The sequence below is a fragment of the Chrysemys picta genome, chromosome 9 (assembly GCF_011386835.1).
Source record: "Chrysemys picta bellii isolate R12L10 chromosome 9, ASM1138683v2, whole genome shotgun sequence".
In the NCBI taxonomy this organism is placed as follows: Eukaryota; Metazoa; Chordata; order Testudines; family Emydidae; genus Chrysemys; species Chrysemys picta.
The window spans coordinates 90,587,887-90,876,244 of NC_088799.1; the positions used below are offsets into that span (position 1 = coordinate 90,587,887).

Sequence of the window (288,358 nt, forward strand, 5' to 3'; positions counted from 1 at the left end):
ACCAGCCAAGATTCAATTTCCTGCTTTAATAATCAAGCCTGCAAACTGTTTATTCCATATCATTAGGTTACTTTGGTTTGTATGGTTGCCTTAGATGTACAACAGGGAAATTAAATTGCTATTGAATTTTTGCTGGCTTAATTGTGCTTACCTGAGTTAAAACAGTTCATAACTCCCATTCATACTTGAAAAAGTATCAGCAGGCTATCCTGTTTTCTGGTGGTGTGCTCTGATAAAGGGGATAATCGAAGACTATTAGTTAAATCAATTCAAATCCGTTTAGATCTGCACAGGGAAATCAGTCTTTATTGAACTGGTTTGGAAAGTAGGGTTGTGGAATGCTCATAAAGCAGTGTGTATAAAATTCAGCCCTATCAGAGCAAACCGATTTCTAATGATTGTTCTACCAGAGAGAGAGAGAGACTTAGATTAAAATTCTCAATATTCTGTTATGTAGAGGTTTTAACAAAAAGTCAGTTAACCAGGAAATGAAGACGCCAAATTAAAAGCTTTTACATAAATCATGTTTTGAATGAAAGGGGAACTTAGCAACTGAGATCAACGTGAATCCTGTTGAAGCAAAAAGTTACTTGCCCTTCATGCATTTCACACATTTATCAATATTGTTGCCAATTCCTTTTTTAAAAAGTGTAAGACAAATTTCTGTTTTGCTCCCAGCTCATCCCCTCATCCAGCATGATCCTGCACACAGCTAGATGAGTGTCAAGGCTGCTTCCCCACTCTGAACTTTAGGGTACAAATGTAGGGGCCTGCATGAAAACTTTTAAGCTTAACTACCAGCTTAGATCTGGTTCGCTGCCACCATTCCCAAGTGGATTCCCTTCCCTGGGAAGCCTTGAGAAACTCTTCACCAGTTCCCTGGTGAATACAGATCCAAACCCCTTGGATCTTAAAACAAGGAGAAATTAACCATCCCCCCCTCCTTCCTTTCACCAACTCCTGGTGAATACAGATCCAACCCCCTTGGATCTAAAAACAAGGAAAAATCAATCAGGTTCTTAAAAAGAAGGCTTTTAATTAAAGAAAAAGGTAAAAATCATTTCTGTAAAATCAGTATAGAAAATAACTTTCCAGGGTAATTAAACTTAAAGAGCTCAGAGGACCTCCCTTTAGCCTCAGGTTCAAAGTATAGCAAACAAAGATAAACACTCTAGTAAAAGGTACATTTACAAGTTGAGAAAACAAAGGAAAACTAACATGCCTTGCCTGGCTGTTTACTTACAAGTTTGAAATAGGAGAGACTTGTTTAGAAAGATGTGGAGAACCTGGATTGATGTCTGGTCCCTCTCAGTCCCAAGAGCGAACAACAACCAAAACAAAGAGCACAAACAAAAGCCTTCCCCCCCCCCCAAGATTTGACAGTATCTTGTCCCCTTATTGGTCCTTTGGGTTAGGTGTCAGCCAGATTACCCGAGCTTCTTAACCCTTTACAGGTAAAAGGATTTTGGAGTCTCTGGCCAGGAGGGATTTTATAGTACTGTGCACAGGAGAGCTGTTACCCTTCCCTTTATAGTTATGACAATGAGTGAGTATAAGGAATTCATGCTTCTGAGGATATTAGCTTTTTTTCCCCCCATGGAAACATACTGAACTGTATTTGCTACAAATAGGATTATATGCAAGGCCCTACTTGAATCGTGGGATGATCTTCAAATAATTGCAGCTGAGTGTGGACAAGACACGGAAAATCATGGAAAAGTAATAATGGGCCTTTATTAATAGCAGCAATTTGAAAAAACCAGAGGGGACCTATTTGTTTAAGAAAAAATTACTGGAACAATAAAAACTCTCAAGTATTATGTTATGCCTGATAATTTTTTTGCTAACCAGATATTTTACCGCAATTCTGTTACATCCATTAAAAAAAAAAAAAAAGAATGTGACCAGTACAATATAAAATTCCAAAGACTAAAAGTCTTAACACAACTGCTGTAAAAAACTTTAGCTTTTTACATTTTACAGACATTGAATGATGATGCAGTACACCCAACTACAGTGATCTGCTTCATGCCCTGTCTTTGCTTTGTGAAGGCTTGTCCATACTGAAATATTAATTAAAATTAAAATTTTGGTGGAAGCCTAATATTGAGGGATCCACAATTTCCACAATATTGTGAATGAAGTAGGGCATAAATTATATGAGTATAACTTTATTAAGGGATGGAGCTGAGGTTGAAGATAAGTTATGGGGTTGAAGTAAAGGTGTGGTGCATAATGCGCTTCTATGAAGCTACATTGATGTTTATTTAGTATTTGTACATGCTGACTAGCATAAAAATCTGCAGTTTAAAAATGTATATTTCATTAAAAAGACAAGGCAAAATCCCTCTATGTTTTAACACTACTGAAACTGATGGAGTTTCATCAGGCATGAACTTGGTCAATTAGATTCACAGCATGAATACTTCTTTTCTGATGACATTTCACTTTACATAAGCTGTCTGTGTAAACTACAGCTATCTGAATTATTTGCTACAAACAATTTATCAAATTAATTTAGCCCATATTTCTGTTCATGATTTACAGTGGAGACGTGTCTGTGGGCTGTGAGACTTCTTCATGTATGCAGAATTTTATGTCTTGGGAATATCTTTGAACCAGATAAAATCTTTCAGAACGGAAGAAACTTTTAAAGTGCAGTCACTATGTCTTTGACCAGGTTGTGATTTTCATTAATTAATTTGCTGGACGTTGCCTAATTTGTGCACAGATGTTAGTCTATGGTTTGTTTGCGAACTGGGATTTGCTATTTGATTGATCACATGATAGCGTCTTTCCCTTGATTGGATGACCTAAACTTTACAATCAGGAGGAATGATCCTTTTTCTGTTTCCAAATTATCCACAAACGTTTGTAATTTGTATCTATTGTGCAGACAATGTAAAGATCTTTTCACAGATGGCTGCAAAATGGGTTCAAATGCTGTAATGAATATTCAGTCGCTCTACATTCACAATGCTGTTTCTTTCTGGAAACTTTTTTACAACTGAAAACTCATTTATCAGTGAGGTAAGGCCACGACTCTCAAAAGTCACTAATGATTTTGGGTGCTACTTATGGGTGCCCATCTTGACATGCATTAAACAGGAGTGATTTTGATGGAATTTGAAAATTGAGGATTTGAGAAAATCCTATGCAAATTAGCCCCCTTTAAGGGATTGCAGGTTGGGAACCCAAAATCACTAGTCACTTTGAAAATCTTGGCCCAAAGAGTCTGCGAACATTTGTGAAACAAACAGATGGGTTTTATTCATCAATACTTTATTGCTGCGCTCACCCATCTCCATTGAAAACAAGCCCAACAGATTATTCACAAACTTTGAATTAGATGAATCTAATGTTGGACACTATATGTACCTGGATTTTCAGAACAGACAAGCCAACAATGTACGAGATATTCCGAGTTGTTTGACATTGATCTCTTCTGTGCTTGTGACAGAGATTGGAAAGGAAGTGCACAACCACTGGAGGGAGCTGATTTAAACAACAAACCTTGTCATAATAGCAAGAAAGATGAGCCACTATTCTCAAGCTGAACCTGATGGGATAACCAATGCACATCACCACAGTCTCTCCCAACCAAGTCAAGCACCAACTCATCCTGAATGGTAAACCGGCCCCAAAAGTGCTGAATGAACCAAGTCAAACAGGAACTTTTCTCACTCCACAGAGACAGCGAAGTTCACAATAAGCAGCTCAACAATGAGGAGCTGACAATAGTCATGAAAACCTGACATGTGGGAAGGGAGCTGTTCTTGATGGTAAATCTAGCAAACTGTTACTACACTTGGGGACAAGAGCGCAGAAGTGGCTGCTTGACTTCTTTAATTCCTGCATGGAGATAATGCAGATCGTGGAGACAGCGCAAAGCGATTTCACTACACAAACCACATAAAGACCCTAACTCTGCAAAGTTTTCACCCAGTATCCTTACGCACCACAACCTACAAGCTTTATGAGTAGCTTCATGCTAATGAGTAGACTAGCTCCAGCAGTGGAAGGGCAGCTGATCGATGACCAAGCTAGTTTATGCCCAGAATGTTCAATCTATGGCCAAGTTGTAAACCTAACTAAATACATTCAACATGGCTCTGAAACATAAAATTACAGGTGTATTGGTTGATCTGTTGGTTGTTTACGACACTGTGAACCGTTGTGCACGTCTATTGATATTGGCAAGAATTTTGAGAAATAGCAAGATAGTCCAGATCATCTCCTCTCTGCTCAGCAATCAATGTTTCTTTTTCAAGATGGATCATCAGAAAAATTGATTCCATACGCAATCAAATGTATTATCCCAAGGTTCTGTGCTGTCACCCTTGCTGTTTAATATTCACACAAATGACCAACCAGAATTCCCCAATATGAGAAAATTAATTTATGCAGATGATCTTTTCTTTGCTCTTTAGTCGGAAAGATTTGAGGACATTGAGTGCATTGTAGTTGGTTCACAGACCATACTTGGAAAATACTATCACACATGTTTCCTGAATGCTAATCCTAGGAAGGGAAAAGTGCGCTTTCCACCTGAAACACCATCAGGCCAAGCACAAACTCTAGATATTGGGGGAATGATACAATCATTCAACATTGAGAACATCCAATGTACCTAAGGTCATATTAGCCTGAATGCTGACATTCAAAGCATCAAGAAACTGAAAAAGAAAGTGAACTTCAGAAATTGTGTATTCCAGAATATGGCTAAGACAAAATAGGGGCTGTCCGACACCAAAACACTCCAAGCAACCAGTCCTGCCTTGTGTCACTTATCTCCAGAATACTGTACCACAGTATGATCACCTCAAGCCATGCGCACAAAATTGATACTGAACTCAATCAATCCTGTAGGATCACCCCAGGGACTTTAAAACGGACTCGTACACTGCTGCTACTATCTTGTAAGGATTGCACCACCATCCATGAGGAGGGATGCCTTTAGTAAAAAGAAGAAACAAAAACAGGTGCATGATCCAGGACATCCCCTGCATGGACACGTTCCACCACCTAAGAGGCTGAAGTGCAAAAAGAGCTTTGCCTGTGAAAATACCTTACCCTAAAATACCTCCGGGGAAAGCTACAGAGTAACAAAATGGCAGGAAATGTCAGTGACCTCGGAGAACCTGGTTCCTTCAGAACAACTCCTTCCAGGCACGGACCTGGAATGAAAACACTCGTGTACTCTAGATGAGTGGTGCCCAACTCTTATTACACAGGAGGGCCACATAAACCAAAGCACAACCTTGTGTGGGCCAATGAGATTCTACGTATTTTAATAAGATTTAACGTCACCTGTGCTGATTTGTATTTTAAGTTCAGCTTGTTTTGTGTGTATTTAGATAGGTTGTCTCTATGTCCAGTATTGTCTATTTACAGAACTGTGTAAACTAAAATGATGTAAACATGACAACAAAATGCGAATGAATTGGCTGTTAGTACATTGTGTTTATAGCAGGCTGCAGGCCTTATGAAATGCTGTGGTGGGCTGTAGGTTGGGCACCCCTGAATTAAATCGAGCGAGAGCTGAGGTGGCAATAACTGGTGACAATATGACCGAGTGGGGAATGACCGCACACGTGTATACGGAGAGCCAAGGAAAGCACTTGAATGCGGCTGGATGCAGTATCCCTTGTCAACATCTTATATTCCAGAGGAACTATTCCAGAGAAAAGTGACAGCTCCAGGTCTTGGCTGTGGTTTTGAAGCAATAAACTATGATGATTATTCACAAACTATAATTACAAAAAACTAGCATTTTATTACCAAATATTCCCTGTGATTAAACAAATATGCTTATATTGATATTTTAAGCATTGCTAAAGGAGAGCAATGGATTATACACATTTTAGTTTAAAGAGATGGAGATCAAATCAGAGTTGGTGCAACCTGGTGGTCCTTATGCACTTAGAGCTTCCACTGAGGTCATCTTGGGGGCTCAAGGAATGTGAGAATGGGACAGAGATTCAGTGGCAATGGTGAAAGTATTGGATAGTAAGGCATAGCATGCTCATAGGCTGAGCTGCAAAAATCCACTGCTTAGATTTGTCCTGAGTAACCAGGGATAATAGATGAAAGAATTACCGGTAAGTTAGATCTGGATGCCCCAATGTAGGCAAGACAACTCCTTGGTAAGGAAGAGGAATTGTTTAGGGCTATTACTCAGGGTAACGGGATTAAGCTGAGGAAAGGAGCAGTAACACCAGGATCTCTGACTATAGAGCAGTCTCCCCAGAGAAGTGGTATATGTTCTTTCACTTCAGCCATTTACAAGTGAACTGGACAAACCACTTAAGAATAAACTGCAAGGAATGTACTTGTATTGGTAGGATAATGGGTGAGATGATGCAGCCTTCATCTGTGATTTCTATGGTTCTGAGGTAAAATCAGTGCAGTCTCTGATTATAATGGCATCTGAAGCAGTCAGGGCAGAGGAAATTGAAGCGGAAATCTTATTTCTTAATCTGTGCCTTGTGTGCTAAGTGTAGTGTCAATAATAAAAACAGAACAGCTTCACACGGGAGCAGTCAAAACAGAAGAGACATATTTGACGGTGTGAAAGTAGATAATGTATTGGAAAGGAATAAAATGTTTTCTAGAAACATCTGAGTTCATGACAATGGCCATATTAATCAATAGCATCACCAGGTTCAGACCTAAATGACTTTGGGAGAGAGATTTTTCAAGGAAAAAAGGGTAAAGGAATGTTAACCCTTTCACTCCTGAATGCTTTAATTCAGGTGTGTGTGTGTGTGTGTGTGTGTGTGTGTGTGTGTGTGTGTGTGTGTGTGTGTGTGTGTGTGTGTGTGTGTGTGTAAAAGCATCACTGAATGTTGTGGGCTGCTGGAAGGGGAGAATCACATAGTTGTAGTTTTGGGAGAGCTGGCCTTGAAGAGTGTGTGTGTGTGTGTAGGGAGGATAACGAGTTATATGCGGAGAAGGGAACGCCCGTCAGAGCACAGCAGTGAGGGGCTGAACCATGAAGACAAGGATGCCCTGAGATGGGATGGATGGCAAGGGGCAGCTCAGATTGGGAGGAGGATGATACTGCAGACATGGCTCTGTGAAGAGACAGTTGTGGAGCACTGTCCACTTGAGTTTTTCACCTCTCTGTTTCTGATGCCCCACTTTACCAAGACTAAAGAGTTGACTAAGTGTTGAGGGATGGTACTTAATCCTGCTTCAGTGCAGGGGGATGGATAAGATAACCTCTTGAGATTTCTTCAGGCTCTACATTTCTATGATTCAACAGGGAGAGAAGAAAGAGGAAAGGTGAAAGCAGTGCAGTAGGAGTGAGGGGATTTCCATTCTGGTCTTGGCCTTGCCAAAGGCCCTCTGGGAGAATGTGGGTAAATCCTGTAAATTCTTTGTGCTTCAGTTTCCCCACCTGTAATGTGGGGATAATACTGCCTTACGGGGATGTTGTGATGCTCAGTGAATGAGTGCATGCATGTGAGGTGCTCAGATACTACCAGCGATGGAGGCTGTAGAAAAGCCTATAGATGGATAAATACAAAGACATCAACATCTATCATTCAGTGAATGGATCCAGCCCTGTTCCTGATATGTTGTGTCTGATTAGATAAACTAATCAATACATGTAATCTATAGCATCTGTGATGAGTCTCTGTCATAACTGCCCATGTTGCATTATTGGCTAGTTTGCTGAATATGGCAAATTTCAGTCTGTTTAAAGTACAGGGGAATCTTTAATAAATACTATTTATTTATTTGCCTCAGATCAAAACGTGACCTTTTCATTAATTTGATTGGTTCTTGCTAATTAGCCTGCACAGCCCATATTTGGAATTCATAGCCAATATTTGTAGAACAGCTTTAAATCATATTAAACTATGCTCGGCGTAGTCTCCCAGAAGCCTACAGCAAGCACTTCTCCTTTATAGAAAATGTCAGCTTTGGGCTGGGTCTGCTTTGAAGCCAGAGCATAAATGAAAATGATGTAGTTGAATTCGGATAAGCTTGTACAACCACAAAAACATTTGTTCGCTATAAATCTTTGGATTGTGCGGCGTGATCTGGAATCACACAAGTTCCACATACCTTTGGGAATAGCCTTTCGAACAGAGCTTTGCTGTACTCACTGGATTTGCCGCACAATGCATGCACAGTTGGGACGACCATTGTCAAGGCTGGATCTTGCAAGGTTCTGAGCACCTGTATCTCCTTTCTGGGTGTGCTCAGCACCTCATAGGTTCTGGCCTTTCATGGGAAGTGAGCTTGGGATGGGTATACTATAACACACAGCAAAGCATAGAGAATTAGCACTTCTTGCCAACCTTAACTGGCCACTGAATGTCAGTGTTGCTCCAAACAAATGCAGCATAAAGAACCATTTATTTGAAACTAAAGCCTCATAGGCTGAAAGTCTGATTCTGAATAGAATGAAACCAATAGAGATAACTGCCAAATTCTCAGGGTCCCTGCAATCTCTCTTACATTTACTTAAAATATATTCAAGCATACTGCTATGCAATATAGTGATCAAAATATTAGATATTACAAATGAGAAAAGACCTATTAGTAGAGTTGGTCCGAAATTTTCTGACAGAACATTTTTTTGGTCAGAAAATGCAAATTTGTTGAAAGTGAAACGTTTGTGGAAATACGCTGCCTACATTACAAAACAAATACTGCAAAGAAAAAAAAAAGTGCCTAAAAGGTCAAAGCGAACCATTTTGACCTGGTTGGAATGTAACGTTTCAAAATGACTTATCGTTTCAATTTTTTAATTGTATATTATAAAATATAAAATAAAAATAGTCAAAATTGGAAGAAAATGTCTGGATTTTGACATTTATTTTTAGAATTGTAGTTTGTGGGAAATTTCATTTTTTTTTTAAAATATATTTTGGTCCATTCTGTAATAGAAGAAATTTTGGGATTGTGACATGCCCCTGCAAAGCTTTGACTATTCAGCTTCTAGCTTCTGATTCAGCCCTGCCAGTATAAGGCTGCCCCTTTCCTACTATGTTGGCCAGTGTCATTTTAAATATCCACCACAGCCATCGTGAGGTTATTTCCCAGTAAAGGAGACCTTGTTGACTGGATATTCAGCCTGTATCTTCCACTTCTGAAGGATCAGGGTTTTAATCCCACTTTCCCAGGTATGCTATTTACATAATTGTCTGAAATACATGAATTAGTTAGGAAGGAGATAGAAAATAAAGGGGGTAGATAAGATACAGCCATTAAACTAATGAGTCAGTAATAATTGTGTAAGTGCATCATCCATCTTTTCCTCCCAATCCCTCCTCAAAGCTCCCTCCCATTAGCTCACTTTCCTCTGCTAATCTTAAATGCTCATTTCCTTCCCCATGCCTATTATTTAAAAAAAAAAGTGAAAGAAAACATGACACTGAAACAAAATACATTATCTGAATTCTTTGTAATTGGTTCCTTTGGGCAGGCAGGGTAGATACAGCATATCCTGGTTGGAATCACAGATTGTTATGATCTTTACCTGCTGCTGCTGTAAATTGGCTCTGAGTTCACCTTTAGGTGTCAGTTTTGCCTGCCTACTTTGAGATGTCAACAGCCTCTCCACCATTTGGAAATAATGCTCTCTCAAAATCCCATTTCTCGTTTCCTTTCTCTTCAGTTTCTCTTCGTCCCCTGGTCTGTCATTTCTCATTATGTTATCTGTCTAACTAATGACTCCATCCTGCAGTCCTGTTGACTTTGATTATAAATTGTTCAGGACAGTGATCTTATCCTCTTGTGTCTCTGTAAAACACCCTACCAGGCTATGATGCTATAGACATAATAAATAATTTAGTAACAATGATTCACTGTTAGACACTGAAAAAAATAAATGTCTGGTGTAGGTACAATGGTTTCCATTATCTCACGTGCTCCCTTGTGCCAGGCTGCTGAACATGTGGAACATCCCTCCTCCCAGCTCCCTAGCTTTCCATTGCCATGATGTCAAATGAAAAATCGCTGCAAACTAGTCACTTGCTAACAGATGTTTAAGTTTTACATAAACTATGCTGAAAATGTAAGTGCAGCGACTGGCAGCTGGCAACACCTGGAGTTTTGATGTTACACCGGCTATGAAAGGGGATTGCTACTCATCTGCAAGTAAGGGTATGTCTACACCACAGCTGGGCGGTGTGATTCCCGGCAAGGTAGACAAAATAGCGATGTGACCGTTGCTGCATGGGAGGCGGCTCGGGCTAGCCACCCAAGTCCAAGCTCACCTAATCAACTGGGTCTCAGTTCTGGTGGCTGGCCTGAGCCACCAGCAGTGCCTTAATGTCCACACTGCTAATTTTAGCATGTTCGCTGGAGCAAAGCTAGTGGCAGTCTGCCTGGCCATGCTGGTAATCACATCTCTCAGGGTCTGTCTACACAGCAGCTAACTTCTGTCAGCCACTAACAGCTCTGACTCGTTTTCTGTTTCTTACTTGGTATGTGATAGCCCAGACTCTGGTCTCACAAACCTGGGAGTTCATGCTCGAATGTGGTCGTGGGCTACTTGGAAAACTCCGTTGCCAGAATTGGTCCAAGCATGTGACTAGCCAACATCTACCATTGTTCCAGTTTTTAAAACCTGGTTTCAGTAATTTAGATTGAAGGTTTTCATTTATAAAACGAAGGACCAGAGACAAAAACTCACACCGGTTACTGCCAGTTGTTCAGGGCTACAGCACCCTAGGCACTGTGCAAAACATAACAAAGATACAAATCCTGGCTCTATTGAAGTCAATGGCAAAGCTCCCATTTACTTTAGTGGGGCCAAGCCTTCACTCACAGCATCTGTCCTGGAGCATTTACAGTATAAGGTCTGCAAACAAAATAACAAGGAGAGATCCTGGCACCCAGGAAGGGTTGATTTTATCAGGGTCTCTGTGTAAGCACTGGGTCCAACCTATTGGTTCTGTCTGCAGGATGGTGGTTACCAGACAAACAAGGTGACGACAGAGTGTAGGGGAATGGGAAGACAAGTATTACATCAATAAGGTTATGTGATGGTTTTGGTTAGTTACATGCATTTCTTGGTTCTAGTGGCTATTGATAAGTCACTGTTTGAAAGGGGTGTGTATGAGCAGGGAGGGGGGAGTATAAGGTAGAAGTGAGAGGATGCAGCGGGCATAGGAGAAAAGGAGGATGGGGATGAAAGCAGAGAGGGTGAGCGAAGGGTAGAGAGAAAGAGACATAACATCCAGAAGAGAAGTGTAGGAGCAAGAAGAGAATTAAAATCCTTCTGCAGTAACGTTGGTTAGTGTAGTCTCATGACCCCGGAGATTTAAAAACCACCACACCACATATTTATCATTCCTTCGAGGAAAGGAGCATTTGTGAAGTGAACAAGTTTGTGAAGAGGCCACAGTTTAAAAAAATCTCCAATATACCAAAGAGTGCCCAGCCTCAGCATTACAGGGCAGTGGAGGGGGGCGGTGGGGTGGGAGGAGGAAGAGATTGAGGAGGCTGGAGAAGGCAGGCAAGGCTGAAGAAAAGGAGCTGAGCGGGAAGGGATAATAGAAGAAAGGAAAAGGTGGACTGGTGATCTCCTTTTGTAGATAGAAGAGCTAAATTTGTACTGTTGCTAGGCGCCCCATTTAGCCATGCTTGCCCTTTCACTGGCTTGCCAAATTTGATATGACTAATATATGCTGATCATATATAGGGTTTTATGCATAATAAAATCATCCAGCCCCATGTGACTGATATAGAAAATACCCATGTATAAATCCAGCTTCAGTTATGCAGTAAGAAATAGAGATGTGTCTTTTCTGCAACACTCCTATTCCTATTTATATATACAAAATAGAAGATCAGAAACAATAGCCCGGCCATCCAGCAGCCAGATCATGACTCTATAGCAAAGTCTAAAGAATTTGTTGGAAGCCACATTTTGAATGCTAGCAAGGAGAATTTTTCTGTGGGGTCTGCAAAGCATGTGGTGGACACCATCAGTTACATATGGGAAACAATAAAATTAGCTCGTCTTTGACATTTGTTTAAGTATTGGCAACAGTTTGCATATCTCTGAGTGGTATTAAAGATGAGAAATTAGGGGCAGAAAAACACGTTAAAGCTGGGGGGGGAGCGTTATTTGTAGCTGAGAGATTTAAATGTTACGGGATGTCTTAATTTCATCAATATATACTTAATATTCTGCCTTTCACATTGCACAGGCTGCAAAGGCTACCTGATAAATTGAGATCAGATAAATGACACTGATATAATGATGACTTTTGGTGTGCATCCAATATTTTCCCTGAAACCAATTTTAAACCTCATATGCTCTGAATTACTAGTACTTTGCATTTTATAATATCCACAAAAATTATTTATGTACTTAAATTCGTTAGTTTAATGGAATAGAATAATCATTATCCAGTGCTTGTTTAAGTATTGTGGTCTGTAAAATACAGTGGATTTTCTAGACTGAGGCAATAAATATGAACACTGAAGAATTTTTGCAATTTAATTTTAATAACCACAAATAATTATTAATGTAATAACCCTAAATAATAATAATTTTAAAAATAATAATACCATGCACCAAACCTTGGAAGACCAAGTCTTTATAACAGATGTGGTAAAAAAGAGCATTATCATAATTGCGGGGGGGACACACACATTATTATGAGTATTTCTTTTACTCTACTGTCAAATGTGCCCTGTGCTGTGAGGGTAAATTCCTGTGGTTATGGGCCTGGACTATCAGATGCTGCCTTCCCTCTATTCCCATTGACTTCATTGGGAGTTGGGAATGCTCTGTATCATACTAAATCAAGCTTTATATTATTCACAGAAAAAAAACCCACGTTAAGATGGGACTTAAGGTTGAAAGTATATATTAGTCATTGTGGTAAAATACATTACAGGGGCATTGTAATTATCCAAAAGCAAAGTTGTGCAAACTGAGGAAATTCCCCGGTAAAGTTAAACTTAAAAGCAATCCAAAATTGTCAGTAAGGAAATACATAAGGAGGACACCCAACTACATTAACTTCCCATATTACTAAAACACATGGAAATCTTGTACATTTGATCTTTTTTAAAATTCATCATTTCCCCCCGTTATACTTCATAAATGAAAACTTCTCCTTTGGCAGAAACCTTTACTGCCCTGCAGTGACACTATGAGGGGAAAAGATAGAATGTGGTGTCGGGTAGTTAACACTGGTAAAGAAGGGGTTAAAGTACTCCTGTGGTCACAGTCAGCCCAAATCTGCAGCACCTGTGCAACTGGTGCTGGGCCTGAGAATGGAAGGAACTCAGGCCAGCTAGGGTTAGGGTGACCAGACAGCAAATGTGAAAAATCGGGACAGGAGGTGGCGGGTAATAGGAGCCTATAGAAAGAAAACGATCCCAAAATCGGGACTGTCCCTATAAAATCGGGACATCTGGTCACCCTAGCTAGGGTAGCTCTCCAAACAAGCAGTGTTAGAGCCCCCAGCACAGGGTGCTGGGTTATTTGCTGAGGACCAGTTTGAGAGTGCTGCCAGCCTGAGCTCTCGGAGATACGACAGGCCCTTTTGTTGGAATCCCCAGGATTAGCTCTTAGCCTTTAGTCATGCAGGAGCATGGGAGCCGAGACAGCCACTGGCGGCTGCAGAACTGCTCCCCCTCTGCACGAGGCAAAAGCCCCATGAGCCCATTGGTTTGGACTGTTTTACATTCCCCCTGGAAGTGGGCCGACTTGCTAGCTGGAGGGCTAGATCCCATGGCCCAGGACTGGAGCACTGGACTGCTGTCGTCCAGGGAAGGAGGCGAGAGCTAAGTGAGGCACCCACCTTTCCCTGAGGGGTGTATGTGACCTCAAGCCATAACCTATGACGGTGTCTTTAAAAAATCTGTTAAATCTAATCTGGGCCCACAAACACTCACATACCGTAATGGTACTTGTATGGCGTTGTGCAGATCCACTGTTACATTCAGGCTGCTTTTATCTCCACTGTGGAGCAGCACTGAGCAGACAAGTCAGCTAAAGCTGGGTTTTGTACCTCAACCCCTTCAAGGAAGACTCAGGAAGCTTGAGAACAGCAAAGGTAAGGTTTATTCCCCTCACTCTTTCGCAGATCTCACATGCCTCCTTCCTTTCTCCTCTCTCCATCCCCTCCCTTGCTGCATTCTGGGAACTGTAGTTCCAGGACTGAAAGCTGTAGGAACCACCGAGGAACAGATTTACAAACATTAACTGGGATAGCAATCTGCTTCTAGCTAGATACAAGATGGGGTTTACAGCAGTGCAAAACAGCTAGGATGTACACCTCACTTCCTGTGAAACACAGGCCAAACAATTTCCCTCAGTAATTCCTGCATTGATCTAATCAGAGGGCTTTTGTTTTCCTTCAGTGACTAGCGGGTCATTGCCTATAAGGTGAATAAACAGCTAGACATACTCCCTCAGTGACCCAAATGAAGCCCTGCTGCAGAAGTAGACCAGTTTTTTTCAGAATGCAGTCCAGTTCACACACCTGCTTTCCACAGACTCCAATCTTCTCTCCAACCAGCCCAAGCTAGTATCTGGCTCTTGTAACATTTCATTTTGTGGACCATCAGGAAATACTTCATTGAGCACACTGTAAGAACCACTGATTTAGACTACAGAGCTATAGAGATTATCTAATGCTGTCATTGTCTATGAGGATGACAATTTCTTCTTTTAATTTATAACTTATGTCTTTGAATCCTGGGATCCCCTCCTAACATTACTCACTAACATCTAAGACAAAACAAAAATATAACAGGAATAATATTCACACTATGGCTTTCATTTTGAAAGCTACTGGAGTGTTGCAGGATGAATATTCACACCAGTGCATGTAACATTTTTTTATTTGTTTATTGACATCATTTTAAACCTAATCTTCACCAAGAGACTGTCAGAACATGGAATTTAGATGGCCTATGTCTAGGGTCCTGGTGGCCTTAGGGTTGGGTTAGGGCAAACATGTGGCCCTGGGCTAGGGATACATTTGGGGCTGCTTGGTGACCTTAGGTTAGTGGTAGTGTTGGGGTAGATGGCTATGGCCTATGGGTAATGGTGTTAGTGTTGAAAGGTTAGTGGGTTAGTGTTGTGATTATGGTTAGTGTCAGGACCAAGGGCTTCCCCATAGATATTGGAGGTCCTATCAGGGCCGGCTCCAGGCACCAGCTTAACAAGCAGGTGCTTGGGGCGGCCAAGGGAGAGGGGCAGCACCTGCGACAATTCGGGGGCAGCAGGTCCCTCACTCCCTTTAGGAGCGAAGGACCTGCCGCTGAACTGCCGCCACCGATCACGGCTTTTTTTTTTCCCCAATTGCCGCCGCCTGTCGCGATCGCTTTTTTTTTTTTTTTTTTTTTGCTTGGGGCAGCAGAAATGCTGGAGCTGGCCCTGGGTCCTATGCTAACTTTATGTTTGTGGGTTGTAGGTATCCCCACACTTGGTATAGTCTTGAAGTTGGCTGCATCCCAGGCTAGGGTTACTGCTAGATCAGTTGGGGACTTCTGGCTAGGGTTTGGGTTGTGCTCCCCCTTACAGAGTTAGGGGTATTGGGTGGCTCTGAGCTAAGGTTATATTGGTTGTTTGTCTGGGTGCTAGGTTAGGGTTGACGCAGGTTGTGGACAATGAGCTAGAGACTGGCATCAAACTTCTAAATGGGGATATGTATAGGTCTTAAGTGGGGCCATTTGGGAGCACCAAACCATACATAGTTCACTTTGGGGCTTTTCCAGTGATCACGGATTCTTGCTGCCAATCATGGACTTCAGGCTAGTGTTAGGGGTTGGGGCTGGCTGTGTATAGGGTTTGGGTTTTGTTGTGCTCATCTTTCTGGTGAACAGCAACTGCAGCATTAATTGACTTGTTCAGCTTAATGAATATTCATTAGAAAAATTTAAACGAACTATTTTGCTACATTCTTGAAGCTCAGTGAGACAACTGCAGGGGTAGCTTTGCAGAGGCTGCACAGACAGGGTGAGTATTATTTATTAGTCTGTCATTACAGTTTTTCACACTTTTATAGCTCTCACATTGTGACTAAGCAGACAAATTAACACCCAAGCTCTCAGTGGCATGCTGGAAATTTTGACATATACATCAGGTGGTAGAATATCAATCACCAACATGCTGCTGGTTCTGCTTTTCTGGCTTCTTGTGCATTGAGTCAAAATTGCATTTTTTCTAGGAAAAGAAATGGGCAGATTAGAATATTTTGTATTTGACTGAATTTTGAGCATGAAATGAAGGTATTAAGGAACCTTATCTTTTTTTTCATGCTTCCCTGCATATATTGTGTGGGATGCTTTTTATAAAAATGGATTAATTTCATTGTATCCTTCTACAGATCTTAGCTTAAGAGAGGCATATTTAAGAAACAAGTTGTGACAGGGTGTTTGTTGGTACTCCTTTTAGTGGGCTGTATCAAGCATGACAATGAAGACCAGGTGTCACAACAACCACTTTTGATGGATAGGCTCCCAGCAGGACCAAGGCCTTCTTTGTATGCACTACTTCTGTGTGGTAGCTATTATCAAACTTTTTGTCTCACAATAAAATGTTTCGTTGTGGCAATGGCAGCAACCCCAAACTATGCTGAAATACATTCTGAAAACATAACTTGGATGATTATTCAGTATTTCCCCCCACACACACACACCTCCCCCAAGTTTACTTTGTTTTCCTGAACACTGAGACCTCCTCTACCCTCACAGTGAGTCACAATGCCCTGGTTCTTCTTGAGCTCTAGGGGCCTATAGCAGGAATAGATTGCTGGCTGGCACTTGAAGGAGGCTGGAGGTGGGGAGTAGAGCCATCCTTCATCTGTCCCCTGAAAAATCACTCCCTGCCCCCCTATGCTGGAGGTGAGCAGCCTCCGTCAGGCTCCCCCTGTTAAAAGCTGTAATCGAGACGCCATTTGAAATGCACAACAATGATAAATAACATTACTGGTCCTACAAACTCATATACTGCCAGGTAAAAATGTGTAGTATGGCACTCTTTGCATTTAGCTCTCTATGTATATTCCGCTACTGTCTTTCCTGTAACACTTCCCACGATGCAGGTAGCTCACCTAGGGGAAGAAGGCATTGGTGTTTTTCAGACAGGTCACAATCCTTTTCTTAGAGTCCAGCCTCTGTGCTGAGTGGCATTACACCATCACGGCCTCTCTGTGCATGCTGGAGTCCTCATTAGGGTCCAGCCCCAAAGAATGGTGCATTGCACTAGTCTGGGGTTTGGCTAAATCTAAACTGCATTTGCTCCCGGCAGAATGGGAGTAGGCAAGGGACTGTGCCACTGTTTTACTGTCTTACAATGCCCCTCATTTTTCTTTTTACTCCTGAAAGTAACAAATGTGAGCGTGACTCTGGTCAGAACACTCCAAGCCAGTGCAGTCTGGTGTTTATAGGCCTCGATGTTAGGAAGCTATAAGGGCTCAGTACGTTTATTCAAACTGGATTTTACCGACTGCACTAGTTTATTATTCCCAAGCTCCTCTTTAGCTGGAAAGGGGATCAAACTATCAGGGAGTATTGGTAGTTTGCTAGCTAGCATGATGTCACCTTATTCATCCCTGAACAGTGCCATCGTCTACATCTACTGTTTTGGTTGGCAAGTTGAATTCTTTTCCAGGTCTAGGACATCAATGTCAGGCAATTGCACATATCCTTGTAGAAGAACCATTCTCAAAGCTTCTGTAGTGAGAACCCCAAACCTTCATTAAGGATTCTTACAGAGACCTCCGCTTTGCTGGGCAATCCTGTGGGCTGCAACCATATAACATCTCTGTGGCAACTGCAGCCATTGTTCATTTGAAAAAGCGATGTTAAGAAAGTGTGCTAATGCAGTTTAACTCTTGACAGCAACGAACAACTGACTCTCCAAGGGCTGCTAGGGCTCCCCAGACCACACGCTGGTTACCACAGCAGGAGGATATCGCTGATGCTGAAGGGTAGATCCCTAGGAGGATTATAGTAGCATTTAAAAAGTTTAGACTCATAGGGTACGTCTATACTTACCTCCGGGTTCGGCGGTAAGCAATCAATCTTCTGGGATCGATTTATCGCATCTTGTCTAGACGCGATAAATCGATCCCGGAAGTGCTCGCCGTCGACACTGGTACTCCTGCTCCGCGAGAGGAGTACGCGGAGTCGACGGGGGAGCCTGCCTGCCGCGTGTGGACTTGCGGTAAGTACCTTGTAGTTCGAACTAAGATACTTTGACTTCAGCTACGTTATTCATGTAGCTGAAGTTGCGTATCTTAGTTCGAACTGGGGGGTTAGTGTGGACCAGCCCATAGACTCTAAGGTCCAAAGGGATCATTATGATAATCTAGTCTGACCTGCACATCACAGGCCACAGAGCCTCACCCACCCACTCCTGTAATAGACCCATAATGTCTGGCTGAGTTACTGAAGTCCTCAAATAATGATTTAAAGACTTCAAGTTACAGAGAATCCACCATTTACACTAATTTTAACCCGCAAGTGACCTGTGCCCCATGCTGCAGATTTTATAATCCTGTGTATTGGCTTCTGTAGTAATGTCCAAAAAGCCTGCATGTATTTATAGGGGTGAGCAGGGGAAATACAAATCTAGTCACTGCCCAATTTCCCCCGCCCCTACACAGGGCCACTTGCTTTGGCTTTATAGTGTTGATACAATATACGTCTTTTTACTGTTTTACCGTGCATTTCTTCATGGCATTTCTTCGCTAGCGTATGACAGAGCCTTTGGCCTTGCATTTCAGTGAGTTCATAACTCAGGTCTCTTGCCGATAGTTTATGTTCTGTGATCAGGCTGCATTTATAAATTCTAGCTCTTAGTCCCTTTTCTAAGCCTTTTAAGGATTTATCATTCCTGCTGTGTACCTTCTCTCCTTATGCATGTGGGTGGTGCCTAAACGAAACCTGTAGCTACCGGACAAAATGGATATTAGTATCTGAATTCTGTGGAGAGGACCAAATTATATTTTAAAATTATGTTACGTGGGCTGGTGCTGCAGCTTTAGGGCCATATTACCCCCCTCCCCAAGCGCATGGGGAGGGGGAGTGCTGCTCAGTGACTATCTCCGTAGCATACTGACAGTTTATTATGATGGTTTTGTATAGTTATAGCTTGTAAAGCACTAGAACAACTGCTCAGAAATAGCACAACTTTCCTGGGTTTGGAAGGAAAGCAAGCAAATGTAGTTGGAATAGAGAAAATAGTTCCAGGCAATGTGAGTGGGGGGCGGTGGAGGTGGAACAGAACACTTTGGAGAAGTTCTTTTGTTGAATGTATTTATAACAGCAGTGTCAAAAATGTAGTATTTAAGGGTTGGGAGTTACTGGGTTATAAATATGTATATTTCAGGAGTTTCTTTACACTTCAGCGCTACCCTGTCTCCATGGCAACTAAAGAACCATTTCAATTTTGATCCTATCTCCAGTCCTGGGGAACTAGCATTGGCCAGCTCAGGAGAGCCACGCTGCTTTCCCACCAATTGGTTCTGGTATCGCTTCTTCTCAAACTCCCATCAGTGTCTCCTACAATCCGGCAAATGCCCCTGTGATTGAGCGGCAGGTGGATGCTGGAGGTGCTCAGCACCCTGTGCATTCAGGCACTAATCGCTTACACAATGAAGATACAAATAAGTACCCAATTCCAGGAGGAAATGAGTGCCCCACCCGCCACTACCGTCAATGGGAGATGCAGGCACTGAGCAGCTTGCAGGATCATAAACTTCTTGGATTTCAGACAGAGGATAAATCAGTCTGTTTTTTAAAGTTCACCTCTTGAGAATTTTCAACTGGGAGTTGAGGGCTTGTAGGACTGGGCCCTAGGAAACTATTCAAGTCCAATACAGCCTGAAGCTCAACAGCAGGGCTGGTGGAACAGTTTCCCATTGGTAAATGCCGATGTGATGAAACTGAAATGTTTTGCTGTAAAATACAGATTTCACTGAAATCTTTGATGGGGGAATTAGCTCAACATTTTGTTTCGATGCGGTGGAGAGGCTTCATTTTGATTTTGTTTCAACTTTTATAAGAGAACATAAAATTGAAACCAAGTTGAAATGTAACTGTCCCAGGGTGACACTGGGCCTCTAAGATGGAAGGCCAGTGCATCTGAGACTAGTTAGTTGCCTCCCAATTAGGCTTGAGAGAGGGCTTCCGGACCCCAGAGGGAAGGAGACTGGGTAAAATTGTTGGTGAGAACTGACCAAAGCTGGGGACTCCAGGGGAGTGGAAGGCTCAGGCAGTGGCCCCTAGGGAGAGGGAAAGTTCCAACTGGGTTAGGGGAAGCTGAGCCCCTGAACAAGAGGTTTGTTGCAGGAGGATGAATCACCTGAGCAAGAGTCGGACTCCCAGGCAGGCCTGGAGGAGTGTAACATTGTGTGAGGCTGGAGCCCTCAGGTGGCTTGTGTGAAGGGCTGTGAGAAGACTGGTCATGCTCAGGCAGGGAGGCCTAGATCAAGGTCCAGAGGAACTGAGAACAAAGCGCTGCTCTTGACTTTCAGGTGGATCACTGGGAGCTGATGACCCTGAAGAGGGAAGCTGGAAAAACCTGCTGTGTCTTTGGTGGTTGTGGAAATTGGAGGATGGTTTTACTACAAGATTTTTGGGGGATTAACTCTACTGGTGTAGATGAATACTTTCTACCGAGAGACAGACTTTGTATTGCACACTGAGAGATTTGTTCCTTTCATGAGCAAATGGGGGAAACCTGAGGCAAGGGCACCCTGCCATGCTCTAGCCTGCTTCTGGAGGGTGCCCCAGGTGGGGCCATCCTATGAGAGAACATTTTGACTTCTCAGAAAGTTTCATTTTGATATTTCAGAAACAAAATATTTTGGAATTATTATTTTGCAATGGCAGGAACTTGCCTTTTGACTCAGAATGAAGGAGAGTTTTGAAATGTTAGAAATTCTGTTTCCTCATCAGCTCTACTCAACAGGCTTCTCCTTATTCCAAGTGGGGACAACCCATCTCAGGTGCTGCCACATAGTAGTGAATTTAGTTGACTTTTGGGCCACCTGTGTCTGCCATATCCCAAGGTAGCAGTAACGCCTGGGTTGTCTGATGGAGGGGAGAGTGACAGACTCAGAGATGGGAGCTGTAGTATGTAGGAGACGAAGAACTGAGCTTCCCAACACATGTGAGCCTCTGCAACTTCTAGTTGGAGCGCTGAGTAACTCGCACTGCATGAAAGGAAGCTGAAGACGCTCAGCACCTCACAGATTTAGACCCCAGGGTTAGCTCTTAAATTTGGGCTGCACCTTTTTCCCATAGCTGGCCCAGTGCAGAGTCCCCTCAGTAAGCTGCATTAAGCCCCCCAGATGGATGAGAAACTCTCCGCTGAAACATCGTAAATAAAATGGTGCTTAAACAATATAAAGTAATCCAAGGAATCCCATCTGCTCTCTTCAGCCCAACCAGCAAGGAGCCTTGAATAAAAAGTTCAGAGGATCTTTTTTTCTTTACAATTTTATTTACAAAATGTATTAAAACTCTTTGTACAACACCTCATTAAAATGAGGCTCAGTAATTTATACCCACACATGCAGTTTATGCTTTTACAGCCATTAGTTTGCTTGGCAATTTTTCTGTTCACTGAAGTGCAGTTTTAATGACAAAAATAGGAACTTAATTTAAAAATAAAATAAATAAAATAAAATAAATAAAATAAAGGCCCAAACCAAATAAATAAGAATAATAAAAAAAAATCCTCAAGTGACTACTGCTGAACTTCCATAGCTTGAAGTTAGTAACAGGAATTTGTAAGCTATCAACACTTTTTTTTTTGTTTTTTACATGCAAGGTTTAAAAAATAACAAACGGTTTACCAAACCTCTTCACCCGTGTGAAGCCTCCATTCATAAAAATGGATTTGATAAACAGACATTTTTTTTTATACAGCTTCTAAGAAAATGTTTTTGTTTTTTAAATACAACTTATAACTGCACAGCTTTAGCTTTCCCTTTGCCGGGACATTATAGCATTCAGAAGTTGAAAATCACAGTTTCATGAGAGAAGAAAAAACATTTTCATTTTGTTCAATACCTTGTTAAAAACTTGAACAGTGAATTGTTCTCTTACGAGCTTTAACTTTTGTATATTACATTGTCAGAAATATGTTTTTCTTTAACAAGACTTTCCCATATTATCTTTTTTTATTCTCACAAAAGATCAAATATATTGTCAGTGAACTAGAGACCTATGGGTCAAACTTCTTTTTAAAAATGATTATTCATTATCACTTTGCTTTTTCAGTGTCTGTTACCGATGAAATAAAACGCTATTGAACTACAGATATTACATATTGTCATATTAGAGGTAATTAGTATGCAGATACTTCCTTTAACATTTTTTTCTTGTAACTGACAATATGTTTAAAGTTTTTGTTTTAAAAAGTTGCAGTTAAGTAAGTCGTTTTCTGGTAGAGTGTCAAGTTTGAAAAACTGCCCATATCTGAGAAGTTGGAAGTGAATAATACTGAGCCTCTATCTTTAGCAGTATATTTTGGAATGCATTGTATCCTTTACAAACTAGGAAAGGACACAAGCTTCCTTTGATGAACAGCCACGAAACAATAATTGGCAGGAGCTGATACAATATAACAGTACTAGCAATAGTAATGTGAGATCGCGTAACTATAGTCTGGAACTGCAAGTCTAATTCGAGATACTATCCTGTTTCCTTATTTCTGTTTTTTAAAATGAGAATTAGCCAAAAAGCATCATCTCTCAGTGCTAGTTTTTGAGAAAAGTGGTTTTAGTCATGTGTGGGGAAAACTATTCTCCTGCTCTTCTCTCGCCTCATTGTGTGATACTAAATATTGAATTAAAATGCAAACGCACAGCAAGAAACCTAAATCACGAATGGCTTCTTCTAAAGCCATCTAATGCCATTTTAATAAAGCACCTGTAGGTATGCCTGATGATAGAAAAAAGAAGTATTTTTTTGCCTGTACTATAGTTAACTTGTCAAGAGAATTCATTTGCTGATCTGCAAGCAAGATACAGAATTCTACAAATCACTTTCTTTTGGATTTACAGATGAATAATTATTGACCCTAACTTTTTAAAGCATCTTTTGTGTGTGGTGTTACATTAATCTTTTATTGATATACACGTTTTCTCAAATGAGTGGAGGATTTTAAGTGCTTAGAAAAAAAACCACACCACTGCTTAAAAAACAAAACAAAAAACCCCACCAGAGCATCTTGACAGCAGTTCTCAGAAGTAGTGACAGGCCAGTCTGTTCATAAGTAGTGGAATTCTGAGGCTTTATATCAGGAATAGTTTAAGAACTTGGTTAGGTAGGGGGCATATGATGAAACTGACTCCTGCGGAATTTAGAACATAAGTTCATATACTGTGCAGTGGTATCAAAGAATGGCTTTTGTTGAACTGATTTTTTTTTTTTTACAAGATTTTTTTTTCACATACTAGTATCTTTGACCAGTTCATTTTTTTTTTAAATTTTCAAGCAAAGCAAGAATATTTCAGTGATGGTTTTGCATTGTTGAGTCTCAGAGTCTTCAATAAGGCACTGAAGGAAAAAAAATCAGTTTTTCCTATTAAAAGTTCATTGCACCAACATCAATGTGTGTCATGCCTGACACCTAAGGAGAAAGTAAAACTGGCTCAGGTGGTCAGGGTCCATGGAGTATCCACATTCTCAGCTGCTCCTCCTGTTGCATGCTGTGAAAAGCGAGGATCTGTAATAAGGATACAAATATTTCAGTTGTTTTCTTCTGAAAGGAGACCATTATATCTAGGGGAGAGGGAACCAGTTTACATAAAGGAGGGATTAAAAGCTATTCAGGGCACGGATCGTCTCTTTCTCTCTCTTTTTTCCCCCGTCTGTTTGTACCGCCCCTAGCACAATACTGCCCCAATCCCCATTCAATCCTTTGGATGCTTCCATACTACCAGTATTTACTCCTGACGATAAAGATTGCAGTGAGGCTTTGCTAATGTCCAGTTAGATTCTTTGAAAATAACTTATCATTATTTTACTCACCTTGTCCCTTTCTGCTTTTGGCCAGAAGCTGTAATGCCACAAGCTAAACAGTTCTTGTAACATTTCCAACCGGATGGGAAGCGGGAAGTTTTGGGAAGAGAACTTGTTCAGGGACCCCATTGCTCCTTTCACTGATGTCAGTGGAAAGGTTCCTTTCAAGTCAATGGAAGCAGGAGTGGGACCCCCATTTTGTAGACTCAGAGGTGCGGGTTATCATCAGCTACCATAATTCTAATCTGAACTGAATGACGTAACCTTCCCCCTCATCACTTCCAGCAACAAAGATTATTTGAAAGTTAGAATTCCTTTGCTTTTTAGTTTAGCTATAAATGTAATATGTGAATTACTCTGTTTAAATAACTTCTGGAAAGGCATTGATTTAGTAATTAACTTGTACTTTTGTCATGAAGAAATCACCCACTTCTATTGTAGAATTTGAGATATTTTTCTAAATTTCTCATCAGGAGCATGTAAAATATTTACCAGACTTCCTAGAAGCACTTAGCTGAATTGAGCACAACTTCTTAAAAAAAATAAAGGGGAAAACATCACAAGCAAAGCAGAAAAGATTTCTAAATGTACAGTTAATATTTAAAGGGATGGGTGGAACTTTTTGAAACACGGTGCTATTGAAATGTCAGAACCTCAGATACAACAGTCATTCACTTCAGCATCAATTCTGGCACTGCCATTAAAGATATGGAATGGAAACTGGTCTCTTTTTGATCAAGAAAACAAATAAAATCACAAATATTACTGTGTATTGTGAAAGAGCTTTTCCAGACTATATTATGAAAATTATTGCAGCCGATTCACTCTGATACATATTATAACTCTGAAAAATTACTCAAGCTTGGGGGAGGGAGGAGGAAGAACACATATTAGCAAAATATAAACCAGTTTATTAGCTTACTAGACCTGATTCGTACCCTTAGATTTTAACACTTTCTGTTCCATAAACGTTGTAGCCTTCTCTGTATGTAGCATAATTCTGGGTATTGGTTGCAGGAGCAGGTTTAAAGTTTTGTGTATTCTTTGTGAGTTTCATTCGTTTGGCCTCTGCACGAGACTTGTAACAGAATTCTATCAAAGCAACCATCATGGCGAGACCAAGACCTCCAACAAGAATATAGAAAACCCCAGCAACATTGCTCAGGCTCAGTGCACTTGTCTTGTCCTAAGAAAAATGAACCACTTGATTAGTTTTTCTGCAGCAAAAAGTCAGATTGGCTTAGCTCAGACATATATAACTCTATTTGCATCAGACTCCCTGCGCCCGCACATCCAGAAATCCCAGTTCAGAATATCAGGCCCCAAATACTCTTAACTAGTTACTTTACATGCTGGAGCTCATTTATCGGTGTTAGTTTCAACTTTATCCCAATGACACAGAAATGGTTTAAACTAGGGATTCTCAAGACCATTATTGTGCTATCTCACCCTGTTCAGTGGGTGAAATCCTGACCCTAGTGAAATCTATAAGACTTTTGCCATTGACATCAATACGGCTAGGATTCCACCCAGCAAACCTATGTGCTGCTGAGTATATCTAGTAGCAAACAAAAGGCACCTAGCCTCATTCTCCCCAAAGAATCTCAAATATTTTTGGAATTCCCCATTGGGTAGATCAATGACTGCATAAAATAAGGTAGAATTTACAGAAGTCCATTTTAAAACTAACAAGACACAAGATTTAGTTGTTTTTGGTGAATGTAGAGAAAATAATTTGGATGTTGAGAAAATTATCTGGTTTCTATTTAACAATAAAAAAAAATTTTTTTTAATTTTTTTTTTTTGAGGAAGACGGTCAGTTACTTTCAGGTCCAGCTAACTCTACTAGCACCCGCTGTTATAAAAAGAGGCTGGCTTACTGAATAAAATTAATATTAATTTAAAAAAAGCTGTCTAGATGCACCTTCAATGCATGGACGACGGGGAAGTCTTTCATTTCAAAAAATAGAATTTTTGTAATCCGATTATGCAGAGTTGTAACCATTTTGCTGCTGAATTGAATTGTGTTCTGCATTTATTAAATATTGTTTATTCATACTTTCACAGAATCTAGGTGGCTGTTGTCAAGCCAGATGTCAGAGCAATCTGCAGTAAATATTTTTACTAATTTAAAATATTTGCAGGTAGACCTTGATGTATGACAAGTCTCTGGGGATGTCCAAAACTTCTGAAAAATCAGGAGAAAATACAATCTACCTAGTAACAGCCTGGGGGAAACACAGGCATTTTGGATAAAGGCAGTTTTATAAATTACCTGCAGTTTTAAATGTTATGTTTGCAGTTGTATTTCAAGCATGTAGAGCCCGATCCTACAATTGTGCATTCAAACTCTCATTGATCCAAAGTTATTCTGCAACAGCTGGAAGATCAGGCCTTGAGAGCAAATTCCAATCCTACTGAAATCAATGACTTTTGCTGTTGACTTCAGTGGGACCAGGAGACAGCTCTAAATGAGTAAAACACCTAATAATGGGGGAGATTTGCAAAGGCACCAAGGGGAGTGATTTTTTTTCCCGATGGGAGTTGGGTTGCTTATCTCCTCTTGGTGTCTTTGAAAATCCTTTCCAATAATGCTTACTGTTGGGTCAGCACTGTTCTTCCTCAATAGTTCTACTAGCATTAACTAAACCTCTGTATTTTCATTACCTGGGTTAAGCAGAATGTTTCCCCCCAAATAAAACAGGAAATATACAAATCATGGGCCTGACCCAGCCGCTAATCCACATGTGGAACTTCCTGAAGTATCTGGGAATTCTACATGAGGAACAGCTGCAGGGTTACCTGATGTCTGGCCCTCAATGATTAATTTTAGTATGTAGCTTGGTTACATTAAACCATAAACTGTACCAACAATACATTTAAAGCAGTGGTTTTCAAACTATTTGAGCTGAGCCCCCCACTCCTTTGAGTTACAATTTTTGGTTGCAACTCCCAATACCTGCTCCTGCCACCTCCGGGTTTTCAGGGTGGTGGAAGGCACATGCGATGGTCTCTGGGGACAGAGCCAGCGCTGGGTGTGGAGGCATTAACACTGACCCACGGGCTGGGTGGCCCACTGAGGTGATTTGGGGGTGGGGGTGGTGTTCCCTCCCTGAGCCTTGCCTTGTGGGCTGGCCCCAGCTTCACCACTTGGCCCCTCAAATATTCCTCCATGCTGCCCTAGGGGGGCATGCCTCGAAATTTGAAAACCTCTGATTTAAAGTATGCCAGGTATTCAGATTCTCCAACCGTTACAAAATTTCTGATATGGAATGTAGTAATACAGGAGCAAAATGGTTCAATGCACAATAAAATGAATGTCCAAGATTTATGAAATGAGTTACCAATAATATCACAATATTAGTTTTCTTAGAAAAAATTCAAACAGAAAATTTAAACTTTCTTGGAGGTGGTGGTGGTGGTGGGAAGGTGTTTCATGCTCATCAATGTGATGTCTTTCCTGAAAATATCCATCCTTCAGAAGCATGCGTGGCCTATCACTCACAACCAATGTGGACAGAAATTTTAGTTACAATTTTGAAACAAAATTTTATGTACTCATAACTCAAAAATGAAAAGCAATGCTGGACTAAATAATACATTGATTGTGATGAAGCTTGTAGGTTAAATGGAGATACCAGTCTGAGGTTTGTTTAGGCATTTTCCATGGCCTTTTTTTTTCCCCCAGCAAAATATCCAAGTAGTAAAATGTACTTACAACTAAAGTCTTTGATACTGTAAAAGAAAAATGCTGTCATATTCTGATCTTTAATTTTTCTAGTCTTTTTCCTTGAACCTTCAAAACGTAAATATTAACTTTTGAAAGTCATTTTTGTATAAACACACAGTGGGTCAAAATGTGATTTCTAATCAGTACAAAAAGACCTTCGGCGACTGACCTTACTTCCGGAGTCCTTGGCTCCACATTCACCCTTATCGTACCACCATTTGTTTTTCAGCTTGTCTAAGATGCCTTGTTCACTGAGTTTCAATACTGCAAGGTTTACAGGAGTTCTTCACGTGGGAAATAACATAAATAACATTATATTATGTTATTTTATGTTATTCAAGCTTTTAACTACTTTAAAACTATACAAAGCGATAAAGCAGGGTTCCTGGACACAAAGTAATTTATACTGCAGGCAACTGGATCATCCCCTTAAGTTAATACTAGAGCAACACTATATTACCAGGTCCTGCCCATATCGCTTTGAGTAATCGGCACACACTGTTAAATAAAGATAATGGAAATCAAGTAACTCAAATTTTCCCTTTTTAGTAGAATCATTAGACAGCTCACAGTAGCTTCACAAGTAGACTGAGAAATTTGAACTTACAAGATATCTTATTGCACTAACAGAGAGTAAGCTAGTATAGGTAAGCGGGGCTTTTCATGTCCTGAACAAATTAACACCAGTGAATAATCAAGACCACCTGTACAGAAATTAGGTACAATGAAATAAGGCTATAGGAAAAATTCCACATGTAACACAGTGTGAAACCCTCTGTTTGCCTGTTCTCCTGCTTGGCATGAAGTTGGGAATGCTCTTTTAGTCTGTGTAGCTTGGCTAGGCTTTTCACAAGCAAAGAGCAGCTTGCAACATCAAGATCTCCATGTTCAAAAAGGGAGTGGGTGGGGTGGGGTGGCAAGCAAAACTGAAGCTTGTATGTCACAGCAACAGAGGGGGGGGGGAATTTTGCTAGAGTTCATGGCACCGTCTCTGTGACAACTTCAGAAAATTCCCCCAGTTGGTGGAATATTTTCAGTTTCACCACGACACTTTTCAGTAAACAAAAAAAATGGAACCTTTCCCTTCCTACATACAAAACAAAGCAATTGAATGTTCTTGACCTCAACTCACTATGTTTTGAATATTGTAGTTCAGGATCCTTTCAATATACTTAAAAGGCAATATTTACATAAAATACCTCAATATTTACATAAAATAAGAATAGATAATACCATGTTATAGAATGAGTTGTCAGGCATGGAAACAGTGGGCCACATTGCCCACTATAATTGGTGGTGGCTACTGATGAGGGATTTGTTTTGCTAACTAGTCTAGACCTCTTTTCCTTGGGCAGGCCCCAGAGAGAAAAGGACTGGGCTGGGCCTAGCACTTTGTTTCTTAGAATACAGTCCACAAAGGGAAAAACTGGCAAAGTTTAGCTGCATGGACTGCTGCTGGGGGAGGGAACAGGCTAGTTTTTTTTCAGCCCCTAAAAGCTGCTCCCTCTACTGAATGACCAGAACATGGTCTCAGGCTGTCTTGTCTGGGAACAAAAAGGGACCTAAACAGCCTAAGTACAGAGCTCCATCCCCTCCTCTGCAGCTGTACAAGGAGTCTGATTGTGAGCCAGCGGTGTCAAACAGAGGCAGTGGGTGGGCCTGCTAAGAAGTTGGGGTTCTGCTGCCTGGTGGGAGAAACTCTGCAGCTCAGCAAAGCTGATGGTTTGTGAGCGGGGGGATGGGTGGAGGTGCCTGGAAAGATCTCTGCCTGGTGCAAGTTGTGGTTGGCTGTGCAGGATGGAGGAGTGCCCAGCCTCTTGATTTTGCGTCGGCACCAGATACCACTGGTGATGCAGATCTTTCCTGCGTAAGGTTATTGGAGACTTGAGTTTGTACATCATGCTCTTGGGCCAGCTATTACATGTGTGTCTTGGGGTGATGGGAGAGGGATTGAGGTTCACGGCCATCAGAACCGGCAGATAGTTCAAGCCAAAGAGCCCACAGATCTTCTGAGACCTATGGTCGGTTTCAGGGGATCCACTGAAGGCCCGGACAATCTTTCTGGAGGCCTTGTGCCTCCACACATCCTCTTAGCTTCTCCTGGTCCTCAGGAAACTAGACACTCTTCTGGGTGCTAGCCCAAAAGGTTACATCCAAGAAGAGGAACTGGTTAAGTAACTATAGGACATTTCCCCCCTGCTGCTCCCCACATGGATGCTTCTGTTTCAGAGTAAGACTGTCTGTGCCCTTGGTGTGAGGCAGAGACAAGGTACATTGCAGCCTGAGGCAGGAAAAAGTCCCATTGGCTACTGAGTTTTGCCTGAGCCAGATGACAGTGGAGGCCTGTGCCCGCTGACATGGGGGAGAGAAGATAGAGTGCTTCAAAGTCGAAGGCTGCATTGAGCTGCTTTAGCACTAAACAAAGTCCCACCGTAGAACTGAGGTAGCCGATCTGATGGTTAAGTCAGAGTAAGACCTTGTCTTTGATAAAAGCTGCAGTCGTTAATAAAAATCAGTTTCGTTAAACTGGTGCAAACCCCTGTGTGGACATCCTTAACTTGATTTAAATGTGGCTTATCTGGATTTTAGCTTAAGGGTTAATCAGCTAAATCAATTTTTAAAATATGCCTTTAATTAAACCAGTACAACCTCTAGCTGCTGAGACAAAGTCTGGCTTTCCCTACTAAAGAGAGGGTGACCAAGTGCAAAGAAGGCAGCATTAGAACAAGTGGAACAAAATATCAGGAAGTTCTTAAAAAAGTGTCCGTATCTGTTCTTAATGTGCAGCGCAGCTAGTACCCTCAACTCTTGCTGAAATTAGAGGGCCCTCAGAATCTCACAGGATCGGGCCCAGCGCTCGGTTAGCTCTTGCCGGTACAGAAATGTGCTCCATCCATCTCTGATACCAGAACTTGCAAGAGTGTCTTTCTTACTAGTTGCCCTGAAAAATAGGATGGGGCCCTTAACTTGCTGTGGGGATCTGGACCTATATGTTCAATGGCTGTCTAAAAGATAGAACCATTCTAAATGATTTAGGCTTAGATCCTGCCTGGGCCTTAAGCAAGGGCACGGTGGGAGGAGAAAGGGCAAAAGTAGGGAGGATTGTTCCCTCCCCACTCCCTCAGGGTTGGAGTGTACTCTGAATGGGGAGAGAGCTGGGGAAGAGGAGGTGGGCCATGGCCCACACTACCTCCAGGAGCAGGACTGCAAGAAAGGTGTAGCAGAAACTGTTTTCCCTGAGGCAGAATACCTCTGGATGCTCCCTCGTAGGGTGACCAGATGTCCTGATTTTATAGGGACAGTCCTGATTTGGGGGCTTTTTTCTTATATAGGCCCCTATTACCCCTCCACCCCCGTCCCGATTTTTCACACTTGCTGTCTGGTCACCCTACTCCCTCGGGAGCAATGCAGCTCCACACTGGCCCTTACTCTGGCCTGTGCCTAAGTAGCGTGATTGAGCTGTTCATCCCAACATGCGACTCCCTCCTCTCTCCCCCCATGGTTCAGATTCATCTAAATCAGTGGTTCTCAAAGCCGGTCTGCCGCTTGTTCAGGAAAAGCCCCTGGCGGGCCAGGCCGGTTTGTTTGCCTGCCGCGTCCGCAGGTTCGACTGATCGCGGCTCCCACTTGCTGCAGTTCACTGCTCCAGGCCGAACCTGCGGACACGGCAGGCAAACAAACTGGCCTGGCCCGCCAGGGGCTTTCCCTGAACAAGCAGCGGACCGGCTTTGAGAACCACTGATCTAAATAAATATATGTCCCATCAAAATATACTCTGTCAAGTGCTTACAAATCTAGATTGAAATAGGTTTTTTTTTAAAAAGGAGAAAAATAAACATGCTTCAAAACTTACAGGACACAAGCACCCCCAAAGCTGTAATCTGCATGCCCAGCTACTGCACTTCACCAGGTTGGTGTGGATGCTAAAAACTAACATGAAGCAATTTAAAAATAAAAAATCATAGTAGCATTATGTGCCATGAGGCTGTGCAAATTCCCAGATAGACAAGCAAAATGTCATGTTAGCCCAATCACATATTGCCCTCAGTTGATGCACTGAACTACCCTTAATAACAGTGTATCTGGGGCAGTATGTCTTCCTATGAACTTCTCTAGCTGGCCAGGCAGAGACAGCACAGCTTCTGCCGTGCTGATGGTACCCTCACATCACTAGTCTTGACGTTTTCTGATATTTTCTTTGTAAAAATTCCTCTTTAGCAGTCACTGTAATCTAATTAACTATCAATCCAGGAAGCTTATATTTTCTCTGCTGGAGACAAGTGCTGCATTGCAGTGACGAGCCCCAAGAGGGATGACATGTTTGCTATCTCAGCCTTGGCAGAGCAATTATGGAGCCCCCTCAACCAGCATCTGCTGGAATTAAAAAGTCAGACATATCAGTGCTACCTTTTTGCCGCACTGTATGTGTAGCATTTCACAATGTCATGTGATCTTGCTCATGAATCCAGAGAGAACAAGGAAGCAGAAGCCACTGACAAACAGTGCAAATAACCTATGTCCTAGGAAGGATGGCTACGTATGTAGCATATTCAAAGGGCTATGAATTCCTGCCCTGCATAAATGGTTTTTGCATAGTTTGAATGAGTCAGGTCTCCTCCTAGCCAGCCCTCCTGCAATGATTATGTATTTGCATCTTCAGATCAGGTACTTATATTGTCACATGGACTTGAGACACAATGTAGAATAAACCACAACAAGCTATTCATTTGTTAGGCTAATGCATGGCATGACACTAAAAGCTGAATGCCTTTATCCACCTGTGGCCAGGCCCAGTACAAACTCCCTAATGGGTTATAGCTCAGAGTAGAGCGCTCTAAACTGAAGTTACATTTACAAAGAAAAATCCAATTTATGCAACATATTTTTCCACTCTGAAAAATAGTGTGCAGTCAAGAATAAACGACCACAACAGAGAAAAGGTTATAAACACCTTTTCTGCCATCCCTGCATATAATTATTGAGAAATTATTTTTCCACCCATTCCAAACACTCTCTTAATTTGCATGTCTTTATAAAATCCACACAGAGTACAAAGAATTTGCATATCATCCAATACATTACAGATTAGCTTTCATAACTTTATACAGAATTGGGAAATGAGGACAGCTTAACATGCAAATGAGGGTTTCTTAATTTTTTTTAAAGCCAACGTTACATTTAATTATGCACATCCAAGTTCTCAAAAAAGTAAACTAAAATTATCTGAACTAAACAGATGGGAAGTTGCCTGAATCATGGTTTTCTATATAGCTTTTCATGTTCCTTTTCATCATATGATCCATTTAAATAACACTGCTTGTAGGAATTGAAGCTGAGCAACAATTTTGGTTTCCTTTTTTCCTGACCCCCCCCAATTTAAAAAAACATGAACAGGGCTGGGTGGCTGGGTATGTGTGTGTGTGATCTCCTAGCCACTATTTGGTATGTTCAGCAGTGCAACTTTTTTTTTGGATGGTTTATCCATAGTCATGAAATCCCAAATTCTGTTTGCATGGGCATTGTAGATAATGCCACTTTGTAGATAATTTCTGTTTCTCACAGATGCCACGAGATGGGGAGAGCATGTAATATGCTGCATAAGGAAGGGGATTTGTTGAAAAATTCCACAAATTCAATAAAAAAATTGTTGAAAATAAAGCAGTTCTGGGGGACAGCAGAATATCCATGAGCTATTGTCTTTGCCAGGGTTTGGACTTTCTCCCCTCACCCTCATCTTCGACATTTGCCCATGCATAGGCCTGGGTGCCTTAAGTTTCACAGTTTTTCTAGCACTGGTTGGTTTAATAGCAAGTTCCTTATTTAGTGAGGTGGCACTACCAATGTGACACAGTGTGTTTCACAGAGAGAACATGAAATGAAGCATGTTTTATCATAGTCCTCAACTACAATTTTGTCTGCTTCTGAGAAATTAATCCAGAGATCTCGTTCCCGCTTTTCTATTTTCCCACTCCCTCATGCAGTATGACGTTAAGAAGTATGTCCCTTCTGGCTGTGAGAGGCTAGTTCTGCTTGCTGTTTCTGCAGGGGTAGCTTGCAAACAGTTAAACACAGGAGTCGCTTTATACGGGTGAATTGAGCTCTGCAGGTCTAGAACCTTACTGGTTCTATCTCTATTTATGAGTTGCCAAGTTAGATATTTGAAAGTGGGATCTGCTTTGTTGGTAAACTCTAGCATGTCTGTTACCTTCCAAAAATTGCTTGCCTCTGAATAGCTGTCTAGCTTCTTTCATTCTAAATAATTAGAATTTAGGCACAGTCCAAGCGGGTCGGTGGAGATGCATAGGGATCTTGTTTTTCCATTTTTTTTTAAGTAGACATCATCTGTACAATGAATGCAAAGGGCTGCATTTTGAATACAAGTCCCAATCTGCTCAAACTAGCATTGGGGTACCCAACATTCCTGGTGCCATAAAAGGCAAATTATGTACAAGTACCAGTCTGTGACTCTCCCAAGGGCTCCAGGTGCAGAGCCAGTGCTTCCACTAGGCGACCCTAGGCGGTTGCCTAGGGCAGCAGGATTTGGGGGGTGGCATTTTGCCATCCTCGGCGGAAATTCGGTGGCGGGGGTCCTTCCGCTCCGGGTCTTTGGTGGAAATTCGGTGGCGGGTCTTTCACTCGCTCCGGGACCCACCGCTGAAGTGCCCCATAGATGCGGAGTGGAAGGACCTCTGCCGCCAAATGCTCAGAGGAGGAGCACTGCCACCTAGGGCAGCAAAAACCCTGGTGCTGCTCCTGTCTGGGTGCTCTATGCCCACATGGTATGCTCCATGGTAATTTAGGACGAAAGGGCAAATCATATTGTTTGTTTTGTTTTTTAGTTCTTTTTTAAGACATGCACATTTGTAAAGGCAGCAATGTAGTTAAATATAAGAACAGATGCAAGGCAATCCAGGCAGAAACTTAGGCACTTATGGGACTTTGAGAGTGGAAATTTAGGTTCCTACAGGGCTAGATGGCAGCTGAGACGGGGTCTGAGGATTTCAGTGGTGCCTAAACATGGGACTTTGCCACTTAAAGTGGCAGTTAGGCACCTAAGTGACTCATGCATGCAGTCTATACCAGGGATTGGAAATTAACCAAATTCCCCTGACTCTTAATCCAGGGATTTACCACAAGACTACCCTTCTTTTTAAGAGTGTACAGTCAGTTGGCTTGCAGTCTGGGATTTATTATTGCTAAACTGGAGGATGATTTGTTCTATGCTTTATATATGACTGTTTTAAACCATCATTTTTTTGCTTAGTTAGCTGTGATAATTTTATGCTTTCCAATTGCTTTCTAATTAAGTTATTGTTACCTTTCTTTCTCAGAGCTATATGGAGTTTTCTGTTAATTCTTTTGTACTTTTCTTGGTAGTTTTGGCTATTTTCCCTCTACTGGCTTTAATTTCTGATAGGATTATTTAAACTTTTGCTTATGCAGTTTCCAGGCTAGCTTTCAATCAGTTTTGTTGTTCTTATCAAAGCACAATAATCAGAGGCTTCAGAGCTTGTGCTTTGTGTCCCAGAGAGCATTAAATTTGATACCCTGAGTTTCCTTGTTGAATGTAGTCCTTTATGGCATTCTTGATCTTGATGATTACTTCAGAGATGTGCAGCGAAAGTCTCTTTGCTGACCGTAATTGTCTTTTATTTTTATCTGGATTTAGTAGTAGGTGTATCTTAACAAGACTTTGATTAGACAGTGCTATATGTCCCATTGCACAGTTCAAACCAAACTCAGTTACTATTTTGTTCCATAAAATAAGATATCAAGCCTGGAGTAAGATTTGTATCTAAGGGTACGTCTATACTTACCCGCTGGTTCGGCGGCAAGCAATCGATCTTCTGGGATCGATTTATCGCGTCTTGTCTAGACGCGATGAATCGATCCCGGAAGTGCTCGCCGTCGACGCCAGTAATCCTGCTCTGTGAGAGGAGTAGGCGGCGTCGACAGGGGAGCCTATCTGCCGCCTGTGGACCTGCGGTAAGTACCTTTAAGTTCGAACTAAGATACTTCGACTTCAGCTATGTTATTCATGTAGCTGAAGTTGCGTATCTTAGTTCGAACTGGGGGCTTAGTGTGGACCAGCCCTAAGGGAATGATATGAATAGTCTAATTCTGAGTGATACCATCTCTCTTTGTCAATTAACCCACTGGCTGTTTTAAGTTTGTTTAATATGGAAGTGGCTTTGTTATTAAGACTGGTGTCCATCTTTTCTCATATTTATCACTGTATTTAAATCTTCTCCAAAGATTACTCTACCCCTAGAAATGAAGGGCTGCTTTATGAGAGTTTCTATTATTTTAGAAGCCTTCACATTTATAATGGAAATGTCAGCATTCCCATTTTGGTTTCCATTTCCCACTAGAAAACACCCTTCATCATTTTCAGTTCTTTTCCCACATGCAGTGCACACCACACTTTTATTTTTATGAGAGGAAAAACCCTCTGCTTGGCTGTTGTGCTGCGTCAAAGGAGCATGAAAAAAAAATCTCCTTTTTAGTCTTCAAAAACTGAACAAAATTCACTACACTTAATCAGATTATTGGCCAAGATTTTCAGTTGATTTTGGGTGCCCAATTTGAGATGCTGGATTTTCAGAAAAAGCTGAGCAGCCATCCTTTGAAAATAAGGACCTGTTAAGGTGTCTCAAGTTGGGCACCCAAAACCACTTTTGAAGACCTTGACCACTAATCCCTCTAATGTTGAAGGTTATAAATCTGTAGAGGGTTTCCATTGTAACATTGGGTAAAGTGGAACTTGTCTGAAATATAATATTGATTCTCTGTTTAATACGTCCTCCTGTTTTTGTGCAAAGGCTTGTCCTTTGTAAGGCACAGCTACCCCATATCAAGGCTTCCCTCTGCTTTCTGTTGGAGCTTTCCTATCTCATTGTTATCTGCATATTTTCCATCTGTGCCATTAATATGTTTAACATTTAACATAAGAAGAAACAACACTGTCAACTCACTCTTATGTCCATCATCTCTGTGAAACTTAAAACCTTTTGGAGGGACTCCTTTTTTCAGCAGGCACTTGCTTCTTTCCAGATTAGCTAAATTACAGCTTCCTATTACTCCCTTCTCACAGTTTTCTTACGTAACAGAATCTGTTCCTTTATGATTATCCTGATGCGGCCAGGATGATTCCAGAAGGAAAGGGAAAAATATTAATTGTCCAAAGAAATTGTTAATTGTGTGTCAGGTGAATCACAAAAAGAAAAGCTGGCCTGGAAACCAGACAATTCCAGACATGTTAACCCCAAACATTCAAAAAACATGAGTCAGCCCCACCACAATCATATTATTGGCTTCCAAACCATAAGGGTTTTGGTTTTTGTTCTTTGTAAATTGGGAGTCCTTCTCATTTGCCTTCTGCTGTTTGAATGTTTTAGGGTTTATTTTCAAGCTTTCATCTGCAACCACAAAAATAAAGCTGAGATTTTCAGGTAGTAACAGGACTCCAGAAGCTGGGGCTTTAAGACTCCCAATAAAATCACAAGAACTAGCGATTCCTTTTTTTTTTTTTTTTTAGTTAATGGGGATTCAGTGTTGTGTACTTAACTGACTGAATCCTGACAGCATCTTGGAGAGTCTTAGGTCAGTTCCTGGAAGAAGTGCTATTAATATTTTTTTTAAAATGTCCCGTTCACAGAGCTCATCAAAGAATTTGCATTTTCCACTAAGCATTCTGGTTACAGTACTGTTATGTGAAGACCTAGTCTATTCAGCTGTTCCTTGTACATAGATCAGGGGTCAGCAATCTTTCAGAAGTGGTGTGCCGAGTCTTCATTTACTCACTCTAATTTAAGGTTTCGCGTGCCAGTAATACATTTTAACGTTTTTAGAAGGTCTCTTGCTATAAGTCTATCATATAGAACTAAACTATTGTTGTATGTAAAGTAAATAAGGGTTTTAAAATGTTTAAGAAGCTTCATTTAAAATTAAATTAAAATGCAGAGCCCCCTGGACCAGTGTCCAGGACCCGGGCAATGTGAGTGCCACTGAAAATCAGCTCACGTGCTGCCTTTGGCACACGTGCCATAGGTTGCCTACCCCTGACATAGATCATGAGGGTCTTCTATTCACATGTATAGGTATATAACAATAATATGCCTGGTAGTTCTCGTAAATCATTGTAAGTATCCTTCTGCCCCTTAGAGGGGGGCTTCTTTATCTGCGTTCTACAAGACTTCAGTTGTTACGGCTCTTTGCTCCTCTGCTGTGAAGCAGTTCAATCTCTGGATACAGCTAGAGTTGAAGGAACTGCAAGGGTCAGCGTTGCATGGAATTGTCTTTTATTTGGAGGAAGGTGGTGATATTTCACTCCTCTTTTTGTGACATGGCCCAGCCAAGTTTGCTGCTAACGCTCCATAGGAATGGTCAGCCACCCTGAGGTGGGACCAGGTCTTCAGCAGCCACATGTGCTGCTTTTTATTGCTGTGTTTTGGAGCAGCTGCCACACGTGCTGCTGGCCCTTTCGCATGATGAGGTTGGATGAGGATTTTTTAAAACTCTGGGCAGTAATGCATGTTTGTGCTGTCACCAGAAATGTTGACTGGAACGGACAGAGGTGACCATTATGGTTGGCACTTCTGATTGTGCCAAAGGATTAGCTTCAAAAAGAGGACGTCCTAAGCTAGCCAGTGATGAAATGCAGAGGGGAGGGGACTCAGATCCTTAAAGGGACTTAGGTGCCTAACGCTCATTGATCTGGGTGCTAGGTTCTTGACTGATATTTCAGAGAGAGGCGCGTATCTCCACTCAGGATTCTTAGCCCTGAACCGTCTCCTGGAGTTAGGTGCTGAAGGCAATTCAGCCCGTTCTTATGAAAAAAGCAGAAGAGCAAGACCCCTGATTCTAGCCAATAGCCCAGTGGTTAGGGCACTCGCCTGGGATGTGTGAGATCTGTTCTCAGATCCCTCCACTGGCTGATGTGGAGCAGAGACTTGAACACAGGTCTTCCCCCTTCCAGGTGAGTGCCCTCGCCACTAGGTTATTGGGTAGCGTAGGGCGAAGAATCTCTCTTGGTGGAGGTGTTCCACTTTGTATAAATAATTACATAATCATTGGGCCTGGAACAGTGAGAGTGGCTCTCTAGCACAGTGTTTAAGGCACTCACCCGGAAGTCCCTGCTCCAATAATTTATTTATACAAAGCAAACAGCTTCAACAGGAGAGACGCCCACCCCAGAATATCCAGTAGCCAGGTGGCTCAGGCATTCCCCTGGGAGGTAGGAGAGCTGGTCCAAGTCAGGCTGAGTGGGGTTTCAAACCTGTATCTCTCACATCACACACCACTGCCGGCCAAGCTCCCAGATTCCCAACCTGCTCACCCCTGGCTGTCTTTTGTGTGGTTTAGGTGTGTTCAGTCTCAGCACAACTACCAGATTGGGCCAGACAGGGAAGAGAGGTGGGGGAACTGCCTTGTTTTGAGAATCCTGCCAGGGCTTAGGTGTGAGCGAGGGCTCCAAGTGGCATCAGGACTTAGGTAGCTTTGTGTATGCCGACTGGCAAAAACTGAGGTGCCTATGGGTATTTAGGCACCCACAGGGCTAGGCGGCAGCTGAGCGGTGGTTTTATGAATGTCAGCAGTGACTAAGCCCCTTTGTGAATCTAGCCCTAAGTGACTTAAGAGCACAAGTCATTTAGGCACACCATAAAGATTATAGGGTGGGATTTTCAAATTTTGTCAACTGAAAGTAATTGATGTTACTGTGGCATTTGTGCTACACTATGTTAATTATAAGCAATACAGTAACAATGTTTCTTGCTTGCATAGCAAATAAAAATTTCACTGACAACTGCTGTAGCTTTGGGTAATTCATGCCCTCTTCCTTACTCTAATGGATGCAATATAAATGTTACACCAAATTTTTTTCATTGTTCGGGATAGCAAATGTACAATGCAGATAGCATATTGTTACCCTCCAAACTAAATGAAATACTGTAAATTAATTCTGAGCAATGGTTTGGAAAAGGGAATTGAAAAGAAATGACTTAACAATTAAGAGTCACTACAGCACTAATTATTTCCATTTCTTGGCATCTGAACAGCGCAAGAATGGTGTATCATAGAATATCAGGGTTGGAAGGGACCTCAGGAGGTCATCTAGTCCAACCCCCTGCTCAAAGCAGGACCAATCCCCAACTAAATCATCCCAGCCAGGGCTTCGTCAAGCCTGACCTTAAAAACCTCTAAGAAAGGAGATTCCACCACCGCCCTAGGTAACCCATTCCAATGCTTTACCACCCTCCTAGTGAAATTTTTTTTCCTAACATTCAACCTAAACCTCTCCCACTGCAACTTGAGACCGTTACTCCTTGTTCTGTCATCTGGTACCACTGAGAACAGCGGTACATATAGCTAGATGGCTATATATATATATGTAACAGTGGTAACATATAGCTAGATGGACAAATGACTGATGACAAACCACTTCAAAACTGGACTAAATGAGTGCTGATTCAGTAGCTTTTACTGATTGGGGCTTGCACACTGTGAACCAAACAATTTCTTCTGTTCATAATCAAGGGGTGTATTATCATTTGCTGATGCCAGTTTAGAGACAGATATAGCACTGCACTTTGTCAGAACAGTTCTGCCACTACCCACAAGCGCTACAGTCCAAATATCTCTTAAACCCCAAAAAACTTCAGGCAAGACAAAAATAACAACAGCAACCAATGATGCTTCACACAAATCTCCTGTTGTGGCCTTGAAAACTTCCTTTCTGCAATCATTCGCACTGCGAGAGGCAGAGAATAGTAACAGAGAGAAAGAGGAATTATTGGAGAGTATAGATCACTTCTTCAAATGTTGGGGTATGACTGAGTATTGCAGAAATGCATGGCTCCCTTGTCAGCCCAGATTTGTGAAGGAGTGGCTGTCAAAGTGAACGTGATATGATTGACATAATTTTTTAGGAGCTAGCTCCACCCACCACCTCTCTGTGTGATGAGGATGTTACGCCTCCTACTTATCTTGCTGAATCGGCCAAATGGCTGACTACTTACTGGAAAAGTCAGACTGAGGATGGGTGACTTTTGTGGGAAGAGAAAGGTAAATAAAAATGAAAGTGTGTCATGAAGAGAGGCTGAGGAGCAGTGATATGTGGCTTTGAAGAACTGGAGAAGGAGAAAATGTGAGAGGAACAGATACGACATCAAATAAAATTCTTATAATTAAAACATTGGCTCAGTTGTTGAGAGGAGAACCAATGTATCTTCTCTCCCGATGCACCAAACAGCATGGAAAAGTTTTGTTTCCCCTCTGTGGTTCAGGGGAAGGATGCCACCATCTCAGTGTTTGGGAACCTGTGTGCTCAATTGCTAAACAGATTGGCCTGAGAAGGTCTGAGAAGAGAACATATCAAGATCTAAAATGATATTCCAATCTCCTTGATCTGTTGCCTTACACATAGCAGCGCTCATATTATAAATGCAGCCCTCTAGCTGGATCCAGTGCATAGAGATATTTCTTGTTTTTCAACTGGTCTGCCACAGAACTGCAGTACTTGCCCGTCTGTGTTCTGGCTGGCATGGCTGGAAATTATGCCTTCTCTCAGACATTGAGAAAGGGAGCGGTCTCAGTGATCGATCTCATGAATTGGCTTGCAAATCTATCTCATAAAGCAGATTGAAGCCTGCCCCAAACATAGGTGCCTCTCTCCAACACTAGCATGTTTCTTTGCAAACAACTCTGACACACAGGACATAACTCCATCACATACTTATTTCAATAATCTCCATAATGTGAAATGCTAAATATTCACTGGTACATTCCAGCTTTCCTACAGTATAACATTACATGCCAATCAAGTATATGATCAGAGTCCTATGGAAACACATAGTTGCATCACCAGAAATGTGGCATTTACAAAAGAGTTGTTAGCAGTGGCGTATATACCTATATGGCTATAGGACAAATCCATGGGCTAGGCAAATATTCTGAGCCAGATTCACTGATGGACTCTGGCTGCTTTGCACTTCACTATAATATAAAGCAGCTGTTACTCCGGTTTAATTAGCTGGTTAAACCAGATTTGAGTGATCTGTGTCATCAGAGTAACATAAAACAGCTGGAGACTACTGGTGACTCTGGCCACTGTAGGTCAAACAAAATTTTCACCAAAAGAAAACCAACAAGACTCATAAAGAAACATCCTCATTGCCAAAAGTAATCTGAAGGCAGTACATTATCAAGCAATAGACAGTACACTCAAGGGCCATATACTGCTCTCAATATGCCTTAAAATTAGGATATAAAAAATGTTTAGAGCACTTTTGCACTTTCACTTTGTCAGACATGGATTTCTCTCTCCTGTGTTCTTTATGACCCAAAGCCATGCTTGTTTCCTTTAGCGCCACCAAAACCGGTAACATCAACACAGCCCAACCAACAGAAAATTGCGGTATCAAGGAGTTTAGACCTTAAATGAATGCTCAAACTGGCGGTTTTCTAGATCCATCTCTTCTTGCTAAAATAAAGGAGGGAAGTGGGTTAGGATGGGAAGCAAACTAGTGTTTTTCTAATACACTTTACTCTAGTGCAAAGGTCCACTAGGCCCTAAATATCTTTGGGGGAAGGGCAAAGTCCCCAAACTAATCCACTACTCTGTGGACAAGAGATTTAACGTCCCACTTCTAACAAACAAAGATCTGCAGTTTGTCAAATTTACAACATTTCCTGCTCTGTTGTAAAGTTAAAAAGAGAAGTAGATGTTAACTGTAGCCAGGCCTTCCAAGGTATGTCTACACAGCAAAGAAAAACCCACGGCTCACCCGTGCCAGGCGACTTGGGCTCGTGGCTCAGGCTGCAGTGGGACTGTTTCATTGCTGTGTAGACTTCTAGGCTGGGGCTGGAGCCCGAGCTCTGGGACCCTCTGGGTAGGAGGGTCTGAGTCCGGAAGTCTACACAGCAATGAAACAGTCCCACCAGCCGAGCCCCATGAGCCCGAGTAGGCTGGCACAGGCCAGCCAGGGGGTTTTCTCTATTGTGTAGACATACCCTCAATCTGCACACTGTAATTTGCTTTTCCTGACCCATCAAAACAATGCCCCTAAAATCCTGGGTGCATGGCAGCCAAGGAAATGTAGGAGCGTTTGTATTAATCAAGACTGAATGCTCTGTTTAGCTTGACGGGACACCATATCAATCTAACTGAACTACCATCTTGATGTCTTTTTCGAACACAAAGATAGAAATATTTCTGTAAGAGAGACCAAAATCAACATTATTCTCTGGAGGGCATTACTGGAGGTTAAAGACCAGTCTAAATGAAATAAGGCACTTTAAGCCCCTCCCAGCCTGTAAATCCCAATCCGGTCTATAACTATTAAATAGACTCTCTGTCAGATCTTGTAGCTGAAATAACTTATGACTACATACAAACCTTTAAGGGTGAATGTATTATCCAACTCTTCTAGCCTTTCCTAGAGCAGAACTTTCACATTCTATTGCAAGATACAGCCCATCATAACGTATCAGTCTATCTAAGATTGCTGCATAAATACATAATAAGTATATAGCCACATATAGTAAATGGGTTATACATCATGGCCTACCTCTATTATCACCCAGTAGGTGATAGTAAAAACTCAACATGTGCCACCTTGCAGTGACAGCAGTACCAAAGTATTTCTTGCTCTCTATATAGGAAGACACTGTAGTGACTCTAGGCACCTGCAACAATGAATGCTGAGTTTCTAATGAGCCCTGTAAAGGATAACAATCATACACGGCTAATATATGCAGACCATATCCTATCCTTCCTCTGGCATAGGATTCATATTGATTTGTACGTGCAGAATACAACATGATGGAAACTGACACATTCTCAATATATAAGCAAGCACTGGCTTTTTGTCCTGTATTTATATAGCACAATAGAGGTTCTAGTCCATGACTGGGGAATCCAGATGCCTCCCCAATACAAAATAATATGGTCACTTATTATCAGCTAGTCCTTGTTATCATCAGTTATAAACAAGCATATTTAATTTTCATTTCAAAATCATAAGGAATTCCTTTCAAGAATTGGTGCTCTGTTACAACTTTGTTACTATTTCCAATCTTGGGTCCACTTTTATTTCTAACCTAGTTTAATAATCAATTACATGTCTACAGCGTTCAAGATTTCAGATTGAAAAGGCTAGAATGAAGGAGCCTCAGTGTTAAATCCTTCAGTAGACACTGTTTTCAAACAGTATATCTAGAAATTCTCTTTACACGTGTTATTCAGGCCTTGACACTTATTCAGTGAGGAATATTTTCTTATCTGATGCACTGAAGCTGCTGATGCTGTTGTGCCTGGCCCCTGGCTGATCAATTTTTCTGTTAACGATAGGTTACTGGTAATTTCTCAATCTTTTATGGAGGTCACTGTATGTTTTTCCCACCTACTATTCCTTACCTTCTGCATGTTGACGTGATGAACTAAACCATTATTTGTGAGTGTGCATATTGGCAATCACTTTACGCTGTCATTTTTGCCTGTAACAGATCTAGTGAATGCAGAAGGTGGATGCAGATGTTGTTTTGTTCTGTCATGTTTGCCTGTAGTGCCGCTGGTGAATATGGAAGTTGGAGGCAGATGTTGACAAAAGCTGCATCTCTTTCCATGACAACAGTGCACTCCTATACGAGGTTTTAATTCTGCTCTTACGACGAGTGTCTGAAAATTAGTAGCTTTGCAGTAGGCAGTCATGGGCGGTTTTGGTAGGGCCTTTTGTAATGTATCCAAACTCGCAATCAGGGGTAAGTTTCCTTCATTATTTTTGTGTAGTTAAAAGCTGCAGGCTTGGGCTTCACAACAAAAGGAATCCTGTCACAAATTTCATTAATATTTTTTTCTGTAATTAGTGTTCTCCTTGGTAGTACAAAAGATTTTTTGTTTTGTTGTCATGAGGCATGTAAGTGCATCTCTGTTATGTTGTCAGTAGGTTTACTCACGGCTGCAGCTGGATTTAATTTTTAAAATCAGGCTGTAAATAATGCTCTGTTTAGTGTAATGTGGATTTGGTCTAATATGTCTTTGTGTATACATTCTACACACACACACACACGACAGTATAAGATGGCAACACATCTGGCTCTATGGAGGTGTGTATAGATCTATCTATATTTTTTTCTACTTCCTTGTGTAAATTCCATCAAAAAGGGTCCACTGTAGGAATCTTCTTCTTCCAAAGTGCTCTGTTCAGTGACATATCTTCTATCGCACCTTATGCTAACATGCTTCCTTTATGACATCCCACCACTTCTTGGGTTGGCCTCTCTGTCCTTTTCCTTTAATCTTGATCTGTTGGAGTCTTTTACTCACATAGTTGTCAGGACCGTTGGACTCTTTTACTCACATAGTTGTCAGGACCGCACTTTACATGGCCAAACCATCTGAGCCTGCACTTATGGGTATTATTTCGAGCATATCTCTAACATATACATTCCTCAGATGGTCTTTCCTGATTCACCACTCATCTCTCTCAACATTTTCATTTTGGTGGAATATACCATTTACTCATGTTTCTTCTTTGGTGCCCAACATTTAGAGCCATACGTTAAACCTGGACGGACCACTTTATAGACTTTCCCTTTTAATTTTACTGGTATCTTCCTGTCAGACACTACACCACTTATCTCCGTTTGAACCAGGTGTTTATCATCCTAGCTCTAATTCATCCTCCATTTCCCAGATTCTGGAACACAGATATTTGAAACTTTGCATTTTCACTACTGTCTGCCTATCTAGTTTCAAGGATAATTCCTCTGCTTATTTTGAGCCCATGTCTCTCCAACACATCTCTCCATTTATCAAGATCCTCTTTTAGACTTTCTTCTCACTGCATAGAATATTACCTGCAAACAGCATGCACCAAGGTGCCTCCTTCTGTATGTTCCCTGTGAGGGTCTTCAAGACAAGGATAGACAAGAAAGGGCTCAGTGCTGATCCCTGATGTACTCCCACCTTTACTTGTTTCACTACTAAAAGATCGGACTATTGACATTGCCCCTATATACACGACTTGAACATTCCACTCATTCTTCCACCCATAGACCACCAGATGACGTCTCTTGGAACTCAGCCTTTTCCAGATCAATGAACACCAAATGAATATTTTTCCTTTTCTCTCTAGTTTTTCCCTAGCTGTCTCAATGCAGAAACAGCATCTATTGTCAACCTTCCTGGCGGAAAGCCATATCGATTTGCACTAATATCTGCTTCACTTCTTAGTCTCTTATTGATGACTCTCTCCCACAGTTTCTTTTGTATGACTTATCAGCTTTATACCTCTATAATTTGTGCAGTTGTCAGCATCACTTTTCCCCTTGTATATCGGCACCAAGATACTTTTCCTCTCTGTGTTTGAGATCTTTTCCCATCTCATGATTGAACTGAACAGGGATGTCAGCAGATGGGTACCTTCTTTACAAATGTTTTCCATGCTTCAGCAGGGATTTTGTCTGGACGTAGGGCCTTATTAGTTATTTATTTGATAGTATTTGCCATGTCATCTGGTGTGATCAGCTCCACTACACTAAAATTCATCAATTTGAAGTCGCATTGCTGTCTTGGATTTTCTTCATTTAAAAACTGTTCAAAATACCTTTTTCCATTGATTCTTTATGCTACTATCATCAGACAACACCGTATTAGTTTAATCTTGGACGAACCTCACTTCCTTTATATTTTTGGTATTTCTGTTCCTTTCCTTTGCCAGTCTATACACTTTCCCCTCTCTCCTTCTTTTGTTCCAAGTCTTCACTTTTGCTTTTGTAGCTACATTCCTCGTCAATTTCTTTACATCTGTGTATTCTTCCAGATCTCATTTGCTCCTACTCCTTTGCCAGAGTTTAAACATTTTTCTTTTATCATGCCTTGTACTTCTTCACTCCAAGTTTCTTGTTGAATACCCACAAACTTGTTTTGCACTCTCCAATATATTTGTGGCCATAAAACACCCACATTTATCCCCTCCTTCTGCGTGTGGTGTCTAAGGAGTCAGTTATGGAGAAGATGAGGTAATGTCCTCCTTAGCTTTACCTTGTAGTTTTTTGTCATCTTATCTTTGATTTTTCGCTGTACCTTTGTTCTAAGAGAAATATTTAGGTGGTCTATATTGATTAGTAAGACTCTCTCCTGCAATTGCCTTGCAGTCTTTTATAGCTTTTATTTTCTGCTGAGAAACAAGCAAGTAATCAATTTGGCGTCTAGTCCTTCCATTCTTGTAAGTAATAAGATGTTCATCTCTTTGTGTAAAGAATGGGTTGGATACTACTAGGTCATGAGCTTGTGCCATCTGGAATATGTTTTCTTTTGTCATACAATTTTCAATAGCCCAGCCATATGCCTCCTTCCCATCCCAACAAGGTTTGTCTCAGCTTGGGGGATGTGTGTGTGTGTGTAGATGTATCTGTATATATTGGGTTGTATGTGTACATACCATATGTATTATATATACAAACATGCACACATACTTTTCCATAGAGCCAGATGTGTGACCATCTGATGCTGCAGGCTTCTCTCTCTCTTCTCTTATGGAAGTTTGCAGTCTGTGTCTGATGCCGGCATCAGGCTCTATGAAAGTTTATTTATGTTTCATTAATGTAGCTCAAACACATTAAACTACACTAGCAGGATCATAATTTAATATAAGTGCAAAGTGCTAATGCAATAATGCATGCATATTGGATTAGGAAATGAAAGCTGTTACAAGTCATTTTAGTTCATTTGTAACAATGCCTGAGACTGAGAGACCGATGTGGCAAGAACAACTGAAAGAGAGATTTGGGGTTTAGTGAAATTTCCCAAATCTCACCCCAGGAATGCTGTGGAGAAGCAGTACAAGGAAGGCTGGAAGCTTGATACTACAATCCTTTCCTAGGACACCTTACACAGCAACATGATTGCTGTCTATGGGGATTACCACACCACTGTTCCTTGACCTTTTCTAACCTACATTGATGTAGCTGTGAATGGACATGTGCAAGGGCCTTCACTTACCTTGTACGTTAGCCAGCATCCTCATTCTCTCTCTCTCTCTCTTGCTTTTATATACATATTCCTTGCCACCTTCAGATTTTTTTCTCTTGTAAAGGCTTCACTGGAGGCTCCTGCTTTCTGGATCATCTACAAGCTTCAGTTTGCTGCTGCCTCCTTTGAAGGCTTGCTCAGGTCATTCTGGGACAGCTTGGTTGGCTATATAAAGCCATAGCTTCCCCAAAACTTTATTACAGCAGTAGACAGGGACAGAGACACATCACCGAGAACCTACCTGAATGAATGTAGGCATCTGCCTGCAATATGAACTTCTATTGCTGAAACCTTAGGGTTGCTTTGAAGCACAAAACAAGAGAGGTTTCTTTAAAAAATGCATTTTTTCCCGAGTTTTTTTCTCTTTCCTTTTAAATGAAACTAGCTGTGTTAGATAAAAATATCAAAGCTTTGTCTCCCCCATCCTTCACCACCAAAAAAACCCAATAAGGTATTCTGTACAACTAAGGACATGGATTCAGTTGCTTGGATTTCATTGTCCTTTAATGAAATCCCTTTAGAAATTGTGAATTCTAGTAGCCTTCCTTCAGTCTTATTCCTCCTTCCCATCCCATCCCAAGAAGGTTTGTCTCAGCTTGGCCCTTTGACAGATATTGCTGGGTGAATGATTCAGAGTGAATCACTTCTTCAAAACATTTAGTCCCTTTTATTTTTCTATGTCAATAATTATCCCTGGATGGGCTTTGATTTTTGCTAATATTTTGTTATTATCAAAACTGTTAGACAAAACCTTCATGGCCATAATTTTCAGAGGGGCTCATGACCCACCAGTGAGATCAGATTTTCCAAAGTGCTCATCACTCTGCTACACCCATTGTTCTTGGTGGAGGTTCATGGGTGCCGCGTTGTTTTGGAAATCTGGCCCCAATTTTGGCTCCTGAGTCATTCTGAAAGTCTGGCCCTGTGTGACCAGATATAGGTTGCTTGTGAAATACTTGCTATTTATTAGTTGTGGTGTGTGATTAGTCACTGAAGGTCACAAGGCGTTTTTTTGTGTTCCCTGGTGGGAAGATTGAAACTCTTATAACCAGGGGTAGAGAAATCCAAAGAGATTCCAAGGTGGTTATGTGAGCCTTTCTGGAATAAACTTTTGTGTAAATACATTTACGCAAATATTCACCAGACTTTCACTTTCTTCAAACATTTTTTGAGGAAAATTGAACTCTTACAAATATTCATGGAAGATAAATACAAAGATCCACAAACTGTTGTCAGAATGAATTGGTGAAAAGATGTTCACAAACTTTTTTCAGCTTTCTCTTAGCCTTAATGACAGGACATTGGGTCCTGCTTACTGACAATATTCTGCCCCATTTACCATTGAGTAGAGAGGTTTACACTCTAATCTACTACTCCGTAAGGGTGGCAGACTTGGGTACGTCTACACAGCAATTAAATACATGCGTCTGGCCCGGCTCAGCTGACTTGGGCTTGCAGGGCTCGGGCTGTGGGGCTGTAGAATTGCTGCGTAGACGTTCGGACTTGGGCTGGAGCCTGAGCTCTGAGACCCTATGAGGGGGAGGCTCCCAGAGCTAGGCTTCAGCCCAAACATCTACAGTGCAATGTATAGCCCTGTCAGCTGACTCAGGACAGCCGTGGCTGTGCTGCCGGTCTTTTATTCCAGTGTAGACGTACTGTTTCCGAAGGGAGTGTCTTTTTTCCCCATCTACTCCCTAAGCCCAATAGCTGTTTTCCAATCTGTGTAACACATTTTTTAGAAACTCTCTCACTGATTTCCTAAATTATGATCCTTATATAATAGAACCTCGCCAGGCTGCATTTTATAAATCTCACACAAACTAAAGCAGGCTCTCGGTCCTCTGTGATAATATAAGTGGAGGAATGCTGTAACGAAGTCTCATATTACAAAAGACTTAATTATGGTTACAAAATATGCTACAGCATTATTTAATAGTATGGTGTGAAGAGTCTTTGTCAAATAAATGAACAAAGTCAATGTTTGATGCCTTCCTTTTAAAATGTTATTCTGCTTACTAATGTGCAAACTGCAATATTTTTCAATTGCTCGCCTAGTCATGAGCGTGAATTAGCACAGTGCTGTTATGATTGGCTCTGTTCTGTCATTTTACTTCCTTTCCAACCCATAGCCCATGCTTAGAGCGTCCACTGGATGAGCAAGTCACTGCATGTTGGTGAACACTATTTTCATGCAAATTGCATGAATGAGTTGTGTTGCATGTTTTTTTTTTTAAGATAATATTTGAAAAGTGAGTCTTCTGCAAAGCATAAGAAGTTTTCCAATGGGGTTCTGAAGATAGCAAATCACATCTAAAATGATTCATAACGGATTTCTTCTAAAAATACATCCGTATTAAAAATGAATAAAATGGTATGCTGTAAACTTACACAAGCAAACTGATACAGAGAAACAGGGGGAACAAATTCATTCTGCTTAAGGCCAACTTCTGCTCTCAGATGTGCATGAATATGTCTCACTGAAGACAATATGTGCTGCATGGATCCAAGGACAGAATTTAGCTCAGGTGCGCTGGAACAATTTTTATAGTGGAGGTGCTGGGAGCCATTGAACTAAACCGTAAACCCTGTATATAATGGAAACCACTTCAAGCCAGGTGGTGTGGCAGCACCCCTAATTCCAGCATCTATGGCTATAACCCTACAAATTAAATTTTATGATTAACAAAAAGGCTGGGAAATTAAATACCGGGGCATCTTGTGTTACTTCAATGTCTTTTTTTAGGCTATCTTTTTTGAAAAAAACTATTGTTGATAAAGAAATTCAGTCAAATAATTAGCAAGGACTCTATATATGGAATCCACTTCAAGACTAAACACACACAAACAATTTACTTTTAAGTTAGCCGTCATTAAATGCTACCATCAAGGTAAGGGAAGACCAGAAATGTATCAACCCCAGAATTACAGAAATATATCTTAACAGAAAATTCTTCTCATACAACTAATTAATTAAACTTATCCATTCATCCTGCTATCTTTATTTATATAATGTCTTGCATATTTCTGGTTAAATCCCTGCTCAGTAATCGCTCAGGTTTGAGGGGACACGCTTGTATAATAAAATAACTGGGCCTAAAACTGACAATATTCAGTAACAAATTTCCTGGCATATGCTTTTCTAAGTACTACTACAGATTCAAACAATTAAGAAGTCAACTCACTCAGATAAGAGTATCTGGATACAATATACTGTACAATTTTGCCAAGAATCTCTATGGGTGCAATTAATTGTTTTGCATTTAAGAAAGATAAGCGAATGAATTATGATATGCATGTCAGCGGTGTTTAAATAAGCATATGCACACTATCGTACAGAAATCACAGATGGATATGCCAAGACCTCCCTTTAGTCTCATGGAATAAATAGTCTCTGCTGGAATTTGATAAGTACCTTTCCCAGTGAAATACTGGCAGCTTCCAAGACTTTGTGGACCAGATCTTTAGCTGATGTTAATTATTGTAGCTGGTGTTAACTGACTTCAGTGGTGGTATGGAGATTTATACTAGCTAGAATCTGGCTCTCTATAATTATTTCACAATAGAAATTCAATCTTTTCAGTTTTAAAATATAAAGGGAACATCTATTTTTGGATGTAACAATGATAAACCTTATAATACCAATTTGTTTAGTGGAATCTAATAGAAGGAAAATCTCCATGACAAGTCAATTTGAAATGTTTTTTTTTTCAGTTGTGAGACTTAAAATCCTTGTAAAATCATAGGATTTATTGGTCACTGGGGTTCCTTTAGTCTCAGAATGTAATTGTCCGATGGCAATGAACATACAGTATCAAGAGGAGGCATGATTAAAACTCAGAGCCATCTGACCTTAAAGTGCACTTGACAAACTAAGGGGAGGAAGACAAGCATCTACGGAACCAATTTTTCTAGGTGATTAGGTTCTTTGTAGTCCAACAATGGGCAACAGCGCGCACAGACACAAGCAAATGAGTCACATACTCACCCCATATCTTGAGCACAAACAGAATATCAGGGAGTCAGAGGAGCTCAGTCTAAGACCACGGCACCATCAATCTGTAATGATTCAAGCCTATATACAGTACACACACACACACACACACACACTAAAATACCAGCAGGAAGTATCTGATTACAAACTCAGGACACCTATTCCCCAAAACTTGGGCCTCTACCCGGTAAGCTAATAGAGCTGTTCCATTAGCTTAGCTAGTAGAAAAAGCTGTCATGAGTGAGTAAGCTCCATCATATTGCACCATAAGTCAATGACACATGCATATCTCATTCCATGATACACCTTGCATCTGTTCCTTGTTGCGATAGCTTCTATCTTTCCCCAAATATTTCCTCCTTTAAAGGAAAAACAAAACAGTTTTGAAAAGGCTGTTTAACGTCTCCTCTTGACATTAAAAAAACAAACAAACCAATGTTCATATTTTATGCATTAAAACTAGAGATGAGCCTGAACCAAAAATCTGGATCCAAACTGCTTCAACCTTTGTGAATGTTTGGATCCAAATCCAAGTTTCAGTCTGGCTCTCTAGTCCTATCTTGGGCTGAAGTAAAATCGTGGATCAGAACACTCTAAGATTTTGAAGAAGTCTGGATCCAAATCTGGATTTGAACTTGGGTTGGGCTCACCTTTAATTAAAATGTACATCCTCGTATCCAGCTCTCTGAGTTGCACTATTGGAATAGGAAAAGTCAATTACAATAATAATACGCTGCTGTTCAATATTGTATTTCATTTGAAGATCTCAGTGTGCTGCACAAACAGTGCAATGTTAGGAATAAAAGGGTTGTAATCCGTCTTAAATTAGATCACAAGACTTCACTGCAGCCCTTACCGTATACAGTGTGAAATCCATGCTAAAGCCAAGCAGTAATCAATGAACAACATAGTGGGCCAAGTTCATTCCTGGTGTAACTCCACTGGATTGTGTAGAGTTACACCAGGAATGAATTTCAGCCTCCTGTGTTTGAGTTTCATACCAATCAATCAAAAGAAAAAAACAGCATGTAAATATTTTTAACACTTGCATTAGCATCATAATGGCTCCCCTATTCAGCACCGATACCATGCCAACACCGAGCAGTGTCATTACATTGGACACCTCCACTGACATTACATTAGCTCCTTTGTAGCTGACACAATGTTAAGAGAAGTTCATTGCTACCGTTATTGTGCTAGTTGACGTCTAGGAAATACTTCAACTCTGTTCTTAATGTACAGGCTCTTCAATCTTTGACTACCTTGCGAGTTTCTGATCAATACATAAAAGATGGGCTATGTTTTGAGAGGGACATTGTTTTACATACTTATTTGATGTCATAATAAGAACCTGGCATTAAAATAATGTAGATACTTGCAAAATTCAATCTGTCAGCCTGGGGCAGGGAAGGGGATTATAGACTTTAGAGAGAGAAATGGGAGAAAATGCAGGTAAAGATTTGTCTTTAACCATATATAATACAAAATGATGTATTGGTACCTGCAATATGTACATATGCAGGGCTGTGGTTCTCTTTTGGGGTTCAGGAGACAACTTGAGCTTTGCTTTAAGGGTGTGTGATGTCAACAGAATCCCTCAAAAGCATTACAGTTAAATTTAAGTTACAGTAATGATTACAGTAATATGGACACTAACTGATTAGCTTTTGCAAAAGATGAGTTGTCCAAAGTAACTTAAAGTTCTTTGCTAAAATCCACACTGTAAAAACTGTGCTACCTTCTGCACAGTTGGGCATATATTATTTATATTTTAATGCCAAAACACACCAGCCAGTGGTATTAAGTGCCTGCAAAATATCACCATTGGAAATGAACACTTTTAAAATAAAAAATCTTTTTTTGACAACTCTAGAAGTAATAATTTAAAAACCCTAGCTTAATCTGCTTTGAGGTTCTTTCTCCCTCCACCTCTCCAAGGAGAAAGTATACATCTGGCCTGAGAACTGGCTTGGCCCACATTCTATTCCCAGGGGACTTACGCTGCTGAGTGACAAATCCCTGATGATTGAGGTTTATAGCTGAAATAACCATCCAGCCCTTAACCCCAAACATTACAATAAACAACAAATAAATAGGAGAGAGATTTGTGATTCATGGTTAAAAAGGACAAATCAAAGGTTCTCCTCATTTCCATTTTCTTTTCCTTTATCATGGAATAACTGAACTGCTTTTCTAGCATTTACTAACAAAGGCTTGAGTATTTGTTAACAGAGAGCATTATTTCCTTTAAATGATGCCTGAGCAAATACAAAAATAGAAAGATGACCTTGCCCTTACTATTTATTACCTTTGTAAAAAAAAAAAACCTGTTTTAGATTTCTCAGAACTTTAAATATTAGTTGGCGGTTTGTAGTTCAGGCAACTGGTGAAGCTGCATTGTACAAAGAAATCTCTTTCATGGGGTAGAGGCAGACAATACAGTGTTGGATGCTGGGAGGAAAATGAACATTTAATATACTTGCACTCCTAATGTTATATAAAAGGTTGCTTGAGGGACAAGAATGAGAACTAAGAAGCCTATTAAAATCCATACTCTTTTCCAGGCTGGTGATGAGTACTGAAGAACTGGAGTGATTAAATTAATCTGAATTTCAGTCTTTTCTTTCCTTTTATTACACAACTGCTTTTGCTAATATCCCAGATGACTGAAGTAACAGATTAATTCACTAACTAGCCAGATGTAATCAACTTTTATTAATAAAACACAATAGTAATTTGCAATAATTGTCCAAAACTCTGCAGCTTACTAAAAATACTGCAGTATTTTGGACCAATACAAAAGCATTTTATTTGAGAGATTGCATGTTATAGTTCCAATCTGAATACTTTTCAGAACAAAAAGACATTTTGAATGAATTTTGTTGGCAATTCCTGCACTCCGTATGATCAGCAATGTCATGGTAATGATAATACCTAGCCCAGTCCAGCTTCCCTATGCAAATTACACAGGTAAATGCAAACTAGGGCTGTCAATTAATCGCAGTTAACTCTTGTGATTAACTCACAAAAATTAATCGCGCTTAAAAAAATTAATCGTAATTAATCGCAGTTTTAATTACACTCTTAAACAATAGAATACCAATTGAAATGTATTAAATATTTTGGATGCTTTTCTACATTTTCATACATATTGTATTCTGTATTGTAATTAAAATCAAAGTGTATATTATTTTATTAAAAATATTTGCACTGTAAAAATGATTAACAAAAAAAATAGTATTTTTCAGTTCACCTCATACAAGTACTGTAGTGCAATCTCTTTGTTGTGAAAGTGCAACTTACAAATGTAGATTTTTTTTGTTACATAACTGCACTCAAAAAGAAAACAATGTAAAACTTTAGAACCTACAAGTCCACTCAGTCCTACTTCTTGTTCAGCTAATGGCTAAGACAAACAAGTTTGTTTACATTTACAGGAGATAATGCTGCCCTCTTCTTATTTACAATGTCACCAGAAAGTGAGAATTGCCATTTGCATGGCACTTTTGTAGCCAGCATTGCAAGGTATTTATGTGCCAGATATGCTAAATATTCGTTTGCCCCTTCATGCTTCGGCCACCATTCCAAAGGATATGCTTCCATGCTGATGATGCTTGTTAAAAAAAATAATGCGTTAATTAAATTTGTGACTGAAGTCCTTGGGGGAGAATTGTATGGCCCCTTCTCTGTTTTACCCGCATTCTGCCATATCTCATGTTATAGCAGTCTCAGATGACGACCCAGCACATGTTGTTCATTTTAAGAACACTTTCACTGCAGATTTGACAAAATGCAAAGAAGGTACCAATGTGAGATTTCTAAAGATAGCTACAGTATTCAATCCAAGGTTTAAGAATCGGAAGTGCCTTCCAAAATCTGAGAGGGATGAGGTGTGGAGCATGCTTTCAGAAGTCTTAAAAGATCAACACTCCGAAGTGGAAACTACAGAACCCGAGCCACCAAAAAAGAAAAATCAACCTTCTGCTGGTGGCATATGACTCAGATAATGAAAATGAACGTGTGTCGGTCCGCACTGTTTTGGATTGTTATCGAGCAGAACCCGTCATCAGCATGGACGCATGTTCCCTGACCTGGAATGGTGGTTGAAGCATGAAAGGACATGTGAATCTTTAGCGCATCTGGCATGTAAATATCTTGCAATGCTGGCTAGAACAGTGCCATGAGAATGCCTGTTCTCAATTTCAGATGACATTGTAAACAAGAAGCGGGCAGCATTATCTCCTGCAAATGTAAACAAACTTGTTCAGCCAATCGCTAAGACAAACAAGAAGTAGTACTGAGTGGACTTTTAGGCTCTAAAGTTTTACATTGTTTTATTTTTGAATGCAGTATTTTTGTACATAATTCGACATTCATAAGTTCAACTTTCATGATAAAGAGATTTCACTATAGTACTTGTATTAGGTGAATTGAAAAATATGATTTCTTTTGGTTTTTTATAGGGCAAATATTTGTAATAAAAATAAATATAAAGTGAGCACTGTACACTTTGTATTCTGTATTGTAATTGAAATCAATATATTTGAAAATGTAGAAATCATCCAAAATATTTAAATTAATGGTATTCTATTATTGTTTAACAGTGCGATTAATCATGATTAATTTTTTAATCGCTTGACAGCCCTAATGCAAACATAATTGTTAATCACTTAGTTTTGTGAGGAAGTGGTCAATAATATGGACACTAACTGATTAGCTTTTGCAAAAGATGAGTTGTTCAAAGTAACTTTTAGTTCTCTGCTAAAATCCACACTGTTAAAATAATGAGTGAAGTCCTGGCTCCACTTGATGGCATTTGGACCCAATATCTGTTTAACTAGTGCAGCAAATACAATTTTATTCCCTTCTATCTAAGATATTTACAACGTGACAGTCTCTGTAGTATTAAAGATTACGTTCTAGTCTAGGTTACGTGCCATTGAAATTGCTTTTTTAAAAGCTACATTTACATTTGGAAATGAATCCTTTCCAGACCACCACACACTTCAGTTGTGCAAGCAGAGACTGCTATCCTGTGCAGGCAATGCATCTCCTATTTCTAGTCACAGGTACTGCAATTTCCAAGTACTTGTAAAATGTTTCCTGCCAGAAGGGTGTCACAGGAGAATCAGTCCTTAGTGTTAAACACAATCTTGCTGCTGTAATAAGTGCTTTACCCTCATCTACTGAGCCTCGTTAGCAATTGGTTTTACAACCAAACTTACTTTTCTTTCTTACTTACTTTTCTGAGCTACGGGTAACCTAAGGTAAGATGTATCTCTCCTCTGGAATCCAGTCCAGCTCCCACTGGCCACTGGAGAGGCCAGCTGTGTATGCTGGTACTAGACTGCTATGCCCATCTTAAGCCAGCAAAAAAGGGCTAAGGAGAATTGATCCTACAGACTTCAAGACTTTTGCTGTTCGCTGTTTTGCCCTTATAAAAGGGTCTCTTAAAAATACAACAAATAGCCTCAAATCACTGAACTATGAACACCTTGTGCTCAAAGTGTTAATGCGTGATCTGAGCTCAGATGAACACTTCCTAACTTAATGCACCCCTGGCAGGGCCAACACTACTGGAGCCTCTATCTCAGGGGTCGGCAACCTTTCAGAAGTGGTGTGCCGAGCCTTCATTTATTCACTCTAATTTAAGGTTTCGCGTGCCAATAATACATTTTAACATTTTTAGAAGGTCTCTTTCTATAAGTCTATAATATACATAAATAAACTATTATTGTATGTAAAGTAAATAAGGTTTTTAAAATATCTAAGAAGCTTCATTTAAAATTAAATTAAAATGCAGAGCCCCCGGACCGGTGGCCAGGACCTGGGCCGTGTGAGTGCCACTGAAAATCAGCTCATGTGCCGCCTTCAGCACCCGTGCCATAGGTTGCCTACCCCTGCTCTATCTGTTAGTTAAATAAGGATCCCGAGTTTGATTAAACTGTACATGACGAAAATAAGACCGTGTCTCATTTAAAAAGCTACTGCGCGAGCAAGCGGCTTTTTTCGTGATTATTCAGATGGTTCTAATCTGTGTTCTTTTTTTGCCTTGATAAGTCAAATAACAGCCTTGCCGATTACTCTTCACTAAGGTACCCGATTGTGGTGACATTGAGGCTGACCTTGGAGTCACCTCCCCCGCTGCCGCACTCTCCTTTGTCGTACCACCATTTGTTTTTCAATTTGTCCAAGAGGCCTTGCTCATTCAGTTTTAATACTGCCAGGTTAACAGCATTTCTTGAAACGATAAAACATAACTCGTAAGAAAATGCACAAACGCTTAAGAAATCGTAACGTATAAAAAAAGGAGCACAAGAGGACAAATTGGCTAAATTTCACAGAACGTGGAGCCATAAAAATGTTTCTACAGCAAATACAGGGTTAAATATTGGAAGGTGGCATGGAGGATAACATTTGCTCAGAACTGAAGTGTGCGGGATGGGGAAATTGGCTTTGAGGAAAAAAAGGAACAAGAACACCACACCATGCAATTAACATTCGTCACATATGGCAGTTTAACTTGGCTTTTACCATTTAAATTGAAAAAGCCATTGAACTGTAAAATTAAAACAGCAACAAACAATCAGAAAGGACAACACAGAGAGAACATTAAAAAATGGATGCATTAAGTAAATGAAACCATAATTTACCGTCTTATTTTACTCCATGGAATATTGAAGATTTTAAACTTTAAAGTTACCTCAAAATCCACAAGAAAGAAAATGACAACACAATACATCAGGGTAGGTGGAATACTATAACAACATATATATTGTTATATTATTCCACCCACCTTAATGCTGAGCCTTTTGGAGTTGCTACACCATAGCCTTTGGAATCCAGGTTCCCACCAACTTTCATTGTGTCACATGGCTTTCGCTGCTCGATATACTCGTTCATGGTCGATTCAAGGAGGAAGGCAAACTTTCCCTTTGACTTCCGCACTCTAGCGACCCCGTCAGCTGTTGTTTTGGTAAATACAGATGGCTCTGCTGACTTCATATACGACCACATTTTCTCATAGACTGCTATTTTTGATCTCTGAGAAAGATAACAGAAAGCAGACAAAGGCATTTTTTATTAAGTACGCACATTGCGCAGTATGTAAGTGTTGTGCTGTCAAAGTCTACATAATACAGATTAGGTTGCAATTGACTGAAGAGAACTGTCAATAACTATGGTTTTGTGGACTGTGCCCAGCACAAAGGGGCCCTGAACTGGTTAGCCTCTAGCTGCTAACACACTATGTATGCTGAATAATAATAAATGCAGCAGGTGAAATTAGCTAATGGAGAACAGTACTGGCCCCTAAACAATTACCAAACACAGCAAGAAGTTAGGAAAAAAGTGGTAGGCAAGAGAGAAATGTAGCTGAGACATTTCTCTTGCTAACTGACATTTAATTGGCAGTTTAACATTCAAAATGAAAAACAGTGCATTCCATCCCAGTCCCTTGATCTTTCTGCTTGCGTGCGTGCTGCTGTAAGATCGAACCAGATAAAAAATATTAAATCCTAGCTCATCTGTTATGGCTAATACATGCAAATGAAGGTCCTCTACTTTTCCACACAAATCATTGCTATCCGTTTATTTGATTCTATAACACACCACTGGTGAACCATAGACATCTGCTTATTAAAGAACGCTCAAGAAGACAAGAATTTGCTTCTCATAGTGGTGATGTAAGGTTTAGAACTGCAGCCAAGCAGGGCCGGTGCTTCCATTTAGGCGACCTGTCACCTGGGCGGCAATTCGGCGGCGGGGGGGTCCTTCCGCGCTCCGGGTCTTCGGCGGCAATTCTGCAGTGGGTCCTTCACTTGCTCCGGGACCCGCCGCCGAAGTGCCCCGAAGACCGGGAGTGCGGAAGGACTCCCCCGCCGCAGAATTGCCGCTGATGGCCGGGAGCGCGGAAAGATCCCCGCCTAGGGCGTCAAAAACCCTGGCGTCGCTCCTGCAGGCAAGAGACGACAGTAGCTCTACTGGGCTATTAAAAGATGAGGCTACCCATCTGGGAGATATGTACAGTGATTACAAAGACTTTAGTAAACACTGATCGACTTTTTTTGTTCAGATAGTTTCAAATTTTGCTGAAAAATAACAAGTAAGAAGCTGAGAGTCTACATTACACTCTCTTGCTCTCATTAAAGTGAAGAGCTCAATAGACCACAGGCTATTTTATTATAACCAGCTGCTGGTTATGCATTTTTTAAGTGCATGTTGATTTGTTCAGTTTGGAGACAGCCAAACATAATGATCCTGGCTCTAAGACACATGCTTAGTAACTTAGGGAGGCAGAACAACCTTTAAAACAACAAGTTGGTGTGTTACCTCCCCTTTCTCCTTTCTGTCCGCTCTTCGTGTCGCAACCGTGGATGGCAGAAAACTCCGTGCTAGGGAATCCCCTCATCCCACCCTACACACATTACTATAAACCTTCTTAATGTACCGAGAGTGAAATCAGTAGTATACTGCACCATCACTTAATGTTCCCTGTCTGTCCCACACAGTGCAATAATGCCTGGTTAATTACTGCAAACTCAGGATTTAGTCAGTCTAAGCCATCTAACTTTGTCACATTCCTTGTCAACCCTTATCTGGAATCACTAAAGCTATAACAGTAGGTACCACACACAGTGGTTAAGGTCAGTGCAAACTATTGTGAACTTGTAGCAGAAGACTCTTCATTCGAGCTCAAGTCATGTTTTTTTCTTTTCCTTCAGGACAATTCAGTGTGCTTTGGATAATATAGTGACTAATAACTACTATGTAAACATTTTATAGATAGCAAATCCTGCCTTCATTCCTTGTATTAAAATCCTGATGTAGCTGTGATTGATAGAGAGGAGTATAGGGCCAGGCTTTTATTATAACTATTTCTCCGAGTGAGCTGAAAACCAATTGAAAATACAATGCAATTAAAACCATCATGATACATAGGGTGACCAGACAGCAAGTGTGAAAAATCGGGACAGGGGGTGGGGGGTAATAGGTGCCAATGTAGGAAAAAGCTCCAAAAATCGGGACTGTCCCTATAAAATCGGGACATCTGGTCACCCTAATGATACACAACAGAAAATCAGAGAGAAGGCAGAATAGTGTGCCTTCATTAAAAGGTGGGTTGGACACCATACAGTAGTCGAGAGATTAAAAATAAAAATATTTATTGGAGAAAAATAGTTTTTGCAGATGCTTTTTAAAAGTGTGAGGAATGAACTGCAGAGGTACCTAGTTACGGAAGTGGGGTGGTGAAATCAACACCCCATGTGAGGGTGGGAAGGAGCTAGGGTATTAGTCTTGGACCTGGGTCTGATTCCCTGCTTTATCACAGACTTCCTGTGTGACCTTGGGCATGTCACATCATTTTTCTGTGCCTCAGTTCCCTACTTCTGTAACATGGGGATAACACGGCCCTACCTTTCAGGGGTGTTGTGGTGATAAATACCTCAGAGGTGCTCACATAGGGGAGCCATATAAGTACCTAGGAGAGACAATAAAAAGCATGACTGCCCACTTTTATAATATATCCTCTTGGTCAAGCTTACAGAATGGGAAGAGACTGTCTAGGAAGGAATACGGCAGAAAGGGATCTAGGGGTTATAGTGGACACTATGAGTTAACAGTGTGATGCTGTTGCAAAAAAAGCAAACATGATTCTGGGATGTATTAACAGGTGTGTTGTGAGCAAGACACAAGAAGTCATTCTTCCGCTCCACTCTGCTCTGGTTAGGCCTCAGCTGGAGTATTGTGTCCAGTTCTGGGCTCCGCATTTCAAGAAATATGTGGAGAAATTGGAAAGGGTCCAGAGAAGAGCAACAAGAATGATTAAAGGTCTTGAGAACATGACCTATGAAGGAAGGCTGAAAGAATTGGGTTTGTTTAGTCTGGAAAAGAGAAGACTGAGAGGGGACATGATAGCAGTTTTCAGGTATCTAAAAGGGTGTCATAAGGAGGAGGGAGAAAACTTGTTCACCTTAGCCTCTAAGGATAGAACAAGAAGCAATGGGCTTAAACTGCAGCAAGGGAGGTCTAGGTTGACATTAGGAAAAAGTTCCTAACTGTCAGGGTGGTTAAACACTGGAATAAATTGCCTAGGGAGGTTGTGGAATCTCCATCTCTGGAGATATTTAAGAGTAGGTTAGATAAATGTCTATCAGGGATGGTCTAGACAGTATTTGGTCCTGCCATGAGGGCAGGGGACTGGACTCGATGACCTCTCGAGGTCCCTTCCAGACCTAGAATCTATGAATCTACATTTACTCTATCCAGCATCTTTCTACCAAAGTATCCTGACATATTTTATCAAGTTTACACTGACACACAATCTATATGCCGAAATCACTTTATCCACTATTCAAACACGGCCACCTGTGGGTTACAACATGGCACATGTTTAACAAAACACAGCACCACTATGTGATGGGTTAGGCCAGGAATGTAATGACTTTAGTGGGAATTTGACCTTGGCATGGGGTTTAAGCCCCTACTGAAGTTCTGTGAACTTTTTCATGACCAGAGCTTACTTTTATATAAAAAAGGGCAATTCCAGAAGCCATAATGTCAAGCTGGGGCATTGGTTACATATTAACTGAGAGCAAATTGTCAAGCACTGAATTGCCAATCTGGCTTTATGCAGTAACGGAGTTTCCTTGGAGGTTTCCTATCAAAGAAATAATTGCGTGAAGGAAAGTCTAGAATATGAGTCTTTAGCTCAGTTTTATACCTTTCATTGACAGCAGACTTTTTCAGCCCACCTTACATCTCAGAAGCTGCCCAGAGCACAATCCCTGTGCTTGTGATGTCTATAATATACAACCAGAGATGCCGCAGGCGGATGCATAAACAGCATTGTCCTGCCCATGCCTCCTCCCCCAGAGAACTACCCTCTGTAGCAGCATTCCCTCTCCCTCTGAACCCCACAGAGGTGCTTCACACAGGGGCAGGGATCCATGGGGATGAGGAGAAGGAAGGAGAAGATGGCCAGAACTAAGATTAGATAGGTAATACAACCAGAAATTGTCATACTTTTCTGTGGACCTCCCTATTTGAAGAAAAACCTCCCTTGGGGGAGTATTTCCTTTTCCAGGCTAGTAAGGGAAGCGTTAACTAAACCTTCCTCTTGAGCCCATTAACAAGATGTGAGCTCATAGATGGATTAGACAACCCTGGTGCATTACAAAATGTAGGTTTTGTTACTTTAATTTTGTACTGGGTCTTGGTGATTTTTTTGCAGCATCAAAGCTCTGTGCAAAACTTCAGAAGACAACAATTATGTTGCCTTTGTTGGCTAGGTAATCTGGGAATTTAGGTGACATCTTTCTGTTCATCTCACACCTGCACTGAGGCTATCAAGGCACAGCTGTGCCTTGCACACAGGATAGGAAATAGCTGAGTTGGAGAAGCTGGTTTATTATGTAGTGGCAGGCGCTGGAGTTGTTACTATTGCCGGTATCAAAGCCAAACAAGCTTTATGGAAGCCGAATCCTAGAGAGTATTAGCTTAGCAGCCCTGTGCCTCAAGGCAGCACACAGGCGTGGAATGCATAAGCAAGTTTCTGAAAGACCAGAGCAGATGAGACAAATAAAAACGTATGCTGTGTACACAGTTCTGGGCCCTGCAACCTGTTAAATAACACTAAAACCAGAGTAACTAGCCATGAGTAAGAACTTTAAAAATGTTTTTCATGTGTGTATACCATATACACTCACACGTACAGTAGTATATTCTAGATAGAGCTGGTAGCAACAATTGGTTGGCGAATTGATGTAGTGGTTGTAGTGTAGACATGGCTTAAGACGGCACCGGCTGCCTTTAATTCTGACATTTCCTAATTTCTGAGTGGTTGACTTTGTAACCTTAATCTTCTTTTAACATTACTTTTTGTAAGTAATACAAAACACACATGCAGATGTGTGCCTAAGTTAGAGCTTTACTGTCTGTCTCTAAAAGCTAAAGATTTCCTTGCCAAGATTTTACATGAAGTAAAATGTGTTTTGCTCAATTGTTGGTTCATTTTCTCATCTAGTTGTATCTTTAATGAAACAGTTGAATTATAACATGTTTTTTCCTTTTCAATGCCTAGCCCACACTGGATTTTCTGTTTTAATAAGTCCTCTCTTACTGTTTCCAGCTGGCATGAATACCTAAAAGCAATTTGCAATGCATCTGTGAATTGTTATTAATATTTTTATTTGATAAGGGCCAACAGCATGCTCAGTGTGGTACAAGGCACAAATAAAGATGTGCTCCCTGCTCCAAAGATGTTATAATGTAAGTGACAGATGAACATTTCCTTAGAGGAGAGGATGTCCTTGTGCTGAAGGAATGGGCATGGCGGGGCGCGGGAAAGGGAGGGTAGGTCAGCATTCTGTTCCTGGCTTGTCCACAGACGTCCATAAATCATGTGCAAGTCACTTAGGGGCAGATTTTTAAAGGCAGTTAGGTGCCTCAATCCCACCTACTGGGATTTGTCAGAGACAGGCACGTAGGCATTTAAAAAAATCTCGCTAGGTGCCTATTGGCATATTTAGACACACAAATGCCTTTAAAAACCTTGTCATTAACCACTTTGGCTTCAGTTTCCCCATCTGTAAAATAGGGATACCAGTAATTGCCTACTTCATAGGGATGTTTGTTAATTTTCAATCTTTGTACAGTAAGTACTCTAGGAGGGTGTCATATTATTATCATTGCATTTCCAAATACTAAAATCCATATGATTCATAGTCAGCTTTAATAGTATTTAGCCTAACTTTTCTCACAGAGTGTTCCCGTCTCTTAACTCATTTTTGTATCTGATGATAAAAGAAATCAGTATGTTTTTACATGTATCAGTTTTCATCTCACATCTCAGAGGCATTTTGCTGATTTCTCCCTCAAACAGGATTTTTCTCAGAAGCCACGTTTTGTTAACTTCAGCTCTACAGAAGGACTGTAACATTCTGGTGTGCTCCCTCTAACCAGACAAAACTATAACTTACCTTCCGGCAACGAATGTTTGCCTGTATTGGCTGGAAAAGGCTGAAAAAAAAAATTAGAGATTTGCTTCCCTGGGCAGGGGTAGGTGTGAGTGGCTGGCTAAAATGAAAACTTCTGATGGAAAAGTGCGTATAGCTGGGTCTAGGGATTTTCCTGCCCGAGACAGACCAGCAAATGTCAGCCCTTACCGTCACACACAAAGTAAAGCAGCCTCTGACTAGAGCTGGTCAAAAATTTTCATTTGAAATGGGATTTTTTGGACGAAAAATGGCATTTTGTTTAAACATAAATTTTCATGGAAAAATGTGCATTTCTTTGGAAATGTTTCCAGTTTTTCATGAAAAAGTGTAAATCAAAACCAATTATAAACTGAACATTTTTCAGCCTTTTGATTTTTTTTGTCAATAAAATCAAAATATATTTGTACATTTTTTAAGAAAAATTGTCACCCCCTCCCCAATCCCTCCTGAAAATATTTTCTGAGCAGCTTCTATTACTTATTGTTTTGCTTCCCCACACAATTCTCTGTTATACCAGTGTGAGAGAGCCAGCCTTGGGAAGTACCTACTTGTGCAGTTTTTAAGGCCAAGTAGCCATCACTGGAGGCATATTTGGGTTGGCGGTCATATTGGTCATATTACAGATATAAATACAATCATATAAAATACTTTGCCTCTGACTAAAAGATGACTTTTAAAGTACTGTAGTTTTTTTTTAAAGAAGCTTAAAAGCACAGATATAAGACATATTCTAAGCCCCAAAATGGAATGGATTTCTGTGTTTTGCAAATTCCTTTTCATTTCTTTGATACTGCTCTTCAGAAATCCATCAATAAACGCTTCCTTAGAACTTCAAGAGGGATATTGTTACCATTTCCCCCCTCACACATGTTAAAATTTCAGTGTGTTTCATCTAGGCCTTGGGACACATTAAAGCCTCTTTTCATTATCACAAGCTTGCTGTAGATATAAATAGACATGACCTTAGCTTAGTCAACAACCGTTTTCCCTCTTCATTGTGAGAAGTTTATGCATAAACATGAACCACGTACATTTCCTTCACCTCAGACATAAGGGTATATTTTTATTGCAAGGCATACAAAAGCTTTTAATGTTAACACAAGCAGCGCCTCTAATTCCCTGCCTGACATGCTGAGAATTTACTTCATTCTGTCCATCACTAATCACTATCCAAATATAAATCTCCCTTAGGTAGCAATGTTTTTATTTTAAAATAACCCCCCAGCACAATCAGTCCAGATTTTTTCACCCTTCACTAATCTTATTTTACTTTCTAATTCTCCCATTGTTTGTTTGTGTGTGTGTGTGTGTGTGTGTGTGTGTGAGAGAGAGAGAGAGAGAGAGAGATTTTGATATTTTAAATGAAAAAATTCAACACTCTCCAACATAAATATTAAGCTTCATCCAGGCTGAATTTAAATATTACACACATCAGAAAATAGACCAGACTTACCTGCACAATTGCCAACTTTCACATGGTAAATAAGCACCCCGACTTTCACAATAAACCAAAAATCAAGCTAATCCCATTTCAAAACAAGGCCAAAACAAGCCAATCCCTAAGAACCCCAACACTCTGTGACTAGATCCCCCAGTGTGCAGTCTGGGACTGCGGTGGGCCCGCTGTGTAACCCGGACTCTCTCCGTCCCTTGTCCCTGCTTGCCAGGAGCCAATCAAAAAAAAAAAAAAAAAAAGAAGCAACAAGCTACAAGCCAAACAAGGTACAAGCCAAAAACTAGCCAACAAGCAACTCACAAGCCAATTAAGCCAAAAACAAGCCCAATTTCTGTGTTTTTCCCGCAGGTTTGGCATGTCTGCTTAACCTGTCAATCACAGATTATTTTTTCCATTACACTCAATGGCAGAAATGGGCTAAATCAGGAATTAGCAAACTTGGTTCGAATAAAATGGAACTGAATCTGAATGAAGTCTGGTCTTGTTTTTGCAACATCAAAACTTACCCAGATGACATTTTCCAAAACCAAAACACATCCCTAGCTAAATCCACCTCTAACTCACAGTAAAATATCTTTGGGAGAACCAATGCTTTCTTTCAAAGGCTGTACTATCTTTGCCTCTATGCAGATATTTGTCTCCTCCTTCAGATTTCCTATCAGTCTCTTCCAAAATTGAAAAGGAGTGAAGCCATTATACTAGAACAAAACCATATTTTTACAGCCATTCTTAAAATATTTTAGTTCTAAATAGAGTTCTTTTCTTTTTAGAATATTCTATCCTCTCTTCTACTTAGAGTCCCTGTTCAAAAACGCTGCCTCAGATATTAGACTATTTAAAAAATATGGCTAAAATTATTCTTACTTCATTTTCTCCTTTTCCCAGAAGACATACCAGAGAATTCTGTCCCCATAGACTATGGGGTATAACATCTGAGATGCTCTTATGATTATCAGTATTGCCAACCACAAGCATTCCAAATTATCAAATTAGATCCCCAAATCATGAGATTTAAGCCCACTCCAATGTTTTGGATTTTTCCAATTTCTGAACTTTTAGGTCACAATTGGAGACATGTTTTCAAGCTCTCGCCTGCACAATGAAGGCTAGAAATGTTCTAAAAAAAAAAAAAAGAGAGAGAAAGCTGAGATTCTCACATGTTCATAAGAATCCAGGAGGTGGGGCTTGAGAAAAAACACAAAATATCGCGGCTCTCGGAATAGAATTTCAATGCGTATAATCTTGGCTGAGTTTACTGGGATCAGATGGTGGGACCAGAAAACAACTGTTGTAGCTCCCTGGGGCTGGTTCTAAGATGGCTTTCACCCTGATATACCTTAGAGCAGCCTAGGAAATGCTGGAAACTGTACCATTTGATTATGGCCCCCAAGGACCATCCACCAGCTGAGGATAGTAAATGTGTAGCACATTTTGGCCACATCCCCTCTGCGCTCCTTTCACCAGTGGCTGCAAGAAGGTGGCGTAGGAGATACAAGCCCTCCTCGAGTTCCCTCTGTAACTCAGTGTTATATGTCACAACCTGGCCATTTGTGATCTTGTTTTCTCTTAGTATTTGTTGCATTACAAATGTTTTTGGGCTTTCTTTAAGGTTGACTTTGCCGGTTACACATTGCAATGGTTAGTCAATGCTGTGGCTATGAATCTTAGGATGCCAGAAAGGTAAGGTAAGGAAGCCAACAGCAAGGGTGCATTGTACCCTGGCCAGAACAACAGGCAGGGACAGAAAGCGAAAAGACAACATAACACAGTTTAACATGCTCTTCTACTCTGTGTGACATTTTTAACCACTTTCACTTTATAGGGGCAGTCAATACTGGAAGACTGTTTGCTTATGCAAAATGCTAAAGTCCACAATAAAATTAGTGCAGTTTCTGTTTAATCTGAATGATACCGTGTTATTGTTATATAGATCTACATGTGCATACTACAGTGCTGTAAGTCAGAGGTGGATTAAGGGCTCCTGGGGCCTTGGGCCAGAGCACATGGGGGACCTCTCCCTACTCCTTCCGCCTGCGGTTCCACCCTTGTTCTGCCCCTTCCCCCGTGACCCTACCCCCGTTTTGCCCACAGTCTCACCCCATTCCGCCCCCCTACTGCAGCCCTGCAACCTGTTGGCTCCTTTCTGCCCCTCACACTGTGGCCCCAAGACCAGAGAAGCTCTGTCTCCCTGCCACAGCCACCTCCTGGGGCCGCAGCTGGGGTCAGGGCACTGGGGCTTCCCTGGCCTGCCCGGCGCTTCTGCCAACCCTCCAGGATTGTCCTGGAGAAGATTAATCTTTAATTAAAGATTATGTCATGTGATGAAATCTCCAGGAATATGTCCAACCAAAATTGGCAACCCTAGTTGGGGCGCGTGGGCTTCCCTGCGGCTTCTACGAGGGCTCCAACTTCCGCCACCCCGTGGCAGATTTTTGCTGGGGTGCCCATTTTCCAGGGCCCCCCCCATTGGCCGAGGCCCTTGGGCACGGGCCCTAGGGGCCCATTGGATAATCTGCCACTGCTGTACGTCTAATTGGTCATGTGTAAATATTACCGTTCTTTCCCACACTTCACAGTTTTTCTTTCCTAAATGCAATTAGCTTTTCCATAGCAGTTGCTGGATCCAACAATGTATGTGCAGCCAGGTGGATACTACTAACTAAAAGTGAAAAAGCGTGCCAGAGGATTCCTTTGGTATCATTCTTGTCTCATGGACTCGAGGTCATAGGGTTCAACACCCATATCAATCAGGCAGAGGGCCAATACCTCGGGCTTTCAGTGCAGTGAATTGACAGTGTAATTCAGTGTGGCTGCTGCACTTTTAGTTGCTCTGTTCTTTGAATGATACATTAACATGTCTTCTCTGCCTCTCCCTGGGGGGATACTCAGGTGAGAGTAAATGATCACATGACAATATTTGAAAGAGCAGGGGATGACCCAGTGATAGGCCCACAGACTGTATATGAGCTACTGTAGAGCACATAATGGCTGCTATAATAACACTGTACTAATAACATAATTATTGCAATTCTCTAGTGCCTTCATCTAGATATCCAAGCTCTTTACTAATAAGAAAAAATTAGGTCTCATAGCTCCCCCTTGAAGTCCCATTTTCCAAATGAGTAAACTAAAGTACAGAGAGGTTAAGTTACTTACTGAAGGTCGCATGGGAAAACATGGCAGAACTAGCTAAACTTTATGTTAGCGTAGAAGATACATGCCACAGCTTTTATCTACATGCCAGCACTTTGATTACCTATATTGAGGAGGGTCACTACATGATCATCTTGTTTTTATTACATCCTGGTTTAAAACTCCTGGTGAAATGAAAGTTAGTCACATCCTCCCCCGCCAAAGAAATATGCACCATGTGCTGCTCCCTCACTAATCCCAGCTCTTCATTCTACCAAGTTCCAAATGTCTGAGGCAAGGCTCTGTTGTGTGTACTGAATTTATTTGTACATTGCTGGGATATACTAATTTTTCATCCCATAGGTATATAAAATAAAAGTTTGGCTGTTGGGCTCTAATATTTAGAGCCCAAGATACCTCTGGGTATCTTCCTATCACCCAGTGAAGGCAGTGAGTTTGTGATGAGAGTCATTCTGCCTCATTCTTGTCACACTGGTTTGAAGTTTGACTCCCCTGAAGTCATTGGAGTGACACTCTCAGGTATAAACGGGTGTCACTGAGAACCAGGGCCTTTAAATCTGTGGCTTCCTGTTTTTCTTTTGGGACCTTTGTAACTCAGTTCAGACCCACCCTAGAGGAGGTTGTGAGGAAAGATTCTCTGCTGCTGATCACTCCTGCAGGGTGGGAAAGAGAAACACCTGAACCCCTTATATACACCTCTACCTCGATATAACGCTGTCCTTGGGCGCCAAAAAATCTTACCGCGTTATAGGTGAAACCGTGTTATATTGAATTTGCTTTGATCCACCGGAGTGCGCAGCCCCGCCCCGCCCCCGAGCACTGCTTTACCGCGTTCTGTCTGAATTCGTGTTATATCGGGTCGTGTTATATCGAGGTAGAGGTATATTCCCATCCTTGCTCAGAACAGGACCAGCGGCAAAGAGGGGCCTTGGTGGGTGTCAGGTCGGGTGGAAGCCCAAATGTCAGGACTAAATATATAGGGAGGGGCAGAAAATGTTTGCAAAAATCATGAATCAGTCACTAATCCAAAATTTCCTTCAGACATCTGTAACTTTTTGCAAATTTTCCCCTGACAATTGTACTGCCCTCACCATAAAAGAAGCTTCCCATTACTAGTCTCTCTTCAGTATTTTATTCACACCAGTCCAGATCATTTTGAAAAGATGTGTGGGCAGGAAATAGATAATATGCTGTAGTTTCTTTTTAAAAAAGACAAATCTTATTTTTTCAAGTGAGCTGAATTCATATAAAGAGACAAACAAATCACCATTCAAGCTGTAACTAGCCTACACTTCATTGGTATGTCAATAACCATCTGAGTAATAGATTGTAAATCAAGTTTTAAAGAATTTCCTTTCCTTGCACAATATTGAACACCAGGATAAGCCTGTATTCATCTCCCCGCACTTTATTGCTGACATCCACTCATCCGCATTGCAATATTGAACTCAAAATTAAAATGAATCCTTTTACCAACAGACAGGCTGGTGTTTCAAACTTCTTTATGTTTCACTAGCAGAGCCAGTCCTAGGCGTATTCACATTCAATGGAAAAGTAAATTCTGGAAATTTAGAAGAGATGATGCCCTGGGTATCCTACTCTGAAAAGATCTCATGTCATGCTAACCTCTTACATTTAGCCTGTGGCTAAAGTTAGTCCTGCCCATTCATTTTGGGCACATCCACAACTCCCCAGGGTTCCTTTGGAGTAGAACCAATGTAGTTTTGTTATGCAAAGGGAGACTGGATAAGTGGGGGAGTCCATAGCTGTGTCAGAGCAGGGCTATGCAGAAGCAGGCACCAGAAGAGATGATGGTGGGCTCCTGTCTGCCCTCCTTTGGGGGAGTGGCACAAAAGGACCTGTGGAGATTACTTCAGCTTTTGAGGAATCTTCTGGGTATCTTCCTATCACCCAGCTCAGCTATTCAGGCCATGCTCTGGATTTGGCCCTTGATGAATTTCCATGGCACAACATTTGTCAGCACGATATCTGAACACTGTTAGGCCTGACAAGTTTTCCGCTCCAGTCAGACTAGGCCAATATCCAGGCAATGATGGAGCAATCCCAGTGCATCGCATGAGACGATGTTTCATATTCACATCATTCAAGTTTCTAAACCTTCATGTATTTGCTAATTATGCAAAAGTAAAACTAGCAGCGTGGTGGGTAATTTGTCAGCACCCATGTACTTTAAATGAATCCCTCTCAAAACACCGTTGTGTGGCACAGCAGGATTATATAAAGTAGTACGGTAACTTGAGAAACTAGGTGTCCCCACTGTCTTGAGCAATATCATTATCATATTGCTGGTCTCCAAAAACTAGAACATTCAAACAGCAAGTGATTTCTTCCTGGGGAACTCATGGCTTTGCTTCAGCCGTATATCCACAGCTATATCTGATACGCTGTTATTTCACCTCCATATATTATGCCTGACCTGATAAAATAAGTCACCTACACAAAGCTGTTGGCAACTAAATGACTATTTAAATATGTAAGTTCACATTATTAAATTATAGCTACACGTATGTGCATTGAAAAGCCCAATTATAATCACAAACCGAGTGGATAGAAGCATGCATGCTGTATAGTTTATGGTAATGTGAATACTTATGCAAACACTTGCTACTAAGACCTAATCAGTATAAGCTTTGGTTAGAAATCTTGCTAGTCTGCCTTCCTTATTAACTGGCCCATTCTTATTAACCCTAGGCTTCAGACGAATGACATCTGTCCCAGGAGTGGATAATGAATGGCCTGCTAATTTTAATTTCCATAAGGAGGCATTTTCCTTCTCAATCCAACATGTAAAGACAACAGCACATTTAATTAGAGCACTTCAAAGAAAACCATTGCTCTGTAGGTATGTAACACTAGCTTTGCTTCACTCTTTAAAAATGCTTGTTAGTGTTTGCGCAGAAAGGGAAATCGGACAAAAGAAGCAGATTGTTAGAGAAAATAACTACTATCAGGCCATTCATTATGCACTCACTGGAAAGACTGCTATTTCTGTGCATAGACATATGCATTTATAAATATTTGTATATGCACACACACACATATATACATGCACACTCTGCATGTTTTTATATCGTGTGTATATATGCTGTTTTCCATATTTTATTTATTAAAAACACTTAAAATTCATACTGTGCTAGTCTGTTTTAAACAAATATTGAATCTATACAAATATTGTATACAGATAGACCATGAAATGTGGAGTTAACAGTTATTAGTAACATTGAATAAATAATGACCAGTTGCAGTTATTAATGTTGACCTAAACATTTCCCATCAAACCTTGTGTAAGGAATAAATAAAACAACAACCTTGATTCACCAGACTATTTAAGGGAGGTTTAAGTCAGTGCTCTGCCTGATTGCTCGCTTTCTACATCAAATCTGAAAGATCTATTTATCTCATATTTTGGAAGCTATCTGTTTTCTGTGATATTCCATTCGCTAGAGACTATACGTGTAATCACACTTCAATATTTTTGTCAGGCATTTGTTATGATCACTTTGTGCTTGATGCCAAAACACAGAAACCTTTTCCTTATCCTAGTTTTATCCAAAGGCAAGAGCAAAGTATTTGTATGAATGCTGTTCTCCGAACAAGCCCTATATCTTCACAAGCAAACTGTATTTTGAAATTAGAAATCAAACAGAGTTTAGCTACAAATGAAGTCCATTGGGTTCAAAAGCAGTTCCCCATGGTATTTTTAGCAGGCTGTATTACTGATCTCAGAAACACTAGGTTATAGTTTGATTGGATTAAATGCATAAATCTTGCATGGGAAGTATTGGTTTTCATTCGACACTCTCTGTTTACTAAATCACTTTCTGACACAATTTATTTCAGTGATCAGCACTCTTTGTCTTCATGCAGTATTACAGCAGGAAAACATAACCGCCTGTAACATGATTGCTAAATTATAACTGGTGTAACGTAATTGTTAGCACATGCTACTGCTTCAGAACATATTCTGGTTGTTTCCTCTACCAACGACAATTTCTTCCTCTGTAGGCACAGGAAGATATTGGGCCAGGTCCTGGGTTGCAGTTAGGGCAGGATTAGGTCTGAAAGGTGACTGAGAGCTGGTTCAAATTGCCCCAGGAGGTGTAGAATGCACCATAACTGAAAGCCTCCTTTGTGCCCCCCATCTTCATTGGTGCTGGGATTGGGCAAGTCCTTCAGTCATTGTTTGCTCTCATGTTTATGAGAGCTTCTGGTTTCATGAACGAAACTAAGAGAGAAGAGGAAGAGGTATCACTCTGTGGCATCCTTAAAACGGCTTTCTGGGTACTATAAATTGGATGCTGTGTTACATTGGCCTTTGGTTGGCCTAGAAGGTTAGTACAGAAAGGCTTCATTTCTGAGCCTGGTTTTGCATACTAGGACTCTGCAGTATCTGTAGTTTTCTGTGGAAATTGCTGCAAGGGAGGTCCAAGTGCTCAGTCCAGCCACAAAACCATGTAAGATAGGAAAATTTTCAGGCAAAATATTAGTTAGAAAGGAATGGGTTGTCGAGACGCGATGGGCTATAGTAAAGACATGATGGGCACACACGCTGACATTAAGAAGGGACACCGTCCTAAAGTGTACATGAAGACATAAGATGAAAAAACAGGACCAGTAAAAATTTGGGGTTGGAAGATGAAAACTAGCCTGTGACGCAGGGCCGGCTCTGGCTTTTTTGCCGCCCCAGGCAAAAAAGCCTCCCGCCGCCCCCCCCCAGCATGGCAGGGGAGGGCGCTGAGCCCGGCCTCGGGCCGCTCTCCCCGACCGGCCAGAGCACCAGGGGAGAGGGAGGCGAGCCCGCCGCGGCTCCACTGGCGGCCGGAGCCCCGGGAGGAGGGCGGAGAGCCTGGGCGGGGCTCCACTCTCCCCAGCGGCCAGAGCGCCGGGGGGAGGGCAGCGAGGCCGGCCGGGGCTCCGCTCTTCCCGGCGGCCAGAGCGCCAGGGGGAGGGCGGAGTGCCCGGCCGGGGCTCCGCTCTCCCCGGCGGCCTCCCCAGCGGCCAGAACCCCGCGGGGAGGGCGGCGAGCCTACTACGGCTCTGCTCTCCCCGGCGGCTGGAGTCGGAGCGCCATGCCGCGCCGCCCCCCTCCAGGTGCCACCCCAAGCACAAGCTTGGTGGGCTGGTGCCTGGAGCCGGCCCTGCTGTGACGTGAGACAAAAGGGCTTCACTGCAGCAGGACCAGAAAAAAACACAGCGAATAAGACAAGGCCTAATGTGGGAGGCAGATTATCCCACATCGGCTACGGTGGGGTTCTTACACCTTCCTCTGAAGCATCTGGTGCTGGCCACTGTCGGAGACAGGATAGGTTTCAGAGTAGCAGCCATGTTAGTCTGTATCCACAAAAAGAACAGGAGTACTTGTGGCACCTTAGAGACTAACACGCATTGTTTCATGTTCTCTGTGTATATATATCTTCCTACTGTATTTTCCACTGCATGCATCCGATGAAGTGGACTGTAGCCCACGAAAGCTTATGCTCAAATAAATGTGTTAGTCTCTAAGGTGCCACAAGGACTCCTGTTCTTTTTGCAGAGACAGGATAGTGGCTGATCCAGCCTGCCAGATCCTATGTTTGCTAATAACACTGTTTGCTGTAATAGCGCCCTATACTTGCCCAGTTTAGATTGCAGACGCTTTGCTTTAAAGTCATAATCATTTGCTTGAAACCCACAAAAGTGAGATGTGTCAGAGCTAAGGCTGCAAATCCGCCACCGTGTACCCAGTTGTGTCCATGCATTGCAGCTCAGACGGTATGAACTCACTCCCTGTTCTTCAGTCCCCTGCATTTCACCTATGGATTTCATCCTTAACTGTGAGGTTCCTGACTTTTGCCAATACGAATCATTCTTTTCTTTTAAAACAAAAATAACATTCAAGGTATTTCAGGTTTAAGTGAAGAGGTGTTGGCTGGTCTGTTTGACTTCCAAAGGCCTTGAGGCTCGCACTCTTCCCAGCCAAGATACAGCACAGGCAGTCGCAATGACAAATGTCAGCCTCCCTGTACGACAGCTAACAAATATCCAGGACCAATGGTAGGAGCGAGGGGGCAGCTCAGCCACCATGTCCACTTGATCCTTGGCTCGTCAGCCGAAGCATCTAACAAAGCTGACAATTAGTGTCATTTGTGATAGGCAATTAGGAACAGGATGCAGAGCAGCAAGTCATTTCACATAGGGCAACAAATAGCCATCAGATGGTAACACTTCTTTTTCTTCACTAGTTTCCTTGATTGGATTCAAACCAGTGGTCTGGAAATGAAACATTCTGTGGCCCACTACCAATCCTTTGAGCCAGCCAGTTCCCTCCCAAACGTTACTTTAACATAGTTTTAGCGGTCTGATTATGAGATGCCTTCAGTTTCTCTATAAAAAGGAGGAAACGCAAGATGACAAGATCATTCTAAATGTCCCATACAGCAGTATGTTCTTCTGTAAAGCACCACATTGCACGAAAGCAGTGACGCCTTTATGCCATTTCAAATATTTTCAATAAAATCTAACTAGTCAGCCTATCAACAACTTATTAAACGATACATGTTGTTTTGCAGAACCCTATTGCTAAGCCCCTTAATGCTGTCACATGTGATCAATGAAAAGGAGCCATCCGAATTCAAGAGCAAGTTACACTTGTAAATGTCTAGAAATGTGTACTTCCTCTTCTACTGAAGTTTCAATACGGCCCCATTTACAGGAGAATTACTAATTGGTTGTAAAGGTCATCTCTTTGGAATATATGCATATTGGAATTCTGAAACCAATTAGAATGGGATATTAGACATTTTTAGTGCTGAATGTAGATTAATTACACCATATTGATTTGACGTGCTGGTCATATTTATTGAAACTTTAATTGAATGGATTAGAAATTGTTGGTTCTAACATATAAAACCCATAAAGGAAGGAAGTTACATTTCTGAAATTGCTTTCCAGGTTAGCAGTTTTTTCTAGAGAAAGATAGAAACATTTTTGAGTCTTTAATGTGAGTCTTTATGTTAATAAATCTCCAAGGAGAGATTTTCCTTTCATTTTCCCTTACAATAGGAATGAAGGCCCTTTGAGATCATGATGGGAATTGATGAAATCCATTGATTGCCATTTAAATGATGCCTTCATAAGCTAATTGTTGCAAAATTGTAAAACGTTTCTGATCAGAAATAAGCAACTATCATCAAAAACACACATTTCCTTTGGTTGTCAGATATTCTGCGGTAATGAATATCCTTAAACAGCAGCTCACCAATTAGTTAAGATGGTAAATATGGCCTGCTGTGATAACTTTCAAATAAATGTCAGATTGACAGCATTCAGCAGGCTTATTTGAAAAAAGGGATGTTACAGTTCACTTTGATCTACAACCGTCGATGGTGTCTAGCTGGAAGGCATTGCAATGGGTGGGGAAATAGTCAACGATATAGAATAGGTCCCTGGCTGGAACCTGCCCAGAGCGGAAGGGGATGAAAGTTGTTACCATCTGTTCATGTGGAATGAGTCGTTGGCCTCAGTCCAGTTCCTACTGCATAAATGTCCATGTTACAAAAAACACCAACATAAGTAATACTCACTGGAAACCTTGCCAACCGTCTCAGCAAAGAGGCCAAGGACTGAATGGGCTGTGGACACAGCTCACCCTTAAAGGCAGCTAAGATATTGGGCAGATGAAACTTCCATTAGAGAGAAAAATACCAGGCTTCCCCCCCCCCCCCCGCCCAGTACTGCTCATCTGGCTCCATTCACCAGCCAGTAAAGTCTACTTTGAGAGGAGTGTTTGGAGAAATGTTTAGCTTTGTGTCTTAGAAAAGAGAACTACCCATCACATGCACGTTTCTGTCATGGGTCTTAAGCCTATTTCCTTCCTGGTCCAATGCTGCGAAGTCTGTTACCCTCCCCCTCTCTCTATGCATGCATCTACAGTGGGAATTGTTAGCACTTTCCCCACTCCTGGCTATCACCGGTGCAGCTCTGCTGGTGGTTACAAAAGGGGAAGCACTAATGTGGCGAGGGCGAGATAGGGCACAGGCACTTTTGCCATTGTAACCTGTGGCCAGCTTACACTCCTGCTTCCTCTGTCACTCCCAGCAGTGCTGACAAAAATGCTGTAATGTCCTAGTGTAGACAAAGCCCAAAGCACAGAGTGAATATAATCTATGAAGCAGGCATTCGGAAACTGCAAACTTCTTGAAGAGTTATTCTGAGTTTTAAGCCAACATTATTATTAAGTTAGGGAGCTAACAGAGATCGTATAATGAAATATTTATTAAAGGTGTGTGTTCACATAAAGACATACTCTTTTTCTCCTTCTCAAATCAATGGAAGAAGACTGGGTACAATCAGTTCCATGCTCCAGCATGACACACAAATTGGTTATTCTCTGGAAGTTAATAATACAACTGAAATAATGCAGAGCTCTCCAGGAAAGTAAAATGTAGACAAGCATTGGTTAATGCCACTCACAGTGCATACAAAGGACTGAGCGGGCCCAGTTTCTGTGCCACCAGTTCCCCCTTTTGTCCTCCTTGTTAGCATAAAGCAGAATTTCGTGCTTGCTGCCCCTGTTGCCGGTGCTCTGCTCTCCTCCCTCCCCATTTTTTTCTTCATGCCTTGACACAGAGCCGGCAGCTCTTTATAGCTCATCCTCATTTAGAACCCTGCTTTCCCCTAGCTTGAGGAGAGTGTCAGAGAACATCCCAAGACTCTTATGAGCACAATAAAGTATTCATACTTTTACTACACTTTGTATCCTTTCAAAAAAAACCCCCACTTGCTCCTTTGATCTTGCTCTGACATGTAACCCCACGTTACATCAGACTATTAAGAAAATAAAGAACTCTCCCTAACAATTCCTTTTTCTATATTCATGGGTGCAAGCTATTCAGATGCAGAATTTTCCTGTAGGAAAAGTGAGGTGCCTGTAAATAGCATCAAAGATTTCTAATACTAGGCCGGCTTTTCTGCCAGAAACATAAACACTTTTTCTCTCTATACAGATGGTGTCTATATGTGTATATGGTGAAAGGTTTGTACAAAATGTTACACACTCAGGTCACCATTAAAATGGTCAGCATTTATCAATAGTGGTAGAGGAGTCAACACTGTAATGTTTTAATGCATGAAATAGGGTGCAACGGTAGTATCTGATACCATCAGTGGTAAATCGAAATATTTTAAATGGAACTATTGTGTGTATATATATAATATTTATGTTTTGGGGTGTGTGTGTGTATGTTTGTACACATACACACATGTGGAGGATAGCCAGAGAATAAACTGCAGAGCATGTAATTCATAGATTCATAGATTCATAGATTCTAGGACTGGAAGGGACCTCGAGAGGTCATCGAGTCCAGTCCCCTGCCCGCATGGCAGGACCAAATACTGTCTAGACCATCCCTGATAGACATTTATCTAACCTACTCTTAAATATCTCCAGAGACGGAGATTCCACAACCTCCCTAGGCAATTTAATACATGCCTCTTTGAAAGCTTTACCTACTCTCTGATCACTGATACATTCCAACCCTCTGAGCAGCTTCAAGCAGCCATCAGTTTTTAATAAACCTACAAGAGAAAGGTTCTTCTCCTGTTTCCCTCAAACTGCTATCTGCCCAATATGGGCAATACTCAGTTTTGCACCATTGAAAGCTTTTCTACATATAAAAACGTCACAGCCTTAATGTCTGATCTTTCTAGGCACTGCAGAGCCATTTGGCCTGGAAAGTCCAGAAGGGGCTTTAAAGTCATAACTTTTTTAAACATACAAAATCTGGTTTACAGGCGTTTGAGGTTTTTTTGGCTTCCACTGAGCCCGTGCTATTCAGCTCATGGCCAGGAAGGCACCTCCCATTTCTTTCAACAATTGATTCCTGGCCACCTGGGATTCCTGCCAAATACCTGATGTCTGACACTGACCTTAAAATGGAGGAGCTCCTCAAGCTAATTGTTACCAACACAACAATACAGCCATTATTCTCCACTCAATTATTAGCATATGCCACTCATACAGCACATGCGGTCTGATCCTCTGACCTTACTCTGGTGAGATTGCAGGAGTAGGGGTTTGGCCCTCAGCCCCTTAACCTGGAAAAATGATCCAATCTCCCAAATTCTTCTGGTCATGGACAGCAGTGAATATAGTGATTAAATGGTAGGCTGCTAATGCAGATATGTACTTTTGGAGCCAGAGCCTGGGCTGATTTACATCAGTGGAAGATCTTGCCCTGGGTTTCCAGTTTTAATAGATATTTACCCGTGAAAAATCCTGAAAATTATTTTTCACCACATCCAATCTCCAGCCCCAGTCCACAAACATAAGCACTGTTTTATTAAATGGGGGGGGGAGCAGATTTCTGTACAATACTGAATATTTCCAGCATGCAATTTATCGTATAAAAATGCAAAAGCATGCTTCCCATCCCGCTGTTTAATTATGGCAAAGACAGGCCAAAATTGGAAGTTCTAATGATTATTTATTGACTGCTGGCAATGTGACACACTCAAAGTCACTGCTCCAAGGGTCTTATTTTAAATGTTATGTTGGCCATTATATTGCTGCACCGCGTGCTCAGCTTCTGAAACTGGGTAGCCAAAACTCTTCTTGGAATATTGGATTTTTGGAGGGGAGCTGCCTCTCTACTCAAATTGCCCCAGATACCTAACCCTGCTGCTCTAAGCTTCTGATACTACATACTGATGTCAGTGGAACTACTAACAGAAGCAAAGTTCAGCCTATGCAGAAGTGCTTGCAGACTCAGGGTCTTGATTATGAGGCATTTATTATTTAGGAAAATTGTGATACAGGTTTAACAAAGCTGCCATAAGCCAGACTACTTACTCTAAAAAATTCTTTGGTTGAGCCTGAATCCAAGGTTCCATAGGCTATTTCAGTTTGCTTCGCCAGATCCTCTGCACTTTCTATGGGAGAGACCATCCTTTCCACAGTAAGGAAGGCAGCAAGATTGGCAGTGTAAGAAGAGATGATGATGAGTGTGAAGAACCACCAGACTCCTCCGACAATTCGTCCTGAGAGAGACCTATGGTAAAACAGACAGGGTCAAAATTGTTAATCCATTCTGTGTTTGTCTTCTAGAAGGGAAGCAACATCCTAAACTGGGCCTGTAAGGTTTGCATGCACAACCCTTTTGGTGTACAAAAATCCATATTTGCAGATTTTTCTTGTGCACATAAAACGGATGATCATAAGCCAACTCCGGACATTCTTACCCAGGGATTACTTAGGAGAAGTTTCACTGATTGAGTGAAAACTGAATACAGAGCCCAAGAGTTGTCTCTAAGGCCCTGATCCTGCCAAGACTTAAACAGGATTTCAATGGGATGACTTAATTTTACGCACTGTTAGTACAGACATAAGTCTTGGCAGATCTGAGACTAAGTGCATGCGTTCCTACATATCTGTGCAAGTGGGGACATGTACAAATTGTATAGACACAGATCAAAGCACTTTCTTGAAATTTTGGCCTTAAATTAATTTTTAATGAGGCCAGAAGTTGACAGAGAAAAATTTCAGCAATAAAGCCGAGGATGATACAACTAATGCTTGAAGACTCTATTTGTGCACTTCTTGCTTGGTCCTTGCAAAACCTAGTTATGAGTTTTGTCCCGAGAAAGGAATGAGTAAGGTGATGTGCAGGGTGTTTCAAAAGTTAATTGGATGTGTAGTGTGTAATTATTGTGTAAAATACGCAGGTGTAACATGGTATAAATAAGGTAATTTGTAATTTATTTATAAGGAGAAATTGATGCAGTTATTACTGCCCGGCATATCCTGGGTATGCATTTTAAAAGAACCAGAACCTGAAGCAGGCACTTCAGTTCCAGAAGTCAGACACTGAAAGTAGATGAAGGAAGGCATCTATGGGGATTGGAGGGGCCAGGAATAGGTCAACAGTAGTTGACCAATGGAAGCAGAAGATTGGTGAACACAGGAACCCTCCCACTCCCGCACCTCCCTACTCATTCTGCAGAAGATCAATGATAGGTAGTGGGTAGAAAAGTCCCATCCAATGCTCTAGGCTAGCTGATTACATGCAAGACTTGGAGATAAATAAACTCCCCACTGAGGCCTGCACAAGGGGAGTTACTCTAAGGGAGCAGTATGAGGTCTGCTCATGCCATGGGACAATGGTAATTAAGGGAGTCTGAATCCTACCCATTAGAATGAGGAAACATTCTGGTATATTTTATGTTAATTAAAATGTGCATGTCTAAAACCCACTGTTCCAAACGATGCATGTTACTATTTAATAATTTGGGTCTGCCACGTTCCCATCTCAGCCCACACCACCAAAGCAGCACAGGAGTGAGGTGAAAAATCTAATCACTGCCTGTTTTTTCCCTTAGCTTTTTTAAAAATGCAAAAGAAAAAAAAATTGTAAAATAAAAGGCCAGTTCTCAGTTGGTATAAAAGAGTGTAGGGATCTTAACTGAGCATAAGGGCCTAAATGCTTGTCTAGGACCCAATCCTGTACTCCTTCTTCAAGCAAAACCCCAATTTTAGGGCATAGTCACACAAAGTACTGAGCACTCTAGTGCCAGTCTAGCAATGCACTTAAGCATGTGAGTAGTTTCACTGAAGTCAATTAGACTATGTGCATACTTAAAGGTCAGCACCTGCTGATCAATGACACTGTGATCAGTAACACTGCAGAAGATTGGTACAAAATTATCTATTCAACTCCTTGTTCTAGTTCTCGCTGATTTCAGTGGAAGCAGAATCAGGTCCCAAATATATTAAAGTCCATGACCTTCATTCTGTAGCCCAAAATTTACATCACAAATTCACTAGAAATGATTGAAAAACAGAGCCCTATTTGGGACACTTGCAGTATATTTTACTTTTGGAACAGTGCACTCACCACACATTGAGGAATTAGCCATTGATATGTTTGTTTGACTAATAATGCACCAGTACAGGGTTTTGTGGCTAAATGCCTGTTGTCAAACCTGTATCTCTTCTGCTCTGAAAATGATCCTCGGTTTTATGTGGAATAGAGGAAACGAGGAACTTTACATGCACTGGCAACCATAATTCTGGCATTTCCTAACTTTTGAGTTCTTGACTTCGCAAACTTAATAATGTTCTTTTTTTTTTTGGTCTGTTATTTATGTGTACAGAAATGTTCTACCAAACATTTACAGCTAAGGGTTCTTTCCTCTCAGTATTATAAACAAGGAAAAGTGTCTATTTTGAATAGAAGAGGGGTGGGGGGAAAGAATCAAAACCAAGCCCCCCCTACAACCTAAAGTTTTCATATTTTTTAAAAGCATGACATATAAAAATCCCTAAGAATATTTATTTTTATGATTTGGACCCTACCATATATAATTAATTTTATACCTGTAATTGCTAATGATTATTTACATGGTGTATCCAAGAAAAAGTGTCAGTAGACACCAATCTTTTGCAGTGATAAAGAAATAGACAATTTCAGCAGTAGGGTTTATAGCAGACAGACCATTCTTGCCCTTGATGCAGAGAAAATGAGAAATTCTGATTATTGGGTTCCTTCAAGGCCCTCTGTGCCACCCCCAGGCAGTGGGTACAAGTTCACCTACCAACAGATAGAGATGAGAAAAAGGCAATATTTTTGTGCTATAGCCCTACCCCATACCTCATAAAGCGGGGGTTGGCTGGCATTGCCCACTGAGGGGATTCGTGAGTAATAAAAATTCTATTCAGTTCTAAGAAAACCCAACATCAAAATACACATCCATAAAAATACTGCCAAAACAACAGAAGCAGAGTTGGAAATTTGGGTTGGGTTAGAGGGACATGGAGAAATCACACTAACAGGTATGAAGTTGCGATTATCCAGTATATCTCTAGCCCAGGGAATATCAACAGCAAATCCCACTGCAAGAAGAGCCGTGGGCTGGTATCCAAAGATACTGCGAAACTGATGGATTATAGCTCCCCTCACTCATCTGCTGAAGTCAATATCTGCAGAGGCCACTTCATCAAGTCTGTAATGATGTGAAAGAGTATGTAAGGCTGTTCAGGCAGCCACATTGCTCAGCTCTAGAAGGGAAGTATTGCCTCTTTGCCCATGAGGAAGAGATGGCTTTCAAGGCCTGAGCTATGACAGAAACCTTCAGTGTTTTGGACAGCATAAGCTTTCTTAATGCAGTCTCACGCTCAATAAGACACACAAAGCACAGAGGTTGTCAAGCTTTCCTTGGGGCCTCCCAAAAGGATAAATAGGTGACTTGACTTTCTAAATTTCAGTTCTCCTGTAGAGTCCATAAGAAAAGCTCTTTGCAGTAAGTTCATGAGGAGTCTTTTTTTTCTCCTCTCAGGCACCCACACAGAATTAGGAGAGGTGGGGAACAGACTTGATCACTACCTCGTTCTGATAACACGAGCAGTGAAAAAGCTTGAAGCTCCAGCCCCCGTCTGCCCAAACAGAAGCTCACTAAAAAGGCAGCTTTAGAGATTAGTTACATCTGTGTCAAGCCAATGTAATGGAGCAGTCTGAGGAATTTGTCTAAGATGTACCTCGGAGAAATAAAGCGAGTGCCTGTTAGCAATAGGATGATATCCTATGTGGCTAAGGGAGGGCAGAGCTTTGAGTTCAGATTACAAGCTGCCAAAATAAAAATAAAAAAAGCTCAGCACATCCACCAAGGAAGCCCCAGGGTTGAGCACTACCCAAAAGGAAGTTGGGACTTGTCAGAACCAGGTTAAGAAGAACCAACCTGGGCCCTTTGACAAGAAAGTACAACAAATCCAACATGAGCCTGCTGCAGGAGATGTTACTGATATTTCTCTAGTGACTCCAGGTTTGGGCTACCAGTGAGAAAGGCAAGCAATACAGGAACAGTGAAACCACAGAGCCATAGGATGCTATAATAATTTATACAGCTCTGTACACACCCAGAAAGGTAAGCGGTTCTTGTCCTAAAGTGCTTATAATGATAAAAAACAAGACAAACAGACACAAGATAAAATACCTGATGACAGTTCCAGGGCTGGAGAATCTGGGCATTGAGATAGTGATGAGATGAAGGGAGGAGAGATTGCTCAAAGAGATGGGATTTCCTGAGGGATGTGAAGTGCAAGAGATGATTCTTGGAGGATGAGGAACAGGTTAGTTCTCCAGTTCTCTGATCTAATTCTGTTAAATCTGGAATGAGCTTCTGTTCACTCCAACAGCTGAGCTCATTTCAGAAAAAGCTGGATGAAACCATAGAGCTGTTTCCTCCAGAGAGCATGCAGAGAAAAATTAAACACCCACCACTCTGAAGCAACCTACATTAAAGTAGCTACACGTGGTGATTTGGACGGGTTGGAAAAAAAATCTCTGTGGAAAGTAAAGATGGAAAGCCAGTGTCTAGCCCAGCCAGCCAAAGAGCTAGAATGCAACTGGGCAGGGACTGCCAGCCTCTTTTGTCGGGAAAATAACATCACAGGACTTTTCCCTCCCAACTCCATCTGCTGATATGAAGGCTCCTTATACTCACTGCATGGGCTGGTGCAGAGGGCTGAGGGAAAATAGGGTTAGCATGTAAACTCTGAATTTAAATCAGGCTGATAATAAGAGATTACTTATAATTTTACTTGAGCTGTCACATAACTTATTGTCCATTACTCAGATAACAATTACAGAGAAAAGGATTACAACTTAAAACACCTACAAGAACCATTGTAGAGAGGTCACACCTGTACAAGGTGTGCAACGTTGCTGTTTAAAAAGCTCTTGTTTAAAAAATACAAGCAACCTTTGATGTTTTATAAAATGCACATTTCCTCAGTGAGTCGGCAAACTGTACAACATTCATTTTAAATGATTTTTTTTGGTATTAACTAATTCATACTGAGCTTGAGACAAAGACATGGCAATTGAACAACAGCATTATCAACATAGGGTTTCAGGAGGTGCTTTGAAAGGGAAGTAAACAGAAAGTGAGCATACCTTGAGAGGAAATTTGAAAGGAAGCATGGAGTTAAATGAGAGCAAATTAGCAACAAGAGAAAAACACAACATTATTATGTAAAAGTTGCATTCACTTTGCAGAACAGTAATATACAGAAACAAATTCTTATCTATAATCAAAAGCACCTGAATTTTTCCTCTACTCTTGAACACAAAAATGTGTATTATTTCCTATAAAAATTATAAGAAAAATTTGGCTTTGCAGACATCCATTTTTAATTGGCCTCTTCTTACCAATAAAAGATTAATAAAATATAAGAACGAGCAAGTCTGGCTGGAAAACACTGAACTTCCTCAGGGAAAAATCTGAATCTCTACCGCCACTTTTTCTTTCAAGTGTACATGTAATCTGCTATATGCTAAACTGTGAGCCGAGTTCTGCACTTACATCACCAGCAAGCTCACTGAGTGTGATAGAGCTGCATGAGGTAGAAGCTTGCACAGGACTTGACCACATGACCCAAACCCCAGTTGATGAAGGATTACAATAACAGTTCTGACTCCCATTCTCCCGCCACAGAAACTCCATGGGCGTTACATGCCTACATGCTTTTGAAAATCTCACTATAAGTAACTCCAATGCCTTTAGGAGGAGTCACTTGGTTTTAACAGTGGAAGAAATAGGTCCCTGGAACTCAACGGCCTTAACCTACCAGACTCATGCAATACTTTTAAACAAAAAACCTTGACATTGATTCGTAGAACCTGCAAGGAAACGATTTTGCTCAAAACAAGTTACGAATTTGACGGTGCTTTGTGTGACTTTTCGTTTGCTGTGTAGATTCTCCATTTAGGTAATCTATGTCTGAACCACCACGAGTGGATTCTCAATACTTTAGCTCACTATGCTGATAACACAGTAGTCTTTGATAGCAGAACAAAACAGCTGGAACAAATGTTGATTCCATAGAGGGATGTACTGAACACAGCGAGTAGCTGTTATCTGATTCAGGTTAGACAAATCCTATTACACACAGAGAGTAGAGTATAGGGATATATCCTCTGGAATATCCACAAAAAATACTCACCCATCATAGATCTAACTAGCCAAGAGATGTCACAGTTATTCCACACAAAGGTAGCTGAAAGAGCCTTTATCAGGAAGCACAAAAGTGATCTCTCCAGAATGGTTGTCGGCATCTCTCTAAAAGTGCTGTACACTCTCACACAAGAAATGTATTCAGGCAAACTCACAATGGAAGAATGAATCCCTTTTAATGCCAATAAAATATTATGAAACATTCAATATAATCAATGTGTTATGAATTATGTTTCTTCCTGACAAAGGTATGGATTCAAAATGGAATGCTTGGGAATAGTCCTTTTCTACGGAAAATAAGCTAGACATTAAATCAGCTCAATGCTCAAAGTAACAGTGTTTCTGGACCTTAAAACATTGTACATTTTTTTCGTAAAAACTCTAACTGTCTGGCCTTCTGTTATCGTTAAAGATAACAAAACAACGGAACGATGTCTTCAATCATAGAATCATAGAATATCAGGGTTGGAAGGGACCTCAAGAGGTCATCTAGTCCAACCCCCTGCTCAAAGCTCAATTCCCAACTAAATCATCCCAGCCAGCGCTTTGTCAAGCCGGGCCTTAAATGGATGTTTCATGTATTAATGGATGTTTCATGTATTAATATTAAGTTTAAAGTTATGGCAGGACATATTTACTGTCACCTCTGTATAGTTGGTATTTCCAAGTCACCTATAATTGTGGCATTGATAAAGATAGAATATATTCAATTCATTATGCAAAATATACAAGGCCGAACAGGTCAAATAGTCACATGAGAGCTTAACAAAAAAAACCCCTATGCACTTCTCTTTACTGTCAATAAACAGGTCTAGTGGAAACAGCATAATGCCTGCAGCTTTCCATGTGATGTCCCAGTGCTTATTTCCCGGTCCTTTAAATTGGGCAAACACATGGTCAACAGCAATTTAAATGTTATCACTGCTCCGTATCTTTAACAGCAAGCAAAGGGGCATAGTTTTGGTACAGATTTTGGGACTAAACCATAAATATTGTGCATAAACATGAGGAACAGGCTAAAAGCTATAGATATACAATCTGGTAGCACATTGGAACACTTACTCATTTAACAGATTTCTTGCTAACATTAATGTATGCACATATTTAGGAAAATGTGTTGTGCATGTAATTTAAAAAAAATTTAATCACAGTAATCAACTTCTCTTTCTTCACTGCTAAACAATAGAAATTGCAAGCTTTCAAATATAACACATCTAGTTCGACACTCCTTACATGTCCTAAATCCCTAATGAAATTAATAGGAGATTTGGGTGTGAAAGGAGTGCAGGGTCAGGATCAACTCTAGATTATAAGCGATGAAATCCAGGCCCTTTTAAGTCAATGGAACTTTTGCCCTTGACTTCAACAGGGCTAGGATTACACCCAAGATTTCTCTTTTTATATAGGCTATGAAAGTCTGGTAATTTGTCAAAGACTTAGGTATTATCTGCACATTGAGAGGGGCACAGAAAGCATGTGGAAATGGGCTCTATTTGTTTTGAATATGAGTGCTTATTGAGAAATCATTTGGTTCCCTAAGGTAATATATGTTCACAACTTTGTTAAAGAGGAAAGGGCATATTGTTTGTACTAAATGAGTCTTTTTTTTATAATTATGGTAGCTATAAACTGACTTTAAAAATATTATTATACAAACCAGTTAAGGTCCATTACTATAAAGCTATGTAGATTTAGTGCTTATCATAGACGTCACCAATATATTTTAATGATGTATGCATAGAAACATTTTTACTATGTTATTTAAAAAACATTTTGAAGTACGCATTGTTCAATCAAGAGAACTTGAGCACTCTCCAGTGCTTTGTAAATTTTTCTTTAAAAAGCAATCAAATTCTACTTAATATCAGTATTGTGTATTAAAATAGAGCTAACATCAAATCTGTTTTCCTAACGGCTTATTCAGAAAGACTATTTGCATGAAAAAAAGTAATTTTATGAAAACTGGCAACACTTATTAAAAGGCCACATTGACTATGAACACAAGGAGATCAGACAAGACTAGATTTACATAATGATGCACATACAGTACAATACATAACAACTCTTAGAGATGTACATATGGAGAAATGAATATATGAATGTGATAGTAAACAAATTAGTAATGGATGACTGGATGGTGCAATGGAAACACATAGAAAACTAAAGCTCGAAGGAAAATTAAAAGGTCAGCATAAGTTGAGACTGGCATGGAGGTGTTTTAAAGTGCTGTTGCATGTGGTTTTCGAAGCAGTTCTTATTTTGCATAGCAAAATAAATATGTTATATGCACCAAGCAGATGACCGTAAAATGAGATATGCAGCAAAAACACGGTAGCCCTCCAAGCATTGCTGAAAATGTAAAACCCTATGCATTTTACAGTCTCAACATGGTGTATATAAGTTTTTGCAGAAATGCATGAATGGCATTAAAGGCAACGCCACTCATACACTTACTAGGTGAATAAGCGTAGTGGTTTGATGATGAAGCTTAGCATTGGATGGAATGTTAAACAAAAAATTTGGAACTGAAAAAATTGAGAAAGTAACATATATGCACCATGGCATCAGCATATGACCATAAAATGCAAAAAGGTGATGGAGTGATATGGAACAAACCTTGGAGAAATATCGCATCCTTGCTGCATAAAGGCACCCAGGGAAAACCAAAGGCTGTTAAATATTCCAAACTCATTTGGAGGGTCAGGAGGGTTCTGGGGGTCACGCGGTTCTTCATTGTTGTCTTCCAAATGCCATTCATAAGGACTGAATCTGCTGACTAGGAAAAGAACTACGCTGACTCCAATGTAAGCAAAGACTATACACATCCAAATTTCATAAGCCAAAGGATCCAGAAAGGAAAATACGCCAGGTTTAGATTTCTGAGGCTTCTTGATCATGATGGAGATGCCCAGACTCATAAAAGGTTTTGAAAAGTCTATGACTTCTTCTCGTACCAACGTTATAGTGAGTGGAGCAACAGCTATGTCTGCTCTCTGAAAAGAGAGAACATATTGGAGTTAGTAACAAAATAGTCACCACATTTTACAATTGACAGTCTCAAACAAAATAATTACATGATAAAGCCAATAAAGAATTACAAGAATCATTAGGTTAGAATTTCATTGCAAATTGCATGTGTTTTGGAATCATTAAAATGATTTAAGAACATTATATTATTGATAGAAAGTGAATAATAATAATGAAAAATTATGCATAATTCTACGAGGGGCACAATGAAGAAGGGGCACGTAACCTAGCTACATATGTTCTCCAACTAATATAGATAAAGAAAGTGAGCTGTCCAATTAAATAATTCTGTACTTCCTGAAGATGAAGAGGGGTTATGTAACAGAGTTTTACTAAAACAACAAGGAGTCTGGTGGCACCTTAAAGACTAACAGATTTATTTGGGCATAAGCTTTTGTGGGTAAAAACCTCACTTCTTCGGATGCAGTTTTACTATACTCTTCGCACTGAATTTTGCTTTATCGAGTAGCCATAAACTCTAATTAAAACTGTCATAAAGCCAAAAGCTGTCATTCAACACCATGATGTTGGGGATTGAAATCACATGTGGATTATTTTGATGACAGGCCTTTAGTGTCCATTTTGATTCCTTAACAAGGCATTTGTTAATTTTTTCCCTAAATTCTAGGAAGGGATAACGACACCTAGAACTATCAGGACTAGCTGAGAATGTTTGTTATTATATTGCTTTACATACACTCTAGAAGCCTAATGACATGACAAGGGTTTCCCCCCTGTTGCTTTTGTTGTTTACCAGTGATAATCTGTGTCTGGAATATGCTTTGAGGACATAATGGAGAAATTCTGTGGTTCTCTATGGCTTGATTTTCTCTCTCTCACTCTTTTTTTTTTTATTTTAGCAAGATCAGCTCAGACTGATTCGTTGATGTAGGCTGGGATTTTCAAAGGAGCTAATGAAAGTAGGCACCCAAATCCCACTGAATTATAGCAAAATAGTCGAATAAAGTTTGGAAATGTTGTGATGGGATATGAGACAGTGACTTTCCCACCTAGCTGAGACAACATTGTTTAGCACAGTTGGAATTTTCACTGTAAAATCAAGAAGGACAATCAAATGGCTACTATAAGGATGAAGCACCCAGAAAAAATGAGCAGTTTTTATTTATACACAAACCATAACCTCATCATTTTCTAGTCTTAGGGCTTGTCTTCACTACAGGTTAAGTCGACCTAAGTTACACTACTCCAGGTACATGAATAATGTAGCTGGAGTTGACATAGCGTAGGTCGACTTACCCCAGTGTCTTCACTGTACTGTGTTGACGGGAGATGCTCTCCGGTCGACTTCCCTTACTCTTCTTGGGGAGCAGGAGTACCGGAGTCAGCCACAGAGCGCTCTGCTGTCGATTTAGTGGGTCTTCGCTAGACCTGCTAAATCGGTCGATTGCAGCAGTGTCGATCTCCCTGGTAGTGAAGATGAGCCCTAAGTGCTGTAATTACAGAAGAGCTCTCTTCCTCTGGTTGTCTGCAGAAGGGAGTGTTTCTGGTGATCCTTTTCATTTACATTGCATTGGAACCATAGAATAATCCCATGCTAATTAAACAGTAGCAATATAGGTCAGTCAGTGCATATGTAATAAATAGCTTGTATTGTTTGGGAAGATTGCACTGTTAGTGTGTTTCAAATACAACCTGGATCTTCAATCTAACTGTCAGTGGGGGGGGGGAGGCTGTGTTAGGGTTGCCAACTTTCTACTCGCACAAAACCAAACACCCGTGCCCCGCCCCTTCTCTGAGGCCCCTGCCCAATCCCTTTTCTGAGCCCCCCCCTCACTTCATCCCCCCCATTGCTGGCTCTCCCTCCCTCACTTGCTCAATTTCACCGGGCTGGTGCAGCGGGTTAGGGTGTGGGGGTGTGTGAGAGGGCTTCGAGTGTGGGCAGCGCACAGAGCCCCCTGGCTGCTCCTACACATAGGAACTGGAGGGGGGACATGCCGCTGCTTCCGGGAGCCACACGGAGCCACAGCACGTGGGGAGCCTGCTTTAGCCCCGCTGCGCCGCTGACTGGACGTTTAACGGCCCGGTCAGTGGTGCTGATTGGAGTCGCCAGGGTCCCTTTTCGATGGGGCATTCCAGTCAAAAATGGACACCTGGCAACCCTATGCTGTGTGTGTCTAAAATCCACCCAATAGCTATCTCCATATTTGGCTGATTGCTTTTCTTGTATGATCTAGAAACACTACAAGGCGAGTCCCATGGCATTTCCCCATTTACTTTCTCACATTTCGTTGTAGTAAAAATATAGCAAGTAGTACTCAACATGTATCTTTTCTTATAGTACCATAGCTAATGATTTTAGTATGAAGCTTGGCTGAGGGCTACTGATGAGGCTGGTTTGGTGCAGGTAACCAATGGAGCTACATCACCACCACTGGCCTTATACAAATCAGGGCCCAATTCTACTCCACTGACTTCAGTAAGCACAGAATCCAGTACTGAGGGATATGACAACACTGGGCTTTTTTAACCAACCGTACACAACGTTTTTCTACCACCTAATGGAAGTGAATTGGGTCAATTTGGGCAGCTTTATCGGAAAAGCTTAAGGGGGAAGATAGCATGTTCTAACTATTACAGTTTCACAAGTTTTTGCCTTAAGCGAAAGCTCATGATGGAATTCTCCCTCTTTCACTGTTCTGTAACCTTCACAAAGTAATAATGCTCCAGAGAATTGGGAAAAGTTTTGCAATGCAAAAGTATTCACTTTCTCCATAAAAAGGCCAGAACCGCAGCTGATGTTAGTCAGAGTACCTCCAGCTGAGAGTCTGGCCCAAAGTGTCTAAATGAAAATAATCTGTTTCTCTTTGCCTGATGTTTGCTACCTATGGAATGCAATTTGCCTTAGAGGCATTATGAAAAGTAGCTATGAAACATATGGCGTAGGTGTAGCTGCTTTTGTAAGCTAACTGTCTCAGCTGGAGTCCTCCATAATAATACACCAGAAGGGTTTAGTCTACACATTTCCAACTAACAATCTGGAATACTCCTTTCTGAAGTATATTTGCAGTTAAGGAGGGCACCAAAAAGCTTTTCTGAACCAATTTAAAGCAATTTTTAAAACTATATGACCTTGAAGCTTGTGCACTAATTTTTCTGCTGCTTTAAATGTCAAATGATTGAGTTATGGGATTAACAATCATATATGCCCCCGGTGTAAACTATTGACTTCAGTGGAGTTACAGCAGGGTTCAGTTTAACCTAATGTTTACAATGTGTGTGTAAATATCAGAAACTGATATTTAACTAACGCAGCACTGCGTATAAATAGAACATGAGTAGAAAGGAGATTTTAATCTTTTAAAACAAAGCGAACGCCCATGCTGTATTGGTCATGTCTCTTAACTGAGAAGGAAAAATATCACCTTGGAAGGGGCAATCTAATGTAAGCAAAACAGATAGGTAATATTTATATACAAAGGTGCACTTATACCAGCATCAGTCATACTTCTTTTGCACCCTGAGCTTGCAAATTCAATGGGACTACTCACATGAGTGTGTGCAGGACTGCACAGTGCTGTTTGTTTTTATTTTTCTAAACCCATTACTAACTACTTGAGCTAAAATGCTGAAGTGCTTGCAAAAGGAGCCTGAAAATGAAATAATAATGTAGGTCCCATTTGTGAACATTTTACTCACATTGAATAGTGCCTTACTCTACAACTGGTCTCATTGACTTCAATTAGACCGTTTGTGGAGTAAGGCAGTATTCAACAAGAGTATCAGAATCTGTCCCAATATAAAGTAGTACAGGGTTACATTTTTCAAACGCATCTAATTGAATCAGGAACTTAAGTCCCATGTTCAAAAATGACCTAGACATTTAGTAGTCTCAAGCTAATAGAGTGCCTAAATCACGTTTGAAATCTCTAAATCTCAGGCGCTGAAGTGTTTTTGAAAATGTTGCCTCTAAATCTTTGTATCCTGAAGCATCTCAACACACTTAATCTGAACTACGAACTACATACAAGGCTCACTTCTTCCTTAACCACCTCTGGAAGGAACTGTAGTAACTAACAACTACTGCACATCAGTTAAGACAGGAAATCAAGAATTTAGGTAAGCAGAATATCTTAGAACTTCTCTGGCTGGAATTTGGCCAGGATTCCAAGGATTCCATCCCTATTTTTGTAATTCCCATGGTATTTTTAATGACAAGTGGTCAGGACATTTGTTTCACACTGTATCTGAAAGGCCGCAGCTGGGGCAAAAGCTAAGTGCAAACTCATTCAAAGAGAAGAGTGATGCATACTGAATTGCCAACATCACAAGTGGGTCCTGCAGGCATCAATTGGGAAAGAACTGATGAATACAGCAACCTCTGATTCTGGCGATGAGAACTATTCTCGACCTCTGAGATCTGCCCATAATAGGATAAGGCAACATCATTTCTTTAGCAGAAAGTCCTTTGTGGCCTGTTGCGGGTCAGACGCTGGTTTTTTTTTGAAAGGGTAGCAAGGAATTCCATTTAGATGAGACATCCTGAGGGTCTATGTATCTTTCACAGTTCCTGAAGGCTATGCAGGAACGTTTCCTGCAAGGTTTGTGTGTATAGCTAGATCGCTCTGTGTTATGAGGCACGGATTGCTCTGATTGTGCCCCTTCACAGATAACTATGAAATTGATGGTAATTAAACATATTTGTAGGATTTCTCCTAATTCTTCTTGAATGTGATGGTTTTCAAATACACAGACCCATTCATTTCAATCAGACTTACTGCCCTACTAAAAGAAAATGGGATTCATAAGAGGGTAGCTCTTAGAGCAGCGGTGGGCAAACTTTTTGGGCTGAGGGCCACATCTGGGTGGGGAAATTGTTTGCAGCGCCGGGGCAGGGGGTTGGGGTGCGGGAGGGAGTGCGGGGTGTGGGAGGGGGTACGGTCTACAAGAAGGGTCTCAGGGCAAGGGATTGGGGCAGAGGGGGGATGCGGGGTGTATGAGGGGGCTCAGGGAAGGGGGTTGGGGTGCAGAGTGCAGGAGGGATCTCAGGGCAGGGGGTTGGGGTGCAGGAGAGTGCGGAGTGTATGAGGGGGCTCAGGGCAGGGGGTTGGGGTGCAGGAGGGGTGCGGGGTATATGAGGGGGCTCAGGGCAGGGGGTTGGGGTGCCCAGTGCCGCTTACCTCAAGCGGCTCCCGGGTGGCAGCGGCACGCACCGGGGCCAGGGCAGGCTCCCTGCATGCCTGCCCTGTCCCCGGCCCCGCACCGTTCCCGGAAGCGCTGCGGCCCCTGGGAGAGAGGGGGCGGAGGACTCTGCATGCATTGCCCTTGCCGCATCTCCAGGTACCTTCCCCGAAGCTCCCATTGGCCGCGGTTCCCCATTCCCGGCCAATGGGAGCTGAGGGGGGCGGTGCCTGGAGGCAAGGGCAATGCATGGAGCCCTCTGTCCTCCCGCCCAGGGGCTGCAGGGATGTGGTGCTGGCGGCACCGCGGGTCGGATCCAAAGCCCTGAGGGGCCAGATCCAGCCCACGGGCCGTAGTTTGCCCACCCCTGTCTTAGAGCTTATAGAATTCAATGAGGCAAATAAAAATGGCTCCTAAATTATATTCGAAGTTAATACACAACACATTGTTGCTATGCTAATATGTCATCCAGAGGCAGCATTTCCTAATACAACTGATAGGAGGTGGTGTACCCAGAAACGTTAAGCCAATTAACATTGAAGTTGACAACAAAACTCTCATTGGATTTAATAGGAGCATGATTGGACCTTTCACCATTAATAAATTAACTCATTGTTCATTTTTTTACAGTGAAAAAGCAACATTTTAGACCACTTACAATGCACAGCACATGCAGGAAACGTTTACAGTTTTCTTCTCTAGCTAACCTCAATAATTGTGCCGCATGGGTGAAATTCGCCCCTGTGAAGAGGGCTAGCGCACTTGAGCCCTATTTTGAGAACTTACAATAAACTACTGGACCTGTGTTGGCTCTCTGCACAGGGTGCATTTGATCCTGTGTGCAATGGTTAGAGATTGCCAGGTTCAGAGATGGCTACATTTTAGTAATTGGTGACATGACACTGATATATACAGGGTGTGATCTTGTAACCTGGAGACTTCAATGAGTTTTCCATATGTGGGACAGTTGCAGGAGGGTTTATTTCTCAGTTAGGGGATAAGACCATAATTTGCAATCAGTCTGGAAAGTCTGTTGAGGTCTTTGGAATGCTAGAATGAACCGTGTTAATGTTTTTCTTTTTAGAAACATTAATTTACAGCATTTGACGCTACAACTCTGCAACAGTAAAACTACGGTATTTTCTAAAATGAGAAAATAAACATCCATTGTATTTTGTCCTTTTAGTTATATGCAGAAAGCACAATATATTTAATCTACACCAATGATATAAAGAACAGCTAATGGTCATAGTGTACTGTAACACCACTGTGAGTGTAAAAACTGTTCAGGTTAATGGAAAATATCTACAGTGACTAGAATGGGGCGAAAAATGTGTGATAAGTTGTGCTGGAACAGAGGCACAGATAATGTAGTTTGGGGTGGGTGGGCGAGCAGAAGAGATACCTGGAAGCCCCCAAATGCAAGCACAGTTAATCACAATGCCTGCAAGTGAAAGAACTAAGCCCTTTTAATGATAAAAACTTAAACATTTTGATGAATGTATGCCCTATTTATTATAAAAAGCCCACTTAGCATTATACAAGGTTACTTATTATCTTCTGTCTCATTTTAAACTCTCTGTAATGATCAACATTGATATTATTTAATGAGTCAATGAAGTTTCATTAGTAAAGCATCATTTCAAAGGACTAAAAAAAAATCCAATCTTCAAGAAATTTAATTTATCAGTAACTAACATGGTGCACACCATTATACACAGATTTTGGTTTCCAGCTGTGCAAAAAGTATCTTCTTCCAGTGAAAAATGCTTGAGTAGAAGTTGTGAGTGGAAGTTAATAGGAAAGGTTAATAAGAGCTGATTAAGAGCTGTGCCACAAAAGAAGTGACTATTGCCTTTATTTAAATCTGATCGCAATGTCCATGCCTTTCAGACAGCCTGTCATTTATTGATTGTACCAGAGAGGGTTTTTTTTTGGAAGTTTAATAAGCAGAAATGGGAAAAAAGAAACCTGGAAAGCTAGTCACAGTTACATACTGTAAATACCTGCCAATCCCTGAGTTTGATTGCACAATCAAGTCTAAAGTCTATTCCATACACGTATTTTATTAAAATAAAAATGAAATTGATGTTAATGGGGGTTCTGTCTGAGCAAGGACAGCGGTACTCCTTACTAAAGCCTTTAATATGTGCAAGGACATCTTTTCTGCACACAAATCCCTCCCCCGTGTTTGCTCAAGCAAATCAGGTGTGTTTCTAATTAGCTGCTCGAGTGTGCAATCACTTGATACATAGACAAATGTGTTGTTATGAATATACACTTGCACATTTTGGAAATGCAAGTAAGGAAGCCCTTTGAAAATTTGGCCCATCACGTATATTCTTATAGCGCTGCACATCTGTAGACTTTCATGTAGACTATGCCTGTTGACCTACTCACTTGAGTGGTTATGCTTCACTAGCGAGGAACACCCACAACTCATTGTTGCAAAATCTATTTTCAGGTGGCTTGAATTTTATATTTGTTTCTTATAGGCCAGTCATTTAGTATGCTTGTAAATTAATGCATGGTTGGTTCATGTACATAATGATGAGACTTTGGGGGAACAAGTCAGCTAAAAATCCACTACAGGAACTATATGGTTCTGGCACTAATTCACTAAAGAATCTCCCAACACATATTTTTAGTCCCTTGGTAGGTTCATGGTTAATAAACCATACTGGGTTCAATATTAACCAGACACAGTCACTATACATGTGACTCACAATACATGAGTTGTGAATGTGCTGGTGTAACAGGAATCCAGTGCTGGGTGATTAACTACAGAAAAGGAACTAGGGAATTCAGCACATTTGAAAAATCCCTCTTGGGGGCCTATCTGCATGTTTAAGTGCCTAAGTGCTGAATCATCATGTGTTTAACTGTTACTCTCTGCTGTACGTATATGAGCAAAGATTTATTATGTATCCAGTAGTATTTTATTTCAGGATTCATTGGACAGATTGACAGATGCTTGCTTTTGCACGGACAGTTATTGTCAAAGGATAGATTGTTATATAGACTCTCTTACTATCTTATTTACATTAATAGAATAAATATGTTGGCAATTTATTTTGAATGTAATTAGTTATTCTGACCCTGGTCTGCAGTAATTGATAGGAAAGTTGTTTTAAAAAGTCATAATAAAATATGATAATGAGATAGTAGTTTTAGAAATAAGTTACCACTATTGCCAGTTATCTTTGATACATTTTATGGGCAGTCTCCATTATTCACAATACTTTAATTTCTTTTCTATTAATAATTAGTGGTTCTAGAGCTGTTCATCTGGAAGCAAAAGAAACTGCCCCAAAAGAAGCAAAGTGAACAAATGTGGGAGGAAATAATTCTCAAGAGGGCAGAGGGATAGCTCAGTGGTTTGAGCATTGGCCTGCTAAACTCAGGGTTGTGAGTTCAATGCTTGAGGGGGCCATTTAGGGATCTGGGGTGAAAATCTGTCTGGGGATTGGTCCTGCTTTGAGCAGGGGGTTAGACTAGATGACCTCCTGAGGTCCCTTTCAAATCTGATATTCTATGAATGAGTCTGGACTGTGCTATAAACACATTTTGTTTAAAATTGCCCATAAACTTCTCAGTGTTTATTACAAAAATTAAAGAACAGGTTAAAATCAGTGCAAAAAATTAACTTCAGAGTAACTATATGGGGGATGGGAAAAAACCAACAACAAGAGAAAAGTAAGCATACTTCTCCCCAGGCTCTCCATGCTGGAAGGAGATGGCAGCTCAGTATCTTGGACATCTCAGGTTACCAAGCCACCTCTCCTACTGGAACAAGCCAGGAAGCGGAATAGGTGGAAAAGATGAAGGTGCCATCTACTCACACTGCTTCCTCCACCTGGTCAACTCCAAAAGAAGAGAGATGGTAGCTCAGTAACCTGCACTGGCCCAGGTTACAAAGCCGCTATCTGTCCTTCTGGAGCGGAGTCCCAGGGGCTTCCAGTACTTCTTTTTTTAGGGATCAGAGCACCGACATACGCTTATCATAGAATCATAGAATATCAGGGTTGGAAGAGACCTCAGGAGGTCATCTAGTCCAACCCCCTGCTCAAAGCAGGACCAATCCCCAACTAAATCATCCCAGCCAGGGCTTTGTCAAGCCTGACCTTAAAAACCTCTTAGGAAGGAGATTCCACCACCTCCCTAGGTAACCCATTCCAGTGCTTCACCACTCTCCTAGTGAAAAAGTTTTTACTAATATCCAACCTAAACCTCCCCCACTGCAACTTGAGATCATTACTCCTTGTTCTGTCATCTGCTACCACTGAGAACAGTCTAGATCCATCCTCCTTGGAACCCCCTTTCAGGTAGTTGAAAGCAGCTATTAAATCCCCCCTCATTCTTCTCTTCTGCAGACTAAACAATCCCAGTTCCCTCAGCCTCCCCTCAGAAGTCATGTGCTCCAGCCCCCTAATCATTTTTGTTGCCCTCCGCTCGACTCTTTCCAATTTTTCCAAATCCTTCTTGTCGTGTGGGGTCCAAAACTGGACACAGTACTCCAGATGAGGTCTCACCAATCTTGAATAGAGAGGAATGATCACGTCCCTCGATCTGCTGGCAATACCCCTACTTATACAGCCCAAAATGCCGTTAGCCTTCTTGGCAACAAGGGCACACTGTTGACTCATATCCAGCTTCTCATCCACTGTAACCCCTAGGTCCTTTTCTGCAAAACTGCTGCCTAGCCATTCGGTCCCTAGTCTGTAGCAGTGCATGGGATTCTTCTGTCCTAAGTGCAGGACTCTGCACTTGTCCTTGTTGAACCTCATCAGATTTCTTTTGGCCCAATCCTCTAATTTGTCTAGGTCCCTCTGTATGCTATCCCTACGCTCCAGCGTATCTACCACTCCTCCCAGTTTAGTGTCATCTGCAAACTTGCTTAGGGTGCAGTCCACGCCATCCTCCAAATCATTATTGAAGACCGACCCTCATGCAAATGTATGTTTGTGTGTATGTACATGTGTGAATATTCCACTACATTACCTTCCTTTAACAGACCGCCTCACATTTACACTAGACTAATTCATTACTAACATAAACACTGCTATCTAGTGTAATGTACTGGATTTTCTTAACATAATCAGTATTTTCTTGTACTTCAGCGGTCTAAAATTTAGGTGAACCAGCTAGAGGTAGAGCCTCAATGCCTGATTCTTATCACCCTCCTAGTGGTGTTCATCATGAGTAACCCTGCTGAATTTACATTGCTCAGGTGAGAGTCAGGCCCTGGGTTTCTAGCCAGCATTCATTTACTTACTTGTCTTTTTAATTATTTTAAATCTATCTACCTAAGGCTCTAGGTGCCCTAACCATCATTAATAATTGCAGCACTGGAGTGAATTTCTCTCTTGATGATGGACGTGGAATAAACAGGGCCCATAAAAATTAAGCCAGATTTAAAAACACAGCCAACCAACCCCCCCCCCCTGCAGAATTTGAGGGTTTCTAAAACAACTAGCCTTGCTAATCTCTGAGAAATATTACTGAATAATGCAGTTTCAGGCATCTTCTTTATTGCTCACGTTGCATTTGAGCAGTGAAAGAATCCTCCCCATTCAACCAGGCACATAACAACTGACCTGATCAGGCAGGAGCTGTTCAGTCCCCTGTGGGACCAGGAAAAAAAAACCGCCATGTAGAAACATCCTTCCTTGCAGGAGAAGGAAAGTGACACAGGAAGAAAGACTAGATGCTCCCTGCTCTCAGCGGCTGGGAATTCCTCCCCTCAAAAGGCCAGAGAAAATCCTTTCTAATTCCAGGCTTGGGGAGTAGAGAGAGACATAGCACAGAGATACAAATAGAAGATGAGGGCCTCGTTCCTGCCTTCATGAATTATTGGGTGTTCCTGTCAGCAGGTGCTGGCGAATTTATCAGTTCTTTGCTTTTTGAGAAGTAGCCCAGTGCTATAGTCACTTTGAAAGATCTTTGCCTGATCTGGGAATTGGGCCAAAACTTAGATTGCATTCTAAATTACCCCTTATGGAGGATCAGAGAGACATTACACCAGGTGTTCACTGTGTGCATTCCATTGGGAAGCAAAACCCCAGCTGTCTCCAGAAGTATTGCGTGCAGAACAAGTAAGCAACAATAGAAGATAGTGCTATGGATTTATACAGTGGTTGTGATTAAAGATCAGCATCTGCCACCATTCAGTACCATGGGAGATGCCATCATTTCTCCCTATACTTAGAACAGGAAATAAGTTATCTCATGTATTTCGGGTGGTATCTAAATGTTGACTCTTGAATGCTGACCACTCCCTTCAAAGATATTAAAACACTTTCAAAGGCCATGTTGATACTAATGAAAAAGGTGTGTTTTAACAAATTAGATGATATGTTAATGCATTCATGAACTAACGTGTGTTAACACACGCACGTTAAAATCCTGGTGTAAATAAGGCAAATTGTAGTTTTAACATGTTAGCTGGGCAAGGTAAACCCCAGGGCTAACGTATGTTAAAACTACAACCTGCCTTGTCTACACTAGGATGGTAAAGGTGATAGTTAACACTCTAGCTCAGGGGTTCTCAACCTTTTTCTTTCTGAGCCCCCCTCACCTGCTATTAAAAACTCCACGGCCAAGCTGTGCTGTTTTTCTGCATATAAAAGCCAGGGCTGGGGTTAGGGGGTACCAAGCAGGACAATTACTCGGGGCCCCATGCCACAGGGGACCCCCAGCGAAGCTAAGTTGCTCAGGCATCAGCTTCAGCCCCGAGTAGCAGGGCTCAGGGCCCTGGACTGCAGTCCTGCAAGGCAGGGCTTTGACTTTCCTGCCCTGGGCCCCAGCGAGTCTAACGCTGGTCATTCTTGGCAGACCCCCTGAAACCACCTCACGGCTCCCCAGGGCACCCCAGACCCATGGTTGAGAACAACTGCACTAGCGAACATGGTAAAAAATGCACTTTTTCCCTTAGTGTAGACATGGCCAAAGTGTTTATTAATTACATCCTCACAGTCCCCCATGTGAGGGGTATTATTATTCCCATTTCATAACTGGAGAGTCTAAGGCTCAGGGAGACTAAGGGACTTCGGGTACAGCCACACTTTGAGCTGCAGAGGGGAGGGGAATTCCCAGCTTGAGGAGACACACCCATGCTGGCTCTGACTGAACGAATGCGCTACAAATAGAAGCATCATTTCAGCTCGAGGGAGCAGCTGTCGAGTCCATGCCTAGCATCTTGGATGGGTACATACTTAGGGTGGCTAGCCCTGCCAGCCTTGCCTACCCTCTATTTTTAGCATGCTTATTTGGTCAGAGCTAGCGTGGGTCTGTCTTCTTGATCTGGGAATTACGGGCAGAGTTCGGGACAGAACCACGTCTCATCCTCCCCCGTCCTTTTTCTCTCAGACCAATGCTGCCCCCGTGCTGAGAATGGTCTTCATCCCATTCCCAAAAGCGTGATGCTATTTAAGCACAAGTGGCCAGAATCATTCGAAGCAGAACATTATTCCTTTCTGTGGGTTACTTTAACGCAGTGAAGTGTATCAGCACTTTCAAACATTACACATGACAGCGGAGAGGCTGCCTTTCCCTGAATTCCCTGCGCCTCCCCTTTGCTGCATCTTACCTTCTTAAAGCGGTTCTACTAAAGACTCTTTTATCAAGGGAGGGTTTATGGTGTTTGTAGGGCTTGGGTTCTTTTTTTTTTTCCTAATAAAGTATTTCGTTCTCACAACTAAGAAATGTGTTAAACCTGCTTTCAATTAGCCTCACTGCTGTGAAAACCAGATCAGATCCAGGGAGGGGAGGATTCCCCAGCTGGGCAGGAAAGAAAGAACAGGAGCACACTTCAAAAGGAAGAGACTAAATAAAAGCCTATGGCAAGAGGCTTACCCTACATTGGGGAGAAGAACCCTTGTCTAGGCCTCCATGGCTGGTGGGTTTAAAGCCTTGAGCAAAGCATCTCCGGTGTGCGCTCAGTGGGAGGTGCTGCTGCTAATTGGCAGAAGTAGTGGGGATGGCTCATTGGAGGACAGTACTTGCCTTGGTACTTTGCATTGCTGGTTAGATTTAAATGTTGACTCCGGTTCAGAGATTGGGAGCAGTTTAACTCTCTTTTGCAGCCCATGGAAGGGGTAAAGGGTGGAATATACCTCCAGCCATATTGCTTCCCTTGCTAGCAGTGAGAGCTGGGCTGGGGTAAGTGACTTGCTCATGATCTCTCAGGACAGAGTGGGAACAGGAGCCAGATCTTGTGCTGTAACCACAGGACCATCTTCCCTCCGTTCTAAGCACAGCTCTATTGTAAATCTCAACAGAGTGATGGATTCTATGTCATATGAGGTGAAAACTATTACACAGAAGTGGTGGGGAAGAGAAAGGAGGTGGCCACATGGCTTTGCCCACCTCCCGCCACACTGTTTGGCAGAGCCAATCCTATAAAAGGCTGTAGCAGTGGAGACTCTGGAGTGTATTTGGCTGGGGCACAGGACTCAGAATCGGAGGTGGGAGGTGCTGCTAATCAGCAGAAGTGGAGGGGATGCCATTAGCGGATGGCTCATTGGAGGATAGCACTTGCCTTGGTGGGCTGCTCTGCTAGTCAGATGTAAACATTGACTCAGGTTCAGAGATTGGGAGCAGTTTAACTCTCCTCTCAGTGGGAAGTCACCCCACTGCCATCATCCCCATGCAACCACCAATTCTCTAGTGTGTCCCGCCCCTTTTTGCACCACTCTCGAGGTGCATAGGAACCAGAAAGCAGCTACATCCTGCCAGCGGAGAATTTCATCCACCTTGGGAGAACTTTCATCACCAGACCACCCACCCAGGCCTGAGGTAGGGGATATGTCACGGGGCAGGGAGGACTGCTCCTGGAGAAGGTTGTACTCTGGCCACCGGGCTATGGTCTCTTGTGGGCTGTTCCTAGATGGCTTAGATAAGAGCAGACTCTCAGCTACGCTAACCGATGCTTGGGTCAGGGCTGATACAGCTCTGTCCTCAGAATCTGGGTCACTCTGACAGGCTCTTTCTCTGCTACACTGAGTGGAAACTCAGCACAGCTGAGAACCTTGCACTTAGTCTGAAGGAGAATGTGCAAAAATGAAGCTAAATGAGAAATCCAGACAAAAATGTGAGGAAAGCAAATGGCTTTGCATTCCATAATCTGCCCGGAACCTACACACAAGGAACCTGTCCCTACCCATCTACCTTGTATATGGGCCAGGAGGTAGAAGCACAGGGATTGTTCTGCCTTTACTCTCCTGAAAGTGTCTGGTTGCCCCAAAAGAAGGTAGGAAGCAGTAAGGGGGAGGCAGGAACAAAGACATGGCAAAAATGAAGCTAAACATCAATTAACTTTAATTAGATTTCTAGCATTGAAATTTCAGACTCTATCGCTAAGTGCTTCAGTAAAAAAGGTCTGAAACCAGGAGGCAATGCACACAAATGGGACAATATTAAATAGGATTTGCATATTGTCTCCCCAGCGATGTCAACAAACTTGTCAGGTTAGCAGCAAGAAGTAATTGACTTAAACTGCAGACAAGGAGATTTAGGTTAGAGATTAGGAAAAACTTTCTAACTATGAGGATAGTTAAGCACTGGAATAGGTTACTGAGGGAGGTTGTGGAATATCCATCATCAATGGTTTTTAAGAACAGGTTAAACAAACACCTCTCGGGGATGGCCGAGGTTTACTTGATCCTGCCACAGCATGGGGGACTGGACTAAATGACCTCTCAAGGTCCCGTCCAGCCCTACATTTCTATGATTCTATAACACAGTAACATCTTATTTGCCATGCGACTGCACAGCGGTTAGCTGTTAAAACAAATACAATCTGAAATAGTGCATTCAGCAGCAACTCTGTTCAACTGTTGGATAAACTTGTTCCAAAAATCCCCAACTCAAGCTTCTTTTATCCCTACTTGTCTGGTTATATACATGCTAATAAAGGCATTTAAAAATTAATCTCCCCCTCATTTACACAAAATGGAATCCAGAGGAGGCAAATGTGACAGTCATTTCACAGCCAAGGCTCACAATGGCACCTGGGGAAACGTGCACCTTTACTTTCAGTTTCAGCTCATGGGAGATAAAGGAGAGTCGTCATGTAAATGAGACACCTGTTCCTAATAATTAGTGGTTACAGAGCATTTTTCATCTTCAAAGTGTTTTCCACTGGCTCATTATCCTCACCTCTGAGAGTGCTGAGTGCTGTAGGTTGCTATCCCCCTTTCTGCAGATGGAGAAAGGATAAGAGCATTTCAGGAAGACACCAGAAGCCTGCAGATGATTGGGGGACGCTTTGAAGTCTATGTTGACTTGAACATAGCAGGGTTGTCTTCCCTGATTACAGAGACCCAGGTGGCCTCCCTAAGGCCTGCTGGCTCCTGCAGTTCCACTCCAGCGCCAGCCCAGCAGAGCTGGGCAACTCTGTTGGGCTGGATCTTCAGTCAAACCTCAGGGGACATGTCTGACCTTTGGATAACTGAGCATTGCAGTTCAATGTGATTCAAATCATTAAGCTTTGACTGCACAAGAATAAGGCATAGCTGTTCATTTTCCAAACTAAATGAAAAGTGTTTCAATTTGTCACTAACTGGAAAGCTAAAGCCTTGCTAACCCAGCTTCCTAAATACAAGGGAACGAACCCACTGGATGAAACAAAAGACAGACCGAGGGACAGGTTTTTGTTTTTCTACCAGCCCAGTCTCGGTGTGTGTGGTGCTCACAAAGCTGCAGTTCTCTCTGCAGACAAAGGTTCATAAGTGCAGTCATGTTGAGGTAAAGCACCCGGGGCTCGGCAATACACAACAGGCATAGCCTTCTGAGCTGTGCTAGTCCCAGAAGGATGTGGCTGAGGGCTCTACGTCAAACCAGCTTATTCAAAGAAAAGCTGGCTTGAAAAAGGGGGCAAACTTTCTCCTCACCAAGGCCTGCTCTTTGGGAGCACCTTGCAGAGCTGGGATTAGTTTTCCCTGCTGCGAGCCCTTGATACAGAGGCATCTTCCATGGTCCAGCAGGTGCAGAGGTTAATTTTACCTGCATCAAGTCCCAAAGGAAGTGACATTGCTTATAACACACTCTCCAACAGGCTCAACCCCAGCTTGCGACTACAGCTTTAGGAATTGACTTTTCTCTTTGTCACTTGGCTCTCTTTAGTATGCATTTTTAAAATGACTATATCTGCTTTATTGGCTGCTACATGCCTAGATGACTAGGGCAGTTGCAGATGACCTAATTATAGATAACAGTGTTGAAGTTTCTTGACCTGGAGAGAAACACTGAGAGTTTAGGATTTCACTGCAGTGTAATAATACTATACCCTGAGCTAGCAACTCTCAAAGTGTCTCATAAAGCCTCACCCTGTGAGATAGGTAATATTATTATTCCTGTTTCATAGCTGGTAGAACTGAGGCACAGAGAAGTTTGGTGACTTGCTTAGGTCACACACGTCAAGTCAGTGGGCGGGCAAGGATATGACCCAGGAGTCCTGATTTCCAGTCCTCTTCACTTAGTGCCCATTAGACTCCACTCCTTCCTCCCCAAAAGTCAGACCATAAAATCACTGTTTTCTAAGGTTTAAAACACATATAAGCAGAATGGACAGGGCTCAAAAAAGTTGAATGGGCTGGGCAGGCCTGAGTTACTATTTCAGCATTAAAAAACCCTAATTGTTTTTTAAATATAGCAATAATGAAACAGTTACCCAGTGTCTTTTGTGCCTATTACTCAAAGTGATGTACACATGATATGCAAACATAAAAGTAGCAGCACATTTAACTAGACAGCAGTTGATTGGCTGGTAGCAGATATTTTAAAACTAAATCCAGAGCTTAGGAGAAGTAGACCTTGTTGGGGTTGTAACACTCCATAAATCTGGTGATATTAGGCCTGTATCATGAAATATGCCCTGGTGAAAAGCCATAACATGTCGGTGCATCTTTTGGCCTGAAGTCAATGGCAAAACTCTCACTGGTTTCCATGTTGCAGGATCAGCCGCTTAGGGCCAGGAAAGTTAATGGGAGTTTTGCCATTGACTTGAACGAGAGTAGGATCAAGCCCCAGGGCAACTTTGGAGACAGAGTTCCTCCAGCAGGGATGACAGCTTCTGGAGCTCCAGTGCATCCTGCTTCTGTTCCACTTTTTTACAAGGGTACAGGGCAAATGTCTCCTCATGCAAAGCCAGCTCTGCACTCTTTTCTGGGAGCCAGCACCAGTGCTGCTGGTAGTCTTGTGTCGTCCCAGAGCTCAGGATGCACTCCTGCCTTACATATGCACGAAGAAGGGATGGAAGATCCTTGTATCCTCTCCTCACAAACATATGCACCCACATTGTGCAGAGCACAATACATCCCTCATTGTTCACAAAGATTACAGGGAGAAGGAAGAAATGGCTGTCAGCCTGCAAGCAGAAAGCAAGGTGCACACTAGATCAGCATATGCAGGTTGTTAGCTCAGGACAAAGCAGAAATGTTCTGCTGTGTTTACGCAAAGTAAATATGTTCACCCCAAATACCATTGTGTAACCATTTGGTGTATAGACTAGTTGGGGGTGGCAGTGAAAAAAACACTCTCCATGCAATGGAACACATTTTTTTTTTAAAATAGGTTACAAAATGAGACTAATGAGACTAAAAATAAATATCTAGAGATTGTAAAACAAATTTAAACAGAGATTTTTTATTTTGCAGTTTATTAACGTCGTGCATGTTTTTTTTAAAAAAAGAACATTAAAATGAACGTTAAGGGAAACTTACCCCATAGACTAGTTCACCCACCATGCCATTCCATATCTTAGACTCAGGGTCCCTAGCTCCGTATTTCCCATCTCCAACAATTGACAGTTTGTATTTTATTCCAACATGTTTTGCTATTTCATAAGCTAAGTCTACACAATATCCTTCATATCTCTCATTCCCTTCTAGTTGTTCATGGTTTTTCTTATACATTACATATGGCGATTCCTTTGAAACAAAAGCAAAGATCAAAAGTCTATGAATATAACACATGCCTTTAAAATATGCAAAACGAGAGCTGTTGTTAGCATTATTTTATGTTATTGGCAAATATCAACAATATTTCCTGGGCTGCTCTTATATAGTAATTGGAAAGATTTCCAAGTCAGCTTCACATAGACATTAAAGGCTTCCTGGCAAGACAGAATAGTTTAGTTTAACAATCCTTAGAAGCGCAACTGAAATTCATCAAATGGCCAGATCCTGCAAACACCCATGCAATTCGCTTTAATCACAAGAGTATTCCCACTAAGGCAATGGGGGGCTACTCATATGAGTAAACTTACAGTCTTTTTTCAGGATCAGGCCTGAATCTCCAGTAGATCAAAGATAAGCACACCATAATAATGCAGTACTTAGCTTATAAAGCAGTGATGTACCTGCTCCTGCTCCCATTGAAGTCAATGGCAAAATCCCCACTTATTTAAATGGTGCAGGATAACGCTGATGCTTGGATTTTCAAAGAAGCCTGAGGCATTTAGGTGCCCAGCTCCACCACAGATCACCTAACTCCCGTAGACTTCTTTGAAAATCCCAGCTGAAAGGCTGAGTGTGTCTCACTAAATTATAGTCAAGTAAAATATGATCCTACTAGCAAAGTCATGAAACTGACTCATGCTCAGGACAATTGTAACAGGCACCAAAGGCACAAATAATACTGTATTACAGACCACATAAGCAATAGGCTTTAGAACTGACACAGATAACACTGACTATAAGAAGAGCATTATTCTCCACAAGCATTGGATGTCTTTACATATTGTCAAAGCATTTCCAATTCACTGTGGGCCAGATTGTGCTATCCTTACTCAATCAACAGGAGCTGTGCCTGAGTGAGGGCTGCAAGATTTGGTCCTACAGCAGTAGGGGCCAGATCCTGCAATCATGTACATACATAAGTAACTTTACTCACGTGAGGAGTTCCACTGAGTTCAAGTAACTGAGAAGAAGGAAAGCACAACGTTGAGATCAGTGGGACTCCTCCCGTGAGTACATTTACTCATGTGTGTAAGTATTGGCAGGATCAAGCCCTCCGTACATCTCTGGAGGTTGCTGAACTTCTCAGTCACTTGAAGTCACACAGCATTCAACATTGGGCCTTCTAATAAATCTCAGAATACACGTGTCTTCCCACCTAAGCACATACTGACTAAGAACATGCAACTTACCAGGATGGTAGTGACTACTATTGTTCTATTCTCCACAGATGAAGTGTCATTAGACACTTGCTGGTCTAGTGCTGGCACAAATCTTTCATATTCATTCCAGTAACCAGCCTACAAAAGCAGAGAATGTTACCTAGTTACATATTTTTATAATGATTTTGGTGCATAAAACTGATGCTTAAATAGAACTGCCTTTTTTATTTAAAAAAAGTGATTTTTATTTAGGATTTATTCAAGATACAGACAAATGAATATTGATCTAAAAGTTTTTCTAGGACCCCTCATCAGCTATTAGCAAGGTCATGGGACACTTTCTTGCCAACATCGGGCTGTGGGAACCTTTTGCTGAATTTTTACATTGTTCCATCACTGAGTGTGTAGCATGCAAATAGATATGCAAAAACTATGTGAAAGTAATGTATGGTTCCGTACATATATATTATTACATAATATATTTTATCAGAATACCCATGGAATAATTCCTGTATTTCTGCAACCAGGGAATACAACATAGGACAAGAAAATAAATTGCAGAATTCTTGAATGAACTACTTTTAATTTGCAGCCTTAAATGTCTCACTTGAACTCTGCCCTTAATCAGTCTCAACCTGGTCTATTTCTAGCATACTAAATCTCTAATCGACTGCAAATAGCTACTATTTAAAATAAAACCACTCCTTTCAAACAAAACAAAACACAAATATAGGCTGCTACAAATGTAGGTCAGGTAAAGGCAGGGGATATAAATAACACTGGTCCTATTGCCGGAGGGGCAATATTTAGTTTTGGACCAGTGACAAGGTTCAAGACCTGAAGTCATGTAGCTCTAGGGTTACATACACAGGCTGAGGAGCTGGGATTCTTGATATACAGAAGCATCCATTTCTAGAGTAAGGGTACAATTTTCAAAAGTGCCTAAGTGATTTGGCACATAAGTCCCATTGACTTTCAATGAGACTTTAAGGCCAAGTGCATAAGGGTCAGATTTTCAAAGGTATGTAGGTGCCTAAAGATGCAAATAAGCACCTACTGGAAGTTTTAATGTTAGATGCCGAATTCTAATTGAAATCAATGGGATTTAGGCACCTAACCTGCTTAGGCCCTTTTGAAAATTCCACTAGGCACCTATTTGCATCTTTAGGCACCTAAATATTTTTCTAAATCTGGCCCCCAACCACTTTTGAAAATGGGACTTAGGCTACTAATTCACTTAGGCACTTCTGACTATTTTATCTTAGGCCATGAGATAATCGTATTTTGAACATCCTGATTAAAAACAAATGCTGTTTTACACTATTTTAAGAGGTTTTTAAAATATATGGGTTCCAATTCTCTATTGCTCTGAGGCCTATAATGGAGAGGAAGGAGGAGATGAAAGGAAATTAGGAGAGAGGATTGGGCAAAGGATCTGAAGACACCACTGTAGGAGGAAATCAGAGTTGAGATGTAGCAGGGCAGGCACCTCAGATGTGAAGCTAAGACGTTTGCTGTAGGAAGGTATTCAAGGAGTGAAGGTATTCAAGGGCAGGGGGGAAACATGAGCAGAATAACAAGGACAGAATGGAACGACATTCCTATAGAATTGCATAACTAAAGAATTAGGGAAGAGGAGAGATAAATGTAGTGGGAGGGGGATCTATCAGATTTTATATCTTCACAACAGTTGTATGATATTGCTTGTTTTCGTGACTTTGCGGCAATACATATTTTTTAAGAAGCCCAAGGAGAATACATATTTTGAGAACTTACCTTCCGTGATCCAGTGGCTTTTGTTTCATACACATCAATTGTGTAATTTGTTCTGCGTCCGTAGGTGTCAAACTGAATATTTCCAGTCATTCCTTGGACTTGTACCTTAAACAGGGAAATAGTAAAACAGTTACATAGAACAATATTTCTATTTTTTCCCTCTTTTATGTCCTGAAAGAATTTACTATCTCTGTGATCATTTCCATTAATACCTGTGCCCTGTCCAGCGTCCAATAGGGCCATTTACATTCTGTCTACCTAAAATTCCCCAGTTCTCCCAGTTTCAACTGTAAACATTATTATTCCTCACTGCCTATGAGCTGATGCAGAACTGCCACTTTCCATTGCAAGGAAGGCTGCATTTCAGTGCTGAGTGAATCCTGCATATATATTATATTCAAGGTCCAATTCTGCCATGTTTATTCACACTTGGTGAAATTCCCTCCTTTTCAATGGGCCAACACAGGGTGCATGTACCACTGAAGTGCCACATAAACCCTCACAATTAGGGCTCAAGTAGGGTGACCAGATGTCCCGATTTTACAGGGACAGTCCCGATTTTTGAGTCTTTTTCTTATATAGGCTCCTATTGCCTCCCACCCCCTGTCCCGATTTTTCACATTTGCTGTCTGGTCATCCTAGGCTCAAGTGGTACATACTGCATAAGCCTTGTGCTATAGGGCCAGATCCTGATACTCTTACACCGAGTAGCACCTTATTCCACAATTAGACCTGGTGAAGTCAATATAAGTGAAGGTATCAGACTCCAGCCCCATTAGAGGAAGAGTGGCAGAATTTTGTCTATACCTTGTAAAGAGATTGAGCTTTGTCTAGATGGATGATGCTACATAAATGTAAGTCGTTACCATTACTTACTCACATGAATAATTTTGAAGGAAGTATGAAGTACTTTGTTTCAAAGGCAAAAAAAATCTGTCTTTCTTGTTTCCCTAGTATTAAAGTATTAAATTCATCAGTTATCAATACTGACAAGCTTTCAGCTAAGACAGAAGAGGTAACTGTCAGAAACTTCAGTAGGATCATTTATGTTAAATTTTAGGGAAATTTTATAGCGGTAATAGGAGTTGGGTGATAGAACAATTTGCTAAGGAGGCTGTAGACAAATAGTCACTAGAGATGTTCAAAGCTGGTCACTGATCTGCCAAGGATGGTTTAGAGATGATGTAATCGATCTTGTCAGGATGCACAGTGATGGATCACATAATTCAGTAAAATCCCTTTGCCCCAGATTTATCCAGTGGGCCAAATTCAGAGGTGATGTATAAAGAGTGTAAATTCTGTGTCTGTAAGTGGATGTGAGTCAATGTTAGGGTAATTTGTGATTTGATGGGACCGGAAAAAGATGTAATTTCATCATCCTTGACTTTCTTAGGTTCAGCTCAACTCATTATGATTCCAATCTTTATTGAACTTTTATTGCAAACATAGAAACCACAGACGCCCTGATTCAGCCATCCAGGGCTATTCAGCATGTGCCTAACTTCAGGCATATGCTAATTCTGTTGATTTAAATGGAACTTAAGCATGTGCTTAAAGTTAATGTCACCCACTCCATAAATTTATCAAGCTCAGTCTTGAAGCCAGTTAGGTTTTTTTGCCCCCACTGCTCCCCTTGGGAGGCTGTTCCAGAACTTCACTCATCTGATGGTTAGAAACCTTCGTCTAATTTGAAGCCTAAACTCGTTGATGACCAGGTTATATCCATTTGTTCTTGTGTCCATATTGGCACTTAGCTCCTCTCCCTCTCTGGTATTTGTCCCTCTTATGTATTTATATAAAAGCAATAATATCTCCCCTCAGCCTTTTTTGCTTAGGCTGAACAAGCCAAGCTCCTTGAGTCTCCTCTTGGAAGGTAGGTTTTCCATTCCTCTGATCATCCTAGTAGCCCTTCTCTGCGCCTGTTCCAGTTTGAATTCATCTGTCTTAAACATGGGAGATCAGAATTGCACACAGTATTCCAGATGAGGTCTCACCAGGGCCTTGTATAATGGCAATAACACTTCCCTATTTCTACTGGATATACCTTGCATGATGCATTCTAGGATTGCATTAGCCTTTTTATGGCTGCATCACATTGGCAGCTCATAGTCATCCTGTGATCAAAACATCCAGGTCTTTCTCCTCCTCTGTTGCTTCCAACTGATACATTCCCAGCTTAGAGCAAAAATTCTTGTGGTTAGTCTCCAAGTGCATGTCATTGCACATTGCACTATTAAATTTCATCCCCATTTCTATTACTCCAGTTTTCAAGGTCATTCAGATCTTCTTGTATGATATTCCAGTCCTCCTCTGTATTGGCAATACCACCCAACTTTGTGTCATCTGCAAATTTTATTAGCACACTCCCACTTTTTGTGTCAAGGTCATGAATGAAAATGTTAAATAAGAGTGGTTCCAAGACCGGTCCCTGAGGAACTCCACCAGTAACCTCCCTCCAGCCTGACATTTCACTTTTCAGTATGATCCATTGTAGTCTCCCCTTTAGGCAGTTTCTTATCCACCCTTCACTGCTCTCTTAATCCCCATCTTCTACAATTTAACTAATAATTTCTCGTGTGGAACTGTACCAAATGCCTTACTGAAATCCAGATAGATTAGATCTACTGCACTTCCTTTGTCTAAAAAATCAGTTGTCTTCTCAAAGAAAGAGATCCAGTTGGTCTGGCATGATCTGCATTTTGTAAAACCATATTGTATTTTCTCTCAATTACCATTTACCTCTAGGCCTTAACTACTTTCTCTTTCAAAATTTGTTCCAAGACCTTGCATACAATTGAGGTCAAACTAACAGGCTTGTAGTTTCCCAGATCATTCCCCCCCCCTCCCTCTTTCTTAAAAATAGGTACTCTATTAGCAATTCTCCAGTCATAGGGTATGAACTCCAAGTTTATGGATTCATTAAAAATCCTTGCGGTTGGGCTTGCAATTTCATGTGCCAGTTCCTTTAATGTTCAGGTCAGTTGTTGTCCACTTATCGGACACTTTAGGTTCAAATTCAAGGGGGGAAATACAGACTTGCATAGTTTTTCAAAGATATAAGGATGCAGAATCAGGTAATACCAATCTGCCTTTTGTTGGCAAGACGACTGCAGTTTGACATTGAGTCTGATGCTTGGATCAGTTATTTGTAGGATGCTTGGATTGATTGTTTGCAGGATTTCTTGTACTGAATATTCTTTTTTTTTTTTTAGGTGTTCCGTGGCTGATGTAGGTAGGAAATATTATTAATTGGAAGTCAAAACTTCCTGAAGCAAAAGTGCAAGATATATCATCTAAACAGGAAAAAGAACATGCTTCATTGTGTGGGTTCTGGTAGGAATCAGGGACGTGTGATGATCTTGCGCTGGGTACTGAGTGGGGCTGTTGAGATAGATGGATAAACCTCTTCAACTTATGTTAGACTATTTAAATATAATGGGCTGAAATCACCCTGATGTAATTCATTATTCTGTGCCTGCCTCAATCATGAAATTGACTCTGTGTATCTTATGAATCTTTTATTAAAGCGGCAGCCTTTTACCAACCAACATTTGGATTTTTTTTTACCTCTCTCAAACAGGGTGTGTCTTGTTGCACTGTTTGTGTTCCCGTTCGAGCCTTGTTGATGTGAGTACTTTGGGATCTCTTTTGAAGGGTTTATGTATCACTTCTAATTAAGTTCTAACTGACTACAAATCTTTTAACTGTTATGAAGGTTGAATTTAATTAATTTATCTTCAAAAGTGTGTAATGCTACATTAATGAAACTACAGTTAGGGCATTTGTTAGGGAACTGACACTGTGATATAAGAAGTGTTCTGACAGTGAGAGACTGAATCATATCTCTCATTCTATGAGAGAGGGAATTACCCTTTTGATGTGCTCCTTCCAATTTGGCAAATTTGAAAAAGCAATAATTAAGCCAAGTGAATGAAGTCTGATCTAGGGGTCCTTTTTATAGCATGTGGCCTTAATTCCAATCTTACTCATTCCAGTCTTACACCAGTGGAGTTATTTCTGATTTCTACTGGTCCAAGTCAGAGCAAAATCAGATCCAATGTATCTGGTAGGTTTTCATTCACTTTTATGCCCCCAAATCAGTTTAATACAAAAGGGAAAGAAAGACAAACAAAACCACAGGGATTTGATCAATACTAGATCTGATGCAATAACTAATGGTTAGTACTAGGGATTGGCCAAATAGGAGTAATCAAGTTGGAAATAGAGTTATGTTAGGGTTCAGAGAGCAGGTGTAAGGCAAAACTCAGGGCTAAGGTTCAGGCTGGTGCAGAAATCCTGCAATCTGTTAACATGGTCGATCATACCGTTTGTGCAACTTTTAGAAAAAAACAAGCTGATTTTTGACTGGTGTGATATATAGATAAATACACAGGTACATATGCTCATAATATATACGTGGTTTACAGTACACCTCCTGAGGACAAACTGTTCACCCAGTTCGGTTTTATTTTGGGCCACATTTTTGACCTCAACCTAGCCTCAGAATATGTTTGCAAAGCTTTTAACACAGCCATTTGCAGAGATGCTAGTATACAGTACGGTGGGAACTGCATCACATTGGCTAGCTATTACAATTGGTGCCCGGTTGTCGCTTTTTATTTCCTATGAACACTGAATTCTAGAAGACAAATTTATGGCCATGGGGAAGAGGGTGTGTGTGTAACATACTGAACATGTCACCATGGCCCTTGATTGGATGGGATGTCAGACCACTCTCGTGTTTGTCATTACCCTCTTTACTGGCCTGGGTACAGGATAGTCATTGTTAGCTTCAGCACCAAGGCCCTGTGCTTATGGAGTAGAAGGATGTGAGTTCTGCCCCATTTGCATGGGCAGAGTCCTTACAAGTGCATTTGTTGCAAAGCTGTACATGCAGATTTACAGGTAGCTTTTGAAAGTTGCTTCCTTCATCATGTCCTTGTTGTTTTAAAGACTTACGTTGTAAAAATGCGATATACCTGTTCAATAGGTTAGGTACATTTGCCCTTACCATTTTCAATGCTCTTTCTATATCGATTCCTTGGCTCCAGGGCACTGCAGGGTTTGCTAGGCAGTCTCCTGCACTACCTCTCCTGGAAACATCAACACGCTGTCTTCGGAGGTAGCGGAAAGCCTCTGCTATGACTAGGATTGCATCATGGGTCAGTGCAGACGTATACTAAAATTGATGCAAATAAAATATTGTGACAAACTGCACTCTGGAAATTTCCTCAGGTTTATAAAGGTCAATTATTTCTCCCTGTTAAAATGTTTTTAGAGCAGCAACAATTTCACCCCCCCCCATGTCACATGTCATTTAGCAATTACATATATTTAAAGTAAGAAATTTAAAATGTTATGATTTCCTACAGTATATAGAAAAATAGTTTATAGTTCCGTAAAGTACTGACTAGATTTAATTGGAGCGCTGCCTGTCTAAAGCAGGTTGATGAAGAAGACCTATAATGCAATGCTGGGCCATGTTGTAGCCAACTGCAACATACAACTCATAGTTGAGTTTTGCTTGGATTTTTTTTTAACGAATTAACCAACTCAAAGAGCTAGGAGTAATTTAAAGTTAACATTAATGATTTCTGTCTCGCCCATGTTTCTAATTAGCTAGGGTCCACGGCCAGCCATAAATTGGTTTATTTTTCTTACCAAAAAACCCAGCCCCAAAACCACCTCACCCTCACTACTTCCTTATATTGTACAAAACTACAATCGTTACTCAGGTTATAAATCTGATATTCATAAGCAACAAATGTCTTTAGGAGATGTGTCTGTATTTTTTCATATCCATTGATTCATCTGAAAACTCTACTTTGCTAGAGACTGGCCCAACCTCTGGACACCGAGATATTGATTTCTGGCTATGCACTGCTGATGAGCGTAGGATTTAGACTACTTTGTGTGAACAGGATCAGAATTACATTTAACTACTATATATAGAGGTCCATTGTAATCATATAAAATTGAATCTTGCAAACATCTGTAGGGCCTCATTTTGATGCTGCTGCATCATTAGATCCCATCCTGCCTCCTTGTACTTAGCAAACCTTACTGCATGATCATTTAGACCCCCTTGCATCCCATTTGACTTACATTGTTGTGAAAACAAACAAACACTACCCATGCACAAGTTGGAAAGATGAAATCCTGGATTTCAATAGCAGTTTTAGCTGCTCTCCTACAGGACATGAGTAAATCATAATTGACTTCAGTGGCAGTTACTTCTATCCTGTAGGGGAGAATAAAACTCCAGGTGGCCACTACATTGAAAAACGTTTTTGCTCTTATTGTGGGAGGCTGCCCATTTTGATAATAAACATGTAAAACATATGGTAACTTTTACAAAACTGGGAGGGGGGTGTGTGTTTATGCCGGCAGATCCAGGGAAACACACCTGATAAAAAAACCACACATACACCTCTACCCCGATATAACGCGACCCGATATAACACGAATTCGGATATAATGCAGTAAAGCAGTAGGGGGGGGGGAAAGAGGGGGACGGGGCTGCGCACTCCGGCAGATCAAAGCAAGCTAGATATAACGCGGTTTCACCTATAAGGCGGTAAGATATTTTGGCTCCCGAGGACAGTGTCATATCGGGGTAGAGGTGTAGCGTCCGGGAAAAGATTTTTTGTGCCAGCCATTCTTTCCAAGTTTTAAATTATGGTCCTGTTTATAAACACTTGACTGCCTTGTCCTTTTCATGGTGAGATCATCTTTACAGCTGTGATTAGCTGGATGCAGCTGCTTATTTCAATCCTTGTCTACCTCACCTTTTTTCCCTGTGGTTCTGGTATTGCAGTGTGCTCTCTCTCTCTAATACATTAACAAATATTACACGACACATTCCACATAACAATACAGAATCAAATATTTAAAAAAGATATTTATTCTTGCATGAAAAAAATCTTGTAATAGCTTTCCAATCTAGCAAGACATAAAGCCTGCGTGATGATAATTTTTTTCAGTAGACTGGATCAATTGTCAGTAACCCTAATGCAGTCCCTTCCAAGTTATGCCAAAAGAGCTATCTAATTTTCTGCTTTATTCGAATTCTACTTACAAATGCATGAGCAGGCAAAGAAAAAAAGAGAGAGAGGGAGAGAAGGGAAAGGCTGATAAAATACAGAATAAATTAAACATCAGGGCTGTAATCTCTAGGCAATTTTATTCCCTAATCAAAAATATTGTACATCAATTTTTTAAGTATGCTTTTTGACTGATTGTGCAAGTTTCTATAATGAACAGCACATTTGTACAAAGGTAATGCAATCTCTGTGTTTTACCATACATCTAAGTTTATTTTTAAAGGATAGAGAATAACCTTCCCCCCCAATGTAAATTGCTTTTAACTGGATTAAAATATGCTTAGGGTAACATCATATATTTCTGAGCTTTAAGCCTAGTATGATACTTCCCTTTACTCCTGTATCTTCTAGTAAGCTCCTCTAAAGTGACAGGTGCTCCTGGCTCTGTAATTAATAGGGGACATCAGGGTTAGCCCTGTTTTGTGGGACACTGGCTAACTCCCTCCCCATGGAGTCTTCAGTGGCAGTGTGGCTATGTCAGATAGAGGCATGCAGGGGGCCTTCATGATAGGCGAAATCCTGCCATTGGGGGTGTATCTTTGAGTAGTTTGGTGTCAGCTTGGAATGAAATGGTTAGATGGAGCTGGTAAAACAGCAGAGATCATTAGGTTTCTTAGGGAAGAAGTGTCTATTTCATTAATATAAAATGCAGTAAAGGAATAAGAAATTTCTTTCCTTATAAAAATTAAGGAGAAGACAGAAGAACAGCTTCAACTATGAGATGGCTGGTAGACAGGTTTAGCATCCTTCCTATAAGGTTAGTACAGGTGTGGGGATGAGCTTCCCCCAAGGAGATCTGCTTTTGAAGTGACAGATTTTGAGGCCTCCTCTGTGGGTCCAATTGTGCTACATTGCACTGAATAAGTACTGATGGAACCATCCTCATCTGTTAGCCACTCACTCTTCTGGAACTGGAGGGCCTCCCTTTCAGTTATGTGAGTAGGCGCAGTAGAGGAGGCCTAACCATTGGAGGAGGAGGGAGAAGAGGAAGAGAAAGGGAGAAAGGAAGAGCATGATGATAACACTAAGTATTTTGTTTAGCCCTTTATGATCTCAAACATTGACTGATGAACCCTAACAAAACCCTCTGCTGGGGAGGTAAGGGAATATCATCACCTCCATTTTACAGATGGGGAAGAAAACTAAGACAGAGAAAATCAGGGAGGGGTATTAAAAGATTGTGATTCTGTTACTAGCACTACCCTTTTTAGTCCATTAGATGAGGGTGAGTTTTAGCACATCTAAGACATGCTGCATAGCTATGCCCTGGGACCCTGGCAGTCTGTGTGGGGCTTTCTCCAGCTTACCCCACCTAGACCACTCTGCCAGGCCTGCTGACGGGATGTGGTAATATGGAGAGCGAAGGGGATCAATAGGTGACATGTCCAGAACTGCTGTACATGTTTAGGGAGGGAAATTGTGGATGGAGGTTTCCTGATACATCAGTAAAAAGGGTGAAAACTGTAATGTGCCCCAGCAGGTCTGTGGTAAAGGGGGAATCATTCTGATTCTTTGACAGCCCAAACTACCATAGCTATGGTTCCTAGTCATCATGAAGCAGGTTGCACTTCACATCCAAGTGGCACTGGAGTCTGAGTAGTCAACAACCCAGTAGCAAATATACCAGAGGAACTATAATGCTTTTTACTACCCCTCATGCTCTACTAGACCTTATTCAACAGGGTGCAATATCACCTCATCTAGCTTTGGAGACAAGTTGTTAAACTGAAGACACACCCCCTTACCCAGAGGCGTGCAATACAAGAACAAACAGAGATTCTGATAACCAAGCTGCATCTCCTGCATTCGTCACCTTTTATGCTCACTAACAATGCAGTGCTCAGCTGGAAGTCTACCTCTGGTTTTGACTGGCTTTGTATCTCAAAATCAATTTATTTGCCTGATATGCAGCAGTGCAAGTACAGCGGCACGGTCTGGTATGCCATACCAGCAAGATATTTACAGCCGGTACTGCGTACAGTAAAGACACAGGAGGAGCCGGTGGCCCCACGCCGGCAGCTACTCCGGTGGCTGTACCGCCACCAGCCCCATCCACCCAGCCCTGTCCTCCAGCAGGGCTGCTGTTTACAGACGGAGGAGATGCAGCTGTGTGGAAGGGCAGGGGGCGGGGCTGGGGGCGGTAGAGCCGTGCCGGAGGAGCTGCCCAGCAGCGCCATGTTCTGCTCCTTTCCCCGCTGCGGTTCCGAAGTCTCCAGCGCAGCAGAAGGAGGACAGAGCCCCCCCCCCTCAGGTAATGTGGGATGGTTCATGGGGAGGGGACGTGGAGAGTGTGGGGGCCCCGGGCTGTGGGTGGAGTGGGGAGGAATCACATGGAGGGTCACGTGGGGAGGTCATGTGCCCCCCCCCTTAGCTGGTGTCCCCCCCGTACAGGTAAGACATGGATTCTACTTGCACCACTGCTGGTATGACTAGGTGCAGAATAACCATGCATTTAGTGGGTAGCCTGCATTACATCTGTGAGAACTCTCTGATCTATGACAGCACTGCCTGTTCATGGCACATGCTTCTTTATTGAATGTTGTTTGCTAAGACAAAAATTACCTGCGCAGTGAAGAATTGGAAGAAATGGTGTTATTGGGTTCTTTTGACAACCATGAAGAAGGATTTTATTGTAGAAGGTACCTGGGCAACTATTAAGACCACTTGTACATATACGAGATTCCACAGTAGAGCAATAGCAACAACTAAGGAATCTTAAACACAAATGGAGTCAAGTTAACAGCATCACACAAGTTGTGCGCTTGCTTGAAGAGTCAGCCATCAGTAAAGATGGGATGTTAAACAGTCCTTTACATAAGGCAAAAGGAAAATAAAAAAGACATGGCAAATGCTCATTGCAAATGTTCATTCCTGAAGAGAAACATCTCTCGCTGGGTGAGACATAATTGAAGATAAGTGTGTAGACGACGTAAAAACAGGCTCCTACCCACCTCAGCCTGTGCATAGAATATGTTTATGTACAATCATACTCATGTTTATATTATGTGCCTCAACACAGCAGGTAAAAACATACAGAGACAATGGTTCGTAGAAGTCTAATAGCAAAAGCCTTAGCATGCATAACAGTGTATTTCCTTATAAGGGCAACTGGCTGTATGGAGTTACTGGGGCTCCGTTCCCTAATGGGAAAATTGGGAGGGGCTCATGGTGGCCCCATCATGAGTCCAATCCTACATCATTCTGCAGCTGGAATTGCCTGGTGCTACGTAGTTTGGACCCAGATTTGTACTTCCATACAATAAAGGGATGTTTTTCAGTCCTCTCTAACTGAAGCCAGTGGCAGTGTTACGTGTGGAATGACTGCAGGATGGGGCTCTTTGCCTCACAGAGTCCACCATTAAGTGTTGATTTCATGTTTCCAGCTAACCAACTCTCTCTCTTTTTGTCTTGCCGGGAGTGTTCTGACTCATTCTAAGCAGAGAAAATCATATACATATATATTTAAAAATGAATCAGATTTTTGCTAAACCACAAGGCAAAAGGCTTCCATCAATGTCAATAAAAGTTTACCTTTAATGGAGAGTTCTTGGCTTCAGGGAACTCCCTTTCATCCAGTCTAATCCAGCGTTGTAGAAACTGTTGAACCATTGGGTTTTCATTGTTAACAATCTGGAATCCAGTAACATTGGCACCTCCATGCATTACTCTCTCCAGCATAATATCTGTAAAACCCTGGAAGAATATGTGCAGAAAACAAGAACCAGTGTCATATGAAGTGTCTGCAACTTGGCTCGGTTTTAAAAACAAACATTCTGGTAAGATGCTATTTTTAAATCGTGGGCTAGTTTAGCACAAAAGAAACTGATGAAAGTTCCCTGCCGCTACTAGAAGATACCCTATCTAGGGGACAATATCTTGCAACAGTAGATTGTAGTATTGGAATAAAATGGAATTTGGAAACACATGGATTCCAGACGTTTGTGATGGAACACTGGCTTGTTCCAGTGTGGCAAAGTTTCCATGTGATCCAAAACATACCCAAAAGGGTACACAATAGTACACATAAAGCTCAGTAGAAGAGGACTGATTGGCATATGGGTTAATGAATTACTCAAATTCTTTTGTTAAAATATGTAGTGTCAGATCATAATTGGTATTTCATATACTGCATACTGGATAATCATGTGAAAGGACTCCATGGTTGTAAAACTAAACTAGCTCTTTATTAAGAGAACTATTTACAGAGATGCTACATCTGCAGGTAGCATTCTAGCCACGTGCATTCCCAATAGCTTCTCAGTGCTTCTTCCAAACTCTTTCCTTCTGCAACCTGTACTCCTCCCTCCAAGTTCCATGCAGGGTGCTACAGCTGGTTCATGCATCTTGTGCATGTGTTAAAGATGGGGGGTAAAGGGGAAAATGGGGTGCAAGGATGCTCCTTGATGCTTCTGCTGAAGAGTTAGCCACTGTTAACACCCTTGAGGTGCGAACCACACCAAAAGAGATGGAGAACGTTGGGCCCTGGCTCCAATACCTCCTCTGCACCAGCCAGCAGAGCGGCAAATGCTTAACAGTATATGAAAGAGTGCCAGGAATCTCTGTGACTCAGCGGCATGATGCCCCTTGTTGGTCTCATTGCTGTGTTGTGGCGCAGCATGATCCTCACGCCAGACAGTGCAGTGTTAATTGTCACAATATTTACCTTAATGTTTCACTTTCAAGCCTTGTGGGCCTGATTCTCCACTGCCCTATGCCTCATATGGTCATTTACTCCTGTGCAAAGTGGATGTAGAAAGCAAGTTGATTGGGTAGCAGTTTGCAGTCACCTTGCAGAAATGTAAATGGCTATGCGTGGCACAAAGTATAGCAATTTAAGCCCACTGTTCTTTGGTTTATGCAAAGTACACTGTAGTCAGTGTGAATAGGATCAGTTCCATAATGCACAATGACACATTTTAAAGCCACACAGTATTTATAAGGAAAATGGCATTTTAAAATTCATCTAACCTGCTTTAATCATACACAGAAAAAATGATTATAGAGACTCTTCTACAAAGTAGGATTACTAACTAGGAAGTGTGATATGACTTTAGAAGAACATTTTCCTCACACAGAAGCTAAAAATGACTCTTTCTGCAGGATCAACTACCTTATAACCCTTTTCTGCAGCATGTCTAGCTGATAGCTTTTCAAAAATATCAAAGAAATATCTGAAAAGTCAGTTATAGAGTGTGGAGAAGTGCATTTTTAATATGGATAAAAATATACCGTCCTTCGCCTGGTCAATGAATATGTATAAAGTACCATACTAACTCTGCAATGAGGTTCTACCTATATAAAGCCAATGAGTGGTTAAATAGTCTAGCCACTTTACTACGTGGAATTACAAATTTTAATTTGGCTCTTTATATCACTTGTATCATGTACAAATAAAATATAATTCTTTTTATAGTGATTACATTTAAAATCTGTTATACAGAAGATTAGTATTATCTAGTGTGTTATTTAAGAGGATATAAATTAGTGGAGAACATATAATTGAATTATTATTTTTAAATTAGTAAAGGATACGAGCTTCTTAGACAAAACAAAGACTGTGTAATTGAGTCGAAATGACTATTACATACCAGTTCTATTATTTACTGAAGTCATTTCTAAAAATCCAGGCACTCCTTCATGCATTTTCTCCTTAGCTGATTAAAGTTGACACAACCTGTATAGAATATATTACCCTCTAAAACTTAGTTATACTTCTGCTGATGAAAAAGTTCTTACCAGGTTAGCTAGCATGTAGTGATAACCTCTGGAATGTTTACCAAGGATTACAACCTGTGTGTAGAAGAAATAACATGTATCACTTAATGTAAAAGAATGAGTCTCAACGAGCATAAGGAAAAAAACAAAAACAATGAACATTTTAGGAACACAGGACCCACTTCCATTCAAATTAATGACAAAATCTCATTGTCTTCATTGGAGGCTGAATTGGGCCTATATACTGTCCACTTAGGGTGACCAGATGTCCTGATTTTATAGGGACAGTCCCAATATTCAGGGCTTTGTCATATATAGGTGCTATTACCTCCCACCCCGTCCCGATTTTTCACACTTGCTATCTGGTCACCCTATGCCCACAACTTGGTTTATTAATAATTCGTGCAACTGCGACCTAGCTCATGGCTACCTGAAGCTTTTGTGAGGACCTTCTGTGAAAGTTCCCCAACCAGCTCTGTCTCTATCAGCAATCTCCCCTTCATTGCAACTAACCCCTGCATCCAAGCAGCTAACTAGGGAGAGGTAGGAATTCGCTGACCGAGTGGGGTGCAGAGTAGATGGGAATTGCAGAACCAACAGGTTACTACAGAGAATATAACTGAGAGCTCAAGAAAAGATGATGCCACAGTAGGATCATGACAGGTTTCAGAGTAGCAGCCGTGTTAGTCTGTATCTGCAAAAAGAAGAACAGGAGTACTTGTGGCACCTTAGAGACTAACAAATTTATTAGAGCATAAGCTTTCGTGGACTACAGCCCACTTCTTCGGATGCATATAGAATGGAACATATATTGAGGAGATATATATACACACATACAGAGAGTTGGTAAGACAACTCCCACCTGTTCATGCTCTCTGTATGTGTGTATATATATCTCCTCAATATATGTTCCATTCTATATGCATCCGAAGAAGTGGGCTGTAGTCCACGAAAGCTTATGCTCTAATAAATTTGTTAGTCTCTAAGGTGCCACAAGTACTCCTGTTCTTCTTTTAGTAGGATCATGTGGCCTATGTAGCCACATAGGACTCCAGTTCAAAATGCCCAATAGGAACTGTCAGACATAAGGAAAGCAGAATTGGACCAATGGACTCCAGAGGCTTAACAGTAGCACAGACAATTCCTATCATAAATGGATAAGTATCTTGCTAACTGAACATGGGAAATCATTTTTTAACCAGCAGTTGTTTATGGATTCCAGTCTTAGAATGAATGATTTCACTTCTTAAAAGAAAAAAATTTCTCATAGGAAAATTTTATCAAAGAACTGTTCTTCTCTACATGATTTCAGCCAGCTTCATTTTATTAGCTTTCTTGGTGTTATTTCTTGCTAGAAGAGACAGGAACAATATTTGCCATCTGCTGTTTGAGTGACCACTAATCACACAAAGATCCTGGTTGTGGGTTTTTTCAGTGCCGTCATTTTTGTGAGTAAACAGTGAGCACGTTCATATTTCCCTTGCCTGTATTATGCCCACCTCTGTGCTCAGACAAAAGCAAGCTGCTGCTGGTAGTCTGGAACCTCTGCAGTTGTTATAAAAGGACATGCTGGGTACCTTATTGGTGGGAAAGGGGAACACAGGTGTGAGAGAGAGGGATGGCAAGGCAGTTTTGCCAGCATCATCATTAACGCCCAGCATCAGTTACAATCAAGAAGGGAAACAGAAGAGAAAAGCAAAGACTGGCAAAGGGGAAAGGAAAAGCCGTGCAGCCAAAGATGGCCCCCAAGAGCTCATGGATAGAGTGGTGGGAGGCTGTGGTTTGAGATGTTGTAGCAGCTGAGTTTTGCCAGTGAGGCGTAAGCGTCTCTCTTTCACCAGAGGAACGTGCAAGGGCAAAGCCCTACCATCACCAATGAGAGCCGGGCACACCCAGAGTACAATGCGGAATCCTAACTCTGGCAAAGTCACCTTGGCTATCATAGCATCCCCCCTGTCAAACTTTGGTATCAGCTTAATTATATCTGCTCAGTAAATAGGTAACACTCTATTCCCCCACACACTTAGTTGGCCCCTGTTTACTTTGCTCCTCGTTTGTGGAGTACATTAGGATACGTGAAACAATCCATCAGCTGACTTTGTGCTGATTAAACTCTACAAAATGTCACTGTCACAATTATACCACAGCAGGGCACAAATCAAACCAAGGGGCTTCCTGCTACATGTCTACATGTCTTTGGGAAAGCTGTTCCTGACATTTCAACATTGGGTGCCAACGTTATATTTAGGCACCTAAGTAAAGATGGCCCAATTTTCAGAGGTGCTGAGAACCTTCAGCTCCCACCGACTTCCACTGCAGTTGTGCAAGCACAGACAAGGCGAGAACTGGCCCTGTATGTCTAGGTCTGAATTCTGGTGATGCACAGGGGACAAAGAGGATGCAGCCGGATAAAAAAGCCCCTTGCAGGCACCCCTATGTGCAAGTGGAGCAGTTTGGCAGACAGCGTGGTACACAAGAAAACAATAGGAAATGCACCATTAGCTGAGTGGTTGTGGTCTGTAGGGAAAAAAGGAGGGTGACTAGGTCCTACCCCTGTCTGGCAAGCATGTGTTCTATCATTAGCTGTACTCACAAGCCAGCCCTGATACCATTTGGCGCATGCTGAGAAAGGAAGCAAAGCACTCTCCAGCTTCCGAGGTGCTGAACAATTTTTATAATGGGGGTACTGAGAGCCATTGAACCAAACTGTAAACCCTGTATCTAATGGAAACCCCTTCAAGCCAGGGTGTGTGGCAGCACCCCTAGTTCAAGCACCTATGCCCATGTTGAATCACCAGTAATAAAAATTGTGCAGGTTAGATTGTGATTTTGCAATTCCATCTGTGCAATCCCATTGTCTTCAAATTATAACCTCAGCATCAGCAGTGCAACCCCATAGTCTTCAGGAAGGATTTGATCCTGCAATTACAAGTCAGTTCATCCTGCTGATTATGCATGAGACAGGATAGAATCAAGCTCACTCTCCTTTAGCTTTGTTGTGCTAACAGGAGTAAAAAGTAGTCAACACTTATATTTGTCACTATACAAATTAGCTGTAACACTGACTACACACAGTGAACAGCTCTGTTGAGTAAGGTGCCACTTTTAAACATACACTTTTCAGAGTATACTCAACCTCTAAATGGAAATATCCAGCATGCCACATTATCACAACTCTCTGGCTTCTGTATGGGTGACAGATAAAGGATCCAGATGCCACACTCTAGAAGACATCTTTCCAAAAATGCCACTTATCTCCTTGATAAGCTCAACTGACATTTGAGTCGATGCCTTTGGATATACTGCTGGGCTGGTTACAATACTTGAATTATTAAATTCCCAGTTGCCTCTTTGGACTGCCTTGTCCTTAATAGAAGCCATTTCTTTTAACTTCCCATTTAATTCTGAGGAATTTGCATACTTCCAACAATTTGAAAATAAATTGCTAGACAGGTCCTCTTGAGAACTGTATGTACGCTCTATTGATAGAAAACATCTGCTTGTCTATACTCACATTTGTTTTCTATGGAAATCTGCATGCTCCCCTTAGATGCATTTGGCATACATGCTATTTGCATACTAAATTCTCTGTATGTTTGCATTTTACATTAACAGAGGTGATTTTACTTTTGAAAGGTTAGAGGCAAAGGATTTTACACTTGTAAATCAAGAGCAACATTCTTTGACATTTTATCCTTAGTAATAAGTGAGGCTTTCGTTTTTCTGACCAGAAATGTGCATATTTCTGAAGAGACAACACCATGACACTAAAAGCCATATTCTGCCTTTGAACTCATGCATGGGGTTTCCAGTGAAGTCAACAGGAATGTAGCAACTAGGAAACATAGTATGATGAAGCTGCAAAGCAGGGCACTACAACTCCCATCAGCCCCTTCCCCACTGCACTTCCCTTTCTCCCGGCCAGCAGACCTGAGGTCCATCTAGTCCAGTAGCTGTCTCCATTAATGGCCAGAAATAATTCCGATTGCCCTAAAAAAACCCGGCCAAACTGCTTAATTCAAGCCTTAGTTTACAAAACAGGTTCCAGAAGAAACCCTGCTAATATTTATATTCAAACATTACCCAAGCATGTCAGATTATAATTAGATATTAATAATGCTTTTAAAACTCAGCACATGTGCTAGCCTAACCCTAAACAAGCATATCCCATCCGCAAACATTACAGCAATTTGAATGAAGAGTTGCTGGATTAGCAAGCATAGCAGAACCAATCACCCACATCAATGTGGCTCCTAAGGGAGTAAAAGAATGGATAAAGCTTTTCATGAAGAAGGAAAGCAGGAGTATAACAAATAAATCTCATCAACTGCTGATATATTGTGGAGCTTATATAGGAAGGAGGATATTGAATACTGGCACTGAATAGAATGTTAGGATTACAGGACAAGGATTTCACTGAACTACATGTCTTTGGGATGTTTCACTTCCTAGACTTAATAATGCTTTCACCTTGAGTGAAAGAAAAACAGAAAATTTGATACTGAACAAAGGAGGAGGAGAGGGGGAAAAATTGGTTAGAAAAAGTCATTAATAATTAAAATTCTGATCCTACCTACTTTTATCTTGTAGGTAGAAAGACTATGTCAGGTTTAACATACTGTCGCAACAAAGGTTTGTTTTTTTTAATTAACCCTTAAAATATGTCACCAGCTAATAAGCAGAAAAATAGAAGTGTCCTAATTAAAATGTCCTGGGCTTTAGAGTAAATGTCTTGAGCTATTGGGCAGGACCAGATGTTGTTTATGCTGAATGGAGTCTTGGATTATGTACCATTTTTGAGCGATTACATCAGCCTTGCAAGTTGCTAGTCACTCACTTGCCTGGGGTGAATAATTTTTTTCGAATGGGTACATAAAATACCATTTGTTTATAATTATTATCAATCATCATGGTAATAAGGAGGCAAGTAGAGGTTGTATCTGGGCCGGTACATTTTCAGTGCAATTTTCAAAGGCTGAATACAGAGATTAGCTAAATTTGCTGTATTTATTCCATTTTGAATTGCTACAAAACCACTTGGCATTTCTCTAATATTAATGATGAAAAAAGCATGCTCTTATGATTATGTGGCTACACAAATCAACTAGGTTTGAGAGAGTAGCATAGTTCCAAAGAAAAAGCTCACCAAAAAGCCCTGATGTCCTTTTCAGGCAGGTGGCGCTCTTCTGACAGTACAATACGTCCTGTCTAGATGGAATGTGATATACAGTGCAGCTTCATGTGTTTCAGCACTAACAAATCATTTTGTGCAACAACCGTATTATTTAGAGATATGGAACTAAATGGGAATAGTGGAGCTGAAACCCACATACTACAGGGAAGTTCACACCCAGAGCTGACCTTTACAGGCCTCTCTTGGGAATGGGTTGAACTGGAACAACATGGGGAGGATTCTGAGGAAGATCAGTGATCATTCTCAGAAAGAACATCTCTCTCAAATTGTCACTATCACGGTATGCACGTCTGGGAGTGCGGGAAGAAGATGGGGGCAGCAATGTCATTTTTTGTGTTAGCCTGAAACTGACTCTCTTACTCTTTGACTCAGTTATTACTGACTGGTTTTAAAATTACTTCTGATTTGGTCCAGACAATAGGTCACTATTAACCTATTCATTTTCTTCCTGAGGTTTCAGAGTTGGAGCTGGTGGGAGGAGAAAATCAATGACTCAGAGACCAATAAATTGTCAAGTAGGGAAGGGGGGTGGTGGTGAGGAGTGTGTCCTTAAACCATGGTAGAGGAGACGGAACAGAAGAGAAATTGCTGGTGTGGCATGGACCTGGTGAGAAACCAAAGTAGTGAGGAAGTAGAGGGAGGAGGTGAACATAAACAGTGGGGCAGAGCTAAGGAAAGAGGGGATGGGGGAAATCCGGAACCTGGAGTAGGAAGCAAAAGTGGCGTGGAGGGAATGGAGAAAGAAGAGGAAAATATGGAGAGGCAGGCAGGAGCGGCATAGGTGAGGGGGACCAATCAATACTTATTTTAAGTATCTTTTAAAAGCTAAATATCACTGTTTTATTTTTATTTCAGAAGGCGAATGCCCCACAGGAGGAGGATAGATTTTTTTTTGCTGTTGAGCTGGAGGGAATTATAGCAATGGTCAAAATCCTTTCCAATTATACAGTAAAATATATTTAATCAGCACCTCTCTTTCAGCGATAAGGCAAAGGACTACATAGGCATGAGCCCTCCTTTCTCTCCTAGAGGTGGTCCAGCCATGTTATGGATGAGGCAAAAAGGTAGAGCAATGAAAGGAAGCTTCCATTGCAGCTGTTGTATTCACTGAAGAAAATACATCAATTCTGGAAAATCTTCTAGAATTATTACAGTTCTCATGGGCTTGGTGAATCCCAACCCACCCACTCGGCTGTGTCAATTAAGAGGATACAATTACGTTATTACCTAGATGAAAACATGTGGTGGCCCAGACAGTGGTGAAAGGCAAAGTACAAAGTCCGATTAATACTTGTTTGGGTTTCGTCTTCCATTCTAGTTACTTGAATCCATCTCAATCTAGTCAGTTCATCATGTTTAACAACATTATTTATCTATCTTTGCTTTGCAAAAGTTGAAAACTAAATTCAGGCCATATGAGTGTAGAAATCTGTTGCTTTTTTGTTAGACTGACTGAGCTAAAGATCATAATCCAGATATTTATGAGACTGTTGTATCTTTCCATCAGATAAAACACTGGAGATGACTGGCTATAAAAGGCGGCCTACAGATTTTTCCTGTGGTTTTCATAAGTGACATCTCACAGAAGTATGCCACTTAAATGGAATGACAGCAAAAGATGGGACTTACTGTAATGTATCTTTCCATTTCTACTATACCAGGGAATGATGAGGCCGTTTTAACTCTTGTACTGTTACTCTGATGTTAAAAAAGGGGGAGGATACCCAGATTTTAAAATGTTGTAAATAGGAGTCTTGGTGTCAAACAGTTTTCATTTTGAAAGGGCTTAATATTGAGATAATACTTAACATGAAGTTATGCATTTAGTGATTTGGGCCCCAATCCTGCAAAGATTTACACACATGTTTAACTTAAAACATGTGAGTATTCCTACTGACTTAAGCACATGCTTAAGTCTTTGAGGATTGGGGCACTGGTACCTAAGTTGTGGCAGTAGCAATCCCCCATCCCCTGCTTTGGAAATATTTAATGGCAGCACTGCACCAGTAACTGATGTAATAACTAGAAGCACGTGTATGGCACTTTTCGATTCCACAGCACTATGCAAATGTGAATGACATGGTCTGATGTTTTTCAATAACAAAACAAACAAACAATATGGGCCAAATTTTCCACAGGATGGCAAGCGGCCAACCTTGAGGTGGCAGGGACTCTCAGCCATATCAGATGTCATATTAAATGCACTCAGCAGAGATCTCTAAGTCTGGCAGTTCTGTTTGAACAGTATAGCTGATTTTACATCTGACTCCACATACAGCAGGTCAATAAACCAAATAAGCTATGGGGCACCCAACCCTACTCTTGTCTCCTCAGGTCTGGCTATGGTACAGAAACAATCTTTTGGGCCCCAAATGGACTGAGCCTCATTCATATACTCAGGCTGGAATCTGAGTGACATATTTGTGATCCAGGAGAATTTTCTCCATCAGGGCTGATTGACTAGGGTTTTCCCCCCCTTACTTTGGACAGTGATCATCTGGTGGGACATTAATATTTATAGGCACGCTAAAGGCGGGGGGGACCACGTCATTCTTCAAGAGGGCTGAAAACAGCTTGAGATGTTAGGGAGTTTCCTGTAGCTACTGAGTCTGGCAAGACTTAGAGACACTCTGGACATAAGTGAGATTGTGTTTATGACATCTCAGCTTGTTAAGACTGAGTCTTTTCTTAGAGATGTTGGTTGTCTATGCGCCTTTCTTAAAGCTCAGATCTTGGTTTGGGTGCATGCTGGTTTGTATTGCTTGTGCTGGAAGGATTTCGGGTGTGAAGATGACTATAGGTACAGTATGTCTGTGATGGGGTGTATCTACCTCACACTGACCCAGCTGGGATTAACCTCACACTGTGGGCCAAAGAAGCCATGCCCCCTCACCCTACTGGGCATGCTCAACCTGGAGACAGATATAAAAGGGAGTGGCCCAGCTCAGTTTGGGCTGGAGGAGGGGGAGGGCAGATGTGAGCTGCAGGCTCCTGCCAGGGACTAGCTGGAGCTGTGGACCATGGAGGCCAAGCCAGTGAGATCGACAACAGAATCCCTGCTGATGCCAGAGGATAAGGAGTGGGCTGAAAGGCCGACACCCCCAGGAGAATTGACAGAGCAGGAACCAAGGGGAACAGGGACAGGGACAGATAGCTCAGTGGTTTGAGCATGGGCCTGCTAAACCCAGGGTTGTGAGTTCAATCCTTGAGGGGGCCATTTAGGGATCTGGGGCAAAAAATCTGTCTGTGGATTGGTCCTGCTTTGAACAGGTGGTTGGACTAGATGACCTCCTGAGGTCCCTTTCAACCCTGATATTCTTTGATCCTATTACGGATAGGAAGTGACCCAGGAACGTGACTGTTAAAATAGGAAACCCAACTGAATCACTGATTACAGGTTTCACAGGGCCGTGGGTCAGGACCTGGTGGAGAAGGGTGGGCCTGGGTCACCCTATCCTGTCCCACACCCACCACAGGATGTGGGTGCTGCTCAAGGACTCTGGCCACTAGGCCCCACTGCCCTGCTAGGACAGCCATATCTACTTGAGCCATAACCCCTTATTTGTCCCATGCGACCTGATCCCTGGTGATGGGGTATATCTATCTGGCAACAGTGCCCTGTATATGAAGTTGATTTTACCTGGTATTGGATTGACTGGTTGAGGAGTTGTGGCTTGTGAGGCAACACTGGCAGGGGTTGGCAACGTTCGGCACGTGGCTCGCCAAGGTAAGCATCCTGGTGGGCCGGGCCAGTTTATTTACCTGCTGACGCGGCAGGTTCGGCCGATCGCAGGCCCCACTGGCCGTGGTTCGCCATCCCGGGCCAATGGGGGCGGCGGGAAGCCGTAGCCAGTGGGAGCCGCGATCGGCCGAACCTGCCACGTCAGCAGGTAAATAAACTGGCCCGGCCCGTCAGGGTGCTTACCCTGGTGAGCCGCGTGCCAACCGTTGCCGACCCCTGGTCTAGGGCATGGAATTATTCCTCTCTGGGCTTCAGGACCTTATATCAGAGAAAACAGGGTCTCAGGGACTATTGAGATAATGATTCAGTATATTACTTCAATACAAGCTGCAATCGAGGTCCTCTAAACCAAGTCCAAGTATGTAAGATCAAATGTTCGGCTTGTCTTGAGGTCATCTGCAGTGTGCCTTATCTAGCTGAGTGTCTAAGGCTGAAGAAAAGGGGCAACTGAAAAAGCCCTTCTCAAGCTGAAAAATGGCCACTTATGCCACCCTATTTTTATACATATTTTTATATGCCTGCTGCTGATGCTTTGTAAGAGCTGTCTGTGTTTCATCTCCCGCAGTGGACAGTCTAATCTTAAGAAAGATCTATTAATCTTCTACATCATTATCATACATACAAAGGGCAAATAATCTAGGGGAATAGTATGTGACATCCAAGGTATAATCTTTATTTAATATATTATTCAATTTATTTTGCATAGGTCACTTCTCAGCATCCAGCTAGTAGTACAACAAGCAGGAAGAGTGCAGAAGATGAAAAGCCCTTGTAAAATGGGAAACTTCTTCCCTTGAGGTGAAAATGATTTAACTATCAAACCAGGAATCAGTGCTTGCTTCTATCAGATGCAGGAGGAGCCACTTCGTTAAGTCACCAGAGTAATTTCATTACTTGAAATTGCAGTACCCATTCCCCCAACATTATCTAAAGCACAAATATGTTTTGGTGGCAAGATCAAGGTCCCATCAAGTGCTCTGAATACTTATTCCATGCTGAATTACCCCGACCAAATATCCCCATAATATCCATTTTTGCCAATATCATATAAGGCCTGTGTTGGTCTTTCTGTCACTCCATGTTCACTGTCACCACGAGATTAATTTCCAAAAGAGAGCAGTACAGGGTTGCAGCATTTTGTGGCAATGAAAGGCATGCCACAACTAGCAATGACATGTCACAACTGAAATGTGATATGTGACATGCCTTTGATTTCACTAAAATGAACCCCCTTCCATATTTCACAGAAGCAGCTTCCATCATGTGTTCTGTCCTCTCATACCGGGAGTCAGATAGTGATCCCAACACTACTGGCGATTTATTACCCTACACCAGTGTTAATGGGGAGCAGAATCTAGCCTCCAGGGATTCTGATACTGTTAAATAAGGTAAACAATATTTTTAGTTTGTATTAGTGAGTAGTACTCCATTATACTTGGGTTAAATATTCAATGAAGACTGTATTCAAATATTTAAGTGATGATTCCAAACATATAGTTTGACACAGATGAAAAATAACTGCATATCTGGATGAGTATAATCCATCCGCTGTTTCATTGATTTAGTGTCCTCTACGGAGTGTCACAAATGTACGCTCTGCCCTGTCCCTGATTGCCAGATTTTGTATTTTCATACAATATACGAGGTAGTGGAAAGTAGCATAAAAATCCATGCACTCATTCATCTATGTCCTCATGTGTCTATGGATTTTGCTTGCTCACTTCTGCTGCCTCACATGCACTTGTTATTCCACCTCAAAATTTGAAGCCTGCCTTTTTAATCAGGTATTATATGAAGAGCTGTCGTTGTGGGTGTCAAACCCTTTCTCCTTTAGTGGGATGTAACATCACAGATAGAAGTTATAGGGATCTGGTGAGCCCCTCCTTCTGAAGGATGGCTCATGTATTAAGCATGGAGTCTCTAGAGGATATAACTTGTTCCAATGTTGTTATTATCTATCTATATCTATATATACACACACACACACACACACACACACACACACACACACACACACACACACACACACACCATGTTCACATCAGAGGGGCAGAATTGGTCCCTTACTGAATTGGAAATTTTAGCATTTGCCTATAAAAGACACACTGTTGCGGCATGAATAAAAAATTTTCATCTCCCAGTCAGGTGATGGCTAGGCATTATGGTCTTCTTAGGTCAGCACTAGGAACATAGGAAAGCACTATTGCTTCCCCCCCTCCATTCTTTCCTTCTAATAGTTCCTCTCTCTGTAAACAAGTCAGTGTTTCCTGATTGAAGGCCATGCAATGGAAGGTGCATTTACTATCTGGATATGTATTTATACTTGGTGCTTTTTAGAAAAAAAAATCACCATCCAACACATAGATTTTGAGGGCACAGTATTCTTCCCCATTTTCTTACAATTTGATGTGTGTAAGGAATTTATTTATTGATTGTGCTCTAAAACAGTCTCCCCAAACCTGTTTATGTTCCACTTCCTTCTTTTTGGGAGTTAACAGTATAACCTGTTTATCCAAACTGACTGTATTCATATTGTTAAAGGACACATGCTACCTCAAAAACCTCAGGGACCTTGAGGACACTGAGATGAAAAGATTTACAATCCATAGTAACTGACATTCATAATCACAATAGTTTACTCTTCAAGCCAAACAAAATTCATTAAACCACCTCTCCTTTAAATCAAGGGCTTTCTTTGTCTAGACAGATGAGAACAGAAAATAATAGAGTTGTACCTCTCAGCACTGCATCTATCTCCACAGGCCATGTCCTTCTGAACAAACACCTTGATGCCAAAATCAATCAAAAACAGCAACTACTCTTCACCATTCAAAGCCATTCCACTCAAACCAAGATCAGAAGCAGAAGTTTGTTACAATGTATGACAACGCCTTACTAGGAAATAGAAAGGATAAACAAAAGGGTAGGCACATAGTACTTGTTGGGGAGACATCTTTGTCCCTTATCCTGCAAAGGGATTCCCAAGAGTAGAACCTTACTCCCACGGGAGGGTTCCACTAAAGACAAATGCAAGTGTACTGTAGCTACTGTATGTGTGTTTTACTGTCTTTTTTTTTAAATGGCGAATTCCTCTTTAACTTTACAAGAGCAAATAAGGAATTCAATAACATGCCAATTGTATTATGGAGGAGCTCTGGCAACTCCACAGTTATGCTTACATTGAATTTTCCACTTCAGCTAGGGTGTAAATCCCTTAATTAAACACGCTCATTTGCAGCAGTTATTCTCAAACATGGACTATTTCAGGAAGAGGACAGGCTTTAATTTCCTAGGTGCTTCTTATGCTGATTAGATCCTTCTTTGGAGAATTCTAATAGATTGAAAATCCACTCCCTTTTAAAATTTTCCCAGAGATTCTCATGTGTTCTCAGTCCTCTGTAACCTCGCAGTCTCAAAAGTCAAATTTAAAATTTCATGCAGGGCTCGAGCCTACAGAAAAGCACAGCCCAGAATAACGTCGGGGGGAAATTTCAAACAGCCCTACATTATTTAGCTTGTTCGCCATAACTGTTTTATTCTTCATTTTGAAGGCTGACAGAACACTACAGCTTTGCAGAGGACATTTGTTCTTTGACGCTGCCTCCCTTGCTCACTAGCTCTCCTGCTCAGCTACCTTTTTTTTCCCCATGGTTACAACCTTTATTGGCCTAGAGACGAGTGGATGGTCCACTGGTTAAGGGTGCTAGCCTGAGACTCGAAGGACTGAATTCCCTGCTCAGCCACAGGCTTTCTATGTGACCATGGGCAAGTCACTTAGTTTCTCTGTGCCTCAGTTCCCCATCTGTAAAATGGGGATAATAGTACTATCGTACTTCACAGGGTGTTGGGAGTATGAATACATTAAAGTTTGTGAGGTGCTTTGATATGGAGAAAGGCAGAATCTGGCCTGAGAGTTATAGGGCATGGCCTACAAAGAAAGATTGAAAGACTTAGATATGGACAATTTAGAAGTTTACCTTTATATCTGTAGAACAGAGGGTGGAATTTAGCCCTATTAGACTTTGTGCAGGAGAAGTCTCATGGAACTAAATCATGCCACTACTTTCCAGTCTCCCCCTGAAGTTTTGATACTTTGTGGAATCGATTAATCAAAAAGTATGGTGAGATGGTAATATGCATTGCAAACCCCAGAGAATCTCTGAAAACAGAGCCACAGTGCAGGTACTTCTCTTTAACCCCACACAAGGCAACCTTCTGCTAAAGAGGAAGTGGATTGTAGTAACCATGGCTATTGTGCTACACAAAGACATTGTCATGCACGGCCCAAAGAGAAGGACCACTGCCCATTCTTGGTAACAGTGAGCGCTGCAGTCTTGGCTACTTTAAGCCCAGTTCCCATATGTTGCAATATATTCAAAGCTTAAGGGACCTAATTCTCCCCCCATTTGCCTCACTTCGACACTGGTGTAACTTCACTAAAATTTCAGTTTTCTATTTAAAGGATGGCACAAATCACTTAATTAAATATGATCATTAACAGAAATCATTCTCAAACGTGGACTACTTCAAGGAGGAAGACAATCTTCAGTTGGTTTTGGTACTATTCAGACCCTTTAAAGCCTTCTCTGCAGAATTCTAATAGATTTAAAATAACTCCTAAAGATTCCAGCTGTTTTATATTGCTGTACGTTTGATGAGAAGTTTATCCAAAATGTTTAAGTCATATGTTTAAAGTCAATTGTCTGTACGGGGAAATGTCCCTAGTGCATGCACATACACACAAAATCTTCTCAGGAGAGATATAAAATACCAAAGAGACGTACATCTAATTTATTTCCCCTCTTCATTGCATGCTATCTTCCTATTGTTGGGAGATTAACTCTAAAATACTTTTGCATCCCATCAGTATTTCACAGCAATCACTGTAATCATAGCAGTAGCTCTAAGATTTGAACTGGAGTCCTTGAAAACACAGAACTCTGCTTATATAAAGCATTACTGCATTCAGAAACCATGTCAGCCTTACTCCAGACTATTATTTGGATATAACCCAGAAGTGTCGCAGTAATTTAGTCCCAATGCTCACATAAGAATCTTTTTAAAAGGAGTTTGTGCTGCAGAGAATTGCCTTCAAGCAGACTGAAAAATACTGAGCCACAGCCATCTTTTCTTCCTTTTAACATTTACTTTTTTTAGATCTTATGAAATTAAAAAAAAATACATTGCAACCTCTGAGAGGAAAGCCAGGGTTTTGTCATAGAACTTCACTATAGAGATTAACAACAACTGGAATTAAATGCAATTTGCTCATTTCAATGCATTGAAACAGTTGAGAGGTTCATTGTGCTTCACTATAAACAGAGCTCTGCAGTATCTGAGTTCTCTGTATAACTGTGCATAACACCTGAACCAGGAGAAATTATGAAGATTTAATTCATTTTTGTTAGACTTCTATACTGCAGTGTAGCCATTTTTACTGGTATGAGGTAGTAACAGTTACAGCCATGTTTTTCTTTAACAACTTTAACGTTCCTTGCGATTTCCCAGGAGATAAGGAATGCTGGGTATTTTTAAGGGATCGTGTATTGTATATTGATAATATCTTTGTTCGTTATTATATTTTGGCAGAACCAGATTCCAACAGCAAATATTTAAGCATGCTTACAAACCCTGACAAAGTGGGTCATGCATGTAACAATATGGGCCTATTTTTCCTCAGGTAGTATATCGTTTCCTTTTAAATTGTTGTGCCATTTTCATTCTCAAAATTTGTTGAGCAAGCTGGTTGCTGAGCAATCGACTAGTCACATGGTCTTGTCCATAGAACTTGAGGAACATTTAGGTGAGGACATAAAGGGTTAAACCAGTATAAACAAGGAGCCACGCCAATGAAGCTAATGGATTCCGCTGGTGTAAAATTGCAGCAAGTGAGAAGAGACTCACGCTGAAAGGAGATAAATGTAGATAGACTAAGGATGATTGGTTTGCAATGGGATAGTACTTAACTACTTCGGGGCCTGATCCAAAGCCCTTTGAAGTCAACTGAAAGACCTCCCTGAAGGCCTTACAATTTACACTGTGCTGTTATAATGTTCCAGGGAACTCACACTGGAACATCAGGATGTAAGTGGGACCTTGAACAGCACTGCAGGCGCCTGTTCCCACCCTCTCTGACACTTTGCACAGCAGTAATGCAATTAGTCCTGACTTGGTCAGCACTGAGGAGAGACGTAAGTTCTTGTGCAGCTTTGTGCCTATTGAGTTAGGGTCTCCCCCCACTCATAAATGAGATCACAAGCATACCAGCACCACTATGCTGTCACTGGTTATATGTATTGTCTGTTTGCACAAGAGTATTATACTATTCCTATTCTAATATGGCTAATGTCATTCTGAGGTGTATGAACAAGCATGTCTTATGTAAGATAATTATGTAATTGTCCCACTCTACTCGGCACTCAGCTGGAGGACTGTGTCCAGTTCTGGGAGCAAAACTTTAAGAGAGCTGTGGACATATTGGAGAGAGTCCAGAGGAAAGGTTAAGAAAAAGTGAACATTTTTAGTCTTGAGAATAGAAGACTGAGGAGGGACCTGATAACAGTATACAAATACATTAAGGGCTATTATAAAAGGGATGGTGATTGATCGTTCTCCATGTCCACTGAAGGCAGAATAAAAAGTAGCCAGTTTAATCTGCAGCAAGGGAGAGTTAACATAGGTTAGATATTAGGAAAAACTTTTGAACTATAAGGATAGTTAAGCACAGGAAGAAGCTTCCAAGGGATGTTGAGGGATCCCCATCACTGGAGGTTTTTAAAACCAGGCTTAGACAAACACCTGTCAGGGATGGTCTAGGTGTACCTGATCCTGCCTCAGCACAGGGGGCTGACTCAATGATCTCTTGAGGTCCCTTCCAGTCCTACATTTCTATGATTTTTGATATTATGTTTCCTTCCTCTCCCTGCAGGTGGTTCAACAGAGTTGTCTTGATAATGGTTACCTAGGAAACTAATTAAGGAGAGACTTGGTTGGAAATGGAGTTGCAAGCATTAAACTCTATTTGAGAGACAGATGCAGAAATTAAGGTAATGCCTGAAAAGATGAAAGGATTTATCCTTTATTTTGGGAAGAAGAAAGAACTACACTAAATGTTTGGACTGTAACAAAGCAGCTTTTCATGCAGCACTGATTTTTAAAGGCTAAGAAAAGAGAAGTGGTGATACTGAAGAAGAGATTTAAAACCCAGGCTCTGTTTCGAGGTGGTACATGTGATGTGGAAAAGGTTCTCAGAGCAGTTAGAGACGGTTAGATGGTCAACGGGTTGGTACAAATAAGATTGAATAGACAGGCTTTTAAGCAAGCTCCAACCAATTAACATGTATGTGTGTTTTCTATTGTGTCATATATATCTTAAAAGCATTTTGTGTGAGTTTTGTTTGTGAAAGATGCCAGCTTGGCACTCAAGTCTTCTGTCTACCTTTAGAACAGGTACAGCTGAGAAGCATCAAGTTCCCACACACTGCCCTACTAATATACATCAGGTCTGACCACATCAAACAGTGAAAGGATACCTCAGTAGCAAAGGGGCCCATTTGACCTTTTGCCTTTCTACTGAGATTCCAACAAGGGTAACAATTAGTAGAAGTGGTTTATATAATGTGAACACTGTTTAAATAATGAAAAGGGCACAAAGATTTTTTGGCCATCCTTGGTAAGAGTAACCAAATAGGAACACAAGACTTCTTGTCATTGAAAAAGCAGCAAAAAATGGCTATTTGTACAAAAAAATGAAGAAGATGCTTTTTACAGACACCTATTAATTAAGGTTCAAACTAGGTAGACATGTCTATCACTCAGGGAATGAGCTATCAATTCTAATTTCCTTCCAGTTAATTCAGGGTAATTCCATTGACTCCATATTTTGGCCTATCGTACACTTAATAACTATATACAGATCTATACTATATATAAATAGATCTATTTGTGTACACTTATGCAGTGTATGTAGTATGGTAAAATATGCAAAATGTCAAAAGCAGATGCATAAATATGTGCGTGCATGTGTGCACTTATGGCTAATGATTATAAATTATTAGTACAAAATTGTTAAATGATGCTAATACAGAATAATAAAATCTTAATGGTGACATCAGGTTGTAATCTCTTTGGAGTGGAAAATGTGATTTGTGTTGGAAATGGATCTTTAACTGTACAGCACCATGCACATTATGATGCTATATACATTAAACGTGATTAATAATCATATTAGCACTGTATTGCAATTCTACTGGTTTTCTCAATCATTCTATTTCGAAATCTGTTCAGCTCCATGGTGACACTACCTTAAATCACTCTGCTGTAGGAATAACATTCTGATTGTTAAATTCTTGTCATTCTGAATCTGGGAAATCTTATGAGAGCTAGATGATGGCTTTCAGAAGGCATTAGCATTTACAAGATAGTAATTCCACCCATAGGAATGTGTGAAATGTTTTATATGTGCAGAGGATTAGCCCGATCTGAAAAGGACATTTGCTTCTCTATAGTTCAGACACTGTGTCTGTGGCTCATTATTAGTTTAATACCTGTTAGTAGCATTCCCTTTGGGCAGAAATGGCTGTTGACATTGGCACATGAGCACACTCGCTCACCTTCCACAATTTTATTGGCTAAAATCCAATGGAGAGGGCTGCTGACCTCAGGAGACCCCCTTTTCTCCCCAGTGGAGGCTTCATATCCAGCATGATCACCTCAAAGAAGAGACCAATACTATACTTGTAAATTCTTCCCCCCCTAAAATGCATTTATGGGCATTTGAACTGGTCAAATCTGTGTGGAAGGATGACTGATAATCTTTTGGTGACCAAGTTTCTAGATCATTATGGTCATGGAAATTAAATGGGTCAGTCACAGAGTGACTTATAACAAGAGTCTGCATATACTAGACACCCCTCAAGGCCTCACCCTGAATCCTTTACGCAGGCAAATCAAGGTCCCCACAGAATATGATATCCTGGTCCATGACTCCTCTGTGGCACAAGGCCCTCAGAACCTCAGCAGCACACCTCAGCTCTGTGACAGCAGTGGAAAATACTCACTGGGTTGAGGAAGAGACCAATGGGACACCTGGAGAAAATAGAGCCTAAGGATACCCAGCCCTTTGGTGTCTCCCGCAAACATGCCAGTGTATTTATGGGGCAATTATTACATTTTTAAAAATTGCATGGAAAATACAGACAGGCCAGTACAGTAATTATGGTATATGTTATATACACCTAAAGCATACATGACTTGCAAGATTGGATTTGGATTAACTTTGCACTTGGATATTTTTCCTGATAATTTTTGGTGATTTTTTTAAACTCTAATATAAATGATGCATTTTTTATATTTATTCTTAAAACACCAAAAACCTGGGTGCCTTCTTGCAGTGATCACAGTACACCTTACTGAGGACTGAATGCTTCTACAAAGTAATACAGCAATGGCAATATTGAAAAACTTTAGATCTTCTTAATCTTAAAATTTCAGACTCAAAAATCAAATCAGGTTATATACTTCCACTGCAGAGAAGTCAGTCAGATTCCCCTTTGTGTTCCTAGGGACACTTTACTTGAAGGCTTTTTACCAATTTGACCATTATTTAAAATTTTTGTGCATTATAGTCCTTCCTACCGTATTACTTATGTTTTGTTTGCAAGAGACGTCCACTCAATACTGAGATTGCCTTGGAGCCTAACCTTTATGATTTTGTTTGGAGATAGTCTCCTTTTGATAAAAGCATATATTCTCTGAAATAAACAAGTCTTTTGTAATGTTTCACCATTTTGATCCTGAATGATTTTCTTCCGTCTTATTTTCCCTTCGGGGATTTGCTTCTAAATGGACACTGAGCCACTCTAGTCTGAAATACGACTTATCTTGGGAATAAGAAAACCATATTTCTGAACCTGAAGACTTATTTCTAAATAAACAGTCAAACTCTAAAGCCTGCTGCTATTTTCCAGAACCAGATGCCTTTTTTCATGACAATAAAATCGTTTTATATCTACCCGTGAAATAATATTGGAATATTTTGGCATCAAGGAACAAGAAGAATGGGGAGTTCATGAATTTTACAGAGGATCAGTTTTAATACAAGTATGGGTGAAAGGCAACTAGAAGATTTACTGGGTTCCACAGATACAGGACCACATCTATGGCTAAATATTAACAATAATGTGAGAAACAGTGATTGGATGGCAATACGAGTAGTAAATTACATTTGTAAAAGACAAAATCCGGTGAAATGAAGAATATATTAGACTAGGTTTGGCAATTTTTATTTGAAAGAGGGACGATAGATGGCAAATGGGTTAAATGTCTAAAGAGATGGAGGAGGTGGCTCAAGAGGAGTGTACAAAGAAATATATTGAAAGGGACGGCTCAAAAGGAACCTTCATATAGAGATGGAAAAAAACTGTACCCAATATAATGCCAGAATAACACACATGTTTAACTTTAGATAGAGATTTAGAATTACAGGCATGGGGCCTATTTAAGGAGACTCTGGGATGGTTTCTTAAGACAGAAGAATGCCTATGAGTGGCCTTTGGCCCATGTTTTATTGTTTATTAGTACATATTAATAAACAGAGAACCTGAGTCAGATCTTCTTGATCTCAGTGAAATCGTTTGTGGGGTCAGATACTATTCAGTGTAAGTAATACTTCAGAATCTATGTGGATAAATGATAAAGCATGAATGGTCTGAATGTTTCCAGGGGGAAAAAAAGATCAAGTGTGAGTATATTCACCAAAACTGAACTTTAAATTTGCTCTAGCAAGCATTTGCACCAAAAGCACTTCAACACTCACCAAATTAGAGATCAGAAACAGTACAATGTGACTTAACTGACCAATTACAACTGAGCAATAAGGCCCAGATTTTAACTATATTTAGGCGTTAAAATGAGATTTAGGCTCCTAAATCAGTTAGGCGTAGTGACGCTGAGCGTAGCAATGCCTAAATAGCTTTAAAAATCTGTGCCTAAGTGAATGCTCACTGGGAATTATTCATGATGAATTCAGACTTAGTAAAAACTCAAAATGACGACCTTTGTCAACATGTGGCATACCTCATCCAGTGCACTAAATGCCCCAGTGTGGGTGAAACCAGACAATCACTATGCTCTCGAATGAACTCACAAAGGAAAGTGATAAAAGACAAAAAAACCCACATCACCTATGGGTGAACACTTTTCACAAAAGCGGTCACTCTGACATAACAGTCCTCATCCTCAAAGGAAATCTGCACAACACTTTCAAATGACGATCCTAGGAGCTTGAATTCATAACTTTGCTAGACACTAAAAATCATGGGCTGAATAGAGACACGGGATTTATGACTTATAACAATCTACGACCCAGGACCGGCTCTAGGCACCAGCAAACCAAGCACATGCTTGGGGCAGCACATTTTCAAGGGTGGCATTCTGGACGTTTTTGTTTTTTGCTTCGGGTGGCAAAAGCCTAGAGCCGGCCCTGGCAGCACGTCACCCTGGGGCTGCTGCGGTTCGCGTTGGGGAGCAGCGCCTGCATCTTGTGGCTGGGCTGTGCAGGCTCCTAGCGGGGGACACTCGGGCTGGGGGCTGCCCCTCGGGGCACACGGAGTTGCCTGTAGAAGCCGCAGGGCGGATGCCCCTCCAGCGCCGGAGCCGGGGCTGTGCGAAGCGGACCGAGCTGGCCAGGGACTGCGGCAGGTCGGCCAGAAGCAGCAGCGGGGCCATAGAGGGTGGGGCGCTGCCGTGCGGGGCCCACGTCCCTCTCTCCAGGGCTCCACTCCTTCTGGGGCTACCCTGCCCCGGCTCCTCAGCCTCCTGCCAGGGCGGTCCCCCGGCTCTGCCCTCCCGGGACCCGGCCGGTCCTGGAGGCGGGAGCCCTGGCTGGAGGGACCCTGGGCTGAGGCATGGCCCGGAAGCCCTGCTGCTTACCCCGACCCTGCCAGCGCCAGACCGGCTGGAGGCAAGGGGGGAGCGGGTGGAGTCAGCACTGGTGGGGTGAACCCAGGGCTGGGGCGGCAGGGGGTGCAGGTGAGGGGGTGAGCCCAGGGCTGGGGCGGCAGGGGATGCGGGTGGGGTGGGGGTGAGAGCCCAGGGGTGGGGTGAGGGGGCAAAATTTTTTTGCTTGGGGCAGCAAAAAATCTAGAGCTGGCCCTGCTATGACCCACTAACCCCCCCATGTCTCCCAGTTACCTTACCCCTCCCTTCTTTCCCCCCTCTATGAGTGGAGGGGTGTTAACAGGACACTTCACCTTGAATGGTCCCTAGAAATATGTTAACTACTTGTGCTAAACAATCTGTTCTGCCTTGTATTTAGCTGTGACACTCGGAGTACCTTCCTCAGATCTGAAGAAGAGCTCTGCGTAAGCTCAAAAGCCTCTCTCTCTCTCACGGACAGAAGTTGATTCAATAAAAGATATTACCTCACTCACCTCGACATTTGTCAAATGTTTTTGAAGAATAGATAAATCTGAGGAAATCTCTTTTTAAAATTTGTCTCACAACCTTCCCTACCACTGTTTTTCAATCTGCAAACTAGAGATAATATTACCTCACAGAGCTGTTGAGCGGTTTAATTATTGCTTAGAAAGTGATTTAAGGCCCTTGGATTTAAATTGACATTTAAGTTTAAAACAATACTATTGAGTATACTAGATCTTATCAATGAGTCTAGTTTCAAAGGTCCATTACCAATTTAGTATTAATGGAAGACTGTAAATCCTCAGGTTGAACTGACACATGAAATGGGTTAAACTATATTCGGGACCAAGATTTTCAAGAGAAACTAAATATTTTGGGGGTACCCACCCTGAACCAACTGAAAGGGGCCTGATTTTCAGAGGGCAGGTGCCATGCACTCTCTGACAATCAAGCCCTTTTACTGGTAACATTTATGTTGGACACCCAACATCCCTAATCTCTTTCGGACGTTTTGGCTTAACTCGAATATACCACTGTTTTCAGTCAACACCTTCAGTAAAATGAGTGCCCTAAGCATCTAAAACTTGAACAATCAGCACATAATGGTATTTGCGAAAAACAATCTAAAATATGCAAATCCAAAGTTATCCTTTCCCCTATCAGCAAAGCACAGTTGTCTATAAGGAGGACATCTCACGATCCCTTTGAGTATTCCAACTATAGTGAACTAACTACTGTTTGAATTTTTGTATGATTTGATTAGCCTTATGAGAAGATAAGCAGCTAAGCTGAAGAGACAGAAGTAAAAGCCTGAAAAACGAATTGTTCAGCAATAGACCCAGGGGTAAACCAATACTGACTTTCACCTGCAGAAAAGGATGTCATTGTTCTCGAGTCTTGGACCAGAAAAATCCCTGGAGGCTGCTATTTGTAGATATTTTTATCATAATGTGCACCAATGTGGGGCCTGGTCCTGCATCCCTTTCTCATCTGAATGGTCTCATAGGACAATGTGCCTGGGTAAGTGGTGCACAACTGGACACCATCTTTTTTGTCTAGTATGTAATGGAATATTTATCCCAACAGTTGGTTTGCTTTACTAACTAGTTTCTTTTGTTTCATAACCAAATAACACAAAATCCATTTTAGGCCCTGATCCTACAAATATAAATGGACTCTACACATGGGCAGTTCCAATGAAGTCAAGAAAGACTGCTCACATATATAATGGTATCATATGCGTAAATGTCTGCAGGATCTGGGCTTTAAGCTATACTGTCAAGTGATTAACTAATCAACTACATTCTATGCTATTGCATTACTGAAAACCACTTCTTCTGAAAACTGTAGACCCAATCCTGGTCATAGGCACTGACTTGGGGGTGCTCTGGAGATGGAGCACCCACCAGCAGCCCCGCAGATCAGCTCCTCCTCTTGCCCACCACAATCAGCTGTTCAACGGAGTGCAGGAGGTGCTGGGGTGGGGGAGAGAGGAGCAGGGTCAGGAAGAGGTGGGGGGAGGGGCAGAGGTGGGGGCTTGGGAGAAGGGGGAAGTGGGGGCGGGGCCTGGGGCGGAGCAGGATGTGTGTGTGTCAAGCACCTTTCAGGAACTCAGGAAGTTGGCATCTTTGGTCCTGGTGCAAGTAAAATTACATTAGAGACCATTCAGAAGAAAGATTATTATACAATTTCATGGAATCTGACTTGTAAGTATAAATAAAACAGACTTAGAAAATGAATAATTTAGCAATTCAGAAATGTGATATCTAAAAGTTGAAAGTAAAACACCGGACAATTAGGGATAACCTGGAGCCCAGGGCTGCAAACCTTTAGCTATGTGAGAGCTAAGAGTTCATCAAATCAATAATCATAATGATGGAACATTTATCAAAAAATGCAACCCTACGCAGATTTGAATTCAATACTTTTGAAGGAGAAATTAGATCATTAATCCAGTTTGATACATGCTTAGGCTAAGATACAGCTCTCATTTTGGCCACTGGCGTGCTCCCATATATATATTTTTTTCTTATTCATGCAGGATAAATACACAGAGAATAAAATAAAAGAATGGATGTACGTCTAGAAATTTCAAACAAAGGGCCCATCCTCACCATGAGACTGGGTGCACAGTGCATTCCTTAGATCATACTTTGCTCAACAGTTCTCACTTGCAACTTTTGAGGAATGCAGACTCTGTTTACTGCATTTTGCCTCTTCAACAGGAATGCAAGAAAATGAAAGAATAAACCCCTCCAATGTCCTGCGTTCTGCTACATGTCTCCATAAACACAGGACACTCACTAAAATAATGGAAGACTGAAGGCCAAATGCCAAGCCATGTGTACATGGCTTCCTTCCCTATTCCCCTGAGTAAGCAGGTGCTATCTGAGGCTATCTGAGCCAAGGGCAGTTGGGCCCAGTGTTTAAGGGAGAGAGGGGGATTTTGCATCCCCCACACAGGTAGAAACCATGAAGCGGCTCAGGAAGTAGGAAACTCAAATCCCTTTCCACCTCCAAGCAGCCTTTTATGGATCTTTCACCAGCTCCCACAAAGAGGCATGTTCCAGGTAGCACCACTGCTGTGACGGGGTTGGGGGATGGAAAACTCACTCCCCCTTCTGACATTCGCTATTGGGCGAGAGGAGGTATTTTGGACCCCATGGACAAGTTACATGTCTGGTTAAAAGCTCTGTTTTGTAGCTTGTCACTAGTAGGGTTGCCAATTTTGGTTGGGCGTATTCCTGGAGGCTTCATCACATGGCATAATAGTTAGTTAAAAATTCATTTTAATTCCTGGAGACTCCAGGACAATCCTGGAGGGTTGGCAACAACAGTCACTAAGATGTTTCCTTGCAGCTATGCAACATATTCAGTCAGCTGGAAGGCAGCCTGTGCCTCCTTTGACATCATCCCACTGTCCTGATTACGTCACTGGCAGTCAAGATGGTGGAATCACAGACACTTTTGGTAAGGAGGACTGGAGCTGGGTGGCCATGTATGTGTTATACAACCCCACTCAGAGGTTGACTTCCCTTGGAATAGGACCACCCACCAGTCCCTGGGGCTACATGCTGCGGACATGCCTTGGGACGGGACTCAGTCCAGAGTGATTCGGGCAGAACTAAAGCATATGCAGCCAACAGCATTGCAGGGATTAGTATTATCAGGACAGACCCATCCATTTTGAGCCCGTTACAGCTACTTGCAGTTCTCTTTCGCTCACGTGGTTTCAAGTCACTCCCTAGACTTTAAGCCTGAATCAGACTGTTAATGTCTAAGAGACATTTATGATAAATTTCCCAGTACTTAGCTTCTATCTAACCGTACAGGCCTTTCTTATGCAAGAGGGGCCTGGTCCAGCTCTCATCAAATTCAATGACAAAACTCCCATTAAATTGAAAGGCAGCAAGATGAGGCCCTATAACTCCAGTGACTGGGAATGATTCCGCTTGGGGCTTGACTGGAATTGAATGCTGTCCAAATTGATTCACGTCTCCTGAAATTCTTTGGTTTTGTTTGTGGTAGCGTGGCTAGTTTGCCATTCGTCGACAACATACAATTTGTACAAGAATATGCTAACGCTTCATGAAATTTAAATGTTACTTTTGATTATTCCAGAATATAAAGCTGCAGTTAGAGTTAGGAAGTGGCATTTATCATAGGAGTTTGCAGTCTTAACACTGAGCAAATCCCTGTGTGCCTATGAACAAACAGGCTGAATGGGTTGGTTCAACTGTAATGTAGGCTCTGCTGGGGCTGTGAGCCACAGCTCTGAGAATGGCTAGTGGGGAGCCGGCCTGTCTCTGATCCCTGATGTGTAAGCAGAGTGCTGCTTTTACAGCCTTTCAGGTGTACAGTGTACTTTCTCCCATAGAGACAGCCATGGCAGCTGGTACTGAAAGGGGATAGGACCCTGGCCCCACTTCATTCCCACCTGCTCTTGGAAGACTACCACACCAGGGACTCCTACCAGGGACTGATCCCCTTACTTAGGCCAAGGTGGAGACGGATGTTCTGGGCAGCCCCAAGGAGCTATTGGAGGCTCTTAAACTGATTCTGAGGGAAGCCCAGTTCCGAGAGGGCTGTGTCATGTGTGCAGTCACCTAGCATTTGCCCTCTCTCGCAGGAGTGAATGTGACTCCACCCAGGAGCGTCGCCAGCTTTTCTGCCGCCCTAGGCGGCAGAAGGTCCCACCCCGAAATGCCGCACCCACAGAGGTGGCGGAAGGTCCCGCTGCCAAAATACCGCCGCGGTCGCTGCCCCCCCCAAATTGTAGCGCCCTAGGCGACCGCCTAGGTTGCTTAATGGGTTGCGCCAGCCCTGACTCCACCACACCCTGGAATATAGTGGGGGAGGCCCCTTTGCACACCCCCAAAAAGGCCAGCCAGAATCAGTTGAATTTCTCCCCAGAAATATTTCCATATGTGACAATTTTATTCATACATGAGTCAGTGCCTCTGCTGCCTTCACTGGCTGATTTTAGTTTTTTACTGTGATCCCTTTTTACAAACAGCACTCAATCCTACAACCTTTACCTACAAGAGTAGCCCTGCCTTCAGTAGGGTTATTTACATGAGTAAGGGCTACTGCTGAGAGCAAAGGTTTGCCCTATTTTTTTATTAATTTAGAAGGCACAACAAATTTACAGAGATGTTTTCTGTTGGGTTCCATTCAAATTATTTGCCATCAAATGTGACAGCCATCCAGGATATTTAATTTTAGAAAGGTAATTGGCATGTTTTTATGACTTATTTTTTAAGAGCTGTTTAATTTATTTCTATAGAGACACAATTCCAAAACCTTATGAAACAGTCACATACAGCACAGATTCGAAAAATACCTGTTCCAAAATTGTGTTTATTCTCTCTACTTCACAGTCGATTAAGTATCTTTTTTCCTGTCGTCTGTCCATTTCCTCTATGATTCTCCTCAATTCCTGAACGTCCTTTATATTTCCCACAGACCTGGCTGTCACTTGCCAGTTGTTTTGTACTGCTGCTTCCATAATTGCCTGAAGAATGGAAAATCCTAGAGGGGAGAAAAATACAATGCAATTGTTTACTGAAAAAAAAAACTGGTTTAAATATGTGAGAACAGGTTAAAAAGTATATTATCTGAAAAGAAATATAGTAGATAGTACCCTGCAATCAGTTTATGACCTGAATGACAAGATGGTAGGGAACAGATTGTGCTTTCTGTTACCCTGGTGTCAATTCTGAGTAGCTCCATTGATTTTAGTAGAATTATTCCAGAAACAAATCACTGAGATTGGTAGCTGGCCTAACAGCTCTGATGGCCTGTTCGTAGTTTTATTAGGATCTATGGCAGCTAAGGGTGTGACCCTGCAGTGCTCACATGGGCAAAACTCTCATCGGATTCAGGAGATGAACAGAATCTAATGGGAGATTTGCCTGAACAGAGACTACAGGAATGGATCATTAATTGGTACAGACCCAACCACTGCATACGAGAATGCCAACTAAATCATCGAGCTGGCTACTGGAGGCATATACTGTAGAGCATGTTTGCTGATATTCACTTTTATTTCAAGAAATATTTTTAAATATGGAATGCAATAATATTAACTACACTTTTAAAGCTTATATTAAGGTAACGTTGACTCATTCAGCAGCCTCAACAGAGCAGCACAGCAGCATGAAATGAACAAAGAGCTGCACAGTGGGAAATGTATGCAAGCAAACTGCAGTTCATTCCTTGAGCACAGCTGTGACTGGGCTACAGACAAACTTGAGCAAAGAGCCGTGAGCTAACTATAATGAAGCTGGGAAGGGAAATCTCCTCCCCAAAGGTAGCTTACGTGGGAGCCCTGGGGCACTGATTTGTATTCCTTGTCTTGCAGCATTTAGTTTGTGTTTACTGACCCCCTTTTTCAAAAGGTTGAGACTGTAGGATATTTTCAATTATTTCCTATTTAGAAGAGTTCAGTTCAGATAGCATAGTTCACCTACTTGACAACTCAATGCACCTACTTGGGTTCCAATGGAATGCATCCATTTCAGTACAGAAACGTCCGAGTGGAATATGTTTCTATCTAAATAATTTATTCATAAATTATTGAATTAAAAGTTTAGTTACACTTTGGGGTCCTTATTCATAGTCCTACTTTAGAAGCACAGAATTACTTTGTGTATATTCTATGCACCCACATATACATATACACACGTACACACACATTTGCTAGGGTTAATTATTTATACTTTAACATGGAAATTTACTAGTACTTTATGGCAAACTCCCTCACCCACTTTTGAGACTGAAAATCCTTGAGAGACACACAGGAACAAAGCACTGAAAGAACTGAACTATACCAGTTGCTATTCTGAGCTCAAATCTGAGATTTCACTTTAAGGATGTTTTTTATACTAAATAATTAGGACAAAGGGTCCGATCTCATTTACGCTGGTGTAAATTTGCAACAACTCCACTGACATCGATGGAGAGTCTCTGGAGCATTACTGGTGTAACCGAGGGCAGAATCTGACCTCTGTTGCTCGAGCTGTACCCTAACAGAGCCTGCATGTAGAGCATTAGGAGAACTTTTCATGAGGCTTCCCACCTCCTTTTGAAGTGCCCACACTGTGGCTACCTAAAGCACCTTGAGTATTATTGGTTTTCCTTTGTATGGATGCGTATTATTGTCTTGTCCAAGGTGGTGACAATTTATACATACTCTGGCTGGGAATCTTTTCTGGCGTCTCCTTTCCACTGAAAACTATTAAAAGAGAGGCATTTACATACCTATAGTATGATAAACTCAGTCTTCCTCAACATCATATTTTACAAAGATGACTGTGATGTCTCAGAAAGTATTATGATTTCACTGCAAACAGAGGAAGTTCACATATAAGACTGAGGCCTGGTCTACACCAGGGGTGGAGGGGGGAAAATCGACCTAAGATACGCAACTTCAGCTATGAGAATAGCGTAGCTGAAGTTGACATATCTTAGGTTGACTTACCTCGTGTCCTCACAGCGTGGGGTCGACTGCCGCCACGCCCCCGTTGACTCCACTTCGCCTCACACCACGGTGGAGTACAGGAGTTAACGGCAGAACGATCGGGGATCAATTTATTTTGTCTACACTAGACGCGATAAATCGATCCCCAATAGATCAATCACTAACTGCCGATCCGGTGGGTATTGTAGACGTACCCTGAGATACTCAATAGCTTACAAATGATGAATTCTGATATAGAAATGCAATTACAATTAACAGGAATTTACAAATGCTTTGTATGTAAAGATTTGCTTTTATAATAGTTGTTTCTACTAAATAAGAACTATTTACACCTTTCTGCTTTACATCATTCACGTGTAAATATAAATCTTGTGCTTGCGCTAAACTAATAATAAATTGGTCCACAATCTTTAGCAATCTTCCAATCAAAATATACTAATGGTTTCAGTTTATGAACATTCTGATCCCATATGGGAGCTTGCAAGAAATGGCATTGCTCTATCTTTTTGCAAATAAAAATACACAAATGCTTATGGATATTTCCAAAGAAATAAGTTAAAAATAAATACATTGGAAAGAAGGTACTTTACTACACTCTCAAAGTAATGCACACTGGACAACATAATCCCAACTATACATACAAAATAATGGGATCTAAATTACAACTCAGGAAAGAGATCTTGGAGTTATTGTGGATAGTTCTCTGAAAACATCTGCTCAATGTGCAGCGGCAGTCAAAAAAGCTAACAGAATGTTAGGAACCATTAGGAAAGGGATCGATAAGACAGAAAATATCATAATGCCACTATATAAATCCATAGTCTGCCCAAACCTTGAATACTGAGTGTCGTTCTGGGTGCCCCATCTCAAAAAAGACATATTAGAATTGGAAAAGGTACAGATAAGGGCAACCAAAATTATTAAGGGTATGGGACAGCTTCCATATAAGGAGAAATTAAAAAGACAGGGAGATTTCAGCTTGGAAAAAAGAAGGCTAAGGAGGGAATGAAAGAGATCTATAAAATCATGACTGGTGTGGAGAAAGTGAATTAAGGAAGTGTTATTTACTCCTTCACATAACAAAAGAACCAGTCAACCAATGAAATGAATAGGCAGCAAGTTTAAAGCAAATAAAGGAAGTACTTCTTCACATAATGCATAGTCAACCTGTGGAACTTGTTGCCATGGGATGTTGCAAAGGCCAAAACTATAATGAGATTCAAAACAGAATTAGATAAGTTCATGGAGGATAGGTCCATCACTGGCTATTAGCCAAGATGGTCAGAGATGCAACCCCATGCTCTGTAAGTCCCTAGCCTGTGACTGCCAGAAGCTGGGAATGGATCACTCGATGATTACCTGTTCTATTCATTCCCTCTGAAACACTTGGCATTGGCCACTTTCAGAAGACAAGATACTGGTTTTACCAGTATGGCTGTTCTTATGTTCACGTCACCCATTCAGTTTGGTCTCTGCACTTCCTGGTTTCAGATGAAGTTCTATTAGGCCATATCTGACTTAATCAAAATCAGGATATCTTACAAGCAGGGCCGGCGCAACCCATTAGGCGACCTAGGCGGTTGCCTAGGGCGCTACAATTTGGGGGGCGGCGACCACAGCGGTATTTCGGCGGCGGGACCTTCCGCTGCCTCTGTGGGGGGGCGGCATTTCGGGGCAGGACCTTTCGCTGCCTAGGGCGGCAGAAAAGCTGGTGGCGCTCCTGCTTACAAGAAAGCCCTTTCATGTGCGATATACCCACGTGTGTGTGTGTGCACATGCACATGTGTGTTTTGTCCAGCAGTTGCTATTTCAAAGAAGAGCAAGGAGTGGGGAGGGTTATTCAACAACTTTTCTCTGATACATGTAAACATAATCAATTACTCACAGCATGAAAGAATTCCATGGACTCCCCACCACTTCTGTATCCACTACAAACTGTTTCTCCTTATCTTCAGGTACTTCTATGGCAATACCCCCCTCTGCCTTCATGATCGCCTCTCTCCATCCTTCCCATGATTTCTCTCTGTACTTTGCCATTTGTGTCCTCTTCTTGGGCCTTCTCTTCCACGTCTCACTCACAAACTATCATTTGCTCCTCCACTTCCCCCCACCTGACTGAGTCTCCATTGCTTTATAGAAACAGCACAAAACCCACCTCTTCCACATTTTCAAGAAACCATCAGCCAATTCCCTGAAAACATTATTGTAATGTACATCCTTAGCCATTATGAGACATTTGCATGAACAGCATGTTCCCAACTTCAGTTGTACTCTACCCTTGTGGATGCTGCTATATTTAGCAGCAGGGCTATTTTAAAAAAGGTTTTCTTTGTTTTTCTTATTTCCGACTCTGAGCGTTTCTTTGTTTAACTTAGCAACAGTAAAAATGTGATTGTCCATGGGGATCTCTCTGTTAGGGAGTGAATGGGGAAATGTCACTCCTAGTTCCTTGCACATCCATGAGTGAGCCAATGTAATCACATTTTCCCCTCCAGATAAATCTATTTTAGTGTGAGTGTTTCACAAAAGATACTCTCATATAACGGAGTGCAGGTGTATAGCTCTCATGAATGGCTCTAATTTTGTGAACCCCAGAAGGAAGCCAGCCAGCTACAGGGTGTCTTGCTCAGTTTTATGGCTATTGGTATGATAGGCATTGGGTCACGCTCATAAGTAGTTAAGAGGCAACTTGTGTTTCCAGTTCAGTTCGGGTCAAGGAGCAAGCTATTTGGGAAAGGTTTTGTTGCCAATTTGTTTCAGTTCAGCTGTTCCATATAAGTGTTAACCAAAGAAAGTAAATATGAGCTGAACTAAGAGAAACTAATGCTCTTGTAGGTGACTGTGACAGGACATGTTTTTAAAATGTGTTCATTGATACCACTACTAAGCCCTCATCAGAATGACCTTCTTCTCATCCTCTAACTCAGACGGAAGCTTAACATTCAAACCAGCCAATGTCAGGATGCTTCTGCCGGTTCTAAAGATACTGGTGATATCCAAAATCGAATCCTTGTCATTATCAACTGAATGAGCTGGAGGCAAAGGCAGAAGTAGTCTTTCTTACAAACTGAACAAAACAAACATAAGCAGCCAGGCTCCTATTCAGCAAAACACTTAGGCATGTGCTTATCTTTAAGCACGTGCTTATCTGGTTTGCTGAAACAGGACCCCAAAAAGTTAAAGCAAAGGCCGGGAATGGATTATCTGCCACTATAGAGGTCTATGCATTTTAAATAGTCCAGAGGTCTCCATCAGAGCTGCACCCTCTGCACTTCCCAGTGCTGCAGCCACACTTCCTTCTCTGGCCATACTAAAACACAAACAAAACCAGTATCTTCACTCTTCTAAAGGGAAAGTAGAGACTATATTTTAACTACTGTTATGAACCATCCCTTCTGAGATGGGTGTTTCTCGGCCAGTGCTACTGACACAGATAAAGATGACATTTCACCCACCTCCATCAGTTTACCAAAGCACGTGAGTCTCTTTCCCAAATCCAGCTAAGCAAAAATCTTCTGCCCGAACAGCTTATTCAACCAGATGGAATTTCACATACTACATGATTGAATTTATTCTTGATCAGATAGCAATGACCATTGAAAGGAGCATATACAATTGTATCATGGAGGGCATTTTTCTTCTTTCTGCCCAGTGGACCATACGAGAACATCTCTATCATAGCATGAAACTCTTTATGATTGGCACCAAAGAAATTAGTGCAAACGTTAATTTAAATCACTGATCCTCTTAATGGACAATATAAGGGGAATCCTAGACCTCAGAAATGCAGCGTTAAATTGCAATCCTTTTTTCTTCTGCGTTGATAAGTGTTAGGGATTTTTTAAGGGACATATTTTCAGATGGGAAACGTGTGGGCCAGAAAAATGAACTGTGCATACAAATCTGTGTACTGGTGCTTCTAGCTACCTGATCTGCATGCACAATCAGTTACCTAGAGGTGAAGAACTATGACTTGGGCCCACAACTGAACTGCGGGCACCCAAAAGGGGACCCATAATCGGCAGATGTAGACTGAGCCACAGAAATGAGGCCACCCTTGTGAAAGTTTCCCCTTAATGTCAAATATGAACTTTATGATGTTTATTTACACCTAAAATCTCCTCAGAGCACTAGAAGTTTAGCTGCATTTGGATACTTTGGTTACTTACCTCTGAACCCAGCACTAGTTTAAACACCAATAAGGAAAAGCATTTATCTAGTATTGTTAGACCTGAGTAAAATAATTCATGTGTCAGAGCAGAGGAGGAAGGGGAGGTGTATTTTGCATACAGAAGGGAAAAGGTAACATAAGTTTATATGCTTCATGTATGCTTAAAGGAGTAGAACAAGCAAGGAATCTCTGCCAAGCTGTACACTAATACAAGTCTTAGCAAATACCTAGGCCCTGCAGTGCTCTTGTATTCTAATTACATTTACTTAAGCTCCGCAGCTTGAATTATTAAATAAAAAATGGAATAATCTCATTTCAACTGTTTCTTACCTGGTCATTTGAAATGCACCAATAACTTGCATATGGTGAACTATGTGCTGCTATTCTGATGTCACACAAACCTCTAGAATGGGAAGCATATAAACCCTTCTGTTATCTTTTTCTTTCACCTTCTATACCACTAATTTATTATGCCCCCTATTGTCTCTTTCATCGTGAATTACATTATTGCCTGGGTCATCCATAAACACAAAAATCCTCACAAACAGATATTCCAATTTGGATGAGTGAAAGTGAACCTGCCTTGCCTTGTCAGCTGAAAGTTTACAGGAACCATCTGGTCTGCATTTGTTCAGGAAGGGATATAGCTAAACACGGAGGATTTCAGATCCACAGCATAGAATGGTGTGTGTACAAAAAGAAATCTGGATGCTCAAAAGTCACTATTTCTTACTGACCACAGCTCACTTTAATCTGCATTTTTTTGATAATATAGGGCCTAAATCACCACTGCATTACTCCAGATTTAAGTCAGTGCAACGGCAGTGCTTCCAGTGGAGCTGCACCAATATAAATAAGAACAGAACATAAGAACGGCCGTACCGGGTCAGACCAAAGGTCCATCTAGCCCAGTATCCTGTCTACCAACAGTGGCCAATGCCAGGTGCCCCAAAGGGAGTGAACCTAACAGGCAATGATCAAGTGATCTCTCTCCTGCCATCCATCTCCATCCTCTGACAGAGGGAGGCTAGGGACACCATTCCTTACCCGTCCTGGCTAATAGCCATTTATGGACTTAACCACCATAAATTTATCCAGTTCTCTTTTAAACGCTGTTATAGTCCTAGCCTTCACAACCTTCTCAGGTAAGGAGTTCCACAAGTTGACTGTGGATCAAGTCAACTAGAGTGATAGAGTGATACAGAAGAGAATCAGGCCCAAAGACTGTAAGGATCAAGGCCAGATGAAGATGTGATGTAACTGGCCTTGTCATTTGGATACAACTCTCATGCTGGTGGGAAAATGCGGAATAGGCCACTTCTGGTCTCATGCTAATGGAAATATATTTATATCTTGAACCCATGTTATGATCCAGGGTTTCTGAAAGGGGCGAATCCAGGTTTTTATCTTTGCCCTGGGATTCTTCATTTAAATGTTTTCAAGGGCACATTAATGGTCAAGTAATTTATAGTTTCCTGAATGCAGGTTGGAATAATCCAGGCTGAGAGACTCTTTAAAACCAGACTCTGTTAGTTGTGTTTGAGGGAAAAACAAAACAAAACAAGCAGGTAATGACTGCCCAGGGAAGACAGCAGAAGTAGCACAGGAAACCAGTGAAGGAAATAATAATATATGTTGAGAAGTGACAGAAGGTGAAGAGCGCTGTGCTATCCAGTGGGCAGGGGCTGTAGGGTATTCCCAGAGTACTTACTGCCAAGAATGTCGAGAACTCTTGATACTGATGCTAACAGAAAGCTGGCAGAGGGAGCATTAAGGGCATTCTGTCACTGGAGGATGCAGAGGTCTGGAAGCCATGGGCTTCGAGGTAGTGGAGAACAACCTTCCCAAAGGGAAAGCCATTTTAAATGTGAACTATTAAATGTTAAAGCTTCTTTAGCCTAATAAAATTAATTAAATTTGCAGCTGTTAACGTTCCAAATAAAAATAGATTAAAATAACATTGTTTAAATCAGAGGAACCTTTATCTGGCAAACCTTAGGATGAGCTCAGGGCTCTGTCTCCCTTCAGCAAAAGAGAATGATGTTACAAAGTCCAGAGCAGTGGAATAAAGACAATTGCCTACAATGCACAGCAGAATACCAAACCTTGGAATTCAAATCCAGCAATATTCCTCCCCAGCCACAGATTTCTTTGTGTATCCTGAATTCTGCACTCAATCAGGCCAAACCACCATGGACATCAGGGAACTCAGAATAAAGTATTATTGGGCAGCCAAAGGAGTGCTATACTGTAGCCATTTTGGAATGCATTTCCTTCAGCAGTATGAAACCTTTATCCGCACGGATCATTTGGCTGATACCAATGTGACCACAATGGGAGTAAGGATTGAGAAAAGTGACTTGAACAGCGCCCTAGGTGTACTGTGTATTTGAAGCTAGCCTAGGGAAAGATCCTCAGGGAACAAGGCTGAATCATAGAATCATAGACTATCAGGGTTGGAAGGGACCTCAGGTCGTCATCTAGTCCAACTCCCTGCTCAAAGCAGGACCAATCTCCAACTAAATCATCCCAGCCAGGTCTTTGTCAAGCCTGACCTTAAAAACCTCTAAGGAAGGAGATTCCACCACCTCCCTAGATAACCCATTCCAGTGCTTCACCACCCTCCTAGCGAAAAAGTTTTTCCTAATATCCAACCTAAACCTCCTCCACTGCAACTTGAGACCATTACTCCTTGTTCTGTCATCTGCTACCACTGAGAACAGTCTAGATCCATCCTCTTTGGAACCCCCTTTGAGGTAGTTGAAACAGCTATCAAATCCCCCCTCATTCTTCACTTCTGCAGACTAAATAAACCCACTTCCCCCAGCCTCTCCTCATAAGTCATGTGCTCCAGCCTCCTAATCATTTTTGTTGCCCTCCGCTGAACAGTTATTTAATTTTGGAACCAGGCTATGAGCTTGTCTAGTTGGAAGAAACTGGGAATGTCTTCATAATTTGTGGATACATTTCTGGAACAAGATTAGCTGTACAGATAAGACTTATTTATTTGCTATTCCATTTTTTTCCCTTGGGTCCTGAGACTGGAGAAGTCCATAAAGACTGTAGTTTAGGCAGGCATAAGGCACAGCAGTTAAGTAGTAGAAACACAGTACAATGTAGAAATGTGCAAAAGATAAAAAAGGAAAATTTGGGAAGAAACTGCTTGAAATGGCATCTTGGGTTTAGCTCACGACATTAACCTGCAATGTACAAAATCAAAGGGGGCAAAAATCCCTGGCTAGGGCTCAACTGATGATGCTAATTACTACATGTAAAAGAATATATCTGACTGTGTTTATATATTTATCTAAGCAAAAAGGGGATTAGGAATCATGCAGTTAGCAATTAGCAGGTTAGCAGATAACCTAGTCTGCTGTACAAGACAGCTGATCTGCACTGCAGGAAGAATGGGTGCTCAAAGACAGGGCGTACAAAACCCCGAGTCAGGTAACTGTCAGTTGGGGACAGGATACCACTGGCTTAGTAAGTGCCAGACTCATGGGGCCAGATTCATTCCTGGTGGTAATTTTGCTGGTGGCAAAGGTATGACACCAGGGAGAAATTTAGCCTGTTGTACCATTCGGAGAAAGGTGGAAGATGAAAAATCACCACATTAATAAACCTTAGAGAGGTGTTTGAGTAGGAGGGTTTTGTTGTTGCTGTTTTTGTTAAACAATTGTGTTTAACAGATAGAAAGGGCTTGACTGTGCCTGGTCTCTGGGAGCGCAGGGCAGGGATGGTGCAGTGGATCTCACCATTGCTCCATAAACATGAGAACTGTTCGGGGTAGTGCTGTTGCTGGCCTTCTATATGCAGAAGAGCGTGGGAGGGGCCATGGTTGTTGCCCTTCTCCACACCAGTCAGCTCCCAGGGACTCCTGAAATACAGTGCTTTTAAGGGCTCCTGTGGGAGTGTGGGCTCAATGGCAGAGTTTAGACTGGCATCATATTATATGTACATTACATGAGGACCTGCTTTGTACTCAGACACACAGAGAATATACTGCTAACAATACAAAGGAGTGTATGTCATAACAGATGTTCTCCTATCATTCAATATCAGAAATCCTTCACCTTCTGATGAATAACACTTGGCAGTTATGTAGTGTTAAATGGTGCACTTTAACTAATTTATCCTCACAACATGCATATGAGGCAGGCAAATATTATTTTCCAGATAATAAAACTGAAGCAGAATAGGAAAATGAATTGCCAAGGCTGTATAAGTGAATCAGTAGCAAGGACAGGATTTGAACTCGTGACCTTCCGATTTGAAATCCTGAGTTTATTTCATCAGCTCAAGCACTACTGTATAGTTCAAGGTTTTGCTGCTATTGTTTAAAGATCCATATATATCTGCTATAAACAGTATTGACTACCCATAGAAATGTTACAACAAAAGCACTGCCATATTGTCTTACAGAGAACATCTCTTTTATAATCCTACTTAATGAAGTAAATACAACAGTAAGCTAGCAGTCAAACGAAACAGGATTTTGATTTTAAGATGCATTAGTTATTCTAAGTGAAAATAATACTCTAGCAGAATTAAAAATTAAGGTGTTGTAGAATTACCATCTGAGTAAAAGAGAGGGAAAAAGACTTTCCTAGCATAATTATTATAATAGTTAGTCATAGCAGCACCATAATACATTCATTTTAAATACTGTACACGGGAAAACTTTTATCCACCTATCAACAGCTGAGAGTTTCAAAACTGCAGAAACTTGACCCTATATACTGCAGTTCTCATATGAAGACCTAAAAATGTAATTTTAATGCATGCTGTATTCTTACAATTATTGATAACACAGATTAATTCCTTGTTGTCTCATGCATTGGTCCTTTTAGCAAGAGTGTGCATGCCTTCTCCTAAAAACATACATAGAAAGTAATGTTTAAATAATGATAAATATTATTCCTTTGAAGAAATATTCACAGGTGAGTACAGTAATCAAACCGTGAATAGAAATAAATATTCATCACAAATATTAACGCAGTATGCCTTAGACAAACGCCATTTTAAAAAAGTCAAACTTTATGCTAGTTGGATTGTCCTCAAATACTGTAAAATTATTCTTGCTATCTGACCTTCAGACAACCATGTTAGAAAATATTTATTTCTCTATCTAACCTTTATCAAAAAACTTTGTTCCTCAAACTACCTGAGCAAACAACTCTTTTGCCTTTGAGACTTTTCATTAACAGATGCTTTCAAAGTCTGTCTTCATCAGCATCTCACCCTTTAATAACCAGAATTTTAATTGCCCTTGCATCTGGAATGTCTCATATATCAACATGTAAGTTAATTTCCTTTTATTTATTCTGAACACCAAAAAATGCAGTAATCAAATAGTGAGTGTTTTTTAATACTCTGAAATTTAAATGAGTTTTATGATAATATAAATGATAATTTATGGATCCTTACTCACATTCTGTATATGTGCATCCTCAGATTCACTCACTTTTGACATTTCACACTATTTTTGCTCATGGACAGAGGTGAGAAGTGAAGATCTGGGATAGACATCTATACTCACTCAGTTCAAACACTGTTCAACATGCCACCTACAGAATCTCACTGACATTACAACCTGCTTCTTCATTGTGTGACTTTGAAGGCTTTCCTCCAAGCAATGATCCAGTTTGCACCTCTGAGCTTATGATTCATGATGGGATCGCAACCCAAAACTATAGAATATACCACCAATGGGCTCAAGACAGATTGCTAAATGTATATCCAGCACTGAAAGACAAATATATGGAAACACATTCTTCCCCCATTACAATCTTATGATAGTAGATAATGAATCAGCTATGTCACAAATCAGAGAGCAGTTTTGCAGTAGACCCCCCTTTCTTACTAACAAACACATTACACATTTGCTACTTTATAAAATGCAGCTACGACCACTGTTTTTTTGTTGTTTTTTGTTTTTGTTTTTTTTGCAGCTCTTAAAGGAATGTTGACTATACAACTGCCATAACCTGACCCTCAAGCGGGGAAGAAGTCTGTTTCCAGCACAAACTGTGTTGCAAGTGAGACATGAGAAAATTTCTGCATCAATACTTGTTAAGAGAAGATACGGATCTGACTTAAAAATTTGAGTGCAGATCTAGTTTTAAACCAAGTTTGGGTATGTTCAGATCAGGAGGTTTGATTTGGCAGATTATAAATATAGCAAAGTCTGAATGGAAATCCAGACTTCTCCACATAGTCCTGGGCTGATGGGATTGGAGGTTTTGGACCATTCCTCAGTTACAGACATTTAGCTGGGTAATAGGCATTTTTCAGCTGTGTTACACTATTCATTTCTGCGCCTTTTGAAATGATTTTTGTATGAACAAGGATCAAGGAACTCTGATGAATCAAAAATAAATTACAGTGCTGTCTGGGCTTGGAGAGAATTTGTCTAATTCATAGCCTGGATAAACCCTGGTTTAGAAATGCCATTGTGAGGGACTTTGTGAAGGTAATGAAATAGAATTGTGATAGCAATAAATAGGCCACTAGCAGTGACCTACACCAAAGACTCAACCTCACTTTGGATGAGCATCTCAGACAATAACAGTGTTTCTACACATAAAATTGAATGGCTCAATGATAAATTAGGCAGCTCATGACTATTAAGATTCTTCCCAATATTAGCACATAAGAAGTAAACGCTGTTATACCAGTAGGACTATGAAGCAGTATCAACAAAAGGTCAGGAATTTTGCAAGAACTATTGGCCATTATATCTTAGTTAAGAGCTGCTGGATGAATACCAAATGACAAAACACTGAAAGCAGAAGAAAATGCACCTCTTAGCCAGGCATCTAAAGAACAGTACATCAAAGAGTGGAAAAAGGATGTTTAGATTCCGTTGCAAGTCATAAGATGCTGGTTGGAATCTGGCCAAAAGCGTATTTGATTGTCAATATCAAACATCAGTGGAGGGAATTTCCTTGCCCATATTGTATGATGGGGCAGCGCAATTCCTAACATGTAGTGTAAACTGTGCAGCATAACCTGCCACGAGGAATCTTCCTTTAAGAGTAATGCTTGGGACGTTGACATTAAGTGGAGATGGTTGGTAGGTTGAGTCTGCCTAGTCTGTTGTAATTTATCCTGGCACATTGTTGGAAGGTGAAACACTTGATCCTGTAATAACGTAGAATGATCTGCTTGTTTTGGTTACATTAGTAAAAGCTATCTTAGAGGAACATTCATTTACACATCATTTGAGTGGTGAAGTCAACTTTGCATCTCATGTCTTACTAACAGTTACAAAACAAAAGAAATGGATGTGGTGTGTAGGAATAAGTGTCTGTCTATTGCACAGAACTCTCTTTAAAACACACTTCAAAGATTATGATTGGACTATTGTTCTAGATGCAATTATACCACTTTGCAAACTTTATGGAAACACATGGACTTGCTACTGTACCAGTGAAGAGAATTCGAAAAAAAGAGACTGAAACTAATAGCACATATTGATTTTTTTTAAAGTCTATCTGCTATTCTGTAAAGATGTCAAAGCGTAAAAATGTAAAGATTACGTTAGATACTGAGGGAAGGAAATCAATGCCTTCAAATATTATTGAAGTTCCTGATTGCCTTTTAATTTGCCCACAAACTTCTCAGATATGGGGTAACTTCACAGTGCACTGTGAGTAAAGTTTTCAAAAGTGCCTCAGTGACTTAGGGCATGTCTAAACTGCAATTAAAAACCCAAATCTGGCCTGTGCCGGCTGACTCAGACTCATGGGGCTCAGGGTAAGGAACTGTTTAATTGCAGTGCAGACGTTCGGGCTCAGGCTGCAGCCCAAGCTCTGGGACCCCATGAGTGGGGAGGATCCCAGAGCTCGGGCTCCAGCCTGAACATCTACACTGCATTTAAACAGTCTCTTAGCCCGAGCCCCGCCAGCGCAAGTCAGCTCACATGGGCTAGCCATGGGTGTGTAGTTGCAATGTAGACACATCCTTAAGCTCAAAGTCCCATTTTCAAATGTCTCAATGGGTCCCAGGCAGCTAAGACAAGATTTTCAAAGGTATTTACGTACCTACAGGTGTAGATAGGCACCTAGTGGGATTTTTAAAAGCACCTAGGTGCCTAACCTGCTTAACTCCCATTAATTTCCCTAGGAGAGAGGCACCTAACTCATGTAGCTGCTTTTGTAAGTCTCATTACATACCTATCTTTAAGCATCTAAATGCCTTTGAAATCCTGGCTCCTATGTGCCTAAGGATATATCTAAATGAACACTTCGGTCATGGCAACATGGGTGTAAATCCACCCCACACTAGCCAGCTGCACACTAGGCTCCGAGTGGGATTCCTGTGCTCTTGTACACATGTTCGTGCCAGCTCTCATCAAGCTAGAGCGAGTATAAATAGCAGTGTAGCCATACTAGCGGCTGCAGAGGCATGACTTAGCCATCCAAAAGATTTACCCCTCTGGAACCAGTGGGTATGTACTTAGCAAGGCTAAGCAATGCCTCCCCTGTCATTACCCATGTGACTGCAGCTACACTGCTAGGTCCAGGTGAGCTAGCCCAAGTATATGTTCACAAGCAGGGGAATTACACCCTTATCTCATAGTGTAGATGTAGCCTAAGTGTCCATGTGAACCCTGCTGCTAGGCACTAAATGTTCCCTAGTGCTCTTTAATCTACTCCTGTTTCAAAGTGGGGGTAGGGCAAAGTGCAGCAGGGAACTTTCAGTGCGCGGCAGCCAGGGTCCACACTGACACTTAGTGCACAGTAGGCTAGCAAGGGATAGATTTACACCCCAGTTTGCTGCAAACTAAGGCCATGTCCACATTACAGGTGCTACAGTGGCACAGCTATGGTGCTGCAGCTATGCCACTATAATGCTGTAGAGTAGATCGGGGTGGGCAACTTGTGGCCTGCGGGCCGCACGCAGCCTGTCAGGGTAATCCGCTGGTGGGCCGCCAGTTTGTTTACATTTGCACAGCCGCCCGCAGCTCCCAGTGGTTCACTGTTCCCGGCCAATGGGAGCTGTGGGAAGCGGCGCGGGCCACAGGGACGTGCTGCCCGCAGCTCCCATTGGCCGGGAATGGGAAACCATGGCTGCGGGCGGGCATGCAAATGTAAACAAACTGTCTGGCAGCCCGCCAGTGGATTATCCTGACAGGCCGCGGGTGGACTGCGGGCCGCAGGTTGCCCACCACTAGTGTAGATGCTTTCTCCAGCAACAGAAGTGGTTTTTCTGTCACTGTTTTTCTGTCTCACACCCTCAGAGCAGTGCTAGCTAATTCTTCCGCTAACCTAGTCATGTCTACACGGGGGTTAGCCTGGCATAGCTATGGCACTCAGGAATGTGAATTTTTCCCCACCTCTGAACATCGCAGTTATGTCGACCAAGCTTTTAAGTGTAGGTGAGACATAACTATTCATTTAGATGAGACCTTAGTCACTTTTCAAAACAGTCAATTTAGGTGCTTTTGAAAAGGCATATAGTTAGTGGATGTTTTTACACTATCTATAACCATGTATATCTATAACAATGTATTGTTTATTGGTTATTTTACAACAGTGTGTTCACCAAGCTGCAGTCATATACAGGTGCACACAAGTTGTACAAGGACCCGAGTAAACAAGCTATAGGCATATCTGAGTGTGAATTTCAAATATCAGTTTGGGAAGTCCACAGGGGCTGGGCTGGGGCAAGCATTCCTCCCCTTTCCCCTCTCCCCCCAGCATACAGAGTGCAAAAACAACTACACAGTCATGAATCTGTTTTATGAAAGGAAAGACAGGGTTGCATTTTGGCTGCAATGCAAGTTCTTTATTCTTCTTGTTTTATCGTTCTGTTTCCTCGGAGTTATTTTTTAAAATTAGAGAGCTGTAACAAACATCCCTGGGACCGGTGAGCCACGGCACTCACATTACTTTAGGCTTCGCACCCAATTACTCTGCCAAGTGTTTACTGTTACTTGAAACATTTATATGCCATTTGAATATTCAATCCAAGATCCAGTGAAACAAAAGAACCATAGTATTCCATTTGTTATGATAGTGCAGCTCACGCATGACTACTCTTCCATCACCCTAAAGTACAATAAATCTAACTCTATGGTTACCAACACACGATAAAATATGCAGCAAGCTCAGTATTAACTAGTCTGATGGAGAAAATATAGAGTGCAGTGTATGTGGAAATACAGATACAAACAGTGACTGATCTTATCACCATATTTATCAACGTAATCAGTCAGTCTGGGAAGATTGTTACACATTTAACAAATAAGATGCATATACTATGGAAAGAGCGTAACTGTTCTGCTCAAATGAACTCTCACATTAAAAGATTTAATCTGATAATTCCCCCTTTTTTCTTGTTTGAGGTTTGGTCTTGTGTCCCCCCCCCAGTCCCCTGACAACCAAACAGAAAATTTTGTTCTTTTTACATTATCTCACTAGGATATTTACAGCAGTGCAGAAATGGAAGAGAAACTTGGATTGATGTTGCCCGTGAGCTAGTGGAGTTGCCTACAAGAAAAATTCCATCTAAACTGACTAATTATTAACACACAGATGTACCTGGCTCAAATTATAATGCCTGTATTTACTCTAGGGAGTTTTCTCTTGCAGCTCCCCCTCCCCCCGATGTTAACCCTCCTACTGCAGTAAAGAATTGAATTGGTCTCCTTCCTTTTACAGGAAAAGGGCTACGGTTTCCATTATAAAATAGTAAAAAATTTAAAATGCACATGCTCTAAATAGGATATATTCCTATCTATTATATCCACACAATAGTTATCTTCCCACTCCACTACTGCAGGCCCTTTCTCTCAGATCTTTTGATTTAATTTTTCCTCTTGGTGCTCAAATCACTTGCCCATCATTTTGAGCATGTACCATCTCCTCCCTCTCACTCCTTGAGACATTTAACTGGCCCGCCTTTTCTGCTCTGCCAGTGATTGCTAAGCCTTGATGCCCCCTTCATTCCCTTCTCTCCCTAATCCCTCTGCCATCTTCCCCACTGCTCCTAATGCTTTGTATGCCCTCTGCAAACCCACTCACTGCACCTCCTCCTTTAGCTCATTCAAAGGCCGCATGTAGACTTGTCTTTGCCATCACGCCTACAAGTGAGGAGGGATTAAAAAGAAAGCAAATGTTGACAGAACTATTGAAGGTTTGTGTGTTAGGCCCCGATCCAGCCAGGGATCTAATCACAGGCCTAAACTGACGCACCTGTGTAGTCCCATTGACTAGGACCAGGTACTGCTCCAGTGGTCCAGGAGTAGTGTGCTCTGGCCACTCCCCTTCATCTCTTCAGCCCACAACTGGCTCATTCTGGAATGCCCTCTGCACAGAGGTGGGGATGACTCAGTGGTGTAGACTGTGTTATTTTTCACTTTATGCCACCAGCAGGTTCTCCTATGAAGAGAGCTCCCAGATGCCATTTTAGAATCAGTGAGAAGGAAACTTAGCCTGGGTGAGGTATTAGCACATTAGGCATTTCCTATTGGCTAGTGTAGGCAGCTCTCTGCTCCGTGTGCTGGCTTTGTGGAACACATGCTTAGTTCCATAACTCTCCCCATGTATTATATAGAGACCCTTAGTGCCTAACTCAGGCCTGTGGATTCCATTGTCTAGCAAGGTGCCTAACAGGTACTGGGTATCTGCAAGGATTTCCATTATCCTGGCATGGGAATGATACATGCTCTTAGGGCACAACACGACCAACACTAATGTTTAAGTCCCTTGGTGGATCTAGCCCATATTGCTGAACTGTTTCCAAACTGTTTCTCCAGCGTGGCATAACTGTGCTTTTCCTCACTATCAGACATTCGTATGATCTTGTTCTACATTTTTCTTAAATGAGCATGTATTATTGATAGTGCAAGAGATGCATCATGTCCTATTTAAGCTTGAATTCCCTAGGTCCTTTTGTAGTACCCCAGGGCAGCCATGCAGAGCACGATCTTCAAACACAGAATGGATCCTCCTTTAACACTGCCATGCCATAGAAGTGACTTGTAGTACTCAATGAACTTCGGCACCAGTAGTTCCTTCTTTTAGGCAGTGAAATTGATTTTCTTTATCTTGGCATGTGAAGTCCCAGCGCGCGCCCTCTGTCTCATCAAACACCAGTATCCATGACATCAGCATCAGAGGAAACGAAAGCAGCAAATTATAAAGCATCAGAAGTGGCAGCACACAGACTATGCTGAAGCGGTTCTTCCACACAAGGCTATGAAACAACACTGGTGGAAGTGGACTTTTCCTTGCTTGCTACATAGAGCACGGAGTTTGCAAACCCTGACACTGTGCAGTAAAAGAGATTGTGGTGCCCGTATCTGACACGTTGATAAAAGGCTGAGTATTTCGGATGCTCCCATTCCCAAATGCCATGGGGATAATGCACTTAGCTTCCCTTGGACAGAATACCCAGGGAAAAAAATAAGACAAAAAGAAAAAATATTTAGCCCTTAATCTTTTTTTGGCCTGTTCAGTACTGCCAGGCTTGTTCTCCTGCAGACAGAGTGGCTTTTATGGGTTGGTCAGCAAATCGGACTGGATTTAATAGAGGTACTGTGGGAGTGTTACAGTGAGGCTGATTACAGCAATTGTGCCCCTACCCACAGCGGGAACATACACTGATGTGCATTTTCAAAGCAATTCGCAGTAGCTGAATGCGCCAATCCAATTAAGAAAGCAAAGGGATTGCATGCGTACAGTAACTCCCAGGCACCATTAAAAAAACTAAAGCCTGATGTATAAAATTCAAAGACCTAGAGCAGAATAGATACATGTGAATATGCATCACTGTTAACTTGAAAAGGGGGATTTTGGCCTTACCTTGCATTTTGACTTCCTGCCGAGGAGACCAGCAGCCTGGACTCAGGGTTGCTTCCCCTTATTACACGGTGGAAGCTAGTTCCATTCCCCATCTGGTAACTACACTACAGAGAGTATCCAATGGTGCTTTGCGAAATGCTCCATGGCTGGTGGAAGAGTGGAGCGTCCTCTTCCACCCATGTACACAGTGGGGATGCTTGCTTCTCTAATACACCTCTACCCCAATACAACGTGACCCGATATAACATGAATTCGGATATAACGCGGTAAAGCAATGCTCCTGGGGGGTGGGGGGGTGGGCTGCGCACTCCAGCGGATCAAAGCAAGTTCAATATAATGCGGTTTCACCTATAACGCAGTAAGATTTTTTGGCTCCCGAGGACAGCGTTATATCAGGGTAGAGGTGTACCCTAATTTCTTTTTAGTTGGCTTGCTGGACCTCTGGAAGCTTTGGTCTGTTCCTCAGAATTTCTGCTTCTAGAAACTTGGACCTGATTCAAAGCCCACTGGAGTCAACTGAAAGGTTCTCATTGGCTTCAATGCTCTTTGGATGAGTCTCTTGGCTTTGTAGTAGGATTTTACAAGGGTATCTTCAAGGAATTCAGCTATCCTGGCATGGGAATCATACATGCTTTTAAGGCACAACATGGAAGCCCTGAGAAATTTAACCCATGCCCTCTCCCAAAAAACCTGTCAGGTTTAAAAGGACAGATGCTTCATCTGGACTGCCTGGTCCTCCTCTCCATGAGGGTATACAAAAATAGCAAGGAGGCCAGATTAATCAAGTCCAGGGAGACATTATGCAAGAAGTCTGATGTCAAGCAGAGGATGTCCCACACTTAACTCATCCACTTTAATCTGTTGGTTCTAGAGCCTGAGAGGAACCTAATGGTAGAGAGCTCATTAGACTGGCCCAGTGCTAAGAATTTGCTCCCCTCAAATAATTTGCACTAAGTTTTTGGAGTATTGTCTCAAACCAGCTGCATTTCAAACACATACATGTTTCAGATGATGATATCTGAAGAATGATAACCTGTCCCAAGATAAATATAAAAACAACATATAAAGCATAGAGCAGAACCTCACTAGTTCCCACTACATTCCCGGAGACCCATTGTGAATGACTGAATTTTGTAAAGCATTGTTCACTTATACAAACATTAACAAAGCTCACTGGGATGATGAATTATCAATATTTATATTACAATAGTGCCAAAAGCCCTGAAATCAGATCTCCATTGTGTGAGGTGCTGCACAAACACTAAGGATAATGCACTCTGAACCGGAAGAGCATAGAATAAAATATTCTTTATAACTGTCACAATAAAAAGGTTTAATAATTTTTTATTAAGACTAGATATAATGGTCACACTTTATATAACAAGTACATTAATAAAGTTTATAAAGGTATCTATTTATTAAGATATCTATTAATCAATTGTTAGAGTCCAGCAGGTCAATAGGTTGCTAATAACCATGGCTTATAACCATCAATAAATAACTTCTGCAGATTTTCTTATGACTACCTTTATGTAAACTACATATAAATGTACCCTAAATATAAAGTGTGGCCGATAATATACTAATTTAGCTGACGAAGTGAGTATTCACCTACGAAAGCTTATGCTCCAATACATCTGTTAGTCTATAAGGTGCCACAGGACTCTGTCGCTAATTTAGCTAGTAAGAATAGTGGGGTTTCAGTAAAAGGAGATCCCACTTTAGAATTAGTACCATTAAACTGATATGGCCAAGTATGGAGATTATCAAAGTTAAATCCTACTGTGTTTCTTTTTGGCAACAAGCAATACTTTTGATGGTGGTGACAGAAAGAGTAGCTGCTATCCATTCTAGAACAAATGAAAGAAACTCTTGCTCAGGGCGAGCCCTAGACCAAATGGTGCCCCTCTGCCCCCCATTTGTGAAACTTTTGAATATCTTATTTTTTATTGCACTTTTAGCCCATTTCACAACTTTGATGCACAATCTGCAAGCATCATTTATCCCTGTCCTATAAGACGTTAAATTTGCATTCTAGGATTTGTAAATTTGTATTTATTCATGCCATATATAAGCAAATAAAACTTTCCTCTAAGCTTATAGAAACTTTTTAAATTTTAAGAATAACTGAAGTGTACTACCATCAAAAAATTGAACTGTGCACCAACACTGGGTGGACCAGTATTAAATAATGTTACATTAGTTGACAACCTTAGAATGTTAACCCTAGACCTTTCGTTCAAATGGTTGCTTTTCTCGCCTTTGCCCTCGCGAACTGAAGCACAGTGCCAGAGAGATCCAAAGACTGGCCAATGGCATTTTCAAGCAAGAAAATAGCAAACCATGTCAGTTTCTCGTCAGCCATCATTGATCCAAGGTATGTTTTAATGAGCCTGAGCTTTGAAAAGCTGCAGAATCCTCTGAGCTATCCACACATTCGGAAAAGTATCCTTCAACTCTGCATCATGAATGAATTAGAGAACTTGGAGTGGAGAGTGCTTCCCATGTGGCAAAATATGATGGATGCGGTCCAATTTGACATACAGGTCTTTATCACTGATGTCCGAACAGTCCCCGTGTGCCAGCATCCAGAAGATCTGTACAATTGTTCCAGAGTGTTTTCCTGTCTGTTGGTAGCTTACTAAGGTCATACAAAAAAACCCAGCTCTTTTGGTGGTGCTCCAATACTTCTTTTGATGGATGCTTGAGCAGTGTAAACAAGCAAGCAAAAAACTCCCGCTTGAATTTTTCTTCTGAGCTTCCCATCACCTCCTCTCTGCCCTTGTAACCAAACTGTCTCTTCTTGTGGTGAATAGGAGTTTCCTTGAAGAGAGGCTCAACTCCTACATTTTTCACCTTTTCTTTGGTAGCAATGATGGCATCTTCAAATCCGTTGTCTCTGTAGGCCACAATGAAATCAAGGCAGTTTCTCATCGACTGAGTTCGTAATGCCTTGTTTACAACATTTACAGGATACTGTGCCAAGCCACAATTGAGACCAGAAATTTGAAGTCAGTGATCTGGTTTGCTAGGCTTTGCCCTTCATGTCGGATTCTAGTGTCGGCTATAATTGCTTGCGCCAGTTCCATCAGGGCATTGTAAACCTCAGTCACTTGGTACCTTATTGTCCTTACGCTGTCAATGCGGCTCTCCCAGCGAACATCACTTAGCGGCTTCATGGTCAGATTTGTAACATTGTCCGTGAGGATCTTCCACCTGATAGTTGATGCTGAAAACAGGACGTATATCCTTTGCAGTACTCTGAAGAGAGATATTGACTCTAAAGATGATGCTGCATCTGATACAACCAGCTTGAGGGAATGGCAGCCACAAGGCACAAAGAAAGCTCTTGGATTCAGCACAAGGATCCTTCCTGGATGCCACTGTTTCTTCCCTTCATGTTCACCCCATTGTTGTGGCCTTGGCCATGGCAATCCTGAAGCTTTATTTTATTCTCACTCAAAATGTTCATAAACAGTTCTGTTACGACTTTTCCAGTAGAGTAGTCCAGACTGGAAGCAGATAAAATGTTCCTTTACTTGGATACAGCCATCCTTTTTGTCAACAAATCTTACTGTAAATTACATCTTTTCATTGTGACTAATGTCGGGAGTGCAGTCCATTATTACAGCGTAGTACTTTGCTTTGCCGAGCCGCATCAAAACAGCACCCCCAAGCCTGGCGCCCAGCTAACCCAGCACCGCAGGCGGTCTCCTGCCTAAATCTGGCCTTGGTCTTGTGTTTGTTACATTAGGCATAGACTTGGTGTATCTGTGGAGTATCTTATCAGTATGCCCTGCCCCACAAATTCAGTCCCTCTCCAGAAAATATACATTTTCTCTGTCCAGAAACCACACTGAAAAGTCCTATAAAATGAAACAAAAATACCAGGAGATGCAACGTATCAAGACCAGAGAGAAGAAATATATTTAAGCTCTCACTCAACAGTGGAATGTTGTTCTGAAAGACTTGTGATGGTGGAAGCTGGAGGGTCTGCATTTCACATACTGTACTTCCGAAAAACAATCTGCTACAGAAATATAGAAAGACGGGGGAGGATATTCTAATGACAGTATTTCAGTGCAGTGAGAATAACATGCTAGACCAGGGGTCGGCAACCTTTCAGATGTGGTGTGCCGAGCCTTCATTTATTCACTCTGATTTAAGGTTTCGCGTGCTGGTAATACATTTTAAAGTTTTTAGAAGGTCTCTTTCTCTAAGTCTATAATATATAACTAAACTATTGTTGTATGTAAAGTAAATAAGGGTTTTAAAATGTTTAAGAAGCTTAATTTAAAATTAAATTAAAATGCAGAGCCCCCCCCGGACTGGTGGCCAGGACCCGGGCAGTGTGAGTGCCACTGAAAATCATCTCGCGTGCCGCCTTTGGCACACGTGCCATAGGTTGCCTACCCCTGTGCTAGACCTTGTGCATTGTTTCATTCAAAGTTTTCCTTTTTTCTAAATCCCCGCACCATTTTTCTCCTTGTAATATTCATCATTTCAGTGCCAGCCAACTCACTGTGTAGAACATAAAAGAGAGCAAATACAGTATCAAATGTGAATGTATATCCGACATATCGTTTGAATGTGTCACAAAATGTAGGAGAGAAAATATGCATTTGTTACTTCCATGGTGGAATGTATCACTACATTATCACTGAGTAAAGTACAAAGTCACAGAAAGGAGGTGAGGCAAGACTATGACTTGCAATTGGAGGAGAAGGCAAAGCACTAAAAGGCATTCTGCAAAGGCATATTAAGGGCAATCGCTTTCTACATGAAGAGATTGAAAAAAAAGAAAAAAAGATTGAACTTTACTATTGTAAGCCAAAAAACTGCATTTCAAGTCTGGCAAATATATCCTTATAAAATGCCTTAATGTCCAATTTAAATAGTTATAACTGCATTTTTATTGATCTACCACACACAAAAAGATCAGCTTTGCATAGGATAAAATAATTGCCCCAAAGAGCACAGTGATTTCTTTTTTTTTTTCCCTCTGCTTGCTGTCACTGCTAAATCCTGTTGTTTTAGGCGATAGTTATGGCATGCAAACTTCCTAGAGTAATGAATGTAAATACCCTTAGATGGATAACATTGGGGCTAATTCTGAAGTAATTCTGAAGAGTCACACCAGCTGAGGCGCTGACTCATATTCTGTTTTTTTTAAACAGAGTTAAAGTAACTTGCTTTATTTTGCATGTGTATTCAGCAGCCGATTTGAAAATCCTGTGGTCTACTTTTTAATATGTTAAAGCACTTTGAAATGAGTCCAGGGCTCTATTCAGAAAAAGCCACTGACACACAAAACACATTATCTGCATAAAAATGCAAATGAACATTCCATAAGCCAAGAACATATCTATGAAAAATAAATAGCTCTTAAAACTGATACTTAATATTATTTTTGCTGCCATTACCATTTTACACAGAACTTTCAGAGGAGACCTCTTCAAGTGCTACTAGGATGCAGCTAGCATCCTAATTTCACTGTAAATTAGACAACGATGATGCTAAGTGATGCCCAATGTGGCCGGTTTCCGAAGAAGGTCACTATAGAGATGACTTAAATTAAATCTAGATGAGAACTGCCTACAGCTACTTGTAGTTAATATGTTTAGTTCAATATATATTTTTTAATGAAAATTCAATGCAGCTCCTTTTGTTTCAAACTTTCTAAGCCACAATTTCTTTCACTGGACCAGACAGGAGCTATAGAAGTGAGGCCCACAAGCAAAACTCATACCATCTAAAGGGGAAAAGCAAAACTATATGGTCATGTTCTATTTTTTCCAGGAAGACAATGGTGCACCAGTATAATTATAAGTGTTACTGTATGACACACATGGTTCTCATTAAAGTAGAAGCCCTATCTGGTTCTCTAGGTCAGTGAGGATTATGTACAGGTAGACTTTTCTAGGGCTGGTAATACAATGAACTTCTAGAATCCAGAATGGACATTCAAATTAATTCCACTAGCCTCCATTTTGTTGCTTTCCTGGAGAAGTGTAGCAAAATGGTGCCACAGAGGACAACTGGGACAATGCAACACACACACACACACACAAGTCCTGGACAGTTCTACCTTCACTAACATATTTCAACATAAAACAATTTCTTAGCTTGAGACATTAAAAAAAAAAAAAGATATGGAAAACAATATTGGAGCTTGAGCATCCTTCCAGACACCCAAACTCTTACAAAATTGGGGAAAATAAATGTCCCTTTTATAATTAGTTTTCTTTTCTCTGAAATAGGACAATTGCCATTTAATGATGTATATGTTTCAAGTGTTTATGTTCAGACTGTCTCTGTGATGCACGGCATCTCTAAAACGAACACATACACTAATGTATCAGAGGCAGTTTCTTTGTAATGCATTTTTTTTTAAATAGCAGAGCATGAAACTCAAACTGTCAGTGCATAAATTACTGCTGCCTTGAGGCTGCAATAACTTATGCATCCTTGTTTTCAACCCCAATATACCTCCCCTGAAATCTCGCTCTTTTTCTCTCAGATAGAGACTTAGATTCCCCCCCCCTCTTATCTAGCTCCCTTTAGGGCAACTATTATAATATCATTAAAATATGTGGGTTTGCCAGTTACATGTGCAGGGGGAGGAGGCAGAGAATAGGTTCATAAATTAAAGAAAGTAATACATGCAGCAAAAACAAAAGAGGGTTTTTTTTTTTTTTTTTAAGAAACAACTGCAAAAATGTTGTTGCAATAATTATCCTTTCACACAGGTTATTGCTGCTTGTCTACAACCAGGCATAGACCATAATTAGATTTTATTTCTTTAATAAAACTTGATCTAATTTGAGGTTATCATTGTCAGTTCATGGACAAACACAGCTGATCGATAATGCTACTATTAAGTAATAAAGCAATCCTTGCTACCAAGCAATTACTGTCACTGATGTATTCAGATCGAAGGTTTCATCTTGCTGAGCGAAATACAATGCAGGAGGGCTGACTTTTCCTTTTCTGTGCTCTCTCTTTTTTAAAGGCATCCCTATTTTGATGGTAACAGGAATTCCCAAACCCACAAACAGGAGACTAACTTGCAATTACACGTTTCTTGGTAGGCCAAAGAAGCCAACGAGAAACGTGCTTTTGCAGCAAATTACATTATGTGATAAAGAAATATGTAACTTTAGCCATCCATGTCATCCTGGCAGCTGTGTCAGTATGTAATCCAGTGTGATAAAATGCTGGCAAAATAAATACATTTAATTTAAAAGTTTTTTAGACAGAAGTGTTGCTTAAACTCATCAATGTAAAGTTCTCCAGGAATCAGACCCATGGATTGATACTTCATATAGATGTGTGACAACTGTGGTTTCTTTTGTATACTTTAGATTTAGCAGTAACGGCAGTTGAAAGTTTAACCCAAAAGAGGAAAGATGAGTTTATGTCATAGCTTTATCCATCATCTTAGTTTACCTATTAGAACTGTACTCTTGGGTATTAATCTCAGCACCTGCATTAAATTCAAACCACTTGGTATCTTTAGCAAACGCCTCCTACTGCCAACTCTGGGATTACACTATTACTCTCAACACTACCCAAGGGCACACAATGTAAAACCATAAAGCCACACAGAAGCTGTTGTTTTGCTGAAGGGATGGCGACCACATGACTTTGAAGTGATCTGCATGGACCACTGATTTTAGTCAGCTGAGAAAGACATTTGGAAAGTGTATATAATAATCACCATATTTATCTGACAATTTTAGAAGGCATTTAGAATATTCTAATGTGCTTTTAGGGGAAAAACTCTTCAATTATTATTGTCACAGATTGTCCCCCCTGGGCAAGACTATCATTACACAACTGCAGTTGTGAAAGAAAGGTTTAAACTCTGCATCATCAGAAAAGCATTAAAATTGCCCTTGGACGGTTTAGGTTAGGCTTTCAGCTAATCGAGAGCTAGACAGTGCAAGAATAGGTCAGTGGCAAATGTCTTTGGGACTGTTTTACATCATATGCCAAGGACAGAACATAAAGGGAGTTTAATAGGTTTTTCAGTGACTAGTGGTGAAACATTACTCACTTCATCAGGCCAAACAAAAACAGACAGAAGTGGGCAACCTGAAAGGAGCCAAATTCAAACAAGGCAATTTGATAGCTGCAGACAGGAAAATATGGAATAACTTTCGAATATATGATCAGGGTCTGTAAAAAAGGATGAGCAAAGCATCGAAGTCTGGGTCCCCACTTGTCAAATTAGGAACAAGTCTCATTTAAATGCTCAAGAAAACTAAGTGCTAGTGCAAAAGGGAAGCAAACACAATTTGTATCTGCCCTTAGAGATTGGCAATATGATTCAGTTAAGAAGCAGAGTGTCCCTACTCCTTTAAAAACTTGGCCTGCACAGAGGGAATCTCAAGTACAATTGGGCATATATTAGAATGGTAGTAAAAAATAACACCAATCATTGCTTCTCTGAGGGCCTTTTAGGTTATGGACCGAGAGAGGAAAAATGACTTGATAGCTAGCAGAATGAGCCCCACTGAGTAAAACATTGAATAAACACATGCCTAGAACATAGCACAAGTATCATTCTCACGGATAGTATGCAAACTACGCTAGCAATCCACGGTGTATCAATATTATCGGGTTTCAGGGTAGCAGCATTGAAAGAAATATCTCCAAGGCAAAGGACATTTTAAAGATTTTGGGACATTCAGTGACAACCTTCCTAAGAATCCTTAACAACTATCATTTGGTCTCTGTGAACCTTCACTGGCAGATACTGTTTTATCCTTCCAACATGGCATTGCAATTCAGATAGCTTAACAGAAATGTATGATTCTAGTACAAGACAACCCCATGGGGGCTAGCAAAACCTGGAGTTTATGTTTTCATTAATTTCAACTCTAGCTTCTGAACTGTACTCTTCACCTCTTCTGAATTAGAAAGTATCCATTTACACATGCCCTGCTACTACACTCGGCAAGCTATAGAAAGCTGAGCAGTAGAACCTCATCTTCCTAGGGATGAATCCCAACCAGCTAGAATCGGCACAGCTGCATTACCTGTGCACAGCCAAATTCTGTGGCATGTCTACTTTGAACCACACTGCCTGCAGAATCTGATGAAAATGCTGGTGTAACTTGCTCCAGGAGGCTCATCCCAGCAGATGTAGAGATGGCCAATTGGTACTTACATTACCCTAACTCCCTGTGTAGGAAACTTGGCTGGATACTTCTGTGCCGGTGGTTCTCAACCCACGGCCTACTCGTGGCCCAATCAGCACACAGCGGCAGCCCATGTGACATCCTCAGGGCCATCCAGGTAATATATTGTGTGGCTGCAGCCCACAATGGTAAATAGGTTGAGAACCACTATACCGTGCTGATCCTTGGCTGCAGTTTTGGTCTGTTGGGAACGTTAGCAACCAGCATACGTCAGAACTGTTCAACTCAGCGCAGGTCAACGGGGCCTGCACAGAGTGGGCCCAGGATCAGGAGAATACGAAAGTGAAATTTAGGTCACAATTTCACTCCCCATGCCTATTCCTTGGGGCACTAGTCATCGGCAAGGATCCACCCAGAAAAATCTCTGTATGTGGAATAAACCAAATCAGTCATTAAGTGTTAAACATTATACAGATCATACTCATTTTACATTCCCTGTTAGGGAACTTTTCACTTTGCCCCATCAGAGATTAACACTTAATTGCTTTAAGGTGGTATTTATTATTCCTTTTTACCACAGTAGAATACAGTGGGATATAGCTCCAGAAATACATATTTACAGTGCTGTCAAGCTGATGAATCTGCGTGAGGGAGACTTTAAAAAAAGGTATAAATGAGATTTTAAATGTCTCTTGAGAACACAGAGCTAAACCCATATTCACAAAAATGCTTTAAAAACTACCTTAAAATTAATGCAATCTGCGGTAGCTTCCTCCCTTCCCTAATGAGGCTTGTCTGGTCTGTATTCACATTTATTTATTTTCTATAAAACATCTGAGTCATCTTTATGCTCAATAAGACAATAATTTCTGGAAAATGGGACATGGATAATTACACAGGTGAGAGAAATTAGTTTATTCAATTGTCTGAAGTTTGAAAGACCCAACTGCATCGAAAAGGACAAAGTGGTGTTGTAGCGGTATCAATCCCAGGGTATTAGAGAGAGGAGGTGGGTGAGATAATATATTTCATTGGACCAGCTTCTGTTGGTGAGAGAGACAATAAAAGATATTACATCACCCAGGTTGTTTCTCTAAAAGGACAAAGTCACATAGAACTCACCCATTCCTGTGTGAAACAAGGAATCATTGAAATCATAGCTGTTGGATTCCTCTGTATAAATTGTACCGCAAATACAATTTAATTAGTACGCTGCATGCACAGCCCGTTCAGTAATCAATTAAGAGTCCCTTCAAAGAGACTCATTTGTTTCCCAGATAAGGGAAATGGAAAGTAAAATTTAAGAGAAGAAGCATGGTTTGGTGTTGAAAGCAGAGCTAGGAAGGGGAAGAGCTGGGCTTTTATTAATGGCCCTCTCACAGGCTTCCAGTGTGACATTGGACTAGACATTTAAGGCTTGATCTCAATGGGAGTACTTCCACTGATTTTAAAAAGGCAGCAGATAGGGGACTTAATCAGTCTGTGCCTCAGTTTCTCCATCCGAAAAACAGGGATAATAGTACTTGCCTGCCTCACAGGGGTATTGTGTAGCTTAATTCATTATTTTTAATTAGGTGCTTTGAGGTCATCAGATGGAAAGTGCATAAGAAGTGCAAAGTGTTTTTTATAGTCCCAAAGCCTAATGCTTCATTCATCCAGTACTGTACGCACTCCTGGATCACAGGAGATTTGAACTTCAGCTGAAGCAACAAAAGAAGGTGCCACTTGAACTGAAAGCAAGGAGAGCCTGGGGTCAGCTTATCAAATGAGAACGATCTGACTTCTTGATGTAGTTCAGACATTCCTTTTGATCTATATTTCTTGGAGGGTCCAAAAGTTTTACTGGCGCTCATTTGGTAGCATCAACACTCGCAGATATTATGGCCATCCCAAATTCAATCCCATCAAAATCACACCACAATGTATTTTCTCCAGGGCAGATCCTGGGGTGCTGGAACAATATGTATAGTGGGGGTGCTGAGAGCCATTGAACCAAACTATAAACCCTGTATATAATGGAAACCACTTCAAGCCAGGGGGTGAAGCAGCACCCCCAACACCCTTAGTTCCAGCACCTACGGGCAGATCTTCAGCTGGTGTCCATTGTCATAGCTCCATTAAGGGAGCTCTGATGTTTGACACCAGCTGAAGATCTGCCCTGTTGTCTATCTCTATTGTAGAATATACACACACAGTTATGAAGTCAGCATTTGCAAACTGTGGTATTGAAATAACTCAGTAAGTTTCCTTATTTAGGGGATCCTCGCAGTGCCACAGAACCTTGTGGTCCCACACTGAAACCCTTTGGCCAGGATGAAAGTTAACCATTGATGAATGAAAGAGAGTACATAGAGAAGAGCAAACACTCAATCCAGATGCAAACTAGGGTGATATAGCATGCAAGTTTAAAAGAAATCTTAAGACAACACATTTATTTCCTTCACAACCACTTAAAAATGTAGGGAGACCATTAAAAATCAAAATCCTTTGGGAAGTCAATTGTTAACTGGAAAGCATAGTTTCAATGAAATATACATTAATTTTTAATATGCTGAGAAATCTGAACATATATGTCATTGCTGATACATATTAGGTGCCTGCTTCATACTGGGCTCAATCCTGCCAAAGTGTTGGCCACTTGGGGCTCAAACAAAGCACTTAAGCATGGAAATAGTCCCACTGAAGTCAGTGGACTGCTCATGTGAATAGGTTTGAGTCTCTGCATGTGAATAGAGCTAAGCATGTGCCTCTGTGCTTTCCAGATTGCTTAGCAACTTGCAAGACAGAGCCCTCCATGCATATTGGGCCTGATCCAACTTCTGTTGTCACTAGAAAGATTCCCACTGACTACAACGGGTATTGGAGGGGGGTCCATTCAACATAGGAAAAGAATCAGAATTTAACAGCCTACATTTTATTCCTTTTTAATAGCATCAAGCCTCAAACTTTGATATGTGAAATGAAGCAGCTACAGTCATATACTAGTTCGCCCTGATTCACTTTCCTCCTATTGGTCCTACAGCACTTTGTGTGAGTGCTTATTGGTTGTTCTGTAACTCTGAAATGTTCATAATTCTGAACAAAAGGTTATGGTGGTTGTTTCAAAACTTTACAACTGAACATTGATGTAATACAGCTTTGAAACTTTACTATGCAGAAGGAAAATGTTGCTTTTAATTTAAATCAAATAAGCACAGAAAGTTTCCTTACCTTGTTAAATCTTTTTTTTTTTAAACTTTCCCTTTATTTTTTAGTTGTTTATGTTTAAGACAGTACTGTACTTGCTTTTTTTATTTGTCTCTGCCGCTGCCTGGTTACATACTTCCATTTCCAAATGAGGTGTGTGCTTGACCGGTCAGTTCATAACTCTGGTGTTCATAACTCTGAGGGGTGTGTGTGTGGTTATGTGCGTGTGTGAAATTCACGTTTCACCGTTTCTACAATCAGCAGTCACATGCAGATTTCGATTTTGGCTTCAGAGAATAGTGGTAAAATATCTACCTTATATTGATGATGTGGAACTATGTTGAACTTTGTTGTATTAAAGCTCAAATTATTGCTTTGTCAGATTTCTATGGGATACCACTGTACAGGTGAACTGAATAAGCACTTCTTGAGTCCTATTCCACATACACGCACCAGTAGGGAAAGCACTTCCCCCCACCCTCCAGTCTGTGTATTAGAGGTTCAGCTTGTTGTCAAGACAGGATTCATTTTGAGTATCACTTTTTTTCCCGCTTTCGGGAATGTTTGATATTGGAAACACACAGTTCTGAATTTTCAGAGGGACCATTTAAAACAAAAGTGCCATAATCACTCCCGGAGAAGGAAAAGGGCAGGGCAGGGGTTTACTATAGAGGCATTTCAGATTGTCTTAAATGGGCAAATCTGAGTTTAGATTTCTCCTGGAAATGCCAGAGTTTGTTATTTTGAACCCTGCTGAAACACATATAAAATCAACAAAGAACAAAGAGTCCTTTACTTAAATTATTTATATATACACACAATATAAAAATTAGATGTGCTATACCTTATTCAGCGAGACTAGATAAAACATGCATATTCATAAAGTGATAAATATTTAAGGGGCATGTATTTAAACGAGAATCAGATTATAAAAGCACAATGCCTCTCTGACTTTAGAATTATATCATGAGACTACAGTGCCTGAGCTATTTTCTCCTGCTTACCATATACTACATTCACGATGTCAGTTTATGCTCCCTAGAGCTTGCTTTAGGGTGCTGAGTAGTGCATATAGTGGTTTTGGGTTGTGTATTTCATTTCCCCTGGTCTTTTTCCCTATTTGTGATCTGTACCCCAGCATATTTTGTCAAACTCATTTTCAAAACCTCAGAGTTCACATTAATTTGGAAAAGAGAAAACCCAAACACCTAGGACCAGATTGTGATGCTCTTATTCATGACAGGAGCTGGGCTAAATTTTTTCTTCAAAACTTTTTTTTGGGGGGCGGGGGGGGGGGGAGGGCCAAAAATGCAGATCTGGGTCAACAGAAACATTGAGAATTCATGGCAATTTTGTCAAATTGCTTTAGAAGAAATTTAAAAAAAAAATCAAAATGTTTTGTTTTGACTTTTTCAAAATGAAATCTTTTGGGTTTTTTATTCGGAACAACTTTTTTGTGTAAAAATTTCCTTCAATTTCATTTTTAAAAAGTTATAAAAGGCTGAAAATTGAGATGATGTTTCATTTTGAGTTGAACGAAAAATTTAGTTTGATCTGAAACTTTTAATGTATTAAGTTTTTGGTTCCCTGAACATGCCAAAAGAGTCTCGTTTTGGGTTGTCATGAAATGATTTTTTTCCCTGATTTTTTTGGGGAACTGACAATATACCAAAAAATCCATTATTTTCAACACTGTGCTCATGACTTCAGTGGGACCACTCGTACACTTAGGTCCCATTCAACATGACTAAGGCTATCACAATCTGTCCCTTAGCTGTGCAGGGGAGAGTGAAAGTTATCATCCTATTGCAGACTAGGATCTGCAATAGCAATATTGGGCTCTGTTACGCCCACATCCCTGCGCTGGCTCCCCTGCCCTTCTTCACGAATAGGCTGGAGCACTTGTTCATGCACAGGAGCTCCATGAGGATGCAGATCTGTTGTGCATTTGCAGTTATTTTACCCTTTGCTGGAAAACGTCACTGGCAGCAGTGCATGGTCAAAGTGCCTCAGGGGATGCACGGGGACTTTACCTGGGCAGCTCAACACCAAACCGAGCACAGCATGTTTATCTAAAATGTGCAGACACACACAACACCACAATGCTCTACAGAACACCAGGGAGCTCTGGATACTCTTGGGCTTTAACCGCACCAATATGACACATCCCTGGCTGGGTGACTGTCCAAGTTGTTCTGTCCCTTTCGTTAAGGGTTTGGGTCACTTGTTTGGCTGATCCTAGAGAAAAAGTTTTAAGTGACTGCTGGTGTTAGCTAATCAAACAGCAGCTAATGTGAAGCACCAGGAGAAAACTGCTTAAAGCTCTCAAGTCCATCCTCACTGTAGCCAATATAAAGTCTAGTTGGGGGGCCCACCGTTTGTCCGGGACAGCATCACAAGAGCTTTCCTAGGAACCCGAGTGCCAAAGAGACTTAGGTAATAATCTCAATATGAGATAATCTAAGGCACACAGGCAGGAAAGACAAAACTATCCTGTGGCCTATGAAACAGAATATGTCAGCTTAGGGCAGACTCACTGAGCAGTACCTTCCTCTGTGCACAGTCCTGTTGAAGTCATTGGGTCTACTCAGGTGTCAGTATCTGCCTCTTAGTTAGGTGAAATTGCCTATGCTGTATCCTAAAATTGCTTGAAACCAAATACTGCTTTCCCTAGGCATTGCAGGCAAATTCATGGCATTGTAATATTCCATCAGACAGAAACTGATCATTTTCTTATTACACTTAACTGCATGGAATGTGACTTTTCTTTAACTCTAATTAATAGATTCCAGACCACAGGATTTACACTGTGTTCTGTATTGTAGCACGGTGCGAAAACAATCATTTCAATTTCTTACACAAAATTACGCTCTTTATCAGACAGTAAGCATCAAAACATAATTCCAGGGAAAAACATGTAAGAGGGGCAAAATTGCAAGTTGCAGTTTGCTGAATTGCCAACTCATCGGTAGGTCTTGAAACTTTAGATATGAGGAGGTACGGCTCTCCAAGTCATCCTGACATCTGATTCTATGGATCATCCACACAGAGCTCTAACCTCTGCTCACAACTCCCCGAGCCTCATTATCCCACCAAGATTGCTTCTCCTTTTTTCCGCTCTGTGCAAGTGAAAGGAGAAAATGAGATGGCCCTCAGAATGGCGATCTAAATGCTAGAGATATGTAATGTCCTAATGTCGTGCACAGTATTCTGGGCTGGTATCCAAAATACTCCAGCAGTAGAGCCATAAACCTCAAAAAGAATCAGACAAGGTTAGCAGTAATTCTTTCCTGTTATAGAGCCCTAGATGTTTTATAGTTTTTCAGGCATATGGTGTATGTTCCATTATTCTTTTCCACAAACTGATATTTACCAGAAGACAACGTAAAGAATCTTAATCCATTAGGAATCTTCAAAGTGTAAGCAAAACACATTGCATCAACCCTTACACATATAAGCAAAGTGACAAGAATGAAAGAAGACTAACATATTTGCAGCCTATAGTAAAATGTAGTGACATTTTTTAAATGAAAAGAGTCCTGTGATTAATAGAGAGAAAATTATATTTGGCTCTAGGCAGTGTTGTGATTCCCACATTTCCACATGTAATGCATTCAGCCCAATATTTTGGTTGGAGGAATAACATCCAAGGCATTGAGGAAAGACCACTCTGATGAAACAAACAGTAGAGCTGTTGTCTGACACCTAGAAATTCACCAGTTCCTGCAACTGTTGTGAATCCCCTTGACAATTCAACCACTGCAATTAGTTTTCTTTGATGCAAGACAGAGAATGCAAATGGCCTTACATGGAAAAAGGTTATATGGTAGCTTGTAGTCATCCACCGAGTTTAAGAAATTAGCTGTTTAGCAGCAGGGAAAATTCTCTGCCCCTGTAGCATGCTAGTGTGCAGGATTTAGTGATTCGGTTTTGGATTACTTCTTCCACTTGTTTTATGCAGAGACTCATAAACCTTTCACATCCTCACACGGAACCACCATATTCTCTTTTCTTCTTGACATTACTGGTATTTGAATCCAGGTTTTCTGAGGTGAAAGGCCAGTGTGTTAATTCCCTGTGTTACCCACTGTCTGGTGGTTTGAGCTGGTTGGGAATTTTTTTGTTAAAATGTTTTTTTTGGCTGGAAAATGTGATTCATTGAAACCGAACCTTTTTGTGGAAAGGGTCAGTTTCAACCAATTTCTTGACTCGAAATATTTTTTTAAAAAGTTTTAAAATTGTCCAAATGTTTTGTTCTGACATTTTCAAAATGAAAAATTTCAGTTTTCCAGCTCAAAACAATTTGTTGTTTGTAAATTTAAGCTGATTATAGTAAAAATCTTTTTAAAGGGTTGACGTTTAAAGAAAACATTTCAAAATTATTGAAACAAACCCCCAAACTTACTATTTTTTTCCATCAGATTTTTCAGTTTCTGGACATTCGAGATTTTACTTTTTATTCCAATTCAGAATGGGGAAAAAATTTTAATCTCAAAATCTATTGCCTGCCCAGCTGTATTGGGGAGGTATGTGTATATACAAAGGTTCGGGGGTTTTGTTTTTAAGTGAGTTTAGAGGCTGTGAATTCTCACCAGAAAGATGAAGGGTACTACCTATATCTAGGAACAGTCATCAATATATGTATCATAGCCATGGTCCCGCAAGTTAATGGCAAAATCGTATGCCAACTTTTCTGCTGGAGCATGGTAGTCTCAGGCGTCACATTCTCTGTCCTAATGGTACAAGGTTAGCAGTGGAATTGCTACAATAGGTATATCTGACTAGTACTGGTCTTCACCCTGGCGAGTGACTATGATCATTCCCATTGTCCAGATCATAGGAACTTTGATGATAGCTGATCACTGAGCTATACCGTTCTAAGTACGTGAGACAGATGGCAGCAGTGTGTGACCTGCTACCCATGTGTGACATAACCCTTCGCATTTTCCTGCAGAGGTATGTGAAGAGGAGACTGGACAGAGTCACCAAGGATCTGCCAACATCCTGCTTTTCTGTGGTGCTGTTTTGTTCCTGACCTGAAGCCTGAGTGTGGAAGTGCAAAACCCTTCCTCTGCTCTGCAGCAATACCATGTGCATATCTGCTTTCCTACACAACATATTGCACAAGTGTCTCTGCTGACACCTGCTCCCAACACCTGCCACAATGACTTCATCTAAGCAGATCCTCAGTGTGATGTTCCTACAGATAAGCTCATTTTGTATCTACTAGCATTTGGCCACCTTATTGCTGAAATCTGGCTCTTCCCATCTTGGTTTGGGCAGAGTTGGCTATGTTGTTGTGTGCACATAGCCAATGATCTGCAGTTTGTTATGGTAGCAATGTGCATGCTTTCCATTATGAAGACATTTGTGTGTGGCCAATTAAGTGTGATCTGCAATGAGCCTGCTTCTTGCAGCCCTCTCCCTTTAGCAGTCCTCAGTTCTCCTCCTCCAAGAACACCTACTGCAAAAATGACTTGTCCTTTGACAGTGAATATGGACTGTAGATAACAAGCCTCATTGGGTAAATGGAGTAGTATGCAGAAGAACTATTCTTGGCCATCTGCAGATGTAATGAATCAGGCCTCAAGCCATCAAATGAGTCCAAGGCCAAATCAAGAAAATCCATGGCCCTAGACACAACTCACATGGGGCCCTCGGCTCCACCTCTATGCTATGGTCTTTCTCCAGGCATGGCCCCACTCACCTTAGAGATGACAGCGGGTTTCAGAGTTAAGATAAACAAGACAAATCACATCTCTTGGAGCTACTGTTTCAGGCTATCTGTATACTCAGGCATCACTTACACTCGGTTCACATTTTGAAGCTTTTCTTTGCATCATTGAAGGTTAGCTACATAATTATTTTTTAAATGAAAGCGGAGATTCTGATCTCATGTGACTCCAGGAACTGTGGCCCTAGACACAGGACTATAATGCCTGTGCCTTTATCTAACCATGATCAAATCCACTACCAACCTTTTAAAAATGCATGAGACAACAGCTACTGAGTAGCTTGTTTACCAAGACATTCCATCCACAGATACCTAATTAAATTACTAACTTCAGAAATTGGACCTTAAACAGCAAATGGGTGAAATTCAGATTCAGTCTAAATGGGTGCAAATTCGCTGAGTATGACCAGATATTTTATTAACATTCCAGCCCCATTGTGCTACAAGGCATTATACAAACAAAGGAAGACAGCGTCTCTGCCCCAAAGAGCTTACATTCTAAGCTGACCAGTGTCCTCCAAAGAAGGGAGCAAGGGATACACCCACATGTACACAGGTTATTCTGTATGACTTGATTCTGAGTGAGTTGCATGATATAAATAAATATGTTTGTGCCAAAAAAGTTTATGGTAATTTTTGAGTGCGCCATTTCTGTTAAAAATATACTTTTACATAGTTAAGTGTCAAATCTGGTAAGCTCTTAGGTCAAAAATGCATGTGTCATTTGGAGGCTTTTAGAGAGCAAACCAACTATACAAAAAAGTGATTCTGACGCAAAACATAAAATGAAACATTAGTTAAGACGCATATTAAAAATTCAGATTAAACAAAAGTTTCAGTAATACAATCCACAACACTAGCTGTATAATTAAACAAAAGAGACATGTAGCTCTCACATGAAATTAAGGAGAATCTAAAATGCAAAGGCCTGAATCTTCTTTCACTTACATTAGTTTTACACCAGTGTAAGCCCAACTGACTTCAATGGATTACTGATTTATGCCAGTGTAACTGAGAGGAGAAGCAGGCCCTAAGACTGGAAACAAACACGATGCTTAGAATGAAAAATAATCCTTAACATGAAAAACATAAAGGTGGCTTTCTCGAGGCGTGCTATCCAAGTTCAGAATGGCTTTCTGCCTGTAACCCTGTCATCATTTCATCCTGACATGATCTTAATTAGCCTTAGTTCTACTGCAGAGAAGCCTACTGAGGCATTTAGCACCAGCTAATTAATCAGATATTTTGTGTGCAATATAAAAGCAGGACAGCAACTGACAGTGTCGATTCATTGATTTGAGTTAATCCAAACAGAAATTAACCCTGCCTTTTCCCCTTTGAAGGAAATGAGGTACTTGGCATAGAATGAATATTCTGACACATTTCCTTTACTATCCATTGCTGATTGTCTTTTTTTTCCCCTTAGCAGATTTTTCCTAATGTACCATGACTTCCCATAAAGCATAATTTTTTTCAACTGTTACTAGGAGAAGATCATGTGAGTTTAAATGTCACTCATATTTAAGGGTTTTACTGCAGTATAAGTCAAACCACTAACAATATCAATCCTGAGACAGATTTTAAATGTTTTCATTTCTGCTGCAGGATTTCGGGCGCCTTGTATTTTCTTAGATTTTGTTATCTGATTTAGCAGCATAGCTCCCACTTTTGAGAAATGGCATCAGATTTTGCACCTATTATGTAAAGATTTGTGGGTGCAATTGATAGCACTTGACTTCCCATAAAGCTGCCTCAGAAAATAAATAAAGTAATTAGGTGTCTAAATGCTATGAAATGCATACACAATTACTTGCAGAATTAGAAGCATTACTGTCTGTCTATTTTATTGTATTTCTCAACTTTACTCTGTTTAGGATGCATCTTTGTTCTCTGCAGGGCAGGCTCCAGGCACCAACCCACCAAGCTTGTGCTTGGTGCGGCACCTGGAGGGGGGCGGCGCGGCCGCCGGGGGAGCGAAGCCGCAGTGGGCTCGCTGCCCTCCCCCAGCGCTCTGGCCGCCGGGGAGAGCGGAGCCCCGGCCGGGCTCGCCGCCCTCCCCCCGGAGCTCTGGCCGTCGAGGAGAGCGGAGCCCCGGCCGGGTTCGCCGCCCTCCCCCTGGTGCTCTGGCCGCCAAGGAGAGCGGAGCCCCGGCCGGGTTCGCCGCCCTCCCCCTGGTGCTCTGGCCGCCAGCGGAGCCGCGGCGGGCTCGCCGCCCTCCCCCCAGTGCTCAGGGGGGCGGCGGGAGGCTTTTTTGCCTTGGGCAGCAAAAAAGCCAGAGCTGGCCCTGGTTCTCTGCATCACAAGAGACATGAAATCATGATGTCATGTCTACTGATGTCAAAGGGTTAACCATATGATTATACTGTGGGGTGAAGAAGAAAAAAAATATCACTGTTTAAGGAAAACTGTTTCATAGGAAAGCTGACTCTCATAGGCTTAGCTTGAAGTAGTTCAGTAAATGACATAAAATCACAGGTAGGCTTCTTCAGTTTTGTCTGACATCTGTAATATGCTACAGTATTTATTAATAGTAAATGCAGAGCTTAATAGCTAGCAGTGTCTTGCTTCAGCAGAATACAGTAAAACTACCCGCAAGAACAATTTGCTCAGTAACTAATATTAAACATATGAAGGAGTAGCTTAATGTATTGTGATTTCTCGCAGATAGTCCAATTCTAAGAACAAGCCAGTAAGATAATAACTTTTATAGAGAGGAGGTATTTAAATGATAATTTATTTCAAGAACTGACAGCAAATTGCTCAACATTTTCTCTCTATCGTATTTATGTCCCAAAGCAGTTGACGATCTATGGTATAAATTATGAAAAAGTATGACAGCTCCAATGTTTTCATTTTCAATGGCATCTCAGCACAGGCATATGTAAGTCTTTTATTCACTACCCGGTGCAAGCAGCCATTCACCATTATTATTGTTCAGGCTCTTGAGATGCTCTCTGATTTGAAGACCCATCACAATAGACTAGGCAGGCTTCTGAAACGGCCAAATATTTCAGGTGCTGTCAGCTCATCAGGCGATGGTATTTAATGTCAACTTCTCATTGGATAATGACCTGCTTCTAATTTACTCTCATGTTTTTTTAAAAAATACAGTAATTTTAACGTCAATAACAATGATACAAACACTGAGGTTGTTTTCACTAGACTAAACGCACGGGATCAAAGTGTTCTGGTTCCTGTTTGAACATGAAGTTGATAATTTATCTAACAAGGGTGGCTGAGGACATACGTAATAGAAGGCAAAGAAAGAACAATCCCAGTCTTTGGTCTCCCAACACACCAGAACCAACCAAAACCTTTCCCCAGGCCCAGATTCAGTGAGAGAAGGATTTCTCTTTGCCTACTCTGCCAACCCTGCAATCCTCCAATAAGTACTAACATCTCTTCCATCCACACAAGCTAACCAAAGACACAGAGTCTTCCTTCACCTTGGAAGAGCACCCCCAATACTCCAATAACTCCCCTAGGCGCTTCAGTGGCCTTTTGCTGTCCTTGAATTCAAATTTCCCACATGCTTTCATGTGCGTACCACCAAGGTACATGAAATATGAAATCCACGCTAGCCAGGACTGCTGGGCTCATAATGGGATCGTCAAAAACAACTGTAAGGATCTATTAAGATAATACAGATGAAGAGGCAGAGAGCTGGGTTCAACATGACAACTGTAGGGGGAGAGAGCATAACAGAGCTAGACCCCGACTCCTAGGTCTCGTTTTCACTAGGAAAAAGGTGTGTTTTTAACATGTTTAAAATCTCTGCAAAGCCAAGGTAAGTTGTAGTTTTATTGTGTGTTTGCTGGTCAACTCCCCTACAGTTTACCATGACCAGCCAACTCATGTTAAAACAACAATTTGCCTTGTATTCACTAGAATTTTACACATTAACATGTTAAAATACACCCCTTTTTACAGTGTAGCAAAAAGGTTTAGAGAAGGCTCCACACATATGGATGATTTTCCAAACTAAATCAAATCCCCAAACCTTTTGGCTTTCAATCATTGCTAATCCTGAACTTGGAGCAATAATGTGTTTCTTTCTCTGAGTAAAACATGTTCATCTTAATTCTTTCAGGTCACTTTATCCTAGAAAATATTAAATACCATTTTGTAATGATCATTTGTTGATATTGTTCATTTGGTTCTTAGATAAAAGACATTATGGTCACCTTAGAGTTCAACTAAAAATACACATAGTAGTTTCATATACTGAATTAAATCAGAGACATAGAAGTTTGTGCAGTGAGTTTCAAAAGTTTTAAAACTACCAGCATTCTCAACTGCAGAGAATTCTTGAATTCTCCATGTATTTCTGCTTGATCTCACAGATTAATAGTACACTTCAACTTTACCATGATCTATGCTTCCCAAAATCTATCAGCGCTCCTCTGTCTCTCCGCACGTTCAGTCCCATGTTTTTAAAATGTTGGTCTACACAAAATGTCTGCCCAACCTTTAGCTGCACCAAACATCATGAAAACTTTGCACAAATCCATTTAGTAATAACAGGTCAAATGTGGCCTCTTGGGACTTGACCTTTGTCACTCTGCTGTACACCAAGCCCCTCAGAACTTCATGGCAATGATAGAACCCAGATCCTTTTGCTCCAAAAGTGACATCCCCTACTATTTAAACTAAAGGAGAATCTCCATGAGCCATGTAGGGCATAGGGCCCACAGTTACCTGTTCTGAATCTATGCAAAGGAGGGCAGTGGTACACATACACATTACTAGTTCATTACAATAAAATGTTACACAGGAATTCCCATACTGAATCAGACCTGTGGCTCATTTAATTCAGTATCTTGTCAATGGCCAGCATCAGATATTTCAGAGAAACCCCTACAACAGATATATGTGGGATAATCTGCTCCCACCCCCCTGAAAAATCTCATTCTAATTCATAAAAGTTAAAGGCTGATTTAGGACCTTAAGCATGAGGTTTAATATCCCTTCCATTTTATTTTTAGTATTAGCTATCAGAACTCCAGATATTCTTGTTATCCATATACATGTCCAGTCACTCGCTAACACTCTATGCTACACATCTGTGCAGTACTTTTCATCCCAAGAACCTCAAAACATTTCATCAATTATATGCTTACCACAGCACTGAAGTGCAGCCTCCTCTAAGGTGCAGTGTGGCAGCCAAGTGGGAAAACATGCATTACTTTTGTCCAATTTCAGGGCACAAGCACACAGTTATGAAAAGCACTATGGGATCTTCAATGCCAGTGCACTATGTCAGGTTTCAGAGTAGCAGCCGTGTTAGTCTGTATCCGCAAAAAGAACAGGAGTACTTGTGGCACCTTAGAGACTAACAAATTTATTTGAGCATAAGCTTTCCTGGGCTACAGCCCACTTCTTCGGATGCATAGAATGGAACGTATATTGAGGAGATATATATACACACACACATGTAGGTTGGAACATACATGTATATATATATATATCCTCAATATATGTTCCATTCTATGCATCCAAAGAAGTGGGCTGTAGTGCATTATGTGTTTCTTGTGTAACAGGTCTTGTGTAACAATAAACTGCATGGTGTTTACCTTCTCTACATTGGAAGGAGTCAGCAACCCTACCAGAATTTAAACCTTTGGTTCCAGGGAACGCAGGTATTCCAAAACTAATGCTTACAGCATTAAGTTAAAAGCAACAGAGGGTCCTGTGGCACCTTTAAGACTAACAGAAGTATTGGGAGCATAAGCTTTCGTGGGTAAGAACCTCACTTCTTCAGATGCAAGAGCATTAAGTTATTCCTCCTGCAAACATATTTGAACCTTTTGTTTTCTAGGACAATCAATCAGAAAGAACGACTTGTGTTCAAAAGCAACCAGGGATGCATTGCCTGACATTGGTTACTTCCAGCAAGTTAGATAATAGAAAGCCTCCTAAAAGGATGGTTCTTACCTCTTTCTGTATCGTAGAGGTATACAAACTTTTCCCATTTGTAATGAGTCAGAAGGCTCAGGATGGCTCCTTTTAACGCTGGCCGCATCTGAATGACAAACTGCACATCTGCATCTGTTGGGAAGCTGGGTGTGACAAAGGACGTGTGCAGAGCTCCACAAAATGATGTCAGTGTGTTCATGGACATCTGGTCATAGAATCCAAAGATGGCATAAACTCCTCTAGAAAACTGTGAACAAACTAACAAACAAAAGACAGAACTGTTACAATCTGAAACCACCATGAAGCAGTGTTATATAATTAATGGGAGGGGTCAGCGGAGAAAAGGAAAATTGCAGTTCTGGTTGCGAAGTGTTCAGTGTCAGCCCAAGGAAAGTAACAAATTCCAGAGTAGAAAACCCCCTGCTCTGAGCCCACCTGCCTTCAGCCCCCAATGTTTAATGCAGAGATTGTCAACTCAAACATCCCAGCTAATCTCAGCCTCCGGGGACTATCCTGGAGAGAGGAGGAGGTCTCAAGATAGACAAGCCCTTTATCTCTGAGCTACACTGCATACTTGGCAGCTGTATTTCTATTTCCCAACATTATATCATACATATGAAATAAATCCTCTAAAGGGCATAGGTTTTTTAAAATTATTTTTATGTTGGCAAAACTAACTAATGACAAAACAGTTACAAGACTTTCAACCATGGGAGCAGAGCTGGGCAATAAATCGGGTACATCTTACACCCCTTGTATTTCCTTGGCTCATAGTTATGAAGCTCATTTTAAGTAAAAACAAAATTTCAACACCAGTCCCACGCCCACTTGTGAGCTGTTGAGCTCCTTCATTTCCTACCAGAGTTGATGGGTCGGGGTGAGCTCTTTATGTTCCTAATCTATGTTACCAACACAGTTAGTAGCATCCAGACTGGCAATGAACAAATGTGGCTGCTCCGAGAAAGCAACAAAATAAAGGAGTATTTTCATTAGATATCAGTATTCATTCAGACTAATACTACAATCTGGCTATAGAGTTTCATTTCAGCAGAAGTAGCTAATGACCATGGGACAGAGATTCTTTACTCATATATCTTTTAACCAGTATCTTCAGGGGTAAGCCAGATAGCCCAACACCAGCCACCATCCCACAACTAAGGGGAGCCAATTGTTACGTGCTATTTATCCTTTTGGAAATCCAGTAATCCCCCCTTGCCACGGGCATAAAACTCCAGTTTCACACCCCACAGGGTCATGAGACATCAGACCTTCAACAAGTACGGTGCAGAAAGCCTGGGTCTCAGGGAAGTATAATTCTTTTCAGGTGGTCATGGTAAGTCACATTTAAGGAACAAAGGGGACATTTCCTTTGGCAAGGTGTTTAGCAATAAAAAGTGGCTGTTTGAAAGGGAAGATGGATTAGCGGGGGCAGGGGAGGTTGTCAAAGTGCATTCCTTTTTACAAAGACTTGTTTATAAAGCTGTTTGGTTGCTTAAAAGTGTAAAACAAAACCCATTACCACTATTTAACATTAGAAGAATGCTTTAGTGAATTTGGTGCTCATGAAAGGTGCCAACTGACATCTCAGGAGACTGTGTCCAGCCTTTATCATCTGAACAGCCATAGCTTAGGCAGCAACATTGCTGTCCCCTGCACGCTGCCCCATGCCACACGCTGAACTAAGCTCTCATATGAGAGCTGGACCATTCTCCATGTCCAATGGAAGCTGGTGATCTCTGAAACCAGGCAGATGAGAAAAAAATATTTCAGCCACCCCTAATCTCCACACATTTTACCTAGCAAGATGCAAGGGAAATGAATTACATATAAAAGAAGCCAGGTGTTCTACATGAAGATATATTGCTTTCCAAAGTACTACACCGAAACATTCATTTCTACCACAAATGCTAACGTTCAGAATCATTAAAGCCTGTTTATCGTAAAAAGGACTCTCCAATACCAGGTCATTGACATCATAGATAACACCTTGAATAGCTACTCAGCTGTGAGCACTTGATTTTCTTCCAGGAGACCCAGATGCAAAAATATAAGTGCCATTAAAGAATCCTTTTAAGAGATTAACCATTGTAAATGGATGTGAGCAAAAGTGGATACCAACAGCAAATAATAGCAGCTACTTTTAGAGAGAAAAGAGGAAGGAATAAATAAAGCACCGACTTTTTCTTTAAAGTTTACAAAAAGTCTCCACAGCAGTAAAAAGGAAAAGATACAAAGGCAACCACAGTACAACCAGCATTTATGCCTATGGGTATGATGACACAGGAATTAACAGATTGCCTAAAATTAGGGTTACCATACGTCTGGTTTTTCCCGGACATGTCCGGCTTTTTGGCAATCAAACCCCCGTCCGGGGGGAATTGCCAAAAAGCCGAACATGTCCGGAAAAATACCGGCCGGGCACTTCCTCTCCCGCGGCTGCTCTGCTCCTCCCCTGACTCAGACTTCGGCTCTGTTTAAGAGCCAAGCTGCCTAAGCCAGCGCTACCGGCTTCGGGCAGCCCCCGTGCCTCCGGACCCCGAGCCGCCGGCCGGGCACTTCCCCTCCCGGGCTCCCGCTGCTCTGCTCCGGCGGCGTAGGGTCCAGAGGCAAGGGGGCTGCCCGAAGCCAGTAGCGCTGGCTCGGGCAGCTTGGCTCTTAAACAGAGCCGAAGTCTGAGTCAGGAGAGGAGCAGAGCAGCTGGAGCCGGGGAGGAGAAGTGCCCGGCCAGCGGCTGGGGTCCGGAGGCAAGGGGGCTGCCCGAAGCCGGTAGCGCTCGGGCAGCTCGGCTCTTACACAGAGCTGAAGAGTCAGGGGAGGAGCACAGCAGCCGGACCCAGGGAGGGGAAGTGCCTGGCCGGGGGCGCAGGGTCCGGAGGCATGGGGGCTGCCCGAAGCCCAAGCACTACCGGCTTCACGGTTTGCCGGGCAGCCTCCAGACCCTGCGCCCCCAGCTGGGCGCTTCCCCTCCTGGGCTCCAGCTGTGCTGAGGAAGCGCCGGCCGGGGGCGCAGGGTCTGGAGGCTGCCCGGCAAACCGTGAAGCCGGTAGCGCTCGGGCAGCCCTTTTCGCGTGGCTGGGAGGGAGGAGGGGGAGTTAGGGCGGAGACTTTGGGGAAGGGGCGGAGTTGGGGTGGGGACGGGGGTGGGAAAGGGGCGGGGCCAGGGCCCGTGGAGTGTCCTCTTTTTTTATTTTTTAAATATGGTAACCCTACTAAAATGCACTTTTGTGAAACTATGTACCAGCAGAAAATAAAAACAGAAAGTCTGCTACACAAATTATCTGCTGAAGAAACAAATAAAACGAACTGTGTTACAGGCAAAATAGAAGTATACCAAAAAGAAGGGAAAAAATAAAGGCTCTATCTGAAATTATGACAGTATCAGGATCATTTTAACAGCTTAAACAGCAAGGAGTCTGGTGGCACCTTAAAAACTAACAGATTTATTTGGGCATAAGCTTTCGTGGGTAAAAACCTCACTTCTTCGGATGCATAGAGTGAAAGTTACAGCTTAAGATCTGTCAATTCTATAAGAAAATCTACCGAGTTAGGCCATGATCCTGTGAGATGATGAGTGCCCTCACCTTCCACTGACTGAGCACCTTGTAGACTCAGACCCTTAATACATTCTCATGGATCATGTACTATAGAGAACACTTAAGCGAATACATTTGTGCTAAATGCCCTGTTCTTTTACGTGTTCTCCTGGTCAGGGAAGCAAGAAGTGTGCTGTTGAAATCTGAAAACTCTTAGGTCCTCACCATCCCTTTCTGTCTTCTCTCTGCTCTGGGGATGGGGCCCAACAAAATGAAAACAACCATAGACATACAATCCCTGTAGCAATATGCTGTCATCACACAATGTGAATGCACTGCTACTGCCCTTTACTGGCTAAAATATCAGACCTGGTCAAATATGCATCATCATGTAGTCCTTTTATGGCTTCAGCCTACAGATGACAAACCTTAAAACAACTTCACAGGTGTGAATCTTGCTGAGATTACTACTGCTAAATGAATAATGTTGAACTGGGCTGTATCCAACATATGTTTTCCCATTGTCATCCCAACATAGATTTACCATCATCAGACTTCCTGATGCCATGGCAATAAGTGCAGGGCTAGAACCTAGTCAGGTAAACACTAAGTGCTACACTGGAAAAAATAACCCCAACTATACATACAATATGATGGGGGCTAATTTAGCTACAATGAATCAGGAAAAAGATCTTGGAGTCATCATGGATAGTTCTCTGAAGATGTCCACACAGTGTGCAGAGGCGATCAAAAAAGCAAACAGGATGTTAGGAATCATTAAAAAGGGGATAGAGAATAAGACAGAGAATATATTATTGCCCTTATATAAATTGATGGTACACCCACATCTTGAATACTGCGTACAGATGTGGTCTCCTCATCTCAAAAAAGATATACTGGCACTAGAAAAGGTTCAGAGAAGGGCAACTAAAATGATTAGGGATTTGGAACAGGTCCCATATGAGGAGAGATTAAAGAGGCTAGGACTTTCAGCTTGGAAAAGAGGAGACTAAGGGGGGATATGATAGAGGTATATAAAATTATGAGTGATGTGGAGAAAGTAGATAAGGAAAAGTTATTTACTTATTCCCATAATACAAGAACTAGGGGTCACCAAATGAAATTAATAGGTAGCAGGTTTAAAACAAATAAAAGGAAGTTCTTCTTCACACAACGCACAGTCAACTTGTGGAATTCCTTATCTGAGGAGGTTGTGAACACTAGGACTATAACAGCGTTTAAAAGAGAACTGGATAAATTCATGGAGGTTAAGTCCCTTACTGGCTATTAGCCAGGTTGGGTAAGGAATGGTGTCCCTACACTCTGTTTGTCACAGGGTGGAGACGGATAGCAGGAGAGAGATCACTTGATCATTACCTGTTAGGTTCACTCCCTTTGGGGCACCTGGCATTGGCCACTGTCGGTAGACAGGATACTGGGCTAGATGGACCTTTGGTCTGAGCCAGGACAGCCGTTCTTATGTACATTGATGTACAAATTTTGATTCTGAAAGAGTTTCAGCAGAAATTATTATATATGCCCAAAGAACTACAGAAACACATTTTTCATGGATTTATGTGGTATCAAAGACAACTGTCTGACTTAGGGTACCAGTTCTTATTTTTGATCAGAATGGATGCTGGCTTTACGTTCACAAGCTGCCAAATACTAAACCAACAGAAACAAATTTTAAAAATATCCTTTTTTTCCCCTTCATAGTAGAGTAACATTTAAGTTCCTGATCTTGAAAGTCCAATGCCTTAGAATTCCCATCAAACTACCTTGTCTCTGTTATTTCACACAGAGGATATGCAGGGCTTGATTTTCAGAAGTACTTGAAAACTCACAACTCGGCTGAAATCTGTGGGTGCTGAGCACCTCTGAGATTAGGCCCTGTAGTCCCCATCTCTTCGGCCAAATTCTCTCTCTCTTGCCTTTTTAAAAAGTAGAATTAAATTGTGTCTATATTCTGACTGGCTCATCCCCACTTCTATGGGCATGAGTATTATGAACAGGGAAGTTGTTTAGTGATTATGGGCAGATTGGGTATGTGACAGCATCTATGTCAAAAGATGTCTAAAAATCAACAGCAGGATATTGCCTGCCTGGGGCATCCCAGGACAGTTACTCACTACTCTGAATCTGCCTCTCAGCCAGGGCCGGCTCCAGGCACCTGCCGAGCAAGCTCGTGCTTGGGGCGGCAGATTCTATGGGGCGGCATTCCGCCCAAACCTAGGGTCTGTAGCAAGCCCGTATCCTTCCCTCCCCACCGACTGGAGCGGCGCGGAGCCCTCCTGGCAGGCGGCACGGCGGTCAGGGCCGCGTGGCGAGCGCCCCGCTGAAGCTCTGGCCGCCCCCCTTCTCTCTCTCCCCCTGCTAGCCAGGGCACGTCTGCAGCACAGGGAGTCCCTCTGCACCCTGGCTCCAGCCACCCCACAGGTTTTTTTTTTCCCCTGCTTTGCCGCTCTGGCTACGCCGCAAGTTTTTTTTTTTTGCTTGGGGCGGCAAAAAAGCCAGAGCCGGCCCTGCTCTCGGCTGATACTTGTAACTCTATTTTTCTCAGATGCATTTGTTGGATCACAAAGAATTTATAGTTTTGTCTTAAAACAAAAAGAGCATCTTTTATTTCTCCTGAATTATGTCTCTATTCAGTACAACTCTACATATTTAATACTTTATAGAGTGACTTGATAAGCTACATTACTTTAGAATATCTTCATCTCTTAAAGTTTCCCTGCTTCTTTCTTTGCAGCTCAAGACTTCTGATTACCTATTCAGCAAACACTGTAGGGTGCCGATTTGATTTTATTGGCCCATTTAAAGGGCAAATAAACTTCTATTTTTATAAGGGGAAGATAAAGGGACAGTTATCTTATCCTCAATGCTCATTTGCTTTTTTGAACTTCTAATTCTGTTATGATTTTGTAGCATAAAACTCTCTCTAAGTGTTTTGCTCACCCATGGTCTTACTGTAGCTGGCTTTCCAACAAATCCATCTTTAAGTGAATTTTAAATTTCCTGACCATACTAATGCCATTAATCAATGATCCACATTTAAAAGCAGGTGCATTAGCAAACTACACACCCAATTCTATTTTCCTCCCTTATACAACTTTTGCACTGAATGCAGGGCCAGTTTTCATTATTATTATTTTTGATAGTTCAGCACAAATTGACTTATGTTTGCTTTTCCTTATTGGAAGTACAGCAACGGTCAAACACAGAAAGGGACTGTTAAATAAGCAATTTTGTTGCAGCAAAGGACAATGCAATTTTTTTCTAAGAAGCGATGTCAGAGGCAGGCTCATCACACCAATAATTATTGATTCTACGAATTGCTTTCCCTCTTTACTCATTGCAATATAATCATTAATTCTAATATAGGAAAAGAAACACTAATCATTTTATTTTAGTATTTTAAATGCAAAGGGGGTTGTTCATCTGACAAGGAGATGAAGTACAGTACAGTATTTGGTATGTACCCCCCCTCCCCCAGAAGAGGGCGGATGCCTTAAATCTAATTTAGAAAGCAATTTTGATAACAGTAACAAATGAAGCAACATTATTAGTTATATGGAAAGTCCGGAATGATTTGAAAGTACAACAAGGAATGCAACACACATTTCTTATAGCAAAACAGCAGCATATATTTCAACACAGTATTTAACGCTACACACATATAGAGAAGGCTGATCCACAGAACTCTGCAAGTAAGTGCTTTGCCTATCCAATATCTATACCTCTTTACCTCACTGGTGACTCCCTTGCTTTCCTAATGCATTCATTATTGCTTATGACTATATGAGCCCCAGCAAAAAATGACCTACCTGTACATTCTATACAGTTACAACGTATTAGGCCTGAAAACAGTACAGGCATAAGTAGTACAAAGATTGTTCATAGGAGAGAGAAGACGAAGTATAATACTGCATGCTGTGAAGAGACACAGATAAACCAGTGGCAGCTGTATTAGATAAGCCCATAATCATCTATGTTTGTCCTCTGCAACAGATAAGCCCACTATTCCCATTTCTTTTGTTCACACTAAAGCACATCTGGTAGCAATAACAAGCATAAAGTTAGGGAAGAGGTGAGACATTTTGGCACGAGGTAATACAGGGAGGCAGCCTAATCAAAGAGTAGTTGAGACACCCCTGCTAACAGGATAAGAAGTTAACTGCCATTTGTCTCCACTCATATGGCGTAAGAGATGAGATGGCAGAAACTGATGAATCCTTACGGATGTCAAGAGACGATGAAGAACTTTAGGGTCATGTGGGTTTGAAGTGATTCCTGTCAAGGGAAGAAAATATTTGTAGAGCTAACAAACATAGCAGCCAAGAACACAAGGGGCACTTTCCACACACAAATCAGTCTGACTTGGGTCAGCAATTGCTCAGGATCCGTGTCCTAGGACCCTGCTAGGGGGGTGGGTCAGAGCCCGAGTCCTGCTAGACTCAGGTTCAAGGCCTGTCATTTTGCACTGTGGACATAGCTCAAGCTGCAGATCTGAGTCAAAAGTGTAGTAGGGACTCATTAGCATGGCTGTGAGACGTAGGCCCAGCAATTGTAAGCCCAGGTTTACAATGCAGTGTGTATGCTTAAGCAAGGACTTGGAAACCGTCTCCACAAGTCTGGGTCTCACAAACCCTGGGTTTACAACGCAGTGTAGACATAGCCTAATCTGTCAGGAATATTTAGGCTGTCTTCACATTCCACCACCACCACCTATTTGATATAATTACCTTGGGTACAAATTTCCTTTCTAATGCTCAGACATTCATAGAAATGGCCAGATGGGACCATTACATCATCTAGTCAGTCCTCCTGTATTTCACAGGCCATTAGATTTCACCCAGCTACTCCTGTATTGAGACCAACGACTTGTGTTTAAATAAAACATATGGTACAGAAAGACATGATTTGACTGTAACACTTCTTAAACGCACTGTACCTTAACAGGAAAGAGGAACATATTGATTAGACCAGTATCCTGGTCTCTACACATTTAACAGACTTCTTTCCCACAAAAGAATCCCTGATTGATCACTCAGAAGCAGTTGATTCGCCCAAGCTGAAGCCTGAACCTCATCTCACCAAAAGGAAACCAGACTCCAACTTCCACATCAGAATCCCAGCCTCCCAACCCCATCCACAAGAGTGTTCCACGCGGAATGCTGTGGTTACACCTGATGTGATTTCCAGACTTCAGGTCCCCAGGAAGGCTCTGGGGGACAAAGCCTCACAAAGGTGCCTGATTCTTTCAGCGTGGTTATTGGATAGTGGAGGTCTTGCTGTTAGTTTTGATTTTTGTTTTCTAACACTATTTAGTTCTTTCAGCTTCTTGTGGATTATGAATATTCATGACACAGAGAGTTTGTATTAGTTGTGACATTTCTGCAGTCTGTTAGGTGGAAGCTGACAGTATTGCACTGGTTAGGGAAAAGACTGGCAATTTCTCCTCATGTGCAGCTTATTTTCTCTGAGGTCTTTAGTTAAACAAAACAAAACCACCTGCTTTCACCTGCAGACAATTAGTGTGTCATTGGGGAGATTTATAAGGTTATTTTTTTTTAAACTGTGGATAAAGCCAACAATACTGACAAGATGATGAGTGAATTTTAGTTAGCTCAGTGGTTTGAGCATTGACCTGCTAAACCCAGGGTTGTGAGTTCAATCCTTGAGGGGGCCACTTAGGGATCTGGGGCAAAATCAGTACTTGGTCCTGCTAGTGAAGGCAGGGGGCTGGACTCGATGACCTGACCGTCCCTTCCAGTTCTAGGTGATGGGATATCTCCATTAATTTATTTTATTTTTATTTTTAATTTATTCAATGATGTCACTAATAGCCAATTTTTAAAGGCTAGAATGGAGTCCTTACATACCTGGCTTATACTGTAGTTAAGAAGAGAGGGAATACTGGCTAGTGGTTAGAATAAGGTACTGAAGACTAGGATATCTGGATCCAATTCCCACCTTCACCCCTGACTCATTGCGTAACCTTGGACAAGTTACTTCACCTCTCTCTACCTCAGTTTCCTTCTTGGAAAAATGGGCACAATAAAACTTACCTATGTCACAGTGGCATTGTCAGGCAAGCATTACTGTAATTCTCATGTATTTCTCACAAAACAGATTCTTCAGTTTTGTGCTCCCCATTCCCCTGAACCATGGGATTGTCCTAGAGCACCCTCCTGCGGCAGGCTAACACAGAACAGGCACACCTGCTTCCATTTCTCCTTCAGTGGTTCCCAGAAACTCCACGCTAGCCTTCTTGACTCACTAACACCTTATCTTCCCCATCAGAAACCTGATGGAAATACCTTGATGAAATGCAGACATTCACCATAATGATCCAAGACAGGTTCAAACCATTGACCTTGCTGTGAAAGTCTCCCTTCCCCCAAACCTTTGAGCCTTCCAGTCACCTTGAGATTATTCATTCTTCACAAGATTTACAAAATACCCTGACAGACTTCATTGCGTTTTACAAGTAGAACACCAACAATAAAAATCTGCCTGCCATATGTACTAATAATGGCAAGGCAATCTGTGAGCTTTGGTGTTTTCAAAATTAGCACATTTTAAATGTCCTATGCAATGTGCATGACATCCACGAACACTGTGATTTCAATCATTTGAAAAAAACATAAAACAACAACCGACCTCTCTCTGCCTTTACTGCCCCTACATCCCCATTTACCTTCTTCAGAAATACCAAGAAATATGAATCAATGTTTTCAACTTTCTGAAATTTATTTGTGGAGTAGTGATAGGAAGTGCTGCGAAGGGAAATGGGATTTGGAATGGCTGGAAGCCAGCTGTGTTATGTTTGTTGCCATCCCTTGGTCACTTGCTATTTAGTTACTTAGCTGCTTACAAAGCTAAAAATTATGTAGAATTTGGGCCATTACACTGTCTTTACTTGTAGCTTATTGCCCAAAAGCTAAAAATTATGTAGAAGCTGGAGAAACTTATGCATAAAGTGAGTACTTTGGCCTACAACCTGCCAAAGTTTAACAAAAGCTCTTGAAATTCTTTATATTCCTGCCTCCTCTACAATGTTTAGAAACCCAAGAATGCTACATTCTACTTCCTAACTAAAATTTCTGTTCTCTCAAAATGTCTGATCAGGGTATCTCTTTTGCTAGGCCCCAAATGTATAAGCATTGCTTGTCTTTATCCTGGGAAGCTTGATACTTTTTCATGTTAAACCATGCAGGACTCAGCATGTTATAAGAATATTCCTTGTCAAAGGATATTAAACAGATTACCAGGGCCAAATACAAAAAGGTAATCTGTTGGAGTTTTAGGGAACCAAAATGGAGGTTTAAAGATTAAACTAGATTAAAGGTGAGAGGAATGAGAACCTACCAGCCCATCAATTAATTTTTTCTTGGAGGATTTCAAAATGAATTAAACATCTGAGGACCATGCTTTAATCTGTGCTGCTTAGGATATTACTGGATCCTGCTTAAAAGGATTTATTATTATTATTAAAAAGTTAACAACGGTTAGTACTCATTGTGCTAAACAATGGTAACATTCCACAATATTCATTAATTTATCTTATTTCCCAGAATGTTCAATTACACCGCCTGAAACCTCTGATTTATCTCAGGAAGACTGTGTCAAAGTGCCACTCTGAAATATGACAGAGACAGGGTGGGTGAGTTAATATCTTTTATGGAAACAACTCCTGTTGGTGAAAGGAACAAGGTTTTGAGCTCCACAGAGGTCTTCCAGTCTGGGAAAGGCAGGGCCGGATTAACCTTTTGTGGGCCTGGCGCCAAACATATTTGTGGGCCCCCCTGGGGGCAATGGAGCATGGCGTGGGAGCAGTTGGTCAGTTCCCGGAGCAAGGGGCTGGCCAGGGGCATGGCATGGGAGGGATGGCCCCGCTCTGCCCAGCTCAGTGCGAGGACACTATTTACAAACCGGCAGTCGCCAGACGCACAATGGCCCGCCCAGCCCTGTGCTGCCAGCATGCCCCTTCCCCTCAGGGGTGGGCCCATGCCATGCCACACAGCCCCCCGCCCAACACCAGAACACCCCCTCCCCCGATTCCCAGTGGCCATAACCTCCCGGACCCACTATGCCCAGTGCTCCGCCCAGACCAGCCACAAATGCACAGCAGCCTGCACACCACCACCTCTGCCCAGCGCCCCCCTGCCCACAGCCCCAGCACCCCAAACAGAACCCCCACTCCCTTGTGCCCCAATACACAGAGATCTTCCCCTTCCCTTCACAGTCCAGCACCCCCTCCCTCCAGAGACCCACACCCTACCTCCCAGCTGCACTCACCGGCCCTCTGGGAGGGGACTGTGTCTGTCGGGCTGAGCTGCCTGTGCAACCAGGGCTGGTCCCGGGGCGGGGAATCGCTCTGGTCCCTCAGGAGTGGCGCAATCAGCCAGGCCAGGGCCAAGCCCCCCCCCCCACTGTGCCCCCCAACTGGCCAGGCTTCTGCACCAGTCCCAGGCAGCTCAGCTCCGGTGAGACATGTGGGGCCCCACAGGTGGTAGGAAGCAGAGACTGCCCGGAGCCAGAGGTGCACTGGGGTCCAGCAGGGGGCAGAGAAAAGCCGGCAGGTAGGGTCTGGGGGTGGAGAGGAGCCCTTGGCTGGCAGGCTGAGAGGAGCAAGTGGTGGGCAGGGGGGAGCCAGCCGCCTGGCAGGGTCTCAGGGCACAGTGCAAGCAGAGCAGGCCGGGGCCCCTTCTGAGCATGGGCCCGGCTCCATGGCACCACTGGCGCCATTGTAAACCCAGCACTGGGGAAAGGTAATCAGAACAACACTGGAAACAATTCTTAAACTTTCATTTCTACTTAAATATTATAGGCTCCATTGCAGCACTTAGTTTTTTTAAAATTTGCACTGGGTTTCAATTTTGCACTGTTATGCTCAAACGAAGGTTTCTTATTTGCAACTTGTGATGTGGCTTATTATTTATTATAAATAAATCCTTGGAAGTGTCATGAAACTGTTTAAAAAAATCATTAAATCCTTGCACAACGGATGAAAAAATCCTTATAAAAAGCACCAGCAATCCTTACACACACCCATGCACTAAGCATAATAAAATCCCTATGCACAGACATGCAGCCCCCCTACCCCCTCCACACTACATTCACCGCAACACCCTAGCCTCAAAGTAAAAGCACAGCACATCTCTAACCCTGGGCCCTGACCCGTTGCAGCATTTGTTAGAGGCCACCTCCCTGGCTGTTCATTACATGCTTCAAGTCTGCCCACCTCCTCCATCTACCCTTCATCAAGGCTCTCTCCCTTGCTCTCACAGACACAGCACAAAACACAATATGTAGATATTGCTTAGCCGCTGCCAGCCATGACATCAACCACCTCCATCTACACTACAGCCTTTCAAATGCCCATTACACTGTCACTCTGCAGCTACTCAGGATACAGTTACCCTGAGGGTCCAGTAAAAGGCTTTATAAGCCAGAGGGTAAGGTAGGCCTCCCAGAATATGAATCACGGGGAGAATCATAACAACAGTGGTCCTGGGAGTGAAAGTTCCAATTCTCATTGCAGAAAACAGGCCAGAATTTCAAAAGATCCAGGCATCATGGACCTTTCCAGACGACCCCATGTTAATTTTGAGCCTACCACGGTGATCAGGCACACCTTGCAACACCATGGACAAACATCCCTTCTTGCTGATGAACTTTCAGGCATGTGTAAGAGACAAAGAATATGCATGTGTATCTCATCAATGTACAATTGATGTACAATGTACAATGTACAGTACAATTTGGGAACCCCAACCATGCAAATCCGTCCATGGCCTCCTGTGCATTACCAAGCTTAATGACACCGGGGGAGAGCACCTTTTTGATAGCAGGGCACATCTCATGACAGCAGCCCTGATAGAGGACTACCAAGACCAAACTGGTTAGCTACTGACCAGTAGTAGTCAGGGGTGACAAGCTTCCCAATAGTGATGGTCACATACTTCTGCGCACTTGGGGGGGAGCTTTCATGTAGGTGTTATGGTGCTGTGGCTCCAGGGTGAACCGCACACAGATTTCTAGACCACCACTGCCACTCACCCCGGGTCTGCACCACTAACCTGTCCCACCAGTCTGGACTAGTTAGTGCTCGAGTCCAGAAGTGGCTGCTCACTGAATGAAGCCGCTCCAGGAAAAGTTTATGAAAAAGTGACTGCTCAATTTCATTCTCCTTCTCCACAGGTGCCTGTATCACCCTGCCTCTCAAGTCATCACACATCTGAGATACAGGTGCATCAGCATGTTCATATTAATGACAATCAGTTCACAACTCTCAGCAGTATTTTCTCCATGCTGACTGGCTGGCACTAGCTCACAAACAGATGAATAACGGAATGAAAGGAGAGGACTCATGGGAAGTTTTTAGTTTGACCGCAAGTCCCAGAATTCCAGTGTCTTATGGCAGATATCCCACAATGTGCAGCAAGACAAATCCCAGAATGCATACAGTCTAGCAGCAGAACAATGCACCATAGGGCTTTTGTCCAGAAAACTGTGTCCTTATTTCAATACATAGCACTGTGTGAACACAATGACCCTAAAGGGAAGGAGCTTAACCCAAAAGAACAAAGCGGAGTGGACACCCTGCTTGCACAACAGTTGTTCTGGATCACGTAACATGGATAAACATAAGCTAAAACTTTCAGTGTAGACAATCCCTTACTGCCAATGCACATTGATGTAAGTGAGCAAAGAATCAGGTTTAGTTAGTTTAACTTCCTTTTAGATAACCTTTTAAAAGGTGGACTTGCCACATGCAGTGAAGTGGAACTTAGTATGCAACTGCAGTTAGAAATTGTAAATAATGCCTTGTTTTAAGTGAAATTTGCCCATGACCTACCAAATATAAGTGTATTAAGTTTGTGCATTTCTAATTTGCTATAGGTTAATTTGCAATATGTTCCTGTTTTTATAATTTAATGGCTCTGACTTTTAACTTGCAAATGTCACGGTCAAATTTCAGTTTCAATTTAGAATAAACATTTGTTCTCTGTGTTAATACCAAAATAATAGTCATTAAGGGATTTATACTCACGAGGAAATATTTGTTTTACTGAACTGACAGAATCTAATATTGTGGTGAGATACTAGGAATGGGGCAATACCAAATTTGTATTTACCAATCAAGTATTTCTATACTGCCCATCACAATAGTGTATAAGCATGAGCATCAATATTGCGATGAGGCAAAGGTTTCTTTGTTTAATGTAGAACAAGTCGTGGATTGTATATAGGATTAGTATTGTTCACCTGCTGAACGTTCCAAGGTTATGAAGGCTGATTTCCCAGCAGATCAGAGAAATGTTGTTCTCACTGACAACAATCTTTACAGCGGCAGCATCAGGGCAGTTTATTTTTGAATACGATAGTTGTGGTATTCCGCGAAGTAGATTTCTTTGGTGAACTGAGGTAGCACAGCTTTTTAGACAGATTAATAATTTAAGTGAAGTGTCTCTTCAGACTATAATATAAAGGGACAAGAGGCCTCATTTTCCACGAACAAAAGATTTTTTGTACTAATACTGCCTCTTTTGATTGTACGTTTTAATCAACATGAACAAATCCAGGCCTTTCTTCCAGCCAGCATGTTATCAGTCAGAGCAAAACCTTTCTATATAACAATAGAATGGAAGCATGCAATAAAACAGAAATGTACTGAATAAAATATAATGATTTTCTTTCATGTGAATTTAATGATTGTGAAAGGTAGCAAACCGAAAGACACAAAGTCTTAAATACTCCATTAGCGCCACAGAAAAGGGACAGGAAATGGAGCAATACTTCAAATTTCCCAACAGTGCCTGACCAATCTGTCTGACCTCCTGTTCTGGAGGGATTACCTATAAGAAGGGAAAAGGGAGTTCTGTCTCTTTGAATTATTCACCTCTTGTGCACTCTTTTGAAGCCACCAATGAATCTGTACTAAATAAACACAGGAAGAATTCTTAAAATATTTCAGATTTCTTGCACATCCTTTTTGAGGTTAGGAGAATAGTTCTGACTCTGCAAGTTGCCGTCTATGTAGACTGCACACTTTTGACACTCATGTTTTTATGCTGAAGTAACAGAAGTCCACAGCCAATGTCGAATATGGGACTATAGATGATGTGTTTTTAAAAGAAAGGCAAGAAAGGCAATCAGGAAGCACACAATCAGAATGCAATCTGTCCAATAAAGAATGCACTCAGTCCATATTTCAAGAGGTCTTGATGCTTGTGTAAGAAAAAATACACCTCAAAACCTCACATTACACATGACCCTTTCAAATGTGACACTGGGCCAAAGCCTGCTGTGTTTAGCCTGGGCCAGATTGCAATACAGTTACTCACACTGATTTCAATAGTTCCTCACTCCACATTTAGTACCAATGAAGTTATCGGGATTACTTGTGAAGTAAGATGCTACTCATTGGGAGTAAGGATATATCAATCGAGCGCTATCTAAACAGTCCTAAAATGAAGTCCCATTGAGATTATTCCCATTAAGTAAATCAACCCAGATTTGGCTCACTGTCTTGTTAGGATAGCCTCTTCCCATAGTTCAAGCAGTAGTTTTGTGCTATGCCAGCGTCCTTCTTCCCTCCGGGGGTGCTGGAACAATTTGTATAGTGGGGAAGCTGAGAGCCATTGAACCAAACTGCTAACCCTGGATATAATGGAAACCACTTCAAGCCAGGGGGAAATGCAGCACTCCCAGCACCCCGAGTTCCAGCACCTATGCTACGTCTAGTTTTCCATGTCAAACTGGAAATAAAGTCAGTTTTAAAGTGAAGAGTTAAAAAACAGTTTCAGGTACTACATTCCGCCCAAGTCCTCCCAGCCAATTTTTGTGGCTTTACAATTACATTTTCCTATTTTTTAATGTCACTCTCTTCTGTCATGGTATAAAAAGGCCCAGATGAACAAAGGGGGAACTAATTGGCTAACATAGAAGGGAAACCTCATGACAAATTGCTGTCACTATGCAAAAAATAAACAGAAAAATAGACTTTTTTGTCTCTCTCTTTCAGTTTCAGTGACCTTGGTGCTACTTGTAAAGACAGACATTTCAGACTGAGTAAGTGTGCTTGATAAATTCACAATATCTCTAATCAAATTGCCTTCAGGATTTGAGTCTATGTAATGGCCATTAAAGATTATTCACCCTTCCTAGCGTTAGCACTACCGCAGATGTAAGTAGCTGCTAAGGATCTTTGTACCATTACTTCATTTCATGTTTAATCTGCAGGAATCAGCTGTTCTGTGAAGTTGACCACTTATGTTACTGGAGGACTAATGGGACAGAAGTGGAATAATTCTATGTAGTTATGGAGGTAAATATGGTGTAGGTTACAAATAAAGGAAATATAGGGATTTCATTCTGATTGCTAGGATACACTCATCCACCCCATAATACCATCATATGGGTTCGCACATCGAAAGTCTCTCAAGCAGCAGCGGCATCACAGCACAGGTAGTGCCCTAGACACTAAGACGAAGGCCAAATTCATATCTTAGTTACAACAATGTAACTCCCACTGAAATGTCCAGTCTGGGAGCTGACTCTTGTTCAGCATGTGTAACAAACATCTCCTGTAAACACGTCATTTCAAATAAGGGATGGTTAGAATCTAGAGACAATTCACCATTTGATGTGCTCACCAACTCAAAAAGAACATTTCAAACAAAAAGGGAAAGAATTTATCACATCCTGTATATGTAAAAGGTACATTTTATTTGCCTGGCTATGGTGCTTTTATTTATGGTACTTAAATTAGAGAACTTTTTGATCTAACAGAGTATAAGCAGCTTTAAGGATAATTAAGGTAATCTGTTCTATTTCAGATAAGTTAGCAAGATTTGCCTAGTTCTCATATATGCCTCTGTGTTGGGCACAACCACAGTTACAGTCCTTGCACCCTTGATGTGCTAGCACAGGGGTCGGCAACGTTTGGCACGCGGCTCGCCAGGGTAAGCACCCTGGCGGGCCGGGCCAGTTTATTTACCTGCTGACGCAGCAGGTTCGGCCGATCGCGGCCCCCACTCGCCGTGGTTCGCCGTCCCGGGCCAATGGGGGTGGCAAGAAGCGGCGCGGGCGAGGGATGTGCTGGCCACGGCTTCCCACCACCCCCATTGGCCAGGGACGGCGAACCGCGGCGAGTGGGGGCCGCGATCGGCCGAACCTGCTGCGTCAGCAGGTAAATAAACTGGCCCGTCCCGTCAGAGTGCTTACCCTGGCAAGCCACGTGCCAAACATTGCCGACCCCTGTGCTAATGTAATATACTGGTGAGTGTGTTGTAGGTCCCCTTTTTTTGCCTAATCCCCAGATGATATGTGGATGTGACAGTCCCACCTTGGATCTAACTCAAGCTGTAGCAGCTCATGGCTTTAGTTCTGAAGGTCCCCGGTTCAATTGCTGGTGTGCCATCCATGATGCGGTCCATCACATACGGATTTACTCCAGACTAGCACTGAGAGGAGTATTAGGCTCCCTAAAGAGATACAAGAAGGCTGCCCCCTCTGTACTTGCTAAACCAGCACAACCTGTGGGAGAATGCATGCTGCATCCTGTAACAAGGTGGCAACACAGCCAGTAGCATGAAGCCATGATCTGACCCACAGAATTACATAAAGGTTGTACCTATACACACACACACACACAAAAATTCATAATGTGACTAAAAGGCCCCCATTGTCAACAGCTTCCATTTCAGGTCTGCTGAAATTCATGCTGCCTCTCACTGCTGCATTTAGTGCTTATTTGTGTAGAAGCCTTTCTGTTAACATGAGAGCTAGGGTGGGTATGAGACTGAAGGACTTTCTGAAAGCACATATCAGATTGATGGTAAGTGTCACTCATTTCTCAGCTGCACTGTATATCTATTTTTAATTGCAGTCCCTTGGCTGAAGTATCGTAGGCCTCTTTGATGGAGAGGTATCATTCAGGGAAGGATATAAATTACTATTGCCCAAGAGTCCTCGCTGTTAAACCTTTACTCAAGCTCCTGACATTACATTAAAATGCTGTCTACTGTAATCTGAGAGATTCCTCTGTGTTTGTATGACATTATAAGATCTGCATATTGCTGTAAGTACAAAAGAAAAAAAACCTCAGACACAGCTATATCTGGGTAGGACTGCCAGCTTTCTAATTGCACAAAACCAAACACCCTTGCCCCGCCCCTGTTCACTCCATTTCCCCCCCCCCATCACTCACTGTCCCCCACCCTCACTCACTTTCACCGGGCAGGGGGTTGGGGTGTGGGAAGTGGTGAGGGCTCCAGCTGGGGGTACGGGCTCTGGGGTGGAGCCAGGGATGAGGGGTTTGGGGTACAGGAAGGGGCTCTAAACTGGGGCTGAGGGGGTTGGAGTGTGGGAGGGGGCTCAGGACTGGGGCAGAGGTTAGGGGGGCAGGCTCTGGGAAGGAGTTAGGGTGGGGGAGGGGGTTCCAACCTGGGGCAGGGCAGTAGGGTGTGGGAGCGGTTCGGGCTCTGGCCAGGCAGCACTTACCTCAGGCGGCTCCCAGAAGTGTCTGGCATGTCTGGCTCCTAGGCGGAGGGGCCAGGGTTCTCTGCACACTGCCCACGCCTGCAGGCACTGCCTCCGCAGCTCCCATTGGCTCAGGGTGGGGGCAGCGTGTGGAGCCCCGGTGGCTGCCCCTGCGCTAGGAGCCAGACATGCCAGACACTTCCTGGAGCCAGGGCAGGCAGGGAGCCTGCCTTAGCCCCACTGTGCCACAGACCGGACTTTTAGCGGCCTGGTCAGCGGTGCTGACCGGAGCTGCCATGGTCCCTTTTCGACCAGGCGTTTTGGTAGAAAACTAGATTCCTGGCAACCCTATATCTGGGGCCACTGCAAACACCAATTACTCCATCTTTTGCATTCCTAGTGATGACTCTCTCTTTGTTTATAACACTAAAGGTGCATTTGACATGCTGTATCTGTTCATATGCTTTGCACTGGACTTCCTTTTGTTGTTGTATAAAAGAGGTTATAAAAATCTACTCAGTCAGGTCTTAAAACAGAGACGAGCAATGTAACCCTCTTGGTTTCACGTCATGCTCTAAACAATGGATTTTCTTAAATAAGATTTCAGAAAATGAAAATGATTTCAAATAAAGCTGATCCTGCCACCCCCTCCGAATAGTTTTGACAAGTAAAATGAAATCACATCACAGAAGATACAGAGTAGGAGTAGACAGAAACCATCAAACAGACAGTGAAAATATCTTCATCCACCAAAGGGACTTTTCAAACTAAAGTAAACAAGTGTGTCATCTAGTATTTTCATAACTTCAGATACGCAGAGTAAGTGTGACAGGTCAAGTCAATAAGTGAGGGTAATCACTCTGTGCCATGCTGTAGTCCTCTGAAAAGTAAGCCACATTCTGGAGTCCATTTCCAAAATGGCTGAATTTACAGGTACTCTAATGCAGAGTCTATTATAATTTCCCAAGTGAATGAGAGAATCCAGTCTAGAGCTAATTAGATCCAATGAGATGAGAAATGCCAGATAATTAATTGCCTGTTTTAAAAGATTTAACTTTGAAGGTGAGTTGTAGAAGGAGATTTTGGGGAAGTGGGTAGTAAAGCTCACTTCCTATTATAAAACTTGAATATTGGTCTCCAAGCAGAATTTCCTAAGCAATCATGTTGTAGTGTAGGTTTATTAAGAAACATCATTGATCATAATTTTATATGACACTGCCACTTTACATTTATAACTTTTAAAATGTTGCCATTAATAGGAGCTGACGGCACCTGCACAAAAATGAGAGATGCCTCGTAGGAGGCTATTGCAGTGAAAACAAAATTAAAAACAAAGAATGTTAATACAAAAAAATAATTTAAATCAAGTTGTTTAACGCTTAGGAATATCACTCCAAGAGGAAACATGATTCAAGCAATAGATTTCCTCCATTAAAACAATAATGCCTCTTTTTTTCTTTTGCTTGAAAAAGTTCATTATTGTCTATAATTAAAAAAAAAAAAGTTACCTAATAAATTACACTCTGAAAAGTAGTTAGCTAAATGCAGAAGATGCTCAGGCTTGTGGTTAAATAAGGTACCTGTTATTATGCCTGCCTCTGAAAAATAAAGCCATTTAAACTAGCCAGTGCATCCCAGCACACACCCGCTCTATGGCAAGGCCATAAAGAAGAGAAGAGGCACAAGTGGATGTTTGGTGTTGTGGATCCTGTACGAAGGTGGAGCTTGGAACTACACCACCACTTCTGAGCTCCCTTTGCAATCTGCTATTAAAGACAACTGAAGGAAATTCAAGGTCAGCATACATTTGAATGAGCAATATCTTAACCATCTTTTTACGTCTGAAAGGAGGATTTGGATGTCATATTAAAGAGCTTGGTTGACAACTGGGCTTCCTGAAAGCATTGGAATAAAGAACTTTATACAGGTGTACAAAAAAAGTCTGTTATCTTCAAACAATATCATCAGCCTCCCTAGTGATCCTACAACATACTCCCCTCTCCTTCTTTCATTTTGTTTTAATCTTAATAAAGGCTCAATCCTACAACCACTATCAAGTATAGTGCTTACTATCATCATGAGCTATGTGTAAGCCAACCAAGGTTCAGTGAAGTCAGCGTGCCTAGGCCGATTTACACTAGCTGAGAATCTGGTCCTATATATTTTGCATAATTGGAAGTGCAATTATTTAGTAAACTTGCTAGAGTTGTAGACTTATGCAAATTTATATAAAACCAACGACAGTTGTCAATAGTTTTAACTATTACATACCGTTCAAATTGTGCTCAACAAGCTAAAAGCTAATTGATGTGGACACAGCAGCAGAATGAAGACACATACATGCATGGAGCTATGTGGCAGGCTGCAACTTTTATTAAATTGCAGCACAGGGGAGGGGCGCTACCCATCCATCAACCATCCTCTCCTATACCAGGCATTTAATTGGTTCCTTACCATATCACCGATTCAGGCTCTCACCCTCCCCCCCTCCTCCCGCCAGGACTCAGCTCCCTGAGGAGGGCAGTGAGGGGAACAGAGGGTGCAGAAGGGTGGGGACCATGGGCCACACGGTCTGACCTCGGACTGCAAAGGCTACAAGCTCTGACCCTATATGCCATAAGCCCAAGACCCATCACTAAATACCAGGTCTTTTCTTCTGGACACCCTTTATTTAATCTTTTTAACTGCACTGGAAACTGGCCAAAAGTTGCGACGAATTAAGAATTCAACCCAAGTATCTCAGTTAAGCACTAAGCGGCTACCTACTTATCCCACTATGGTTGAAGGTGCTGCAAGGAAGGCAGAAAAATTCCTTGGTCCTCTGCCAATTGGCCCATGGGGGGAGGAATCCTTCCTGACCCCCCAAATGGGTGATCAACTAGACCCAAAGCATTTATCAGGCTGGGTTCCCATTCCTAGTGGGTAGGATGGGCCTGGAGGAATGGAGCCTAAAGAGGCTCTCACTCCAGGTTAAATCCTGGGAGCTGGGGAATGCTGGCCAGTTTGCACTGCCCTCCACAGCTGGCCAATGGGTGCCAGAGACTCATGGGGGAGGAGGAACTGCCTGTGTCCCTTGGCAAATGTCCCCTCCTTTGCTGCTGGGACTTTCCCCCTTCACTGCTGGCCTCATCAAGCTCCACACTCATTGAAGGAAGTGGGTGGCATTTATCTAGAGCAGTGTTTCCCAAACTTGGGACGCCACTTGTTCAGGGGCGCAGGCCAAGGGACGTACTGGCCGCCGCTTCCAGCAGCTCCCATCGGCCTGGAGCCGTGAACCGCGGCCAGCGGGAGCTGCGATTGGCCGGACCTGTGGACGCGGCAGGTAAACAAACCGGCCCGGCCCGCAGGGGGCTTTCCCTACACAAGCGGCATCCCAAGTTTGGGAAACACTGATCTAGAGCATACATGATGAAATTCTGCTCTCAGTTTCACCCGTTTAAATCTGGAGTAATTATTGGAGTCAATGGAGTTACTCCAGATCTACATTAGTAAGTAATGGTAGAACTAAGAAACCCTTACAGCACTTAAATTTATTTTTGGCCACCCACGTTTTTAATTACCCTAAATAGGAGACAATGGGAATTATAAAGCAAAGCACATATACATTTTACTCTTTAATTTAATGAGCATAGATAAGTACAAATATGAATCAATCATATATATAGCATCCATGAAAGGACCCATCATGTAAGTCAGACACTGGCTTCTCACTCTGTGTATTTGTTAACATTTGGATTTAGAACAACAGATTGCTGCAGTAAGGGTACTGAAGCAGCAGCCAAAGAGCCATCTGCTGAGCACCTCTCTGGTGAATTCAATACCAAAAGAAGTAGGTGACTGAAGAACCCAAGCAATGGGGATACACACCATTAACTAAGTGACAGAATGAAGGATTGAAAACTTTCTAGGGTCACTGTAGAGAAACACGACGATAGTAATTTTATATTGAAAATCAGAAAGATGAAAATATGAGCTATAAACCCAGAAGATGGCGATTATATGCACTATATATGGATTTTGCTTCTTGCTTTTCTTTCTCTTTCGACACACATGATGGTTATAACCTGGACTGAAAAGCACTTATCGGTCTTTATCTTATAATGGAGCCTTTACTAATTTAATAAAACTGAATTTATTTAGCATGTAGAGCAGACCGTTGTTCATACCAGTTAGCACTCATTGGGGTTTTATCATATGAGGTCATTTCAGGCAAAATTTCTTAACTGGCTGACTTTATTGAAGGCATTATAGGAATCTCCTGAGTCTACTTTAGCAATACCCCATTATACTTTCCTTTAAGTAACTTACTGTACTCAAAGTATGAAATGTTTTAAAATGTAACTTACACTAAAACAGTATTAAGGTGAAGTCTCTGTAGTTATCGCATACAAGGAAGGTATAATTCACTGTATCTCTTCATATCCCAGCTGTCATCAGAGACACAACCTTTTCATAATACATGTATTGTATGTGTGCCAGTGAGAGATGAATAGTCCTGTAACTAATCAATACAGTTCATTCAAACAACTGGAAATAGCATTTCAGACAGCTGGCAATTTCATCAGTTTCACTGGGCTGTCCAAAAATAAACAGTTTGAGATGATGGAATGACCTCCGTGGTTATCTGTAAATAAAGTTAATCTTAGTAGTTGTTTTTTGTCAGGCTCATCATCAAGGACAATAGAAATCTAATTTTGGTGCAAAAAAATCACTGGGAGGCAAGGTGGGTTCCAAGGATCTACAGAACTGTTGTAGAATTATTTTTAATTTTGTTTTTAATTTGGCTTCACCTGACCCTTATATTTCAATACATGATCATTTCTAAAACATATGGGGGATCTTTCATGTACTGTAATAGAGATGAAACCTCTCAAGGAAACTTCAACACTATGGGGAAAAAAGATCACATGGCCTCAGGGTTTGGCAATAGACTCAAAAGTCAAATTAACTGAAAGCTTCATGTAGTGACCTGAGTGGGCGTGGGATAACTGAAAACCTGGATAATTTATGGGTTTGCACCAAAATTCACATTCTGAACTATTTAAATGTTAAATCTGGCAGCTTCAGATGGAGTTTCTCTTTGAGCTTTTGGGTTTGTTCAAATTGGAGAATCAGATTGCAATGCAGGTTGATGGGTTGGAGGTGAACCCAGGCAGACATGAAACAAAGGCAATGCTCTCAATCCCTCTGACGTGGAATAGCTCTATTTGTGAAAGTTCTGTATGCTCCTGTCCACTGACAGCAAGGGAGCAGAACTGTGTTGCAGAGAGCTGACAGAAAAAAAACAAAACAAAACAGCTCTATGGCGTTCAACTGCCTAGCTCCACACCCCATAGAAAACTGCCCCAAATCTAGGAGACTTGGGATCTGTGGCTTGCTATGATCCAGGATTTCCAAAAATGCTTTCTTCCCCTGCAGAAAAATATACGATCAGATTTTCTCTCTTTTCCCCAAACCATGGATGTTTTTTAATTGAGTTTGGGAGGGGGGGGGGAAATCACACCAGTCCTGGTGTGGGATCCCCAAGGAACAGAAAAGCTATCAGAGCTGTTCCAAGCAGCTCATTGCTTCTAGGAGGGACTTTGGCTGCCATGAGACATCACTGCAGAGGACTGCAGCACAGGATTGCAGCAGCCTTTTCCCCCTGTAGATGCCCAGGGCAAAGGAGCCAAGGTCCTTGTCACCACAAATGCAGCACTCAACACAAAATCTATACAATGAACCTTGCAACAGATTCCTGGGCCCTCTGAGCAAATTTTACTGCAGGCAGCTATGATATAAATCTTTATCATTACATGAACAGCCTTCTATGTTGCTCGTCACATTTGATAGGAAAGCCACAAAATTCCCGAAGTCGCACCATAGGAATTTAACACATTAGCTGACAACACTATAAATAATTATCATTGATACCTTCACTTTTTAATACTTTGCTAAATGTTCAAGTATTCAGATGCTGGCAATCAAACGATGTTTCACTACCAGCATCATCAAAACGTCCAGCCTTACCTGTACAGAATATGTCCAACCACAATGAGCGCTTCCACCCACAACAGAAAAGCACATCAGCTGGCTGTTTCTGACGTCATGATCAATAGTGAAAAGGTTAATAATGTTAACTCCTAAGTGATCATAATTAGGCTTTAAGGAAAAACAAACCTCTCCAAAATGAATGAATAGAGGAAATGCACACCCCTCCTAGTGTTATTGCCTCAGTGTCACTGGGGACTCAGATTGCAAAGATAACCTTCACCAGGCAATCAGAAAGACTACAACTGTTTTAAAATGAAAGCTTTGATTAAACTTTTAAAGGCTGCAGTATCTGCAGGAAATTCACAGGGAGACCCTAAATCCTTGAGAATTAGTATATTCTACAAGCGTGCCGATTTTTATGGTTTTATATTTGTTTAAATATTACTGCTCTTTTTCCCAGCCAGCACTAAATTGAGGATTATCTCCCTGTATAACAGCCACTGTAATCATTACACCACAACATTGAAACTAATCAATGGAGGAATAAACAAACTAATTGAACAGAACCACACACCAAAAAAAAAAAAAAAAACCCCACCAACAACAACAACAAATTGTGGCACTGGATGACTCAAGGAAATGGCAATGAGGAATATAAAAGCTTTTCAACTCTAGGTAACCAGTTAGAAAGCAGTGCAGATTGGTAGTAACCAACAGTTCATTTGGTGGGTGCTGAAATGACCATTTCTTAAAGAAAAACAGTCCATTGTGATAAAAACCACACCCCTACAATTGGCTCTAATTGTTTGTTGGCTCTCACAGCAGAGAATGAACTATAGGCAGAACAAAGCCACAGAGAATCCTGATTATCCAATAGTTTTGATAATAATACTTCACACTTCTATAGCATTTTTCATCCAGGACTGAGACTGCCAGGACAACATTGGGGAAGCTTATACTGCTACTGTCTTTCCTGTACCTCATAGACTCATAGACTTTAAGGTCAGAAGGGACCATTATGATCATCTGGTCTGACCCCCTGCATGCTGCAGGCCACAAAACCGTCCCTACCCTTCCCTTGACTCTGCTGATGAAGTCCCCAAATCCTGTGTTTTAGTGACTTCAATTGGCAGAGAACCCTCCTGCTAGCGATCCCTGCCCCATGCTGCGGAGGAAGGCGAAAAACCTCCAGGGCCTCAGCCAATCTACCCTGGAGGAAAATTCCTTCCCGACCCCAAATATGGCGATCAGCAAGACCCCGAGCATGTAGGCAAGAGTCTCCAGCCTGACCCTTGTTAGCCATTATACTATTTACCTTCCATTGCTCGGTATTCCTCAGCTAATATGTTCTACCATTAAACCATTCCCTCCATAAACTTATCTAACTTAATCTTAAAACCAGGAAGAGGACTCTTGCCTCCAGGACTATCAATCAGACACTTTTTACAAATGCTAAATTCACGAATAAAATATATTTCATAGTCCAACCAGGTTTCTGAGAACCGGAAAGGATTAGCTCCAGATTTTACATGAAAGGTCAATTAATGATCAATCAATCAATAAAATACATACAATATTTTTAACTGCCCAAAGAATTTTCGCACCTTAAAGAAAACCATATGTTAATTTACTGTAATATTCTGATATATATCTGAAGAGAGGATCAAACACCATCCACCAACTCACCTCAGCATCCAAGATACAAATAAACACTACACAATAAAAAGGAGGAATCAAAATGAATGAAGTTTGCAACCTTGTCCAGAAGGCTATGTTCAAGTGAAGATACTGGACAAGACACCCCATACCAGAGTAAAAGACTCTAGAATCAATGAATAAAACAATTCTCATTAACATGGGGAATCTGGAGACACAACTGGGAAAGTGTAAAACATTTTCCAGCAAAGCCTGCACTTTGGGAATTTAGTAAATCTGTATTAAGAACAATTTACAATGGATAATAATAATTATTTTTTTTAATAACAAAGATCTCAACCTGTTGTTTTTGTAAGTTAACTTAAAGGCATACAAACTATGGGGCTGATCTTTCAGTCCTTTCTCAGACAAAACACATTTTAAACGTCAAGATTGGGTCCCACAGTGTACATAGAGATCATTTCACTCATCACTGAAATGCAGACACTGCTGGTGTGAAACAGCAGCTGTTAGCAGAGCAGAGCAACATGAGTTTAAGACAGGAAGTATAGAATCAAGGGGAAGTTTTCCAAATTAGAATTTGACCAGGATGCCATGGTTAGCTCCACTACTCACGAAAAATACCATGGGATGTTTACTGATCACAACCGGTCAAGTGCCAGCTTTGTGTTTCACCCAAAGGGCAGCACATTTGGCAAGGCAGGGTCCACTCTTGTATTGGCTCTATACAAATTCTGAAGGAAAAGTGCCATCTTCTTAAATACCAACATCACTTTACCCCGGCAAGTAAGTGACACAATGGGTAAAATCTTGACTCCCACTGAAGTAAATGGCAAAACTCCCATTGATTTCACTGCACCCAACCTCTCTAGTTATTAAGGAAGGGTTGCAAAATCCATCAATGGAAGTGAAGATAGAAAATAAAAGTGGGGAAAGGGATATAGCTGACTGGAAAACGTAGTAGCATGACTGGAAGAAAAGGGAAATGGAAAATGGACATGGAGACTGCATACATGAATCTGGCTAAAAGCAAAGTCAGTATCTTGCATCTGAGGTACTTTATTTTGTTTCAAGATGATTTTTTTCCTTGTCAGGTTCTGTACTACACGGTCTATTACATATACTTCTGAGATACCTGGTATTGTTTATAAAGAGACACATCACTACAGAACTAGAACATTTTGTGAAGTTCCAAAAGACAAGTAAGTGTTACATTAAATCAGGGTAATCCTGAGCTCACACTGGATTTATACCAGTTTATATGTTGACTTCAATGGAGTTACACCAGATTTACACTGGTGTAAAGGAGAGCAGAATCAGGCCCAGTATATTCAGGTCCTATGTTTCTAGGATCTCTCGATGGCCAACGCTTTTCTTATAGGATCTGGATAGACCAATGTTTTCCAAAAGTGGAGCAGTGAAGTACAAAGACATTTAGATCCCATCAATCAACTTGAATAAGTTGGTTTGCATCATTGCACCATCATCATTGCATCATCTTGTGTTACGTAGCAGGATAGTGCACGAGGCAGTGGACATGGACATGAATATCAATTTTTGAACAGAACATTATTACGCCTGCTACTGAGTAAGTATGCTAGGCTCCTCACAGAAAAGACTGCGCCCTGCCCCAAAGAGAGAACAATCTAAACAACAGAAAGCAAACAAAACAACCTTAAAACAATGCTTTTTTTAAAACTTTACCCATGCTGCTTTGCAGGTATATTCTAGCTGCAGTAAAATTATGCAGTCTTTCCTCTTTTGGCAGTGACAGTGTATTTGGCACGATCCATATGACAGAGAGCACATTACACCGGCTTTTCAAAGACTACTTGGCTTGCTTCAGTGTACTATTCAAAATGTTGCCTTTGATGTATTAAACTCTATATGATTTGGGAAGTAGCTATGTAAAGGATTGCCTTTCTCCTCATGGGCCATTGCAATGGCAAAGATCAGCTGTGACACGCTTGCTGGCAGTTCCCAGATTTGTACAGCTGGAGCCTGGAAGCAGGGTGTTCTTGGCAGAGAGCCCTTGGGCTCTGGAATTCACTCCCTTCCCGTTTGCCCAACAAAGCCCGAGTTTGTTGACAAAGTGAAGCCCATCTATCTCTTCAGGCCTTAGCCTGAGGTGGTGTAACAGTAGGAGGTGGGTGGAGCTCTTTTCTGGGATGAGAATGGTTTTCACAGGAAGCCTGTTAATAAATAATATATCCTATTTTGGTGGCTGTAAATGTCTACAGAAGACTATGTGGGCAGATGTGCTTTTTAATTTAAAAAAATACAGAAATACACATGCACACTAGTGAAAAGTACAGAGCTTTTTCCAAAACCTTGCAAGTCGTCTTATGTCTGCCATCCACTGTGAATCATTACCAACCACATGTCTCTGTAGAGTCAGGCTACATGAAGTTCAGGGCCCTGTTCTCCCATTGTAGGGTATGAATTACTCTGCTGAAGTAATGTTGCTGTGAAGGATAAGGCCACAGCCATCTAAAACAGTCAAGTCAATACATATTAGGATTATCATGATCTGTATCTGTTAATGGTTAGGAGCTTACCACTGGCATGCTTGAAGAGAAGGAACCAGAAGAAAACAGGGGTAGCTGGAATAGGTCTGCCATGTTCATTTTCTCCCTGTGACATTATTTCATTGCTCATTAGGGTAGGGATCATTCATTCATTCATATTTGGCTAAAACACCTACTACATTTTGCAAAGAGGTTCACTTACTGCAAGAGAGCCCCCTCATGGCTGGCGCCCCCTTCTGTTGGTTACTCATGCTGTGACCCCTCTTGCTCTCTTCATGCATCGGGATACGCCCTCGTCGTGACTTGGCCCTCTGGCCAGATCACTATATAGTCCTTCCCTTCTGGGGTAACAACGTTCCACAAATAACAGTCCAATGCCCTTGCAACCCCAACTCTGGGCCCCATGGTCTTCAACCCCAGTTCCAGGCCCCATGGTCCATGCACCCCCTTGGCCTAAGGCTTTGAATGTCTTTATCCCCTTACATCAGGGGGCTTTATGCCACCTTCCTAGAGGCTGATGGCGAACACCCAAGCCCATCCTCTACTCTGGGTTTCAGCCTAGGGACCCTGTGGCTGGCAACCAAGGTCTACTCCCTCAGACTCATTGCAGACTCACTGGGTGGCTTCCTACTTCTTTTATTGCCCAGAGAGTGACTGCAGACTCTCTCCCTGCAGCCTCTTTTAGCTGCAAATTTCTTGGCTCTATAATTACCACCCAGCCTTTCCCTAGCCAGGCTTCATTATCAATTAAACGTCTCTCTCTCTCTCTCATTAGTACTGCCAGGTATGTTAACTGGTCATCTCGGCTCACATTAACCCATTCAGGGCCTGTGTGGGGTACACACCCCATCACACACTCTTAAGCTTGCTACAAATAATAAGCAACATAAAGAAACATCTTTAGAATGGACTTAAAAAAGAAAGAAGGAATTATGTTTAGGGCCCAATCCTGCATCTTTTACCCAGGCAAAACACCTTCTGACATCGATGCTTTGCTTGCAAGATTGGGGCTAAAACACTTTAATGAAAAGAAAGTCCCATATCAAAGTATATTAAACTTATAAGGCAATTTAGAATCTCTAAGCCTCCGCTCCATATCAGTTTCAGTTAGTCCAGGTTCAGTGCAAAACTGGATATCAGATTGGTAGCTCACAAACAGAGGAATGCAGCCGAATAGCTTTTTTCTAACTGTTGGAAGACAACAAATACATATGAACCTGAGCTCTAAGACCATTGTGCCTCATTAGAATTTGAACTCAGAGACATCAATTGTGAAGTCTCAGAAAAAATAATGTCCCGCATATTTATGAAAACTAATTTCACAAACTGTCATGGTGTAGGCAGCCCAGGGAAAGTTCACCAGCTGGAAAAAAAAAACTTCTTAAAAAATGGAACACTGGAATCCATATCACGGTTACAAAGACAGACAAAGAGCCATGCCATGATGCTGTCACTGTGAAATTCTTCACACTCACTTGGTTACTCATTTGACAAACTATTAGCCTCAGCATAAAAATACAAATTAAAAAGCACCAGTCCTGCAAGTTGCTGAGTGCCATCAACTCCCTTCTTGGCTTCACTACTGACGTCAATGGGAGTTATGTTGAAGCCTTTCAGGATTGGGAGCTTGATTTTCATTTCAATTTTTCAGCATTGGTTGACCACTATTATTTTCATTGGGCTGATGCTTCATCACAGAGTTGTGCCACTGACATTACCGACAGCAGCATTGAAGAATATGTAACCCACACAGCTCTGGGGTGTGGTGTTCTGTCCCGTCCCACCTATTGGCAGGCAGACAGGCGGAGGGGTGGGGGGGAGGGAGGAAGAAAAGAGAGAGAGAGAGACTCTGACTGACCTACAGCCAAAGCTAACAGCCCACTGGCTGTTAGCTTATGCGGTAGAGGCTCATGCACTAAACTCCAGAGGTCCCAGGTTTAATCCTGTCTGACGACAACCGGGGCTGTTGGCATTACAAATACATTTGGGAACTTTCCTACATCTTGACTTTCCAGTTATTACTCCTCAAAAGAAGCTTGCAGTTCAGCTTAGCAGCCCTCTGTTAGGGCAAAAGGTCCATTTGACCATGACCACTCGTGGCTCACAACACCTCAATTTAGCTGCTGTGGCTCGTAGCTGGCAGAGGCTCTACACCAGGGGTAGGCAACCTATGGCACGGGTGCCAAAGGCGGCACGCGAGCTGATTTTCAGTGGCACTCACACTGCCTGAGTCCTGGCCACTGGTCCGGGGGTGGGGTGGGGGGGCCTCTGCATTTTAATTTAATTTTAAATGAAGCTTCTTAAACATTTTAAAAACCTTATTTACTTTACATACAACACTAGTTTGGTCATATATAATAGAAAGAGACCTTCTAAAAACATTAAAATGTATTACAGGCACGCGAAACCTTAAATTAGAGTGAATAAATGAAGACTTCTGAAAGGTTGCCAATCCCTGCTCTACACCCTATTTTGAGGGTCATTTCCCCCAGAGGTCAACACTAGAATTACACAGCAACCCCAGGCTGCCTTCTGGCCTGGGATTGTGTTGCAAACTCTGTGCAACGTCAGGGGGTGTCCCAAAGCATCACTAGTGTTCAAACACGAGAGCCATAGTACTTTCCTCTGGCTGACATCTGCCAAATAGAAGTCAGCCAAGGAAATGAAAGGAGGCAAGAAGCCCCAATATTCGCTGTACCAGGTGTCCTGCCAAAACCAGCAGCTGTGGGATTCTGATGGGGGTGAGCCCATAGCACCATCAGCAGAGCAGAACAGGGGAAGCCAGCAGCCAACCATCTCTCCAGTGGAGAAATTTAGCCATACTTCCATGAGTGGTGGGAGGATAGGTCTACACTATACCACTGGTGGTGGACTGTAGTGGATGCATAGCTACACACAATTCTGAGAAGCACATCATGCCCACACTGCAGTGTGTTGCTACAGGTATCAGTGAAAAGTTCTGGCAGAGGGGGTCAGTGGGAAATGACTTCAGCAGCAGTCCATTGCTGGAGCCTTTTACTGTGGTGAGGGAAGTATCCGACAGGTGGAGGCAGCAGAGAAAGGCAAAGCAAGAGGCTTTCTCTGCTGCGCCTGCTGGAGTCTTTCCTGCAGCAGGGAGGCAGTGGAACACTATGTGCTAAAAACAGCAGTGCAGATGCGGGGGCGGGGAGGGGCACACAGCTTGGGCAAGTAAAACGTTGTGCATGGTAATGTACTTGAGTAAATACCCGCACTCTTCAGGCAGCTTTACTCTATCGGCTAAGCCAGGTCTCACCATCTACACTGTTATTTTTACCTGTGCTGGGGGGACTGTGTGTGTCTACACTAAATGCCGCCCAAAGGGTGCAGTGTCGCTGCCCCCTATCTGGAGCACAGATCTCCTCCCACCTCCTCTCATAGCCCATGCAAGTGCTGTAGTAATGTGGACCAGACCTGGAATACAGAGCTGTAGCATGTGGGAAGAGCTTTTGCAAAGCCCAGGTGTGGAACTGGGTATTTTTCCTTTGTGGCTTTCTGCAGTGACAGGTGGCCTGCTGTACAGCCAGAACACGTGTTCTGGGGCTGTCAGAAGGCAGTGGACATATTCTTCTGGAGAGGACACAACATTAATAAGCACAACATTCATTTTATTTTGTCAAACTTGAGGATGGGGGTTGGGGGAGGTTGGGCTGCTGATTAAGATGTAAAATGTACTTTTACCCAATGCTTTCAAAGTACTTTACAATCAGACACTGCTTCAGCTTTGTAATATCTATTTGATGTAGGGAGATCTGATTATTCCTGTCTTAGAGATGGCAAAATGGAGGCTCTGAGAGCCTAACTGACTTACCCAAAGTCACACCGTGAGTCAGTGCAGTCCAAGCCTAAAACCCATGAGTCCCCATGTCAAATGCCTTAGTGGTGCCACCGAGCCATACCTTACCTGTACAGAAGTTCTGCTTTTTAAGCCATACACTTGATGCTTATGTATGAAAAGTTATTGATAATGAAATTATTAACTAAAACAATTTCTCAAGTAAAGATAGAAAATATCGGACTGAACACAACGAAAGAAGGTCATGTATACACGTTCAGACAGCGCTGCATAGAATGGACGCACATTTCATGTATTAACTGGGTTCAATACTTTTACCATGACAAAAAGGGGGTTGAGAGCGGGTAGAGCTATAATACAGCTCTACATTTTTAAAAATTCTCATTTGGAATTCATGTGGGTAGGTTCTACTGCACCCAAGCAAATTCTGATTTTAATACGAGATGCTCCAAAGGTAACCCCATGATGTACAAGTGAAAGTGACCAAACTGTGTGTGTGTATATATAACTAACTAACTAAATAAATAAACACTTTTCAGCATATCTACATGTTCAAATATTCCTGCAAAGTAATTAACTACCAGTGATCAGAGAGGTCACTCCACTCTAGCAAGAGGCTGTTCACACGGGCTATTATCCGACATTAAAAGTGAAATTCACTCTTTGCTCAAGTGCCTGTGCAAGGTCCTTTGCAACACAGTGCCCCTGTGTAAGAGAACTTGCACATGGGGGCCCCTGCACCTTCTGCATGCTGGGGATGGTGGGCTATGCACTGGCTCTGACTATGCTAGCAAGGAAGGAAATGTTAAGGGTTGAAGAAGAGGGTTATAAGGAGCCAATGGCTGGGAACCCAGAATAAGGGGGAGAGAGATTGTGGCTGCATTTCAGTAAACAGGCTGCAGAAGCAGCCATCAAGGGGCTGCCCTGTCCCCAGACTAAGCTGAGGATGGATTCATTGACATAACTGTCTCTCTTTCTCTTCCCAGCCACCCCCACGCACACATGCGCTTCCTTTCAACATTAAAAGTCAATTTCCCTATTCAGTCTAGCTTTGTGTGGGGAGGAAAGGGGGGTAGTTTCACCCTTAATGACTAATTTCTGAGAGATTAACCAAAAAGGCACAGACTTTCTTTGAAAATGTCATCTACAAGCACATAATGATACATGTTCCACCCACAACTTTGTTGGCGTAGGACAGATTCCTAGAAACTATAGAAACTCCAGAACATGGACTGCCAGTTTGCGATCCCTGTAACATACATTATAGTGCTTTCAGCCTTCCTAACATGTTCTTTGAATGTATACATTGTTAAATAACTAAATTAAAAGGTTGAAGGGAAAATTCATAGTTTAAGTTCTAGATTTCTACATCATGAGGCAAAGATGCATTAACGTTTTGAAGACAAACAGGAATAATGTTCAGTACCCAGCATTTCTGCATGACATTTAGGGACATCTTCAGCCCCCTGATGAGTACATATAAATCATGTACACGTAGGGAAGAGAAAAAAAATCCCCCTGGTGCTTGAAAATTGGAGACTGCTTTAGCACATTGTCATGTAAAGTTTCACTAAGACATATAGTCTAAACTATAACATAAATATCTAAATATGAAGCCAAAATAACTTATGTTAAATGCACCAGAAATACTTTTCAAAGATATTGGTCTGTTTGACTTTCAACTGAACTAAATAGAAAACAAAAACATTGCAACTTCAAAATAAATCATTCGGATACATTGATAACACAAGACTAGGACTTGACTCATTAAAGTTACAAGTAAAATAGCACTTTCTCCCACTCTTGCTTTCTCATCTTCTTTCATGACAACCCAACACTTGGCATAGCCTCCACTTCCCAGTTACTAAGGGCCTAATCCAATGTCTGATGAACTCAGTGGGAAAAAACCACTGATTTCAATGTTTATTGGATCAAATCCCAAGTGCTCTACCCTTTACAAATCTGTTTTAACACACCAACTCTCCAATGCTTATCTCCCAATCTGGGTATCTCCATAGTCTCTTAGAGATGAACTGCTGTCCACTGTTTCAAAATTGCCATAGATTTGGCTTGACCCTACAGCTCCCTGTCTCATGTGACTAGTCCCACTGGAGTAACGAAGACCATTCATGTGGGGCTTTGTTCACAGTCCAATAAAAGCAAATGCATGTGCAGACTTCTACACCTGTACAAATTCCAGTTGAAAATTAACTGATTAGGGGGACCATGTGTGGTGTCTTAGATTGTAAGTTTGCCTCTTTGCTTGCTTCGTAAAGCATTGTGCATACTTATGGAGCTTTATCAATATGTATTCTATTGATATTGGACTTTTCCTCCCTTCTGTACCAAATCAACTGAATAAAATCATAACATCTGAAAAGGGAGAAGGAAACTTTTATTGAAGTTTTTCAATTTAATTTTAAAATAGAATCTTATTTTAAAATATCACAGTTCTTTGCTGGCAACAAAATCACCATAAGGTTAATCACAAACTCTCTTCCATTAAATGGTTACAACTTTTAGTGCAAACACAACTTTTTGCTATCGTCCCACATGCCCAAAGACACAGAAATTTTAACATCAGCTCTTTTAATTTTTAACAATTGAATAAACATGGGATTTTTTGTTTTAAACAGAGCACAAAATAAAAAGATTCCTAATTATGGAATATCCATAGTATTAAAGCTATTTGCTAATCTGTTAGGAACAGAATTATTTTGAAAGCACATTTTAAAGTGTTGTGTTAATGATTTAACACTGAGACAACCCTCATTCCATTCCGCACGCAGGCTAGTAAGAGATGTAATCTGCAGTCTTTACTCAGGCTAAACCCCCAGTATCAGGCCCAAAGTTTGCAAGAATTTTACAGAGACACGTTTAAGTCTTTGGCAGTAGGGAGCTGACCACTTTGAGCATCAGTGTCCTTTGCCAGCTGGCCAAAGAGAGCACAGATGCGAGGAAAGCAAATTGTCTGCCCACTGGCAAAAAGAAATACTGAGCAGCAGCTAACAAGAAAGTGAGTGTGTGTGTATGTTGGAATAAATAAAATTAAATAGGAAATGTTTCCTGTTACATTCTTTGCAGTATCTATTTCTACAATGTTAGTGCAGCAACAAAAAAGCAAGTGTTCCTTCTCTAAAATCCCGTCAGACTGAATTTTAAAGATTAATTATGAAGAACGTAAGTACAATGAATAACAATATTCAAATAAAGCTACAAATGTTACTCCCTAAGGAAGTACCCAAACAAATAGTTCAATGGATCTTGGCAAATTAGGATAATTAGGTAATTATACTCTCTCCCTTTGGTTAGTTAAAGAAGAAATGCCTGTGGAAAGGACACTAAACATCAAAATTTGTTATAATATAAAAAGGAACTTTGTGGGTTAGCAGATATATGAGAAACGAGTTAGAAAAATTGATGGGACAGGAATTTGTAGCTCATGGGTTGGATTTAGCTGGGAGAGGGAGTCTTTGTATAGATTAATTAAATTCTTCAATCAAAGTCTTTTTCTCCCCTAACATATCCCACCATCACCATTACATGATCAACAGATTTTTATTAGAGGTAATGCTTTCCCTAACAAAATTCCACAGTGAATAACCTTAAGGTTGGATTTACTTTTCTAAATACTTCTTGCAAACGGTATGTAATCCAAGAGCACATTTGTTGGCTGTAAAGGTGTACAACAGCAATTTTTGCAATGACAGTGCAGAGAGGGAATATGAGATCTGTGTGCTAATGAGCTGACACTGCAGAGGCTAGAGCAATGTATTGTAGTGCACTACAAGTGCAGAGCAGAAAGACATAGGCGGGTTATTTCTAGGGAATATGATCTACAGAACCTTAAGCATAATTCAACATTAATGCTAACACTCCATCAGAGGTTATAATATAAATCTGAAACATGCTTCAGTGATGAAGTTATACATTTCAGCTGTTACATTCAAATTATTTTGACAAAGACAACTCACTCCCTATGTGAGAAATTTTGAAGGAAAGATCTAATGTCTGTGTTTTACTTGCTTTTTATTTATATACAGCTTGAGTTACTTTTTCCACTGGTATTTTCCTCTGCAGATGGATGGGTGCATATTTTAAAATATGTAATAAATCAGCAAAACTTCACCAATAAACTTTAATTCCGTTTTTTCAGGGAAAAATTGAATTCTTAGTTGAGTGTTTTCTCTCTCTCTCTGCAGATATCATAAGTCTAAATAAACATATGGATGGACAGCTACTGTAAATATATCTGCTCAGTACTGAGAATGGAAGCAGGGTGTACAGAGACTAGATAAGAAAGCCAGATTATGCAGTATTTTAATTGAAACGGGGGATTAGAGGGAGTTTGGGGCAGGGGTTTTCTTGCCCCTGAAGGAATTCCCCCCCTCCCCCTTGGGATATTGCTAAATCACCCCTAGCAGAGGTGGCTTTTTATCTCTGTCTTGTAAAGATATTTATAAGAGACTTTTCTTTCTTCTTCTAGAATGCACTAGACTGTACCAAGTGGGATGTATAGTCTTATCAAAACATTTTTCTGAGTAGGATGCCCCCTTGATTCACTCTCTCACTCACACACCCCTACCTGCAAATACTTCTAATTCAAAACAGCAGATTAACAGCATTTGATGGTTTATGGATATTGACTAAAACCCACAGTATGCTTGGACTACATATAGGACAGTCACTGTTTTCCCCCTCAATTCCTTTCCAGCAGCCCCTCACAAAGTCAGTCACAGGGATTCTTACTGGCGATGGGAATGAGTGGAGTCACTGCAGGTTTCTCGAATGTGGATCCCTGCCAATTGCAGATATCGATAAAAAGGTTGTGTGACAGCACTTGAGACAATTTATTCTCATTTTCAAGAGGAGTAAAAATGTTGAGAGAGGAACGTTCCTTCACTAATACACTGCCCCCTGAAATTACCTACTACTCCATTAGGGAACGACAATCTGATTGGGGATACTTAGGCCAGACAGTTTTACATGTGAGCCATGTAGTGTGAAGAGCCATTAGTTCATCCTAGTGCATTGGTATGTATGAGCATTCCGACTTTCAAAGATAATTGCTTGCAGAGCTGAGAAGAATGACAGCCCTTCTAGTTATTTATTTGTAACTGCAAGGACCTTCAGTGTTCAGAAGGTAGGATTGTAAATATTCTTCTTCTACCAGTATATGAGGTCAGAGTCATAGACAGACCCAAGGTCACCTTTTCATTTCCTCTTTTCTATTTATTTACCCTTAAATGTTATTGTTCAATACACTATCGAAGTTGATATTCCCTGTACTAAGGTGCTTCCAGGGATTTAACTTTTTCCAAATTTCACTACACGATAATATGTTCCCTAGAATATGCAGCACCATTTTCAGTTTGCTACAGAAAACCAACTCATAAAATTGCTAAATTACCATAATTTTCACATGCTAAGCAACCCTCAAACATGGTTAGCTGTGGAAAGATTAGCAATGCACTGACTAAATAATAAATTGTCCATTGACCAAGGGAGCACGGCCCACTTATCTTAGTGGCATCTGTGAAGAGGAACATATAGAAGTTTAAAAAAAAATCCAATTTAATTATTAATCAGCCTTGCTGTTTAATGTATTTAGTTTTAATCCATATAATTGATATTTAGGAAACTATATTTGAGATACAGCCTCTTGAAGGGATTACACTGATTAAGGATTAACAGCCAGATGTTTGTTGTAAGAGCTGTTGAGGCAGGATAGGATTAGTAAAATAAGATGCAAAGAACAGACATACTTTTTTGTGCCTTTTTAACACATTACCAAATATTATAATTGGGTATCTTAGATTTGTAAATCCTAATCCCAAACCCCTTAAAAAAGGCTAACTCTGTACTATTAGGAAGGAGGCACATGGGGTATGTATTAGAATAGCAATCCACATATTTCACAGAAATTTCTTTACAGTATACTTTCTAACTGTCAAGTTTCTGGCCAAATATTTCAAATCCAGAGGAAGCTTAATTATCTGGTCATCCAGCCTTTCTAACAAAATATGTATTTAAATTATAAAGATCTAGATAGGAACTGTACAAAAACGATATCACATAACAAACACATTAAATGCTCTCTAAATTAGCAGTTCAAGATATGAGGTCTTAAACCTACAAATAACAATGTAGTACTGTGTATTAGTACAATGCTTTCTTTTCAGAAAACTTTCCCAGTGTTCAAAACTGTATAACAACTTCATTCAGATATAACCACTATTATGGGTAATTTAACAAGTCTTGCTAAATGCAGAACACACACCAAACTTTCAGGCAGGGATGTTGTTTCTAAACACACAGACACTCCCCTCCAGCCTCTAGTTTGCATTGATTGCTACTGGAGAATCAAATTATATGGAACTACTGCATGAGCAGAGCTATTTTTCATAATGCTAAGTTTTCTCTTCCCTTTCCCACTCCCCTCAGCTCTAACAGCATTCATCAGTTTGCAATCTCATTGGTTTTGATCAGGACTTTGTCGGGGGGGGGGAAAAAAGATATTTTAGGACAGAAGGAGGCCAGTAAGCCCATCTAGCTTTGTCCCCTCAAGGTCACTTGAAAACAGCATTTTCCATGTTTTATTCCTACATGGTGTTACTTGTCAAATTATGCAATTATGCTTAACAAGAAAGTGATATGTATCATCAGCAGGGATTTGCTAAACTAAGACTATAAATCTTGGCTTTATAAATAAGTCTATTGCATCTCTGAAAACAATAAAAAAAATTACATTTTTAAAGGGGTGAAGAGAAGTGGTGATAAAACTTTCCCTAAGATATTAGTCAACCATGCAATGCTGCAAACCCATGAAACCTTTTGTCAGTACCACATTTGTTGCACTAGAGTACATCAAATATTAATCAGAGCTCCACTCTATGAGGGAGAATTAAAAAAAAAAATGCAAACAGGGACACCAGCACTCTAAATTACAGAACAACATGTAGATACTTACAAGCATTCGTCACTGAAAAACTGTTGGAGGAGTCCAAATGGTCTACATGATAGTTCAAATGGAAGGGCTTTTCTGTGATATTTTGGTTTGTGTTGTATAACTGCACAGCAAATCGAAATGCACTATGCTCCTGAACAGTATTTCTCATGAAAAGTCCACCTATGGTGAAAAAAAAAACCAAAGGACAAAGATTTGAAAAGGATTCCTTAAGAATATCAATATACAATAAGCTACATTTACAGGCTATATATAGCAGCAGTGAACGCGTGAAGCTAGAGATATGCATCTAGTGCGCATATTAAATATGTACTCCAAAATTGTCAGTCCTGGGTGCCTAAAGCCAGGCTCCTAAAGCCATATACAGGCGTGTAAATAAAGAAGTGCCCTGCTTTTCAAAGGTGCTGAGCACCCCAAACTCCCACTGAAATCAATGGGAGCTGCAGGTGTTCAGCAGCACCTTTGAAAAACAGGCCACTTTTGTTTAGGTCCCCAAATGTGGATTTGAGGGACTAAATATGGGCATGCCCCCTCCCTGCTTTTCCCATGTACCGTGTGCTGCTTTAGGGCATGATTTCATATGAACATAGATCAAATCTCCCTTTGGGTACTGAGGTGAACAGAGGAATTCAGCATGGTTTGGAGTCTCTTAACTCCCAAAGCCCATAGGCGGGGAACTTTTTCCTACAGCTAAATAATAACGAAAACTACGTTCATAAAGCTCCCCTCTTTGTGCCATTAGAAGCCAGGCAGGCAGGAGATTGATTATTTGCGTGATTCTGTTGCACTGCCCTGCTCTCCCACGCACGGTGCCAGCCTAGGGCGCACAAAGCCCTCTGGAAATGGCACGGAAGTCCTTCCACACTGCTGTTTATTTCTGTTCTGTTGAAAACAAGGCAAGTTGATCCTGGGAGGTTTTTACAATTTCAGAAGAAACCACGCTGGTGACTTCCAGGAATGTGCCCAATGGAAAGGATAATACAATCTCCCACCTCCATCCCCAGAGAAAGTCCCTCTCTTCCGAAGACCACCAGGGATCTAGGAGAGCAATGCACCCCCCCCCCCATTGCCTTGCTTTAGCCAGACCCCTGCCTTTCCCCCGCCCCACCGGGGGGGGGGGGCGTATCTAGGTTTAATGCCTCGAGGTAAGAGAGTTGCAGATTAAAATGCAAAGGAGATGAAATAACTCGGCTCAGCTCAAGTTCCATTTCCGAAAAGATGGTGCTTACTTACCTATGCTGATGGTGTTGGGAAAGCCTCCCAAAGACTCCCCCAAAAGACCCGCCACCAAAAGCAGGAGAGTCTGAGGCACGGGTTGCCCCATTTTCTTCAGCCCCTGCAATTCAATTCCTAAAACGAAACTGACAGAACAGGCATGGGCGCAACGGGAGAGGCAAGAAAGAAGAATAATGCTGGCGAGGAGGCGGCGGAGGTTGCAAGCCCTGTCTTCTGTCTCTTCGCCCCAACCGGGAAGGGCTCCTGGATTGCGAGGCTGGCTTGCTCCCCTGTCCCTAGCCACACGCGCAGACCCCCCCCCCCCAAAAAAGCGGGACTTCCCCCAAAGATGGTGGGTAGAGACGAGAAAACGATCGCCCCCCTCCCCGTCAGAGAGGCTCCTCCAATTGGGCCGGGATGGGGTTATTGATCAAACTTGATCTGACGTTGAATTCAAGCCGCACATCCTTCGGTCCTCCCCGCAAACTGCAGCCCCCAGCCTGCAAAGCCCCAGCGCTGGCGCTCGGCCGCCTCGGCTGCAGCCCCGAGATGCAATCAATAGACACACACCAGCCTCACGTGGACCAGCCTTTAAAGCTGCATTGCCCGTGTGTGTGTGTGTGTGTGTGTGTGTGTCTGGGAGGCGAGGGGAGGGGGAGCGTGGGAGGGGAGAAAGAGGGGCAGGAAAGAGAGGGGGGGGAGGAAGGAAGGATGAAGGGAGAAAAGGGGGACGAAAAGGAGAGAGGAGGGAGAAGCTGGTTGATCTAATCAGGGAGCAACAGCAGCTGGTGCTGGTGTGGAACGCTCCCTGCCCGGGGACCGAACAATGGGTGCGGGGAGTAGGAGGGACGGGGAGGAGAAGACAGCAGGGGTGGGGGTGGTGGAGGTTAAAGAAGACCCAGTGTGATCGAAAGGGGAGGAGAAAAAGGAGACCCTTCAGGGGTAGGAGCGGATGTGGGAAGGGAGGGGCTGCGGGGTGTTCGGGGATCCACCAGATACGGTGGGGAGGGACATTCCCTAGGATTTGAGGGAAAAGGGGAGGGGGAGAGAAGCAGGGAGCCACCAGGAACCATGCCTTTGCCCACCCCCATGGGAGAGTGTCTGAGTGGGGCACCCACCTGGGTTTAAAGGTGTTGAGTGGGGCCCCACCAGGAAGGGGAAATAAAAGGAGAGGGTTGCCAAAGGGGAAACTCCAGCTACTGGTGGGGGAGGGAGGCAGGAGTGGAGGGGTGAGGAAAAGGGGAGAGCTGCAGAGATGAGGCAGTGTGTGGAGGAACCACCACAGACAGAAATGGTGGAGCTACAGGGGTGGGGGAAGGAGATAGAAAGGGGGAAGAAAAGGGGAGAAAATGGCTTATGAGAAGGGAAGCCCTGAGAGATTGAGCGGGTGAGGAGAGGCAGGGGGGCCTGGGATGGATGAGGAGGCAGAGCCACCAGTGACAGGGATTGAGCAGAGGGGATGTTAACACTGGTGAAGGAGCCCTCCAAGAAGTGGTGTTGGAGCCATTGGAAGGGAAAGCATTTGTGAAGAGGAGGGAGAGAGGGGGAGCCACCAGGAACGGGAGGAAGATAGTAAGGAGAATCCAGCAGTGGAGAGAGGAAGGGATGGGGGATCCCAGACTGAGTGCCTCTCCCTTTGCCAGGAAGGCTACCTGTCTAGCACCTTGGCTCCTAGTTGGTCCAGCACATTCTCCTCCCCTCTTTTTTCCCCTGCTGATGCATTTCTGTAGATTCCCTTGTTCATTTGCCTCTGGTGCTCTGCAGAATAAAAAAAGCTCCTTGTGAATGATTGGCTCATCTTGCTCATGAGGAATATTAGGCCCTTTCAAACCGAGTCTCTAGAGAATTGGATCCCAATGCAGTTTTCATTGCTCTTACAGTTACTTTGCCAGGAAAAGAAAGATCTAGAGATAGCCCTGAGCATACAAAATGTAGGTTGGCCTACATGATGGGCCACAGGGGAATAGAGAGATAGGGTAGCAGATAGCGAAGTCATCTCATATGCCCTGATGAGTACAGGTTATCTCTGTAGGCTCAGACGTGCACGTGGGGCTATGGCATTGCTATTGGAAAGCACAGTTCTCGGAGGTGAAAATACTGCATTCCGCTCATGTTTATTAATGTGTCAGTATAAAGACCCTGCAGCTCTTTTCTTTTCATGATGCTTTGAGGAAATATTGGAAATGGAGATGGAAGAGAGCTACTAGTCACCTAGTCCATCCCCTAAGCCAGGGCAAGATTGTTCCCTATTTGATGCCTCCCCTTCTCTGATTCCAGCAGGACAGCCTTCCTCAATCAACCTCTGTCTTTGTTTAGCTCAGAGTCTACTTCCTTTGGTCTATGTTCTCTGTTTCGGGTTAGTATAGTTTGTCCCCTATTGTAATCAGCTGCGGCCTCATAGGGTATGTCTACACTGCAATTAAACCCGCCACTGGTCTGTGCCAGCTGACTCAGATTAAGGGACTAATTAAGTACACATTTGAGCTCGGCCTGGAGCCCAGACACTAGGACCTTGCAACAAGGGAGTATGTACCTCTTCCAGCGCCCTAAATACCCCAATAGCAACTATGTGGGTGAAACCGGACAATCACTATGCTCTCAAATGAGCTCAGAGGAAAATGATAAGAGACAAAAACACCCTATTACCTGTGGGCGAACACTTTTCACAAAGTGATCACTCTCTAACTGAACTATCAGTCCTCATCCTCAAAGGAAACCTGCACAACACTTCTGAAATACGAGTCCGGAGGCTTAACTATATAACTTTGCTAGACACTAAAAATCATGGTCTTAATAACGACACTAGATTGATGGCTTATGACAACAATCTGTAACTCACTAACCCCCCTTTTTGTCCAATGGGTGTTAATGGGCCAATTCACCTGGAATGGTCCCTTACAATATATGCTAACTACTTATGCTAAACTATCTCTCTTCGGCCTTCTATTTAGCTGTGACATGGGTACCTTTCCCAGACCTGAAGAAGAGCTCTGTGTAGCTAGAAAGCTTGTCTCTCTCACCAACAGAAGTTGGTCCTATAAAAGATATTACCTCACCTACCTTGTCTCTCTAATAGCCTGGGGCCTACCTGGCTACAACAACACTGCATATCTTATAATCCAGTATTTCTCAACATTTTTCTGGTTGACGCTCTCCTTCCTCTCTCCACTATATCAGACTCTGCCCCCATTTCCACCCTTGCCTTGACACATTTGCCTTGGTCTCTTTCCCCACATCACCCCAGTTCTATCCTTGTTGGTTCCCCCTTCCTACAGCCCCACTTCCCTTTGTCTTGCCTCTGTTGACATATTTTCTTTCTCTTCTGCTGGGGGCTGAGTGCCACCTGCCTTAAACACAGCCGGCAACACACAGGAAGAAATGCTGTTTAGTGCCATCGAGGTTAGGACAGAGGAACAGAAAAAGCAGTCAGGGATGGAGGAGAGGTGAGAGAGACCCACTGGTGTCCATTAAAGGCCAAAAGGATGGGTGCTCCATCCTCGAAAGAATCTAGCACTCTGCTCATCCCCAAACTGGGGAATCTAGTCATAATCTTTCTAAAAATATCTTCTCTGTCCAAAGGTGTTAATGTATTTTTTTTCATTATCAGTCTTCCTGTAGCCCCTGTCACCCAAGTCAGTACTTCTGGCATTGTTATTAATCACTGTGCCTTTCTTTTGGAAGATAGGGACACGATAAGTCTCATCGTGAGATGTGTAATAGCCTGAGACATCCCTCTGACTCCTCACCAGGATTTTGGACAACCCAGGAGACTGCCTCCCAGATAATCCTTCCCAGGTTTTACAGTAAGCCCAGTCTATCCTGGGACAGGTCTCTGGGAGTTCAGTTACTTTTGTGTGAATATTTATATAATGCAAATAGTTTATGTACTTCACTAGGGAGTTTTAATGAGTTCTAGGTCATACCATATTCTACCCAAACCTTACCTAACTAAATACGATCTAGATTCTGCCACATGGTCAGAGCGGCACAATTTAGGCAATTTTTAGCAATCTGGGACACTGGGGAATTTTGAGCACTGTCTACCTGAAGTGGAGACGTTAACGATTTATAATTAGATAAAATGTTCCAGCTGTAACATCAAATAATGGATTAGAAAAGGGCTGTGAAATTTGGGACACAACACACACATGGCGCTTTCTGATTGTCAGTGAACTGTACTCATGACAATAATACAAAGTAATGACAACATTCACAACAGTGCAGAGGGGCTTGGGCGGGATCTGCTGGAATGAAACTCACCCGAAATGCACAAGGCTGACTTGATCCTTTTTGTAATTTCCATTTCTTAATTGCAAGGGAGAACTCCAGGCAGTGTAGTTCTAGCGGTTATTATGCTTCTCTTAACACAGTCCAAAGCAGGCTATAGTTGCCAAGAAATGTACTGTCTATTGTATCTTACTGCTTAATTTTTTTTTTTACTACAAGAAGAACCTTTCAGCTAATCAGAATACAAAGTTCTTCTAGCGATATTTCCTCATAAAATAGAGGAGACACAATTAACTGAACTTTATGTTAATGCCAGGATTTTGATTAGCTAACCTGATTAATTTTACAGTAGACAGCTTACAGATACATCGATAGTGAAGATAGAAGCAAAATGAAAGGGAATTAAGGATGGATTTGGAGCAACAGATAAAGGGAGTCAATGAGAAAGAACAGTGACAAAAGAGGAAGAGGGAGTGTGAGCACATTACAGGATTACTTACTTTGGGAAAGGGAAGGTCAAAAGGACACATAGTAAAAGTATGCTAAAATTATGAATAGGGATAGAGCAAACTAGTCAAGCTCTCATATTTACCCTTTCCTATAATGCAACAAGGGGGCATACAATGAAATTAAAAAGCAACACAAATGACACAGGCTAGAAGAAATATATTTGTGCCATGTATAGAGAATATTATTGATGAACATAGCTCCATAGGTTTTCAAAAGAGAGTAAAACTTTTATATGACTAAGAATAGCAAATGCAATTACACTAGCTAGAAAAAATCAACCAGGGCTATCAAACCCCATGATTCATGGCAAAAACTGATTACTTCCTGGGGTCAGGAAGACATTTTCTCTTGGTACACTAAGGGGAGTTATGGTACATTACAGAGTTACACTTTCTCTTGCATTGGTCACTGCTGGAGTCAGCATACAAGATTGTTGCTCTATTATTGCTATTTATTTATTGCAAATTACAGACAATGGGTGAAATCCTGGCCTCACTGACATCAACAGAAGTTTTGCCATTGACTTCAATGTGTTCTGGCAGAGCAGTATGTTCCTAGCAAATGGGAATTTTCTGTGAAAGTTTGGGACCTGCCAAGATAGGTTGAGCAATTCTGCCTAAGGAACAATGTGAAACAGAAGACTGACTTGTAGATGAATATATTGTATTAATACATTGTTAGGGTCCAATCAAGTCTTGGCATAAGCAGGAGCAATTCACTTTAGATTAAATGGGAACTACAGCCATTTTAGCTCAGAGATGACTATGGTGCATTCTTCATATTATAATAATCAAATATGATATAATTGCAACAACAACAAAAGTACTGATGAAAACATTTGGAAATAAGTGTCACCCTCTATAAACATCTTCATTTTGCATGGGTATGGGGTATCTTTATTATACATACTCCTGTGTTACTGAAGAGTTATCACTCAATCATACAACAAATGGAACATCGCAGCCAATCAGATTAGAATCTAATATATGGAGGAAGAATGGTCATGTGATTAAGACAGAGGACTAAGAGTCTGGAAATCTTGGTTCTACCACAGATTTTCTAGGCCCCAGATACCAAAAGCACTCTAATTCTGAGTGCACAACTTTAGACACTGATTGAGGACCTGATTTTCAAACCAGCTGAACTCCAACAGTTCAGGCAACACCATTGAAAATGGCCACTGATGATGCAGGTTTTGTTGCTACAGTTAGAGGCAGCCAAATACTTCTGAAAATGTAGCTGCTCTTGGTCTGATTTTCCTCATCTGGCAAATGGGGATACGAGAGCATTTGGAGGCTTAATTAATTAAAGTCTGGAAAACACTCTGAGATATTTGGTTGGTTGAAATGCAGAGTATCATTATATCCCCCTAACTGCAGAAACAATTTATACTAACTTCTGCACTCTGATTAATTGTACACTAGACATTACTGGCACAATGGAGCCCTACAATTCTTATTTAAATCTGTACCTGTTCAGTAATAATCTATATTTAACATTTAAGCAAACAGTACAAATCATAAAGTAATGGTATCCATTATACATTATTAACACAATCAACTCTCTTCACACGCATATACATATATGCAGATTTCAAGTGATTTGGGGAGTAATTATATCATGTTTAAAAACACTTCCGCCTCTGCTCTGTATCTGAGTGATGAATACTTTTGTTTCCATGTGCCCGGACCTACAAAAATTTATTTTAAAAAGTCACTGCATGTAATAACACTGTGGTCCTAGGCAGTGGTAATAATCACTTCAGATGATTGTTTTACAATTCGGTAGGCTGGTTGATTTTCTCCACAGTATATATCTTTCTAAAATGGTATGGCTCTGCCTTGAATATCCCCAAACCATAGCAGAGTTTTTATATTAATTTATAAGGAAACTGTCAGGTTATTTATTATTATAAAGTTATTGTCTCTTCACACACAAACGCACAAAAATACTGGGTTTTTGTTAGATCTAAGCATTCCTCTGAAATAGCTACAACCTAAACATTGAAGTATTAGGTTAGTCCAGGAAAACCAGTAAATGAAATTGACTAGAAACAGTCCCAATTGGGAGGCAGGCCCTTAACCTTCTTAAGAGCTTTTGAAAATTACATTAAGCACCTATCTGCATCTTTAGCTGCTTTAAAACCTTTGCAACTATGGCCCTTAGGACCCTGTCTCAAAGTAACTTTTGAAGATTTTACTGTTTTGGTGTCCTTTGACTAAAGAGAAACAAAATGGCAAGAACTCACATCAAACATGGCAAGAATGGGAAACGTTCTTTGCAGCCAGTTTCCTTACCTAACACACCAACATTTGACTCAATTCCTATTTAAGCAACTTGGCATTCTGCTTGGTTTGACCAGAACAATACAAACAGAACAAATAACTTGAGCAAAAAGCCAGAACATGCTAGGGAGCTGTAAGTGCAAGTTTTCTAAATGCAGCTCTTGGCATGGTCCATGATGTGCAAAAAATACTAGAGCAAACCACAAGTAAAAAAGCAGATACTGGGACAGTGGAACACTAAAACTGCACTAAACATCAATGAATATATACAACCTTCAGTTATTTGAGCATTTCAGTCAACTGGGGTTCATTGAAATTGGGAGTTGCTGTATAAGGAACACTTTACTCACTACAGGAATGCGGCCATCTCTGGGCTGAAACATGTTACAACAGTAAAGGTCAGAAAGTTATGAAAAACATCAGATCTCATTCACAGCGCATGAGGGATATAAGTAGGCAGAATATAATCACTCAAGTTTGGTTGTAGGCTTAGAAGACTGGCCCGGTGTGGAATTAGAACACAATCTGGTGAGTCCCAAAAGGATGTAATTTGCAGTGTTGCAGCTATGTTGGTTCCAGGATATTAGAAAGACAAAGTGGGTGAAACTTCTGTTGGTAAAAGAGACAAGCTTTTGAGCTGTACAGAGACAAACCTGAAGAGCTCTGTGTAGCTCTGAAAAGAATGTAAAACATTGATCAAATTCTGAATAGTTTCCTTCCATTTTGCTAGATGATGAAAATCTAGAGCCAACTTTTATTTATTGAAGATCTTTTTATACTTTGTTCCATCTACTCTGTACATTGCTGGGTATAGTATTAAGTTCCAATCCTGAAAATACTTATGCACATGAATAATTGCCCTTAATTTCTTACTGACTGGCGTGTGACTTTTGTGTGAGAAAGGCGAGTGTGATTTGACCCAGTGGGGCAGATCCTCAGCTGTTGTAAATTGTCATAGTTCCAGTGAAGTCAGTAGAGCTGAGACGGTTTATAACAACTGAAGATCTGTCCTACTCAGTTTAACTGTCAGCTCTGTCCAGAAGAACTAACAGTCAAGGGTTTTGTTTTGTTTTTTAGTGTAACCCTGACTGATGATGATACAAAACCCTCTTTATCCTTTGATAGGAAAATTGCTGACATAGCAAGAAAGGACATCCAAGAACATTTACAGAAACTGATTCAAACATGATTCAGCCTACCAAACGTACAGGACCTCCCTCCCCCTCCCCCAAATTCCAGATAAACCTCCTAAAATCTGGACTGTTCAGAACTATTTTTACTTACAAAAAAAACCGTCTACTGATCTTGACCTTCCTTTCACATTTACTGTTGTAGGGATTCTTTCTCAGTGGTTTGAGCATTGGCCTCTAAACCCAGGGTTGTGAGTTTAATCCTTGAGGGGGCCACTTAGGGATCTAGGGCAAAATCAGTACTTGGTCCTGCTAGTGAAGGCAGGGGGCTGGACTTAATGACCTTTCAGGGTCCCTTCCAGTTCTAGGAGATGGGATATCTCCATATATTATTTATGTGGGCTCCAGTGGTGCAGTGGGCTAGCGCACAGTACTTATAGAGTACTTATAAGTCCTCTGACTTAAATCACTGGATAAAATCCTGACTCCATTGTTATGAACGGTAAGATTCCCATTGACTTCACTGGGGCCAAGATTTTGCCATTCATTTATATGTGAGAAGGATCAGGACCTTAAACTGTGAGTAGATCCACTGAAGTCAGTGGAGTTACCTGTTATAAAACTGGTGGGAGTAAAAGTGAATCAGGCCATTATTTTTAGTTCAAATCCCAGCAGGTCAAGCTAGGTTTCAGCACATTTATCTACACACAAATCTCTGGCAAGGGGTGTGTTTTAACACAATTTTCTCTTTCGTTCTCTAGTTTTATTATTATTTTTCTTATTGTTTCATTTTAAGTTAGTTTAAGTTAGTTTACTTTATATGGCAGATATGCCAAGGAAATACTGTTGGATTGGTAACAAGTATGTTGGAAAATCGATTAACTCCCTATTCCTAATGCTATGGAATTCTTATTATGAAAACTGTGACATCTAATCCATTTCTGTCATCCCTATTTTTACCAGCTTTCCAAACGTTAACTCAAATAATAATTAATTATAGGTTTGTACATTAGTTTCAATATCTAGCTATTTTGTGGAGGCAGAGCCCAGCAGCGTTGTTATAGCAAAGGATCTGTCAGTGTTCCCATTATATAAGAAACCCAGTCGTTAAGGGGATGATCACTGTCAAATGTTTTCAAAAAATTAAAATAAAAAAAAATGGGAAAATCATATAATCCTGGGCTAGACTCTCAGACAAGTTGTATTTACTGACACTAAGAGGTTAGACTTGTTTTTTTAATGAGTTCCAGGATTTGCTATTGATGTGCTATGCTATGATGTGCTTTTTTTTTAAGGTCAGGAATTAAAGAGTTAACTGATTTTTGGAAATGGCATAATTAGAACAACACATACCTGTTCTGGGAAACTCTAAAAGGCAACACTTTGTTGCAATTTGTAAGAGTCTGCATATGTTTCTGAGTTGGGAGACTGCTGATAGTTGCATTGGATCCCTAGAACTACTTAAACGGCATTTAAGACAAATTAAGTATTTTGTTAGAGAATGCCAAGTGGCTGCATTGTCATTCTTTAATACACAAGAGCTGCAGTTGATGAAATGTTGCATGCATGATATATACGTCAATAAAATGCCATAATAATTAGTGAATAAAAAATTCTCTAGCAACTATTCCAAATGCGTGCTCTTGAATATAAATACTTGCCCTGAGAGACTTCAGTTAGCAGGTATCAGTATGCCCATGCTAGGCACTGCTGTGGCACTCCAGAGCTCAAGATTTAATGAATTGTTCATTACCCACCGCTCCCACAACTCAACTCCTTTTGGGGGTTCTCAGTGCCAAAACGCAGAGGTTGAAATGCTGACACAGTTTTTTTTTTTTTTGGCAAAACTCTCATTGGCTTAAATGAGGGCAAGTTTTCACAGAGAAAAGAACAGGAGTACTTGTTGCACCTTAGAGACTAACAAATTTATTAGAGCATAAGCTTTCGTGGACTACAGCCCACTTCTTCGGATGCATATAGAATGGAACATATATTGAGGAGATATATATACACACATACAGAGAGCATAAACAGGTGGGAGTTGTCTTACCAACTCTGAGAGGCCAATTAAGTAAGAGAAAAAAAACTTTTGAAGAAGAGAGAGCAATGTTTATGGCTGTATGGTAAAATGTGGCTACATTATCGGGAACTGCTCGTAGGTCCACAATCAGCGAAAAATCAAGTTTTTCCATGAGATCGATGGGGCTATGTCTGACCCATAATATGCAACGTTGCTCTCACTAGTCTGAGATCTCTACAATACTGCTATAGGCACAATGGTGAATGTAAGTAAATTTGTTAGTCTCTAAGGTGCCACAAGTACTCCTGTTCTTTTTGTAAGATACAGAGTGTCAACTCAAACTTTGAATTTTCTTGTTTTTGTTGTCTGACTCACAATGTTATAACGTAGTTTACCACATTCAGTGAATAAGTGCTAGATTATAAACACAGCCAGGTTTCAGCAAGGTGGAGAGCAGACCTTGTAATGTAATAGACTCTCGCAAGATCAAGGAGCAGCAGCCAAACTAGTAGGGATTGTTAATTCTATTGTGTTTATCATGTCTTTTCAGATCCTCAGCTGGTGTAAACTGTTTAGCACCATTGACTTCCATGGAGTTACAACAATCTACATAAATTGAGGATATGCCCCACTGACTGTACAAGAGAGGTGTTGAGTGTGTGTATACATAATCCAATTAAATCATTTGTACTATGCAGGTAGCAAGTTAAACAAATGCTATTTTATTCTTTTGAAGATGAGAATAACATAAATTAATCCTGATCCCTATGGTGCTGCAAACACAGTCTTCTAAACTAGACTGCAGAAAGATGTTGATTAGAATCCCAACACCAGTAAATAATCTACCTGTGATTAGTTTTTCTTCTTTGTAATGTTTAAAGAAAGCCTGGAAAGTTTTGATTGTTTTAAAGTCAATATGTTTTCTTCTCCTTGTTTCTTACCTTTGAAATATTAAGAATATCAAATCTAATCTTACCGTAGTTGCAGGAGGTCTCTTTGGAGCACACTGAGAACTGTTGTGAGAGATTTCGCAACTCTTAGCTGGGCGGAGGAGATGAATCTTTAACAAAGAGAGATTCTCTCCAACTTGTTTATGGGATATTTGAGTTAAACAGGTACTTACAAACACAAAAAGTCTGAATAAAAATCCCTTCCTTTCTCAGTTAATCTGCTTTTACTTCTATGGTACTTGTGATGCTGTGGTATTTGATCCAAAACCCACTGAAGTCAATGAATATCTTTCCACTGACTTCCACAGGCTTTGGATAAGGTCCACAGTACATTTTATTCCCTCAATGTCCATACAGTCCTTCAAGAAAAACTGGGAGAAACAAGACCTGAATTTCTAATATATATACACTATAAAACAAATATTTTGGTAAAATTCTCAGCCCCTCTGCATAAACCATAAAGTAGCAAAAAAGGGCACAAGGCATTGTTTTTGTTTGTTTGTTTGTTTTTTGGCACCTATAGGTCACCTATAAAGCACAGTCTGAACCTGAAAAGTTATGATGTAAAAAGACCCCTTCCTAATCAATATAGCTGCCCTTTGTGGCCTGATTCTCAGACACATACTCATGCTGAGTTGCACCTTACTCTGCAATTAGCTTCACTGAAATCAGCCATCCCACAGACTTGGTGTCTAATTAAACCCATGAACCCATCAACAATACAAAGTTGATGCTACATAACTTCCCCTTAATCAGCTTTTCCTTGCTGATGCGGGGGTGGGGGGCCACTAAGCAGCGACTGATCTTACAACAGGTCTCTTTTGTGCTGCAATACTTAGTTGCAAGGGCGTGAATTGAGGGAATCCAAACACATAATTTCCGACTTAACTTTGAAATTCTTTCCTTTTGTGTTGTAAGGCAGGCCTTCCACATTACTTTGATGTACTGCAGTTATCTGCAGGTTAATCTTGTAAAATAATTAACTCCAATTGATCCACTGCAGTGCTTTAGCAAAGTGTTGGGATCTATTGAATTGGACCAAGAATACACCACGGCTTTCCTTATTCCTACCATAATTATGCTGCTGAACTCCTCCTCTCCCCGCCCCCCAACCACCAAACAAAGCAGGAAAATGCAGAAGGCATTGCTAAATGGGTCTCCTCAGTGCTGTAAATTTTCAGATTGCTCTTATACAGCTTTAAAATATTAAATATACATAAACAAGAGATGTGCTAGAAATTTCCCCCTATGAATGCACATGATTCCATTATTCCTTAGGAAAACATTTTGCTGTCAAAAGTGAAAGCACCTTAGAGCATCCTTACCCAGGCAAAACTCCCACTGACTTCAGTGAAAGTTTTGCCTGAGCAAAAGGCTGCAGGATTTGGCCTTATTATGTATTGGAGGTGCCACTACTAATTCCATAGTTAAGGTGAGTCGAGATTTTCATTTAAAGCAGGACTAAAATCCTGCTGTCTCACACATTAGTGATTGAATTTAGTGTTCATTCTATGCATAATAGCTCTTCAAAAGACAAATAAGTTTTCTACATAATTTCTATAAGAAAAATATTTGCCAGATTTTGCAATAAAATTATTTACAGGTGCTCCCTTTTAGAAATTCTGCCCTATTTTTCTCACATCTAGCTAAACAACCACAATCTTCACTCTCAGACATGCACACATTGTGGTAATGTATGATTACTATGTACTGGTATGGACCAGAAGTAGCCACACTCAACTTGTTGATGTCCAACTGAACATTGCAAGGTGGTGGATCACTGGAACCCTCAAGCTGACCCCAACACATTGGCTGCTGGTGCTGTCACATATTGCTCTCTCATCCATTCATAGTGATGCCACAGCCCTTCAGGAATCCCAGAGGATCATGGAAAACAAATGTCTTCCCATCCACTAGGACCTTAACAACATCCCTCTCTGCCATTTGAAGTTGCGTAAGCCCTTTTAACCTTCAACAATGCAACTTCACGCGTTTAACCTTCAACAATGCAACTTCAACCCTGATGAAGCTTGGAAAGCCGAATGGAGTTCACAAGAAGTCACAAATAATGCAGAAAATCCTTGGCTTCGATCTCTCATGAAGCTCATGGGCAACCCTAAACCGCATCCACACAAACCACGGCAGATGCAGACGCTTGCTGCACAAATGGAAAATGAAAGACCCTCCAGTGTGCGACTGTAGAGATCCATAACAGACCATGGAACATATACAACTTGATGCCCGATTCACATATATGAAGGAGGCATCACAGCAATACAATCTGCTCCTCCAGACGCAATTATCTGGTTTAACCATCTGAATGTAAAATTATAATTGTTGCTCTACATCTACACATCAGTCATACAAAGATGATGATGATTGTGGTAATATTTCAGACATAGGCCATAGTGTTTTAAAATTAAACACATAAAAAGAGTTAGTTCCCTTATTCAGAATTATTTTAAGATACACAAAGATAAGCTCATGGAACTTCTCAGATCTATCCCACTGTTGCCATTTTTGATGACAAATGATAATGAAAATGTTCAGAGAGGATACGCACTTTTAATTTAGTGGGTTTTTGCAGAAATAATGATATTTGAGAAGGGATTTGGAATACAGAGAGAGAGGTCACATGGACCAGAAAGATACCCCATGGCATGTGTAGTATAACTCACACAATTGTACTACTCATTACATGCCTTTCATTGGGGTCAGATATTTTAATATACAACGAAATGTCATCAGAAAATATTATTCAGTTTACAATGAAGTTTAAAAAGACACTGCCAATATTGTTAGACCAAAATGTTGGCTTACCTTGACAGCCATTAGGCCTTAAAAATTTAAAGTTGTAGTTCTGTGGTAACAGCCTGATTCAGTGTCCACTGAAGTCAATTAAAGGTCTATTGAAGACAATGGGCACTGGATTGGGTCCTAAACCACTAAGTGGAATATGAGTTACAAGGAAGTTAAGCAGGGAAAATTCTAGTTAGCGTGAATGTAACACATCTGGAATTGCTGTGTTATAATGCAGTATTATAATTCATCCATTGCAATCTGTCTTCAATCCCAGGAGCGCCGCCAGCTTTTCTGCCGCCCTAGGCGGCGGAAGGTCCCGCCCCGAAATGCCGCCCCCCACAGAGGCGGCAGAAGGTCCCGCCGCCAAAATACCACCACCGTCGCCGCCCCCCAAATTGTAGCGCCCTAGGCGACCGCCTAGGTCACCTAATGGGTTGCGCCACCCCTGTTCAATCCATCTTTCCCTTCTTTACTAGTGCAACTCACAGCAAGCAAATTGTTTGTACACCTGCTTTTTCTATCATAGCATAAATGAAAGGTTTTTTTTAATTTGAGTCTCACAGTAAAGTCATATGTTTGCTATGTATTTTTGATTGAACTATAGATCCAACCAAATTCAGTTCTCACTAAATCAGATAACCTTCTGGCCTATCAGACTGACAATCTTGACAAGTGTCTAGAGCATATATCTTAAACTCACAGTAATAAAATCATAGATCTTTGGGCTCGGGGAACCTGCTGGATCATCTAGTCCATCTTTGCTGTCGCAAGCAAAAAGGAAACTGCATTACTCTAATTTGATGTTGATTGTCTCTTGTGATTGGGTCATGATTACCGCACTTTCAAATATACAGTACTATGCCCTGCAAAAGGAAGTTTGTGTTGGCGAATCACTAACTTTCTTCAAATTGACCCATTGTTAAACTACTTCCCAGCAACTCTGTAAAAAGAGCATTGTGGGGTCATGTTTATTGTCTCAATATTTTCAGCACTAAATATGCTCAATTTACTAGTAAAAAAATGTGTTTTCAAACTGCTCGCCCTGCAAACAACCACCACCAGTACTATCCACATAACAGCAACAATGAATGAAGCAGAATATAGGCACTTGGTAGGGAACAGTTAGGTAACATTAAAATATTTTGGCTGCTCAGGTATGTACAAAACAGCAACTAAGAACAGATTAACTCAATATGAGCTTGCAGGAATAACTAACTCAGCAAGGTCAGGACTGAATGAAATGACTGGAAATCAATCAAATATGTGAAGTACAATGGGGAATTAAGGTAGTTAAACATTTTAAAACTTTACTCTGTAAAATGTCTGTACAGTACAATGTATGCAGTGTTATTGTAGCCGAGTCAGTCCCAGGATATTAGAGAGACAAGGTGGGGGAGGTAATATCTCTTGCCTCTACAGAAGTTGGTCCAATAAAAGATATTACTTCCCCCACCTGGTCTCTCTGTACAGTACAGAGCAGATAAACCAACTAGTCTGTCCTTCGGTTTAATGCATGAAAATGCTGGAAATGTGTTTGGTCTGATTGATTCAATGCAATTTATGGTGTTAATTTGAACCTGCAATAAAATTTTGATCTATAATCTAATGTTGCTTCTCCTGGCATTTTGTGTTATTCTCTCAGTACCTATCAGGATAACATTATTAAAGATGTGGACGATGTAACTTCAAGAATCATCAGGGAGATTCTATACCTAATTTAAGTACAATTTTTAAAAACCTGTCAAGATTCCAAGTCTGTACACTTCGGGTGTACTAAATGTTAACAGCTTGGCTCCCATTTGTTGGCAAGGGGATATGGAGATACAAATCCCCATCACCAGCCTCAGAGGCTTACCAATACACCCGTTCTTTGGGTCTCAGGGGCTGATCCTGCATACGTAGGAGCTTTGCTATTAGCTGTAATAGGTACAGGATCAAACCCTAAAAGAATACATAAACCTCTACCTCAATATAACACTGTCCTCGGGCGCCAAAAAATCTTACCGCGTTATAGGTGAAACCGCATTATATCGAACTTGCTTTGATACACCTGAGTGCGCAGCCCCGCTGCCCCGGAGCGCTGCTTTACCGCGTTATATCCAAATTCGTGTTATATCGGGCCGCGTTATATCGGGGTAGAGGTGTATGTGCTGTATAATTTAGAATATGGTTTACCATTTGTTTTGTTTGCAGAACCAGGGATGGTTGATGAATGGCATAAGACAAGGAACACACTGGTGAAAATTTTCAAACCTGGGTGCTACAATTTAGGCTCCTAAATTTATATTTGGGCACCCAGATGAAAGTAGCCTGATATTCAGAGGTGCTAAGTACAATTTAAATCAACAGGAATTGTAGACACTCTGCACCTTTGAAAATCAGGCTACTTTTATTTGGGTGCCTGTAGTGGGGCGACGGCCCCACTCCTGGAGAACAGGAGTCAAAACAGCTAAGCTAGGCTGATTGGGGAAGCAGCCACGGCTGTGGCCAGTTCAGTTAGGGCCCAGCTGGCCCTGATAGGAGGACTGGGGGCCAGAAGCTGGAGGACTCGCTCCCCAGCCCTGGAGGGAGAGGGCCTAGCTACTGGGAAACGTACAGTACCTGAAACTGGAGCAGTGCTGGGAAATAGGGCAAAGGAGCTCCAGTCTGGTAAACCCCCAGGCTGCAGGCCTTAGTGAAGGCCTACACAAGTACTGGGGTTGCAGAGGTGCAGCCCAGGGTTAGGCAGAGGCAGATGGTCCAACCTCCTTGCCAATGATGAGTGGCCATTACACACTGCAGTCTGCCCCAGAGAAAGGGGGCTAGATGATGACTGGCAGTAGCCACTGAGGCAAGGTGGGTTTAGAGGGTTGGGGGTTCCCTTGGGAGGGGAGACCCAGAGTGTGGGGGTACTGCTGGGGCAGAACCCTGATGTAAAGGGCACCGGGGTCCGGGAGGGACACAGGGGCCTAAGGCAGGTGAGCCACTGGCCAACAGAGGGCGCTCTGATCTGGACAAGAGCTAATTCCCAGGAAGACCAGCAGGAGGTGCTGCACTGGTGAGTCTTCACTTCACTACAGTGCCCAAACACGGATTTAGGCGGTTAACTTTAGGCACCCAAGTTTGAGAATTTTGGCTACTGTCTATTGGTAAACTTTATGCCCTCCAGGGTTAGAGTTTCATTTTACATGGTTTGTATGAATTTGAGAAACCTTTGCAGAGAGCAGATGATGTCGGGGTCAATGTAAGAGATATGACATGTTAAGACTGACGTTATAAATATCTATCACACAGTGTGCCGCAAGTAAATGTAAGTATTTGATCAAACAAATGATATTCCTATGCTTTCCCTTTCCGGTTTCAGTGTTAATTCCCAAATATTTCATTCTGAATCTTAATTTAATCTACAAACACATTTGGAGCCTGCAAATCCTTACTCATGTGATGGGGCGAGTGAGCACATTAAAGTCAATAGCACCTCTCATGTAAGAACAAACATTATATGTAGTGAACAATTTATTTGTCAAATGTAGCTTCTTTTTCTCTTCATGCATTATTTACACAAAAACTTTGATTTGAGTTACTTTGCTCGTTATTTGACATAATAGCAATGTAATATGTAAACACAATTCATCCTCTTTATTGCTAATAAAATATTCACTTCAGCTATTTCATCAAGTATTCACTCTCTGGAAATTGTTATTTGGGCAGTACTATTGGTCATCTAGGTCACATGGGCTTGTTTCTGTTCCCTAATTGTATGATTTGCTAACCCACAAGAGCTTTCAGGATAGCTCTCCAAAGACTTCCAGCATGAATACATATTGGATTATGTGATATCTTATATGTATATATGATATCTTTCCTTTCCACCAACAGTCGTGTGAATAGCATTATTCTCTCACTAACGTTTGTGAAAAGCGAATGAAAAGGTTCACAGATACCATCAACATGAAAGTGAACCCATGTCAGCAAATAGCTCTTCATAGTATTTGCATAGCTTTAGCAAGCACCTATTCATGTCGGTCAGGGTTACAGAACTACGTCTAGACCCCTGAGATTCAGAGACCTTTTGTATCAGCAAAAGACAAAAAATCATGCAGATCTACTGCAAAATGATTACATCATGGTGGTGCGGAATTTTTAATTCTAAGCAGCTAGTACATTTTATGAATTCATAATTTTGCTGTTCAGCACCGGCATGCACTGATAGCTAGGCAAAAAAGCTTTAACGCTGTCTAGAAGTGGCATTCAGCCTACAACAACCGAAGAGCCACTTGGGCATCAAACACAGGCTCACAAAGTCACAAAAGAATGAACCACATTTAAACCAGAAATATGAGCACAGCTAATTTATTAGAGTTCATACACTGCTGAAAAAAGTCAGTAAAAGGTACAGTTGGAGTAGTGTTCAGGGCTCAGCCAAAGACCTAGCATCACTGGACATCTGTCATCCATTTCAAGAAGACCGGCTCTAAGGTGTCAGTGCAATCCGTGTGTGTGTGTATGTGCAGGTGCACTTGCACCTTTATGTTTTGTTTTAAATTGCCTGGGGCCAGCTGCCATATCACAGTCAGGACATCATGTGATGCCTTAATCAAATGTGAGAAAAGAGCCTGGAGCAATTCAGAAGCCACAGGTAGAGTATAAATACCGGAGAGCTGAAATATGACAGGAGCTATGTAAAGTAATAATTAGCTTCAGCTTTTCTTGTACCCCACACATTCTTTTTAGATGCAGCATTCTCTCGTGTTTAGTTCCTCCAGACAGATTTGAAAAAAAATAAAGAAATAGAAATACTTAAGGTAGATAATAGTGTGGTGGCTTCCACTTTTTGATTTTAATAGGCTTCTTTGATCTAGTTCACTTTTATGATGCCCATCTGTCTGGATTAGGACAGCAACTGAGCAGAAAGACGTGACGGTTGCACTCTAAACACGTTTAAACCTTCTAATAATATCTTTTTTTTTTTTCAAATATACACTTTGGTTCCAGCCCAACCCAACAGTTCTTTCCATATGCAAAAATTCCACTGAGATCAATGGGACTTTCGCATGTGCACAGGCTGCATAGGTATTTGTTATATTTGCCTCAATTTCTAACCTGCTCTATTTGGGGGAAATCTGTATCAACCTAGGGAAAACATATTAGCAAATTTTTAAAAGGTCTGATAAAGCTTCAAAGCACATTTTTTCCAATCAGCTCCCACAGTAATTATTCCTCTACAGGCTGCTGAATCATCAATACTGCAATCAGAAGTGTTACATTTGCAAGTACATTATCTGCCGTCCCTTTAGAATTAGTTTTAAAAAGGTGCATGGAAGATATGAAGACAAATCCCATTCACAAATAATGTTACAATAACAAATAATGTCTGAAAGTTAAAGTACACATGCGAGCACACACACAGTGTCTCTCTCTCTCTCCCTCTGCCCCTCCCAACTCTCTCTTCAAAAGAGGAGAGGAAGTATTTTCAGAATTCCCTTTGTTGAAATATTCATGCCCAGTCTCAGAGGGTGAAGGGCACATTTTAGTACCCAAGGTCTCTAAAAGATAAACATGAAGCTTCTAGCACAGCTGGTGCTTGACAGTGGCTGCATTTGTTTCTTCTAGCTTTTTGTTAAGGGATTTCTTAATTAATAAAAGAACCTTTTTAGTATTCACGCTTAGATTTCTTTTACTATTTGATTCAAGGCAGTGCTTATTGCAAAATAGGGTAACTTGAGAAAACTAGGTTTCCCCAAAAGTTAATGTTTCTTAGGAATTTTTTGAAATCTATTAATGTTTAAGCTTTATTTCCAAAGCTGAGATCAGGAAGTAACATCATGGATTTCCTTTATATATCCAATAATTTGACACATTCAGTCTTACCCCTCATCTTTCTTGCATTGTGGTCCATCCTTATACACAGAACACTCCTTTCCATCCCTGTGTTGTGCAAGCTACGCTGTGCTTCTTCAGCTCAGGAACAAAGAGAGGACTAGCAAAGAGATCCCAGGATTTCACCTTTTGGATAGAGAATCTGGAAGGGAACTTTGCTTTAAAATAATAATAATGACAGCATGTGTGAGCTTAGATAGAGCTGGTTGGATTTTGTCTCAGTGGCATTATTGGTACTAGCTGACTATCGCAAGCTACTGCTTCTACTTTTTTTGTTTTTTAATTGTTTTAGTTTCTGGGAAATAAGATTTTTTCCCCCTTAGCCTGAAAATGCATATATATGATGAAGTTGTGCAAGCTGCCAGACACCCTAAAACTGTCTGATCTTTCTAGTGTCATGCCAACCACTGCCATTCTATTACTGTCCAGATGACAAATGACAAGACAGAAGCTTGGCTTAAAATACATTACAAAGGCTCCTTCTGCTGGTTTTGAGAGTTATTACTGACTTCTCCTTCACACAGGATGTGAGTGACTGGAGTGAGATTGTATTTTTAGTGACAACACTGTAAAGGACTCCAAAAGACTTGTAAGGCTTGTAAGTTTCTGATTTGGAGGTGAAGTATGCATAACCTTGATCACACAAAAGAACATCTGTATTGTATGAGTACAGTCAACCCCCATTTACAGGGTATATTACCATAAGATGGAATTCATACTCTTTTTATAATGAGCTATATATTTTATCCTTGAATGTTGCTGATCTTTCCTACAGAAAAAAAATCTTTCAGGTTCCTTAGTTAGAATTATTTATTATTTGAGCCTTTAATTCATTCAGAGGTTTAGGAATGAGTACATCAGAGTGTGAGCCAAGACTTGGAGTAAGAGCAAGTGAGTTGGAAATGAAATTTCTCCAAGTGAAATCTCTAGCTACTTAACTGAACAACAGTTTCAATAGTTAAACTATCAGAAACTCTCCCATTCTAACTAGAGATGGGCTCAAACTGCAAAATTTGAACCCAGAATAAGGCTTCAAACACAACAAAGTCTGGAAATGTTTTGATAACCCCATAAGACTCTATGAACATCTTTTGTACTCAATCATTGATAACGGTGTCTCCTGCACATCGTCCGCCTCAACCCCAACATGTAGCCTCGGTTTACATGTAACCTGCCAACAGTTAAAATGGATGGCATGAGGAAATTACACTCCAAGTCAGGTCATTTGCAGCAGGCAGACTGATTGTCTGACTTCCCTCTCCAGCATTGTGACTGGAGGGGAGAGCTCACACTGCTCGTCTTGCAGCACCTTAGGGCACCTGCGTGCCATGATGCTAGCCTTGTTCTTTTGCACATCTGTCCTGGCTGTGGAAAATTTTCTTCTATGTCACCATTATGTCTGCAAACTCCTTGCCACAGACTGACAACTTGGTGAATCCTGCCCATCTCTGTTTGGAAACAGATTCAGATTTGCCTCACTGTAAGGAACTCCTATTTGGACACAAGCAATTGGACTCAGACTGGATTGGCTTTATTTGTGGTGGCAGAAACATGTCTGGAGATGGTAACAAAAACAGTTTTCTTTATTTGAGTTTGGACCAGTATTGCTCACTGAGTTCTTAGAGGTGCTAATAGAGCTTTGACTTCCAATCTCTCATGAGTAGCCCCTCTTGGCTAGTGAAATCAAGCAGAATGGTATTAAATCTGCTTTTGGTTGATATTGTTAATGCTTCTCCATAGAACAGCAAGATACCAGCTCACCCTCCCAGTTGTTCAGGCCATGCTCAAGAAGACGTCTCTTGGACAATGGCAATTTTGACAATTAATCTCACTGCACCTAATATTCCTTTTCTGGGAAAGACTATTGAGTGGGTTCTGGCAAGGCCATTGTGGTGCCATCTTGAGTCCCCAGACTTCTTGATCTCTCTTTCACCATCTAGAGACTGCACTAGTCTTGTTGGTTGATGAGCTGAATGATGGACAAAGGTCACACAACCATGCTGATTTTATGCTTTGATACCATTGATCGTAAGGTTTTGTTGACTTTTCTGCAGACCATAGCTGGACTGAATGATGCCACTCTGGAGTAGTTCTGGTTCTTCTTTTTTGAGAGATCCCAGGTGGAGGTTTAGGGAAATTGCTCTTCTTCAGCTAGGGATGTTCCATGTGGTGAACAGCAAAGTTTTCTTCTGACACCTCTCCTGTTCAACATGTATATGAGGATAACTTTTTCAGTCATAACCAGATGGTACAGGCTCCTTGCTTTACTGTTGCCCAGCTGAGACTGGGACTTCAATGAGAGTGAGCAGGATGAAGCTCATTCCAGGAAAGATGCAGATGATGCTAGTGGATTGGAGGGAGTGGTTTGAGTATATGGTGGTCATAGACTCATAGACTCATAGACTTTAAGGTCAGAAGGGACCATTACGATCATCTGGTCTGACCCCCTGCATGCTGCAGGCCATAAAACCGTCCCTACCCCTTCCCTGGACTCTGCTGCTGAAGTCCCCAATCCTGTTATTAGTGACTTCAATCGGCAGAGACCCTCCTGCTAGAGATCCCTGCCCCATGCTGCGGAGGAAGGCGAAAAACCTCCAGAGGCTCAGCCAATCTGCCCTGGAGGAAAATTCCTTCCCGACCCCAAATATGGCGATCAGTAAGACCCCGAGCATATAGGCAAGAGTCTCCATCCTGACCCCTGTTAGCCATTATACTATTTACCTACCATTGCTTGGTTTTCCTTGACTACTATGTTTTACCATTAAACTATTCCCTCCATAAACTTATCTAACTTAATCTTAAAACCAGACAGGTCCCTCGCCCCCACCGTTTCCCTCGGAAGGCCGTTCCAATATTTCACCCCTCTGACGGTCAGAAACCTTCGTCTAATTTCAAGCCTGAACTTCCCCACGGCCAGTTTATATCCATTCGTTCTCGTATCCACGTTAGTACTAAGCTGGAATAATTCTTCTCCCTCCCTTGTATTAATCCCTCTTAATATATTTAAAGATAGCAATCATATCCCCTCTCAGCCTTTGCTTTGTCAGACTGAACAACCCAAGCTCCTCTAGTCTCCTTTCATACGACAGGTTTTCCATTCCTCTGATCATCCTAGTGGCCCTTCTCTGCACCCGTTCCAGTTTGAGTTCATCTTTTTTAAACATGGGAGACCAGAACTGCACACAGTACTCCAAATGAGGTCTCACCAGCGCCTTGTACAACGGAAGCAGGACCTCCTTATCCCTACTAGATATACCTCGCCTAATGCATCCCAAGACAGCATTGGCTTTTTTCACCGCCACGTCACACTGTCGACTCATAGTCATCCTGCGGTCTACAAGAACCCCTAGGTCCTTCTCCTCTTCCGTTACTTCTAACCAATGCGTCCCCATCTTGTAACTAAAATTGTTATTAGTCATCCCCAAATGCATCACCTTACACTTTTCACTATTAAATTTCATCCTATTTCTGGTACTCCAATTCACAAGCTCATTCAAGTCTCCCTGCAGGATATCCCTATCCTCCTCCGAATTTACAACACCTCCCACCTTCGTATCATCCGCAAACTTTATCAGCCCACTCCTGCAATCGGTTCCGAGGTCAGTTATAAATAGATTAAATAAAATGGGTCCCAAAACCGAACCTTGAGGCACTCCACTAGTAACCTCCCTCCAACCTGACAGTTCACCCTTTAATACGACCCGCTGCATTCTCCCCATTAACCAATTCCTTATCCACCTCTGGATTTTCATATCGATCCCCATGTTTTTCAGTTTAACCAATAATTCCTCATGGGGTACAGTATCAAACGCTTTACTGAAATCCAGGTATATTAGGTCCACCGCATTTCCCTTATCCAATAAATCCGTTACTTTCTCAAAGAAGGAGATCAGATTCGTTTGGCACGATCTGCCCTTCGTAAAACCATGTTGTAATTTATCGCAATTGCCACTAATCTCCAGGTCCTCAACTAGTTTCTCTTTCAGAATTTTCTCTAACACCTTGCACACTACAGATGTTAAACTAACAGGCCTGTAGTTACCCGGATCACTTTTTTTCCCTTTCTTGAAAATAGGAACCACATTAGCTATTCTCCAGTCTAACGGGACCACCCCCGAGTTTACAGATTCATTAAATATTATCGCTAATGGGCCTGCTATTTCCCGCGCCAATTCCTTCAATATTCTTGGATGAAGATCGTCCGGTCCTCCCGACTTAGCCCCATTAAGGTGTTCAAGTTTTGTTTCTACCTCGGATACGGTAATCCCCCATCCTGAATGCCCCTCTGTAGTGGTGCTAGTATCCCTAATACCTTCATTGGCCTCATTAAACACCGATGCAAAATATTCATTGAGATATTGCGCCATGCCTAGATTGTCTTTAATCTCCTCTCCGGCAATAGTCTTCAGCGGTCCCACTTCTTCTTTCTTTGCTTTCTTCCTATTTATGTGGCTGTAAAACCTCTTACTATTGCTTTTAATTCCCCTCGCTAGGTCCAACTCTACACGGCCTTTGGCCTTTCTCACTCTATCTCTACATTCTCTAACTTCACTTAGGTACATTTCCTTACTGATCCCTCCCCTCTTCCACTCTTTGTACGCTTTCTGTTTTTTCCTAATCGCCCCTTTGAGTCGGTCGCTCATCCAGCTCGGTCTAAATCTCTTGCTTAGTAATCTTTTTCCCTTTTTTGGAATACAGGCCTCCGACAGCTCATGCATCTTTAACTTAAAGTAATCCCAGGCTTCTTCTGCCTTTAAATCCATTAATATGTTTGCCCAATCCACTTCCCTTACCAGTCCCCTTAATTTGTTAAAATTGGCCTTTTTAAAATTATAAACCCTAGTCTTTGACTTAATTCTGTTACTCCTTCCATGTATTTTAAACCGAATTAGCTCATGATCACTGGAGCCCAAATTGTCCCCTACTACCACTTCCTCAACGAGGTCCTCACTACTTACCAGAATCAAATCTAAAATGGCCTCCCCCCTCGTTGGTTCAGCTACCACTTGATGGAGGAATTGATCAGCAAGCACATCCAGGAACATCTGAGCCCTATTATTGCTACTAGCGTTTGTTCCCCAATCTATATCCGGGAAGTTAAAGTCCCCCATAATTACACAGTTTCTATTAGTAATTACTTCTCTAAACACATTAAATAGTTCCTTATCCATATCCTGGGTCGATCCCGGCGGTCTATAGCACACTCCAAGCACTATCCCCGGAGAGGCTCTAGTAGTCCTTTTACCCAGTGCGAGTTTTGCCCAGATGGACTCTGTGTGGTGATGTGTCCTGTCTTACTATCAGGGGACTTTGTTCTCTTCTTCTCCAAGATATTTGTGTAATTTTTTGGGGGGATGCTACTGAAATCTTATCTGGCACTAGTAGTCAAAAGTACCTTAACCATCTGAGTGTGACAAAATATTTAGGGGTTCACACTGAGAACTTTTTTGAGTATTTTCTGGTGGTCCTGTAAAACAATTCATCATCTCATCAGTCCCCGAACTTAAGTCACTCTTAGTCCACTAAGATCAGGCCTGTCATGAAAATTTGGGAGAGGCTTAGAGAAGTGATACTTTGGGGTGTGCAAAAAATTAACTTGGCTTCCTAAAAGCAGCAGGACTTTAGCCGGGATAAGCACTGCAGGATAAGGCTCTTTGGAAGACAAACATATTTCAACCCCGGTGTAATGCCACTGAAATCAATAGAATTACACCAGTAATGAACTGGTTACAAAATGTTTATTCTCTAAATTCCCTTCGCATTGCAAATCATTGTAAGATTAGCATTAATCTGACTGAAATATACTGAGCAATCCAATTCTCTGGCTAATTCTATTAAGAAGTATTTTCCACAAGCTAGTTTGAAATGTTATCACATGATGACACAATGTAAGCTATTTTATTGGATTTATGTAAATCCTTTCTTCACTGAACACTCTTGGAAGGGTTCTGCAGTTGCTTATAGGATCCCTGCACTGAATAGCATCACAAGTATTTCTGATGGGCTGGTATTTCTTCAGAATAAGCAACTTCTTAGGGCCAACTGGAGACTTGCAACCGAGTCTCCTGCTCCAGCAACATGAGTAGAGGGGAGACAACTTCCTACCTGATCTCCCTTGTCACAACTGCTTGCCCTATGGTAGGCCTGTTCTTTCAGAGGTCTCTGAGGAGGTTAAATGAAATAGGAGTAAAATCAGCATGTTTAAATCTCGCCTGGTCTTTCCTTTTATTTAGCCATGCTGTACAAAGGACAGGGAGAGTTTATACATATGGCTTTAATTTGCTGTTGTTTCTATAAGAAAAATGGTAGATTAAGAGCCAGATTCTCTTGCCACTGAACAGGTGAACTCTCTTCCACTGCTCCTTTATATGCTTGCGCCGAGCACAATAGAATTTCATGGTCTCTCAGAAGTTCTGATACAGAAGTTCTAAAACACTTACTTAGAGTGTTAGCTTTTCAGGGCATGTTTCATTATATTATGTTCAGTGCTACCACAATGGGGAACTGCTACATGATTGGACTCTTGCAGCTCAACTGCAATACAAATATTAAATAATAATAAGCACCTGCTTGACTTTAAGCAAGTGAATAGTCCTGTCAGCTTCAATGGGATTACTCATGCTTAAAGTTCATTTCATATTTAAGTGCTTTACTGGACTGGGGCCTCTGTTTCAAATTACTAAGCTTTTCTTCAGTAAACGTACCAAATTTCTTTCTTAAAGGTCAAAGTAATGGCCTTTCCTATTTCCTGCTGAACCTGGTGACTCTTAAAATATCTCTTTAAAAATATATTTAATTAATCCTGAATATATTTCTGCCATGTAGGGCCCAATCCTTAAAACAGCCACAGATGTTAATGGGAAATAGGGCTTGGGAAAATTTACAGGATGGTCTCTAAAACATCTCCTTAGATGGACAGAATATTTTAAAAAGTTCCTTATTCTTATTTATTTAGTTGTTTTCAGACCAAACAAAAGCAATGTTCTAGCTGGACAAGGAGACTCAAGTATCGCTTTCCAAAATATGAAAGGATAAATGCCACATTTACAGTTGTTTCTGAAAAGATTTGACCTTTATTAAAGTAACCGAGTAAATAGAATTCAGAAGGGTTTGTTTCTCTTGTAAATTAAATGGTATGTTTGTAGATGGAAAGGTCAATTTTCAGTAAGGGCTGTGCTTTAAAAAAAATCACCTATTTTCAGCTAAATCAAAGGAGTTAATTAGTTCTAAGTTGGAATACATAACATAATTCTCATCTTTGTTCGAAAATCAATTGTTTATGGCATAAAAAGGATACACTTGTCATCATTAGGTGTAAATGTTTGTTTGCCACAGAGGCAAATATAGTTTCAGTCTAAAGTCTGAGGCTGTGGAGACTTGAGGGGTTGAGGTCTTTTGAGAGTCTACATAGCTCAGCCATATCCTACCTGTCAGGTTTAGTATATTGAGTCATTTTGTTCCTGTCTACATGGCGGGGGGGGGGAATCCCTACTTTTCTGTTAAAAAAAAGAGTATATTAAATTAATGAGGGAAATAATGTTAATTAGTGTACTGATCACACTTACGCATCAATACCACGTTGAGAATTGTGCAGAGGCACCCTTTTGCCCAAATGGCCCTGAATTCAGGATCAGTACCTTATTGACTGTTCAATATTCATTAAGAAACAAACAGTCTAGAACATCTAGACATTTTAATTCAGAAGTGTTATGAAAGGCATGAATTTCCATAGCTTCTCATTTATGATTCTCATTTATGCCACTTGGTATCTCATAGGGTTATGATGAGGAATAATTAGACAGGGCAATGTCATCCTGGCTACTGTTTGTCACAGAGAATATTGGAAGGAATGGAAAACCCCTTGATCAAATCCTGTTGGACTGAGACCAAGTGACATCATCTAGTTTCTCTCTGACTCCATGGAAGCCCTCTGCATGATCTCTGTTCATACGTGTCTCCATGGTTCAAAGAGTGTATGTGACATTTACACCCCATATTCGTCACAGAAATATGGTTATGATATGAATATGGCATAACCAAGATATACTTTATGCAAGATGACCCATAAGATATCATTGGAAAGGTTATGATTTACTGAATGTGATTATCCAATTTGTATGCATGTATCATTTCTGTATCTGAAGTTAGCAATATTGACTATGTAACAATTACAACTGCGAGTGTACTTGGGGGAAATGCCCACCAGACGGTAGGCAATCATCCTGAATAAGCCATTTAAAAGGACAATAGAACTCTGAAGATACTAATCTCCCACCTTCCTGAGGAGTTTCCTGGGATGCTGCATTGACACTACAAAATCAGATGATAATGTCACATGATGCAAAATACCCCCTTGGACACTGCTGGTACTTTTTCCTCTGCAGGGGGATGGGGATCAAACAAAGGTTTCCTGCCTTAAAAAGGATTTACCTCTTCAGGGTGAGAAATTACTTCTTGAAACCAATCTCTAAGATCTTAAGCTTAGTATGCGTGTTTTATTTAATTTGCTCAGTAATCTTCTTTGTTCTGTTTGGTATCCCTTATAATCACTTAAAATCTGTCTTTTGAAGTTAATATATTTGTTTTGTTTATTATTAAACCCAGTTTGTGCAATTGCTAACTCAGGGGAGGGGGTCAAGGAGTTGTGCATATCTCTCTTCACCTTGAGGGAGAGGGCACATTTTTATGAGCTTGCGCTGTGCAGATCTTTCTATACAAAGCAAGACAATATTACCTGGGGTGTATTTTCCAGTATTTACTAGCGGGAAGCTATCACAGTGTATCCATAGGGAGTGGTAGGCAGGGCCGGCTCTAACTTTTTTGCTGCCCCAAGCAGCAAAAAAAAGTGCCACCCCCCGAGCCTCCGCCGAGCGCCGCGCCACCCCCCCCAGCGCCGCCCCCCCGCCGAGCGCCGCCGGAGCCTGCCCCCCCAGCCGATCACCGCCGGAACACCCCCCCCCCCCATGCCGCGCCGCGCCGCCGGAACCCCGCCCCCCCCCACCGAGCACTGCGCCACCACAGCACCCCGCCCGCGGAATGCCGCACCGCGCTCCCCCCCGCCGCCCCTTACCAGGTGCCGCCCCAAGCATGTGCTTGGTTGCCTGGTGCCTGGAGCCGGCCCTGGTGGTAGGGCATGGACTGAGGCTTGTTCTGCATCATCATCCCTCTTCAAACCTACATGTTGCATAAAGCTGAACCTGCCAATATTTTCAGAGGTGAAGGGCTCCTCCACCTCATTCCCTACAAGGGAGAAATTTGAAGGCAGGTATGAATAAGGAACCAGTGGGATCTCAGCTCTTTAGGGAGTTGTGTTGCTATGGCAGTATTAAAGCATAGGGGTAGATTGGAGTAATTAGGTCTCTGCATGAATGACATGTGAAGGCCACTGCAGACATCTTGAGATTTCCTGTGGATCTTGCCTTCCAGAGCAGGGCCTGATCTGTCTGTAATTTTTCTACTGCACTTTGAAGGGGTAAATACTATATAAATACTAGTATTATTTACTACTGAATAGGTTATTCTTCATGCAACAGTGTATGATCAGCTGCAACATTTATTGAGTTTTACCACACAGTAGATTCCATAAGAAAAACCCCACAGGCCCTTTCCTTGTTCAAAGCAGTAGCATCAGTTTGATTTAAAAGTTATCTCAGTATAATTATACTTGCTTTTCCACACAAGTTGAATAAATCTGATGTCAATATTTGTCATAGAAGGATGCAGGTGGGGGGGGGGGGAAATGAGAAATAGTGATGAACCTGTCTGAGAACAGAAGTAGAAATACAGGCTTGTGTGTAATGCCGAGATTTGTAATAGAAAGGGAAACACAGACCTACACATCCAGACAATTATGTGCTGAGATTTTCAAAGTTGCTATTATTTTTCATGGGCATTGGGTGACCAAATCCCCTAGGTAGGTTTAAATATCTCAGCTATTATAGGTGACAAAGTTTAATATTCAGCTGTGCTTGACACAAAGGCCTCTCTACACTAGTGCAGTATTGTGCTAAGATCATGGTTTCCCTGCCCAGTATAGACTGGGCAAACTGTGCTTTCGGTCAAGGGGATCTAATCTATAACACAGTTCACTCCAGTCTACGTCGGCTAGAAAAGCCATATTATCAGCCTGCTAGCAAGAACTGTGTTCTAATGTGATCCCAGCACTGAGCCAGACTGAGTTTCTATGATAATCAAACAAACCTACCGCTGTATGATTTATTAATTACAGTAAAAGTTGCTGGGAAGAATCCTGCATTTCCTCTCACCTTCCAGCTCTCCATATCTTGACAGTTTCAGAAGGAAATAGCTAAGGCGGGATATTGACTTTACTGAAGTTAATAAAGGCAAAGTTCCTATCCTAAATGGACACTTTCTGTTTCAAAATTTCCCTGCCTGGGTTAGATGTCTGAGGTGAACACACAGAAGGGGACATTTAAGTGCTTGGATAGCGTAGATGTTGGTGCTACATGAAACCCTAAAGTTGAGAGAAAGAGTTAAAGAATTGCATGGAAATTGTGGGGTCTTCTTGCTAAAGCACATGATCAGTGATGACAGTGCGAGTATCATGCATGCAGTCCCCACTGAAGTCATTGCAAGCTGCACACGGCAGCTGGTGAGGTGAGCGTACCCTTGGGTTCTAGTCTCAGTTATACTCCAACTCCCTGTGTGACCTTGGGCAAGTCACAACGTATCCGTGCCTCAGTTTACCTAAATGCAAAATGGATCTGTAACACTGCCTGCCTGCCTCCCTGGTTTATTTGGAGGCTCAATTAGTCATGTGTGTCCAAAGCCTTATCATTAGTTTAACAAAAGACTAGAACGAGCAGTAATGGAAGTGATAGTAACGATAATTTTGTAGTGCAGTAAAAGTTCAGTAAAACATTTTAACAAAGTCTGTGCAACTGGGACTATACAATGAAGGGCCTCAAATAATTAAATTCTGTGCTTTTGTAGATCTGCTAGCGCAACCACCAACACATGGCAAAACCCTGCATACTGTGAGCACTGGGGGCTTCCAACCAGCTGCTGCTCATTTAAAAACGGAGCCTTACAATAGCAGACCTATCTCTTGTATTCATTTGTCTCAGAGCAGCACTCTGACCTTTCAAAAGATGAGAAGCACCTTGCAGCTTGAACAAACTCAGAAATATGTCTGTAAACACATCTGGCCTCAGACTGAGAAATGTCAGATTTCTGGAATGAGCAAATGGGCACAGTCTTCACGTCACTGTTAGGTGGGCCATGTGTGAGCTTGAGCTGAAGAACAACTTTTTTTCTAACTTTTGAGACTGGCTTGCAGTGTTTCATAGCCTGTTGTATGTGCAGTCTCTATGGAGTGAAAAGCATGTTGCACACTTGCATATAGACCAACATTTCCAACCTGCCATTCTGATAAAATAACAGCAGACCAAAAACTACCAAACCAAAAAATAACCCACCCCCACAGGAGGCATTGGTAGGGGAAAGCACCCCAACTGCTCATTGCAAATCTGCTGTGGGACCTCAATTGTTGGGCTACAGGGGGGGAATCCCTAGTTATAGGGACCCTCCTCCTCCTGTTTTATTTATTATTGTTATTCATAATTTGTATTCCAGTGTTGCCAACTGAAATCAAGGCCCCTTCGTGCAGGGCACTGTATAAACACCTGCAAGAGATAGGCCCTGTCCCGAAAAGCTTGCCATCCGAATAGACAAGACAAATGTAGGGTGAGAGGAAGGGATACAACATACAAGCAGAATGATGGTTTGTTAACAGCATGTTAGTACCACTGTTTTATCTGGTTGTTTTTTTACAGGTAAGAAGGCCTAACTTTCAGATCTGTTGTACACTCACTTTCTTCCCTTCCTGTGATGGAGTTGTCAAGCAGGGTTGTGTCTGATAACTTTGGGAACCTTCCCCTTTAAAATTCATCCTCATGAAGGGACAGTTAGTTGGGGATTACCAAATAACACAATATATGATGAGCAGGTGTGGCAGAGTTACAGACTACGGTGTTCTCTGACTGCTACATATGGGGTAATTACCCCTTGTAGCATGGGAAACACTTACTGCCCCCTGAGCGCTCCTGTGTGGCTAGGATCGCCTCTGTAACTGTCCCCCTGCTTTCCCTCCTTCATCTGGGCCCCTTTAAGAACTCACTCAATTTCCAGTGACCTGGCTGGGATGATTTAGTTGGGAATTGGTCCTGCTTTGAGCAGGGGGTTGGACTAGATGACCTCTTGAGGTCCCTTCCAACCCTGATATTCTATGATTCTATGATTCTATGACCTTCTAAACTCAATCTATTAATTCACTCTCCACCTGTTCTCCTCAGAGTTTGTCAAAAAACAGAACTTGAAAATCAAAACAAACATTCCTCTCAGGTGGGGCTCTTCTTGTGATTAGGGTTGGCTTAGCTCCAGGCTCATCAGGACCTGGGGAGACCTCCCTGTTACACACCCTTCCTCCAACCTCAGAACAGCTCTGGGGTTCTACTCTGTGCTTTGCTTCAGCGAGTCCAACCTGAGGGAAAAAATCTGCATTATGTTGCTTCCCAGTCCTATGTTATACCTTACAAGCGAAGGGTTACAAAGCCAGGTACCAGTGTGTGATTCTGGAGTTCGTGCCCTTCATGGCTTTAAGGCACTTAATGGGGCATGGTCAGTGACAAGTATGAAGAGGTTTCCAGTAAGGTTGGCATTCCTTCTCAACTGTCGAATAACATATTTCTCTGAGGAAAAGCTTGCAACTCAGAAACACAATGGGGTTCTCTTCCTCATCAAATTCCTGTGACAGAAGGGCTTCCAGTCCCACACTGGATGCATCAGTTTGCAATATAAAAGATCACTTGAAGTCCAGGCTCCATAGCACCAACTGAGAACACAAAAGATCTTTCAGTGTTTTAAAAGCTTTTTCACACTGGTAAGTCCAACGTACTCATGTCAGTGCTGACTACTTTATTTGATCTGTGAGTTGGATGGCTATTGTCGTGAAGGGGGGCATGAACTGCTGATAATATCTGGCTAAACCCAAAAACATCTGTACTCGTTTCTTCATGGTAGGCACAGGTCTTTTCTCTAGGAGTATGTAGGGGATACATTAGCATCCCAAGGGGTTGACCTTCCAAAAACTTCCCTTACTAGCGCTAGTATTCTTGGTCACCGCTGTTTTTGAGATTTCTAGGAGTTGGGAAATGCACAAGGTCTGCTTTTCCTAGAGGGACTATGCATGCCAGATCATCTGAGAAATTCTCCCCCCTTTGTTTTGCTGGGGGTAGGGATAAAGCAGCTCCTGGAAATGTTTCCAGTCGTGTCCTTTGACAAAAGATCTGGGTAAATTCTTTGAGACGCCTACTCAGATCTCATCTTCCTGTTCTCCTACATGCATTATGACAACCGCGGTAAAGTATAGTTTTTCAGCACCATGGATGCAAAAAATATCCAATTTTTGTAAACATTCCTAGGGCATTAGGTCCCTTGGACCAGAACCTGCATTCATCAGGCCAGAGGTAGCGTGTCCCTCAAGGAGGACTGGCAACATAAGCCCCAAGTGGGAAGCATCGCGGTGTACACAAGCATGGGAACTTCCCCACTCTTTGAAGGGCTTCACCTTTTCCTGCTTGGTGGGACGGGGCTCATCCTCTAATCAGGTGGAACTCATCTTCTAATCAGGACTGGTTTAGCCCCAGATTCTCCAGCCCATGGGCAAGCAACCCTGTTACAACCATCAACACAGAGGCGAACCAGATGGCTTCAGAGCTCCAGAGGCCTAATAACTTCCATGAGTCAGTGGTCATGAAGGTTAATTTCTTCTGAATAACCCCCGTTCAAAAGTATCTATGGCACACACTGGTATGTTGTACTTTTCATCATGTATTTCATATCAAGGGCTCTACTCTATTACAATGCCTCACAGAATGAGATTTTCACTGACCCTATAAAATATACCAAAATGGCTTATAATGTCAATGCTTAGGATTAGGTAAGAAGCCATTATATCATAGTTTTTAGAGCTAATGTCTAGTATAAGGCACTGACATTGTAAACCATAAAGAAATGGAAAGAAATGACTTTCAGATGGATTTTTGTTCAGTACTTGGTAATAACAACAACAAAGGTTCTAATATTATTTTGTTGTGATTGAGTAGTTATCCTACCAACTAGTTTGTTACCCTGCGCATGTAAATCTTACAATGCCATTTTTCTACTGTTACTGCCAAATTGGAATGCTTTTACTGCTAACCTTTTTCCTCCCTCCCACAAAGATGTCACCTTGAATTGAGGAAAGTTTGGGAAACAGGGAGTTTGCACACACAAGTAAGAAAAGGTGGTCTCCAAGAAGGTAAATGAACTAGTTTCTTTCCCTTTCTTAAAATGTTTGGTTTCCCCAGTTGTCAGAGATAACAGGCTATGGGTTTACTTAGCAAATAATTCACCATGCTCAATTTTTCCACCTCTCTTCCTAAAACTTTTGATCATCCTTGAGTTCCAGAACTCAGTTTGGCTAATTCTCCTTCCTCCCAGTAAGAACATAAGAACAGCCTTACTGGGTCAGACCAAAGGTCCATCTAGCCTAGTATCCTGTCTTCGACAGTGGCCAGGGCCAGGTGCCTCAGAGGGAATGAACAGAACAGGTAATCATCAAGTGACCCATCCCCTGTCGCTCATTCCCAGCTTCTGGCAAACAGAGGCTAGGGACACCATCCCCGCCCATCCTGGGTAGTAGCCATTGATGCAACTATCCTCCTTGAACTTATCTAGTTCTTTTTTGAACCATGTTATAGTCTTGGCCTTCACAACATCCTCTGATAAGTTCCACAGGTTGACTGTGTGTTGTGTGAAAAAATACTTCCTTTTGTTTGTTTTAAACCTGCGGCCTATTAATTTCATTTGGTGACCCCTAGCTCTTTTGTTATGAAAAGGAGTAAATAACACTTCCTTATTTACTTTCTCCAGACCACTCATGATTTTATAGACCTCTATAATATCTCCCCTTAGTCATCTCTTTTCCAAGCCAAAAAGTCCCAGTCTTATTAATCTCTCCTCATATGGCAGCTGTTCCATATCCCTAATCATTTTTGTTGCCCTTTTCTGAACCTTTTCCTATTCCAATATATCTTTTTTGAGATGGGGCGATCATACCTGCACACAGTATTCAAGATGTGGGCGTACCATGGATTTATATAGAGGCAATATGATATTTTCTGTCTTGTTATCTATCCCTTTCTTAATGATTCCCAACATTCTGTTCGCTTTTTTGACTGCCACTTCACACTGAGTGGATGTTTTCAGAGAACTATCCTCAATGACTCCAAGATCTTTCATGAGTAGTAACAGCTGATTTAGACCCCATCATTTTGTATGTACAGTTGGGATTAGGTTTTTCAATGTGCATTACTTTGCATTTATCAACATTTAATTTCATCTGCCATTTTGTTGCCCAGTCATCCAGTTTTGTGAGATCCTTTTGTAGCACTTTGCAGTCTGCCTGGGACTTAACTATCTTGAGTAGTTTTGTATCATTTGCAAATTTTGCCACCTGTTTACTCCTTTTTCAAGATCACTTATGAATATGTTCAACAGCACTGGTCCCAGTACAGACTCCTGGGAGATGCCACTATTTATCTCTCTTCATTCTGAAAACTGACCATTTATTCCTAGCCTTTGTTTCCTATCTTTTAACCAGTTACCAATTCATGAGAGGATCTTCCCTCTTATCCCATGACAGCTTACTTTGCTTAAGAGCCTTTGGTGAGGGACCTTGTCAAAGGCTTTCTGAAAATCTAAATACACTATATCCACTGGATCCCTCTTGTCCACATGCTTGTTGACCCCCTCAAAGAATTCTAGTAGATTGGTGAGGCATGATTTCCCTTTACAAAAACCATGTTGACTCTACCCCAACAAATTATATTCATCTATGTGTCTGACAATTTTTTTCTATACTAAAGTTTCAACTAGTTTGCCCAGTACTGAAGTCAGGCTTGAAGGCCTGTAATTTCCGGGATCACCTCTAAAGCCCTTTTTAAAAATTGGCGTCACATTAGCTATCCTCCAGTCATTTGGTACAGAAGCGGATTTAAATGATAGGTTATAAACTACAGTTAGTAGTTCTGCAATTTCACATCTGAGTTCCTTCAGAACTCTTGGGTGAATACCATCTAGCCCTGGTGACTTATTACTGTTTAGTTTATCAATTTGTTCCAAAAACTCCTCTAGTGACACCTCAATCTGGGACACTTCCTCAGATTTGTAACCTAAAAAGAATGGCTCAGGTTTGGGAATCTCCCTCACATCCTCAGCCATGAAGACTGATGCAAAGAATTCATTTAGTTTCTCCACAATGGTCTTATTGTCCTCAAGTGCTCCTTTAGCATCTCGATCGTCCAGTGGCCCCACTGGTTGTTTAGCAGGCTTCCTGCTTCTGATGTACTTAAACATTTTTTTGCTCTTACTTTTTGAGATTTTGGCTAGCCGTTCTTCAAATTCTTTTTTGGCTTTCCTACTTATATGTTTATACTTCATTTGCCAGGGTTATGCTCCTTCTTATTTTTCTCAGTAGGATTTAACTTCCACTTTTTAAAGGATACCTTCTCGTCTCTCACTGCTTCTTTTACTTTGTTGTTTAACCAGGATGTCACTTCTTTGGTTCTCTTACTCTGTTTTTAATTTGGAGGATACATTTAAGTTGAGCCTCTATGGTGTATTAAAAAAGTTTCCATGCAGCTTGCAGGGATTTCACTTTTTTGCACTGAACCTTTTAATTTCTGTTTAACTACCCTCCTCATTTTTGTGTTGTCCCCCTTTCTGAAATTAAATGCTACAGTCTTGGGATGATGTGGTGTTTTCCCCGGCACAGGGATGAAAAATTTAATTATATTATGGTCACTATTACCAAGCAGTTCAGCTACATTCACCTCTTGGACCAGATCCTGTGCTGCACTTAGGACTACATCAAGAATTGCCTCTCCCCTTGTTGGTTCCAGGACTAGCTGCTCCAAGAAGCAGTCATTTAAGGTGTCAAGAAACTTTATCTCCGCATCCTGTCCTGAGGTGACATGTACCCAGTCAATATGAGGATACTTGAAATCCCCCATTATTACTGAGGGTTTTTTTTTTTTTTAATAGTCTGGTCAGGCTATGCCTGCTACCGTAATGAGTAGATGGTAGTACCTGTGGCTCATCAAACCCACCGCCTTGTGGGTAGCCAAGGAGGGTATAAGGCTAAAGGAGCATCCCCTGACAGAAAAGCCCCATTGCCTTGTGGGTGAATTCGGGAGAATGTAAGGCTACGAGAGTAAAGTCAGACAGAAAATCTGGAGTGGAGCCCCGAAGGCGGTCAGGTACTAATATTTTAGTATTTTTCTGGCAACTCCTGCAGCGGATTGGGTACCAGATGTACTGGTTTTTCCTCTCCTCTGGATTTCACCGGTGACGCTGGGGGGTGGGGGGGGTCCTGATTCATGGGTAGTTCAGGGCCTCTATATCATCTGTCCCGACTTATGCCTTGGAGAGGTACTCCAGCTTCACCTTGAGCGTCGACACAACATGGGAGGCAACAGTCAGGGTTCTAAGCTCTTACTAGATTGGTATAGAGTTGAGTGCCAGAGGCTGTCTCCGACAGTGGGAGAGATCATCGTATCTCACTGGACAACCACCACCCACCATAAAACTGGGCAGTCCCCAGACAATAGGGTCTTGTCCCACCACAGTCTGCCTGTTTCAATTGATGCTTGGAGCTTAGAGTTTTATAACTTGACCAGTGGAATGTAACCAATGCACCAGGCAAATCAAATAAAAGAAAGAAAACATCCTTAAAGATAGGGTGCTGGAACATTCGCACCATGACAACTGGATTATCTGAGGACCTTCAATAGATCAACAATGCACGTAAAACTACTGTGATCAATGATGAGCTGAAATGTGGATATCGCATCCCTCCAAGAAACACTAGCATCAAGCATCTCTCTCCGAGAAAAAGACTACACATTTTTCTGGCAGAGAAAAAGTGCAGAAGAAACATGAGAGCACGGAGTGGGATTTGCCATCAAGAACTCATTTCTGCGGATGATTGAGCCACCTACAAATGGATCAGAGAGAATTTTGGCACTATGCTTGTTCACATCTGAGGGCCCAGTCAACTTTGAGTGTGTATGCCCCAACACACTCCTCGTCTTCTGACCTCAAGGACCAATTCTATGACCAGTTGAACACCATCATCAGCAAGATTCCAAAACATGAATATGTTTTCCTGCTAGGGGACTTTAATGCAAGGGTGGGAGCTGATCATGAGGCATGGACCAACTGTCTTGGTCAACATGGAACTAATAAGATTAATGGAAACAATCAGAGACTGCTAGAATTTTGTTCCTATTATGACCTCTGTGTAACAAACTCATTCTTCCAGACAAAGTCGCAACACAAAGTGTCTTGGAAACATCCCAGATCTGGCCATTGGCATCAGCTGGATCTTATTATCACAAGGCATGCCAATCTTAACATCGTCCTCATACCCGCAGTTATCAAAGTGCTGATTGCAACACAGACCACTTTCTGGTATGCAGCAAGGTTAGACTTAAACCAAAGAAAATATACAGATCTAAAGTAAAAGAATGTCCTCGTATTAACCTCAGTGCCATAGCAGACCAAGAAAAGTCACAGCAGTACAAGAACATAATACAACAAGCCCTTGACACCAGTTATTGTGCCACAAGTGCCCTGCTGAAGTGAGAGCAATTGAAGAACACAATCTACGATGCAGCTCTGTCAGTCTTTGCAAAGAAGTAAAACAAGACCAAAGACTGGTTTGACGCATATTCCAGTGTGTTGACACCAGTCATAGAGGCCAAGCACACAGCCAAAACCAACTACAAGAGAGACCCAAATGAAAAAACCTTACAAGCATTGAGAGTAGCAAGAACCAAGGTACAACAAACTGCTCGATGCTGCACCAATGACTATTGGCTGCACTTATGTGAAAGCATCCCAATAGCAGTTGATACAGGCAACATCAGAAACATGTATGACGGGATCAAGAAAGCCTTGGGTCCAACTTCAAAGAAGACAGCCCCATTGAAATCAACAACAGGGGAAACAATCAACAACCGCATCAAGCAGATGGATCGCTGGGTAGAACACTACTCTAAGCTTTACTGTCATGAAAATATTGTTATGGACACAGCCGTCAACACCATCAAAAGCCTGCCTGTTATGAACCAACTGGACAATGAACCAACTGTCGAGGAGCTTAGCCTTGCCATAGATGGCCTCCCCAATGGAAAGGCCCCTGGAAAAGACTGCATACCCTCCAAGGTCATAAAATGCAGGAAACCTATTCTACTGCAACATCTTCATGAGTTGCTCTACCTGTGTTGGAAAGAAAGTAAATTACCACAAGAAATGAGAGACGTCAACATCCTCACTCTCTAAAAAAGCAAGGGTGGTAGTTGTTACAGTCACTCCTATTGTGACATTTCCCTTCTTAATATTATGGGAAAAGCCTTTGCCCAAGTTGTCCTGAAGAGAATTCAAACCCTTGCAGACAGAGTCTATCCTAAATCACAGTGCAGCTTCAGACGTGAAAGGTCTACCATTGACATGATCTTCTCACTGAGACAACTACAAGAGAAATGCAGAGACTAAAAAAAGCCCCTTTACATAGCCTTCATCGATCTCAGCAAGGCTTTTGACCTTGTCAGTAGAAGCAGACTATTCACGGTTCTAGAAAATAATGTATGTACCCCCAAGCTATTAAGTATGATTCGATCCTTCCATCAAAACATGTACGGCATGGTCGAATACGATAGCTCAGTGTCTGAGGCTTTTCAGATTTGTATAGGAGTTAAGCAAGGTTGTGTACTTGCCCCAACTCTGTTTGGGATCTTCTTCTCCTTGCTGCTGAAACAGGAGGGAATCTACTTGAACACAAGATCTGATGGAAAGCTGTTCAATCTTACAAGACTCAGATCTGAAACCAAGACTCAGGAAGCCCTTATCCAACACCTCCTCTTCGCTGACAACGCAGTAGTGACAACTCACACAGAAGCTCATCTTCAAAGCCTAATGGACAGTTTTTCCAAAATCTGCCAAGTCTTCGAGCTTACTATAAGCCTAAAAAAGACAAACATAATATACCAAGGAGTTGAGGAAGCACCCTCCCATCAAGATCAACAATTATGAGTTTGAAGCGGTGAACGAGTTCACATACCTGGGATTCACTATCGCAGTCAACCTTTCACTTGAAACAGAACTCAACATCTGCATTGAAGTAACCACCACAACAATATCTAGACTGAGCAAGAGGGTATGACAAATGAACAAACTGACAGAACACACAAAGCTGTGTGTATCATGTGTGTTATCAGCACACTTTTGTATGGGAGCGAGACATGGAAAAGAGGCTCAACAGCTTTCATAAGCGTTGCCTTTGTCGAATCTTTGGACTCTCCTGGAGGGACAGTCACTGACACTGAGGTGCTCAAACAGTCCAGCATACCAACACTCCTTAAACAGAGACCCTCTGCTGGCTTAGGCATGTGTGCTAAATGAATGATGGGGGCATCCCAAAGGAAATCCTCTACAGCAAATTGGCATCTGGAAAGGATGCCCAAAATTGCATTTCAAGGATGTGTGCAAGCGAGACCTCAAAGAAATGGACCTGGGTGTGGACAAATGGGAAGATCACACTCAAGACCGCAGCCTTTGGAAACAAGAGCGTAACTAAGGTCTCCAGAGTTATGAGAGGAAGCAGTCCAGCTTAGCAGAGGAGAAAAGAACTCGCAGAAGGCAGAGCCCAAAGGATCAAAACACCACCTTTAAATGTGACAGATGCAGCAGAGATTGTCTCTCTCAAGTGGGTCTCTTCAGCCACGTTCATGGCTGCCATAAAACCAACTGAGTAAATTCTTTACCTCTCAGGGGTACACACCCATGGCCTCTTGAGACTGAAGGATGCCTACTACTACTATTGAGTTTTTTATTTTTATAGCTTCTTTAATCTCCCTGAGCATTTCACAGTCACTATCACCATCCTGGTCAGGTGTTTGGTAATATATCCCTACTGCTATATTCTTATTATTAGCACATGGAATTAGTATCTATAGAGAGTCTATGGTACAATTTGGTTCATTTAAGATTTTTACTTCGTTTGATTCTATGCTTTCTTTCACATATAGTGCCACTCCCCCCACCAGCACGACCTGTTATGTCCTTCCGATATATTTTGTACCCTGGGATTACTGTGTCCCATTCATTATCTTCATTCTACCAAGTTTTTGTGATGCCTATTATATCAATATCCTCATTTAATATGAGGCACTCTAGTTCACCCATCTTATTATTTAGACTTCTAGCATTTGCATATAAGCACTTTAAAAACTTGTCACTTTTTAGCTGTCTGTCATTACATGATGTAATTGAATGGGACTCTCTTTCATTTGACTGTTTCTCATCAGATCCTACCTGTATTTTATCATCTTCCATCCTCTCCTCCTTACAAGGACAGAGAGAATCTCCATTAATAGATCCTCCCCTAATAGATGTCTTTGTCCGAACCACGTGGTCCTCCACACCAGTTGGCTTTTCCCCCAACCCTAGGTTTAAAAACTGCTCTACGTTCTTTCTAATTTTAAGTGCCAGCAATCTGGTCCCCTGTAACCGTGCGGGACTCACCCCTGCGGCACCCCCTGCTGGTACCTTTTGGGAACTAGCTCTCCAGCTGTCTGCGTGCCCTCTGCAGGCTGGTGTCTCGCTTTTCCTGGCCCCCGTGTCCCTCCCGGACCCGGTGCTCCTTGCACGCCGGGGTGCTGCCCCCTGGCAGTACACCTCTCAGTCTCTGGGTCTCCCCTCCCTGGGGAACCCCCACCCACTATCCCCACCTCGCCTCAGTTTATGGCCACTGCCAGCCATCACCTAGGCCCCTTTCACTGGGGCAGACTGCAGTGTAAATGACACTCATCACAGGCAAGAGGGTTTGGACCTGCTGCTTTGCCTACCCCTTTGGGCTGCCCCCTGCAACCCCTGTACCTATACGGCCCTCCACTAGGCCGCAGCCTAGGGGTTTCCAGGCCAGAGCTCCCTTGCTCCCTGGGCCTTCCCCCAGCCCTGCTCCAGCTCAGGTACCTTGGTACGCTCCCAGCAGCAAGGTCCCTCCCTCTCAACAGGCTAGAGAGAGAGAGACTGTTCTCCCGCCCATTGCCCTCTTATAAGGGCCAGCTGAGCCCTGATTGGGGCATGGCCACAGCTAAGGCTGTTTCCCCACTCAGCCTAGGAACTGCTTGCTCCCAGCCACCACCCTCTCCTGGGCTGTTTTAAGCCCTCTTTTAAGGCCATAGCGGTTGATCACCCCGCTACATCCCCTTTTGGTTTAGGTGGAGCCCATACTTCCTGTATAGGCTCCCCCTTTCCCAAAAGTTTCCCCAGTTCCTAATAAATCTAAATCCCTCCTCGGTACCCCATTGTCTCATCCACACTCTGAGACCCTGCAGTTCTACCCGTCTAACTGGCCCTGCACGTGGAACTGGAAGCATTTCAGAGAATGTTCCCATGGAGGTCCTGGACTTCAATCTCTTACCTAGCAGCCTAAATTTGGCTTCCAGGACCTCTCTCCTATCCTTCCCTATCTCATTGGTACTTACATGTACCATGACCACTGGCTCCTCCCCAGCACAACACATAAGTCTATCTAGATGTCTCAAGAGATCCGCAACCTTCGCACCAGGCAGGCAAGTAACCATGCAGTTCTCCCGATCATGGCAAACCCAGCTATCAATGTTTCTAATGATCGAATCCCCCATAACTATTACCTGTCTCTTCCTAATAACTGGAATTCCTTCCCCTGGAGAGGTATCCTCAGTGCGAGAGGATACCACAACATCATCTGGAAGGAGGGTCCCACTATGGGATCGTTTCCCTCTGCTCCAGTTAGATGCTTTCCTTCCCTGAGACTTTCATCCTCCTCAACAGCACAGAGGCTGTCAGACCGGGGGTGGGACCGTTTTACTGTACCTCAAAAAGTCTCATCTATGTACCTCTCTGTCTCCCTTAATCCTCCAATTCAACCACTTTGGTCTCCAAAGCCCATACACAGCCTCTGAGAGCCAGGAGCTCCTTGCACCAAATGCACACATATGCCACCTGCCCATAGGGCAGGTAATCATACATGCTGCATTGGGTGGAATAAACTGGATAGCCCCCAATCTGCTGCTGGACTTCTGCCTGCATTCTCTTTTTACTCTTGCAGTTCCTTCCTTTGTTGATGTTTTGATTTTATCAGGGGGTGTTTTGGGCTTTAAGTTTAAAGAATGTTAAGTGTATCTAGCCACCCCTCAAACTCCCCCTCTAAACTCCCTCGCAAAACCCCCCTGTTAGCTGCTGCTGTTCGCTAGCTCCTCTGGTCTCTTAGGAGCGAACTTTTTAAAGCCCTGGTCTTCCTGAGTAGCCCTTCCCCCCGGTTAAGGGTTGATGGGTGCTAAAGGGCTTAGGGATCAAAGCCTCATTAAGAAGCTCTCAGCCTTGCCTAGCAGGCCATGAGGCTCAGCACATGGTCCCCCTGTCTTATATTTGTGATTTCAGTTTGTCTGTTCTGAAGTGCATTCTTCTTCTCAGAAGCCAAGATTGGGGAGTAGGGAAATTAGAAATGGGCCTTACCCAACCAAACACAATCAGCCTTTGAGGAATGTCAGATATAGCGCTAAACTGCATAGCTGGCTGGTACCTCTATAATGAGCCAAACTGAAATGCCAGATGCAAACATCTTGAAATTTGGGAAAGTTTGGACCTAGATGCAGGTTTAAATTTTGCAGCTGGGCACCATTTGTAATGGAAATGGAACTAAGTATATGATTCTCAAATATGTATAACTTTTTGTTATTTCTATGCCAGATTTCATTAAACATGTCTAAGGCATTTGATCTTATTAAAGACTAAATCAAAGGCAAATTTATAGCTGTTATCTGAGCACAAATACAGCATCTGAAATTAATTAGTGTATAACATATTTTTCCATGCTCTAATAAATCAAATTACCAAACTAATTCTTACCATTTAATCATCAACAAAAAACATACCTCTCCTCCCACCTTTGGGCTGTGCACTCGCATAAGGCATTTCAACCCAAAAGATAATTTTTTTTAAACCAACATTTACATTAATTTGAATGTGTGAGAGAGCACGTGAAAGCATATGAAGAGTAGACACACATTATACCAGATTTTAACGTATAAAAGTCAACTCTAGATAGAATCTAGAATCTAAAGAAATCTGCATTAAAAATGTGAAGGTTGCAAAGTCAAGCACTCACAATGTAGAAAATGCCAGAATTAAAGTTGCCTGCACAACCTTCATTCACCCCCTCTCTGGTGTGTATGTGTTACAATGCAGTTTTTATTTACACTATGACACACTGTTTTTCCACAGGAACCCCTGCCTCATTCAGTGCACAGAACTGGCACTCTGGGAATGAAAAAAGGGTTTTATAATTAATAAGGCTTCTATCCTCACCTCTTTCTGCTCTTACACCTCTGCCCTCCCCTTGTTCCTATCCTTCCTCTGCTCCAGCCCCATCTCACCTTTTGAGATCTTACACCTATCACTCTGCCCTGCATCTTTGTATTAGAGTCAGGAAGCATTCTCATTTCCCATCTGTGCTGCTTGGTTACCAGCATGGGGAACACTGGGAGCTCAGGAGAGACAGTGTCCTGCACTTTAGTGGCCCTTAGCAGCTGGGAGGAGCAAAAGCAGAGAAGGTCTTGCTCCACCCCTACAGCCCCAGTTTGGAGCATGCTTTGTCACTCTGTGGGGATGGAGTATCCATAGTCCAGTCAGCATGCAGGAGGTATGAGGGGCTGGAGCATGCTCAGTGCAAATGGAATCTTTGGAGAATTTAGTTGCCAAACTTTAACAAGTCTCTACTGAGCATGCATGAACTGAGATTTTTCAGAGGTCTAGAACTTGGCCAAATCTGGGTTAATTTTCACATTCCTGACAGTAGGGATACCCCTTTGCCAGATTTCAAGTTTCTCAGTTAAGCAGTTGTGAGAATTGTTTACTTTATCAAAACAATGCATTTTCCCGTAACCTCATTCTGAGAAACAGCCAAATGATTTTAGTTGAAACTTTACAAGAAAAGGAAAAAAAGTTCAATTTGAGGCAGACACTAACCATGGAAAATTTCAGTTCAAATAGTTTAATTTTTGCAAAGTTATAAGTAATTGAAAACAGGGTCTTGTATAAAAAGTGTCAAACAACCTTAACTCAAGCTGTTGCTACTTGCACTGTCTATAATACACAGTACTGCATAGATGCACATGGGGAATGAATTACAGCTGGCATGGGGATCATAACTTTCAGTTTTGTGACTAGTGTAAACAGACCCTGATCCAGAGCCCTCTGAAGTGTATGGTCATCTTTCCACTGGCTTCATTGGTCTTTGGATTAGCCCAGGGAAGGGTTGGCTCCTCAGATGAGCTGGAGCACCTTTGGTACAGCTTTGTGACACTAGAGGGGGACAAAACTCTCACTCTCCCAGTGTGCGTTGCACAAACATGAATGCAAACATATATTTACATTAGTGTAGACTCCACTATCACATTCCATCATCATGGCTTGAAAAAAAGCCATTGCTGTGAACATTCACAGAGAATGAATATAAAGGATTGTGAGCGCTGTTGAATGAATGTGCTGGTTTATTTAAATGAATATGTGCGGATGCTTTTTTATAGTATTGGGCCAACTCTAGCATAAATATAGTTTTTAGTATTTAATCATCATTAAATTTGAATCTGAGAGATTAATCTCCCCAATTTATTAGGGTTTATTGGGGAATGGAACCTCTTTGACCCTTTAAACCAAACAGAAATGGAAGAGGGACTTGGAAAGTGCTAACCCAAGTGAGATTTGGCAAGAGATCAATATCTATCGTATGGTTTAAATATTTACTAATACATGGCAGAATGAAACCATTTTAACTTTTTACACAGGTATTATTTTATCCTTGTGAAAATGTATAAAAGGAGTGTGTGTTATGGAGTTACTCTGTCACATGTTATTTATGATACTCTTATCTAATGCGGAACAAGGGACATCAAGGTAGCATGATGTTCATCTACCCAGAGAAAAATGATTGGATGGGATTTTCAAAAGCATGTAAACATTTAGACATTTAATTCCCAGTAAAATGACCAGGAGTTGTGACTCTAAATCACCTAGGCAACTTTGACATCTTTGCTTCCCCATTATTTTAATTAAGCTCATTTGTCTTTCACTTGGCTACTGTGACATTACGAGTCAGTTTGAGGCTGCCTTGAAAACGGCAGGAAGACAGACAGATATCCTTCTACTGTTAGAACTGCCCCATTCTGCACTAGTTGGAGTGTCCTAAGGGCTGGTGGCTTCATGCCCAGGTATATTGAATTGCTGTAGTCCAGATGGAAGGTGACAAAGGCGTGAATAATTGAGGCCAGGTAATTGTTTGCCAGGATGGGATGGAGTCTCCTAGCCAACTTGAGATGGTAGAAAGCATTACTCACAGATGTTGCTGTGTAAGAGATTAGCATCAACAAATAGCACTCCTAAACTATGGATTGAATTGACCAGTTGTGGGTGTGCACCTTCAACCAAACAAAACTGCCCCATGGCTGCAAACTCTTCAAAATGCGTTCCTCTGCTCACCAGCAACATCTTTGACTTGCTCAGGTTAAGTTTCAACCAGGTCCTTCCTGAAACAAGTTACCAGATCTTCCCCTCTAAAGAAACCCTCATCCCATAAACATTAACCAATCAAAACAAATAGCCAAGTGTCCATTTCTGGACAATTCTTCCCATTTTAATAATGTCTGTTGTGCTGATAAAAAACACTGCCTGACATTTCTGGGAGCACTGAAACTAACTGCAGTTCTTTTAGTTTAAACACACCTTCTTTGCACCAAACCTTTTCAACTCAGTTTATTCTGATTTATAAACACATTAAAAGTAATATGTTTGCAAATCACCAGGGCCTTTTGTTACCTATTTCCCACTCTGGACAATCCAAAACACCAGTCTAGGTTACAGGGCTCAGCACAATAGGTAGGGCTGGTTTTTTTATAAAGATTTCTGAAAGTGTATAATTGTATCACTGAATAACAGCTGATATGGTTTAAAATGTTTGGGGCCTGCCTACAAAAGGCTGGCGAGTCTAGAAAGAACACTGGGAATAAAGAAAGTTTTCTGAGTCAGGGAAATAAACAGGAGAACAAGACACTAAAGAAACAAGTAGCTTCTAGCCATAAAACTAATTTCAGTTAAGACAGTGAGTTCTCTGCAGTATGACAGCGCATTGCTGAAATACAAACTTCTCCAATGAACGCTTTTACTTTTTGACATCTGTATTCAAGACTCGTTTATGCTGACTTTATGCCACCATCATGATTTAGTGTTTGTATAATAGTAGCATGTATTGACCCCAACTGAGATAAAGGGATATTGTACAAGGTACTGTGCACCTAATAAGAGACAGTTCCTTCCCCGAAGAGCTTGCAATCTAAAACACCAATCCTACCATCTACAATGTGTGGGGTGTCCCCACAGAAATCAGTGGGGCGGTGCCTGGTGACTGGGTCCATTTACAACACATTGGTGACCAGACAGGGGATTAGTGGGCCAGTCTCTAACAAGAGGAATTCAAAGTTTTTCTCTGTTCAGCCTCCTTTCAGGTTGTTTAATGAGCCTTATTAGATCTCTTGTTCTGCAGTGTTAGGGTTTAAAAGCTAGGTTTATTTGGTAATACTTCAAGGAGCAGCTATTATCACGCGTGCACTATCAATACATAAATATCCATAGAAAGCACACAATTTCATGCAAACAATTCATATAAGGAATGATATTGACATAATAATAAATGCTTGCCAGAAGTATACTAGGCAGGACCTAATGAACCAGCTTATATACACACTTATGTTTAATACTATTGGTTAATAAATCATATCATGCACTTTATGATCTGTACAGGGATTGGTTACAAAAATCAGTAGACCAATTATAAACTGTCCATGAGTTGCAAAGTAGGCTAGTAAGCAAAGCAGCAGATATAAGCTTATCACACATTATCTTCTTATTTCTTTATCTACTAACAATATATTATTTACAAGACCACCTGTGAGATTATGCTTTGTCCATTGCTAATCTGTTTCCTTACTTCTGTTTTCTTTCATTGTTCATGCAAGGCCTACATTTCTTTTTTAGTAAGCAGTTTTTTCATTTCAGACTTTTTTTTTTCTCTTTTTGCCTTTTAAAAAAAGGCTTATTGCCCAACAACACAATCCCAGGACTACAGTGGGGGTTACTAATTGCATTAAGAGCAAACAACATCTGAACTATAGGCTGGAGGTCTACTTCCACTGGAATGGCCCACCATGGGTTAATTGTTTTTGCAATGGTGATGGCTCTCTTATTATTTTGCATGGAGATGAGCTGGCTGAGATGTACCAATGGTTCCAAAGTGCATTCTATTAATCCCTTGTTTTATTTCTTCTGTTCTCTGAACTAAATTAATTACTGGTTTATTACAGTATATATTATATGCAATAGCCTTGAACACATTATTATTAATAAGGTGTACAGAGGTTTGGGCCATTAAGGTAAGGCCTACATATATACCACAAAATCCTGTAATCCATAATCAGTTTTTACTCTGTCCTTCTTCAGGCAAAACCTCCAGTTGATTTTATGGACAATTTTACTTGAACAAGGAACTCAAAGTATACCTCTTAATTGGACCAGGAAGAACATTTGCTTTTCTGTTTGTCTGCCATTTGTTGAATACTAAAAAACTATTAATCTTGCTCTTTACTAATTTCAGAAATCTGCCATGAGTCAAATCTCCATACATTAAATTCAGATTTAATCATCATTATAGATATTTTTCTCCAGGCCTGTAGTAGTATTTCTGAATATTTCAGGCACTTATAGGAATGTATGCAGCTAGCATTTGCAAAATACTCCAATCAACGTTATGGTTTTCCTTTAACTTTCAAATTGCTATTGTCCTCCATACAAGCTTTTGAAAATGACAGCACCCGCAGGTGTCTTTAGACTTACTGCTCATTATTTTTTGTTTGTGTTTTTTTTTGCTTTAACAATGAAATATCTACAACTGTCATTTTCAGGGTTCAAGCAGACTGAAAGACAACCCTTTTGCTTGGCATGTTTAATGGACTGCTCTGCCTATGTTCTGCTGACAAAAATCAGTGTAAGTAGGGAATTTCATGATCAGTTAGTTGTTTAAATGAGCATTGCCATTGTAGAGTCTCTAGAACTTAAAATAATTTAAAATGACAATTCAGGAACTGTAAAGAGCCTAGCTTCTGCCAAACTGCCCAACATAAACATATACAGGTGGTTTCTAGAAACTGTATGATATTAGATATGTTTTTGAGTCTCTAAAAAAAAAAAACAAAGATAATGAAAAGCACTATCTATTCCTTGCAGTTAGCAAGGACTACAAGAACATGCCCGCCTAGACCAAAGGTCTCTTTTCTCCCTAAATTATCCTGTTCTCTTTGATAGTGTTTGAAGCCATATTTCCTTGATTTGTGATCTTGCCAGATCTTACAAACCAAGCAAGCACTGAACAACCCACCCTCCCTTGGCGTAGATAGCCCAAGCATCACCCTAGACTGCAGGAAAGGTGTTGGTGATTCTGTAGGTGCCATTCTTCTCTGTGAGTCAATTCTGAATCAATGCTCCACCATGATGCAAGAGTCTAACGTACTAATGGAGATGCTATCTTTCAGATGAAATGTAACCAAGGTTTGGAGTGAGTGAGCAGCTAGAGAGCTTGTGGTGAATTGATCAAGCGTCCCTCACACATCAAAAAGTTCTTTGCTCGATTCCAAGGCTGGCAAGATGGAGGCATTTTGAATTTTCTGCTGCATTTAAAAGATTGAATCAAGATCCCCTTGTGGTCACAATTCATCCCCAGTTTCCCAGATGAAGGTTCACTGCTTTCATTTCTTTATTGTTGAAAGCCTTTAAGGTGATAACAGTAGGTAGCACTTAGCCTGGGTGTCTGGGAAGTAGTGAACTTTGTATGTTAGCATGTACAAAACAGCCTTGATTGGTCTATTAGCATGAATATATGCTACTTGCTGCAAAAGTGTGAGCCTTTGGAGGATCATCTCATTGTAATGTGGCAGGCCACCTCAATGTTACATTGAACCCTAATTGTTTCTAAATTCAGGGTGCATGGGACCCATGTTATGAAGAATGCCTGGAGATCTCCAATTGGTTAACAGAAATGTATATGTTGTAACCTCCAGTGTGTTTAAAACACTAGGTAAGAATAATTGGTGAAGAACGTAATCTTTCTTTAAGGTCCAAAACAGCATGCATGATAGACTTCTTGCTAGACTTCATTATAAACTGTCTAGTAGAAGAAGTACCCAGTATATGATACCTCATTTTTCTCTTGCATGTTTTTTTCCATTCAGATTTAGATTGTAGAACAAATTAGGCACTAGACGTATTCTTAAAAACTTGTATTCAATGGTTTTTTGATCCACATGAATACATATCGTTTATCTTTTCTTTATCTCACAAGAATTATTGAAAGGGACTTCAACCAAGTAAATGGAATTGACTAATCTGCATACCTTTTTGGTGCATTATTAAAAGTCTGTACATAAAATTATGCACATGACCAACATCTGAAGAACTAGGATGCTGAGTAGCTTTCTTCCCAGTAAAAGAAACGCATCCTGTCAGCAAGCCTTCTTGGTATCAGATTTTAAATCAATAAAGAAGAGACCTAGAAGTAAGAAAATCCAATAATCTCTACAGATTTTATGACTGTACCTTGCCATATATGAATACTGGAGTTTAAAATCTCTAGGAGAATCTAGCTCATTATGTGTGCAAGTATTGCAATGTCCATTTACAATAATGGATTTCATAATCAACAAATCCAAATCTAAGCACTTTCATTTACTTATTGCATTGATTTATAGAGCACCATTTGCAGTGAGATGATTATTGATAAAAAACTGAAACAAAAAAAATCCATAATATACAAACAAAAACAAGCAGAAGAACCAAGTACTGTGGAAGAACGGATGCTGCTTGTTCCAGAAATGTTAGCAACCAAAAAAATAAATAAAATAAAACTAACCTCAAATAAAGTATTTCATCATGCTTCTAAGTTTGGTAGACAGGTTAGCTTGTTACGGACCACAAAGGACAGCACATTCCAGTCAAGAGACCCCTTGGTAGAAAAATATCTTGCTGTTGGTTTCCGATGTCTCACCAGCAGAGTCTGCCAGATGATCTTAGCTGCTATGAGAGGAGATATGAGGTGATGAATTGATCAGCTACCTGGGTTTGAGATACAAGGCTTCAAAAATCATCAGCAACACCTCAGCTCCACAGGCTTGCATTGGACCTGTCTGCTCACCTCTCTGAGTTAGGATGGTGGGGAAAGCCCTGAGGAGCTTAGGAGTTCTTCAGGGCCGACCTTTCCTTGGATGGTTGAATGAATCAGGGCTTTCCTCCTGTAGATTTTTCTGTGGACTTTAGGACTGGAGCTTCAGTACCTTGTAAGATGGGGCCCTTTGGGTACAAATAATTCTCCATGCTTTCAGATCACTTTGAAGCAATTTCTCATTTCAAATGGTATAATAGTTCTCCAGAAGGTATGCAGCTATACAGGAAAGAAGCTGCTTTTGCAATTGGACATCCTGTTTTGTAAAACTGACGTGGCTTGTTAAAGCCTTTAAATTAAAATTTCCAGTTAAAAGAGAACCAAGCCAATTTACGTACATTATAAGGAGTCAGATTTCAATAGAAAATAATTATATATAGAATAGGTTAGATTTTCATTAGTAATTATTCCACTGATTTTCATTGCTCATTATACTTGAACAATTTCAGACCAAATACTGACCTGCGAGTAGGAGAATAAAGGGTAAATTGAACAAGCAGAAATGATCAGCAACATGGAAGCTCTTTGCCACACCATAGCGACTGCTCAGGAAAGCTACGCCTCTACCCTGATATAACGCTGTCCTCGGGAGCCAAAAAATCTTACCGCATTATAGGTGAAACCGCCTTATATCGAACTTGCTTTGTTCCACTGGAGTGCGCAGCCCCGCCCCGCCGGAGCGCTGTTTTACCACGTTATATCCAAATTTGTGTTATATCGGGTCGTGTTATATCAGGGTAGAGGTGTCTATGCAAGAAACTTTGAGGCCCACGTACATTTTTTTCAGACATTAGGCCAGGCTAGATGTTGGTGTGATTGAGACTGCTGGACTGAAGTGAGATGCAGTGCAGGCCACATAGTAATAAAAGAGCTAATTCTGATAAAGATATTTGGTATCCTAGCACACGATGGGTTGGAAAATCATATATATGGAGCTATCCCAGCCAAAAAATGGAGGCAAGCCATTTATGCAGAAATGCTCTGAAAGGGAAGCTGACTGTGAAATCACTGTAACTAAATTTATTCTAGTTTGTATTTTTGTTCAATAATAAAATAAATAATACATAATAATAATAAAAAATCTACCATCAGTTCCTTGAGTTCTTCCAAGTTTGCTAAGGGATAAAATTGACTCAATTTATCTTTTGTCTTTTTTTTAAACTCCATTATGGCTTTGTGTACTATGGGCAGCCTGGCTCTAATTCAGCCACTCTGGTCTCTGCCCACATAAACAATGTAAATGCACTTGTGAAATCTCCAGTTTTTATTGGTACAGTCATATTGTAGTCTTTATATAAATAACATTTTGCACTTTCATTTGTGGATCTCAAAGAGCATTACTAACCTTCATTAATTAAAGCCACACATCACTGTGGCTAGTGGCACTGATAAGTGTTGTTATAGATGAGGTATAAATAGCATGTACAGGATCCTACAAATCATATGCAGAGGTGAGTTGGAACCTGGAAGTCCTGACTTCCAGTTCTTGACGTTCATTCCTATTTCCTACAGTACTGTCCCAGTCTTGGAATCAGTGCACACCCAGCTATCTCCCATTGCATTCAATGCAAGTTCTGTTTGTACACAAACAGCAACATTTGGCCCTTGTTTTGCACATTAGATTAATGAAAATAATGGTCTCATGGAGAGCAGCTAAACTGAAAGCCCTGGAACATTATTCTGTGACGCAAGCTTTGGGTTTAGGTTTGTAGCTGCTTCAAAATTAGATTAGCTGTGTGGGTATTGGGTTGTGTAGCATGAAAGTTTAGCACCTATGGAGACAAGTAGTTTCTGGATCAAGCTCCAAGTAAGCATAACTGCACCTGACTCTTTCAAATGTCTGCCAGAGAGAGAAATGTGCATATCTGTTCTGGTCAGTATCTCTCCTGGAATATTCATATATAAATTTTCAGCCAAGTGAAATATCCCCAGACATTTAATAGACCTGGAGGATTGAGATCTTTGGAAGTAAGAGTCAAGAGCTTAAACTTTATCTCTGCAGATAAGAATAGCTTGTTTAATAAACATGAATAGACCCATTTGTCACATCTTTGTGAGGCAACATGGTCTAGTGGATAGAGCAGGGCTCAGGAACTCTGTGTTCTCTGTCCAACTCCAGAGAGTGACCGACTCACTGCACGGCCTTGGGGGAGTGTCCGCTTCTCTGTGCCTTAGTTTTCACCTACCTTTACAGCGCTCTTAGGATGATCAGATGATAGGCTTTCTATAAGTACAAAGTCTTACCGTTATCAAAGAACTCTTGTGAGACTAAAATTCACAAAGCAACCTAAGGCATTTGGACTCCCGGTTCCCATCAAAAGTCATGGGAACTGCATGTCCAAATCCCACAAGTAGCTTTGAAAGTCTCAGCCGTAGCACTTGCTGTTTGATGATGAGTTACCATAAATGATGGGACAGTACCAAAAGCAAGAGGCAAGATGGTTGGGGTTAGGGTGCTAATCGGAGACATGAGACGCTTGGGTTCAGTCTGCTGCTTGACCACAGGTTTCCTTTGTGACCTTAGTCTAGGATTTGCTGAAGGTGGGATCCACTCCTGCCTCTTAAAAACATCCCCACTGACTGCAGCTGGGGTTTTGCATGAGGCAGAATATCAAGCTGCTAGCATGAGAACACTAGGGACCTCATACTGCAGATATAATATACATACATACTACTGTGTAGGCAATATAGAAAACCCCAAGAGAGAGACAAACCAAACATCTGGAAACTTATTTCTGGGAATCAGACTGACAGCTACTGGGATGTTGTATTTTCTTATGGACTTTTGGTAGGCAAGATATCTGTAGGAATGAGGCAATATTTATTATTCATGAATAGGAGATATCTATTTATGCTTTACGCTTGACACATACCTCTAAAATACATTTTAACAAGCACAATTAAGAAATACTACCAACTAACATATACATCAGCACAACATGACTTAACACAATGCTCCAATGTGATTTAAGATGCTCTGCATTACTCTTGCCTTAATTCATAAATTACATGCAACTGTCTAATAAAAAAATCCACACACAGTAAATTTCCATCAAATACTAAGGCAATTTAACTGTTTTAGCACCTGACAAGGCTTGTAAAACCGATCAGATTACACAAGAGACTTACGTTGATTTAGTGAGGCCAAATGGTATTGGAATACCTCTGTTTGTCACCCATTCCTTTCGTTTACCATAACTTTCCATCATCTTTCTCTGCATGAGTTGTGGTACAATGAGTTGACCTCTGTAAAATGTTGCCAGAGAAGAACATCTAAGGTTGTGTAACATTTAAAATCTCAGAGATACAGTGGCAAAGTTTTATTCCCAAAATCTCAACATGATCTTAACACAGAATTGTGCAATGCACAGTTTGCTGCTTGCTACTGATCTAATTAAAAAAACAGTGTGGAATTTGCATGGTTAATGGTGAATTAAATC

At 41.5% G+C, this 288,358-nt stretch overlaps 1 protein-coding gene and 1 long non-coding RNA gene across 12 annotated transcripts; one reads left to right on the top strand and one right to left on the bottom strand.

Moving 5' to 3' along the window:
* Positions 1-22,994: 22,994 nt before the first annotated feature.
* On the bottom strand, positions 22,995-234,538 carry GRIA3 (glutamate ionotropic receptor AMPA type subunit 3). 11 transcript variants are annotated; one of them, XR_010590288.1, is made up of 17 exons: positions 233,725-234,537; positions 232,495-232,653; positions 192,544-192,783; positions 149,422-149,609; positions 123,244-123,297; positions 121,039-121,200; positions 115,416-115,583; positions 110,405-110,509; positions 108,659-108,766; positions 107,232-107,438; positions 88,960-89,336; positions 80,186-80,384; positions 58,526-58,773; positions 57,855-57,969; positions 27,873-27,987; positions 24,912-25,159; positions 22,995-23,677 (listed from the first exon to the last, which is right to left on the bottom strand). XR_010590288.1 is itself a non-coding variant. In XM_005307417.5 (16 exons), the coding sequence occupies exons 1-15, from the start codon at positions 233,813-233,815 to the stop codon at positions 24,914-24,916; spliced, it is 2,667 nt and encodes an 888-aa protein (XP_005307474.1). In that variant the 5' UTR covers positions 233,816-234,531; the 3' UTR covers positions 22,995-23,677; positions 24,912-24,913. The 11 variants fall into 11 exon arrangements, 5 of the variants coding, with proteins under 5 accessions (XP_005307474.1, XP_005307473.1, XP_065412719.1 ...); XR_010590292.1 differs by lacking the exon at positions 107,232-107,438 and having other exon boundaries at positions 233,725-234,538; XR_010590289.1 differs by lacking the exons at positions 27,873-27,987; positions 57,855-57,969 and adding an exon at positions 51,724-52,088.
* On the top strand, positions 201,105-205,743 carry LOC135973598 (uncharacterized). The gene is made up of 3 exons (XR_010590506.1): positions 201,105-201,308; positions 203,639-203,723; positions 205,609-205,743. It is a non-coding gene; the product is annotated as an uncharacterized LOC135973598 (long non-coding RNA).
* Positions 234,539-288,358: the final 53,820 nt, after the last annotated feature.

Bases quoted from the DNA above. Each gene is read 5' to 3' on its own strand.
- GRIA3 (XM_005307417.5), bottom strand. From the start codon at position 233,815: ATGGGGCAACCCGTGCCTCAGACTCTCCTGCTTTTGGTGGCGGGTCTT. The intron at 123,298-149,421 runs GTATTTTTCGAA...TTCTACACACAG, and splicing joins TAAACACAATTTTGGAACAG to GTTGTAATCCTTGGTAAACA. The intron at 108,767-110,404 runs GTAAGTTCTCAA...CTGCTTTTGTAG, and splicing joins AAGCCACTGGATCACGGAAG to GCTGGTTACTGGAATGAATA.